The sequence below is a fragment of the Heterodontus francisci genome, chromosome 20 (assembly GCF_036365525.1).
Source record: "Heterodontus francisci isolate sHetFra1 chromosome 20, sHetFra1.hap1, whole genome shotgun sequence".
Classification (NCBI taxonomy): Eukaryota; Metazoa; Chordata; class Chondrichthyes; order Heterodontiformes; family Heterodontidae; genus Heterodontus; species Heterodontus francisci.
Genome location: NC_090390.1, coordinates 32,330,214 through 32,618,571, shown reverse-complemented (window position 1 = coordinate 32,618,571; position 288,358 = coordinate 32,330,214). Strand labels below are relative to the sequence as shown.

General features: G+C 43.6%; 3 protein-coding genes across 9 annotated transcripts in view; 2 read left to right on the top strand and 1 right to left on the bottom strand.

Moving 5' to 3' along the window:
• Nucleotides 1–31,981, top strand: part of ankrd22 (ankyrin repeat domain 22) — a 47,707-nt gene extending 15,726 nt beyond the window's left edge. For 2 of the 3 annotated variants that reach the window (XM_068052547.1, XM_068052550.1), the window contains exons 2-6: nucleotides 17,380–17,568; nucleotides 19,128–19,235; nucleotides 22,137–22,214; nucleotides 23,457–23,555; nucleotides 30,847–31,981. In XM_068052547.1, coding sequence (XP_067908648.1) covers nucleotides 17,380–17,568; nucleotides 19,128–19,235; nucleotides 22,137–22,214; nucleotides 23,457–23,555; nucleotides 30,847–30,924 — 552 coding nt within the window. In that variant the 3' untranslated portion in view covers nucleotides 30,925–31,981. The remainder of the gene's footprint in view (nucleotides 1–17,379; nucleotides 17,569–19,127; nucleotides 19,236–22,136; nucleotides 22,215–23,456; nucleotides 23,556–30,846) is intronic. The other variant, XM_068052549.1, reaches the window with a different exon arrangement.
• A 392-nt stretch (nucleotides 31,982–32,373) lies between these two features.
• Nucleotides 32,374–128,307, bottom strand: lipf (lipase, gastric). Of its 5 annotated transcripts, none has more exons than XM_068052527.1 (11): nucleotides 128,275–128,307; nucleotides 104,195–104,247; nucleotides 102,635–102,752; nucleotides 94,940–95,060; nucleotides 67,665–67,863; nucleotides 62,072–62,181; nucleotides 57,652–57,788; nucleotides 46,772–46,918; nucleotides 40,838–40,909; nucleotides 40,201–40,272; nucleotides 32,374–34,716 (listed from the first exon to the last, which is right to left on the bottom strand). In XM_068052527.1, exons 1-11 carry the CDS (start codon nucleotides 128,290–128,292, stop codon nucleotides 34,483–34,485), a joined length of 1,281 nt encoding a protein of 426 aa, XP_067908628.1. In that variant the 5' UTR covers nucleotides 128,293–128,307; the 3' UTR covers nucleotides 32,374–34,482. The 5 variants fall into 5 exon arrangements, with proteins under 5 accessions (XP_067908628.1, XP_067908629.1, XP_067908630.1 ...); XM_068052528.1 differs by lacking the exon at nucleotides 128,275–128,307 and adding an exon at nucleotides 121,032–121,051; XM_068052529.1 differs by lacking the exon at nucleotides 128,275–128,307 and adding an exon at nucleotides 110,951–110,981.
• Nucleotides 128,308–137,708: 9,401 nt separating this feature from the next.
• Nucleotides 137,709–271,308, top strand: rnls (renalase, FAD-dependent amine oxidase). Its single transcript, XM_068052526.1, has 7 exons — nucleotides 137,709–137,901; nucleotides 141,480–141,585; nucleotides 144,941–145,086; nucleotides 151,142–151,294; nucleotides 259,893–260,066; nucleotides 261,043–261,218; nucleotides 270,355–271,308. Exons 1-7 carry the CDS (start codon nucleotides 137,784–137,786, stop codon nucleotides 270,505–270,507), a joined length of 1,026 nt encoding a protein of 341 aa, XP_067908627.1. The 5' UTR covers nucleotides 137,709–137,783; the 3' UTR covers nucleotides 270,508–271,308.
• The last annotated feature ends 17,050 nt before the right edge of the window (nucleotides 271,309–288,358 follow it).

Here is a 288,358-nt window from a genome sequence, read left to right as displayed (position 1 = left end):
CAAGGAGCTAATGGGAGGAAAGATTTTGTAACAGTCTCTATCACAAGGGACAAAATATTTGACAAACTAATGGGACTAAAAGCAGATAAGTCGCCAGGATCTGATGGCCTGCATCCAAGGGTTTTAAAGGAAGTGGCTGCAGAGATAGTGGAGGCATTGGTCGAAATATTCCAGAACTCAGTGGATTCCGGGAGGGTCCCAGCGGATTGGAAAACCACTAATGTGACGGCCCTTGTTCAAGAAGGGAGGGAGACAAAAAGCAGGAAACTATAGGCCAGTCAGCCGAACATCGGTCATTGGGAAAATGCTAGAGTCCATTATTAAGGAAGAAATAACAGGACATTTAGAAAAGCTTAACGCAATCAAACAGAGCCAACATGGTTTTGTGAAAGGGAAATCATGTTTGACAAATTGCTAGAGTTCTTTGAGGATATAACAAGCAGAGTTGATAAAGGGGAACTGGTGGATGTAGTGTATTTGGATTTCTAGAAGGCATTCGATAATGTGCCACATAAAAGATTATTGCACAAGATAGGAGCTCACGGTATTGGGGTAATGTATTAGCATGGAATGAGGATTGGCTAACTCACAGAAGGCAGAGAGTTGGGATTAATGGGTCTTTTTCGGGTTGGAAAGACATAACTAGTGGAGTGCCACAAGGGTCAGTCCTAGGGCGTCAATTATTTACGATCTATATGAATGACATGGAGGAGGGGGCAGAGTGTAATATATCCAAATTCGCTGACGATACAAAAATAGATGGGAGGGCATGTTGTGATGAGGACATAAGGAATCTGCAAGGGGATATAGATAGGTTGAGTGAGTGGGCAAAAACTTGGCAGATGGAGTTTAATGTAAGAAAGTGTGAGGTCATGCACTTTGGTAGGAAGAATCAAAAGGCAGACTATTATTTAAAAGGAGAGAGACTTCAAAAAAATGCAACACAGAGGGATCTGGGTGTTCTTGTGCATGAAACACAAAAAGTTAGCATGCAGGTGCAGCAAGTAATTAAGAAAGCAAATGGAATTTTGTCCTTTATTGCTAGGGGGTTAGAGTTTAAAAATAGGGAAGTCTTGTTACAATTGTATAAGGTATTGGTGAGGCCGCACCTGGTGTACTGTGTACAGTTTTGGTCCCTGTATTTAAGAAAGGATATACTGGCATTGGAGGCAGTTCAAATGAGATTCACTAGGCTGATTCCTGGGATGAAGGGGTTGACTTATCAAGAACGGCTAAACAGGTTAGGCCTTTATTCATTAGCATTTAGAAGAATGAGGGGTCATCTTATTGAAATATACAAGATTCTGAGGGGGCTTGACAGGGTAGATGTTGAGAAGATGTTTCCACTAGTGGGGGAATCTCAAACTAGGGGACATAGTTATAGAATAAGGGGACACTCATTTAAAACTGAGATGTGAAGGAATTTCTTCTCTCAGAGGGTAGTGAATGTCTGGAATTCTCTACCCCAGAGAGTTGTGGAGGCTAGATCACTGAAAGTATTTAAAGAGGAGGTAGATAGATTTTTGAAATATCAGGGAGTTGAGGGCTATATCGAGCTGGCACGGAAGAGGAGCTGAGTTCTGGGGCAGATCAGCCATGATCTTATTGAATGGCGGGGCCAGCTTGAGGGGCCGAATGGCCTACTCCTGCTCCTATTTCTTATGTTCTAATGTCCTTATCCTCACCGATGGGTGGGGCCCACCACATCAGTGCAAAAGACAAGGCGAAAGCATTTGCATCCATCTCCATCATCCTTCTCAGCCTCCTCCTGGGTTCGCCAACCAGTCTTCAGCCAATCCGATTCACTCCACGTGATATCAAGAAACAGCTGAAGGCACTGGATATTGCAAAGGCTATGGACACTGACAACATTCCAGCAATAGTACTGAAGACTTGTGCTCCCGAGCTAGCCGTGCCCTGAGTAAAGCTGTTTCAGTACAGCTGCAACACTGGCATCTACCCTGCAATGTAGAAAATTGCCCAGGTATGTCCTGTGCACAAAAAGCAGGACAAATCCAATCCGGCCAATTACCACCCTATCAGTCTACTCTCAATCATCAGCCAAGTGATGGAAGGTGTCATCAACAGTGATATCAAGCGGCACTTGCACAGCCATAACCTGCTCACTGACACTCAGTTTGGGTTCCGCCAGGGTCACTCAGCTCCTGACCTCACTACAGCCTTGATCCAAACATGGACAAAAGAGCTGAACTCAAGAGGTGAGGTGAGTGATTGCCCTTAACATCAAGTATGGCATCAAGGAGGGCTAGCAAAACTGGAGTCAGTGGGAATCACGGGAAAAACTCTCCACTGGTTGGAGTCATACCTAGCACAACGGAAGATTGTTGCAGTTGTTGGAGGTCAATCATCTCAGTCCCGGGACATCACTGCAGTAGTTCCTCAGGGTAGTGTTCTAGGCCCAACCATCTTCAGCTGCTTCATTAATGACCTTCCTTCAATCATAAGGTCAGAAGTGGGGATGTTCGCTGATTATTGCACAATGTTCAGCACTATTCGCGACTCCTCAGAAACTGAAGCATCCCATGTCCAGAAACAGCAACATCTAGAAACATCCAGGCTTGGGCTGATAAGAGACAAGTAACATTCGCACCACACAAGGGCCAGGCAATGAACATCTTAAACAAGAGAGAATCTAACCATCTCCCCTTGATGCTCAATGGCATTGCCATTGCCGAATCCCCCACTATCAATATCCTGGGGGTTACCATTGACCAGAAACTGAACTGGACCAGCCATATAAGTGCTGTGGCTACAAGAGCAGGTCAGAGGCTTGAAATTCTGTGCTGAGTAACTCACCTCCTGACTCCCCAAAATGTGTCCACCATCAACAAGGCACAAGTCAGGAGTGTGATGGAATACTGTCCACCTGCCTGGATGGGTGCAGCTCCAACAACATTCAAGAAGCTCGACTCCATCCAGGACAAAGCAGCCCGCTTGATAGACACCCCATCCACAACATTCACTCCCTCTACCACCAATGCACAGTGGCAGCAGTGTGTACCATCTACAACAGGGTTGTCCAACATACGCCCTGCGGGCCAGGATCTGGCCCACCAAAGGTTTCCATCCGGCCTGCAGATGTATTTCAGAGATGAGAAATTTCCCATTGAATTCTTCTTCCAGACTAGCTTTTTCAAAAAGTTGCAAGTCGGTTTCACAGCTGACAGGCGCTTGGATTGGGAACAGCCGTTTCTGAACTTCAGGGTTTTCCAGCAGGTTCCGACTATTTTTTAAATGCCCACCGGAAAACCCCGAATCTGTCTAAAGTTCAGAAACCACTGTTCCCACTCCAAGCGCCAGTCAGCTGTGAAACTGACTTGCAATTTTTTAAAAACTGTCCAACCACAAATTGCTCTGCTGAGTGTTGTTGTTTTCTGCAACTGTCAAAGAGAGAGGGACAGAGAGAGAGAGAGAGAGGGGGATAGAGAGAGAGAGGGAGAGGGACAGAGAGAGGGGGGACAGAGAGAGAGAGAGGGAGAAGAGGACAAAGACAGAGAGAGAAGGGGGACCGGGGGAAGAGAGGGAGGACAAAAACAAAGAAAGAGGGAGATAGGGAGGTGGACAGAGAGAGTTGGGACAGAAAGAGAGGGGAGGACAGAGGACAGAGACAGACAATGAAAGAGATGGTGGACAGAGAGAGAGGGGAGGAGGTGGACAGGGAGAAAGGGGGGAGGCAGAGAGAGGGGCAGAGGGAGAAGGAGGAACAGAGAGAGGGGGGGATCAGAAAGAGGGGGGACAGAGAGAGGAGGGAACACAGACAGAGAGAGAGAAGGAGGGGGAACAGAGAGAGAGAGGGTGGACAGAGAGAGAGTGAGAAAGGGGGTCAGACAGAGAGAAGGGGGTACAGAGAGAGGGTGGGCAAAGAGACGGGGGAAAAGAGAAAGCGAGAGGAGGACATAGTGAGAGAGAGGGGGCAGAGAGTTACAGAGGGGGGGGGACAGAGAGAGAGGGGGGCAGAGGGAAAGAGAGAGAGGGAGAAACGGAGATAGCAGAGGACAAAGAGTGAAGGGGGGAACAAAGGGTGAGAGAGAGGGGTACAGAGAGAAAGAGAGAGGGAGGGACAGAGAGCGAGGAGGAGAACAAAGTGTGAGAGTGAGAGGGGGAGACAAAGAGAGAGAGGGGGACAAAGAGACAGATTGGGTCACAGAGAGAGAGGTATGACAGAGAGAGAGAGGACAGAGAGAGAGAGGGGGACAGAGAGTGAGTGGGGGGAACAGAGAGAGAGTCGGGGGACAGAAAGAGAGTGAGGGGGACAGAGAGAAAGAGTGGGGGGACAGAGATAGAGAGAGAGGGGACAGGGACAGAGAGAGAGGGAACAGGGACAGAGAGAGGGGGGAACAGAGAGAGACAGAGAGAGATGGGGGACAGAGGGAGAGGCAGAGATGGGGGGAAAGAGAGAGGGGCAGAAACAGAGAGGGGGGAACTGAGAGAGGGGGAAACAAAGAGAGGAAAAGGGGAACACAGAGAGGGAGAAACACAGGGAAAGAAAGAGAGAGACAGGGAGGGAGAGAGAGAGAGAGAGAGAGAGAGGGAGAGTGAGTGATCAAGATTACTCCTGACAGATGGATATCTATCTGGAATACTCCACATCGCTACAAGAAGTGTGTGGGTGAACTTTGACTACATGTGCAAACAAAATGTTGCCAGATATCTCACTAAATCAGTGTCCAACATAGTGATGAGAAAGTAAGTCAATAAATTAATCTTCTCATTTAAAGCTTCTTCACAAAAGTGCATACTTCTTGTTGTTCTAAGAAATGGTAAGATAAATTTTTAATGCCTTTCTCTTTCTGAAATTGTCTCACTGGCCCCCTATGTAAAATAAAAATTGCAATGTGGCCCCCCCACGCGAAAAGGTTAGACAACCCTAATCTACAAGATGCACTGCAGAAAATCACCAAGGCTGCTTAGACAGCACCTTCCAAACCCGCAACCTCTACCACCTAGAAGGACAAGGACAGCAGATGCATAGGAACACCACCACCTGCAAACTCCCCTACAAGCCACACACCTTCCTGAGTTGGAAATATATCGCTGTTCCTTCACCGTTGCTGGGTCAAAATCCTGAAGCTCCCTTCCGGACAACACTGTTGGTGTACCTACACCCCAAGGACTGCAGCAGTTCAAGAAGACAGCTCACCATTACCCTCTCAAGGGCAATTAAGGATGGGCAATAAATGCTGGATAGCCAGCGATGCCCACATCCCACAAACGAATATAAAAAAAATTAATGGAACTCATAATAAAAGTCTGCAAACATAAAATGGACTGTCTTGAAGACGTGCCACTGATGTGCTGAAAGGAAAATTGGTAAATTACCATATTGCCATAGATCACTGTCTGATAACATAACAGCAACCAGATTGATTCCAGCTTAGAAGACATTCAACAGTACTATATAACTCAACTCCTTCAATCAGGTTTCCCTAAATATCATTAGCAGGAAGGAAAAATAATTTGTTAATTAAACTGATGTTTTAGAATATTTATTAAGCCACACTACAAAATTGAGCACATAATCAAAACTGATTCTTTAGTTCATTAAACCTCCTCTTAGACTCTTCCTTTGCAGGACAAAAGTTCAATTTTCTAAAGTGTTTCCTTCTAGTTCATCGCTTTTTACACTAGGGATCAGATTCATGGCTATTCTCTGCTTTGCCTCTAGTATTTGATGCATGCACCCCGCCCAGCCCCCACCACCTCTTCCTCTTATCAATGTCAGTTGGCTTGATGGTAGCATTCTAACCTCAGGTCAAATGGCTATGGGTTCAAGTTCCACTTGAAGACTGGAGCCGATAATCTGAGGTGACAGTTCACTGCAGTACTGAGGGACTGCTGCAATAAAGGCCTGCTTGGGTATAAAATTGAAACCCGACCCAAGCACATTCAACCCAAACCCGTCCCGGGCCTGAGTCCTTTCATTTTTTTTCGCACCCGACCTGACACGACTATCGTAATACAGTTAATGATATCAAACAGGTTATTATGCTCTACCTTGTCCAAATGTTGTGATCCATTCCGGCAGCAGGCCGTTTTTGAATATGAGCAATGCAGAGGCCAATTATCATTTTCTTACTGCTATTCCTAAGCTCAGTGAATTCAATACAGAGAGATTGGACTGCACACTAAATCTCATGAAAGGAAAGATTGATTGATTGGAAAAATGGCAGTTCAGATAGCAGGCTTTCCCAGTGCTGTTTGATTGTTAAAGTACAGTTCTGCAGATTCCCAGTGCTGTTTGATCATTAATCTGCAGCACTGCAGATCTGCAATACTGTTTGATTGAAGACTTCTGGTTGATCAGCATACACATAATGGCCAGCACCTCGAATAGTCTACAAAGCAAAAAAAAGATAGGTTAATGTTGACAAAGTATGTTGAACAATTTCTAGCATTGACATTTAATACAGTTTTACATAAAGTTTAGTATCACTTTAAAAAATATATTCTTACGCTAGATTATTTAATATTATGGGTGAATCTCAACACTCCAAAGCTTTCAGAGTGTCCATCTATCCTTTGAGATCTTTGTAAGTTTTTGTAGCACTGCAGGTAAACAATCAGCAAGTGCTGCTTGTTAATTGCTTTTACACACTGGACTGTCTTGTTCCTCTATTAGATTACAGTTCAGTCTTAGAAAAGATTAAGCATCCCAGAAGCCCTGATTTGAAGTATTAAAATGCAAAACAAATAATCTAACAGCGATCAATTTTTGAACATCTTTCTTCCAAGTCCTTGAGTACATAAAATTAAAGATCCCAACTCTAGCAGCCAAACTAAGTTTTTGTAGATAACTTTCAAATACACACAGTATTTTTCGTTTCTGTCAGAAATATCAGCCTGTCTCTTCTGAGACTTTTAAACAACGTCTTGACTCCCTCATGATTTTTAAGCAGTCTTCTCATGGGATTATCCATTTTCTCTCTACAAAGAAAGATTTGCTCTTCTCTAGCACCTCAAACCACTTTCCACCCAATTAAGGTCTTTGTGAATTGTAGTCACTGTTTTAAAGTAGCAGCCATTCCCCACAGCAAGCTCCCACAAACAGCACTATGATAACAACCAGATAAAACAGAAACAAATCATGTGAAACCGTAGATTGAAGAGAAAACAAATAGCCTACTCCAATGAAGCACCCAATAGGCAGTAAGGTGAACATTTGATTTAGTAGTCTCAGTTAGAGACATAGCAAGTAAGTAGTCTCAGTTACAGACATAGCAAAAAAAATTAAAGAACATAAGATCTTATAAATTGTCATGTAAAAAAAGAATAGAGTCAACAGTGGAAGCCTTAAGGGTAGTCCTCCACTGGTTGATTGTCCTTCCAGCTACACTGAAGTTCCTCTCACTGCTGCTACTGTTCACCGGAATGCAAAGTATACTTCTAGCCAGCCTGGCCAATTTAGGGTATGCAAGACTGTGTTCCTTCCACCAGCCCAACAGATCACACTCGTTTGCCATCGCCAACACAGCAGGCCTCTGCGCTGTGTACTGCTGCACTTCATCATTTGTGTCCATTTCTTCATGAACATTTTCACATTCAGTAAATTTGGTCAGAGCTTTTTTGGCAGCTGTAGGTTCGTTGTCAACCACTTTCATTTCCTTCAAAGGGTCTTCTGTTTTAAAGTTGTCGATAAGTCTGCGCACTTCAGAACAGACTTCTTCCTTATCATGGCTGGACAACATTCGCGGCGAATTAAATTTAGGCCAGAGAAATGTTGCTATCTTGTGCACGTCATTTTTTAAAAATTCATTCATGGGATGTGGGCGTCACTGGCTATGGCAGCATTTATTGCCCATCCCTAATTGCCCTTGAGAAGGTGGTGGTGAGCTGCCTTCTTGAACCGCTGCAGTCCATGTGAGGTAGGTACACCCACAGTGCTGTTAGGAAGGAAGTTCCCGGATTTTGACCCAGCGACAGTGAGGGAACAGCGATATAGTTCCAAGTCAGGATGGTGTGTGACTTGGAGGGGAACTTGCAGGTGATGGTGTTCCCATGCATTTTCTGCCCTTGTCCTTCTAGTTGGTAGAGGTCGCGGGTTTGGAAGGTGCTGTCTAAGGAGCCTCGGTGCATTGCTGCAGTGCATCTTGTAGATGGTACACACTGCTGCCACTGTGCGTCGGTGGTGGAGGGAGTGAATGTTTGTGGATGGTGTGCCAATCAAGCGGGCTGCTTTGTCCTGGATGGCGTCGAGCTTCTTGAGTGTTGTTGGAGCTGCACCCATCCAGGCAAGTGGAGAGTATTCCATCACACTCCTGACTGGGGCCTTGTAGATGGTGGATAGGCTTTGGGGAGTCAGGAGATGAGTTACTCACCGCAGGATTTCTAGCCTCTGACCTGCTCTTGTAGCCACAGTATTTATATGGCTACTCCAGTTCAGTTTCTGGTCAATGGTAGCCCCTAGGATGTTGATAGTGGGGGATTCAGTGATGGTAATGCCATTGAGCATCAAGGGGAGATGGTTAGATTCTCTCTTGTTGGAGATGGTCATTGCCTGGCACTTGTGTGGCGCGATTGTTACTTGCCACTTATCAGCCCAAGCCTGGATATCATCCAGGTCTTGCTGCATTACTACACAGACTGCTTCAGTATCTGAGGGGTCACGAATGGTGCTGAACATTGTGCAATCATCAGCAAACATCCCCACTTCTGACCTTATGATTGAAGGAAAGTCATTGATGAAGCAGCTGAAGATGGTTGTGCCTAGGACACTACCCTGAGGAACTCCTGCAGTGATGTCCTGGAGCTGAGATGATTGACCTCCAACAACCACAACCATCTTCCTTTGCGCTCGGTATGACTCCAACCAGCGGAGAGTTTTCCCCCTGATTCCCATTGACTGCAGTTTTGCTAGGGCTCCTTGATGCCATATTCGGTCAAATGCTGCCTTGATGTCAACTTTCTTCAGAAGCCACTCTCTGTGCTGCTGCCTGACAACTGCTTGCATTGGAGTATCTGAAGAAAGTGGCGTACAGAGTCATTTAATTTCTCAAACCACAGAATTACCAGGTTCAATGTAGGATACTGGTGTCCATCGACTTTCCTCTGAGCATCATAAAATGGTCGGAGGAAATCAACCAAAACATACAAGACATTGGTGCGGGGGTGGGGGGGGGGGGGGCGATGTTTTCCAGCCTGTAGTTTTCCCCACGCTGTTCCAGTTTCTCGTGCAGCTCATGATAAATATCCTGAATTGAATACACAGTACTGTACCTTGTTTCTCCCATTGGATTTAAAGTTTTAGACAACTGTGCAGCAAGACCAGACTGTTTAACGTATGTCACCAAGGCTTTGGCATGATGTATAGTTTCTACAACATCCGGAGCTTCGGAAGCTAATTCCGTTGGATCAAGCGACTGTTGAAGGACCGTTTTATATACATGGTCCTGACAATCCAGACGTTGAAATGGTCTAAAAGCAAGCATTATGTTAGCACCTTGATCTGTCACCCAGACTAATTTATTTAAATTTGCTGGGTCGAATCCAAAAGTATTCACGAGCAGCTTTAAAATCTCACGCCTTATGTTTTCGCCAGTTTTGGTGTCCTCCAGTGGAAATATTGCTGTTGTTAAAACTTTGGCATTAAGTTTAAAATCTACTATGATGTAATGAAAAGTTATTGACATATAATGGATTTTATGGTAGTCGTCTGTCCATATGTCAGTTGTCATTCCCACATTCACATCCTTTAGTATGTCAGTAATCTGAGAAATTAGTTGTTTTCTCTTTTCTTCGGCCTCATCACAACACCTTCTTGAAACTATACTTGGATTTGGTAACACACTTGATGCTGATACTCGATCGTATGTAGCACCCACATTGATAAGCTCTTGTGCTAGCTCAACAAACCCTTCACCAGAGACAGTTTGGAAAGGTCAAATATCCTTGCAACAGAGACTCACGCATTTGTCCGTAATTTGTGAGTTCTTGTGAGCGGGTATTTTTTTTACTCATCTGTGCAAACGAAGTTAGATATGACTGAAGAAGGGTCGCTGACCTGAAACATTAACTCTGCTTCTGTCTCGACAGATGCTGCCAGACCTGCTGAGTATTTCCAACAGCTTTTGTTTTTATTTTAGATACGACTGACTTGCCCTGCTGCGGGTCGATTACAACCTTTTTTAGTGTGCTGCTGCAAAGATGAATTTCCCATCTTTTTGCTGTCATATTTTAGTAGAAGTTTGCAAGATTTGCATTGTACAAATCCACTTGAACTTTTACTATTGCGGAAAACAACAGCATTGAAATGTTTCCAAATGGAAGATTTACCTTTTCTGACTGCAGGACTTTCCACCTTCTCCAGTAGACAGCATTCATTTTACATCCATAGTGCACTGTAGTATACAATCACCTTTGGATGCATGGAAGCTACAGCATGAGCACATCATAGAGACGCTCACTCGCTCACTGCAGAGTGCCAAGTCCGGACTGCACGTTTCCTGCTTTGACCTTAATTTTGAATTGAAGGTTGTTTCCCGGAGGCAGGAGTGTCCAGCCCGACCCGACCCAAGCCCAAATGCTGGATTCGGAAGAGAGACCTGACCTGACCCGAACCCGACACATTTCATCAGGTCTAATCGGGTTTGGCTCGTGTAGCCAGACTTTATGCTGCAGTACTGGAATGTCATACTTCAGATGAGACTTTAATCTGAGAGCCTGCCTGTCTGTTCAAGTACACATAAAAGATACTGTTCCGATGCAAGGGCATCAATTTGAAATGTTAACTCTGTTTCTTTCCCCACAGATACTGCTAGACCTGCTGAGTATTTCCAGCATTTTCTGTTTTTATTTCAGATTTCCAGCATCCACAGTATTTTGCTTTTATAAAAGAACCCCTGTCACTATTCACAGAATAACAGTGGAGTACTCCTGTGTCCTGGCCAATATTTAACCCTCAACCAAACACCAACCAGGGCGGCACAGTGGCGTAGTGGTTAGCACCGCAGCCTCACAGCTCCAGCGACCCGGGTTCAATTCTGGGCACTGCCTGTGTGGAGTTTGCAAGTTCTCCCTGTGTCTGCGTGGGTTTCCTCCGGGTGCTCTGGTTTCCTCCCACAGCCAAAAGACTTGCAGGTTGATAGGTTAATTGACCATTATAAATTGCCCCTAGTATAGGTAGGTGGTAGGGGAATATAGGGACAGGTGAAGATGTGGTAGGAATATAGGATTAGTATAAATGGGTGGTTAATGGTCGGCACAGACTCGGTGGGCCGAAGGGCCTGTTTCAGTGCTGTATCTCTAAATCTAAATCAATAAAAATGGATTATCTAGTCATTAATCTCATTTCTGTTTGTGAGACCCTCCTGTCAGAAAATTGCTGACAAAACAACAGTTGGCTTTGCAACACATTGGGACAACCTGCGGATATTAAAGACAAGCTGCTTTTCTTTATTTTTGTGCCTGTGAACTGCACATTCTGACCAGAGCACTGTACAGTTTGCTCACAATGTCTGCTGACTTGTACTGCTCTTGTGAAATAGTTCAGCTTTCGACTGGCTTGGTCAGTTGCTGCTCTGTATTGGTTGGACATGTTGAGCATTGTATCCTCGGTCTCTCTTTCAGCTTCATCAGGGAGAAGTGCGTTGGGCGTTTTCCTTCACTCTGTGCAGTCATTTCCGTGTATCTGATTAAAATTTCTTCTTTCCACGTACATATTTGCCCAACTCATTCTGTAATTTTTGAGCTTCCCTTCCATTTCACTGCCCTCCTAGTTTGGCATCATTTGCACATTTGCATTCGCATTGAGTTTCCGAATCTAATGTCATTGATGTAAATTAGTAACAGTAGTGGAGCCAACATCAATCTTTTAACCACACTGCAAATATGACATGCTTTAATAAGGACTCCACTGTTTTCTGCTGCAGCTACAACCAAATAAGCCAGTTTGGAGACAAAGAGCACCCTTTTTTTGCAGCAAATTTGTGTTCATTTTTATGTGGAGGCTGAGTGTTACCTTACCTTCCATAGGTATGGACTTTCTAATTCTTTTTAATATCCTATGGCAACTTACAGCTTGCTGATACTCAACATATGTTAAACTTTCTTGTTCCGACTCAGTGTACGGTGCCTCAACTTGTCAAAGAACTAAGGTATGGCTTAGCACAAGGCCTTTAGCAAGGATAATGAATGACAGCTAAAAGTTATGGCCCTTCATTATTCAAAGCTGCTAGTGTCTCTGTTCCACCACCCCACCCTCAACCCCAGAATGATATTTCTATTCATTTTATATGTTGATATTGCCCAATAGTCAGTGAAAGATACTACTTAGCATAGGTGTGATCCTTAATCTTCTGGGTGCTGTGCATATGTTCATCCCAACGCTTGGTGTTTTATCATTTTCCTTTACATTCTATCCTATACAACTTAATGAGATTCTTGCCTGTAAAATTTGACTGATTTGTTGATAAATTTACAATAAATTTGATCTGCCAGTAATTGTTTTTTATTCATTCATGGGATGTGGGCATCGCTGGCCATGCCATCCCAAATTGCCCTTGAGAAGGTGGTGGTGAGCTGCAACTCTTAAGTAATTTTATCTTAAAAAACATGATTCTTCCATGAATGTTGCAGCAAGCCTGTCTGAATTCTTTTCGTTTACTGATGAATGTGTGGCCATTGATGGAATCTGAGCCCCAAAGCTGAAAAGTGATCAAATCCCAATCCCTTTAAAACACTTCCTGTTTAGATTAGATTAGATTAGAGATACAGCACTGAAACAGGCCCTTCGGCCCACCGAGTCTGTGCCGAACATCAACCACCCATTTATACTAATCCTACACTAATCCCATATTCCTACCAAACATCCCCACCTGTCCCTATATTTCCCTACCACCTACCTATACTAGTGACAATTTATAATGGCCAATTTACCTATCAACCTGCAAGTCTTTTGGCTTGTGGGAGGAAACCGGAGCACCCGGAGAAAACCCACGCAGACACAGGGAGAACTTGCAAACTCCACACAGGCAGTACCCAGAATCGAACCCGGGTCCCTGGAGCTGTGAGGCTGCAGTGCTAACCACTGCGCCACTGTGCCGCCCTTAATGTTTTCTATGGTTTCTGCTGGTTCGAGTGCATGTTTGCATTGTGATGCTACAAATAGGTCTGTCTAACATTTTAATCACTGCTTCAATAAGTAAATTTGGATATACCAAAGGAAATACAACTTATGAAGCATTGTTGTGGCAACTGAAATTGTGGTCTGGATTTTGTTCCCAGGCCGATGTCGGTTCTGTGGTGGGGGTCTGGAAAATCAGAGCTGCCACAGAACCCAACACCGAGATTGTCAGGCCTGATCTTCCCAGCTGTGGGAAAGCTCTGTGGCAGCCTCTCTGCCGCTCTGGGATGGAAACTGACTTAGTATATTTATATAACACATTTGCATGTATTAAAATGTAAACTGCACGATCGTGCCTTCAGTTCCCGATCTTCAGTGTGACATGTGGCACTCACCTGTCTTCACTTTCCCATCCAGGGAAAGCTGTCACCACCAAGGTGGGGATGGAGTGAACTCTGCACTCTGATGGGAGGGGGAAGGGGTGAACTCTGCACTTTGATGGGAGTGGGAAGGGGTGAACTCTGCACTCTGATGGGAGGGGGAAGGGGTGAACTCTGCACTCTGATGGGAATGGGAAGGGGTGAACTCTGCACTCTGATGGGAGTGGGAAGGAGTGAACTCTGCACTCTGATGGGAGGGGGAAGGGGTGAACTCTGCACTCTGATGGGAGTGGGAAGGGGTGAACTCTGCACTTTGATGGGAGGGGGAAGGGGTGAACTCTGCACTCTGATGGGAGTGGGAAGGGGTGAACTCTGCACTTTGATGGGAGGGGGAAGGGGTGAACGCTGCACTCTGATGGGTGGGGAAGGGGTGAACTCTGCACTTTGATGGGAGGGGGAAGGGGTGAACTCTGCACTCTGATGGGAGTGGGGAGGGGTGAACTCTGCACTTTGATGGGAGGGGGAAGGGGTGAACTCTGCACTCTGATGGGTGGGGGGAAGGGGTGAACTCTGCACTTTGATGGGTGGGGGAAGGTGTGAACTCTGCACTTTGATCGGAGGGGGAAGGGGTGAACTCTGCACTCTGATGGGTGGGGAAGGGGTGAACTCTGCACTTTGATGGGAGGGGGAAGGGGTGAACTCTGCACTCTGATGGGTGGGGGGAAGGGGTGAACTCTGCACTTTGATGGGTGGGGAAGGTGTGAACTCTGCACTTTGATCGGAGGGGGAAGGGGTGAACTCTGCACTCTGATGGGTGGGGAAGGGGTGAACTCTGCACTTTGATGGGAGGGGGAAGGGGTGAACTCTGCACTTTGATGAGAGGGGGAAGGGGTGAACTCTGCACTCTACTGAGTGGTGGGGGGAAGGGGCGAACTCTGCACTCTGATGGATGGTGGGGGGAACGGATGAACTCTGCACTCTACTGAGTGGTGGGGGGAAGGGGCGAACTCTGCACTCTGATTGGTGGGCGGGAAGCGGTGAACTCTGCACTCTGATGGATGGTGGGGGGAACGGGTGAACTCTGCACTCTACTGAGTGGTGGGGGGAAGGGGTGAACTCTGCACTCTGCTGAGTGGTGGGGGGAAAGGGCGAACTCTGCATTCTGATGGATGGGCGGGAAGCGGTGAACTCTGCACTCTGATGGATGGCGGGGGGAAGGGGCGAACTCTGCATTATGGTGTACCGTTTGCAACGCTTGCTGCCTTTTAAAAATGGCGCCAGCATATGCTCCTTCAACAGTTAACGCCATAAACGGCCTCAGCAAGGCCGCCCCCATGACATGATTCGGGGGTGGGGCGGCTGCCATGAATATGTAAAATGACCGCCCGCCAGTAATTGTGGTGGCGCAAGTCCCATGGGGGATGGCCGCCATGTTCCACGACCGCCGCTGTTCCTGGCGGCGGGAATACAAAATCCTGCCTGATATGTGGTCTGAACATGGGCATCAAGTAAAGACCCTACTGAGGCCAAGTAATTCAGGTTAAAGAGGCCATTGGGTTTTCTGAATAAAGTAAGCGATTACAGTTAAAATAGGGTCTATATTAATGCCTTGGACACAGGGACCAAGAGTAATGTATCTAAATTTGCTGACAAGCAAATCTAAGTGGGTTTGCAAACTGTGAGAAGAACACAAAGAGGCTGCAAAGAGATATAGACAGGCTAAGTGAAAGGGCAACAAGGTGGCAAATGAATACAATATGGTGAAGTGTGAGGCTATTCACGTTGGTAGGCAGAATAGAAAAGCAAAATATTTTTTAAAAGACGTGAAACTTGTAAATGTTGACGTTCAGAGGCACTCGGGTGCACTCATACAAGGAACAAGAAACGTAGCATGCTGGTACAGGAAGCAGGAAGGAAAATGGCATGTTGGCCCTTTTTGCAAGGGGATTGGATTACAAGAATAGGAAGTCTAGTTACAATTATACAGGGCTTTGTTGAGACCACACCTCCAGTACGATGCATAGTTTTGGCCTCCATATATAAGGAATGATATACTTGCTTTGGATATACAGCCAAGGTTCACAAGGTTAATTCCTGGGATGAGAGGGTTGTCCTAGATTGAGAGGCTGAGTAAATTGGGTCTATACTCTCGAGTTTAGAAGAATGAGAGGTAATCTCATTGAAACATTTAAGGTTCTGAAGGTGCTTGACAGGGTAGACACTGAGAAGTTGTTTCCCCTGGCTGGGGAACCTAGAACATGGGGGCACAGTCTCAGGGTAAGTCTAGATAATCAAGACTGCCCATTATGTGCTAGGGGCTGACCATTTAGGACTGAGATGAGGAGAAATTTCTTCACTCAAAAGGTTGTGAATCTTTGGAATTCTCTGCCTCAGAGGGTTGTGGATGCTCCATCATTTAATATATTTAAGGCTGCGATAGACAGATTTTTGGGCTATCAGGAAATCAAGGGATATGGGGAGTAGGTGGGAAAGTGGAGTTGAAACAGAGGATCAGCCATGATCATATTGAATGGTAGAGCAGGCTCAAGGAGGCATGTGGTCGACTCCTGCTCCTATTTTTTTATGTTCTTATTAGGAATTTTTATAATAAAAGCATGAGCTTATAGCTGACAATTCTGTTGAAACCTTTGACTAGAACTGAAGTCAAAGGAACAGAATATTTTATAACACTTATTCTGTTTTTAAAAAAAATCACAACACCAAAGACCATTGAAGGCAATGAATTAGAATGGGTTTCTTTTTGCAGAAGAGCCCAACCTCACTATCACCAACACTACACATGATGGGCAATCCCCATAACCTAATTTAGCTCATAAATTGATTTCCAACTGGTTTTTAAAGAGATTTATACCCTTGAGAAGTGTGTAACAAAAGGATAATACTGTGGAAATTTGAATACAAAAAGAGATAATGCTGGAAAACAGTCAGCCAGTTGGGTAGCATCAGTGGAGAGAGGGGGAAAAAGTAGGATTTAAACTTTCAGGTTAATGAATTTTCACCCGAACTGAAATATTAGACGGAATTTTACCAGCCCGAGTGGTGGGAATGGAGGTGGGGGGCTGATAAAATAACAGGGAGCCATGTTCGGACGACTCCCTGGCTTTGTCCTGCTGCCAGGGGACTTTCCAGGTGGGGGCAGGAGGCGGGTCGGGGTGCGGATTGGCTGCCCGCTCCACAGAGGCGGGCTGTGGATTTGCATATTAAAGACCCCAATTAGGGGCCATTATGCAGGACCGCTAGCTGTTTGCCAGTGGCTGGGCTGCCACCCGCCACAAGAGGAGGCCACTAGCTTCATGGAAGCAGCCTCGCAGCGGCAGGCAGGAACGGCAGCCCCCGTGGCCCCAACTATCCCCCAGAGGGCTTTCCTCTCTGGTTGGTGAGGCCTTCAGCCCTCGGCCGCCTACATCCTTTATTTGAACTTGCCTGTCCGAAGCTTGAGGCCTCCTGCATGCTTCAGTAGTGCCCACCTCTTCCAGTGGCACTGAAGAGGCTTAAGAGCTGCTGGCCATCTGGGCCAGCAGCATCAGGAGTCTGTCCGCCTTCCTTAATTGGATGGCGGACCTGGAGGTGGCCGCCTCAGGTACAAGCCCCGAGCCAGTCCCTCTGCTGGTACGTGCGGGTTGAGGACGCCCATTTGGTCCTGACATTAGATCCTGAAGCCCATGGGAAAATCTAGCCCATTAACTCTGTTTCTCTCTCTGCTTCTATCATTAGCCAATCTGATTTTGATCAACTGCACAGTACTTAAAATTATATCTTCAGGATGAAGTGACATTCATTCCATGAAATGTGTTCCTTGATATAGGAAAAAGAGGCTGACTTTTTTTTGTTGGTGATGCCAGACAATAAATGGGTCTGGAAGAAACAATGACATTAAGATTCAGATTTTTCATTCCTCAGCCAATCTGCCAAGCTGCATATGAAAATAATGTTCAAGAGCTGAGGAAACTGCTGCAGGAAAACAATAATGTGAACAGACAGGATGAGAAGTATGGAGACACCTCCCTCATTGCTGCATGTAGAGCAGGCAGAGTTGAAATTGTACGTTATCTTCTGAGAAAAGCAGCCAACGTCAATGTCAAAAACAAGGTGAACTCTTTTTTTAATAAAAGCAATATACTGCAGATGCTGGAAATCTGAAATAAAAACAGAAAGTGCTGAAATATTCAACATGTCTGGCAGCATCTGTGGAGAGAGAAGCAGAGTTAACGTTTCAGGTCTGTGACCTTTCATCAACCAGTTCTGATGAAAGGTCACAGACCTGAAATGTTAACTCTGCTTCTCTCTCCACAGATGCTGTCTGACCTGCTGAGCATTTCAGCACTTTCTGTTTATATTGAACTCTTTTTTTTCCCAGCTTGCCAAAACTGCAACTGTCATGAGCATTTAACCTACTCTCTTTCGCCTGGTTCCAAGTTTAGCCATTCCAACGGAAACCTTAGGGATCATATTAACGCCCAAAAATGGGTGGGTTTCTCTCGGGTGAGAAGTTAAACTTTCAAATCCATACTAACTCAAACCTACCTACTTGAGGTTTTAATGGAGGCAGGATAGGGGTGGGGGTGTGGGTGGGGGGAGGGGGTCTGCGCAGGTGATGATCATTCTGTGCTCAGGAGGTTGGGTTGGTCTTTGAAACCTTTTGAGGAGGCTCCATGCCGCCATTGTATCAAGGTTTCTATTTTTAAACTACTGTCAGCCAGGGAAAGCCAGCAGGTAAAAGGAGGCGAGAAGGACTGGATCCATTCGTTAAGTGCCTTTTACGAAACTGTTTGGACTAGTGTTTCCTCTCAGCCTAACAAGCTACCCTGTAAATCTCCAATCTCCATGATCTCTACCACAACTCTCAGCCCCACCCTTAATCTCCTCAATCTTTCCCGATCCCATTGCGATCTCTTTCTCTCCACCATTCTCTCCACCAAACCTGCCTGCTCCTCATATGTGGCCTAGTGCCACAGCCTTTCCCACCCGACAGGCCTATCAACCAAACTGGCTTTCGGATGAGAACCTCGAAAAAGAAATGATTAAAATACGCCCTTCAGTTGATTGGGAAAGCCCATACTTCCGGTTTGCTTGTCCATAACTCCCCTTATTCACCTTCTGTACTCATTGACTGCTCTTTCACCCACTATACCCCTGGCCTCTGGAACTACTTCCCCACTTCCTTCCTTGACTTCAAAAGGCCCTTTTTAAAAACCCTGTTGTCTGATCAGGCTTTCAGCCCTCGCTCCATTAACTTTTTTTTTGCTCTCCTCTATCCCCTCCCCTACACTGCATCCACTGTTTTTACAGGAGTCTGTAAATGCTTTGCTCCACCTTTCCCTATATGAGTGCTGTTGGGTATTAATGTGGTACCATCAGAAGACAAAAAAATTCAGCCTGGCTCGGCTTGAGTTAATTTAACTATTGATACTGCTCACATATCATCTATTTTTGTGACCTACTGCTTCCTAATTGCCAGTGTTACACTGGATTTAGTAATCCATTGTAAATGTTGGCTGTTTAAAAACAGCCTGCGGTATTAAGTGATTAAGTAGTTAATAGAATATTAAACTAGATACAGGGACACTTCCATTCAAGAATATAAATATTTTTGTAACTAAACCATTTTTTATTTCTACACTGACTTTATATTTTGCTCAATTTTAAAGAAGGAACGAACATGTTTACATTATGCTGTCAGGAGAAGATTCTCCTTTCTGGACTACCTGCTGATCATTATCTTGATGCCTGTATTGCTCCTGGGGTACATTATAATGGTAGGTGCAAAGGTTTTCTTATCCTATTTGCAATCACCATTTGCAGTGTTGACTCCATGTTTTAAAATTAGTAAAATTACTGGCTTAACTGAATTTACAGGGTACACAAAAGCTGTAACTTCCAATGTACTATTACGCTGGAGAGACATATACTGTGTATTTCTGCACTGCTGCTACATTGTGTCTTTGTTCATGTAGGACTTTTTTTGCTGAGTATGTATGTTGGGTTTTGGAGTAAGTTATGGTAGGTTTGTCTACCTTGTAGGATGTTTGTCATTCCTTAGATGATGGCATCCTTCATAAACTGTGAGAACTTGACTAGCCTTACATCAGATACATAAGTAACAGACAGGTCTTTCAGATTATTAACAATCACACTACAAATACTGTTGGGAACTGGAGGAGGCCAATATGAATGTAATTTCCATATAGCTCCCATAAAATGTGAGATAGAAGTCATGATATCCATCTGGCTCCAAATCTAATGACTTGAGAGGCTGTGATGATGGCCACAGGTATTGAATGGAACGGAGGTTTAGAAGAAATATTGTAAGTATTCTAAAGCATCATGAAGCAAGAAAACGACTGGTCTAACAGCAGCTTTTTCTACAAATATTCACCATTTGATATCATAAGCCTGGGTATTGAGATGTTTCCTTGAATTGAGCAGGATCTCAACTGCTGGCGATGAAAGACCTTGATGCAGAAGTCTCTTGCTTCAGTAATCATCAACCAGAAATGCGTTTGCTCTGAATATAGTATCTGAACCAGCTCAGCCATGTTGGCAGGTCTGGCCTGTGGACAGGAAATGCAGCCTCTGCTCATTTGCTAGAATCACTGGGAATCACAGCTGATGGAACCAGTACAGCGTGTCAAATGGGATTGAGTGAATGATGCAAATGTGTGCAGAAACATCCAGAAAAGAGAAATCATCCAGCTTTCAAGCATATGCACTCAGTCCTTGGAATAGATCCAAAACAGCCCTAAATCTCATATATCCCTTGAGCTACCTGTGCATGGATCTTCCATGCATAGCGATGGACATTAAGGTAGCTTGAGGATATCTGACATTATAATGTCTACCCTAGGTGTATGCTGAACCTACAGAGGCAACTGGGGGCTGGACACCAGAGCGTCAGTTGGCAGATTGCATGAGAATAAATTTCCCTTTGTTTGATGTTGTGGCTACCGTGCGTTGAGCTAATAGTTGAAATTGTTGCAACACCTTCTCTTCTAGGTCTTTATTTATTATGCTGCAAGCCTTCGTGCCTTCCAGTGATGTGCCCGCATTTCTCCTAGCCCCAGTTAGATAGGGATGCCTCAGGGGATGCCTGCAATTCTACCAATGGTAGGGAGGGGTGGAGGGTACAACTGAAGAGGGAGGCAAGGGCACTGCCTGAAGTTGCCCACAGCATTATGCTTATAATCACATTAAGTGATCCACAAAACACCATTTAAAATTCCACATTTTGAGTGGAAATGTGGCTGGGCTCTCTTCCAGGCAGATGATACACACTGATTGATTTTCCTCTCTACTCTGCACCTATACCCAAAATGTAGAACTGGGAAGGGTGCACCATGTCTTACTAAAATTATATGTAGGGTGGGGCTGAAATTTGAACTATAGGAATACAGATTGGGTGATTTACACTGGCCTCAAAACCACATGGTCTTTCCAACAGTGTGAGCATGTTTGTCTCCTATTTTGAAGAACAGCTGTAGGGAATACACCCATGGTTGACTCAATATTTGTACTGGGGATTAGTAATTATGATCCATTTGTTTGAATAAGAATTATATTAACCGATTGCCATCAGGTTTCAGTTGTGAAATTCTGTTGAATATCACAGCAAAATCTCTTTCAAACAGTGAAACTTAGATGAATGATTAAAAGAGCATTAGGTCTCAGTAGATAGGATTGATTCGAATTACTGATACTTAAATTCTTTTAAGCAATAATTCTAATTAAGACTGCCTTTCATGTAGAGTAGTACCTAATTCATTACTTTGCACAGCGGAAACGATGAAACAGTTGAAATCCTGGGACATAAGTCTACAATGAATGAACCAACCAATCAGAAAGCTCTTCCATAAAAAAAAGGCTTTAGACACACGGAAGAATACAAACATTAAATGATTCCTTTAACTCTGTCTATACACAAACAGTAAGACTTTTGAATTTGTTCATTTTAGACTGTATCTTTGCTTGTCTCACTGCTGTGTAATTTGCCTTGTGGTATTTCTACTAATTAGAACAGGTGAGCTAATATTGAACTTAACCACATATTGTCTACAAGAACTGCATGTTGCTTCACTATTTCTGAAACATGAACCTTGCACTGGTTTCAAGGTTACAATATTTTAGTCTTGGCTTTGAGTCGGAATGTTTGAGCTCCAATTCATTGTTGAGCATATGAGAGAGAATTTTCAGATGTCTTGTGGGGTGGGGGAGGGTCTGTTACACCAGAAGTGTATACTGGAGTGTCCAGCATGCACTGCAACTGATTTCTGACCATTTACAGTATATGCCTGAAGGTGAAAAATGAGTGCAGCAGTGAGGGAATTGCCAGGTGCCATCATTCAGTTGACATGTCATACCGATTGACCTATTTGTCTGTTCTGGTGGCTCAGGAGGATGTAAAAGATGTGTGCAACTATTCATAGAAGAGCAGGTGTTCGCCCTTCAACCAAACCTGACTGAGTGCCTGAGTTATTTGTGTAAATTATCTGCCAAGTGTACCTACATAACTGTGAACTGCTTTGTCATGTCCTGAGATGCGATAAGGTGGTGTATAAATATTAGTTCTTCCATGCGGATGGTGAGTTATAAATAGGCCATGATGTATGGATTATTAGTTGTTCAATTAACTCCTTTTAATAGGGTTGTAACTTGTTGCACAGGAATCAAAGAAGAATCGGAATGAAATGCTGATCAAGATGTTACTGAATGCTAAAGTGGATATAAATGCAACAGACAATGTAAGGATCAGTAGATCTGATTATAAATATTTTATTGGTTCTTGCATAAAAATTAGATTGGTTAAGCCTTAATACTGGGTTCTGAAAGAGATTTCATAGAAGCAAACAGCACAAGAGACCATTCAGCCATCATCCCTGTGCTAGCTCTTTAGAAAGAGCTATCCAATTAGTTCCACTCCTCTGCTCTTGCCCATTAGACGTGCAGTTCGTTTCCTTTTCAAGTATATATCCAGCTATTTTGAGAATATAATAAAACAATTATTTCTTTTTGTGTGTACCTTTTACAAAACACATGCCTTGGTATTGATGAAGTGCTGCCCCACCACGGTGACTGGAAGTAGATTGATTCAAATCGATTTGAAGCTTAGCAACTATTACATGATCTTTATGACAGAAGGTGCCTTTTGTGTGACAGGTATTAATTCTGAGAGGTCCATGACTTTCCAGGCAAGATTATCCCTCCCCCTCCCAAGATAGGGCAACCGCTCTGTCTCTCTTGATCCTACATCTTCTCCATCACCAAAATCATCTCCCTTCAGCTCTGTCATATCATCAGTCTCTGCCCCTGTCTCAGCCTGTCTGCTGCTGAAATCTTCATCCATGTTTTTGTTATCCTCAGACTCAACTATTCTAAAGCTCTCCTAGAATCCTTATATCTTACACTCTCTATAAACTTTGAGCTCAACCAAAATTCTACTGCCTATATCCTAACACATTCCAATTCCTGTTCACCCATCACCCACGCTTGCTGACTCACGTTGGCTCTTGGTCCAGCAACAGCAGAAGTAACTGGCAGAAACCAGGTTAAACTGGTCAGTATATACTGCTGCCAGACAGAGGTGTATGTTTGCTTTGTTTAAAAGTTCTTGAGTCCAGAGGATAAATCTCAGAATCCTACCTTGGATCTAAACATGGAAATGTTATAGTATAAAATACGATAGATTCCGGTTTGTCAAGCAAGACCCCAAAATTACCCTTTTTGATGGAACCAAAAGCTTTAATTTTTCAAGCGTCTTGCCTCTGTTACTGGTTACATTTTTGAATAAACTCTCATCTGTCATTTCTTGTTCTTTCCCAGTGCTTCAGCAATAGATATAATAAATGTTATGATTTTGCAGCATTGCGACTCTGCTGTTTTATCTTTTTGCTGAGGATTGGCTCTGTGGGAGTGTTCTTGTCTGAGTCAGTATTTTGTGGGTTTTGTATACATGTCTAACTTTTTGGGTTTTAATCTTGTTACAGAAAGGTAACTCAGCGCTTCATTATGCTTGTCAAATGAAAAATAAAAGGATTGTTTCTATTCTCGTTCGAGCAAAAGCAGATGCATCCATTGCTAATAAGGTAAACATTTTCTGTGGCTAGTTAAGGTGTAGTATTACCTACCATATATTCTGATACTGGATCAGTTCAGTTACTGTGCTACATTTTAACGTCTCTAGAGGACACACCTCACAACTGGCAATTCCTCTGTTTTTCCCCAATGCTATATTATCAAGGTGGTTTTGTCCGTTCTGTATGTTGAATATAATTATGAAGCTTACATTCAAACCAATAGTGGTTTATATAAACAAAAGCAAAATACTGCATATGATGCAAATCTGAAATAAAAACAGAAAATGCAGGAAATAAGCAGCAGGTTTGGCAGCATCTATGGAGACCTCTTTTCTGAACAGTGTTCTAATTTTAAGGCTATGTCCTCTTGTCCAGGACATTTTAATGTTCTATGTACTTGGACCCCCTAATCTCTTTGGACTGCCACTGTTATTAGCTTTTCACCATTTAAAATTAATAAATCAGACTATTTTCTAGGTACAAAGTGGTGACCTCACAGTTGCCGAGATTGAAATCCATTTTAAGCTTCCATCTACACTGCCACCTATCTTTGTGTCATTAGCAAAGTGGGATATGTAGCTCTCAGTCCCATCATCTAAGTTGTTAATAAATACAGTGAATAGTTGAAGCCCCAAAACGGATCCCTGTGGGATAACACTAGTCACCTTCGGCCAATTAGAATACCTGCCCGTTATCTCTACTCTGACTCCTACCACTCAGTCAGTTTCCTAACTAGGTCAATAATTTGTCTTCAATTCCATGAGCTTCAACTTTAGCTAACATCTCTGAGGAACTTTATATGGACTTCCAGAAGGCATTTGTTAAAAACAATTATAGACATTGCCCTGTCCACTACTTTAGTCGAACTTCAAAAAATTCAATCAGGTTCGTCAGGTATGACCTAACCTTTACAAATCCATGCTGGCTCTCTCTGATCAGCTCTTTTCCTAAGTATAGACTCTTATTTATTTCTCAACAACAGATGTTAGGCTAGCTGGTCTATAATTCCCTGGTTTTCCTCTCACCTTTCTTAAAATAACAGAGTGACGTGCAATTTTCCACCTAAAGGAACAGTTTCAGAATCGAGAGAACTTTGGAAGATTATAGTTAGGACATCTGCGATGTTCTCACCTACTTCCTTTAAATTCCTGGGAGGGAAACCATCTGGTCCTCGGGATTTGTCACTCTTTAGTTATTCACCATTATTTTCTTCATAGCTGTTATCTTGCTTAAGTTAATTTTGGTGAGTCCCCTTCTCTGGTTCAATATTAGTTTTCTTGGAATATCTGGCATGCTATCACTTCCTCTACTGTAATTACTGATACAAAGTAATTAATCAACATGTCCACCATTTCCTTTTCATTTACAATATCATCCTTATCAGTTTTCAAAGGGTCCAGATGACCACCTTATTTTTTCTAATATTGTAAGATGTGTTGTATTTGATAATACTTGCAAGTTGCTTTTCACAAACCCTTTTGTAGCTCTTGTGATCTGTTTTGTCACCCTTTTTGCTTTTTGTATCTCTCCCAGTCATCAGGATTTATGCTATTTTTGCATTACTTTTCTGAGTCTTATGTTGTCTTCTACATTTTTAGTTGTCCATGCCTGTTTTGTTCAGCAAATAGAGCTGTTGCCCCTAAGGGGTCTAAACTGGTTTGATCTCATAAAATTCTTCTTTGAACACCTCCCACTGATCTTCTGTTGATTTACCAAAGAACTGGTTTGCCCAGTTTACTATGACTGGTCTCTGTTTCATCCCACTAGTCAACCTTTTTTTTTAGAGATACAGCACTGAAACAGGTCTTCGGCCCACCGAGTCTGTGCTGACCAACAAACACCCGTTTATACTAACCCTACAGTAATCCCATATTCCCTATCACCTCCCTACACTAGGGGCAATTTACAACAGCCAATTTGCCTATCACCTGCAAGTCTTTGGATGTGGGAGGAAACCGGAGCACCCGACGAAAATATTAGCTATGATGAGCTTTCCCCTTTCAAACACTATGTTGAACTCAATCATATTCTGATTTCTATTAGATATATGTTCACGCACTGTTAGGCCATTAACTAAATCTGGCTCATTACTTATTATATCTAATATGACCTGCCCCCTTGTTGGTTCTGGGACATATTGCTGCAAAAAACAATGTTGAATACATTCAAATTGGCTACCTTTCTGACATAAACTACTTTGCTTATCCCAATCTATTCGAAAGTTAAAGTCCCTGTTGGATCCCATTAGTTACACAAAGAGAGACGAAGTCTGACTGTAGCTTTAAGAAACTTTTATTGCAGTACTTCTTGGTTACATCATCAGCAAAGCAAACAAAAACAACACCTGGGCTCTCCCTTGTCTCCTCCTGCCCTCTCCTGCCTGAGCAGGGAAATCAAGCCTTTCTTATAGTTCTTCATACACATCAGTGACACCCCCTTTATGTTTCCAATTGGTTTACAAACTCTGCAGTTTCTTGGTGTCATGGCCTGATTGGGGTACTGCCTTGTCACCCTATCCTCAAGCAGTTTCTTATTCCCCTATCCCCTTGGAACGTTGGGCTAATTGTTGTACAATAGGCTACTCTTCGGCAGGCTGCAGCTGTCCTGTTAGTTTTTAGCTTGTTAGTCTATTTCTACTGATAAGCTGTCTGTGCAGCCCTGAAGCTATGAAGTCATTTCTGATAAGCTGTCTGTGCAGCCCTGAAGCTATGAAGTCATTTCTGATAAGCTGTCCCTCCCTGCAGCTCCGAAGTTAGTTTATTAGTAGTACATGATTGATTAATTATTTCACCTTAAATGTCCCCATATTATTCTGTTCTCGAAAATTCTGTTCCCACAGTCCCCCACTAAAGCTGCTCTGCCTTTGCTACATCTTGTATAATCTCTATTAATATATTCTGCCACTTCACTTCCACTACCAGGGGGCCGAAGCACTAGTCTTACATCCTTTTCCATTTTTTAATTCTACCCATAGTCTACACTCTCTGCACACCCCTCACTATATTATTTACGGATGAATTTCATCATCACTAAGGCTACTCCTCCCCCTCTACCAGTTTTGTTATGTTTCCTTATAGACCTTATAGGGCGGCACAATGGCGCAGTGGTTAGCACCGCAGCCTCACAGCTCCAGGGACTCGGGTTCGATTCAGGGTACTGCCTGTGCAGAGTTTGCAAGTTCTCCCTGTGTCTGCGTGGGTTTTCTCCGGGTGCTCCAGTTTCCTCCCACATCCAAAGACTTGCAGGTGATAGGTAAATCGGCTGTTGTAAATTGCCCCTAGTGTCGGTAGGTGATAGGGAATATGGGATTACTGTAGAGTTAGTATAAATGGGTGGTTGTTGGTCGGCACAGACTCGGTGGGCCGAAGGGCCTGTTTCAGTGCTGTATTTCTAAAATAAATAACCAGGTATAATCTTGACTGTTTTGCAGACATGTCTCAGTAATGGCTTCCATGTTGTACCCTCTAAGTTGACTTTTGCACCTGTAATTCATTTAATTTGTTGCTTATACTCCATGCATTTGTATAAAGAATGTTTATTTTGGCCACACACCCTAACCTGTCCTTCTGCGCTGATATTGTTTTTCCTCACGTTTCTTACTCTCTCATCTGATTTAATTACTTTACGTCTTTTAGTTTTCTCTTTAGCTGTACTGACTTCCCTTCTGTTTTATACTACATTTTTGACCTAAGCCCTCTCCTTCCACCACCCTATCCCCCTCCCCCACACATGCTAGTTTAAATTATTGACTAGATTGACAGGAGCCTGGAAAAGTGTTGATTGCGCACCATTTTACAAGAGTAAAACAAGTGCCTAAGCATCCAAAATAGTGGGTTGTATGTGCAAATTCATGGCTGAAGTGTGGGCATCCAGGGTCCATGCCTGAAATAGGCACTTGCTTCTTATTTGCATATGTAAAGCAACTCGTACCTGTTTCAAGTCCCCTTCTCAAAACATAGCCGGTGCTGGGCCTGCCGGGTTCGGGATAACCATACCCATGTATGGCCAAATTGAACCACTGGAGGCCACCACCTAAAATGTAATAAAAGCAAAATACTGCGGATGCTGGAAATCTGAAACAAAAACAAGAAATGCTGGAGCCACTCAGCAGGTCTGGCAGCATCTGTGGAAAGAGAAGCAGAGTTAACGTTTCGGGTCAGTGACCCTTCTTCGGAACTGAAACGTTAACTCTGCTTCTCTTTCCACAGATGCTGCCAGACCTGCTGAGTGGTTCCAGCATTTCTTGTTTTTATTACACCTAAAATGTAAGTTGTTTTAAAGCAAAATTAATTTACTTGAATCTGAAGCCGGCTCAAAAGCAGTCGCCTACTCCTGCTCCTAATTCGTATGTTCGTATTTATGTTCGTAAAGACACTCACCATCCCCCAATCACTTCCACATCCTTCCCAGGACCTACCTGAGAGCCACTGCCAGCAACCCAAAATTTAAATCCGCTTCACCAGCAAGATGACTGGGAAAACTGCACCAGGCATCCACAGCTAACTGGTCTAATTTAAATAAGACCTGAATATTGAGGGTACCTCGGACCTACCTATTCTGGCACAGGGGGTTGTTCCATGCCCAGTTTGTGATAGCCAACGCTATCCAACTTCACTCCTGTGATCTGTGGAACTTGTATTTCTTGGCTGTTGGTCATTATCTGATCAAGGTCAATGTTTTATCCTTCCTCCATTATTTCCAGTACTTGGGAATCGGTGGCACGTCTGAAGCAGAAAGATGTGTGATCCTGTCACTGGCTCCACTAGTGATTCATGCTACATCTTTTTAAACTACTAGGCCTGTGTTGGATTTTTTTAATTACTACTGATTTTTAACTTTAATATATTGATTAGTAAAGCTCTAGCTGTACGTAACTTAATGCATAAAATTCTTCACAAGGCAGATTTGGAGAGAGTACTAGATATAGCATTGATTTCACACGGTGCCAGATTTGATTTGATACAGCCTGGCTCCAAACTGGACACTCCAGCCAAAGAGAACTGTGCATGTGTGTTCAGAGCTCTGCTCCTAGATCATCAATGCTAATGCTTTGATAGCTCATTCAATGTAAAAAAAAACTTTAATACTGTAAAGAATTTTTCTTAGCTAAGGTTATCAATGGATTATGGAACAAAGATGCCTAAGTGGAGTTCAGGTATATATCAGCTATGATCTACTTAAAAGGAGAAACAAGCTCAAAGAGCTAAGTGGCCTACTTCTATTCCAATGCCTTACTAAGCACCTTTAAACCTGGTATAACAGCCTGGGCAGTTTCATTCCAAACCACCAACTGAGATGGCTTCCAGAAGGAAGTATAAAAGTGACTATACAACCTGCATCTGGTCCCACTCATACTGGAGCAGAATGGTGTGAGACAGTTAATTTGAGTGGTAGTCTCACATCTCTCGGGCCAGCAGTCACATGATCATTTTTGTATTGCTATAAAGCAAAAAACTTGTTGTAACAGTATAATTGAACTTTAAACAGTTTGGGGCAGATGTCATTTATTTAACCAAATAGTTAATTCTGAATACATGTTCCACTGCAATTAAGCTTCTGTAAAACATGTAACAATTTCAAATGCCTGGACGAGTGCTTGATTGGGCTGTTTGACTCTTACATTGCTGTATAGTAATGCTTAATGCTATGGCCAGATTTGATCAAAAAATAGTGACACTTGCCTTTTTAAAAGCAGTTGTAGCAGTGCAACAACTTCCTATGGGGGACATCATCTGATAGCTGGGTGCTTAGAAATGTGTTAATTTACTCCTTACTACTAGATTAGGATCTAAATGTTCCCCACAAACCTTTTAAGTTGTTGCTCCTTTGACCAGATCGATTTCTACAAACCCAAAACAGTTAATCTCCTTTCTGGATGATAAGCTGTTTTGTGACCTGCTTGTAGAGTTATGCAGGTTACTAATACAGGGATGTTAAACTACTTCTGAAATTGATTGGAATTGCTCAATGGGCTGAATTTTACCCTTGTCGGACGGGAGCCGTCCACCGGCTGAAAAGTCGGTGGCGTTCCCGCCTCTGCCTGGGAATCCAGTCCGTATTTTACAGTCCCCAGGCCCTTAATAGGTTTGAGGCAGGACTTCCACTTCATTGAGGCAGGGTGGCAGGACTTCCACTTCGTTGAGGCAGGAAGTCCCATCTAATGGAGCTGCCGACCAATCAGTGGGAGCGGTGGCCACTGCAGGGACTGCAGACCAGCTTCACGAAGAAGAGGAAAGACGGCCCCGGGAAAAGTTAAGTTTTAGGGGCCCTGGCGAGGCAAGGGTGGTCAATTGGAGGGGCATGCTGGACGTTGGGGTGGTTGGGTCATCGGGGGCAGCCCTCCGTCGGGTACAGGGTGCCTGGCCAGGAGGCCCACTCCAGGTTGTCAGAACACCGTCTGCTTTTGTCAGACGGCTTTTCTGAGGCCTGGGCCGCCCAACTGGCCAAGGATAAAATCCCCGTGGCGGCAGGCAAATGCCCTTAAGTGGCCATCAGTTGGTTAGGAAGGACTCCCCGAGCCTCCCACTCCATTTTATGCCCCCCCCCCCCACCACCTCACACTTTTTTGGGGGGGGGAGGAGCCGTAAAATTCCACTCATTATGTTTCAGTGAGGGAAAAATGTGGAGATAACATTGTTTTGTTATAAGACTCTGGCATTCTGCATTCATCTCTTCCTTTGGAACCAAGTTTTGTTTTGTACTGAAATTTAGCTTAAAGTAAACTACCTGGCAGAATAAAGACCCATTCTGCATGTAGAGTTGTTGCTTCAAGGGGGTGGAAGGTTATCGGGGGTAGGTGAAAATGTGGAGCAATCAGTTCAGCCATGAACGTATTGATTGGCAGAGCAGGCTCGAAGGGCTGAGTGGCCTACTTCTGCTCCTAATTCATGTGTTCAAGATCCAGCCTTAAACAATTCTCTCTAGTTTTTCACTTGCTACGCAGTGATAATGGGACACCACTGCACTAACCTTTTTGAAACATTGGTGCTAAGACTAGTGTACTCCAGAAAATAGGTGGAGTTGTGCCTACAAGGTCATTTCAACTCAATTGCAGTTTCACTCCCAGTTACTTCTGAATTTTATTCCTCTACTTCACAATGAAAAATGCTGCCCACAGTAAAGAGTATATTAATTTTCACATTTGCCAGTCTATTAATTCATTCTTTGGCATATTTTCTTTAATTGTAGTACCCTTTGAAATAAGCTACTTGAATTAAAATAAGCATTTACAGCTTTTCTGGTTCAATAAAAAATTGGAAATATATAATGAACTGACATTTTACATAAATTTTTTTTTAAGAATGGAGAAACACCCCTGGACATTGCCACACGATTAAAGTTTCCAAATATTGTCGCTGTGCTACGGAAGGATTCGTAGAAAGTTCTGGAGTCGTGCATGTGTGTATTTTATATGTAGCAAATAAAATGTTTTAGTATACCTTTGAGAAATGAATTGGTATCTGACTTTACACCATTTCATTTCCTTGCTGCAAATTGTCATCCTTGGCTCAGTGGTCGCTTCTCACCTGAGTCATAAGGTTCAAGTCTTTCCCGAGAAACTGGAGCAGATAATCTAGGCTGGGACTTCAGTGCAGTACTGAGGGAGTGCTACACAATTGGCTACCTTTCAGATGAAACTCATCTGCCCTCTCAGAAGGATGTAAAAGATCCCATGGTATTATTGGAAGAGCTGGGAAGATGTGTTGACTAATATTTAGCACTCAACCAACATCACCTTATAAAAAAAAATGATCTGGTCATTTATTTCAGTGCTGTTTGTGGGAGCTTGTATTGGTGTTTCCTACATTACAACAATGACCACCTTAAAAGTACTTCAACAGTTGAAAAGTGCTTTTGGACATCCTGGGATTATGAAAGATGTTAGATAAGTGCAAGTTCCTTCTTTCAAGTGGTCCTCTGCTGGTTTCTCAGGTGGAGATAATGACAGAAGGTTACATCAGCTGTGCAAACCTCGCATTGTCTTTTATTTCCATCTAGGATTTCTTGGTGCTGAATAACTGTCATACATTTTTAGCATTATTTGGATCCAGGAACTGAAGTTGATCCACGTTTGACAGGCCCCTCAGGGCCTCCCTAAATGCCATTAAATGTTCCTGTGGAGGATATGACAGTGAAAATTTAAAAGTTAAGTTATCTACGTTTGTGCTGTTGCAATCATTCTTTGAATGGCAGCATTCTGTAACCAAGATTCCAGCTTCAGAGTCCTATTTCTGAAAACAGTTACTGTGGACAGGGATGGAGATTTCTAACTACATTTGCTTACAAATTGGGCAATAATGCTCCATTATCTCGTCAACCACCCAACAAGGGATGAGTCCCACTAGATGTAGGTAATTACCAGCTTCCTTATCCAACTGTCCTGAGTGTTTATTTGTTATAATAAACTACCTTTATTAAAATGGTTCTGAAAAGTACCTTTGTGTAATATGTTCTGTATGTGACTACAACCTGCACAAGGGTCAAATTCAGATCTTTTTCACAGCTGTGAGCAGAGAAGCCAGATCCAAAGAGTGTCTTACGAAAGCCACCTGAAGGAAGGACGAGGGTGGCCAATAGGCTGGTATTTCCATTTAAATTCCAAAACTGCAAATTCAGAGGTGCTGCCTTCCAGGATCTGCCACATCATAAATTAGGCACTCCCTTCCCCCCCCAAAAAAACACACTGGGCTCAATACTTGAGCCTTACTCTTATTTTTTCTTTTTAATTAGATATATTGGAAATTGAAAGCACAGTAACTAACTTACTAACTAACTTACAATCTTTGCTTGACAATCTGGGTAGAATCAAATAGTCTTAAAACAAATGTAAAACAAAGTATCTTTATTAAAAGGGTTCCATTGTAATAGCAAGACATCTGTGACAAGGTTATAAAGGCTATATGAAAACTGTAATATGCAGACAAGTTTAATATTGTTTAAATTAGCAGCAGTCTTCCTACTGTGCTTAACAAACACAGATATGCAGATTTTCAAAAAGTATTTTTTCAGTCTTGAAACCCAAAAACAGCATCCTTAAACTGTCATCCTTCAATTTGTTTTTAAAATCAGCTTAATCTTTATCACCGTAACAATGCCTACGCCATTATTGCTGTTATAATAAAATTGTTACTGTTCTGTGAACTTCAATCAGTTCACAATGGGTACTGACAGATGGGCTAGTCCTGTACGTTCTTAAAGTGTTCCACTTTAACCAGCTCACTAATTGCCCACTGACCACATCATTGTGCTGGTAACTGTGCAGGATACTGCAAATCCACAGGCATTAAAAACCAAATTATCTAACATTTAAAATTAGCCAAAAGTGTGAAATTTTTAAAAAGCCATGGAAGGTATTTTTCAGGAAAATAAGCCAACCATTCATCAGGTCTGTCCACAAACACATAAATTTGCTCAACTGAAATTTGGTTTGGTTTTCAAAATCACTAGCACCTAAACTAACCAGATCCATCTTGAAGTCAACACTCAATTCCCACATGAAAAAAATGTGTGGAATGGAGTCGTCATAAGTAAGATGGTCTGGATACTCTGGTTGGCTGCAGCTCATGTTCACATAAGCACATACTTAAATATACTCAGCTGCTATGATTCTCTCATGTGAAAGATTGTTCCCAGTAAAAGCACATTCAAAATTGCACCTGAATTACTAATTGACTTCAAAAGATTTATATTTTCATTTCCTGAGAAGGTTAGTTTGCATGATTTAATAATTTCCATGAGCACAAGGCGACACACATGGTATAATTCATATTTTCAGGTTGAAGAGGCAGGTCAAGTACTACAGTCTACTCCTGGTAATTCAAAGTCATTGGCAATTTGAATTAAGCAAACAATGTAAATTTTTAAAAGTTCCCCCATTTTATTAAATTAAATGACTGAATGAAGAGATGCAGGTTGCCTCAGGCAATACGACTTTTAACTTCAAATAAAGCATGCATTTGCAAAGTCAATGTTCAGAAAACAAACCAATTTTTTTTCAACCAGATTTAAACTGGTAACAAAAGCATCAAAAATACCACGTTCTTACAGTTAGCTCATGTAGCAAAACAGTGTTAAAGAAATTCAGTGGATAAAGTTTGGTCTGCGAACAGCAGAAAATGTTCTCAAAATTCTACATGTGAAAAGGAGCCTCAAGCCATAAATGCACCAACAATTAAGGCCTCTTCAAGGAATTCAAACACCATCCAGACTTGGAGATATATTGCCATTCCTTCATTGTTGCTGGGTCAATATTCTAGAACTTCCTACCTAACACCATTATAGCAGCACAGTCACCAAAAGGACTGCAGCAGTTCAAGAAGGCACTCTCAGAGCAAGGGAAGGGGAATAAAACTGGAAGAGAAAATGTCTACTGGAAAAGCTTACCTTTAAAATTAGGGCTATATAAGATCATACATCCTATGGCTTTACCCAAATGCACAGGAGGATAATTTGTCTGCTTTCATTCATAGCATTCCTGGCAATTTTAGGGTAAGATCAAGTCACAGGATTTTTTTAAATATATAAATTCCCTGGTCTCAAAGGTCTGATAAGTGGCAGGAGGAGGTGGACAACAATTTTCAAACCTCCATTAATGTTACCTTGACTAGGACCACTTCCAAATTGTTTGTCCTATTTCTAAAGAATCATCAGGCCTCAGCTTGGCATTTGCCCATAGCATTATGACAGTGATCAGCATATGGGACTAGGCACTCACTCACTTCTGGCTTAAAGACACGGCTTAGGCATGATCTGGGCAACAAAGTAATAAAGCTTTAATAATTTTAAATCTGGTATATTATCTCTTTTTTTAGGAATCATTTAAGACCATTCAAGATTCATATAATGCAGTTGTAAAGGGAAAAGATAAAAAGAAAGGCACACTTGGAGGGTCTTTTAACTCCAGTTTTAAAATAGTTTATGGCAGACTGTCCCAGACTCACTTATACTTTCTCATGAGACTAATGATGTCGTAGTACATGCGCTGTGGAGCATCCAGGCCCCAGATGAAATCCAAATGTTCCCAATCAGGGATTATTTTGTGGTGAATAAGATTGGGTATTTGTTTCAGCATCATTTGCACATCTTGGGAATCAGCTAGCCAATCATTTCCTCCAGACCAGAGAGCAGTGGGAACATGCATCTCTTTCATGTTGTACAGAGGTGGTTTTGCCTGGTGGCATAAAAAGAAAAGAAAATTAGAGATTCAGAATTTAGCTAAGTTACTTAATGCATTAAAATATGTTTGTTACTGCAGTGAGTTCCTAGTCTTTGGTGTATTGTACTGCTGAAGGAGAGCACAAAGCTCAGTTAAAATGAAACCCTACATGGGGAGGAATTCATCCCTAGAATACAGTTATATAAAAGCAAAATACTGCGGATGCTGGAAATCTGAAACAAAAACAAGAAATGCTGGAATCACTCAGCAGGTCTGGCAGCATCTGTGGAAAGAGAAGCAGAGTTAACGTTTCGGGTCAGTGACCCGAAACGTTAACTCTGCTTCTCTTTCCACAGATGCTGCCAGACCTGCTGAGTGATTCCAGCATTTCTTGTTTTTGTGCCTAGAATACAGTTGTTCCTCTCCTGATTCCAAACAGACTTATTAAGGTGAAATTGGAGTAGGCTATCCATCCAAACCTCAAATGCAGGAAATGATGTAAACTGAGAGAGAATGGGCTCAAAGCTAATGAGCAAAATCGATACTTCTGTATCTATATCCATCAAACTCCACAAATATTAAATTCAGGTGCATTCACATATTTGTTTATGTTTGTTAGAGAAGTCTACAGCTTTGCCTTGGTTAGTAAGACTATTACAAATACCAAACAAACTCGCCAATAATTCTATAAGCTACTGCATGTAGTTTTGATACTGAACAGTTTTTTGAAACTGTATATAAAATGTAAGGATTTATTACAGACGTTGCTGTGTAAAAATGGCTGCCATATTTACCTACAAACAATGACTATTCTAAATGTAATTTATTGCATGTGGGACAGTTCTGAGTACAGAGTAACAGGATATGGAAATCCAAGTTCTTCCCTTATGAGGTTGGGGGGGGGGGGGGGAGTGCGGTTCTCACCAATAATGTTCTGACACAGTCAGTCAGCTTACGGAACACTGCATTTCTTCCATCTTCAGGGCCATTCAATAGGATAAATGAACAGGATTCTAACTCACAAGGTGATACATTGGCACTGTTTCCTTCTGCGAGCAATCCAGTTCCTAGCTGATTTCTCACGATCAGATGTTATCAGCTTTCAGATATGCAGCTATTGATAGTATTTAAGTGGCCTTTATAGTGGCCTGAATGTGTAGTTCTTAATGTGAAAGACATGGCTTCCAAATGTCTGTCTGGTATTTGGAATGTTATAGTAAAAGAATACCCACCTGTAACTAAATTACCAGTTCCTCACCTAGAAACATTTAAATGTATATTTTACAGTTAGGTTATGCACTAGGAACCAGAAAATAGTAAACATTGTAAACCACGCACAGTCTGAACATTATGGATTAATATTACCTGTGTAACTTGGAAAGTCAGTGCAGACATCTCTCTCTTAAATTAGTTTTCCCAGAACCCATCCGCCCTTCCTCCTGTGAGCCCTACGAGAGCATCTCAATTGGTAGCCATTTCACATTCTTTTGGCTGTAGCTCACATGTGTCATCCGCGAACTTAGAAATACTACATTTGGTCCCCACATCCAAATCATCGATATATATTGTGAACAGCTGGGGCCCAAGTACTGATCCCTGTGGTACCCCACCAGTCACAGCCTGCCAGCGCAAGAATGACCCATTTATTCCTACTCTTTGCTTTCTGCCTGTTAACTAATTCTTAATTCATGCCACTATATTACCTCCTATCCCATGTGCTTTAATTTTGCTAATCAATCTACTGTGGGGCCTTTATCAAAAGCCTTCTGAAAATCCAAGTTAACCACGTCCACCAAGTCCCTTTGTTAGTAACATCCTCAAAAAACTCCAACAGGTTTGTCAAACATGATTTCCCATTCATAAATCCATGTTGACTATGCCCACTCAGATCATTATTATCCAAGTGTCCATTTATCACATCCTTCAGAATAGATTCTAGCATTTTCCCAATGACCAATGTTAGGCTAACAGGTCTGTAATTCTCTCTCCCTCCCTTCTTAAATAGCGGGGTGGCATTTGCAACCTTCCAATCTGCAGGAACCACTCCAGAATCTATAGAATTTTGGAAGATGATCACTAATGCATCCACTATCTCCATAGCTCCCTCTTTCAACACTCCAGGATGTAGAATATAAGGTCCTGGGGACTTATCAACCTTCAGCCCCATTAATTTCTCCAATACAACCTTCTTACTAATACTAATTTCCTTCAAGTCCTCATTCCCCCTAATCCCTTGGATCTCTAATTCTGGGAGATTTCTTGTATCTTCCTCAGTGAAGACAGACACAAAGTAATAATTTAGCTTCTCTGCCATTTCTCTATTCCCCATTATAAATTCACCTGACTCTGCCTGTAATGGACCCACATTTGTCTTAGCCAAACGTTTCCTTTTTACATACTTGCAGTATCTTTTACAGTCCGTCTTTATATTTTTTGCTAGCTTACATTCATATTCTATTTTCCCTTTATCAGTTTCTTCGTCCCCCTTTGCTGTATTGTAAAAACCTCCCAATCCTCAGGTTTACTACTATTTCTGGCAACTTTATAGGCCTATTCTTTTAATCTTATACAATGCTTTTTTTTATCCACGGTTGGCTGCCTTTACTTTTGGGGATTTTGTGCCTTGAAGGAATGTATAGTTGCTGTAAGTTATGTAATATTTCTTTAAAGACTATTCATTGCCGATGTACTGTCATACCTTTTAATGTATTTTCCCAATCCAACTCAGCCAATTTGCCCCTCATACCTTCATAATTTCCTTTTTTCAAATTTAACACCCTGGCTTCAGATTGAGTTATCTCAACATAATGTAAAATTCTATCATATTATGGTCACTCATCCCTAAAGGTTCTTTTACAACAAGATTAATTAGCCCTTTCTCATTACATAATACTAGATCTAAAATAGCTTGTTCTCTAGTCGATTCCTCAACATACTGGTCTAGAAAACCATCCCTAACAGACTCCAGAAACTCGTACTCCACAGCATTAGTGCTCATTAGGTTTACCCAGTCTATGTGCAGATTGAAGTCACCCATAATTACTCTATTACCCATGCTTCTCTAATCTCCTGATTAATACCATGCCCCACACTAGCACGACTAGTGGCCTATAAACAACAATTACCAATTTTTGCTGCCCCTTGCTGTTTCTTAGCTCCACCCAAACAGATTTCACATTTTGTTCTTCCAATCTGAGATCCTCCCTTACCAATGTACCTTATTATCAGCGCAACCCCATCTCCTCTTCCTTTTTTTTCCTGTCCTTCCTAAATGTCGAATATCCTTTACCATTCGGTTCCCAGTCTTGGTCACCCAGTAGCCACGTTTCCGTTATGGCAATTAGATCATATCCATTTACCTCTATTTGGGCCTTTAAATCATCTACCTTGTTGCGAATGCTGCATGCATTCAGGTAGAGTGCACTTAACCTTGTCTTCTTGACATTCTGTATTTGAAGCCTAGTTGATGCTTGCCTTTGTTTCGCCTGCCTTCTAATGTCACTTGCTACTTTTCTACCTCCTGTTTGTTACCAGCTTTACTTCCTTCCAATTTGAACTACCCCTCAGGTTCCCATCCCCGACAAACTAGTTCAAACCCTCCCCAACAGCGCTAGCAAATCTCCCTGCAAGGATATCAGTTTGGGTCCTGTTTAGGTGTCGCCCGTCCATTTCATACAGGTACCACCTGCCCAGAACCAGTCTCAATTCCTCAGAAATCTGATTCCCTCACTCCTATACCAGTTCTCCAACCACATGTTCAATTGATCAATTCACCTATTCCTATGGTCACTAGCATATGGGACTGGGAGTAATCCTGAGATTACTGCTTTGGAGGTCCTGCTTTTTAATTTCCTTCCTAACTCCCTAAAATCTGCTTTCAGGACCTCATCCCTCTTCCTACCTATGTCATGGTACCAATGTGGACCACGACCTCTGGTTGTTTACCCTCCCCCAGAAGGAGGTCCTGAAGCTGCTCTGTGACATCCCTGACCCTGGCACCAGGGAGGCAACACACCATCCTGGAGTCAAGTCTACTGCCGCAGAAACGCCTGTCTGATCCCGACTATCAAATCCTCTATCCCGATTATCTTCTACTCTTCTTCCTCCCTTCCTGTGCAGCTGAGCCACCCACGATGCTATGGACTTTGCTCTGGCTGCACTCCCCCGAGGAACCATCGCTCTCACCAGTATCTAAAATGGAAAACCAATTAACAATCAAGATATACTCAGGGGTCTCCTGCACTGCCAGCCTGGTTCTCTTAGACTGCCTGGCGATCACCCATTTTCTCTCTGTCTGAATGGTCCTAACCTGCGGTATGACCAACTCCCTAAATGTGCTATCCACATAGTCCTCTGCCTCGTGGATGCACAACAGTGATTCCAGCCGCTGCTTGAGTTCCGAAATCCAGAGCTCAAGCTTCTGCAGCCAGTGACACTTCCTGCAGATGCGTTTGTCTAGGACTCGTGATGCATCCATGACTTCCCACATACCGCAGGACGTACATTCCACTTGGCCAAGCTGATCTGCCATAACATAACTTTAAAAACTTTTTATTAAAATGTGAAGTAAAATAACTTGACAGTTATTCACCGAAGAGAAAGGCAGCTATTGGAGGCTGAAGAAAGGTAGAAGAAAGAAAGGAGCCCCTCCCTCACACACCAAACTCCCACTTTACACACTGTGCACTCAAATTTATTTTCTTAATTTATGTTCCTCTCCTTATTGAACTCCCTCAATTACCAACTCCCTTGTTAACACTCTGTGCCCTCCAGCAGCACTGAGAGTCTGTGAATTTATACTTTGAAATCAATGCTGTGTCAGTTGTGCTAGACCTTAGAAACCAGTTTAAGCTAGCTACCTATTAACTAGCTACAGCTACTCTCAGTGTGTTAGTATACCCCTGTTTAAAGCTGCAAGAAACCTAACCTACCTCTTAATTGAAACAGGAATTTCAATTAATTGCTAGATGTAGCAAAACAAAAGCTAGTCTTGAGAAAGTAACCCTTAAAATTCACTCGTTTACCAAACTCCCTTCTTCACACTCAGTGCAGACCTGTCTGATATGTTCTTTCTCTCCCTACCCCAAAATACCCACAACATTATATTCAGTTCTTGTAAGTTAGCAAAAAATGAAACAAGCCCATTTGCCAAAAGGTAATCTATCACTCCTGTTTTCTGCCTTGTTAATTGTCCTATCTGCATAATAATGGCACGGTTTTAATCATCATCCCTCTAAAGTTGTTTCTCATTTCTTGTTGTATACCACAAACAGCAAGACTAAACTGCTACGTGGAAGAATCTTTTTGTCTCTCAATTCCTTCATCAGCTTTACTGGCTTTTAATTCACAGTACACAAAGCAAAAATTAGTATGTATAAAATGACCAGAATCAGGTTGCAGGAAATGTAGGATGAAACATATATATATATAATTAATATACATTTTATATATATATATATATATAGATCGATTTTTCTCAGGTGGTTTCTTGTACAATACCTGATTATAATGAGCCATGTTTTTTGCATAGGAACCCCAGTCAAAAGCCTGAAAATGTCCTTCTTTCACAGCCTGAAGAACATAATAATTGCATAATCAAAAGATTGTTTTCAACTCAACCTATTAAAAGTGCACAAACATAACCCAATGTGTCCTTAAACATATTAAGTGACATACACCATTACTGCATGTTAACTTTTACAGAAAATCTACACTTTGAAAAGTGCACATATTTTCAATGGAAATACGTTGTACTAAACCAAAATGTTGATTAGATACTGTGTGTACCATCTACAAGATGCACTGTAGCAACTCACCAAGGCTCCTTCGACAGCACCTTGCAAACCCGCGACCTCGACCACCTAGAAGGACAAGGGCAGCAGACGCTTGGAAACACCATCATCTGCAAGTTCCCTTCCAAGCAACATACCATCCTAACTTGGAACTATATCATCATTCCTTCACTGTCGCTGGGTCAAAATCCTGGAACTTCCTAACAGCACTGTTGGTATATCTACACCTTAAGGACTGCAGAGGCTCAAGAAGTCAGCTCACCATCACCTTCTCAAGGGCAATAAATGCTGGCCTAGCCAGTGAAGCCCACAATCCCATGAACAAATTAAAAAAAAGGCTGTACCTGACTCCAGTGAATAATGTTTTGTACGGAGGTTCCAGCGGGACAGTGTGCTGAATAGACTGGTATTCTGCTCTGGAAATACATTTGAAATATTGGAAAATTTGTCCTTTAAATGTTTAGCATGATTATGAAAATGTATAAAATACATTCTTATTGTTTACAATTGTAGAAACAACTTGTATTTATATCGCATCTTTAACTTTTAAAATGTTCTAAGGTGCTTCACAGGGGCATTATAAAACAAAATATGACACCAAGTCACATAAGGTAATACCAGGGCAGATGGCCAAAAGCTTGGTCAAAGAGGTAGGTTTTATGGAGCATCTTAAAGGAGGAAGGCGAGGTAGAGAGGTAGAAAGGCAGCGAGGTTTAGGGAGGGAATTCCAGAGCTTAGAGTCCAGGCAGATGAAGGTACAGTCACAAATGGTGCAGTGATTAAAATCAGGGATGTTCAAGAGGCCAGGATTAGACGAGCACAGATATCTCGGAAGGTTGTGGGGCTGGAGGAGATTACAGAGATAGAGAGAGGTGAGGCCAGAGAGAGATTTGAAAACAACGATGAGAATTTTAAAATCGAGGCATTGCATCACTGGGAGGTAATGTAGGTCAGCGAGCACAGGGATGATGGGTGTGCAGGACTTGCTGCAGGTTAGGACACAGGCAGCAAAGTGTTGGATGATTTCAACTTTACAGAGAGGACATTTTCTATTTTGGTTTTGCAACATTTGTAATTTTAGTTGCTTTTTACTTTTTAGATATTTGTTTTCTGTGGTAAATAAACATGACAACTACCTTTATAGTCCACCACGGCAGATGTTGAAATTTGAATGCAATTAATAAATCTGGAATTAAAAGCTAGTCTAATGGTGGCCATGAAACCATTGTCGATTGTTGTAAAAACCCATCTGGTTCACTAATGTCCTTCAGGAAAGGAAAGCTGCTGTCCTTACCTGTCTGGCCTACATGTGAGTTCAGACCAAGAGCAGTGTGGTTGGCTCTTAAATGGCCTAGCATGCCACTCAGTTCAAAGGCAATTAGGGATGGGCAATAAATGCTGGCCTAGCCAGTGATGCCCATATCTCCCCAAATGAATACAAAATAAAAAAAGAGCATGGGAGACCAATCAGGAGGTTGTTAGATAATAAAGTCTAGAAGTAACAAATGCATGGATGATTTCAGCAGTAGATGTGCTGAGGCAGGGCTGAGTTGGGTGATGTTACAAAGCTGGGAATAGGCAGTCTTTGTGATAATATTCAAAACCCCAAAGCAGTCAGCTAAAAGCTTTACATCTGTTGATTTAGAGACAGTTATTCAATTTTCCAACTTAGAACAGTTTGCATTTTTTTTTGGAGGGGGCAGTGTGGGGGAGAGCCAGAGAAGAGAAATTCATTATCATCAGATTATCATTTGGAATGGACATTGTAAGTGAATTGGAATACTAAGCTTAAGGGTGCATTTACACGAAAAGGATAGCGTTGGTGTGATCAGTTTTACTTTGCAAGGACACTGCAAATACAATGTAGATATAGCCTGAATTCAGAGTCCAGCCCGGAATGAACATCAGAGTGAAGCTGAGCTAGAATGGACAGCCTCATTCTGCGTCAGTCAGTTTGGGATTCAACACCCAATATACACCTCACTGGCTTCACTTCACTCTTGTGCTACGCCTAAATACAACATAAAGCACAGAGCTTGAATATAAAACACTATATATAGGTTGTCGTGTTTATTTACTGCAGAAAACAAATATCTAAAAATAAAAAACAAAACTAAAAGTGCTGCAAAACCAAAATAGAAAATGTTGGAAATCCTGCCAGTCAAACAGCATCTAAGGAAGGAACAGGTGGGACAATGTTTTGTGCCCAGTCCTTCCTCAGAGTGGAAAGATTAGAAGGCATTTTAATAGAAGCAGAAAAGATGGGGACGGAAACCAAGGGAGATGAAGTAAACTAAAAACAAAATACTGCAGATGCTGGAAGTGTTGGAAATACTCAGCAGGACTAGCAGTATCTGTGGAGAGAGAAACAGAGTTAACATTTCAGGACAATGATCCTTCATCAGAAGCGATGAAGTAACATGCTCCAACGAAAAGCACAACATTTTTAAATGATATTTAGGATCAACTCAGAACAAGAAGAATTACGAAAGAAACAGAACGCATATGAACAGCTGATGCAAAAAAAGGGTTTCCATCCAAAGAAATAATCGACCTGCCTCCCCTGCTACCAGACAGGAACACGCTCATCCATAGCACCAGCACCTCTTGGAGGATACAGATATTGTTCAAAGTTTTTAAAAGTGCATGTTCAGGCCAGAGATGCAAAACACTCAGAAGGGAAAATGCCAGGCTGAATTTTATGCGCCCTTGGGAGATGGGCTGGGAGGCAAGGGACCCCATAAAATAGTGAGGGAAGGTGAGGGGTGGAGCGCCGGTCTTCCGGACACCATATGATTTTGTTGGGGGCGGAGATGGCCAAAGACTGCCTTCCGGCCCAGAGGCTAATTGAGGCACTTAAGTGGCTGTTGGGAGCTCCGCCACACAGGGAGGTCATCCAGTAAAACAAGGTGGCCTCCCTGTGGACTAATTGGGGGGGGCCTCCGGCCTCCTCATCGGCAATCCATGACCCACGGAGGGCCCTCAGAAGCTAAACGGTCCCTCTGCAAATGGAGCCCCACACCCCCCACTCAGCTGTTGGAGGCGGGATCCCCGTCCTTAACGGGACTGGAACCCCAACGGTGGGAAGTAAATTGGCCGGGGTTCAAAACAGGGCCAAGGTAGGGTCAATCCCTGCCTTCATGCCCAAGCTGGGACCCCTGCCATCAAGGTAAAATTCAGCCCACTGTCTCTGAAGCTTGCATTGACTGTGACAGAAAGGAATAGAGAGAACAAATCTAAAAGTAAATTAACAGATAAGGATAGAGGTTACAATAATAATAAAAAGACAAAACTAAAAGGCTCTGTAGAGAAACCAGAGAGCAGGCGATACTAGACCTGGTATTGTGCAATGAGATGGGATTAATTAATGACCGCCTGGTGAAGACACCCCCCGGTAGCAGCAACCATAATATGATTGAATTTTTCATTCAGTTTGAGGGAGAAAAGAGTGGGTCCAAGACTAGTATTTTAAACTTAAATGAGGGCATTTATGAGGGCATGAAAGCAGAGCTAGCTAAAGTGAACTGGCAAAGTAGGTTAAGGGATAGGTCAATATAGATGCAGTGGCAGACATTTAAGGGGATATTTCAGAATACACAGAATAGATACATTCCAAAGAGAAAGAAAAATTCCAAGGGGAGGACCCACCATTTATGGTTAACTAAAACAGTTAAAGATAATATCAAACTTAAGGAAAAAGCATACAATTATGCAAAGATGGGTGGCAAGTCAAAAGATTGGAAAGAACATAAAAAACAGCAAAGAATGACAAAGATTAATAAGGAGGGAAAAATTAGAGTATGAGAGAAAGCTAGCTAGAAATATAAAGACAGATAGCAAGAGTTTCTATAGATATTTTAAAAAGAAAATAGTTAACAAAGTGAGCATTGGTTCTTTTGAAAGTGAGTCTCAGGAATTAATAATGTATAGTAAGGAGATGGCAGATAAATTGAAAAGGTACTTTGCATCGGTCATCACTATAGAGGAAAGAAGTAACATCCCAGAATTAGCTCCAAGTCAGGAAATGGAAGGGAGGGAGGATCTCAAGAAAATTACAATCACCAGGGAAGTCGTACTGAGCAAAGTTTAGGAGCTGTGGGCTGACAAGTCCCGGGGTCCTGATGGACTTCATCCTAGGGTCTTAAAAGAAGTGGCTGGTAAGATAGTTGATGCGTTGGTTTTAATTTTCCAAAATTCCCTAGATTCAGGGAAGGTTCCATTATATTGGAAAACAGTGAATGTAACTCCTTTATTTAAAAAGGGAGGAAAAGCAGGAAACTACAGGCCAAATCATAGGACAGATGTTAGAAGCTATAATTAAAGACGTTGTAGCAGAGTACATACAAAAATTCAAGGTAATCAAGCAGAGTCAACATAGATTTGAGAAAGGGAAATCATGTTTAACCAATTTATTGGGGTTCTTTGAGAAAGTAATATGTGCTCTGGATAAAAGGGGATATTACTGTACTTAGATTTCCAGAAGGGACTTGATAAGGTGCCACATCAAAGGTTATTATGAAAAATAAAAACTCATGGTGGGGGGGTGGGGGCATATTGGCATGGACAGAAGATTGGCGAGCTAACAGGAAACAGAGAGTAGGCATAAATGGGTCATTGGCTGGTTGGCAAGCAGTAACGAGTGTCACGGGGATCAGTGCTGGGGCCTCAACTTTTTACAATTTATATAAATGACTTGGACGACGGGACCGAAGTATGGTTACTAAATTTGCTGATGATACAAAGGTAGGAAAATAAGTTGTGAAGAGGACATAAGGAGGCTATAAAGGGATATAGATAGGTTAAATGAGTGGGCAAAGATCTGACAAATGGAGTATGATGTGGGAAAATGTGAAATTGTCCATTTTGGCAGGAAGTATAAAAAAGAAACATATTATCTAAATGGTGAGAGATTGCAGAGATCAGAGATGCAGAGGGATCTGGGTGTCCGAGTGGATGAATTGCAAAAGGTTCGTATCCAGGTACAGCAAGTAATTAGAAAAGCTAATAGAATATTGTTTATTGTGAGGGGGATTGAATACAAAAGTAGGGAGGTTATGCTTCAGTTATACAGCGCATTGGTGAGACCATATCTAGAGAGTACTGTGCACAGTGTTGGTCTCCTTATTTAAGGAAGGATGTAAATGCATTGGAAGCAATTCAGAAAAGGTTACTAGACTAATACCTGGAATGGACGGGTTGTCTTCTGAGGGAAGGTTGGACAGTCTAGGCTTGTATCCGCTGGAGTTTAGAAAAGTAAGAGGCGACTTGATTGAAACATACAAGATCCTGAGGGGTCTTGACAGGTTGGATGTGGACACGATGTTTCTCTTGTGGGAGAATCTAGAACTTGGGGTCACCGTTTAAAAATAAGGGATCATCCATTTAAGACAGAGGTGAGAAGTTTGTTTCTCAGAGGGTTGAGAGTCTTTGGAACTCTCTCCCTCAAAAGGTGTCGGAAGCAGAGTCTTTGAATATTTTTAAGGCAGAGGTAGATAGATTCTTGATGAGCAAGGGAGTAGGCGGGAATGTGGAGTAATCAGTTCAGCCATAAATTCATTGATTGGTGGAGCAGGCTCGAGGGGCCGAGTGGCCTACTCCTGATCCTAATTCATCTGTTCATATGTTTATAGTACAGCAGAACAAAGATGGAGAAATCAAGAGTTGGAATGAAAGACAGACTTAAAGTGGTGAGTCGAAGGGAATTCAGGTCACAAAACTGCATTTGTCTCCCCAATGTAGAGACCACACTTTAAATCACCAACTACCATATACCTAAAATAAGTTTTAAACAATGCAGCGATATTATTGAAAGATACATTTTTGGCAACAACGATGTTCCTCCCCTGCCCCAACTTTTCAGTAACAACCATTTTTTTCTTACATGCCTTAAATAAAAAAAAAATGTTATTAAAAAAGTGTCCTATCGCTCCCCTAGACGGTGAACAGAAAGTGTAGTTGATGGAATTATTTCACAGTCTTAAAATTACTGGGGATTAAAAATTTACCTCTATCTGATCAAGTGAGTTTTAAGTCCTCCTGCTACTACTGGGTACAAGTTTTAGTCATTCCTGCTGGACTTTGAACAATTTGCAACAGAGGGCAGGTAAAAAGACTGACCAGCAAATTTCTAACTACGAATGCTGTGTTGTTTAATCACAGAGCAAATATGGGTACATCCACAAAACAATCCAGAGAGATGAACTGAAGGAGATTTTCTGATATGCATATCCAGTACTTTTTCCGGCCTTCCCCATCTTTTAAGCTTCTGTGACACTTACCATGTTGAGGTTCTTCTCATTGAATCCACTTATTACAAAGAATATATTGCCACACAGCTCTTCAATCAAGAAGCGATTGCATATATGCGTAGCAAGCCATGTTACATCCTTAGACTGTGGAAGGAAGTCCTGATTTCCAAACAACTCCTGAAAACCACAATAGAACATTAATAAATCATGATAATAAATAAATCTACAGCTAAGTGCAGGCTAATTTAAATCACTGACAAGGGGTTTGGGAATTTCCACTGTGCTGTGCAGGGTGGGATGGGGGCCATCTTTCGGCAGTAGGAGGAATATGAAAACACAAATTCTGAATTTCCTTCTCAATCACCTATTGCCCAAATGCTGAAAGTGCCATCATACTGTACAACTGAAGTAATGTCATAGTAGAATATGGCAATGATTTTAAGGGGATATGAAACATTCAGAGCAATGTATAGATTAAACAAATTGCAAGTCTAAGGATACCATCTAGTTTTGGAATTCCTCCCTAAACACCAACACCTCCCTCTCCTCCTTTAAGGCCCTCCTTAAAACCCATCTCTTTGATCAAGCTGTTAGGCAGCACCTCCTAATATCTCTTTATTTGGCTTGGTGCTAATTTTTGCCTGACTACACAACTCTGAAGCGCCTTGTGGTGTTTTTCTATGTTGAAGACGATATATAAATGCATGTTTTCTTTTATGCATTCTTGGCAAGGCCAGCATTTATTGCCCATCCCCAACTGTCCTTGAGAAAGTTGGGATGAGCTGCTTTCTTGAATCGCTGCGGTCCACAGTGCTGTTGAGAGGGAGTTCCAGGATTTTGACTCAGTGACGACGAAGGAACAGCGATATAGTTCCAAGTCAGGATGGTGTGAGATTTGAGGGGCATTGGGGGTGCTGGTGGGGAGCTTCCAGGTGGTGGTGTTCCCATGTACCTGCTGCCCTTGTCCTTCTAGGTAGTAGAGGTCGCGGGTTTGGAAGCTGCTGTCCAAGAAGCCCAGACTAGTTACTGCAGTGCATCTTGTAAATGGTACACACTGCTGCCACTATGCACCAGTGGTGGATGGAGTGAATGTTTAAGGTAAGTTCTAGTATTGCATTAATAAGACCATTCATGACGTATTATTTACAGCTATGATTGTAGTACTAGAAAAGAATTCACACGGAAGAATAAAACATGGTTTCAGATTTTAGATTCCCAAGCAAAGAAGGATTCAGAGGAGTCTGGGTCTAGGGTAGGAAAAGTGAAAGTTGGCCAAATCAGAAGCAAATCAACAGTCTGATTGGCCTTTTCTTGTTCCTACATGACAGTGGTTCTCAAACTGGGGTCCACAGACCCCTCGATATCCAGAGAGACATTCTAGGGGATCGGAGAGTGCTTACCAAGCAGGGCCAGACTTTTGAGTAGTAGAGGTGGTGCTATCCGGGAGACAGGAGAGGATTGCAACTGCCACTTGTGCAGCACAGTGGGGTGGCTGTCTCACCTAAGATGGAGGAGTGCTAAAAGTAGCACAAAGGTCACTATAAGGGCGGCACAGTGGCGCAGTGGTTAGCACCACAGCCTCACAGCTCCGGCGACCCGGGTTCAATTCCGGGTACTGCCTGTGTGGAGTTTGCAAGTTCTCCCTGTGTCTGCGTGGGTTTCCTCCGGGTGCTCCGGTTTCCTCCCACATGCCAAAGACTTGCAGGTTGATAGGTAAATTGGCCATTAGAAATTGCCCCTAGTATAGGTAGGTGGTAGGGGAATATAGGGACAGGTGGGGATGTGGTAGGAATATGGAATTAGTGTAGGATTAGTACAAGTGGGTGGTTGATGGTCGGCACAGACTCGGTGGGCCGAAGGGCCTGTTTCAGTGCTGTATCTCTAAACTAAACTAAACATAACTGTAAGCAATCTTTAAGTAAATATCTGTAAGTAAATACCTGCTTTCTTACGAGCATTACTAAAACTACTCTTTATCTAGAATTTTCATATTATGAGTATTTTATAGTATTATAATTTAGATGGGTTTGTGATCACTAATCCATTTGATAAGGGGTCCTTCAACCAAAAAGGTTCGAGAACCACTGCTGCATGGAATAAAATACTGTACTACTTACATCATATATTAAATGGAGAACCAAATCCCAGCTCCAATAGTGCATTTAGCTATCAGCTTATTTTTTTTTAAATATTCAGCTATACAGCAATTCCATTGGAAGCATTAGCTTTATGAGGGAGTAATGGAAACCTGAACATCCATCAAATCCATGGCTGCAAATTGCAGAAGCAGGTTAAGATGCCATAGACCAAAATTTTAAAAACGGGCAACCCAACCCTAGCCAACCTCCTTCTGGGTAGCCCTCCAAAGGTAGGTCAGATACTAAAATACTTTAAGCAGGCCGCATGCCTCCAATTTAAGTTAACTTTTAGTTTTAACGCTGCAGGCCGGGTTTCCCAAGCTGAAGGGAGGCGTAAAGAGCTGAATCAAACAATGTCTTTATAGCACTGCTTGTGGGCCAAGCGGACCAGGAATGTTTTCCCCCACCCACCAAGCTAACCGTTTAAAAACACTATGATGGGACTTCCATGATCTGCAGATGGTTGTGGTTGTTGCAGGCCAAACATCTAAGCGCCAGACATCACTGCAGGAGTTTCTCAGGGTAGTGTCCTAGGCCCAACCATCATCAGCTGTTTCATCAATGACCTTCCTTCAATCATAAGGTCAGAAGTGGGGACGACTGATGATTTCAGTGTTCAGAAACATTCCCAACTCCTCAGATACTGAAGCAGTCCATGTTCATCTGCAGCAAGACCTGGACAGCATTCAGGCTTGCATTGATATGTTGCAAGTAACATTCGCGCCACGCAAGTGACAGGCAATGACCATTTCCAACAAGAGAGAATCTAACCACCTCCCCTTGACATTCAATGGCATTACCATCGCTGAATCGCCCACTATCAACACCTGGGGTGGGGATGGGGGCGGTGTTACCAATGACCAGAAACTGAACTGGACCAGCCATATAAATACAAGAGCAGGTCAGAGGCTGGAAATTCTGCAGCAAGTAACTCACCCCTTGACTCCCCAAATCCAATTCCCCTGTCCACCATCTACAAGGCACAAGTCAGGAGTGTGATGGAATACTCTCCACCTGCCTGGATGACTGCAGCTCCAACAACACTCAAGAACCTTGACTTCATCTGGGACAAAGCAACTTACTTGATCAGCATCCCATCAACCACCTTAAACATTCACTCCCACCGCCACCACCGTACAGTGGCAGTAGTGATGCGCTGCAGCAACTTGCCAAGCCTCCTTCGCCAACACCTCCCAAACCCACAATCTTTACCACCTAGAAGAACAAGGGCAAAAGACGCATGGGAACACCACCACCTGCAAGTTCCCCTCCAAGCTAGACACCATCCTGACTTGGGACGATATCGCCATTTCTTCACTGTCGCTGTGTCAACACTTTTGGAGTACCTACACCAGATGGACTGAAGCGATTCAAGAAGGCAGCTCACAACCACCTTCTCAAGGGCAATTAGAGATGGGCAACAACTGTTGGCCTCGCCAATGGCACACACATCCCATGAATTAAAAAAAAGCACCTCCCCCCACCCCACGATGGCCAACTCTCCCACCCTATATTGGACTTCGTTCTGCTCCAGTCCCCAGCAGCCTTCCTACTCAACACTCAGCCTGACTGTCAATCTGTCTGGCTGCAGCCAGGAAACCTGTTGAAAAAAAAATTTGAATTTGTTAAATTCAACAGGACCTGAGAGAATTCAGTACCTCTAGCTTTCCCAGCCGCAAATCATCTCAGTCCCTTCCTCCCTCACAGATATCAGAATAATAGATACGTGAATTTTTTTTTACAAAAGGGACAGGTAGCAGCCAGTTCTTGGAGATAACTTCAGATGAACTGTACTTGAAAGACAATTTACACTTACAATTGTCAAGTAGAGTCATAGAGTCGTACAGCATAGAAACAGGCCCTCGGCCCACCGCGTCCATGCTGACATTAATGCCTATCTATACTAATCCCACCTGCCTGCATTAATTCCACATCCCTCTATGTCTTGCTCATTCAAGTCCAGATGCCTCTTAAATGTTGCTACTGTTCCTGCCTCCACCACCTCCTCAGGCAGCTCATTCCAGATACCCACTATTCTTTCTGTGAAAAATTTACTCCTTTGATCCCCTTTAAACCTCCTCCCTCTCACCTTAAATCTATGTCTGCTAGTTTTAGTCACCCCTACCATGGGAAACAGACTCTGGCTATCTACCCTATCTGTGCCTCTCATAAATTTTATATACCTCTATCATGGCCCCTCTCAGCCTCCTTCGCTCCAGGGAAAACAGACCCAGCCTATCCAATCTCTCTTTATAACTCAAGCCCTCCAAACCAGGCAACATCCTTGTGAATCTTTTCTGCACCCTCTCTAGCTTAAATCACATCTTTCCTGTAGTGCGGCGACCAGAACTGCACACAGTACTCCAAATGCAGCCTAACCAACGTTATGTACAACTGTAACATGATGTCCCAACTCTTGTACTCAATGCCTCGGCCGATGAAGGCAAGCATGCCATACGCCTTCTTCACCGCCCTGTCTACCTGTGTTGCCACTTTCAGGGAACTATGTACTTGCACCCCAAGGTCTCTCTGCTCAACAACACTCCCCAGGGCCCTGCCATTCACTGTATATGTCCTGCCCTGGTTTAACTTCCCAAAATGCATCACTTCACACTTGTCTGCGTTAAATTCTATTTGTCAATCCCTTGCCCACTTTCCCAGTTGATCTATATCCTGTTGTAACCTTGGACAACCTTCTTCACTGTCCACTATACCACCAATTTTGGTGTCATCTGCAAACTTACGAATCATGCCCCCTACATTCACATCCAAATCATGAACATATATGACAAACAACAGAGGGCCCAGCACCGAACCCTGCGGCACACTACTGGTCACCGGCCTTCAATCTGAAAAACAACCCTCCATTACCACCCTCTGCCTCCTATCACCAAGCCAATTTTGTATCCAATTGGCTAGCTCACCCTGGATCCCATGTGTTTGAACCTTCTGGACCAGCCTACCATGCAGGACCTTGTCAAAGGCCTTGCTAAAGTCCATGTAGACAATGTCCATCGCCCTGCCCTCGTCAATCCTCTTGGTCACCTCCTCAAAATACTCAATCAAATTCGTGAGACATGATTTCCCACGCACAAAGCCATGCTGACTATCCCTAATCAGACCATGCCTTTCCAAATGCATATAAATCCTGTCTCTCAGAATCCTTTCCAATAACTTTCCCACTATTGATGTAAGGCTCACCGGCCTGTAGTTCCCTGGCTTATCCCTGCTGCCCTTCTTAAATAAAGGCACAACATTAGCTATCCTCCAGTCTTCTGGTACCTCACCCGTGGCTAACAATGATACAAAAATCTTTGCCAGGACCCCGGCAATCTCCTCTCTTGCTTCCCATAGCATCCCAGGATACACCAGGTCAGGCCTGGGGATTAATCCACCTTCATGCGCTTCAAAACCTCCAACACCTCCTCCTTTGTAATGTTGATATGCTCCAGGATATTGCTGTTCCGTCCCTTGAACTCACTAGCTTCCATGACCTTCTCCACGGTAAATACTGACGAGAAATATTCATTTAAGACCTCGCCCATTTCCCGTGGCTCCACACATAGATTGCCACACTGATCCTTAAGGGGACCTACTCTCTCCCTAGCTACCCTTTTACTCTTAATATAAAGGAGAATCCTAAAAGATTCTATAAGTATCTTATCTGCCAGGGAAATCTCATGGCCCCTTTTCGCCCTCCTAATTTCCTTCTTAAGTGTAGTCCTACATCCCCTATACTCCTCGAGGGACTCGCTTGATCCCAGCTGCCTATACCTGACATATGCCTCCCTCTTTGTCCTGACCAGACCCTCAATATCCCTCATCAACCAAGGTTCCCTAAACTTGCCAGCCTTGCCCTTCCATATAACAGGAACATGCCGGTCCTGTGCTCTTCTTATCTCGCTTTTAAAAGCCTCCCACTTGCCAGACGTCCCTTTACCTGTAAACAGCCTCTCCCATTCAACTTTTGAGAGTCCCTGTCTGATGTCATTGAAATTAGCCTTCCCCCAATTTAGGACTTCAACCTGAGGATCAGTCCTATCCTTTTCCATAACTATGCTGGGTAAGTAAAAGCTATATATTTGGGCGGTTTAAAATCACTTTCTTTTGGTTGCAGCAGCTTTGACAGAAGCGGAGGTGCGGAGCGAACTTGCAGCTGGGAGGTCAGTTTCAGTGTAAGTTAAAGTTAATTCCCTTTTGTTTTCGGAGGACCAGGGGACTGCTGGGTAAGTAAAAACTATATATTTGGGCGGTGGCTGTACCCGAGACACTACACGTGTAGTGTCTCCCACCCACCCTCCTCCTCTAACCAAAAAAAAGGACTCTGTTGTGTTGATAAGGTAAGCTTTTTATTTAAAAAGTTCTGTCCGTCGGATTGCTAAGCTAACAAGTTTTGACTTTTTTTTTTTGGTTTTTCAGTAGATTTGTTGGGAATGGAGGTTAAGGCAGTTGAATGTTCCTCCTGCAGAATGTGGGAGGCAAGGGTCGCCAAGAGTGTCCCTGCTGACTGCATCTGCGGGAAGTGCACCCAACTCCAGCTCCTCGAGAACCGCGTTAGGGAACTGGAGCTGGATGAACTTCGGATCATTCGGGAGGCGGAGGGGCTTATTCAGAGGAGTTATGGGGAGGTAGTCACACCTCAGGTAAAAGAAGTAGGTAGATGGGTTACCGTCAGGGGAAGGAGAGGGAATCAGCAGGCAGTGCAGGGATCCCCTGTGGCCGTTTCCCTCAACAACAGGTATACCGTTTTGGATACTGTTGCGGGGGACGACTTACCAGGGGTAAGCAATGGGGTACAGGTCTCTGGCACAGAGTCTGTCCCTGTTGCTCAGAAGGGAAGGGGGAAGAGGAGCAGAGCATTAGTCATTGGTGACTCCATAGTTAGCGGAACAGATAGGAGGTTCTGTGGGAACGAGAGAGACTCACGGTTGGTGTGTTGCCTCCCAGGTGCCAGGGTTCGTGATGTCTCAGATCGTGTTTTTGGGATCCTTAAGGGGGAGGGGGAGCAGCCCCAAGTCGTGGTCCACATAGGCACCAACGACATAAGTAGGAAGAGAGATGGGGATTTAAGGCAGAAATTCAGGGAGCTAGGGTGGAAGCTTAGAGCGAGAACAAACAGAGTTGTTATCTCTGGGTTGTTGCCCGTGCCACGTGCTGGCGAAGCGAGGAATAGGGAGAGAGAGGAGTTGAACACGTGGCTGCAGGGATGGTGTAGGAGGGAGGGTTTTGGTTTTCTGGATAATTGGGGCTCTTTCTGGGGTAGGTGGGACCTCTACAAACAGGATGGTCTTCACCTGAACCAGAGGGGTACCAATATCCTGGGGGGGAGATTTGCTAGTGCTCTTCGGGGGAGTTTAAACTAATTTAGCAGGGGAATGGGAACCTAAATTGTAGTTCCAGTGTACAGGATGTTGAGAGTAGTGAGGTCAGGGATATGGTTACAAGGACACAAGAGGGCACTGGCAAGCAAGAACTTGGTTTAAAGTGTGTCTACTTCAACGCCAGGAGCATCCGGAATAAGGTGGGTGAGCTTGCAGCATGGGCTGGTACCTGGGATCTCGATGTTGTGGCCATTTCGGAGACATGGGTAGAGCAGGGGCAGGAATGGATGTTGCAGGTTCCGGGATTTAGATGTTTCAGTAAGAACAGAGAAGATGGTAAAAGAGGAGGGGGTGTGGCATTGTTAATCAAGGAGAGTATTACAGCGGCAGAAAGGACGTTTGAGGACTCATCTACTGAGGTAGTATGTGCCGAGGTTAGAAACAGGAGAGGAGAGGTCACCCTGTTGGGAGTTTTCTATAGACCTCCGAATAGTTCCAGAGATGTAGAGGAAAGGATAGCGAAGATGATTCTCGACAGGAGCGAGAGTAACAGGGTAGTTGTTATGGGGGACTTTAACTTTCCAAATATTGACTGGAAATACTATAGTTTGAGTACTTTAGATGGGTCAGTTTTTGTCCAGTGTGTGCAGGAGGGTTTTCTGACACAGTATGTAGACAGGCCAACCAGGGGCGATGCCACATTGGATTTGGTACTGGGTAATGAACCCGGCCAGGTGTTAGATTTAGATGTAGGTGAGCACTTTGGTGATAGTGATCACAATTCGGTTAGGTTTACCTTAGCAATGGGCAGGGACAGGTATATACCGCAGGGCAAGAATTATAGCTGGGGGAAAGGAAATTATGATGCGATTAGGCAAGATTTAGGATGCGTAGGATGGGGAAGGAAACTGCAGGGGATGGGCACAATCGAAATGTGGAGCTTATTCAAGGAGCAGCTACTGCGTGTCCTTGATAAGTATGTACCTGTCAGGCAGGGAGGAAGTTGTCGAGCGAGGGAGGCGTGGTTTGCTAAAGAAGTTGAAGCGCTTGTCAAGAGGAAGAAGAAGGCTTATGTTCGGGTGAGACGTGAAGGCTCAGTTAGGGCGCTTCAGAGTTACAAGCTAGCCAGGAAGGATTTAAAGGGAGAGCTAAGAAGAGCAAGGAGAGGACACGAGAAGTCATTGGCGGATAGGATCAAGGAAAACCCTAAGGCTTTCTATAGGTATATCAGGAATAAAAGAATGACTAGAGTTAGATTAGGGCCAATCAAGGATAGCAGTGGGAAGTTGTGTGTGGAATCAGAGGAGATAGGGGAAGCGTTAAATGAATATTTTTCGTCAGTATTTACAGTAGAGAAAGAAAATGTTGTCGAGGAGAATACTGAGATTCAGACTACTAAGCTAGATGGGATTGAGGTTCACAAGGAGGAGGTGTTAGCAATTTTGGAAAGTGTGAAAATAGATAAGTCCCCTGGGCCAGATGGGATTTATCCCAGGATTCTCTGGGAAGCCAGGGAGGAGATTGCAGAGCCTTTGTCCTTGATCTTTATGTCATCATTGTCGACAGGAATAGTGCCGGAAGACTGGAGGATAGCAAATGTTGTCCCCTTGTTCAAGGGGAGTAGAGACAGCCCTGGTAATTATAGACCTGTGAGCCTTACTTCGGTTGTGGGTAAAATGTTGGAAAAGGTTATAAGAGATAGGATTTATAATCATCTTGAAAAGAATAAGTTCATTATCGATAGTCAGCACGGTTTTGTGAAGGGTAGGTTGTGCCTCACAAACCTTATTGAGTTTTTTGAGAAGGTGACCAAACAGGTGGATGAGGGCAAAGCAGTGGATGTGGTGTATATGGATTTCAGTAAGGCGTTTGATAAGGTTCCCCACGGTAGGCTATTGCAGAAAATACGGAAGTATGGGGTTGAAGGTGATTTAGAGCTTTGGATCAGAAATTGGCTAGCTGAAAGAAGACAGAGGGTGCTGGTTGATGGCAAATGTTCATCCTGGAGTTTAGTTACTAGTGGTGTACCGCAAGGATCTGTTTTGGGGCCACTGCTGTTTGTCATTTTTATAAATGACCTGGAAGAGGGTGTAGAAGGGTGGGTTAGTAAATTTGCGGATGACACGAAGGTCGGTGGAGTTGTGGATAGTGCCGAAGGATGTTGTAGGGTACAGAGGGACATAGATAGGCTGCAGAGCTGGGCTGAGAGATGGCAAATGGAGTTTAATGCGGAAAAGTGTGAGGTGATTCACTTTGGAAGGAGTAACAGGAATGCAGAGTACTGGGCTAATGGGAGGATTCTTGGTAGAGTAGATGAGCAGAGAGATCTTGGTGTCCAGGTACATAAAGCCCTGAAAGTTGCTACCCAGGTTAATAGGGCTGTTAAGAAGGCATATGGTGTGTTAGCTTTTATTAGTAGGGGGATCGAGTTTCGGAGCCACGAGGTCATGCTGCAGCTGTACAAAACTCTGGCGAGGCCGCACCTGGAGTATTGCGTGCAGTTCTGGTCACCGCATTATAGGAAGGATGTGGAAGCTTTGGAAAGGGTGCAGAGGAGATTTACTAGGATGTTGCCTGGTATGGAGGGAAGGTCTTACGAGGAAAGGCGGAGGGACTTGAGGTTGTTTTCGTTGGAGAGAAGGAGGAGGAGAGGTGACTTAATAGAGACATATAAGATAATCAGAGGGTTAGATAGGGTGGATAGTGAGAGTCTTTTTCCTCAGATGGTGATGGCAAACACGAGGGGACATAGCTTTAAGTTGAGGGGTGATAGATATAGGACAGATGTCAGAGGTAGTTTCTTTACTCAGAGAGTAGTAGGGGCGTGGAACGCCCTGCCTGCAACAGTAGTAGACTCGCCAACTTTAAGGGCATTTAAGTGGTCATTGGATAGACATATGGATGAAAATGGAATAGTGTAGGTCAGATGGTTTCACAGGTCGGCACAACATCGAGGGCCGAAGGGCCTATACTGCGCTGTAATGTTCTAATTCTGTAATGTTCTAATTCTATCTGGAAGCTAATAGAGTTATGGTCACTGGTCCCAAAGTGCTCTCCCACTGACACATCAATCACCTGCCCATCCTCATTTCCTAAGAGGAGGTAGAGTGTAGCCCCTTCTCTAGTAGGGCCATCCACATACTGCTTCAGAAAACTATCCTGGACACACTTAACAAATTCTTCCCCATCTGATCCCTCAGCACTGAGGCAGTCCCAGTCAATATTTGGGAAGTTAAAATCACCTACTGCTGGATTATATTAATTGCACAGCAAGGAATGTAGTTTGGCATAATGCTACTCAACTCTGCTCTTGTTGCGGATAGGTGATACCTCTCCTCTTTCTTCAAGGCACCAATGGAATAGAATGTAACTTATAAGAATGAGGCTAAGTGCATCCTAGACTCTACCCAGCTCCATCTTATCCACTCTAAGATAAAAAGGAAGCACTTACTTTGATCAAAAACTCTGGAAATTGCCCAAGTTTTGCTAGTGGGCTGACAGAATATTTAACCGTTGCAACAGGAGCCAAGCCAAAAAAGACTTTAATCTTCTTTGCTAACTCAGGCATTGTAGAAAAGGCTATGAAACCTGAGTAAGGAAAAACAAAATGTTACGGGAGAACTGAAAAGCCAATGTTACAATTCTTATTCAACTTTTAAAAGTTTCATGTTGGATGCAAGAACGAAAGTAAGTTCCATTCAAGATTTTTTAAAACTTATAATTTTTAAAAGTCTATTAAGTGTGCAGTTTATGTTTATTAGACGTTAATCAGTTCAAACAAGCAATCTGTAAATTGTCTATAGACATTCAACTCGAATGCAAGTTGTCTGTTAAACTTAGACATTCATAACTTTCAGTATATAGGTGCTATAAAAAGTCATTAAAAAATCACTACTAAATATTGTGAACTGCAATTAAGGGAACATATGGAATTATATGGAATTTTCCTCCACACAAGATCAGGGGGCAGGTTGTTCAACCTTGCCCGTCTAAGAGCGAAGTCCAAAGTACGAAAAATCCTCATCAGGGAACTCCTCTTTGCTGACGATGCTGCTTTAAGAGTGCCTGCAGAGTCTCATCGACAGGTTTGCGGCTGCCTGCAATGAATTTGGCCTAACCATCAGCCTCAAGAAAACGAACATCATGGGGCAGGACGTCAGAAATGCTCCATCCATCAATATTGGCGACCACGCTCTGGAAGTGGTTCAAGAGTTCACCTACCTAGGCTCAACTATCACCAGTAATCTGTCTTTAGATGCAGAAATCAACAAGCGCATGGGAAAGGCTTCCACTGCTATGTCCAGACTGGCCAAGAGAGTGTGGGAAAATGGCGCACTGACACGGAACACAAAAGTCCGAGTGTATCAAGCCTGTGTCCTCAGTACCTTGCTCTATGGCAGCGAGGCCTGGACAACGTATGTCAGCCAAGAGCGACGTCTCAATTCATTCCATCTTCGCTGCCTCCGGAGAATACTTGGCATCAGGTGGCAGGACCGAATCTCCAACACAGAAGTCCTCGAGGCGGGCAACATCCCCAGCTTATACACACTACTGAATCAGCAGCGCTTGAGATGGCTTGGCCATGTGAGCCGCATGGAAGATGGCAGGATCCTCAAAGACACATTGTACAGCGAGCTCGCCACTGGTATCAGAGCCACCGGCCGTCCATGTCTCCGCTTTAAAGACGTCTGCAAACGCGACATGAAATCCTGTGACATTGATCACAAGTCATGGGAGTCAGTTGCCAGCATTCGCCAGAGCTGGCGGACAGCCATAAAGGCAGGGCTAAAGCGTGGCGAGTCGAAGAGACTTAGCAGTTGGCAGGAAAAAAGACAGAGGCGCAAGGGAAGAGCCAACTGTGTAACAGTCCCGACAATCAAATTTTTCTGCAGCACCTGTGGAAGAGCCTGTCACTCTAGAATTGGCCTTTATAGCCACTCCAGGCGCTGCCCCACACACCACTGACCACCTCCAGGCGCTTACCCATTGTCTCTCGAGATAAGGAGGCCAAAGACGATTCATAGTACTCTCCAAAATTATGTTTGTGGACAGAAAATAGTGGGAAGATCACCCATGATTTCCTGATATGTGCTCTCAACATACAATGGGAGAACTGATTTTCATATCCCAACATGCAGTTGAACAGTGGCACTGCTTCAAAACCCTGGTTTAATAAGAGATGTGCTTCAGTATAGGAATATGATTGGGCAAGTAGAAATACACGCAGTGATCTATCGCCATAAGAATTACTAATTGCAAAAGACCACGCCATTAATTAGCTAGGGATAGAACTCGGTCAGCCAAAGCTGCGCAATTCTCAAATGACGATAGTCAAATCTGTTTCTGCATCCACCAACTTATGAAGATTATATAATTCAATGTGAACCAAGCTGTAGTCCTTCAATTTCAAATTTGATTAATTTTCTGAAATCTAAAGGCAAACACTTCAATCTCACTGAAGTTCAACAATCCAATCATCTGAACCTAATGCAAAAGTCAAGTATCTCCTTTAAAGTCTGGTTCCAGAGAAAGATCCCGGCCCCAACACGTGCTTGTACTTCCAAAGCTCTGCAGAACTAATTTCTCCCAGGCTCTATTTTAACAGCCCAATCAATGATTCTTTTCCACATTTAAGCAGCGGAAGAGGTTTTGTACCTATCCACAAAAGACCAAAGTTAGTCCTCAATACAAACCAGCATTTCTACTGCCAGTGACAACTTAAATTTATCTAGAAACTTTAACGCAATAAAATGTCCCAAGGCACTTTCAGAGTTCATGGAACCCATAGGGAGCAAAAGGTTTTGCAACAATCTCATGTTTGATCAACAAAGTGAGTTCAGAGCAAATGAACAAACTTTGACGAGATCAATTTCCTGGTCAAGAATGAAGCAATTCTCTTCATACCCAACATAATGGGCTGAATTTTTCCATTGGCGGTGAGCTTCAGAAGTGGTGGGGCACATGCTGAGATTTGCTCTGCAGAGCCGCTGCGATACTTAGCATGGCGGCTCATTTACATGGCCGGGGCAGACCGCCCCCCGCAAACAATGACATGGGAGGGGGCGGGCGCTCCGTCCCAGGCAACGGCATCCGACACCACCGTGCAAACACTGGCACCATTTTTAAAGGGCTTCCAGCCCTTCAGTTTAATTTAAATTTTTTAAGTTACAGGTTCTATAAAATGAAAATTTAATAAAAGCTTCAATCCCCTCTCCCACCACCCCCCCAATGACAGAACAATTTATGAATTGCCCTCTCCCCCCACCAAAAAAAAACTTACTTTGCAATCCCAACCTTCCCTCACCCGCCCGAAAGTTTATAACCTTTTACCCTCAACCCCTTCCCACTATCCCCTCCACCAATCGCAATAGTTTTCCCCACTCCTCCCCCACCCGCTGAAAACGTACCTACACCCTCCTCCCAACCAGTGTTTCATCTCAGATCTCCAAACAGGAGTTCTGGCACACGACCGGAATATCGCTGCGGGACAGCTGGTGGCAGCAGGCAAGTGATTCATTCATTAATGATTATATATTAACATATGTAAATTGTGATGCCGCCACCAGTAATATGAGGCGGGGACTTCCCGGCGTCAAGGCCCATGAGAGGCCTCTCCTGGAGGTATTTTCCGGGCCCCCCTCACGACAACCCCTGACATCAGGGGCCCGGTAAAATTCAGCCCAATGTTACAGCAATGGCGTTCCAAATTTATGGCATTGTAGTGTCATTGCAAAGCTGACATCTTGTTTCTTTTCTTTTGAGTTCAATTGTTTCAACTCTCACTCTGCTTATACCACTTAATACTGTTCCAAAAGTGCTTCTGTTTTGGTTAAAAATACTTTTTTGAGAATTCAGTCAAACCGAAGAAATGTTAGACAAGTTTTTTCCCCCCCAAGAGGGTCATCAAGAGAACACTGAAAGGACCTAATTGACAACAACATTTACTGGTTGTTACAGGACTCAAGTTAAAAATATAACAGAAACCCTGGTAACTGCGAAGATATTTACAAAGATGTGACGTGTCAGAAGATGGATTTTCTGTTTCCAGCTTCACACAAATTGCTTGGAGTTTTTTAAAAAACTGAAGGACAGAACCCCAGTTCAGCCCAGCCTATTCCATTTCTTTGAAAAAGCCTGCAGAAAAAGGAAGAGAACTTACAAGGAGAGAAGGGAATTCCCAAAGGAGAGAAGACTAAAACCCAGCTCAGCTTTCCAGCACCTATCTAAAAGACCCTGAGATGTCCACTGTGTTAATCCATCCAGTCTCCTGTCTTTGAAGAAAAGCCTGCTAAATTAATACTCAATGCTGCCTGAAAATAACGGTTCTAAAAAGATCCCAGTGACCCATCTACATGTACTCAGAGGCCAGAGTGTATGTCAGTTTTGGAACACAACATATCTCATCTGCTGTTTTCTTCATGAATGAGCAAGTATTCAGCTTAAGTGGGGTTTTTTTTGTCTGTAACAGAGCTCTAAACAAAAATCCCTTTTATTTTTCCGGTTAACCGGTGTATGTGTGTGAGAGTGAATGTGTGTGTGTGAGCGAGTGTGTGAGCGTCTAAGGTAAAAAGGGAACTTTAAAATTTCAAAACTGAGTGTTTATGCTTTACCTCATCAGTGGTTAATACTTTTTTTAATAATAAACTGATAATTTTGTTGCTCATTAAAGAAAGCTGGTTAGTGTGTTTTATTCTGGGGAAAATAGAGTATATGATTGACTGTATCGGTAAGGGGGAAAATTTACACGTGTGTTGTGACCTGTGGAGAAGTGGAACTAGAACAAATTGTGTACTCCTCCTGCCTTGGTCATAACAATATATAAAAATGCTACTGAAGACAAATAAATTGAAAATTGTGGGTGTTTGACCTACCAATTGTTGTTCCCTGAGAATGACCAACATAATATAGTTGTTGTTCCGATGTTTTTTGGAGGATGAAGTCTATTACCGCTGGTAAATCCTTAGTGGCCATTTCATCAAAGCTAGAAAATATCACAAACCAGCTCATCATAAATCGTGTCCAGGCAGCTAAAACAAACATTAAAACAAATCTCAGGCAGCTAAAACAAACACACACAAACAATCTAATTCATTTATCTGAAAATCTAATACAGGCAAAGTTTTACAAGTCACAATGGGCTGGATTTTATAGGGGCCTCGACGTTGGGATCCGTGGCAGGGGGGGGGTGGGGGGGGCACCAAGATTGCCCCAGATGAGGCTGGCCACTGACCTTGAAGCCGGCAGTGTCTGTCCTGATCTGGCCAGCAGCGGTGGTCTTGTGGCAGCCCCCCAGCCACTTGGCGATGGGACCTCAATTTAAAGATTCAATATCATTAACATACCTTAGTTAATGACATTCCCGTCACCTCCTGATGTACCGCCGCAATCTTCATCCTGGCGGCTGGCATGGACGCACCTTCGGATCCCCGTTCGGGGAAATGAGGCGCGACACCTGTGAGGAGGGGGTAGGAGGTAAGTTTATCAGTGCAGTAGGGCGGAGTGGGGTCAAACTTACTTGTTTGGTCTAAGGGGCGATGGGAAGGGGTAAAGTTAAAAGTTTCTCACCTTTGTGGGGGTGGGGAGAAAGGTCGGGTCCAGAAAGTGAGAGGTGAGTATTTTGTGGAGAGGGCAAAGAATGAAATGTAAATTTATTGGGGAGGTTGGAGGGGGGTTGGGGACATTCATTTAATTATTTGTAAGGAAGTTTAATGACTTGCGTCTTTAAAAATTTAAAGTAAATGTAAGAGCTGGAAGCCCTTTAAAAATGGCGCCAGCGCCTGCACAGTGGCGCGGATGCCATTGCTGAGGACAGCTCGCCCGCCCCCTCCACGTAATCAGGGGTTAGGGGTGGGGGGAAAAACAGTCCACCCCAGCCATGTTAATGAGCCGCCGTGTATAAGTGCACGGCAGCTCCGTGGAGTAAAACCCTTGCATGCGGGCCACCATTTTTTACGACGGCCCCCGTACATGGTGGCAGCAACAACGAAACCAGCCCAATGTGTTTCATGACCCAGCCAGTATTTGGGTAGCTATTCTGTTCTCCAAATAAAATCAGTCATGCTTTTAATATTAATTAAAAGTGTGGGAAGCAAACATGATTCCAAGCAATTATCATGTATCCTGATTTTATATCACATTAGCAGATTTCAGGGCCACCTAATTTTTAGTCACATGAATGTTATTTCTTTTTATATATAGTACAATCACTTTACTGAACACAATGAGCAAAACTGTTTCAATACGAGTCAGAGTAAAACTTCAGAGTTGACTTTGATGATCAAATTGTACTTTAATCACATGCAGACTCCAGTGCAATCTCATAACCCTGAATATAACAATGTATCATATAAGAATTGTACATTTTTAAAGCAAACACAAGCTTTACATCAATACAGAGGGATGACTAGGAGGCCAATTGCTAGAGCAATTGTTTCCTGGGTAAAAATCCCATTTGATTATAAAGTACTCCTAAATAAGATATTATGTTTTTGTATTGCAGCATATCTTTGCAGAATGCCAGCTTGGCTCAGTGGTAACATCTTTCCCAAGTTAGAAGAATGGGAATCAAACCACACTGCAGGATTTGACAGCATAATTAGGCTGACCACTCAGTGCTGTATCGAGGAAGTCTTTCGGATGAGCCATTAAACCAAGGCCCGGTCTGCCTCTTCAGGTGGATGTAAAAGATCCTATTGCACCACTGTAGAGGAACACGGAGTTCTCCCGGTGCCCTGGAAATCATTCATCCCTCAACCAACACCTTCAAAACAGATTGACTAGTCATTTATCATACTGCTGTGCAAATTGGCTGCTGTGCTCGTCTGCATAATTACAGTGATTACACTCGTAAAAGGTAATTCATTTGATGTAAAATATGACTTACAGCATTATATAAATGCAAAGTCAGTATTTCTTTCTTAAAAGATAGGACCAAAATTTTTAAAAAAGGTTTTTTGTTTGATGTGACAGCATTTGAGAGAGCGCAGAAAATACTCAGAAAATGGTTCCAGGGATGAGAAACTTCAGTTTTGAAGATAGATTGGAGAAGTTGGGGCTGTATTCCTTAAAGAGAAGGCTGAAAGGTGATTTGGCAGAGGTATTCAAAATCATGAGAGTCTGGATAGAGTAGATAGGGGTAGGCGATGGCATAGTGGTATTATCACTGGACTAGTAACCCAGAGGGTTACCACAAAATAAGGTGTCAACCTGGTGAAGCTACAACACAGGACATGGTTTCGAATCCCACCACAGCAGAAGGTGGAATTTGAATTTAATTAATAAATCTGGAATTAAAAACTAGTCTAATGATGGCCATGAAACCATCTGGTTCACTAATGTCCTTTAGGTAAGGAAATCTGCTGTCCTTACCTGATCTGGCCGACATGTGACTCCAGACCCACAGCAATGTGGTTAACTCTTACATGCCCTCTGAAATGGCCTAGCAAACCACTCAGTTGTACCTAACCGCTACGAAGTCAATAAAAAAAAAAAGGACTGAAACCAGACGGACCATCGACCTAGGCATCGACCTAGGCACCGGAAACAACAACGGCAAACCCAGCCCTGTCAACCCTGCAAAGTCCTCCTTACTAACATCTGGGGGCTTGTGCCAAAGTTGGGAGAGCTGTCCCACAGACTAGTCAAGCAACAGCCTGACATAGTCATGCTCACAGAATCATACCTTACAGACAATATCCCAGACACTGCAATCACTATCCCCGGGTATGTCCTGTCCCACCAGCAGGACAGACCCAGCAGAGGTGGTGGCACAGTGGTATACAGTAGGGAGGGAGTTGCCCTGGAAGTCTTCAATGTCGACTCCGGACCCCATGAAGTCTTATGGCATCAGGTCAAACATGGGCAAGGTAACCTCCTACTGATTACCACCTACCGCCCTCCCTCAGCTGATGACTCAGTACTCCTCCATGTTGAACACCACTTGGAGGAAGATCTGAGGGTGGCAAGGGCACAAAATGTACTCTGGGTGGGGGACTTCAATGTCCATCACCAAGAGTGGCTCGGTAGCACCACTACTGACCGAGCTGGCTGAGTCCTTTAGGGGCGGCACAGTGACGCAGTGGTTAGCACTGCAGCCTCACAGCTCCAGGGACCCGGGTTCAATTCTGGGTACTGCCTGTGCGGAGTTTGCAAGTTCTCCCTGTGTCTGCGTGGGTTTCCTCTGGGTGCTCCGGTTTCCTCCCACATGCCAAAGACTTGCAGGTTTATAGGTAATTTGGCCATTATAAATTGCCCCAGTATAGGTAGGTGGTAGGGAAATATATAGGGACGGGTGGGGATGCGGTGGGAATATGGGATTAGTGTAGGATTAGTATAAATGGGTGGTTGATGGTCGGCACAGACTCGGTGGGCCGAAGGGCCTGTTTCAGTGCTGTATCTCTCTAGACATAGCTGCTAGACTGGGTCTGCGGCAAGTGGTGGGGGAACCAACACAAGGGAAAAACATACTTGACCTCGTCCTCACCAATCTGCCTGCCGCAGATGCTTCTGTCCATGAACAACTGCACAGTCCTTGTGGAGACGAAATCCCGCCTTCACATTGAAGATACCGTCCATCGTGTTGCGTGGCACTATCACCGTGCTAAATGGGATAGATTTCGAACAGATCTAGGAATGCAAAACTGGGCATCCATGAGGCGCTGTGAGCCATCAGCAGCAGCAGAATTGTACTCAACCACAATCTGTAACCTCATGGCCCGGCATATCCCCCACTCTACCATTACCATCAAGCCAGGAGACCAACCCTGTTTCAATGAAGAATGCAGGAGGACATGCCAGGAACAGCACCAGGCATACCTCAAAATGAGGTGTCAACCTGGTGAAGCTACAACACAGGACTATCTGCATGCCAAACTGCGTAAGCAGCATGCGATAGACAGAGCTAAACGATCCCATAACCAATGGATCAGATCTAAGCTGTGTAGTCCTGCCACATCCAGCCGTGATGGTGGTGGACAATTAAACAACTAACTGGAGGAGGTGGCTCCACAAATATCCCCATCCTCAACGATGGGGGAGCCCAGCACATCAGTGCGAAAGATAAGGCTGAGACATTTTCAACAATCTTCAGCCAGAAGTGCCGAGTTGATGATCCATCTCGGCTTCCTCCTGAAGTCCCCAGCATGACAGATGCCAGACTGCAGCCAATTCTATTCATTCCGCGTGATATCAAGAAACGACTGAAGGCATTGGATACTGCAAAAGCTATGGGTCCTGACAATATTCCGGCAATAGTACTGAAGACCTGTGCTCCAGAACTTGCCGCGCCCCTAGCCAAGCTGTTCCAGTACAGCTACAACACTGGCATCTACCCTGCAATGTGGAAAATTGCCCAGGTATGTCGTGTACACAAAAAGCAGGACAAGTCCAACCCGGCCAATTACCACCCCATCAGCCTGACTCCCCAAAGCCTGTCCACCATCTACAAGGCACAAGTCAGGAGTGTGATGGAATACTCTCCACTTGCCTGGATAAGTGCAGCTCCAACAACACTCAAGAAGCTTGACACCATCCAGGACAAAGCAGCCCGCTTGATTGGCACCCCATCTACAAACATTCACTCCCTCCACCACCGACGCGCAGTGGCAGCAGTGTGTACCATCTACAAGATACACTGCAGCAATGCACCAAGGCTCCTTAGACAGCACCTTCCAAACCCGCGACCTCGACCAACTAGAAGGACAAGAGCAGCAAATACATGGGAACACCACCACCTGCAAGTTCCCCTCCAAGTCACACACCATCCTGACTTGGAACTGTATCGCCGTTCCTTCACTGTCGCTGTGTCAAAATCCTAGGACTCCCTTCCTAACAGCAATGTGGGTATACCTACCCCAAATGGACTGCAGCGGTTCAAGAAGGCAGCTCACCACCACCTTCTCAAGGACAATTAGGGATGGGCAATAAATGCTGGCCTGGCCAGTGACGCCCACATCCCATGAATGAATAAAAAAAAACTGTTACCACTCGTGAAAGGATCAAGAACAAGAGGGCACAGATTTAAAGTAATTGGCAAAAGCAGCAGCGAGTGGTTAAGGTCTGGAATGCACTGCCTGAACCACTCGCTGCCTCTTTTGCCAATTACTTTAAATCTGTGCCTCTCATTCTCAAACCTTTCACGTGTGGGAATAGTTTCTCCCTATCTACTCTGTCCAAACCCCTCATGATTTTGAATACCTCGATCAAATCTGTGCTTCTGTTTCGAGGAGATAACTGTACTTGTCAATCCGTTTGGTTAAATATCTGACAGAATTGTTCAAACAAAATACCCAAAAATTTTAATTTTCATCTTCCAAATAGGAAATTATCCAAATTAAGTTAAATACATAAAACTAGTCTGTTGTATACCAAGCCACACAACTTCCATTGGTAGAACTGTTGAACTGTGGTTAAAAAAGTACACAAAAGATGTAAACTATTACAGTAAAATAAAACCATATTTGTTACCTAAAAGCCCAGAACTCATCCTTATAACTTGGAATGCTTTTGTGTTTTTTGGACCATGTGTTCCCTCGGCTATTTCCAATCCAGACATCGAAACCAGCATCCGCTAGTATAAAGCCCAAGCTGTTGTTTGCCAGATTTGTGACCCAATTACTTCCAGCAGCTAGTAAACCATGTTGTAGAAATACAACTGGCCGGCCTCCTAAAGAAACAAACAAAAAAATATTATGAAGTGACAGCAAAAAAGATTTGTTCCTTTGAAAGGCAAAGTTTTTGGCATACCTACTACTGTATAACCTACTCAATGATAATGAGTCTATAAAATACCTGTATGACTTCTGTGCATTTAGCCCACTTAACAGATTGGCACAACACACTTAATTGCATATGATTTTGCCTGATAAATTCTCATTTAGTTTTGTCATGTATTTCCAATCTAACGTCAATTAATTATATTTACTGTGGCATAGTGTTCAATGAACCATCTGTACTACTGATATATAAAATAGCATTGCAACTTAATTTTTTAAACTTACTTGATGCCCAAGTATTTGTTTGTACTTACAGTTCAAGTATGCAAGCACTAACGATTCGTGAAAGGTAGGATGACGAATTAATTTTAGAAGTTAGCTGCCGAAACATTTCGTTGAGATATATAAGAAAATGAGTATTGCACATCAAAATGACTCATCAAAATGTTAAACTGGACACAAAATGCATTCAGCAATATTTTTGTTCGGTGCTTTATTATAGTTTAGAACTGTGGTTCTAGCCTGACTTCAGTCAATTGCAATACTTTACTCCCTCTACACTTCCACAATCAAATAGCATAAAATAGGACTTCCGCCTAAAGGAAACAGACTTTATTATTGGTTCCACAACCAAATGCAAAAGTTCAAGATTGTCCTGTGAAATTCCCATCAACCTTGAATCTGCATTGCGACCAGTATGACTAAATTTACTTCTATCAGTCAAAGAGAAACACGTTGTGTTGGTGCTGGAAAACTGATTGCACCATGTCAATCTAGATCACTTCCCTGCTTACCGAAGTAACTAACTCCTTATTTATTCCTATTCGCATAGAGCAACTAATGGGAAAGATGACAATTTGTGTAAAGTCCATTCAGGGTACAGTAACTACAGAAGGAAACTGTGTACAGCATAATTATTGATATTCATACAGTAACAACGTTCAAAAATTACACAATCTCTTTTTAAATGAGTCCAACAGAGAAACTAATGGGCTGTGACTAAAACAAAACACTGCATTTAAAACAGAAATTCATAAACACAATATTGCCGCACAAATCAAAAATGCTTACTCTTAAATAAATTTAAAACTGGCACATTTGTAAATTAATCTGCCGTGTACTATAACACTATCACAAGCCTTTTCTAAATTGGAAAAGCTTGTCAATTAAAATACTGCATCATATCATTCAAATATACATTGTTACTGTAACAAAAGTCAACCTCTAAAACAAAACCGAAGAGTTTTGCTGATATTTATGCATATAATTATAAATAACATATATTGTTATGAGTGCTTCCATTTTTTGGTTAAGCTTTGAAGATTTGGGTTTTAAAACTGAAAAGGAGTCCATGGATTTTTTTTTTATATACACAAGGGTCACAGAGATCTGGATTGTAAATAGTTATTGGTAGGTACCCATTTTCAAATAATTACCCAGCAGGGGCTCTTTTTAACTTGGGAAAGATGTTTACAAAGAAATGACAGGTCAAGATTTATCGGGGAAGCTTGTCCCTTGTGACATTGTTTTTAGTTTCGCATTTGTCATGCAGGTCTGACCTGCCAAGAATGAGGCCTATTAATTTTGTCACATGAGCATTGATTTTAAACTTGCTGGGAAGAAGAGAAGGTCTGTTACAAGGGCTGCCAGACACTTAGCTGAAAAACAGTTGCATATTAACATACAGAGCCTGTGGAAACAAAAGGACCATTCCCTGACGCATTCAACCCACAATGGATTTTGATCACCAGACATTGAAGGTGTAAGGAACAACATTTCAGAGACTGCTAAGGTGATACAATCCACAAAAGCCAGGACTGGTTAAACCAGCTGGTCACGTGAATAACTGGCTGGTCCAGGGTTTTTTTTGGAACAGGCCACAGAGTCACTCCTGGAGTGAGAAGACCTCTCCTGTCTGCTCCCATCTCTTTCTCACAAGCCTCTGAACCCACTGAGGACACATCAGCCGCAAGAGAGAAAAGTCTCCGAAATCGAACAAGGTTTATGAAGAATACTGGGCCCCAAGGAAAAGCAACACCTACCTACAATGAAGGACTCTACAGTGAGTTCAAAGAACAGTAACCAAAACTATTTTCAGATATCGCCTCCAACTTTTCCACTTTATTTCTTCTGCTCTTTTCTGTCTCTATCGGCATGTGTGTATCGCATATGCATGCTAGCGTGGGCGCGTCGCGTATCCTTAGGCGTTAACCAAATTAGAGTTTAAGTTAAATAAAGTTCAACCTTTTTTCTTTAAACCTAAGAAAACCTGTTTGGCTAGTTTCTTTGCCTTATAATTGGAAATTAGTGAACAAGGATTCACTAAGAGGGAGCTAAAGAATAGCATGTTTAAAATTAAATTCTGTTACGGTAACATCAGATGAAGGTTGAGAGGGAACCCGAGACCCCTTTCTCACCTGGTCGTAACACATTGGACAGTGAGTTGGGATATGGACAATGGTTTGAAAGACAGTTGGAGAAAACTTGCCAAGGGAGCAAAACCCCAGCTTAGTCTGTTCCAGCTCTTTGAAAAAGCTTGCCAATTTTTCATCTCTTGAGAAGCAAGTGTAAGACACTGCCTGAATCCCTTGTTACTGAATTTTTCCTGGAAAGCCTGCACAAACTGATCTTCAATGTCGCCTGTCAAGAACTGTTCTAGGAAGATCCCAGTGACAGCCATCTATACATACTTGGGACGCCAAACCAGAAAAAGACTTCTAGCATCTTTTCACATCGTCTCCTTTTTCTTTGAGAATTAGCAAGTATTTTGGCGAATGTATTTTTTTCTTGTTCATTTTGTACAAGAGCTCTAAAGAATAAATCTCCATATTTTTTTCGGTTAACCGACATATATGTGTGTGTGCATGTGTGTCTAAGGTAAAAAGGGAAATTTTATATTTCGATCTGTGTGTTTATGCTTTGCTTCATTACTGGTTAAGACTTGTTTTTATAATAAACTGATAATTTTGTTGTTTATTAAAAACCCTGGTTGGTCTGTTTTATTCTGGGATAAAAATTGAGTCTATGATTGACCATATCGGTAAGTGAGAAAAAATTTAAATGTATGTTGAGACCTGTGGAGAGGTGGAACTAAAATAAACAGTGCACTCCTCCTGCCTCAGTCGTAACATATAATTGGGGGTTCTTTGCAGGATAATCCAACACTGACGACGTGCAATTGTAAGTGGAGTAATAATTGAAAAGGTAAAAGAAAAAACAACGACGCTTCTTGTGCAGTAGATTAAGTTTACTCTACCAGAATGTCTTTAACAGTTGCTGCAACTTTTCTGGGGAAGGAGGATGTATCACTGAGTGATTTGAGAAACTTCACCAAGGTTAAACTAAAGGATTTGGCAGAACTGTTGGTGTTAGAGTTAACACCAGGAGCTAAGAAAGCAGACATAATTAAGTAATAGCACACCATTTGAAATTGGAATAAAAGGCAAACCAGAGGATAGTGCAGTTGAATTAGCTAGGATTCAGTTGCAATTGGAAATGAAAAAACTTGAGCAGGAACAGGAAATGGAAAAACCTAAGCTTGAACAGAAAAAGGAGGAAAAAGAATTGAAAAAACTTGAGCTTGAAAGAGAATTGACAATGAAGAAGCTTGATTTGAAAAAGAGGGGGAAAAAAGCATTTCAAAGAGAAAGAGAAAGAAGGGAATTCGAAGTTAAAAAGATGTAACTAAGACAAGGGGTGGTCTTGACTCCAGTGAAAATCCTGGTGAAGAAAGATCTGACTCCAGCTGAGGACCCAGTGGAGAGCTGTTTAAATTTGTACAAGCCCTCCCTAAGTTTGAGGAAAGGGACATAGAAGCATTTTGCATTTCTTTAGAAAAGATAGCCAAACAGATAAAGTGGCCGAAGGAAAGCTGGATGTTGCTTATGTAAAATAGATTGATGGGCAAAGCTCATGCAGTTTATGCCATGAGGAGGCTTCTGCAGATTATGAGACAGCAAAAAAAGGCTATTCTCACTGTGTATAAGTTAGTCCCTGAAGCTTACCAGCAAAAAGTTCGAAACCTCAGGAGACTGTCTGGGCAGACTTATATAGAATGAGAGGGTAAAGCAAATTAATTTTGATCACTGGATACGGACACTAAAGGTAGAGGCTACGTATGAGAATCTCAGGGAACTACTTCTCCTGGAAGAATTTAAAAGTTCAATCCCTCCGTTAGTAAGAACCCATGGAGAGAACCAGACGATTTCAATGGCCAGACAGGCAGTGGAAATTGCAGATGATTGTGAGCTTGTTTATAAGCCCAAACCCCTTGTCCGTCACCCCCACAAACACGAGGATAGAAAGTAGGTGGGTGAAAGGAAGGGGCCAGGGACAAGAAGGGACAGCTGGGAACGCCCCGGGATCTCCTCCTCAAGCCAGAAAGGAAGATGTTGAGGGTGGAAATGAGGTCCACGAGCCTATGTGTCATCATTGTCACAAGGTGTGACAACTTTGTGCAGAATGCTGGAACTTGCGGGGTAAATCCATTGGACTTATTGGGATACACAAACCCAACATAAAGAAAGGGGCCCTGACCAAGAGTACAACAGATCAGGATGTAGCTCTGACTGTAGCTGTAAGGCCAAATACAAAAACCACTGTGAATGCAGGGGTTGTGAGTAAGATACCTGAGAGTTATTGGGAATTCTTGTCAAAAAGAAAAGTAACTCCTTATCCCTCAAGTGAGGCAGGTAAACATATAGTTACACATAGGGATACAGGAGCCACCCAAACTCTTTTGCTGGGGAAAAGCATAAGATTTCCACCAGAGAGCATACTGAATACCAATGTTTTAGTACATGATATTGGCATGGAATCTATACCTGTACCTTTATATCGCGTGCACCTAGAGTGTGATCTAATGTCTAGAACTGGAACTTTGGGAGTTGTTCATAGTTTTCCAGTCACAGAATTGACCTACTCCTGGGGAATGATTTGGCTGGAGTGAAGGTAGTAGCTTCTCCAGTAGTCACAGAAAAAACAAGTGAAATTAAAGAGACAGAACAGTTGCAGGAAAAGGTTCCAGGAATTTTTCCTTCATGTGTAGGAATCTGAGCAATAGCTAAACAAGTTCCATTGTCAGAGGTAAAATTGGCACCACAGACAGATAACCGAATATCTGAAAAGTTTTTGGGAGATTTGGATATTCCAAAGGAAATGTTTAATAAATTTTCTCTGATCAAGGCTCAGCAAGCCGATCCAGAGTTAAATAAAGTGGTACAATCAGCTCTAACCGAAGCTGAGGCAAAAGGAGTTCTAGAAGGCTGCTATATTAAAGATGGGATTCCGTTGAGGAAGTGAAGATCTCCTCACAGATCAGCGGACGAAGAATGGACAGTAGTTCACCAGATGGTACTGCCAAAGTATCGCTGGGAACTATTAAGGAGAGCCCATGAAATTCCTATAGTGGTACATGTGGGGATCCGGCAGACCAAATCACGTATTAATTGATATTTTTACTGGCCAAGTATTTCCAAGTACATGGTGCAGTTTTGTAAAACGTGCCCGTGTCAGATTGTGCGCAAACCACAACCTGCCATACAACCGGCACCTCTAATTTCCATACCAGTTTTTGGGGAACCATTTAGTAGGCTATTGGTAGACTGTGTAGGACCTTTACCAAAAACAAAAGCGGGACACCAATATACACTGGCTAACATGGATATGGCTACTCGGTTCCCAGAGGCCATTCCCTCAAGAACAATTTCTGCTAAGGTAATGGTGCAGAATTTAACCCAGTTCTTCACTAGATATGGATTACTGATTTGAGATTCAGTCAGACCAAGGTTCCAATTTTATGTATAAAAATTTTCAGGAAGATATGGATAATTTCGATATAACACTGTTCAAGTCCTCAGCATACCACCCACAGACACAGGGAGATTTGGAAAGGTATCATCAGACCCTCAAAACAATGATCAGGGCATACTCTCATGAATATCCCCATGATTGGGATAAAGGGCTAGAATTTATTTTGTTTGCCACTAGGGATTCACCTAATGAGTCTACCAGTTTTAGTCCTTTTATATTAGTTTATGGACATGAGATAAGAGGTCCTCTAAAACTAATTAAAGAAAGTTTTTAGAACAGATGGACGAATCTTCTGTGCTAGATGTGTCTATGTTCTGGGAACAGTTCACGAGGGCTTGCAAAGTGGCTCAGGAACACCTTAAAGCTTCGCAAACAACGATGAGGAAATGGGCAGACAAACATGCCAAGACCCAAACATTTCAACCAGGGGATGAGGTGTTAGTATAACTGCCTTTACAGGGTGAACCGCTGCAAGCACAGTTCACTGGTCCATATAAAGTGGTCGAGAATTGGTAAAGTAAATTATTTGATTAATACCCCAGATCGCCGGAAAAGAAAAATCAGCTGCGTCATATCAATATGTCGAAATATGATCACCAGGAGGAGGAAAAGTACAGGTATATCAGGTAGTAGGGACAGAGAAGGATGAAAGGGATAGTGAGGATGAGGCAGAAGGAAGCCTAGATAATTCTCAAATTGAACCTACTATCCAGTTAGTTCATACTGAATTGTTAGGGAGATTTTACAATATGTTTTCATATTTAGATGCAGAACAATGAGAAAGATCGAACAAGGCTACTCACAGCATTTAAGAGTCTGTAGGGATAAGCCAGGATGTACAATTTTAGCCACACATGATGTGGATGTAGGGAAATCCTTTCCTATAAAACAGCATCCTTATTGCTTAAGTCCAGAGAAACAGGCCGGGGTAAAAGCAGAAATCTAATACATGCTGGAAAACCACCTAACTGAACCCAGTCAAAGCAGCTGGAGTTCCCCAGTGGTATTAGTGCCTAAACCTGACGGTTCAATTAGACTCTGCATAAACTACAGAAAAGTTAATGCAGTAAAAAACAGATTTCTACCCAATTTCTCGCTTGGAAAACTGTATTGACAGAGTGGGCAGTGCCACTTTTCTTACAAAAATAGATTTGTTAAAGGGATACTGGCAAGTTCCTTTAACACCCCGAGCTAAAGAAATATTAGCCTTTGTCACACCAGACAGTCTTTTCCAATGCCGAGTGATGCCATTCGGGCTAAAACATGCCCCAGCAACCTTTCAGAGACTAATGAACCAAGTGGTAGCCAGTGTTCCTAACTGTGTGGTTTACTTTGATGATATGCTGGCATACAGTGACACTTGGAAGGATCAATTGGAACAACTAGACACTCTGTTTAGAAAATTACAGTTAGCTGATTTGGTAATAACCTTTGCCAAAAATTCAAAAACCAGAATAGCAGACCATTCCTATGGTTTACTATGACAGCCCTATCACTTAAAGATTATCCACATCGCTGTCAAAAATAATGTAATTGCAGATGCTTTATCTAGAATCTAACTCTGCTTGCATTATATGAATGCAAAGTTGTACAAAGCAGAACTGCATTAGCTACAGATTAAGAGTGAATGAGTATTAGTGTACAAATGTGTTTTAAAATTTTTCATCTTTTTTTCCCACACTTTGAAATGAACCACATTTAAAAATGGCATTTCATTTGTCCAAGGGTGGAGGTGTTACGAGTGTTTCCACTTTGTTAAGTTTTGAAGATTTGTGTTTTAAAACTGAAAAGGAGTCCATGGATTTTTTTTTACAAGGGTCACAGAGGTCAAGATTATAAACAGTTACTGGAAGGCACTAGTTTTCAAATAATTACCCAGCAGGGGTTGTTTTTGACTTGGGGAAAGATATTTACAAAGAAGTGACAGGTCAAGATTTATCGGGGTCAGGAGGCTAGTCTCTTGTGACACTGTTTTCAGTTTCACTTTGGACAGCAAGTTGGTAAATGGACAATGGTTTGAAAAGACAGTTGAAGAAAACTTGCCAAGGGAGCAAAACCCCAGCTCTTTGAAAAAACCTGCCAGTTTTCCATCTCTTGAGAAGCAAGTGTAAGAAACTGCCTGAAACCGCTGTTACTGCATTTTTCCTGGAAAGCCTGCTCATACTGATTTTCAATGTCGCCTGTCAAAAACTGTTCTAGGAAGATCCCAGTGATGGCCATCTGTACGTATTTGAGACGTCAAACCAGAAAAGGACATTTGACATCTTTTCACATCTCTTTTTTTCTTCAAGAATTAGCAAGCATTTTGGCCAATATATTCTTTTTATTTGTACTAGAACTCTAAAGAATAAATCTTTTTCTTTTTTCGGTTAACCGGTGTGTGTGTGTGCGTGTGTGCGTGTGCGCGCGCGCTAAGGTAAAAAGGGAACTTTTATCTTTTGATCTGTGTGTTTATGCTTTGCTTCATTACTGGTTAAGACTTGTTTTATAATAAACTGATACTTTTGTTTTTATTAAAGGAACCTGGTTGATGCGTTTTATTCTGGGATAAAAATAAAAATATTGCTAAGTGGGAAAAAAATTTACATATATGTTATGACCTGTGGAGAAGTAGAACTAGAATGATCAGTGCACTCCTCCTGTCTCGGTCGTTACAATTTGTGTGTCAGGTAGTAAGCAGTTCTATAATATTAATATATTCTTGAGCTGCTAAGCTGCAGCTGCGTCCCTTTAAGGCCACAGTTGAATTGTTGAGTAAAGAGAGCCGGAAGTGAATCGGAGTTTAACAGTTTAGTACAGACAGGAACTGTGCAGACAGCAAAATGTTATCTTCTGATTGCAAGTCAAAGAACAGCATTAAATGAATGGCCTTCTTCCTCTTTTTTAAAAAGCATTATTTTGCACCAGTAACAAAACTTGATATTTGGAGCAAGATCGACATCATGTGCACAAGACATACTGCTTCAACAAATCGGACAGCAATGTATTGTAAAGGACGGGACTTTTTTTAGAGAGATACAGCACTGAAACAGGCCCTTCGGCCCACCGAGTCTGTGCCGAACATCAACCACCCATTTATACTAATCCTACACTAATCCCATATTCCTACCAAACATCCCCACCTATTCCTACCAAACATCCCCACCTATTCCTATATTTCCCTACCACCTACCTATACTAGTGACAATTTATAATGGCCAATTTACCTATCAACCTGCAAGTCTTTTGGCTTGTGGGAGGAAACCGGAGCACCCGGAGAAAACCCACGCAGACACAGGGAGAACTTGCAAACTCCACACAGGCAGTACCCGGAATCGAACCCGGGTCCCTGGAGCTGTGAGGCTGCGGTGCTAACCACTGCGCCACTGTGCCGACTGTTGTATGATATAATGCAAAATGCATTATTCTACCACTAAAGGTAAAAAACTGTGTTCCTTTTTGGCCACAAACTTTAACTGCTGTTAAATAAAGATAACATGATTTCCGAGTTTAATTGTTCTGACCAATATTTATCCCTCAGTCAACATCACAAAACAGAGTATCTGGTCATTATCACACTGCTATTTGTGGGAGATTGCTGTGTGCAATTCCTACATTGCAACAGTGACTACACTTCAAAAGTACTTTATTGGCTGTAAAGCTTTGGGATATCTGGTGGTCGTGAGAAGCGCCATATAAATGCAAGTCTTTCTTTTTCTTTAAATGCAAACATTGGAAATATTGTTCATTTCATGAACTGTGCAACATTTGCTATGCTCCTATTATTTCAACTCTTATTCAAAAGTAAGGACAAATAACAACAGGAGTATTTAAGTTGAAATCAACACAGGGCATTATGTTGAAAACTGTGATATACAAATTGGCCTTAATTGACAAACAGTTCTGACTTTGGTTTAAAAAAAAAACTCACTGAACAATTTAACTCCAATTTGGAGCCAAAGGGGCAATCCAATTGCTACTGCAAGCGATTTTTGATATTGCCACCTGGTTTAACACCTACTGCACTGTGTGCTACAGCACATTATATCAATGAAGGCTGAGATTCCACTCCTATTCTATTGGAGGATACAGAACAGGTACAAAGTAGAAAAATAAGTGATGCCAGGGGTCGTTGTACTGAAACCTGAGAAAAGCCAGGGCCTTGGGTTAATGCTATCACTATAATTTATTTATCCCTATAATTTTGTGTGTCAGCTGTGGCTTAGTGGGTAGCTCTCATCTCTGAGTCAGAAGGTTATGGATTCAAGCCCCACTCCAAGACTTGAGCACAAAAATCAAGGCTAACACTCCAGAACGGTCCTGAAGTTGCTGCCTTTCAGAAGAGACGTTAAACTGAGTCTGCCCTCTAGGTGGACATAAAAGATCCCACAGCACTATTTCAAAGACCAGCAGGGGAGTTATCCTCAATATCCTGGCTAATATTTATTCCACAACAATAAAAAAAAACTGTTTGACATAAGTTTCCTCCGACTAACTATGTGGGAAGACGGAAGCCCTTGTCTTCGGTTCCCTAGCTATTGACTCCATTCCTCTCCCTGACAGAAAGACTGAACTAGATTGTTTGCAGCCTTTGTGTTTTACTGAAACCCTGAGATGAGCTTCCGACCAACTGCCCATGCCATCAGTAAGATTCCTAATTTACAACTCCACCCATGTCTCAGCTCATCTGCTGCTGAAACCCTCATCCGTGTCTTTGTTAACTCCAGACTTGACTATGTCAATATACCCCAAGCCAGCCTCCCACATTCTAATCTCTAAACTTGTCATCCAAAACTCTACTGCCATGTCCTAACTCACACCAAATCCCGTTCACCCATCGCCCCAGTGTTCACTGACCTACATTGGCTCCAAGTTCAACAACAGCTCGATTTTAAGATTCACATCCTTGTTTTCAATTCACTCCATGGTCTCGCCCTCCCTATCTCTGTAATCTCCTCCAGCCCTACAACCCTTAGATTTTTGCGCTCCTCCAATTTTAGCCTCTTGAGTAGCCCCAATTTTAATCACGCCACCATTGGTGGCAGTGCCTTTGACTGCCAAGGCACTAAAGCTCTGGAATTCCCTCCTTAAAACTCTCTGCCACTCTATCCTCCTTTAAGATGCTCCATCAAGAGTACCCATTTGGCCATACTTCTGGTCATCTGCCCTAATATCTCCTTATGTGGCTCAGTGCCAAATTGTATTTGATAATACTCCTGTGAACCGCCTTGGGATGTTTTATTATGTAAAAGGCACTCTATAAATGCAAGTTGTTGTTCACACTGCTGAAAGATTACAGTCGTCACTAAGTCTGGATCAGCACTGTGAGAAACAGAACAAGCTTTTGACTAACTGACCTACAATTGAACTAGCTGCACAATGTCAGCATAAACAGTTCCTCTTGTCAGGCTCTGTTCTAGAAACACATTTTGACCATTTTCCATCTTAAAGCATGGCGGTTTCCATTCACATTTGTTTCTTCTGCTCTCCTGAGCCAGAAAGGTCATGCTATGTTCCATATTTGCAAGTGCCAGCAGCCCTCTGCTGCCTTGCCCATGTGACCATTCTGCACATACTATTTACTGTGTGAAGCATCACAGCTAAGCGTGACCCTGCCCTTGGCTTAATGACCCACATGCATGTCATCCAGCAGGGATCACTGGAGAGCAATTAGGAGTGGCGCCACTTATAATACTGCCTCCCTCCACCCACTGCTGTCTTGACTGCTTCAGCTGACAATATGGTTCTGACCTGGAAGCTATCTGGTCTGTGTTACTGAGTCCACCTTAATGTGATAAATTTACCTACGTCATTTTAAATATAGAAAATGTGCTAAGGCACTTCATAAGGACAAATGGATGTCGAGCTGTACTGAAAGACCTAGAAGAAATGACTAAAATCATTGTACACTGTCCACGAATATTCATTATAAGCCCACCGACTCCCACGTATACCTTGACTACACTTCCTCACCCCTTGTCTCCTGCAAGCACTCCATCCCATTCTCCCAGTTTCTCCGTCTCCGACGCATCTGTTCTGATGATGCAACCTTCCAACCTACTGATGATCCAACCTTACCTGGGCTGAAAAATGAAAGCCCATGGAATACAGGGGAATGTGGCAAGTTGGATCCAAAATTGGCTCAGTAACAGGAAACAAAGGGTAGTGATCGACTGATGATTTTGCAATTGGAAAGCGGTTTCCAGTGGCATTCCACAGGGCTGTGTTGGGTCCCTTGCTGTTTGTGGTATATATTAATGATATGGACTTAAATGTGGGAGGCATGATTGGGAAATTTGCAGATGACACAAAAATTGGCCCTGTAGACTCCAGAACAATATCAATAGTTTGGTTGAGTGGGTGGAAAAGTGGCAAATGGAATTCAATCTGGAGAAGCGCGAGGTAATGCATTTGGGGAGGGTAAACAAAGCGAGGGAATACACAAAAAATGAGAGGATATTGAGAAGGGTAGAAGAAGTGACAGACCTTAGAGTGCATGTCCACAGGTCCCTGAAGGTGGCAGGACAGGTGGATAGAGTGATGAAGAAGGCATATCGAATGCTGTCCTTTATTGGCCGAGGTATAGAATACAAAAGCAGGGATGTCATGCTGGAACTGCAAAATGCTGATTAGGCCACAGCTGGAGTATTGCGTACAGTTCTGGTCACCACATTACAGGGAGGACATAATTGCTCTGGAGACAGTGCAGAGGAGATTTACAAGAATGCTGCCAGGAGCATACCCGAGCGGTGAGTATAAAAAAAAACTTACCTCGGGGATTCTCGGAGCAGACTCGGAGGGCGGAGTTCCAGAGCAGTGAGTATACAGAGTAAGTTACCTCGGGTGGAAAAAAAAAACTGAAAAAGTGACGTCAAAGGAAAGCTGTGACCTGATTGGCTGGTAGGGAATCTGTACCGAATTTGAAAATAAAACTGATAAAAATTGATTAAAACACTAATTAACTAATTACTAAGTAGAGAAACTAAACCAGAGGGAGGAGATTACTGTATTTAGACAGCATTTAATATTTATTGTAGAAATCTAGCACCAGGGACCACATAGTGAAGTGTATCATAATTTTAGTAAGGATTTAATAAGTATTTATTTATTTTATATCAATTAACTAATTAGTGATAGAAATGTCAGTTAGAGGGGTGAAGTGCTTCACCTGTGAGATGTGGGAAGTCCGTGACGCTTCCAGCGTTCCGGGCGACTACATCTGCAGGAAGTGTACCCAGTTGCAGCTCCTCACAGACCGCATGGATCGGTTGGAGCGGCAACTGGATGCACTTAGGAGCATGAAAGTGGCAGAAAGTGTCAGACAGGAGTTTTAGAGAAGGGGTTACACCCAAGGTGCAGGCAGATAGATGGGTGACGGCTAGAAGGGGCAGGCAGTCAGTGCAGGAATCCCCTGTGGCTATCCCCCTCTCTAACAAGTATACCGTTTTGGATACTGTTGGGGGGGTGGCCTATCAGGGGAAAACTGCAGCAGCCAGAGCAGTGGCACCACGGCTGGCACTGTTGTTCAGCAGGGAGGGACAAAGTGCAGAAGAGCAATAGTTATAGGGGACTCTATAGTCAGGGGCACAGATAGACGCTTCTGTGGACGTGAAAGAGACTCCAGGATGGTATGTTGCCTCCCTGGTGCCAGGGTCAAGAATGTCTCTGAACGGACAGAAGGCATTCAAAAGGGGGAGGGTGAACAGCCAGAGGTTGTGGTACACATCGGTACCAATGACATAGGCAGGAAGAGTGATGAGGTCCTGCAGGGGGAGTTTAGGGAGTTAGGTAGAAAGTTAAAAAACAGGACCTCTAGGGTTGTAATCTCTGGATTACTCCCTGTGCCACGTGCCAGTGAGGCTAGAAATAGGAAGATAGTGCAGCTAAACATGTGGCTGAGCAGCTGGTGTAGAAGGGAGGGTTTCAGATATCTGGACCATTGGGCTCTCTTCAGGGACAGATGGGACCTGTACAAGAAGGACAGGTTGCATCTAAACTGGAAGGGCACTAATATCCTGGCTGCAAGGTTTGCTAGCGTCACTCGGGAGGGTTTAAACTAGTGTGGCAGGGGGGTGGGAACCAGAGCAATAGGACAGCTAGTGAAGTAAATGAGGAGGACATAGTAAATAAGGCCAGTAGGAGTAAGTGGAAGAGCAGGCAGGGAGATGTTGCTGAGTACAGCGGGACTGGTGGCCTGAAGTGCATTTGTTTCAATGCGAGAAGTATAACAGGTAAGGCAGATGAACTTAGACCTTGGATTAGTACTTGGAAATATGATTTGTTGCTATTACAGAGACTTGGTTGAGGGAAGGAAGGGCAGGATTGGCAGCTAAATGTTCCAGGCTTTAGAAGCTTCAGGCGGGATAGAGGGAGATGTAAAAGGGTTGGGGGAGTTGCATTACTGGTTAAGGAGAATATCACAGCTGTACTGTGGGAGGACACCTCAGAGAGGTCATGCAGCGAGGCAATATGGGTGGAGCTCAGGAATAGGAAGGGTGCAGTCACGATGTTGAGGGTTTACTACAGGCCTCCCAACAGCCAGCGGGAGGTAGAGGAGCAGATATGTAGACAGATTTTGGAAAGATGTAAAGGTAACAGGGTTGTAGTGGTGGGTGATTTTAACTTCCCCTATATTGACTGGGACTCACGTAGTGCTAGGGGCTTGGATGGGGCAGAATTTGTGAGGAGCATCCAGGAGGGCTTCTTGAAACAGTATGTAGATAGTCCAACTAGGGATGGGGCCATTCTGGACCTGGTAGTGGGGAATGAGCCCGGCCACGTGGTCGAAGTTTCAGTGGGGGAGCATTTCGGGAGCAGTGACCATAATTCCATAAGTTTTAAGGTACTTGTGGATAAGGATAAGAGTAGTCCTCGGGTGAAGGTGCTAAATTGGGGGAAGGCTAATTATAACAATATTAGGCAGGAACTGAAGAATTGAGATTGGGGGCGGCTGTTTGAGGGTAAATCAACATCTGACATGTGGGAGTCTTTCAAACGTCAGCTGATTAGAATCCAGGACCAGCATGTTGCTGTGAGGAAGAAAGACAAGTTTGTCAAGTTTCGGGAAGCTTGGATAACACGGGATATTGTGAGCCTAGTCAAAAAGAAAAAGGAAGCATTTGTAAGGGCTGGAAGGCTAGGAACAGATGAAGCATCCTCGTTGGCTACAGGTGAGGTCCAAGAGGACTGGAGAATAGCCAATGTTGTTCCTTTGTTTAAGAAGGGTGGTAAGGATAATACAGGAAATTATAGGCCGGTGAGCCTTACGTCAGTGGTAGGGAAACTATTAGAGAGGATTCTTCGGGACAGGATTTACTCCCATTTGGAAACAAACAAACTTATTAGCGAGAGACAGCATGGTTTTGTGAAGGGAAGGTCGTGTCTTACTAGTTTTTTGAGGAAGTGACGAAGATGATTGATGAGGGAAGGGCGGTGGATGTTGTCTATATGGACTTTAGTAAAGCCTTTGACAAGGTCCCACATGGCAGACTGGTGCAAAAGGTGAAGTCACATGAGATCAGAGGTGAGCTGGCAAGATGGATACAGAACTGGCTCAGTCACAGAAGACAGAGGGTAACAGTGGATGGGTGTTTTTCTGAATGGAGGGATGTGACTAGTGGTGTTCCGCAGGGATCAGTGCTGGGACCTTTGCTGTTTGTGGTATATATAAATGATTTGGAGGAAAATGTGGCTGGTCTGATTAGTAAGTTTGCAGACGACACAAAGGTTGGTGGAGTTGCGGATAATGATGAGGATTGTCAGAGGATACAGCAGGATATAGATCGGTTGGAGATTTGGGCGGAGAAATGGCAGATGGAGTTTAATCCGGACAAATGTGAGGTCATGCATTTTGGAAGGTCCAATGCAGGTGGGAGGTATACAGTAAATGGCAGAACCCTTAGGAGTATTGACAGGCAGAGAGATCTGGGCGTACAGGTCCACAGGTCACTGAAAGTAGCAATGCAGGTGGATAAGGTAGTCAAGAAGGCATACGGCATGCTTGCCTTCATCAGTCAGGGCATAGAGTATAATAATTGGCAAGTCATGTTGCAGCGGTACAGAACCTTGGTTAGGCCACACTTAGAATATTGCGTGCAATTCTGGTCGCCACACTACCAGAAGGATGTGGAGGCTTTGGAGAGGGTACAGAGGAGGTTTACCAGGATGTTGCCTGGTCTGGAGGGCATTAGCTATGAGGAGAGGTTGGAAAAACTCGGATTGTTTTCACTGGAACGACGGAGGTGGAGAGACGACATGATAGAGGTTCACAAAGTTATGAGCGGCATGGACAGAGTGGATAGTCAGAAGCTTTTTCCCAGGGTGGAAGAGTCAGTTACTAGGGGACATAGGTTTAAGGTGCGAGGGGCAAAGTTTAGAGGGGATGTGCGAGGCAAGTTTTTTTTTTTTTTACACAGAGGGTGGTGAGTGCCTGGAACTTGCTGCCAGGGGAGGTGGTGGAAGCAGATACGATAGCGACGTTTAAGAGACGTCTTGACAAATATATGAATAGGAAGGGAATAGAGGGATATGGGCCCCGGAAGTGCAAAAGGTGTTACTTTCAGCAGGCATCAAGATCAGCCCAGTCTTGGAGGGTCGAATGGCCTGTTCCTGTGCTGTACTGTTCTTTGTTCTTTGAAAGTTGTAGCTATAAGGAAAGATTGGATCAGCTGGGGTTGTTTTCCTTAGAACAGAGAAGGCTGAGGGGTGACTTAATTGAGGTCTACAAAATTATGAGGGGCCTAGATAGAGTAGACAGGAAGGACCTGTTTCCCCCAATGGAGAGTTCAATTACCAGGGAGCACATTTTTAAGATGATTGATAGAAGGATTAGAGGGCACATGAGGAAAAACTTTTTCGCCCAGAGGATGGTGGGTGTCTGCAATTCAATGCCCAGATTGGTGGTGGAGGCAGAAACCATCAACTCTTTTAAAAGGTACCTGGACATGCACCTGAAGTGCTGTAACTGCAAGGCTACGGACCAGGTGCTGGAAGGTGGGATTAGACTAGGCGGCTAGTTTTTTCAGCCAGTGCAGACACGATGGGCTGAATGGCCTCCTTCTGTGCCATACCTTTTCTGTGGTTCTAACAACGCTTCTGACATGTCTTCTTTTTCCACCACTGAGGAGTCACACCCACCCCACTCCACTGTGGTTGACAGGGCCCTCAACCATGTCCAACCTATTACCCGCACATCTGCCCTCACCCCTTCCTCTCCCTCCTACAACTGCGACACGTTCCCCTTGTCCTCACTTTCCATCCCACCAGCCTCCACTTGCAAAGGATCATCCTCTGCCATTTCTGCCAACTCCAGCATGATGCCACCACCAAACACATCTTCCCTTCCCCACTCCTGTTAGCATTCCAAAGGGATCATGCCCTCTGCAATAACCTGGTCCACTCCTCCATCACTCCTGACACCTCATCCCCTTCTCACGGCACCTTCCTATCCAATCGCAGGAGGTGTAATACCTGCCCTTTTACCTCCTCTCTCCTCACCATCCAAGGCCTCAAACACTCCTTCCAGGTGAAGCAGCAATTTACTTGTACTTCCTTCAATTTAGTATACTGTATTCGCTGCTCACAATGTGGTCGCCTCTACATTGGGGATACCAAACGTAGATTGGGTGACTTCTTTGCGGAACACCTCTGCTCAGTCTGAAAACAGGACCCTGAGCTTCTGGTTGCTGATCATTTCAATACACCCCATTGCCCTGATGCCCACATTTCTGTCCTTGGCCTGCTGCAGTGTTCCAGTGAACATCAACGCAAGCTCATCTTTCGATGAGGCACTGTACAGCCTTGTGGACTCAACATTGAGTTCAACGATTTCAGAGCATGATCGGCCTTTTTTGAAAAATATATTTTTCTATTTTTGTTTTGTCATCTTATTTTTAAATCATGGATTGAATTTTGTAAGCCCACTGCTGAAGAAAATGGCAGCCTGCCCGCATGGGCCACACACCAAAAAGCCGCCACGATTCGAAGTACGGTGGCTCATTTAAATAGATGGGGCGACCTGCACCCCCCCCAAACCCCGATCATGTGGAGGGGGCAGGCTGACTGTCCCCAGCAATGGCGTAGTCGCCTGTGCGCAGGTACTGGCGCCATTTTTAAAGGGCTGTCAGCCCTACCAGGTTTTTGAAATATTTAGAGTGACATTGAATTGAAATAATTAAAGACATTTCTTTAGCCCCTCCCCCACCCTCCCAATATCAATTAAATTAATTATTTGCCCTTCCCCCCCCCCCACACAAAACACTTACCTTCACATTCTGACATTCCCCCCGAATTGCACAAACTATAAACTATAACCCTTCCCACCATCCCCCTACACCCATGACGTGCATTTGACCCCGTTCCCCATCCCGCACTGAGAATCTTAACTCCTCCCCCCTCCCAACCAGTGTTGCGCCTTGTTTCCCCAGAAGGGGATCTGAAGGTACGGCAGTGACTTACCTTCCAGGACAGCAGTGGAGAGGAGCGGACCTGCGGGGAGTACACAGAACGGGGAGCAGATAAATCGAGCCCAAGGATCGCGGCCTAGAGCACTTACCTTCGAGGAGAACAACAGAGAAGAGTCCAGGCACGCCGGAGTTTGAAAACAAAGTGAGCAGTGACGTCACAGGAAAGCTGCAAGGTAACTGGTTGGTGAGTAACTGTTGCTAGGGAATAACTCTAAATAGTTGGGTTAGTACATTACTGTTAGGGTGTGTGTGTAAATAACTTAATAATAACGAACAAGTGAGTAGCTTTTTTTTTGAGTAAGGTTTATTTTAACTAGTGAAATGTATTGATTTTTAGTAGGATTTATCAGTACTAGTAAGGTTTCATTGATAACTCTAAGCTATTGTAGTATTGGTAAGGTTTTTTTTTAGCAGTAGCAAAGGGTCAACTAATAAATAAAGGAATGGCTGGGTTGCTTCAACCTCGAGAGTGCACCTCCTGTGCTATGTGGGAGCTCCAGGATGCTTCCCGTATCCTGGAGAACCATTTGTGCAGGAAGGGTCGTCAATTGAAGCAGCTGGAGCTTTGGAACTTGAGCGGTGCATTCATGAGGATGAGAGCTATGTGGCTAGCATGTTTACAGATGTGGTCACCCCACAGCTTAAGAGTATGCAGGGAGAGAGGGAATGGGTGACCAGACAGTCAAAAAGAATCAGGCAGGTAGTGCAGGAGACCCCTGAGTGCATCTCACTTTCCAACAGGTATTCAGTTCTGAATACTGAGGAAAGTGATGCTTCACCTGGGGAGTGCAGCCACAGCCAAGTCCATGGCACCACAACTCAGCTGCACAGTGGGGTACAGGGAAGACTGGAAGATCCATAGTGATAGGTGATTCAACAGTCAGAGGAACAGACAGGTGTTTCTGTGGCCACAGACATGAATCCAGGATGGTGTGTTCCCTCCCTGGTACCAGGGTCAAGGATGTCACTGAGTGGCTGCAGAGCATCCTGAAGGGGGAGGGTGAACAGCCAGCAGTCGTGGTTCACATCGGAACCAATGACATAGGTAGAAAGAGGGATGTTGTCCTGCAGTCAGAATTTAGGGAGCTAGATAAGAAATTAGCCAGCAGGACCTCAAAAGTAGTCACCTCCAGATTACTCCCAGTGCCACGTTCAAGTCACTATAGAAATAGAAGGATAAGACAGATGAATGCGTGGCTGGAAAGATGGTGCAGGAAGGAGGGCTTCAGATTCCTGGGACATTGGGACCAGCTCTGGGGGAGATGGGACCTGTACAGGCTGCACCTGAACAGAGCGAGGACTGAGTTCCTTGCGGGACATTTTGCTAATGCTGTTGGGGAGAGTTTAAACTAGTTTGGCAGGGGGATGGGGACCTGAGGGTAGACTCAGCTGGGACAAAATCAGAAATGAAAATGGAAGGTGAAAAACTAATGGACGAGTCTGGAAGACAGAGGAAACAAGGGTTAGAAAATAAATTGAAAAAGTTTGGCAGTGCTAAAGGGTTTCTATTTCAATGCAAGGAGTATACCAAATAAAGCAGATGAGCTGAGGGCACAGATAGACACGTGGCAGTATGATAACATAGCTATTACAGAAACATGGCTTAAGGAAGGACAGGAATGGCAGCTCAACGTTCCTGGTTACAGGGTTTTCAGATGCGATAGGGAGGGAATAAGAAAGGAAGGGGAGTGGCAATTTTGGTCAAGGAAACTATTACAGCTGTGAGGAGGGATGATATGTTGCAAGATTCATTAAATGAGGCCATATGGATTGAGTTAAGGAACAAAAAAGGGTCAATCACACTGCTGGGGTGTACTATAGATCCCCAGTCAGAGGAAGATAGAAAAGCAGATATGTAGGCAAATCTCTGAGAAGTACAAGAACAATAGGGCAATAATAGTAGGGGATTTTAATTGCCCCAATATTAATTGGGCTAGTTTTAATGTGAATGGAATTGAGGGAACAGAATTCTTGAGGTGCATTCAGGAGAACTTTTTTTAGCCAGTATGTGGCAAGTCCAACTAGAGAGGGTGCAGTTTTAGACTGAGTTTTAGAAAATGAAGATGGGCAGGTGGAAGGAGTGGCAGTGGGAGTGCATTTTGGTGGTAGTGACCATAATTCAGTTAGTTTCAACATAATTATGGAAAAGGACTGAGATAGAACAGGAGTTAGAGTTCTCAATTGGGGCAAGGCCAATTTTACTAAACTGAGGAGTGATTTAGCGAAAGGGGACTGGAAACAGCTCCTTGAAGGTAAATCAGTTTCCGAACAGTGGGAGGCATTCAAAGGGGTGATTCAAGGGGTTCAGGGTAAACACGTTCCCACAAAGAAAAAAGGTGAGGCGGCCAAATCTAGAGCTCCATGGATGTCAAGGAGCCTACAAGGTAAGATAAGGCAGAAAAGGAAAGCTTATGTCCGAGACCGAAAACTCGATACGACAGAAAGCCGAGAGGAGCATAGAAAGTGGAGAGGCGAAATCAAAAAGGAAATTAGGAAAGCAAAGAAAGGGCATGAAAGAATATTGGCAAGCAAAACAAGGTGATCCCAAAGGTGTTTTATCAATACATTAAGAGCAAGAGGATAACAAAGGAAAGAGTAGGGCCCATAAAAGACCAAAAAGGTAACCTATATGTAGGGGCGGAAGATGTTGGTATGGTTCTTAATGAATACTTCTGGTCTGTCTTCACAAAAGAGGGGGACGATGCAGATATTGTACTTAAGGAGGAGGAGTGTGAAGTATTCGATGTGATAATCAAAGGGAGAGAGGAAGTATTAATGGGATTAGCATCCTTGAAAGTTGATAAATCACCAAGGCCAGATGAAATGTATCCTGGGCTGTTAAAAGAAGCAAGAGAGGAAATAGCAGAGAGTCTGATCATCATTTTCCAGTCCTCACTGGATACAGGTGTGGTGCCGGAGGATTGGAGAATTACTAACATTGCACCTCTGTTTAAAAAGGGAGCAAAGGATAGACCGAATAATTACAGGTCAGTCAGTCTAACCTCAGTAATGGGCAAATTATTGGAATCTATTCTGAGACAGGATAAACCGTCACTTAGAAAGGCACGTTAATCAAGGACAGTCAGCAAGGATTTGTTAAGGGAAGATCTTGTTTTACCAATTTGATCGAATTTTTTGAAATAACGGGGAAGATAGAGGAGGGTAGCGCAATTGATGTGGTCTACATAGATTTTAGCAAGGCTTTTGACAAGGTCCCACATGGCAGACTGGTTTAAAAAAACAAAATCCCATGGGATCCAGGGAAATGAGCAAGGTGGATATAAAACTGCACAGTGGCGCAGTGGTTAGCACCGCAGCCTCACAGCTCCAGCGACCCGGGTTCAATTCTGGGTACTGCCTGTGTGGAGTTTGCAAGTTCTCCCTGTGTCTGCGTGGGTTTCCTCCGGGTGCTCCGGTTTCCTCCCACATGCCAAAGACTTGCAGGTTGTTAGGTAAATTGGCCATTATAAATTGCCCCTAGTATAGGTAGGTGGTAGGGAAATATAGGGACAGGTGGGGATGTGGTAGGAATATGGGATTAGTATAGATGGGTGGTTGATGGTCGGCACAGACTCGGTGGGCCGAAGGGCCTGTTTCAGTGCTGTATCTCTAAAACTAAAACTAAAAACTAAAACTGGCTCAGTAGCAGGAAACAAAGGGTAGTTTTTGACAGCTGTTTGAGCGACTGGTTGGCTGTTTCCAGTGGCGTTCCACACGGCTCAGTACTGGGTCCCCTGATTTTTGTGGTGTATATTAACAACTTAGACATAAATGTAGGGGAGCATGATCAAGCCATTTGCGGATGACACAAAGATTGGCCTGTGGTAGATAGCGAAGAAGATAGCTGTAGGCTGCAGGAAGATATTGATGGTCTGGTCAGATGGACAGAAAAGTGGCAAATGGAATTCAACTTGGAGAAGTGTGAGATGATGCTTCTGGGGAGGTCAAACATTGCAAAGGAATACATTATTAATGGGAAAATACTTAGAAGCGTAGAGGAAGTAAGGGACCTTGGAGTGAATGTCCACAGATCCCTGAAGGTAGCAGGACAGGTCGATACGGTGTTTCAGAAGGCATATGGAATTCTTTCCCTTATTAGCCGAGGTATAGAATACAAAAGCAGGGAGGTTATGCCAGAACTGCATAACTCATTGGTTAGGCCACAACTTGAGTATTGTGTGCAGTTCTGGTCACCTCGTTACAGAAAGGATGTAATTGCAGTAGAGATGGTATGGAGGAAATTTATGAGGATGTTGCCAGGACTGGAAAAAATGCAGCTATGAGGAAAGATTGGATAGGCTGGGGTTGTTCTCCTTGGAACAGAGAAGGCCAAGGGGAGATCTGATTGAAACGTACAAAATTTTGAGGGGCCTGGATAGAGTGGAGGGGAAGGGTCTATTCACCTTAGCAGAGAGGTCAGTGATGAGGGGGCATAGATTTAAAATGATTGGTAGAAAAATCAGAGGGGAGATGAGGAAAAACTTTTTCACCCAGAGGCTGGTGATGGTCTTGAACTCACTGCCTGAAAGGGTAGTTGAGGCACAGACCCTGAACTCATTCAAAAGGAGTCTAGATATATACCTCAAGTGCCATAAGCTGCAGGGCTATGAACTAAATGCTGGAAGGTGGGAATATAATTTCAGCCGGCACAGACACGATGGGCAAGTGGCCTCTTTCTGTGCCTTAAACTTTCTATGATTCAGTGCCGGCTGCCGGGGTGAAGATCGCAGCTAGAGACTCATTTATTAAGGTAAGTTTATTTATTTAAATGGCAGGGGCCACCATGAGGCCTCGCTGCACCGGCAATTTCAGGTCAGGCCCTGCCAGCATCCAGGTCCGTGGTGGGCCTCATCCAGGGCAATCTTCATGCCCCTCCCACCCCCGCCACCAATCCCGATGTCGAGGGCTCCACAGATCCAGCCCCATGTGTCCGTTTTACAGGTGCTTCTGGACAGAGTTGCTCATTACTCTGCCATTAACACTCTCTCTGGGATAATGCATTGTCTTTCACCACTAGCATTAACACTCGCTTTGCCTTTGTCCCATGACACCTTTGTCACTTAATCTCTCTTGCCATCGGCCCTATCGCACACCTCTTTTGTTCTCTTCCCCACCCCTTCACTTGCTTAAAACTTAATTTTTTTCTAACCTTTGTCAGTTCTATTGACCTGAAACATTAACTCTGCTTCTCTCTCCACAGATGTGCCTGACCTGAATATTTCCAGCATTGTGTTTTTATTTCAGACTTCCAGCATCTGCAGCATTTTGCTTTTACTAAAAGCACTGTGCCACACATAACGGAAGTCCGAGAGAGAGTGCGAGAGAGCGCGAGATCAATAAACAATTGATTTTCGTTTTTGTAAAACCTGTAAGAAAATCTGTTGCCGTGTGTTTATTTGAAAAATAAAACACTAAGGGGTTAAACTCCAACAACAGAACATTTGCTGCAATCAGGTGGGGAGTTGAACAGTGGGAACCACCCATGTCGCACCATGTGGCCGTAACAATGGACAAGCGTTTTTTTTTAAATCAGCCTTTTTAAAAGTGGCAGAGAAGCAGCAAGCTGGGGAGGGGGTGGAGCAAAGGACATTAATTTCAGACAACTGGCAGAAGGATCTGCCACAAATAGTAGACAGAGGGAAAGGGAAATGCACAGGAGGCCAGAGCTGGAGGATCAAAAGGCACAGTCTGGGATGTAGGGCCAGAGACAATGCAGAGACAGAGTATAGCAGGGCCAAAGGAGGATTTGTAAATTTGTAAATTCATTATATTGGGGTACAGAGACTTTACAGACAATTGCAAACAGAAGGGGATAAAGCTGAGTTAAGGCAAGGGTATAGCTAAGAGCTGAAAAATGTGGTTTTGGTCTTTCCAATGTTCAACTGGAAGAAATTCTGGCTTATCCACAACTTTGTTGGACAAGTAGTATTGTGTGGACTTGAGCGAACATACAAACAGAAACTGGTTAATATCACAGAAGGACCCCAAGTAAATAATGAAACGGACAGACCAATGGGCTAGTCTGGTGGTACCCAGACAGGAGTAAGAGCAGAAAGTCATTGCTGGAGATACACTGGTTACATTGGGACAAACAGGATTATAATTTAACATTTAGTACAGGCACCTTATCATACTTCACCCCATGAGGCTACAAGAGATTAAATGTTCTTTAGTAATTTAATTTGCTAATCTGCAGTTTGGTGCCTTGGCAGTGTTAATTCCTCAACTGGGTTAGGTTTGATAAAAATATAAACAAGAATCTTTAACAATCTTTTAGCTCAGAGTTTGTTGTTGACATTTAACATCTATAAAATTACATAGATTATACAGATGTTGAATCTTAATAACACAAAAAATCTGATCGACAATATGCTCTGTCACAATCCTCAGGATATCCCACAGCACTTTAAATACAATGAAATTACGTGAAAATTATCAATGCACCAATTTCTGAACCTTTGCAATCTTGATATCGACTGGACAGAAGTTCTTTTACTCACCAAACAGAAGGAAATCCATCATCACTCAGCACTAACTAGCCAGGTGAACTGGGTTTGGGGCAGGGAAGGAGTGGTGAAAAGAGGGGCATACAGGAACCTGAACAGTAAAACCATTCAGTCCTCACTCAGTAGTAACACTTTCACCTCTGAATCAAAAGGTTGTGGGTTCAAGGCCCAATCCAAAACTTTCACCAGATAATCTAGGCTGACACGTCACTACAGTAGCGAGGGAAGGCTACATCATCACAGAACCGTTACAGTGCAGAAGGAGGCCATTCGGCCCATCATGTCCGCACTGGCTCTCTGAAAGAGCAATTCCCTCAGTTCCATTCCCCGCCTTCTCCCCGTAACCCTGCATATTCTTCCTTTTCATATAACTGTCTAGTTCCCTTTTGAATGCTTCAATTGCACTTGCCTCCACCACATTCTCAGGCAGCATTCCAGACCTTAACCTTTCCAATGAGATATTGTACTGAGGGCCCTTCTGCTTACATTGGTAGAATTAAAGCTCCCATAGCATTATTCATAGAATAGCAGAGTTTCCCCAGCCAATATTTGTTCCTCAACCAACCCTGCCAAACAGGTTAACTGGTCATTTATCTCACTGTTGTTTGTGAGATCTTACTGTGCGCAGTTTGGCTGTGTCATTGCTCTGCATTCCAACAGCGAGTGCTTTGTTGGCTGTGAAGAACTATATTAAATATATAAATGCAAGTTCTTTCTTTCAGTCCACAATTTTGGCTGGATTTTATGGGCCCTCCTGAGGCTGGGGGCCCATAGAGTCGCAATGGGTGGCGGAGCGGAGGGCCCATCGCCAAGTGATTTTCCCGGGGGGCAAGATAGACAGACAACAGCCTTCCTGCGCAGAAGCCACCAGCCCCGCCTCCGACTCCAACCCGCTGCCGCCATCTTCCAGACTGGGCCCGGCAACCTCCCCTCACTTACCTGTGGTCCAGGGTTCCAGCGCTGGGCCTGTGTCCAAGGCCTCTGCAGTACCGGCAGTGGCCACTGCTCCCAGTGACGCTGCCAATAAATCAGAGGGTGGGGTGAGGGCTCTTGGAGGGAGGATCCAGATCTTTAAAGGGACAGGGATCTTGGCTCGTGAAACTTAGATGTAAAAGGACTGGAGGATTGCTCCGGGGGGGGGGGGTTGCGAAAAGGCTGAGGCGGGATTCCCCCCACCCCCCACCTCCACTGTTTTTCCAGCCCGGCACCAGGAACTCTTCCTCCTCCACAAAATCCAGTCCTCTATTTTTTCAAAAAGGGGAATAAATAATATCCAAATGTCTTTATCTAGCACGTTACAGTTTTTCCTTTCTCTTAATGCCTCCTTTTGCTACACCTTCATTCAGTTTACCATCTCTTATCCCATTTTTCACCACCACCTTCTCAAGGGCAATTAGGGATGGATAATAAATGCTGGCCTTGATGTACACCCCATGAACAAATTAAAGAAAAAAGTTCTCTTACAAGTGGAACTTTTATACTCCTACTCTCAGCATCCCAGATATCCAAGCTGGGCCAACAATTAGCTCAGAGTAGAAAATTATCAGTAGCATGCAATTTTGTGTAAATGTTCATCAAATTTATTAAACTCAGGATTTTACAGAGCTAATAGATAGTTTCTTGGTAGCTTTACAGCTTCAACTATCGCTTAAGAAATTATAAGGCATTTAAATTATGGAACCAGAGAGCAACATGGCACTTCCATCTGCCACGCCTCCTCCCCCTGCAGGCCCCCTCCCTGCCCCGGTCCACATGTTCCCCCTACCCTGCAATTACAACCTCCAGCACTTTCTTAAATGCATTTATTACTGTTCCTAGAAGGCCATTTCACAGACTACATTCCATACACTGTGTAAACAGCTTCCTGGTGTCAGTCCTAAATTTGTCTATAGCTCATTGAACCTATGCTATTGGCCTACTGTCACTGTTTAACGTGAAACAGGATCTGGACTATCCCTTTGGAAGACCATTTGCTAGCTTATTTACTTCTACAAGAGTTGGGGGTGAGGAATAGAGTGAGGGAGAAGATGAAACACTTCATTATTTCCTCGATAAGTGGTTTACCATTTCTTTCTGATATCTATTACTTGCAGCTCATAACATTTGTAAATAAACCAGTTATCTCATGAACACAAGTCTTGCATTCAGCAAAAGATTAGTATAATCTAGGGTGTGCGCTTCTAATTGGAGCTGAGAAATGTGTAAGCACAATCTTTCATATTTAAACCCTTCTTGCTGAAATCACCAAATTGCCATTTTGTAGTTACCTTGCTTTGTTTTAGTCTCTTTAAATCCACGAGGAATTCTGTTTATGCTGAGGATATATCCATCAGCTGTCACCACCTCATACTCTTCACTTGGGTAACCATGGTAGGAGATGAGCTGAGGCTGGGAAAGCAGACAGCACAATTAGTCACTTTTTGATTAGAAAAAAGCCTAAATAAGTAAAAACAAAAAGACACTGGCTGGGTCAGACCATCAAGAAATCTGGAACACTCAGAATAATTAAACAGAAAGACATTAGTAACAAATCAATGAAAGACATTAGTAGCAGTTTGAGTCTGTGAAGCAAATATTGTTCCAATTGTTAAATATGCATTAATTTTGAGCAAACTTTTTTGTTGTTAGTAGCTTGTCCCACTGAAATAAATGGAACCACAATATGCTAAGAGAGATACTTTCTGTGTCTCTATATTGTATTGTGACATAGCTTCTGTCAGAAACTTTACACCTAAGGTGTTGATTCCATCTCTCTCTCCAATCAGACTGAACTCACAGGTCTGCAACTACAGTGTCCTGTACAACCTTGAGGTGAACTTCAAACCCAAGACCAGGCCATTATCGAGATGCCTTACTTCCACTGCCTGAAATCTACCTTTACCCCCAATTTGTCCCTTCAGCACTGAAATCCTGAGGCAGCTCTTCTGTCATCTCAAGGTTCAATGTCTCCTCCTGGCCTCCCCAGCTAAATCCCAAATTCAACTTTTCTAGCATCTAATGACTCATATCCTGCATCACACAAGCATCACTCTGGCTGCCACTGGCCTCTATTGCTTTTTGCCCCTCAGTACATGAGTGTTATAATCCTTGTCCTTTTTTCAAATCCTTCTATACAACAACTTGCATTTATATAGTGTCTTTAGCATAGTAAAACATACCTAAATGCGTCACAGGAGCTTTATCAAGCAAATGTTTTTATCAAGCCACATAGAGGTGAACAAAAGCTGAATCAAAGATGTAAATTTTAAGCAGCAGGAGAGATGGAGAGAGACAGAGAGGTTTGAGGAGGCAATTCTAGAGCGTAGGACCTAGGCAGCTGAAGGCATGGCAGCCAATAGTGCAATGATAAAATCAGGAGATGCACAAGAGGCCGCCTTCACATTACTTTGCCAGCCCTATTTCCCAGCATAAATTCTCCACTCTTCTCTCCCAAGGGTTCATCCTCCCTCCTCCACGCCTCTGTACTCTGGAATTCACTTCCCAACCCTCTCATCTTCAAAAGCTTCCTCAGAACCTATGCTTGGAGTGAGTGCAGGTACCCCTGGAATTCTGAACAGAAGCAAAGCCATTCCTTACAGTGAGGATGGGAGTTAAGGTCAACCACAGCAGCTGGGCAGGTTCTGCATAACATAGTACAATATAAATAGAGTAAATATGCTATATATGTTAAAAAGAGAGGGATTAGAAAACATTTCTCTCTCACCCACTTACTGACATGATAACCAGGAGCAAAGTTTGAAGCCTAGGGCATATCTGGGGCTGAGGATATGAGCGGTGTCAGTAAACATACAGTTTATGTACACTAATAGAAATTGCAAGCCGATACTGGAAAACTCCAGACCAAGTTTAAATAAAGACCACAGATGAGTAGTGTCCATTTCCCTCTGGGACATTAAAAAAAAGACCAACACAGGGCCCAGGATAGGGGTGGGGTGGCGTGCTGGTGAGGGAGGTTCTGCTTTAAAAGGCAAAAACAAATAACCAGAAATAACTCAGGCAAAATAGAATAAAATAATAGATGTGGCTGTAGTTAGCAACACACAGCAATGATAAAATTAAACGAGATAGATTAAATGTGAATCAACCTAGTGACTGAAAGGAATTGGAAAAGATTGCTTCCAATAGATGCACACATTGCACGCTGAATTCAGTGTTTAAATGGTTCTTGATTGGCTCCTTTTGAGCCAATCACCTGCAGAGATAGAGAAGGCAGTCAATATAAAAATGAAGAAAATCTCAACATTTTTGTTTCGAGTGAAATTTCCATGTCGAATTGGAAACAAATAATCAGATCTACATCCACCATCTCCTATAATACAAATGAACCCGTGCTCTTTGCTTCAGCCTGAAATGCCCAAGCTTCAGCTACCCACTTAAGTCTTGGTGCTTTGCAGTTAAAATTAAAATAGAACGCTGATAGAGGCAATGGGAGTGCAAGAACGAGCAGGAAAAAAAAAAGGATAGACAAACAGTGAATTACAGTTCAGGAGTAGACACTAGCAATTTAGGTATACAGATCTAAAAGTAAGACTGTATATATTCAAGATGAGAGCAGTAGTGAGGAGCTAAGACTGGGAATTGTGCAAGACAGGTCAGGGAGCAGCCACACTCCAAACACAGGTTCAGGTGTCACCCTTGGCTCTGTGATAGCACTCACTCCTCTGAGCCAGTTCCTGAGCTCAAGCATCATTGAAGATTTGAGCACATAATCTAGGCTGACATGCCAGTGCAGTACTGAGGGAGTGCTGCACTGACTTAGGTACTGTCTTTTGGATGAGGTATTAATCCAAGGTCCCTTTTGCCCTCCCTCAAGTAGACAAATAGAAGTTCCCATCCTGCTACTCAAAAGAAGGGCAGCAGGGCTCTCCTGGTGTCGTCGCCAATATTTAGCTTTCAACCATCAGCAAAAACAGACTTTGAGGTCATTTATCACATTGCTGTTTGTGGGTGCTTGCTGGGCACAAATTGTCTGCCACGCATCCCTACTTTACAACAGTGACTAAATTTCCGAAGTATTTCATTGGTTTTGGCGTATTTTAGAATCTCCTGAGAATGTTAAAGGTGCTATATAAATGCAAATTCTTTTCCAAGCTACAGCAAGCTATTTCTGAAATTCCACAGTAAGGGTTTGAGAACAGAGTCAGGTATTTTTGCAAAAGCAATCATCAATTTTTGATATTCAGCATATTCAAAGACCACTTGCCCTGGGAAATATTAATACATTGGTTAGACACAACTCAATCTTTCAATTTTACAGCATTACCCATCACTATATAGTGAACAGAATTCTCATACCATCTATCTCTTTCCCCCTCCCTGTTCAGGACAAAGTTTTGGCTTACTCCCAGATCCTTTGCTGAAGCTTACTGGATGTAAAAGCAGTGAAACAAATGGGTTGTCTCATATGTCACTAGGCACAGAAGAGAGAAGAATGACTGTGAATTTTGTTATGTGCACTCAATGACAAAATAATGCACTATGTTGTCAACATAAGGTGGCAGAAATGGAATTGCCAGCACCGACATTCCACCTCAACAACAAAATACAGCCGAAGCACACACAAAAAAAAAATGTACATTTCTTAAGGTAGCTATAAAAATTTAATAGGACAGGGGAGGCAGTGGCGTAGTGGTATTGACACTGGATTAGTGACCCAGAGTATTGTCCAGGCGACATGGGTTCAAATCCCACCATGGCAGACGGTGGAATTTGAATTCAATTAATATATCTGGAATTAAAAAGCTAGTCTAACGATAACCAGAACTAATCTGGTTCACTAATGTCCTTTAGGGAAGGAAGTCGACAGGCACTGGAAACGACTATGGCAAACAATCCTGTCGACCCTGCAAAGTCTCCTCACTAACATCTAGGGATTTGTGCCAAAGTTCAGAGAGCTATCCCACAGACTAGTCAAGCAACAGCCTGACATAGTCATACTCATGGAACTCAGACAATGTCCCCGACACCACCACCACCACCCCACTGGCAGGACAGACCCAGCAGAGGTGGCGGCATAATGGTATACAGTTGGGAGGGAGTTGCCTTGGGAGTCATGAACATCGACTCCAGACCCCATGAAGTCTCATGGCATCAGGCGAAACAAGGGCAAGGAAACCTCCTACTGATTACCACCTACCGCCCTCCCTCAGCTGATGAATCAGTACTCCTCGATGTTCAACAGCACTTGGAGGAAGCACTGAGGGTGGCAAGGGCATAGAATGTACTCTGGGTGGAGGACCTCAATGTCCATCACCACGACTGACTGAGCTGGCCGAGTCCTAAAGGACACGGCTACTAGACTGGGTCTGCGGCAGGTGGTGAGGAAACCAACAAGAGGGAAAAATATACTTGACCTCATCCTCACCAATCAACCTGCCGCAGGTGCATCTGTCCATGACAGTATTGGCAGGAGTAACCACCACACAGTCCTTGTGGAGACAAAGTCCCGTCTTCACATTGAGGATACCCTCCATCATGTTGCGTGGCACTACAACTGTGCTAAATGGGATAGATTTCAAACAGATCTAGAGATGCAAAACTGGGCATCCATGAAGCTCTGTGGACCATTAGCAGCAGAATTGTACTCAACCACAATCTGTAACCTCATGGCCCAGCATATCCCCCACTCTACCATTACCATCAAGCTGGGGGATCAACCCTGGTTCAAAGAAGAGTGCAGGAGGGTATGCCAGGAGCAGCATCAGGCATACCTCAAAATGAGGTGTCAACCTAGTGAAGCTATAATAGAGGACTACTTGAGTGCCAAACTGCCTAAGCAGCATGCGATAGACAGAGCTAAGCGATCCCATAACCAACAGATCAGATCTAAGCTCCGCAGTCATGCACATCCAGTCGTGAATGGTGGTGGACAATTAAACAACTAACTGGAGGAGGTGGCTCCACAAATATCCCCAACCTCAATGATGGGGCAGCCCAACACATCAGTGCAAAAAATAAGGCTGAAGCATTTGCAACAATCTTCAGCCAAAAGTGCCGAGTGAATGATCCATCTCTGCCTCCTCCTGAAGTCCCCAGCATCACAGATGCCAGTCTTCATCCAATCCGATTTACTCCACGTGATATCAAGCAACAACTGAAGGCACTAGATACTGCAAAGGCTATGGGCCCTGACAACATCCTGGCAACAGGACTGAAGAACTGTGCTCCCGAACTTGCCGCGCCCCTAACCAAACTGTTTCGGTACAGCTACAATACTGGCATCTATCTGGCAACGTGGAAAATTTCCCAGGTATATCGTGTACACAAAAAGCAGGACAAGTCCAATCCAGTCAATTACCGCCCCATCAGTCTACTCTCAATCATCAGTAAAGTGGTGGAAGGTGTCATCGACAGTGCTATCAAGTGGCACTTACTTAGCAACAGCCTGCTCACTGATGCTCAGTTTGGGTTCCGCCAGGGCCACTCAGCTCCTAACCTCATTACAGGCTTGGTTCAAACATGGACAAAACAGCTGAACTCAAGAGGCGAGGTGAGTCTGACTGCCATTGATATCAAGGCAGCATTTGACCGCATATGGCATCAAGCAGCCCTAGCAAAACTGAGGTCAATGGGAATCGGGGGGAAAACTCTCTGCTGGTTGGAGTCAGACCAAGCGCAAAGGAAGATGGTTGTGGTTGTTGGAGGTCAATCATCTCAGCTCCAGGACATCACTGCAGGAGTTCCTCAGGGTAGTGTCCTAGGCACAACCATCTTCAGCTGCTTCATCAATGACCTTCCTTCAATTATAAGGTCAGAAGTGGGGATGTTTGCTGATGATTGCACAATGTTCAGCACCATTCACGACTCCTCAGATACTAAAGCAGTCCGTGTAGAAATGCAGCAAGACCTGGACAATATCCAGGCTTGGGTTGATAAGTGACAAGTAACATTTGCACCGCACAAATGCCAGGCAATGACCATCGCCAACAAGAGAGAATCTAACCATCTCCCCTTGACATTGAATGGCACTACCATTGCTGAATCCCCCACTATCAACATCCTGGGGGGGGTTTACCATTGACCAGAAACTGAACTGGAGTAGCCATATAAATACCGTCGCTAAAAGAGCAGGTCAGAGGCTAGGAAACCTGTGGTGAGTAACTCACCTCCTGACTCCCCAGAGCATGTCCACCATCTACAAGGCACAAGTCAGGAGTGTGATAGAATACTCTCCAGTTGCCTGGATGGATGCAGCTCTAACAACACTCAAGAACCTCAACACCATCCAGGACAAAGCAGCCTGCTTGATTGGCACCCCATTCCCAAACATTCACTCCCTCCACCACCGATGCACAGTGGCAGCAGTGTGTACCATCTACAAGATGCACTGCAGCACCGAACCAAGACTCCCTTGATAGCACCTTCCAAACCCACGACCTCTACCACCTAGAAGGACAAGAGCAGCAGATGCATGGTAATACCACAACCTGCAAGTTCCTCTCCAAGGCACACACCATCCTGACTTGGAACTATATCACCATTCCTTCAATTTCGCTGGGTCAAAATCCTGGAACTCCCTTCCAAACAGCACTGTGGGTATACCCACCCCACATGGACTGCAGCTGTTCAAGAAGGCAGCTCACGACAACCTTCTCAAGGGCAATTAGGGATGGGCAATAAATGCTGGCCTAGCCAGCAACTCCCACATCCCATGAATGAATGAAAAAAAGGTCACTGGACTAATAATCCAAAGGGCCAGCTGGTGCTCTCGCCTACATGTGACTCCAGACCCACAGCAATGTGGTTGACTCCGAAATGGCCTAGCAAGCCACTCAGTTTAAGGGAATGGCAATAAATGCTGGCCTAGCCAGTGATGCCCACATCCCACAAACAAATAAAAAAATTTTACAAAACATGGACTAGTATATTGATCATATGGTCTCTACACTCAGCTCAATTTTCAAATCATTTCTACGTACAAAGATATTTGAAATGATCACAGCCATAGGCTGCCGTGCTACAAATCTACAGTTTGGCGTGAAATCTCACCTCTTGTGGAGTTGAGGGAGAAGATCAGCCATGATTGCACTGAAATGCAGAGCAGGCTCAAGGGACTATATAATCTACTCTGCTCTGATTTATGTTCTTATATTCTCTCTAAATCATCTTTGGAGAAATTAAAATAAATGGGAACATGATATAATTCTATGAGCACTGCTTAGTGGATTCCGCAGTCTGTTGCGATAGCTGGTCCAAGGTCCCCTGGGTGATGGAAGGCAAAACTTAGCTAGGATTCCCTATTCTGATCACTATTCAGTAAACCCTGCTGAAAGTGTACATGCCAGGAGGACAAGATGATCTCAACTGTGATGCCCCCCCACCTGCCACTACCCCTGCCCCCAGAGTGGAATGGACTGTTGACTAGAAAGCCACTGAAATATTGACATTTGTAGCATAGAAGGCTGCTATTTGGCCCGTTGTGTCTGTGGCAGTTCTTTGGTTGGGCAGTCCAAAACTAGTCCTAATACTCTGCTCTCTCTCTTAGTCCAGCATCTTCCTCCATTTCAAATATTTATCAAATGGCTTCTACCTCAATTGTGGCAAAGCACGCATGCTCCCTGTATAAAGGACATTTCTCCTAACCTCGCTCCCTTAATAACAATTTTAATTTGATGGCGCTGATTAGGGATTCTGCAATCAGAGGAAATTATCTCTCTCTATTCACCCCATTCTTTATATTGTGAACAACTTCTATTAAAACCTACTTAGCTCCAATCGAATCCTCTTCTCTCAAGAAAGTAAGTGGAAGATAAAGGAGAAAACTGGAGGAAACAATTATATCTTACAATGCACAAACTGCATCTCTCGGACACAACATATGACTTTTCAAATACTTTCAGAAAGGTTCAAAACAACGATTTCTTAATGCCTACATGAAGTAAAAACAAGTACTGAAACCAAAAAAAAAAATTTTAGTACTGAGCCATATTATTGCTATTTTAGATGACAAATTTCTCACTTACAATGTTCATATAAGCTTCAGGATCCACCTTTAATCGATGGTTCAGCGGAACATTTTTACATATGCTCCCATCTTGCATTAAGAATAGCAGAGCAAAAAGCAGGAGGCTCATCTTCAATCTACATGAAATATAGACAAAATGGATTGTTACTTGTGAAAGCACCAACAAACTCTGTGCTGTATGACTATGATAATGGGCAACACTTACTTTTCCGATTTAAGGAACTAAAACAGGAATGCAGAGTACTGGGCTAATGGGAAGATTCTTGGTAGTGTAGATGAACAGAGAGATCTTGGTGTCCAGGTGCATAAATCCCTGAAGGTTGCTACCCAGGTTAATAGGGCTGTTAAGAAGGCATATGGTGTGTTAGCTTTTATTAGTAGGGGGATTGAGTTTCGGAGCCACGAGGTCATGCTGCAGCTGTACAAAACTCTGGTGAGACCGCACCTGGAGTATTGCATGCAGTTCTGGTCACCGCATTATAGGAAGGATGTGGAAGCTATGGAAAGGGTGCAGAGGAGATTTACTAGGATGTTGCCTGGTATGGAGGGAAGGTCTTACGAGGAAAGGCTGAGGGACTTGAGGTTGTTTTCATTGGAGAGAAGGAGGAGGAGAGGTGACTTAATAGAGACATATAAGATAATCAGAGGGTTAGATAGGGTGGATAGTGAGAATCTTTTTCCTCGGATGGTGATGGCAAACACGAGGGGACATAGCTTTAAGTTGAGGGGTGATAGATATAGGACGGATGTCAGAGGTAGTTTCTTTACTCAGAGAGTAGCAGGGGCGTGGAACGCCCTGCCTGCAGCAGTAGTAGACTCGCCAACTTTAAGGGCATTTAAGTGGTCATTGGATAGACATATGGATGAAAATGGAATAGTGTAGGTCAGATGGTTTCACAGGTCGGCGCAACATCGAGGGCCGAAGGGCCTGTACTGCGCTGTAATGTTCTAATTCTAATTCTAAAAATAAAACACCAGACCACAACTGAATGAGCTTTGAGATTTCTTTAGGGAAAACCAAGACCAAAACAACACATTAAAATTACTAATACTGCAGGATTAATCAATGGGTTACAACTGCAGAATCAAAGGCAACCTGTTGAAAGCTGACACGCAAACATGTAATTGCAGAACACAAATCTCAAAATAATGCTGATTTTTCACTTACTAAATGCGCTGTACAAAATACCTGCAAATGTAAACTAGCTCTGAAAAAAAAGGAATGATTATCTACCAGCTGCAAATAGCTTGAATCCCAGTATCACTTGATAAACCTATGTGAAAACTAACAGCAGTAAACACCAAAATGTGTATAACAATGCCAAATGGGATTTTAAGCGGACTCATCTGCAAATTGTCAAATAAAAGGGAAAATAATCGCAACACATAGCAGACATTGTACTTTTGGGTGAGTACTCGAATACCACATAATAAGTTATTGACAGCAACCACAAGCAGAGTTATGTAGAAAGTTAACTTTCACATAATTGGATAAAATTAACAGATGTGTTGACTTAAGTTACAAATATAGTTGATGCAAAACTCAAAAGCTCCCAACCTGAATGTGGCCAAGATGCTGTCACAGGATTGAAAAAATCCAAATCTGTTTATCTGAAAAAGGGAAGATAACACAGTAAATAGAATCCAGTTACAATCTTTAAAAATAAACAATAGCCTCAGGAAAGGAAGCAAAACATAAAGATTAAGGAATTTAAGAGACAAATTTATCTTTTTAACCAGAGAGCATCTACTAATCGAGAAAAATAGATATTTTTTTCTAGAAATATACACTGACCTTTTGGTGCCCAGAATGGCAAGCAACTACATCTACAATTCTTAAACATTTACTCAATATTCAGATTCATCCTACCTTTGTAGTACTCCAAAAGGCTCAGATATAACCTGATATCCTCTTGACACAAGTAATTCACCTATTGCCGTAACAGCAAAACTGATTAATCTTAGAAACAAATACTGACACTCAGAGCAATATTTTTTACTGAATAGCTAATCAAGCTCTGACCTCGTCAAATCTTATCTCGACTTATTTGGGTCTGCCTCGTTGCATTACAGCTATCATTTGTATCAGAGCCCGTTACTGTTCCAGTTTAGAAACCTTGAGAAACAGCAAGAATCTGACTTGAAGTATTTGCTCACGAGGAGGGTAAACACCAACGTGGACTGGTTGGGCTGCACGGGCTGTTTCCATGTTGTACCTTCTATGTAGGACCCGTTAGTAAATAAGGGGAAAGCATCTATCTCACCGATTGATTTCCAAATGTAGCTTCTGCTGGTCTGCCACTGAGGAAAGCAATAAACTGTTAACCACACCAGTTAGTTACGGAGTACTGGAGTGGTCAGAAGCCAAAAAATTGGTCCACCCCCAATGCAAATTCAAACAACAGTGGAACAAAACAGCACTCTGGAACAGATATTTATTGAGCTTTGGTGATTAATCATCTGGTGACATAATGCCACAGTATTGCTCAATTAAGTAGCAAACCAATGACATGCTAAATTTCTTAACTCCATGGTGTAACAGAATAGTCACTATTTTTCAAACACCAATACGGAGGATACTGTTGGTGGCTCTAATGGGAATGAAATGGCCTGTGAATAGAGAGAGAGACTGAAGTCACTAACATGAGGCTGGAGATTTTTGAAGGTTACAAGAGCGAAGTAAAGGCCGGTTCGGGTCTGCAAATGAAACCTGGCCCGAGCCCGACAGAACCACACCCGGCCAGAGTCCTTTCATTTTATCCCGCGCCCGACCCGATCCAACCCGACCGCCGGAATATAATCAACTTTATTGAAGAGGTTGTGCTCCATCTTGCATGGAATCACTCACTGCAGAAGAGTGCGGAGTGTTTCCCGCCTTGACGTCCTGGCTGTCACTGTGTTTGACCCGGCCCGACCCGACCCAAACTGAGTCCGAATGCCGGACGCAGAAGAGCGGCCCAACCCGAACCCAACACGTCATCGGGTCCATCGTGTTCAGGTCGGGTAGCCATGCTCTCAAGTGAAGTTGCTTAAACATTGGATTGGGACACACCAACATTAAGGTTACAAGAGTGAAGTTGCTTAAACATTGGATTGGGACACACCTACATTAAGGTTACAAGAGTGAAGTTGCTTAAACATTAGATTGGGACACACCTACATTGAAGAAACTATGCAGCAAACCATACAGCAACTGAAGCGCTAACAGGCTGAGAAATGGCAACAGGAAAATTTGGGGGCGGAGGAGGATAGAATATCATATAACATGTTTGAATTTGACCATTAGCAATTAGAAAAAAACTTCACGTGATGTAGCAGCCACCACAGTGAATGGAATGAATCTAAAAAGAAATCAAATGAGTCACAAGGCTGAGAATAGGGTTAACACTCCATATACACTCAAGGGCAGGGATTACTTGAAGATACACATCAATCAAACTCCTCCCCATGTGGAGTTGCCCGGAGTACCTGATTGATCCACGACTTACAACCATAGGAACAGGAGTAGGCCATTTAGCCCCTCAAGCATGTTCCACCATTCAATGAGATCATAGCTGATCTGTGACCTAATTCCATATACCCACCTTGTCCCATATCTCTTAATACCTTTGTTTAACAGAAACCTATCAGTCTAAAAGTTAATTTAACAATTGGCTCAGCATCAATTGTTGTTTGCAGAAGACAGTTCCAAACTATTATCACTTTTTGTGTTAAAGTGTTTCCTAATTTCACTCCTAAAAGGTCTGGCTCCAATTTTTAGGCTATGTTCCCAAGTCCTAGACTCCTAACTAGAGGAAATCGCTTCTATCTCCCCCACCAGTTCATCTTAATATCTTGAAAACTTTGATCAAATCACCCCTTAATCTTCTAAATTCAAGGGGAAACAACCCATGTTTGTGTAATCTCTCCTTGTAATTTAACCCTTGGAGTCCAGGTATCATTCCAGTAAATCTACTTTGTACTCCCTCCAATGCCAATATATCCTTCCAAAGGTGTGGTGTTCCAAACTGAACACAGTATTACAGGTGTGGTTTAACCAGGGCTTTGCAACCAAGGCCAGCATTCCTGAGCCTTTTTGATGATTTTCCATACCTGTCCATGACATTTAAATGATCTATGTACCTGGACCCCCAAGTTTCTTTGGATCTCACTGTTTCTCACTTTTCATCATTTAGAAAGTATTCTGATCTCTCCTTTTTAGGTCCAAAATGAAAGACCTCATACTTCCCTACACTGAAATCTATTTGTCACAGTTTTGCCCATTTAATCTATTAATATCTCTTTATAATTTTATACTTCGATCTACACTGCTTACAATGCTGCCTATCTTTGTGTCACTGGCAAACTCGAATATGCAACTCTCTATCCCATTAGTTAAGCTGTTAATAAATACAGTGAGTAGTTGAGGCACCAACACAGATCCCTTTGGGTTGCCACTGGTCATATCCTGCCAATTATAATACCCACCCATTATCCCTACTCTGTCTTCTGCCACTCAACTAATTTCCTAACCAGGTCAATAATTTGTCCTCAATTCCCAATAGTCTCAGAACCACAGCAAATATTGAGGTTAAATATCAGCACAGAGATTTCATCAATCCGCTTGTGAGGAAGAACAGAAAGTGACAATTAAATAAAGCCAGTAAATGACTAATGTAGGCAAGAGGGAAGGCCAACTTGTAATGGATCCCATTATACATCATTAACGGCAATGAACAATCCCCGGAGAAGTCAACTCTATAAATCTGTTTAGCACTCATCTAGGACAAAGTAGGCCAGAACAGGCAAGAAATTCAGTATCAAAATTATATTGAGAGCAGCATAATTCATTTTTAATTATGGGAAAGATCATGTCCAATGTTATTTGTGGAATGTGTTAGAAGCCTCCTCAACAAAGAGACTCTTGGGTCCAGTTGAGAACTTATGAATAGCCAAAAGATCCAGCCACTGGAGCAAAATTAAATTGTTAGGAGCTTCTTTGCAACATTTTGTGGATCCATCTGCTACTAGCTCTCAAAAGCAAAAGTTAAGAGTAAAGCAGCATATTAATGTAATCAGAAATCAGAAGAGTTACAGATACAATTAGTTGTTTCCTGTACAGAAACAATCCAACTGAACACAGTGTGAAATGTCACAGAACACCTATCATCTCATTACTATCTGTCAAGTTTGCAGTCAACCCCTGACTGATGTCTGCTCTGCGGGAACTAGGAATCAGTTGAAATATGAACCATTACTAATGGCAATTAACCAGAGCTCAATATTAAGCACTAATCTTGGATAAGATTCTGCTGCCATGAGCTTTTTAATTTGCCCTTCAGTAAAGTACAACAGTTATTTTCACCAGTATTGCTACTTCATCACTTCAGTATGGGCCAGCAAATAACAGCTAACCAAGATAAAAAATCTGAAGAAATGCAAAAAAGACAGCTAATTGTTTATTTAGTGTCATGCAAGGTACTGACATATTAGCTATTAACTGAATATACAGTTCATTGACATTTCATTGCTCGACCTGATGGTTGAGCTGGTTCATTCATAAGTAACTGAGCCATACAGATACGGTTTCATCCCCAGTCTGTGCACAGTTACCTGTTCTCAGCTAGGGTGGTACAGACACTATAACTAGCCTCACTGCACCAGCGTTTGCAAAAGGAAAGATCAGCCAGAACTTCTGATCACCTACACCAACTGCAAAGTATAGTCATCAGGTGAGGGCAGGATTGAGATCAGCTGTGATGCTCTGCACAGAATCAAACATCCCTGCCAATACACAGTATCCAGAGTCGCACACGATCAGCTACTGAAGTGAGGCATCACAGAGTACCTGCTGCACATGAAACTATACCCAGAAAGAATCAGTGCCTTCAGTCAAGAAGGGGAGGGAGAAAATTAGGGGGCAAAGAACACTATATGGAATATTTGTTCCTCTGTACCAGCTGATAGGTAGGATGTGAGCAACTATATCAATTATGTACTGGAATGTACTAGGCTGTACTCGTCAGTTCAATGTCATGTCAGTTTTCTCCATGAAGTAGATAAACTGTTAGTAGCGGTAATTCTTGATCAACAAACTGGAAAACTAGCTAGCAGTTTTCATAAGTTTCAAATAAAAGAGTGAATTTAGAGAGTGTAAAAGCAATAAGATTTCCGAAGCACTTCTTCACAAATCCTCACAATGGTCAAAATAAAACTACGTGAATACAACCAAAGCCTGTGATTCCATGTCTTATTCACTTTCCAGAAGTTTGTTACTTTTTCTGAATGGGAAAAAAACCTTTGAAATTTTTCTCTGAAATCTGAAGACAGTTAGGATCATGTTGCAATGCACAGCAGTTTTCAAATCATACCAATGAAAAATTAGTATGGAAACTAAAACCTAATCACTAATTTCAGAGGCAGTTTGTCATTTTTCTAGCAACAAGCACTCACTTGGGTGATGTGGCTTTACACCACATTTGTGTATTAGCAATGAAGGGTCAAATTGTGCAATGTAAACGTTCAACAGTTCAGACCTTGAATTACCACCATAGAATGATACAGCACAGAACGTGGTGATTTCCCCACTATGCCTCTGTCAGCTCTTGAAAGAGCTATCCAATTAGTCCCACTCCCCTGCCCTTTGCCCGTAGCCCTGCAAATTTTTCCTCCAAGTCTATATCTAATTCCCTTCCAAAAGTTGCTGTTCAATCTGCTTCCACCATCCTTTCAGGCAATGCATTCCAGATCAGAAGAAATCGCTGTGTAAAAAAAGAAATCTCCTGATTTCACCCCTGGCTCTTTTGCCAATTACCTCAAACCTAGGCACAGTTTCTGCCTATTTACTCTGTTAATATCCTTCATGATTTTGGACACTTCTATTAATCTCCCCTTAATCTACTCTGCTCTAAGGAGAACAATCTTTTGAAATTTGAATATTTTCATTCCATCAGCTCTGCACTATTAGAAATAGAAATGTAAAAATTTCATCCGACTCCAGATCTGCCCATTACTCTGTACTGTGCACTTTCACTGCACTACCATGAATACCACCTATCCAACAGTATAACTGCGCAACCAAAAAAATCTGGCTGATCTCAAATCCAAGAGACCAGAATACCTTTGAAATGTCTTTACTGGCAATCATTCAGTTAATATTTTGCCTGAATTTTCCCTCCCAAAATTTGACAATTAAACTTCATGGAATTGGACAGCATTATTTTTGGAGAAAAAAAATCATCCATGAAATCTACAGCCGCATTCACACCTAATACAATATACTGATAAACTACCCATCAGAACTTTCAAATGTATTTGTATACAATATCCATACCAGTTTTAACATATTTATGGTAAGTAATCTAGGGACATAGAATTAAAAATATTAAAAGATACATCAAGACCAATTTGGAAGCTTTGACAGGCAGTGCATAATTTACCAAAATATGGTGTCAAATCTACTCCATTAAATCCAACTTTAGCAGTATACTTTTTGGACTATAAAACTTAATAAAACAAATATCAGGGGTTTTGCAGAGGTTTGATTGCCAGACTGCAGGTGGTAATAAAATATTAGCATTAGTGGCTTGATGGCCAGTAATGTCAATTTTAAGTAGTTCTGCTTCTTTAACGATTGACAAGCTCAAGGGATTTACATCATGCAACAGCTTTGCCAGATGGCTATGGCTCACAAGTGTAGTGACAGTGTTGCTTCAGTATGGTACAATGGCACCATTGGATAGGTTCAGTTAAGTTCAGACTCAGTAGCCCTGTTGGTTCTGTACGGCTCACTGTGCTGGGAAGGGCCTGGTTCAGGGTCAGTGTCCCTGCTGGGAAAGGTCTGGTTCAGGGTCAGTCTCCCTGCTGGGAAAGGTCTGGTTCAGGGTTAGTGTCCCTGCTGGGAAAGGTCTGGTTCAGGGTTAGTGTCCCTGCTGGGAAAGGTCTGGTTCAGGGTCAGTGTCCCTGCTGGGAAAGGTCTGGTTCAGGGTCAGTGTCCCTGCTGGGAAAGGTCTGGTTCAGGGTCAGTGTCCCTGCTGGGAAAGGTCTGGTTCAGGGTCAGTGTCCCTGCTGCGAAGGGTCTGGTTCAGGGTCAGTGTCTCTGCTGGGGCGGTCCGGTTCAGGCAGCTGGTATGAGCAGTGCCTCCCCACCAGCAGTTGCTGGGTACCAGCCCGGATTGCTGGAACAATCTGACAGTTGCCCGGGTGATGGAGGCCAGGCCCGACCATTCCTCACACCAGCAGGATACAGTGCAACCCAACAGCCGCTTCTCTCCAATCAAAGTCTAGGGGAAGTGGCCGCCCGCGATACCCCAGCACCACAGCCAAAAATACATACCAGCAGCCGCAATCGACAGCGATCCCAGAGCGCGTGTCCCAGCGCGCTGCTGACTGCCACTGCCGACCACAGGAAGAAGCAAGAGCAGCAGGCGCGCCCCCAGCAGCGCGCGCCCCCGCTCCAACCATTGTTACACTCGCGCACACACTCGATCCCGCATCACGCCAGGGCTCGACCAATCAGCGAGCGACATAGGCCTTCCTCTCTGTTCGCGTCACAGACAGCACCTGGCTCGTGCTCAGCCCCTGTCAAACCCGGCATCCCATAATATACACAGGGCAGCCTGTTTGTATCCATCCCATAATATAAACAGGACAGCCAGTCTGTATCAAGCCCATAATATACACAGAACAGGCTATCGTTATCAATCCCATAATATACACAGGTAGCCTGTCTGTATCCATCCGATAATATGCACAGGGCACAAAAACAAGAAATGCTGGAACCACTCAGCAGATCTGGCAGCATCTGTGGAAAGAGAAGCAGAGTTAACGTTTCGGGTCAGTCACCCTTCTTCGGACCTCACTTGCTTTTATTTTAATATGCACAGGGCAGCCTGTCTGTATCCATCCCATAATATGCACAGGGCACCCTGTCTGCATCAACCCCATAACATACACAGAGCAGCCTGTCTGCATCCATCCGATAATATACACAGGGCAGCCTTTCTGTATCCATTCCATAATATGCACAGGGCAGCCTGTCTGTATCCAGCCCATAATATGCACAGGGCACCCTGTCTGCATCAACCCCATAACATACACAGAGCAGCCTGTCTGTATCCATCCGATAATATACACAGGGCAGCCTTTCTGTATCCATTCCATAATATGCACAGGGCAGCCTGTCTGTATCCAGCCCATAATATACACAGGACAGCCTGTCTGTATCTATCCCATAATATACACAGGGCAATCTTTCTGAATCCACCCCATAATATACACAGGCAGCCTGACACAGAATCACAGTATTGTTACAACACAGAAGGAGGCCATTCACCCATCGTGTCTGCACTGGCTCTCCGAAAGAGAATTCACCAAATGCCATTCCCCTGTCTTCTCCCCGAGACCCTGCACATTCCTCCTTTTCAGATAACAGTCTAATTCCCCTTTGAATGCCTCGACTGAACCTGCCTCCACCACACTCTCAGGCAGTGCATTCCAGTCCTTTACCACTCGCTGATTTAAGTTTTTCCTCATGTCACTTTTGCTTCATTTGCCAATCACTTTAAATCAGTGCCCTCTTGTTCTCGATCCTTTCACAAGTGGGAAGTTTTTCCCTATCTGTCCAGACCCCTCATGATTTTGAATACCTCTATGCACATATACCCACAGGTCCCTCTGCTCTTGCACACCCTTTAGAATTGTATCCTTTATGCTATATTGTCTCTCCATGCTCATCCTACCAAAATGAATCACTTCACATTTATTGAACTTCATCTGCCACCTATCTGCCCATTCCACTAACTTATCTATGCCCATTTGAAGTTCTACACTATCCTCCTCACAGTTCACAATGCTTCCAAGTTTTTTCTCATCCGCAAACTTTGAAATTGTGCCCAGTACACCAAGGTCTAGGTCATTAATATATATCAGGAAAAGCAACAATGGGGAACTCCATGACAAACCTTCCTCCAACCCGAAGAACATGCATTAACCACTACTCTCTGTTTCCTGTGTGTGTATATCCAGCCTGTGTGTGTATCCAATCCACACTGTACATAGGGTTGTGTGTATCCATCCCATAATATATACAGGGCTGTGTGAGTATGTGTGTGTATCCATCCCATGTTGGATAGGGTTCTGTGTGTATATATATCCATACCATACTGCACACAGGGATGTGTGTGTATCCATCTCCCATACAGTGCACAGGGCTGTGTGTATCCATCCATACTGTTTACAGGGCCATGTGTGTGCGCATCCATCCCATATTGTACACAGGGCTGTGTGGGTGTGTGTATCCACCCCATACTGTGTACAGGGCTTTGTGTGCGTGTGTGTGCCCACCCCATACTGTACACAGGGTTGTGTGTGTGTTTATCCATCTGATACTGTCCACAGGATTATGTGTGTGTGTATCCATCTTATACTGTATGGAACTCTGTGGGTTGTGCCTTCTACTGTACTCTTGTTGTGATAAGCACTGTTTCCAATGAACTGTATTTTCAAAATCTGTAGATTTCTTCAAGGAATCCCTGTACTTGTTTCTTTATTGTGGATTGACTCCATTGTGCAGCATTGTTCAATTTCACTTGATCATGTGCCTTAGGACATTTTACTGCTTTGAAGATGCTATGTAAAGTTGAGTAAGTCAGTTGATGTTGGGGTGTTATAGTGTGTGTTTTTATCATGTGCACTTAGTGCTGCACATAATCCTGTTTGCCCGGACATGGTAACAACAAACACAAGAAGACAAGAAAGAGGAGCAGAAGTAGACCATATGGCCCATCGAGCCTGCTCTGCCATTCAATATGATCATGGTTGATCTTGGGCTTCAATTCCACTTCCCTGCCCACTCCCCATATCCCTTGATTCCCTTTGAGACCAAAAATCTATCTATCCCAGCCTTAAATGTATTCAATGATGGAGCATCCACAACCCTCTTGGGTAGGGAAGTCCATAGATTCACAACCCTTTGAGTGCCGTAATTTCTCCTCATCTCAGTCCTGAATGATTGGCCCCTTATGGTAAGACTGTGTCCCCATGTTGTAGATTCCCTGACCAGTGGGAACAACCTCTCAGCTTCTACCATATCAAGCCCTTTCAGCATCTTGTATATCTAAATTAGATTGCCTCTCATTCTTCTAAACTCCAGAGAATATAGGCAACCCCCTCACCCCAGGGACCAATTTAGTAAATCTTCACTGCATTGCCTCTAAGGCAAGTATATCCTTTTTTAAATGTGGAGACCAAAACTGCTCACAGTATTCCAGGTGTGGTCTCACCAAAGCCCTGTACAATTTTAGTAAGATTTCTTTATTCCTGTACTCCGATCCCCTTGCAATAAAGGCCAACATGCCATTTGCTTTCCTAATCGCCTGCTGCACCTGCATGTTAACTTTGTGCGTTCTTGTATGAGTACCCCCAAGTCTCTCTGAACAACCCTTACCAGTTTCACACCTTTTAAAAAATATTCTGCTTTTCTATTTTTACGACCAAAGTGAACAACTTCACACTTCCCTACATTATACTCCATTTGCCATCTTGTTGCCCACTCACTCAACCTGTCTATATCTCTTTGCAGCCTCTCTACATCCTCTCTGCAGTTTACCTTTCCACCAAACTTTGTATCATCAGCAAACCTAGATACATTGTATCAATTATCTAGCATGCCCTCTCTGTGTAGACGACAGCTGAGCTGTTGACGAAATATTTCCCACATTTAAGCTCAGCCAGCAAATAGAATTATAGAATAGTACAGCACAGAAGGAGGCTATTCGGCATATCATGTCTGTGCCAGCTCTTTCAAAGAGCAATCCAGTTAGTCCCACTTCCTTGCTCTTTCCCCATATCCCCGTAATTCTTTCTCTCTGCAATGCTCCTTGGAACCCCTTGCCTTTCTTGCGTCAGCTGAAATGCAAGTCTGCCTTGAGGTATACAGAGGAATGTCCTCCATAAATGATCTTTGGAATCTTCCTCTGTGTAGTCTCAACCTATGGACATAGTCCGTGTTGCTGGAGTGGGACCCAAGGTCAGTCAATGAGCTCAGGGATGATGGCAGCATGGAACTTAGTGCATTAGGATAACGGGCAGCAGGATTTTGGATAAGCTCAAGTTTATGGAGGGTAGAAGATGGGAGGCTGGCGAGGAGAGTATTGGATAAGTTGGGCTTCAGCAGCAAATGGGCTGAGGTAGGTAGTAAGGCAACAGACATGACAGCAGTGCCAGATCCATCATGGGTGAGACTGGGCTTCAGGCACATACCCATGGCACAAGCATGGCTGAGTAGTTATCTCAACTGCTTCACTTTGTTATTTTTCCTCGCTACACTATACAGACCTCCTCAGTACCCTGCTCAATGGTTTTTGGTAGACTGGTAGTAGAATAGTCATGCTCTGGCTCATCTGGCAATCTGAGACCTGGTGCTGTAGTTTTACTCGCTGCACTGCTGACTTTGTGCATGTTCAGCTACCCTCAACATGAGCATTAAAAAATCTGGAAATAAAAATCTGGTGCTGGTAAAAGTGACCACAAAGTTGTCGGATTGTTATAAAAAGAAAACCACTGGTTCACTAATGTTCATTCGGGAAGGAAACCTGTCATTCTTGTCTGGTCTGACCTATATGCGACTCCAGTTCCACATCATCATAGTTGACTCTTAATTGCCCTCTGAAGTGGCCTAGCAAATCAATCAGTTGTATCAGCTACCAGAAGTTCAAGAAAAACACCACCTCAGGGTAACTAGGGATGGGCAATAAATGCCAGCCTTGCCAATGACAGCCACATCCTGAGAATGACTATATATATGTATTTTTCATGGCATTTTTATCTTTGTCAGAGGTCTTCTGTGACTGTGGTACTTTGACTGCAAAGGGCATAAAATCTGTTAAATCTTGTATTTCCTCAAAGTATTAAACTAAACTCTTAGACCTATTAGAACTACATAGAATTTAGAGCACAGGAACAAGTCATTTGGCCCAGCTGGTCCATGCCAGTGTTTATGCTCCACACTTCCCCCACCTCTCTTCATTAAACCCATCAGCAGAATTTTTTATTCCTTTCTCCCTCATATGTTTATCTAAGCTTCCCCTTAAATGCATCTAAGCTATTCATTTCAACGACTCTTTGTGGCAGTAGGTTCCACATTCCAACCATTGTCTGGGTAAAGAAGATTCTCCTGAATTGATAACTGATAAGATAAGACAGAAATCAACAAGTCTTGTGTTAGAAACTCAAATAGGCACCTCACTGCAGACAGCTTATTAAAGCAACAGTAAGACATACTTCTGGACCAGCTACCTGGAACTAAGATGAAATAAGCAGGAGAAACAATGGCTTGTCTGTGATTAACCATTATGAGTTTCAGCACAAGTGAGTAATATAATAGATTAGATTATAATGTGTGATGTTTATTCCTATGTTTGTGAAATTATAAGAAAGGGATTGAGAATGTTACAGGATCGAATCTAAATGGTAACATGATTTTCCAATTCCTCTGTAATGACATCGCTCACTTTGGTGAGCACAGATATCATGATGAAAATCAGAAAGAGTGATAAGGGTGCAGCAACCTTACTTAAAAATAAATAACACAGGCAGTGCTGTGGCATAGTGTGTTCTAGAGCATGGCTACCTGACCGGGCCCGACGACATGTTTCGGGCTCGGGTCGGGTCGTTCTTCCGGGCCCAACATTCGGGCTCGGGCTTGCGTCAGGTCAGGCCAGGTCAGACACAGTGACAGCCAGGGCGTCAAGGCTGGAAACGTGCATCTGGACTCCGCACTCGTCTGCAGTGAGCGGTTCCAGCCAAGGTAGAGCACAACCTCTTCAATATAATCAACTTCATTCCGGTGGTCAGGTCGGGTCAGGTCAGGTCAGGTCAGGCGCGGGAAAAAGTTAAAAGACTCGGGCCGGGTCGGGCTCGGATCAGATGTGGTTCTGTCGGGTTCAGGTCGGGTTTCAATGCAGACCCGAGCAGGCCTTTAGTGTGTTAGAGTCCTAATTTACCATCCCCACAGGATTAAGTTCAGTTCTGTAACTGCAATCCTCCATGAGCTGTTTTCAGAACATAAGAACTAGGAGCAGGAGTAGGCAATTCAGGCCCTTGAGCCTGCTCCGCCATTCAATATGATCATGGCTGATCTCAACTCAACCTGAACTCCACTTTCTTGCCCATTCTCCATAACCCTTCAACCCATTACTAATTAAAAATCTGTCTATCTCCTCCTTAAATTTACTCAATGTCCCAGCATCCACTGCACTCTGGGGTAGTGAATTCCACAGACTCACGACCCTTTGCGAGAAGTAATTTTTCTCATCTCTGTTTTAAATCTGATACCCCTTATCTTAAAACTATGACCTCTTGTTCTAGATTGCCCCACCAGAGGAAACATCTTCTCTACGTCTACTTTGTCAATCCCCTTAATCATCTTATACACCTCAATTAGATCTCCTCTCATTCTTCTAAACGCCAGAGAGTAAAGACCTAAACTGCTCAATCTCTCTTCATAAGATAAACACCTCATCTCTGGAATCAATCTAGTGAACCTCCTCTGAACTGCCTCCAATGCAACTACATCCCTCCTCAAGTAAGGGGACCAAAACTGTACGCAATACTCCAGGTGCAGACTCACTAATACCTTGTACAGTTGCATCAACACTTCCTTACTTTTATACTCTATTCCTTTAGCAATAAATGCCAAAATTCCATTTGCCTTCCTTATTACCTGCTGTACCTGCATTCTAATTTTCTGCGATTCATGCAAGAGGACACCCAGATCCCTCTGCACCGAAGCACTCTGAAGTTTCTCTCCTCTTAGATAATAATTTGCCTTTCTATTCTTCCGACCAAAATGGATACCCCCAAACTTATCCACGTTAAACTCCATCTGCCAAATTTTGGCCCATTCACCTAACTTATCCATATCCATTTGTAAATTTTTTATTTCTTTATTGCAACTTACTATCCCACCTATTTCAGTGTCATCTGCAAATTTGGCTATAGTACCTTCTATCCCTGCATCCAAGTCATTTATATATATTGTAAATAGTTGGGGCCCGAGGACCGAACCCTGTGGCACTCCATTAGGTACATCTTGCTAACCAGAAAAGGACCCATTTATCCCGACTCTCTGTTTTCTGTTGGTTAGCCAATCCTCTATCCAAGCTAATAAATTGCCCCTAACCCCATGCGATCTTACCTTGTGTATTAACCTTTTGCGAGATACCTTATCAAATGCCTTCTGGAAGTCCAGATGTACTACATCTACAGGATCTCCATTATCCACTTTACTTGTTACATCTTCAAAGAACTCTAGCAAATTAGTCAAACATGATTTACCCTTCATAAAACCATGCTGACTCTGATGGATTGCATTTTGACTTTCTAAACGTCCTGTTATTATTTCCTTAATAATGGATTCTAACAATTTCCCAATGACAGATGTTAAACTAACTGGTCTAAAGTTTCCTACTTTCTGCCTCCCTCCCTTTTTGAATAAGGGTGTTATATTAGCATTTTTCCAATTCACTGGAAACTTTCCTGCATCCAGGGTGGAATATTATAACCAATGGATCCACTATCTCTGCTGCCACTTCCTTTAAGACCCTAGGATATAGGCCATCAGGCCCTGGGGACATGTCTGCCTTCAATCCCAATAGTTTGCTCAGTACTTTTTCTCTAGTGATGATGATTGTTCTAAGTTCCTCCTTTTCTATAACCTCTGCATTACCTGGCACTATTGGGATGGTACTAGTGTCCTCCACCGTGAAAACTGAAGCAAAATACTGATTTAGTGTCTCTGCCATTTCTGTGTTCCCCACTATTAACTCCCCAGTTACATCCTCCTAGGGAACAACATTCACTTTAGCTACTCTCTTCCCTTTTATATACTTATAGAAGCTTTTGCTATCCGTTTTTATATTTTGCACTAGTTTTCTTTCATAACTTACTTTTGCTCTTTTTATTACTTTTTTAGTAACCCTTTGTTGATCTTTAAAAGTTTCCCAATCTTCCAGCCTGCCACTGGCCTTTGCAATATGGTAGCCTTAGTTTTTGTCTTTATATTATCCTTAACTTCCTTGCTTAGCCATGGATGTTTTTCCCCCTCTTACAATCTTTCTTCCTCTCTGGAATATATTTTAGTTGGGATAAATTGAATACCTCCTTAAACATCTGCCACTGCTCGTCAACTGTCCTACCTTTTAGTCTTCCAGCCCAGTCCACTAGGGCCAAATCTGTCCTCATGCCTATGTAATTACCTTTGTTTAACTCCAGGTGTGGGACTCCAGTTTCTCGCCCTCAAACTGAATTTGAAATTCTAGCGTGCTATGATCACTCTTCCCTAGAGGATCCTTAACTATGAGATCATTAATTAATCCCACTTCATTACATAATACCAAATCTAGAATAGCCTGCTCTCTGGTTGGTTCCACAACATATTGCTCCAAAAAACATCTAATACATTCAATGAACTCTCCCTCAAGGCTACCCTTGCCAATTTAATTAGTCCAGTCTGTATACATATTCAAATCACCCATGATTATTGCTGTACCTTTCTTATAAGCCCCCAGTATTTCCTGGTTTATACTGTGCCCCACTGCGGAACTACTGTTTGGGGACCTATAGATTACTCCCACCAGGGACTTCTTTCCCTTGCTATTTCTTATTTCTACCCAGACTGATTCTACGTCTTGATCTCCAGTGTCTATATCATTTCTCACTACAGCACTGATCTCTTCCTTTACGAACAAAGTTACACCATCTCCTTTTCCTTCCTGCCTATCCTTCCGAAATACTGAGTACCCTTGGATATTCAATTCCCAAACTTGGTTTCCCTGCAACCACGTCTCAGTAATCGCCACTAAATCATACCCATTCGTCTCTATTTGCACTGTTAGCTCATTAATTTTATTCCGAATGCTTCTTGCATTCAGATACAAAGCCTTTAATTTTGTTCTATTATCAAATTTCCCTACTCTTTTACGATTCCTTGGTGCAATATGACGTTCACATGTTCTGTCCCTATCCTTTACTTTCTGGTAACAATCAGCCTCATCACTAACCTGCACTCCTACCTTCTCCTTTAACTTTGACTTCCTAATTTTCCATGCAACTGAACCCCCACCCACTATTTAGTTTAAAGCCCTATCTACAGCCCTAGTTATGCAATTCGCCAGGACTCTGGTGCCAGCATGATTCAGGTGGAGCCCGTCCCTTTGGAACAGCTCCCTCCTTCCCCAGTACTGGTGCCAATGTCCCATGAATTTAAACCCATTTCTCCCACACCAGTCTTTGAGCCACGCATTTACCTCTTTAATCATATTGACCCTGTGTCAATTAGCTCATGGCTCAGGTAGTAATCTGGAGATTATTACCTTTTTGGTTCTGCTTTTTAATTTAGCCCCTAGCTCCTCATATTCCCTCAGCAGAACCTCTATCCTCGTTCTACCTATATCATTGATACCTACGTGGACCACAACAACTGGATCTTTCCCCTCCCACTCCAGGTTCCTCTGCAGCCCAGGTAGGCAACACAGCCTTCGGGACTCTCGATCCTGGCCACAGAGAACAGTGTCTATGCCCCTAACTATACTATCCCCGATTACAACTACATTTCCCCTTTCTCCCCCCACTTGAATGACTCCCTGTTCCACGATGCTATGGCCAGTTTGCTCATCCTCCCTACAGTCCCTGCTCTCGTCCACACAAGGAGCAAGAATTTCGAACCTGTTGAACAACGACAAGGGCTGAGGCTCCTGCAACACTACCTGCTGGATCCCTCTACCTGCCTCACTCATAGTCACACCCTCCTGTCCCTGACCACTGGCCAAATTCAAGGTAGTTAATCTGAGGGGTGTGACTGTCTCCTGAAACATATCATCCAGGTAACTCTCCCCCTCCCTGATGTGTCGCAGTGTCCGAAGCTCAGACTCCAGCTCATCAGCTCTGAGCCAGAGTTCCTCGAGCAGCCAACACTTGTTACAGTTGTGGTTACTAGGCACCACGATGGGGTTCACCAGCTCCCACATCGTGCAGGTACAACACATCGCCTGGCCCGGCATCTCTATTTTATTTAATTAGATTTTAATTCGTTTTTTAAATTTCTGACTGGTCTTTAGTTTTTAATCTGTAAAATATTTCTCCTATTCACCTTTAATCTGAAATCAACTTAGAATAAGTAATTCAAATTAGCAGTTACTTATCAACCAATGAACTTACAGTTTTCCTGTGATGTCAATCTGTTTTTTTTTCAGTCTGTTTTTACTCCCTTAAAATACCCCAAAATTAGATTATTTACACTAGGAACCTTGATTCCCTAAATAAAACTACCTACTGTATTAAAAAAGAACTGTAGACCTTTCTTTTTACTTTAGTTACTTACCGAGCTCTTTAGTTATTCCCTAACAGCAATTACTCACCATCCAATCACCTTGCAGCTTTCCTGTGATGTCACTGTTGACCTTTTTTTTTCAAAACTCCGGGGCACCTCGACTGCTCTAGGCACAGGTTTGATTGCTATCCGCTTCTGAAATGTAAGCGAAGGCCCCGCGTTGAATTTATCTGCTCTCGGTTCTATGTTTTCCCACACAGGTCCGACTGCTCTCTGCTCCTGGAAGGTAAGTGAAGGCCCCGAGCCTCGTGCTGAATTTATGCACTCCCAGTTCTAGGTATTCCCGCACAGGTCCAACTGCTCTCTGCTTCTGGGAGGTAAGTGAAGGCCCCGAGCCTTGCACTGAATTTATCTGCTCCAGGTTCTAGGCGTTATCATGCAGATCTCAGCCATGCTGCTGTGGAGAGTCACCAGTGAAAGACCAGACCTCCTAGGTTATTCTTGTGCACCTTTGAACAGACAGTTTCAAAAGAACATTTAATGAAAACCCATAGCTGTTCACGATAAGTTATTGCTTTAAGCTGAAATAACAGGAGCAACCATCAAGTAGTTTCCCTTGAGGGAATGAACATTAGATGGGTAAGTCAACCCAGGCTGCTTTTCTAAACCTCTGTTGTAAAACAGCTATATTGGTTGAGGCCTAGAAGTAAGTTATCTACCCACCCTCTCAATTGCTCATTGGTGCAAATATTCAAAAAGATCTATTAAGGGGAATTCAATAATAACTTTCAAAATGGAATTGGATGTTTACTTAAAGGAATAATTTCCTGGGCTATGGAGAAAAAGCAGTGGAGTGGGACTAATTAGTAGTTCTTTATGACAGCTAGCACAGGCACAATGGGTTGAATGGCCTCCTTCTGTGCTGGATAATTCTATGATTCTAAGGGGAACATTGCTAATAATGGAGAAGAATAAACAAAGTGTTACAAGTGTTAAACACAAATATATAGTAAATATAAAAATATATATTTCTGCATTATTGACAAAACTCTGTTACAATACAAATTATGTATTTCAATATTGATCTTGGAATTATAGAATGGTTACAACACAGAGGGAGGCCATGTGACCTGTTGTAAAGAGCTGGCACAGACAAGAGCAATTCACCTAGTGCCACTCCCCTGCCTTTTCCCTATAGCCTTGCATTATTGGGAATATAGTGCATATTGAGAAATAACAAGGAAAGAGATGTTATTTAACTCTTCCAATGCCACAGAGGATTTCCTTCATCTGTTAAAACTGAAACATTTTAATCACCGGCAATAGGTATGCTCACCCTGGTTGGAGGCATTCCTGGAGGTTTGATCAAGTGATATTCTGATCACATGAAGCCTGATCATGTGGCATCCGTAAGTATCAGTACATTTACCTTAGCAAAGCTGGGTCTCCTGTGTTTGAGTATCTTTGCTGTGGTTTCACACAGCAGCTGTTGTGTGGGAAGGTTCAAGAAGCAGGGGGCCACCCCTGAGCAGGCAAAGAAGGGAAACTGAGGGCAGGGCAGTGTTTCACAGAAGGGAAACCAGATGTCAGAGGAACTTTAATTCCATCAGTGCCTAATGATTCATTGAAATTACACTAATAACTAATAGTAATACTAGTAACACTCTGATTCCCCTCATAACCACCAGTAATACAATAACTCACTGATAGTCCATTTGCAACTAGTAATAATAGCTGTAATGCCCTAATATCCCACTTATAACTAGCAGTAATCCTATAACCCACTGATATTCACCTTGAAACCAGAGCCTGAATGCTCTACACCACACAAGGTGTGGTCAGGCTCCCCCAGTTCTTGCCACATTTAACAGGCCTGAGCTCTCGATCTCCTGAGATTCCAATTTGAACTCTGGTTTGGTATGAAGGTGACAATCCTGAACTGGAAACCTCAGCCCGAGCTGATCTGTAATTGGATTTCACATGCAAAAGCCAGCTGGCACAGACTGACCTGAATCAAACCAAGAGAGTCTACAATGGGCAGTGAGCTCAGAGTTTGTGGCACTTCTCAGGGGGAACATTATCCTAAACTCAGCTCAGCGCTAACATTTCTAAACCATTCTCTGAGCTCCGACATAATAAAGGAGAGTTTCCATAGAAGTATAGAAATGACAGCACAAGAGGAGGCCATTCAGTCCTTGGTGCTGCCAATCTCCCCTGGAGCTCCATTCATCCCCCAGATCTTTTTATATTCCTTTCTCAAATATTTATTCCATTCCCTTATAAATAATGTTTCAGTCTCCACCTCAATAGCCACTTGTGGCAAAGCATCCCATAATCTAATAGCCCTCAGTTTAAGAATCCACCCTCTTATTTATTCCAGTGAGAATCCTTAGTCTGATTATAAGAAATAGGAGCAGGAGTAGGCCATTTGTCCCCTCGAGCCTGCTCCGCCATCAATAAGATCATGACTGATCTGATTGTGGGCTTAACTCCAATTTCCTGCCGAGCCCCCTATAACCCTTGACTCCCTTATCGATCAAAAATCTGTTTAACTCAGCCTTGAGTATATTCAATGATGCACAGCTCTCTAAGGAAGAGAATTCCAAAGATTAGCAACCTTCAGAGAAGAAATTCCTCTTCATCTCTGTCTTAAATGGGAAGCCTCTTATTTTGAAACTGTGCCTCTTAGTTCTAGGTTCCCCCACAAGGAGAAACATCCTCTCAGCATCTACCCTCTCAAGCCCCCTCAGAATCTTGTATGCTTCAATAAGAGCACCTCTCATTCTTCTAAACTCCATCAGTCTCCATCCCCTTCTTCTCCATTCATCCACCAGTGGAATCAATCTTTCATTATTTACCCATAGTAAGGTCCCCTTTACTAGCTACTCCCCACTCAGATCTGTTCTGACTCACCACATTGCTGCTGTTGCTCCCAGCTCTGCAGGAAATGCTGGGCCCCACACCCACCCCATTCTCCAATCTCCCCCTCTTTTTCCACCTAAGCCTCAATCTCCAATTCCCTTGTCTTCACCTCTGCATTCCCCTGTCTCCCTCTTTCTCCAAACCTCATTTTCCCTTGCTTCCTGACCCCCATCCCCCTTCAACCTGCTACATTCCATCCCTTTACCTTCATTCTCCCTCTCATTCCAACATCCCATTCTACTACCTGAAATTGCCCAGTCTTCCTCCTGGACTCCTGTGCCCTTCACCCCAACCCCTGACTCCTGTTTAATCCAGGCACACCAGCCAGTCCTTAAGGCTGGAAGCTTCTGTCCGGCAATAGCCGGTGATATTTCAGGGGAGAGGGTGGGCAATGTTGCTGTAGTGATGAATGTAAAGCACAAAGATCTCCTGGGCTGCGATTAACAATGCCTGGGAAATCCATGCCCCACTGCAGGATTCTCCTGGCCAATCCAGGACAGTTGGTAACTCTAACTGGCATCTAACTGTTGCACATTTCTCTCAACTGTCTTCATATTACAGCATCTATCTAATTCTTAAGTGAGTCCAGAATCCTGATCTAAACTACCCTTGTGCCAGCCAGTTCCAGCTGTTTATTCAAAAGCAAAATACTGCAGATGTGGTAAATCTGAAATAAAATCAGAACATGCTGGAAATGCTCAGCAGGTCTGGCAGCATCTGTGGAGAGCGAGAGACAGTTAATGTTTCAGGTTGAGTCATTGACCTGAAACATTAACTCTATTTCCCCCTCTCCACAGATGCTGCCAGACCTGCTGAATATTTCCAACATTTTCTGTTTTTATTCCAGCTGTTTATTGCCTTCTATATACAGGAATACATCCTGGCATTGATTAGGAATGGGACTTAGAGGGATACATTATGAGGATAGGTTGCATAAACTTGGCTTGTATTCCCCTGAGTTTAAAAGATTGAGGGTGATCTGATCGAGGTGTTTAAAATATTGAAGGGATTTTATAAGGTGGCTCCAGAGAAACTATTTCTGAAAGGGGAATCAAGAAGAACCGAGCATATTCTTAAAATCAGTACTAGGCCATTCAGGGGTGAAATCAGAAAGCCCTTTTTATCACAAAGGGAGTCGAAATCTGGAACTCTCTTCCCCAAAAGACTGTGGATGCTGGGACTATTTTTTTTTTTCTGACACTGAAGAGCTCTGGCTTAACAAATCATTCCTCCTAGCTTTTCCCTCTGACACGAGGGATCAGCCTCTGTCAAAAAAAAACTAAGGCCCATCCAGTTTGCCTTCTACCATCCTTGTAGTCGCACAGCATGATAATGGAGGTGTTGAATAATCATAGCAATTGGTGTCTATTCTCCATTATAGTGAAAAGAACTAGTTGCTGTACTCCAGATGCAGCTGTTATATAACTTCAGCCTGACCCTAGGGATTTGAACTCACTTGATTTAGCAATAGAACCCAGCATCCTATGCACTTTGCTTATTCCAGTTTAGACATGTTGACATAAATTTTCTGACTAGTATTATTGTAAAATCGTGACTAGGCATGCTACAGCCTGCCGGACAGAACATTGAGTTCAATAATTTCAGAGCATTTTTATTTTGTTGTTTTTTTTCTTTTGTATTTTTATTTTATTTTGTTTCATCATTCATTTTCTTACCATGTGCCTACCCACTGCTTTTTTTCACGTTTGTGCTTTGGGCCAGGGCTGTTCTATTCTGTCAACTAACACCCCCTCTGCCCTAACGCTTTGTCTTTCAGCACACCATAAACATACCGTTTGCCTTTGCTCCATGACCACCTGGTCAGTTATTCTGTGACCCTCTGTCCTATCAGCACCTTGCCTTTTGTTATCTCTTGCCCCACCCCTGCTTTATTTGCTTAAAACCTATTACATTTCTTGTCTTTGCCATTTCTGATGAAGGATCACTGACCTGAAATGTTAACTCTGCTTCACTCTCCACAGATGCTGCCAGATCTGCTGAGTAATTAGTTAATTGCCAGCTCTCTAATGTTGCTGATGAACCCCTATGCTTTTGCATGGTGATGGCATTTCCAAATTTTGAAGTATCTCCCAGACACATCAGATCCTCGATTTTATATCAATGGAAACAATAAAAATGTATTAAACCCATTAGAACCGCGAAAATGAAAATGTTCTTTAAATAATTGCGACACAATGCATTTCCAATAAACTGTTCCTGATTTTGACCATGTGACCCTGATATTAACCATTTAACCCTGATTTTTAGGATCTTAGTTCCTGATATTGAACTTTACAAGTTGAGAGGTAAATTGGTGTTGAAAAAATTAAACTGTATTAGCACAACTGAAGCCATCAGTTACATACAGAATGATTTTGAAATGTCAGTGTTTCATCAGTGTTTTCATCATTAGCTGTTATTTGAGCAAAGTTAAGGACAAGCTCACATAAATGTGCTCCAAACCAGTTTATGCAATGCACATTCAGCAAAGTCAACATCTGTGAAGGAGATCTGTAAAATTATTGCTATTAGTTAATTTTAATTGCTATCTTTTAGTCCTGAAACTAAAATAACATTTTTATAATGAAATCATTCAAAGATAATTTTGCATCACTACATCCAATAGGGGAGAGCTTGCATTTATATAGCATCTTTCACAACCACAGGTCATCCCAAAGTGCTTTACAGCCAATGAAGTACTTTTGAAGTCTAGTCATTGTTGTAATGTAGGAAACGCAGCAGCTAATGTGCGCACAGCTAATTCCCACAGTCATGTGATAACAATTAAATAATCTGTTTTAGTGATGTTGATTGAGGGATAAATATTGACCAGGACAACAGGGAGAACTCCCCTGCTCTTCAAATAGTGCCAGGGGATCTTTTATGTTTACTTGAGAGAATGGATAGGACCTCAGTTTAACATTTTACCCACCAGACAACAACTCAAACAGTGCAGCACAACTCAGTACTGCACTGGAGTGTTCATCTGGATTATATGCTTAAATTTCTGAAATGGAATTTGAACCCACAACCTTTGGACTCGGAGGTAAGAGTGCTGCTACCTGATGAGCCACAGCTGACACCTAGCAATAGGGAAGGAAGGGACTGCCATTCATACAACACTCTTAAACATGAAACCTACCATCAAGTCCAGAACAGAAGTAAATGGGGTGTGGTACCAGCACAGGCCAGGAGGGCACTCCTGCTCTTAAGTAATTCATAAAAAGAAAGAAAGGTTAAGTTGATGGATCCCATGACCCACAGTGGGAAGCTGGACTCAAAGGGAGTGTGGGTTACAGCATTAGGCTCTCAGACCCACACTTACCTCCACACCTGCAGTACAGGGTCTGTGAATTTATTGCCAATTGTCTTTAAATCAGTTTTGGTTTCACACATAATCTAAAATGTAGTGATAATGCAAGTGTGATAATGGCCCTGAGGAAAAGAGAGGATTTTCAAAAGCAAATGTTTATTTTCTTTAAAGATATTGAACAGTATTCATCACCTTATTTACAAAGCAATTCTCTGTAATGAGTCAGTAATCAAGAAAATACAGAACTGCCAGTTAAGAAAGATACAGTGATGGAGCTGATGGGTTTGAGGAGAGCCACATTCTGGCTGCTCTTTTGCATATTCCATCAATACATATATGTTGCAAACCTACTTCTCATTATCCTTTTACCATTCTGTCTGTAACCTCCCTCATACTCATCTAATTCTTTGTTCTCTCCATTATGTTGCCCCGCACATGCTGCTCTGTTTCCTCCTTCAATATAGCTTGTCGCTGTTACCTCAGTTGTGCATTGACTTCATCCATGCTTGTGCTGTATGTCCAGGGACTGCCCTGACGAGCACAAGCCAAGGTAGGAAATCATCCTTCTGCAGACAAGTACCAAATGACTGATAATGTTACTGCCCTGATCCCCCTGGATTGGAACACTTGTTGGCTGACTGAAAGGAAGTAACACCAGTCATCAAATGAACGCATGGATAAGGAGAGGGCAAGACTACCTGGTTCATCAAACCTGTCCCATCACATGATGCAGTTTACTGCCCTTCCCCCAAATCCCCTCCAATTAGGCAATCTTCTGGAAGAAGATAAAATAAAGGGGAAAAGGAAATTTTAGTTGATTTAGGAAAACATTCTCCGACCATAAAGGCAGTGAAGCAAGCTCCAGTGAAGGCAATATCTGATATCACCAATGAAAGCTACTTCTCTCCTATGTTCAGTAACTTGTGCTTGGCTCTCCGGAACCTGCCTAGCTCTCTTTTGATGTACTGCAATGAATCCATACTTACCACATGTTTTGCAAAAAGAAACACTTCCTGTTATCCAACCCACTTTTATGTGTTTTTTTTGGTGTTGATTTCAAATAGTGAAAAGCACTGCTGTTTGAGATAACACTTACATGCACTTTCTTCAACATTCACAATTCTGGAAAGAAGATCGAGACTTATTTCTGTCCCATGATTGCTAATTGGTTAGAAAGAAGGAAGTTGGGGCTCCGGGAGAACTTACTGAGTCATGGGAACCACACAAGATCTTGTGACAAACGCAGAAGCTGCGAATTACAAAGTAGTTTCTATAAAGCCCACTGTTGGTGATACTATCGTTTATCCCGAGTTTAGTATAAGCCTTGCTATTTTTAGTTGGAAAATATGTTTCTCTATGCTCTATTCTTCAAAACTCTTTACATTTCTTTGCATTTTTGTTCAAACTGCAAATAGATAATTCACCTCCGTCTGCTTTATCATTTTCTAATTTTGTGTTCACAACTCTCTTTTTTTCTCTATTCTGTTTCCCCAAGGGCAGGACATTCATGAGTTCCCTACTGATTTATCACTTTGTTTCTTGTGATCACATTATTCTAATTGTGGAGTATGACCATTATAGCAATGACTACATTTTCTGTCAAAATGCAAAGCAAAGGCTGAAAATCTTAAATGAAAGGAAAACACTGGAAGTGTGCCATGGGTCTATAATCGTCTAGAGAGAAAAGACAGCCGAAAGACCTTTCATCAGCTTTTTCTGTTTTCATTTCACATGCTCTCTTGTTTTTTTTTCCCCTTTCACTAGTGTGAGATACCAGTAACACAGGGTATTGTTTAGAATATTTCTCTCAGTAAAGGGTAACTAGAACGTACTGATGCACCAAGTCTACCTGCTGTTTAAGTCCCAACACATTAAGATCTCTAAGTTCATATTCCACAATTTTCAATGTCTTTTAACAATAACTAACAAAAACTGATAAATTAATACACAAAAAGTATTACTTATACCACTTGAAATTCACACCATAGTCTCTGTACCCAAAGTGAACTAGTAACATCAGGTATGAGATCTCTTGCAGCAGCAAATCATCTTCTTTGGCCTGCTTGTCTCGAGAGACAATGGGTAAGTGGCTGGAGGTGGTCAGTGGTTTGTGAAGCAGCGCCTGGAGTGGCTATAAAGGCCAATTCTAGAGTGACAGACTCTTCCACAGGTGCTGCAGATAAAATTGGTTGTCGGGGCTGTTGCACGGTTGGCTCTCCCCTTGCGCTTCTGTCTTTTTTCCTGCCAACTGCTAAGTCTCTTCGACTCACCACACTTTAGCCCCGCCTTTATGGCTGCCCGCCAGCTCTGGCGATCGCTGGCAACTGACTCCCATGACTTGTGATCAATTTCACAGGACTTCATGTCGCGTTTGCAGACGTCTTTAAAGCGCAGACATGGACGGCCGGTGGGTCTGATACCAGTGGCGAGCTCACTGTACAATGTGTTCTTGGGGATCCTGCCATCTTCCATGCGGTTCAGATGGCCAAGCCATCTCAAGCGCCGCTGGCTCAGTAGGGTGTATATGCTGGGGATGTTGGCCGCCTCGAGGACTTCTGTGTTGGAGATACGGTCCTGCCACCTGATGCCAAGGATTCTCCGGAGGCAGCGAAGATTCATTCCAGCAGCAAATCAATAGCTGCAAAAATAAGCTTGGTGATCTGCCAGCCCAGCAGATAAAATGTCCGTAGATCGCTGTACAGTGCATGTGCCAAGTTATGACCCTGGATGGCAGGGCCTCATGATCTGATCATCTATTCCCTTTTGGACTGCACTCCACATATGTTGGCAAAATATGTGTAGTATAAGGGTTTGAAAGGGTTAATGTTTAGGACAGTGTAACACCTCCCACTATGATGATGTAAGAGATCACATGAGAGAGACTTGAAGGAGAAGCAGTATGGCTTCAGCAGAGTTAAGCATACTCTGTAAAGCTCTATATAGTTCTCTAATATGTAATAAACTAGTTATTGTTAAAACTTACCAAAGACTCAGAAATCTCTCCTAGCTAAACTAACCAAACATACAACAATATGCAATGCAAAAAATGTACCTGGGGCTGGGACACACTGTTACCAGATGTTGATGAACCAGTCACAAGCCTATAAACAATTCTATGTTACATGTACTACATTATATGTATGCCCTGGCATCACTGACACAACCAACTTGAATATAATTTCATGAGTTAAAGTCTGGCATTAATGGTATGTTATGGGTTTCACATAAGTGATACTTTCTGTTAATATTTTTAGCTTGATGTATAAAATAGATATGTGTTGATTGTAAGCATTCACCCTTTGCAAATCACCACAATGAAAATCTGAAATTAGCGCTAACCACAGCAATGAAAATAGCAAAGTGATACATTTACATACAATACCATACAAAGGAAAATATAAGCATCATTTGGATTGATCTATCTAGCTTATCTACATACATTGAAGTCAGTAGGTAACACTTTAACAGTAACAGCTGCTGTTATTTTCTCCACAGGACTGTACTGTTACCTTTAAAAACGTGACAAGAACAGTTATTCTTTGTTACCCTGGAAGTGGTGCAGTAACCCTCAGCCTGTGAGAACAAACACAGCTAAAAGACATATTCCAACTAACAATTATCAAGGTCACAGGAAATTCACACACCATAACTTAAACAACTTCAATGTATATCGTGCGTTTAATGAAGAAAAATGTCCCAAGCGCTTCATAAAGGCATGAGGCAAAGGAGGAGAGATTAGGAGGGATGACCAAAGGCTTGGTGAAATACATGGATTTTAAAATGGGTTGCAAAGGAAGAGAGGGAGCTGGAGGGCTTTAGGGAGCAAATTCCAGACAGAGATACCCAGGTGACTGAAGGCATAATCACTAATGGTGGGGCAAAGGGAAGTGGAGGAGGGCATAAAAGGCCATAATCAGAAGAATGGAGAATTTGAGGTGGACTATAAGGTTGAAGGAGGTTATACAAGCTTGGAAGGATTTCGATAAGAATTGTAAACTGGTGGTGCTGGGATATTGGGAGCCAATGTGGGTCAATGTAGATGGGAATGATGAGCGAGTTGGACTCCGTGTGGGATAGAATGTGGGCAGCAGAATTTTAGATGACCTCCAGTTTATGGAAGGTGGAGGCCGACCAGCAGAGTATTCAAGTAAGTCTGGATATAACAAGGGCACAAGACAAGGGTTTCAACGGCAGATGGACTGAGGTAGGGGAAGAGGTGGATAATGTTATGGATGTGGAAGTCGGCTTGCTTTGTAATGGAGAGAATGCAGCCTCTTACTTGCTCCAGAGGTGGCTTATTACCTTTCACAGTCTGTTTCATCAAACACTTCAAACAGATATTTCTCCAACTATCGCGCAGTGGTTAGCACCGCAGCCTCACAGCTCCAGTGACCCGGGTTCAATTCTGGGTACTGCCTGTGTGGAGTTTGCAAGTTCTCCCTGTGTCTGCGTGGGTTTCCTCCGGGTGCTCCGGTTTCCTCCCACATGCCAAAGACTTGCAGGTTGATGGGTAAATTGCCCATTATAAATTGCCCCTAGTATAGGTAGGTGGTAGGGAAATATAGGGACAGGTGGGGATGTGGTAGGAATATGGGATTAGTGTAGGATTAGTATAAATGGGTGGTTGATGGTCGGCACAGACTCGGTGGGCCGAAGGGCCTGTTTCAGTGCTGTATCTATAAACTAAACTAAACTATCCAAGAGCAATGCCACATGAGGTCAACCAGTACAGTACCAAAAAATTATAATGATGCCAATGAAATACTATATTTTAGTCCATTGAATTTAGAAAATTATACGGCTTTATCCAGTATGAGTTATGGGATACAGTCATACATTCAATAGATAAAATGAGACTTTGCCTACATAATTCCTTTATCAGTAATGATATCCCTACATGTTTGTCTGAAACTCTGAAATATGTCATGTGAAAGATGTGGACCACATCGTGCTAGATCATGCTTGTTGGATCTAGTTATCTCGGTGTTAGAGAGTTTGTTTGTTTTCAGTTGTGTTCCTTCAAAACACAAGGTCCTGATTGTGATTCTCACAAACAAATAAACCCAAATGAGATACAAGGCGGTGCAGTCAAAATATGAGATTAACGAAAGGTTCTACCATAGAGTTGCTGTTTTTGAACATACTGATCATCTCAATTTTTAACAGAGAATTTTACACCAATACTGGGATCAGTAGTTCCAGTCCAATTAAACCCCATCTCAGATAGTAGTAGGAACATAAGAACATAAGAAATAGGAGCAGGAGCAGACCATACAACTTCCCCAGCCTGCTCCACCATTCAATAATATCTTGGATAATCTTCAACATCAATTTCACTTTTGCACCCTCTTCCTATATCTCTTGATTCCCTTAGAAACAAGCCAGGAAATGTGCAAGATTTAGATGACAACTTAAGACTACATTATGTAATTGGAGTATGTGTTTAGTGGAGGGAGCTGGGCACATAGGAAGTGTTGCTATTTCAGTTTGTTACATCGTGATTGAGAGTTATGTGATCAACATACTAGAAATACATTGCTGAAATAAAGACAGGTATCGGTTTTCTGATGGGATGGGATACGGGCCAGAAGTGTGGGATAGGAATTGTACCCACTCAATGTTATAAATAAGGTTTATTGTTGGAAACACATCTTGTTGGGTGTTTGCCCATGGGGAGAGGGGTGGAAGGAAGAAGTCAGGAAATAATGGGAAGCTGTAGAATTTAAAGATCTGCAGCAGCTTAAAGGGTCAGGCATCATCTGCATTGGTTTGGTTGCAAGGAGAAATCCAATCGGGCCAATTACTGCCCCATCAGTCTACTCTTCATCAGCAGCAAAGTGATGGAAGGTGTCGCGACAGTCCTATCAAGAGCCACGTAAACAGCAACAACTTGCTCACTGATGCTCAGTTTGGGTTCCGCCAGGGCCACACCGCTCCTGACCTCATTACAGCCTTAGTCCAAACATGGACAAAAGAATTGGACTCGAGCTGAGGTGAGAGTGATTGCCCTTGATAGCAAGGCAACATTTGACCGAGCGTGGCATCAAGGAGCCCTAGTCAAAGTGAAGTCAATGGGAATCAGGGGGAAAACTCTCCACTGCTTGGAGTCATACCGAGCACAAAGGAAGATGGATTGTGGTTCTTGGAGGCCAGTCATCTCAGTCCCAGGACATCACTGCAGGAGTTCCTCAGGGTAGTGTCCTAGGCCCAACCACCTTCAGCTGCTTCATCAATTACCTTCCCTCCATCTTAAGGTCAGATGTGGGGATGTTCGCTGATGATTGTACGATGTTCAGCACCATTCACAACGCTTCAGATACCGAAGCAGTCCCTGTCCAGATGCAACAAGACCTGGACAACATTCAGGCTTCGGCGAATAAGTGGCAAGTAACATTTGTGCCACACATGTGCCAGGCAATGACATCTCCAACAAGAGAGAATCTAACCATCTCCCCTTGACATTCAACAGCACTACCTGAATCCCCCACTATCAACATCCTGGGGGTTATCATTGACCAGAATCTGAAATGGAGCAACCACATAACTACTGTGGCTACAAGAGCAGGTCAGAGGCTGGGAGTTCTGTGGCAAATAACCCACCTCCTAATTCCCCAAAGCCTGTCTATCAACTACAAGGCACAATTCAGGAGTGTGATGAAATACTCTTCATTTGCCTGGATGAGTGCGGCTCCAACAACATTCGGGAAGCTCGACACCATCCAGGACAAAGCAGTCCGCTTAATCAGCACCCATCCATCACTTTAAATGTTCACTCCCTCCACCACCGATGCACAGTGGCAGCAGTGTGTACCATCTACAAGATGCACTGCAGCAACTCACTATGCCTCCTCCGACAGCACCTTTCAAACTCGTGACCTCTTCCACCTAGAAGGACAAGGGCAGCAAATGTGTGGGAACACCACCACCTGCAAGCTCCCCTCCAAGCCTCACACCATCCTGACTTGGAACTATATCACTGTTCCTTCACTGTCACTGGGTCAAAATCCTGGAACTCGCTCCCGAACAGCACCACCTCCTCCTCAAGGGCAATTAGGGATGGGCATCAAATGCTGGGCTTGCCAGCGATGCCCATATTCCATGAAACAAATAAAAAAAACTGTAGCCCTCACTTTATGGAGTAGGATAGAGTTGGATGTTGACATGCTCCTACAAAATGTTTAGTCAAGGAGCAGCTTGGCATCCTTCGGTTGCTCCTCCTCCTCTTCCAAAAATAAACACAATGTCGGAAAATGGAGGGGCTAAAGTGGGCGAAGATCCAGCAGAATGGAACTCCTGCCTATCTGCTGGCAATTTCTGGTGTGGGTACAATGAGCACTATGGAGCAGAAAATCCACGCTAGAGTTTGGCATTCTTGTAAAATAGATTTCGACATAGTTTTATTTAACAATAAACTGCATTATATCTAATCAACGCTCAAGTTGGTGTGGTAATATGACGGCTGCTTTTACTTAGGACTCCGGAACACTCTGGATATAAGATTCATTTGAAGAGAAACTGAAGTGTCTGTCACTGCTGTAACGTGCTAGCTCCCATCAGGTGGGGCCCCTGGACTGTTCTATTAAAATCGCAGTACAATACATATCAATGCAACATCACATGCAATTTGTTTTTCTATTCTGTTTCAAGTTGCTTCTCTGTTTAATCCAACTGTACCGAGCACTTTGTTACAAAATGGTGATAAAGGAAGAAATGAATTGGGTTCGACAACTATAGTGGATCTTGGAGGAAACTACAAACCCTTAACCACAGACAGTATCAGTGGTAATAATAATTGGCTTCAAAACCATGTAAGACCGCACTATAGCCTTCCTTTAGGCCTCTTCTAGTAGTGTACAGTAGCAGACAATCTGAAGCAACATAGTTTTATTACAGCGGTACTTTATTCATGGCCGTGTTTGATAAGTTCGTGGGTAACTGTTTGGTTGGACAACATTAGTAACGTTGATAGAAAAAGGCTTGTCACAACGGGGTCAGAGGCCACCTCTGATTAACTCTTTGCAGATGATGAAGAGAGCTCTTTTTGTGTAATCTGAAAACGACACTATTAACTGAAAGCAGTAATGTTATGAATTAAGAAATGTAGCCGGTGGCGTGTGTTACAGCTTTTGCAAAATTCATGTATTTTGAAAGTTGTAAAGAACATGCAGTAATCTAGGGGTTTTAAAGGGCTTCTGTCACCAATACTTGTATACATTTTATAATAATTTCCAACAGTTTTAGAAGTATAGTCTTCATACATAAATCGATTTTAATGAAATATTCACCTATGAGATTATCCAAAAAGAACAGAAATGTACATTTTCCCTGGCTGTGACTCAGCATCCACTGATCCTGAAAAAGTCTCAAGTTTAAGAACATGCAATTGAAAAATGCTGCAATTCAAACTGACCCATGGAAATAAAAAACACAAATCATGTACACAGCTTAATGCTTTTGTAGTTTTAGTATCTGCTGCATGGGGACCTCGGTAATATTCGGGTGCAGTTTTTGATTCAGTTCCAATATTATTCACTGAAAGGAGTGCTGGGTTATCAAGTGATCTAAATAATAAGTGTGAATTGTACAGGATTTCTCTGATTTGTCGTTTTTTTGATAAGTAAAGATTTTGTGGTGGGTATGCAGGCTCATTTTATGGGGAAGGAGTATCAATTTCTGTTGTGACAAACTTTTGAAATATATCTGTCAAACCATCACGTGAAAATGTAAAGCACTGAAAGTTAAAATGGAGAAAAGCAAAAGTGCATTTTCTGGAATATAATATTTTGGAAACTAATTTCTTAAAGAGGAATTGTGAGAAAGAATGTCTAGGAGTGTATATAATGATACTAAACTTGGCTCCTGACTCATCCAGCATAAATTGGCTCCATTAAAAGAATCCAGTCATACTTTGGTGATTAGCATGAACAAAGTACAACATTGGTTGAATACTTTAAACTCACGTCAAAGATTGGGCAAGGCACAATTCAATGTATGAAGAGCATTGACCTCCACTAACTACACCTACAGCACTACAGTTAATACCATTATACGGTCTGTTAATCAGTGATTGGAGTAATCTGATGACTGATACTGAGCATAGGTCATAAACACAATAAACTTGACTTTAATATTACAGTAGTACATTACCTCATCCAAATTAACACATATTTTCAGAATTACAACATTCACTGGGGACAACTCAATGACAATACTGCAATCTATTCTTTTAGCAGGTGGTCCTGAGACTCCTCTGTCTTTTACATGAAATGTGCCTTTTGCTTACTGGGTAATCTATACTACAGTTTCTGTTCCCTCACTAATAATTGGGTTACTTGGATTTGGTAAAGTACAGTATAACTCTTAATCTACCTTGTCAGGTAAAATGGGATAACAATTGTATGACCTTGGTTAGTTGAAAAGGATTATCCTTTTCCATATTTCATCATAATCAGCAGGGCTAACATTACTAGTTCCATCCTAGAGATTTTTTTACATTCCACTTTATGCCACATTAACACTTTTGGGAACTCTTGTGTTCTCTGTGGTCTGTCCTGTCCTTTTGTTTGAATGTACCCTGCAACTGGTTGCCTTTTGCCTAGTTTTATTGGTCAGAGCTAGTTCTCCATTTGATCAATAGCTCCTGACACCACTTAGGTTCTCGAGACTTCTGTTGCAGTTCAACTTTTGCACTGTTTTTTTTCTGCCAACATTTTATGTCACAATCCAGCTCCCTAAAATCCCCTGGCTTCACCTCTAACCTCAGCCTATCTGCTACTGTAACCCTCAGCCGTGCCATTGTCACAACCAGACTTGACTGTTCCAATGCTCTCCATGCCAGCCTCACATCCTTTACTCCACCCTTCCCTGCCGCAATAAGCTTCTGCTCCCTGAAAATATCTGCTGCCTGCATCCTATCCTGTACCAAATCCCACTTGTCTTTTACTCCTATATTCATTGATCGACACTGGTTCCTGGTACCCAATGCCTCAAATTAAAAATTCTCATCTTTGAGTTTAAATTTCTCTACAGCCTCACCTTTGCTGGGTGTGATGTTTGAGTTTTCTTAGGTGCTGGGTGTGATGTTTGAGTTTTCTTAGGTGCTGGGTGTGATGTTTGAGTTTTCTTAGGTGCTGGGTGTGATGTTTGAGTTTTCTTAGGTGCTGGGTGTGATGTTTGAGTTTTCTTAGGTGCTGGGTGTGATGTTTGAGTTTTCTTAGGTGCTGGGTGTGATGTTTGAGTTTTCTTAGGTGCTGGGTGTGATGTTTGAGTTTTCTTAGGTGCTGGGTGTGATGTTTGAGTTTTCTTAGGTGCTGGGTGTGATGTTTGAGTTTTCAAAGGTGCTGGGTGTGATGTTTGAGTTTTCAAAGGTGCTGGGTGTGATGCTTGAGTTTTCTTAGGTGCTGGGTGTGATGTTTGAGTTTTCTTAGGTGCTGGGTGTGATGTTTGAGTTTTCTTAGGTGCTGGGTATAATCTATCAGTTATCCCCGGGTAAAGATTTGCTCGGACAGTGTGAGTAATCGCTCTGTACAGTGGGGCGGGGAAGGATCTGGGCAGAGCTGCCGCCCAGTTGAAGCCGGTTGTGACTCAGGTTGAAAAGCTGCGCCTATGACTCGAGTGCTTATCATCGGCGCGGGTCTGACCGGTAGCCTGTCCGCCAATCTCTTACGCAGAGAGTTAACGAACAAGCTGCAAATAGTTGTCTGGGAGAAAGCGAGAGGCGCAGGTTAGTGCGGAAGCGAGTTGCACAACACGTGACCCCTCCGCCAATCGCTACATTATGAGGGCGGGGCCTATTAATACTTTAAATAGGGACTTCCAGGCTGCCGGCACTACATCTCACCGCCAGGTGACAGACTCGCCCTCTCACAGCAGGTGCCAGCCACTCACCCTCCCTCACCAGGTGGCAGCCACTCATCCTTCCTGTCAGGTGGCAGCTGCTTATCTTGTGAAATTGACACAAAAAGACTGGCACAGGCAGCGTGCTAACTCCAGTCTCATTACATTCTCCAAATAACCTGATCAGATCAAAAAGAAGCAAAACTGGCATTAAGTTTCAGTCACGATGGGCCGACTGGCCTCTCTGTTTGACTCTGAAGTAATTTCATTATGGCATACATTAAGAAAGAACGCATTGTTATTGCAACTCAAAGCATATCACAGTGGAACATATCTGCAACGCGGTTTTTGTAGTTGAATAGGCAAATGTTGCAGCCAATTTGCACACAGCAACAAGATAAGGGAGGAGGCCCATGTGGAGCATAAACATCAACATGGACCATTTGGGCCAAATGGCCTCTTTCTGTGCTGTAATGTAAGAATCTGTTTTTGTGGTGTTGGTTGAAGGATAAAATATTGGCCAGGACATTGGGAGGACTCCCCTGCCATTCTTCTAGTAGTTGGGGCTTCGGTTCAACATGTTGGGCTGGATTTTACATTGGGCAGAAGGGAGGCAGTGGTAAAATTCAGTGGTGAACCCGCTCCCAACTCGCCTAGGGATCTGTCCCGCATTTTACAGGTCCTCAGGCTTTAATTGTTCTGAGACGGGACTTCCACCCACTTGAGGGAGGAAGACCTGCCTCATTGAGATGCTGGCCAATCAGTGGGCCGGCGGCTGTTAGTCCTAGCAGCGCAACTGGGAGCGGTGGCCACTGCTGGGACTACAGCACAGCCGACTGCAGAGGAAGATATGGAGCCAGGATTTAAGGTGAGTTTTGGTAGCCTTGCCGGGGGTAATTTGTCAGGCCCGGCAAGGTAAGGGGAGTTGTTTGGGAGGAAGGGGAGCATGTTGGGTTCTGGGGGTGGTTGGGGAAGCTGGGGTGGCCCTCCATCGGGCTCCCTGTGCTCGATTATCAGGGCCGACCCCTGGGGCGCTAAGGACCACCTGCTTTTATCAGGAGGCTTTTCCCGGCTCCAGGATGCCCACTTGCTGCACTTAAAATCCGCGTGGAGGCGGGAAAAGGGCCTTAAGTGGCAACTTAAAGGCCTCGATTGACCTGGGGCTTTTCCCCCCCCCCCCCCCGCCCTACATAAAGTGGGGGTGGAGGCACAAGCGGGTCGGGAAGGCCTCCTGGAGCCTTCCGCTCCACTTTAAGCCACCCCTCCGCCACTATCTGGCTCGTTGGGGTGCTGTAAAATTCCGGCCGTTATGTAAAAGTGGGCACCTCCAAAAGTGCAGCATTGTCTCAGTAGCCCTTATTCTAACCTAACCCACCTGATTTGAAATGGGTTGGATTCTGGTTAGACACCTGTTTTAGATCCAGTCTGATTTTATGTTGCACTGACTTCCTACTGGGCAGCTGAGATTAATATCTGAGCTTGTATATCTGGAAATGTAATTGATGGCTTGAAATTTAATTTTACCACTTTCACCATGTTGCACGCATTTTCCCCTAATAACTAGCAATGCTAATTCTCTATTCTTGCAGAAATGTATTATTGTCCTGTATTTTCTCACAGTTTTGTAACAACAGACACCCATTGCAGGAACCATTGTTGTCTTCATTCTTACAGCAATTCAGGACAAACAGATTTCTAACCGATATTGGCAGTTCGATTAAATGAAATTACTCTGAGAGAGAGTATGGTGCAACATTTTGTACCAAACTAGGCTTCACACCCACTGATTCCTGGCTGAGATTTAGAACATAGTTTAATTTTGCACTGCATTGTCTATTGTAAGTGGGTTTTTTTGCAATCTTTGCCATTGTAATGTCTTCCAAAGGATACAATTCACATTCCCACAAATCTCTATCAATTGTGGATTCATTCACACCCACTCAAAAGGAGTTCAAGCTTCCTTTACTGCCCCCGCCAACAGCCAAAGAAATCCATATGGGATGGAAGGCTGTGGAAAAGTAATTTTTAGTTATTAATACAATAATGGAACAATAACAGAAAATGATGGAAATGCAAAGTAGTTGAATCGATGTCTGAAGATGAAAAGCCAAGTTAATATTTCAGTTGTGAACCTTCAAACATCTGTAATAATGGAGCCTAGTCTTCATGAACAAAGTATTGCACCATAAAAACAAGACAAAACTTGCATTTCTATAGCACCTTTCACAGTCTCAGGACATCCCAAAGCACTTTACAGCCAATGAAGTAAGATTTGAAGTGCAGTCACTGTTGTACTGTAGAACATATGGCAGCCAATTTGCATACAGTAAGTTCCTACAAACAGCAATGAGGCAATGAACAGATAATCTGTTTTAGTGATGTTAGTTGAGGGATAAATATTGGCCAGGACACCAGGGAGAACTCATCTGCACTTCTTTGAAATAATGGCATGGAATCTTCTACATCCACCTGAGAGGGCAGTCGTACTAGATCTGTTTGAAGATTTAGATGCAGAAAGTCATGCATCATTACCAGTGCAATGATATCCTGTGATAGTGACACTATGGAACTTTTGGAAATGGTTTTATTTTGTTTGCCAAATACTTTTCCATATTTTTGTCAAAATTATCAAAGTGCTTATTGACATTTGGTGGAAAAAGCCATTTACTCAGCTGTTGTCTCCATATCCATTTCCGAGATCCTTCTGCATGTTTCAAGGTCACCTTGGGCCAACTCTCAGATCCTTACTATTCCCCGCTACTGTCACATTTGCTCTCTGCCTCCCAGCCTCAGTCTTAGATTGAGAAAGAGTATTATAGAGGCAGGGTTATTCCAATGGCCAACCTAGACTGATTCCACTGGTGATGAGGATTCCAGGATATTCTCATGGTGTTCTCTACTGCAGTAGGCCCCAGAGGTAGTGGGATTTGAAGCAATAGTGGGGATCTGAGTAAAAGTGGCAATATGGCTCTTGTAAGACTGTCGAGCAAGTAAGGCCAGTGGCCCTGTGATTCCATCTCCCTTTGGTGCATAGTCTACCTAAGGAATTTGTAAATTCAGTACCTCCCTATAGAAGGCTAATGTTGGATCAAAGTTGCTTCTAGTTTGTAGCACCCTAATGTAAATCTAAAATCCAGTATTTATACCTCATTTCTGGCCATGCCAGCAAAATGTAGCCATCATATTTGCTGCCTGTGTCAAAATAGTCTATCGGATATTTCTCTCTTTCATGCTGCTGTGTATTCTATTACAAACTGCATCATTTTAATAAGTTAAAGTTGCAGATCGGATCAGTATTAAAATTACCACCAAAGAAATACTCTCTAGATTGTGAGATGATCATATGAGAATCAGGTGATCTCTTGAGTGCCTGAATTGTACTTTCTCGAGTTCAGGGTGTGTTTCAAAGAATATAAAATTTTATAGGGAATGTGGGTGCTAAACACCAAATGTTTTTGCTTTAAGGAGGAAGAATGAGCACCAGTAGAAGTCCCCATGACCCAAACTGCATGGCTGACCTGGGAGCACAGTACATTACAGTAACTCCATTCTACGCAGAAAAGCATCAGAGGTACTTGAAAAAGGTTCCTATTGTAGGAGATTCAGCACCACATGAGACAAATATGTTACAATTTAGATTTATGACAACTGTATTTCACCATTAAGAATGTTGTTATTTGTTGCTAACTTCAAGCAGCTGTCCTTATTGAAGTAGACTGATTTTTCACCAGCGTTCGAATAAAAATCTAAAAGTACCCACAATCTGACAAATTACAGCATGATTTAATATGGTTTTTGACGTTTGCACACTGTCTGCATGAACAAGGGCTGAGAAAACCTTATTTTGTTTGGGGGGAGAGAGAGGGTGGTGAGTCATTTTCACTGCAGTACTTTCACACAGAAGTGTGTTCCCACATGATGCTATCATGCGTTTACCAAACCTTTTTAAAAAAATGTTGTAAACACTTTCTCATGCAACAGTTCCATTTACAATACCCTTTGGAAGGCACTATGATCTGATAAAGGAGCAGAATTGATGTGAAACTGCCACATCAACATAATCCAAAAATTAGAGCTTGATCATTTAGAAGTGAAATCAGTTAGCATTTTTTCACACAAAAGGTAGAGAAGATCTGGACTTCTCTCCCCAAAAGTCTATAGGTGTTGGAGCTCAATTGGAATTTTAAAAACTGAAATTGATATATTCTTTTTAGGTAAGTGTATCAAACATATGGAGCAAATGCAGGTAAATGGAATTGAGGTACAGATCAGCTGTGATCTAACTGAATGGTTGAAGAGGCTGAATAGCCTACTTCTGTTCCTATGTTCCTAGAATGACTTTCTGATAGTAGGGAGGAATGTGACATTTATTACCTTTGTACTGTGGAGCAGTGTATTGTACCCCAGGATACAGCTCAGGCTTTCATTCAGTATTCCTGATCTCTGTGTGCACCACTGTGGGGAGCTGTTGATCAAAGACCTGAAAGCATGTTGTCTGCTGCCATATTGACCTGAGGAGACCAGAGAAGAAAACAGGAAGGAATAAAATAGAGGGAGGTTGTCTTCATATATTAAAAAAGATCAGTTGACTTAATGGCACTCAGCATTTTGCAAGCTGACCCCAAGCCCCACTCTCGGCTGCTTTTAAGTGAGTGGTTCAGGAAAACAAAAAAAAAGATGTTTTCCTCCCCTCTCTCTCTCTTTCTCTTTTTTACATGGCTTCCAATATCATCATTAAGCCAGGAGTTAACTGAGCAGTATTGAGAATTTGTTTGATTTTAATACAAGCCTTTAAATGTTTTGTGCTAGTCATTGGTGGTTGACTTTAAGTTTCAATAAAAGGTAACTTAGGCATTTGAACGACTTTTTTCCTCTTGCAGTTTTGTATACATTGTAGTGCAGAATAAGAGAATAATGTATAAACTAAAGTCTCTTTCAATGTACTATTTTTACATTTTTATCTGTTTGCTAATTCTTGATTTTTAGGTTGAAAGATTTACTGTATTATGTTTGACATCGGTTGGTTTTCACAATATCACCCAAGATATGTTTAGGTGAAAAAGACCCTTCAACCCATTTGATCTTCCAGAATACCAACCCTACCCTTCCCATTTTAGTATCGAGCTATTTCTTGAATGAATCCAGTGTCCAGGTTTCAGCCACCTATCCTGGCAATCCATGCCAGGTGCTGCAAACCCTTGTGTAAAGAAATACATTGTCAAGAAAACCTCAGATGCCAATTGGAAACAAGTCAAACAAGAGGAAGGGCAAGAGGGGAGCCTGAGACCCCCTCCTCAGCTGACTGTAACAACATTCTGACAACTGTTCCAAATTTGCCCGTTGACCTTCACAACCCTTGAACCTCCATCCTGTTGGGCTGCTGCCTGATATATCTGAAAGCACTAATTCAGGTTTAGTCTCTCTATCCCCTCTGTAAAGTGCCTTCTGATATGTCCGTTTATGAACCTGAAGAACCCTAGCCTATCAGGTCATTCCTTATATTACTTCACTCTCATATTAGAAATCAACATCATTGTTCTTTGCTTTACCTGTAGGACCTATTGGGTCCAGTTATGTCACAGCACTGGAACTATATTAGATAAGCCAGTTACAAGAACCTGCAGGTCTGAGCATGGCTGACGACCTGGATAAAATTCCTAGTTTGATCTTGTTTTGCTATGTAAAAATATGTTCTGTAATAACAGAAGTCTAAAATACAGTTAATTATAATAAAAGCATTTCATTGAAGGATTCTTTTAAGGAAATGCTGAATGGAAACAAAAGTGTTATTATTCAAAAAGTCCTCCTTTCTATACTACATGCATTTTCAGTTTTGTGAACAGCTGGCATTCCTATTAGAGCAGCAAGCTGCATTTTTATAGCACCTTTAACAAGGACTAGCATCCACAGAGGTGAAAAGGGAACAGATACTGAGCCATAGTTTGAGAGTTAGGAGAGGTGACCAAAAACTTGGTCAGAAACCCAGACACTGCAGTTTAGTCTGGAGGTTTGTATTTTCTAAGTTTTAAGAAAGTTTTAAGAAAGTTTTTAAAGGTGAATGCAGATATACAGAGGACGGGAGTTCCAGAGAGTAGGGCTGAAGTGGATCCCACCAATTTTAGTGCAAAGGAAGAGGCAGTGCACAGAAGGTTAGAATTGGAGAATTGAAAAGGCAGGAAGAGGGTGGAGATATAAAGTAGGATGAAGTTATGGAGGAGTTTGAAGATGAGGGTGAAGATTTTAAATTCTTTGAGTTGGGGCACAGAGAACCAATGTAGAGCAGCAAAAATGGGGTAGGGGTAGGAGTAGGGGAGGAGGAGGTGGAGATGGGCAATTGGGACAGGATGTGGAAAGCAGAGTTGAATGAGTTGGAGTTTATGGAGGGTGGAGGGCCAGCAAGAAGGGCATTGGAGCAATCAAGAGTAGAGGTTACAGAAGCATGGATGAGGGTTCCAGGAGCAGTGGGGCTAGGGTAGGGCCGATCATTTAGGACTGAGATGAGGAGAAATTACTCAAAGGGTTGTGAACCTTTGGAATTCTCTACCCCAAAGGGTTGTGGATGCTCCATCATTGAATACATTTAAGGCTGGGATAGATAGATTTTTAGTCTTGCAGGGAATCAAGGGATATGGGGAATGGGCAGGAAAGTGGAGTTGAAGCCCAAAGTCAGCCATGATTGTGTTGAATGGTGGAGCAGGCTCGATGGGCAATATGGGTCTACTTCTCCTTTTTCTTGTGTTCTTGTGTGTTCTTGAAACGAGTCATACTGGACTGATAGAATAAGCATATTGGTAATGGATAAGATGTGGGATTTGTATGTTAGCTTAAGTATTAATGCAAATCAAACAAGTCAATTTGCTACAATGGAAACTGTACAAGCATGCATGTCCAGTATTTAACTGGTTGATGCTGTGTTTTTTTTCTAGTTTTTATGAAGATTTGCTATCACATTCCATTTTAAAACCACTGCTCAGTCCTGTGGAGGGAATGATACTAAAAGAAAAAGGAATCTGTAACTATGTAGCACCGCAAGGGATCTCTTCTATTGTCAAACATTATCTTGCAGGCTCAGGTAATGGCTGATAAAATTAGTTTTATGATCATATCCATTTTGCCAATCCACTTTTTTTCTTAATTTGCTGAAGTCATTTTGTGGCTATGTTTAAACATATCCTATTTTGAATGCTTTTAAATGGATGAGAGTAATGCTTTACTCTTAGTTACTCACAGCCCAGTTTTCTGTCCTTATTGAGTCCAAGCAGATTTCAGATGACCTTTTTATATCAACATCTCACAATTATTATAAAGAGATTGGAATGTCTTTCAGATAGTAACAGAAAATAAATTGCTAAACTAAGAATTTAGTGATTAATGCATTAAAATGGTGATCTTGCCCCCACCCACCCTGAGCACTCTTAACTATGAGTTTAAAAGCAATACATGTGCATGCATGAAGAGTATTTTTTGACTTTAAAGTGACTTTATTTTACTTTTGAACTTGCTGCAAAGATAGAGCAACGAAGTAATGGAAAAACTGTTGCACTGGAAAGAGGAATTTGAACATGGGTTGGTTGCTTTGTGTTGGTTCTGGATCATGGAGCAGTACAAATAGTGAAAGTTCCATGAAAAGGAGAAGATGGATTGAAATATTGGCTCTAGATTAAAGTGCGAGCATAAGAGATGTGGCAACAACAAAGCAGTTCAAAGCTTACCCAGTCAGGCAGCAAGTAACAATAAAAGGCCAGTATATAGGTTCAACTAAATTGCATATGACAGATTATCTTGTGACAATGTTAATGTTTTAAGCGAAGAAGTCTGGAGGAAGTAAATTCTAACAGAGAAGCATGTAAGTTAGTTGACTAAACCTTGAACGTGTTGACAAATTATGGAGCAGAAAACTTTAATGCAGATAAATGTAGAGTATTGCAAGTGGAAAGGAAAAAAATGGTGCTGTCACAGCTAAGGATGAAATTGAAAGAGATTAAGGAGTGCTTTAAGGCTTAATGTTCAACATGCCCAACAACAACACAACAAATGAATGCTGAATGATATGGCCAAAAGAGTAGAGCACAGGTCAGAGCAACATGGCCTTAAATTCTGTAATGCTCTGATGAATACTCGGAGTACTGTATTAAAAACAGAAAATTTTGGAAATACTCAGCAGGTTAGGCAGCCTCTGTGGAGAGAGAAACAGAGTTAACGTTTCTGGTCAATGACCTTTCATGAGAACTGGAAAAAGAAATGTAACAGGTTTTAAGCAAGCACAGAGGCAGGGAAATGGAGAGGGGGGACAATAAAAAGGGAAGGGTTGTGATAAAGTGGAAGGTAAGAGAAATTAAATGTCAAAAGGGATGATGATGCAAAGCAAAAGATGATAATGGGACAAATAAAGAAAGAAAAGATGGATGCAGAGAAGGTGTAAATGGGAAAGCAGAATCTTCAACAACTGCCATCCAAACAAATGAAAGCCAAGTTTATGATCTAAAATTGTTGAACTTGATGTCGAGTCCAGAAGGCAGTAAAGTGCCTAATCAAAAGGTGACTTGCTGTTCCTCGAGCTTATGATAAGCTTCATTGGAACAGTGTAGGAGGCTGAGGACAGAGAGGTCAGAGTAGGAGTGAGGCGGAGAATTAAATGGCAGATGACCAGAAGCTACACGGAGGTCGTTACTCCACAAATCAAAGGCAGCTGGGTAACAGTTAGAGGTGGGAAGAGGTCAGTGCAGGGATCTCCTGTGGTCGTTCCCCTCAACAACAAGTATACAGTTTTAGATACTGTTGGGGGGGACGGCCTATCGGGGGCAGGCTGCAGTGACCGGGCCTCTGGCACGGGGTCCTGCACTGTGGCTCAGAAGGGAAGGAGGGAGAATGGGAGAGCACTAGTCATCGGGGACTCGATGGTGAGGAGTACGGACAGGCGGTTCTGTGGGCGCAGGCGAGACGCACGGATGGTTTGTTGCCTCCCTGGTGCCAGGGTCCGTGATGTTTGTGATCGCGTCTTCAGGATCCTTAAAGGGGAGGGGGAGCAGCCAGAGGTCGTGGTGCACATTGGCACCAACGACGTAGGAAGGAAGGGTGGCACAGATGTTAGAAGTGAGTTTAGGGAGTTAGGCTGGAAGCTGAAAGCTCGGACGGACAGAGTTGTTATCTCTGGTTTGTTGCCGGCGCCACGTGATAGTGAGGCTAGGAATAGGGAGAGAGCACAGCTGAACACGTGGCTGCAGGAATGGTGTAGGAGGGAGGGCTTCCAGTTCTTGGATAATTGGACTGCATTCTGGGGAAGATGGGACCTGTTCAAACAGGACGGGCTGCATCTGAACCAGAGGGGCACCAATATCCTGGGAGGGAGGTTTGCTAGTACTGTTCGGGAGGGTTTAAACTAGTTTGGGAGGGGGATGGGAACCGGACTTGTAATCCAGGGACCAGTGGGTCCACTCAGAAAGACAAAGAGTGTAGTGAGGTATTGGGGAAGGTAGCACTGTCACAGAGGACAGATGGGCACGGAGAAGGGTTAAAGTGCGTATACTTCAACGCAAGAAGCATCAGGAATAAGGTGAGTGAATTGAAGGCGTGGATGGGCACTTGGGACTACGATGTTGTGGCCATCACTGAAACGTGGATAGGTGAGGGGGAGGAATGGTTTTTGGAGGTACCTGGTTATAGATGTTTTCATAAGATTAGGAATGGTGGTAAAAGAGGTGGGGGGGTGGCATTGTTAGTTAGAAATAGTGTAACAACTGCTGAAAGAATTTTCGAGGAGGATCTGCCGACTGAGGCACTGTGGGTTGAGGTCAGGAACAGGAAAGGAGCAGTCACCTTGATGGGAGTTTTCTATAGGCCCCCCAATAGCAGCAGGGAGGTGGAAGAGCAGATTGGGAAACAGATTTTGGAAAGGAGCAGAAGTCACAGGGTAGTAATTATGGGGGATTTCAACTTCCCAAATATTGATTGGCAACTCTTTAGATCGAATAGTTTGGATGGGGTAGTGTTTGTGCAGTATGTCCAGGAAGCTTTTCTGACTCAGTATGTAGACTGCCCGACCAGAGGGGAGGCAATATTGGATTTGGTACTAGGTAATGAACCAGGGCAAGTGATAGAGCTGTTGGTGGGCGAGCACTTTGGAGATAGTGATCACAATTCTGTAGCATTCACTGTGGTAATGGAGAGGGATAGGTATGTGCAACAGGGCAAGGTTTACAATTGGGGGAAGGGTAGATATGATGCTGTCAGGCAGGAACTGAGGAGCATAAGTTGGGAGCATATGCTGGCAGGGAAGGGCACGGTCGAAATGTGGAACTTTTTCAAGGAGCAGATAGTAGGGGCCATTGATAAGCATGTCCCTGTCAGACAGGGAAGGGATGGTCATGTGAGGGAACCGTGGTTGACAAGAGAGGTTGAGAGTCTTGTTAGGAAGAAGAAGGATGCGTATATAAAGTTGAGGAAAAAGGGCACAGGCATAGCTCTGGAGGGATACAAGATGGCCAGGAAGGATCTGAAGAAAGGGATTAGGAGAGCTAAGAGAGGGCATGAAAAATGCTTGGCGGGTAGGATAAAAGAAAACCCCAAGGCCTTTTACGCGTATGTCAGAAATATGAGGATGACCAGGGGGACCATAGGTCCGGTCAAGGACAATAGCGGGAGACTGTGTGTTGAGCCGGAAGAGATAAGTGAGGTTTTGAATGAGTACTTCTCTTCGGTATTTACGAATGAGAAGGGGTGTATTACTGAAGAGGACGGTGTGAAACAGACTGGTAAGCTCGAGGAAGTGCTCGTTAGGAGGGAAGATGTGTTGGGGTTTTTGAATAACTTGAAGATAGACAAGTCTCCCGGGCCTGACGGGGTATATCCAAGGATGTTATGGGAAGCAAGGGATGAAATTGCAGAGCCGCTGGCAATGATCTTTTCATCTTCTCTGCTGACGGGGGTGGTACCAGGTGATTGGAGGGTGGCAAATGTTGTGCCCCTGTTCAAGAAAGGGAATAGGAACAACCCTGGGAATTACAGGCCAGTTAGTCTTACTTCGGTGGTAGGCAAGTTGATGGAAAAGGTGCTGAGGGATAGGATTTCTGAGCATCTGGAAAGACACTGCTTGATTCGGGACAGTCAGCACGGTTTTGTGAGGGGTAGGTCTTGCCTCACAAGCCTGATTGAATTCTTTGAGCAGGTGACCAAGCAAGTGGATGAGGGTAAACCAGTGGATGTGGTGTACATGGATTTTAGTAAGGCATTTGATAAGGTCCCCCATGGTAGACTTATGGAGAAAGTCAGGAGGCATGGGATAGTGGGGAATGTGGCCAGTTGGATTAAGAATTGGCTAACTGATAGAAGGCAGAGAGTGGTCTTAGATGGTAAATACTCAGCCTGGAGCCCAGTTACCAGTGGCGTGCCGCAGGGATCAGTTCTGGGTCCTCTCCTGTTTGTGATTTTTATTAACGACTTGGATGAGGAAGTCGAAGGGTGGGTCAGTAAATTTGCAGATGATACAAAGGTTGGTGGAGTTGTGGATACCGAGGAGGGCTATTGTCGTCTGCAGGGGGACTTGGATAGGTTGCAGTGCTGGGCTGAAAAGTGGCAGATGGAGTTTAACCCTGAAAAGTGTGAGGTCGTCCATTTTGGAAGGACAAACATGAATGCAAAATACTGGGTTAACGGTAGGGTTCTTGGGCATGTGGAGGAGCAGAGAGACCTTGGGGTCTATGTGCATAGATCATTGAAAGTTGCAACTCAAGTGGATAGGGCTGTGAAGAAGGCATATGGGGTGTTAGCGTTCATTAGCAGAGGGATTGAATTTAAGAGCCGTGAGGTGATGATGCAGCTGTACAGGACCTTGGTAAGGCCTCATTTGGAGTACTGTGTGCAGTTCTGGTCGCCTCATTTTAGGAAGGATGTGGAAGCCTTGGAGAGGGTGCAGAGGAGATTTACCAGGATGTTGCCTGGAATGGAGAATAAGTCTTACGAGGAAAGGCTGAACATTCTAGGCCTCTTCTCATTAGAAAGGAGAAGGATGAGGGGTGACATGATAGAGGTTTATAAGATGATCAGGGGAATAGATAGGGTAGACAGTCAGAAACTTTTTCCCCGGGTGGAGCAAAGCGTTACAAGGGGTCATAAATTTAAGGTGAAGGGTGGGAGATATAAGGGGGATGTCAGGGGAAGGTTCTTTACCCAGAGAGTGGTCGAGGCATGGAATGCCTTGCCCGGGGAAGTTGTTGAGTCAGAAACTTTAGGGACTTTCAAAAGGCTTTTGGATAGGTATATGGATAAAGGAGAATGATGGGGTATAGATTAAATTGTCCTTGACAGAGGACAAAGGATCGGCACAACATTGTGGGCCGAAGGGCCTGTTCTGTGCTGTATGTTCTATGTTCTATAAGCTTGGGGTCACACTTGTGGACTGAACGGAGGTACTCGACAAAGCGGTCACCCAATCTGTGTTTGGTCTTCCCATTGTAATGGACCATACTGTAGTACAAGTAATCTGCCTAGTACAACTGTCTTGATGGAAAACAATTTCAGAGTGCAGTGAACTGCACAGACTAAGAAGTTTCCAGGCCCAGTTAGGTCAGCTTGCCTTGGTATTGTGGTTAGTACATTGGGCTCGGTATCCGTTTGCTAGGGAGGGGAAGAAAAGGAAGGTTCTCACTCCTGGTCACTATTGAGTGCCCACTGCTGGTGCCCATAAAGGACACCAAATTCAGAATGGGCTAGGGACAGCTGTGACGCCTTCATGAGTGAATAGCACGCTAACTTTAACTTGCTGGTTCATGAAGTATACCCACTTGGGAAAATATCAGAAGCCACCAGGCACGCAAAGAACAGTATCCAGTTACGTGTCACTCCCTTCAGAAGAGAAACGTAGGAGAAGATTGGCGATTGTGGGGGTGGGGAGGGAAGGTTGGTGATATGTAGGTGGGGAGGGGGGGAATGGAGGAAGTCTCTGTTTTGTATTATGTTTCAATTTGTTTTAGAAAAGCTTTATTTAAAAAATGATTTTTTTTGAAAACATAAATGAAAAGTTTGATGTGCAGTTTTGTATTGCTATACTTCCTTATTTTTTTCTGCACCTTATATTTTTCATGTTGTTCACTGTTTGAATCTAATTATTTTCACAAAACACATCTGAACAGACGTGTTTTATGATCGCCCCGTTACCCACATCAACCTCAAAGAAGGAATGTTGGAAGTCTGCAGCAAATCGGGTCCTTCAGAAATGTTTGATGCAGTTGTTCTAACAATGCCTGTTCCACAAACTCTTCAGCTGCAAGGACACATCAAAACTTGTAAGTACATTATCTTTGAAGCAAATTTTTTTAGGAATCTCCATCATCATCATTGCCATTTCTGTCACCACCCTAGACTTGAAGGTAATTTTAGTCCTTGTGAAGTAAATGAATACTTGTTGCCTTGGTTTTCATCATTCTCACTGTTTCATCCTTTATGCGCCATTAACTTTAATCATTAAGGTTATATGAAATTGCAAATGACCTGAGTCAGCTAATGATATACCTGATAATACACACTCCAAATACATTGCTTCAGATGCCTGTGAGGACTGTGTATGTGTGTGAGAGAGAGAGATAGACGGACAGAAGTGAAAGAGAGAACGATATGGAGACTGATAACAGCTAGACTCATTTAACTACACTGATAAAACCACAGTTTTGGACTATTGAAAATTTATATCCAAGAATTCTGACATTTGCAGCAGTCAAAATAATTGATATATTGAAATGTAATGATTCCTAATGTAATCACACTGTGACACTAATTCTTTTAAAATTGTGATTTGTCAGAACGATTTATGTAATGGTAACATCTATTCATCTCTCTGTCCATGAATACTGATCTGTCACTCAACAATCTAACCAAAGTTCATTGTTGTTCTTGCTTCCTTCAAAGTTCATTAATTTTTCCTTCCTCAGACACTGGGATTCTTTATTGGAGGAAGAGAAAAACATATTTAGAACCACCTGTCTGTAGAAATGGCACAAACGATTCAGCTTATTTTAATCAAACTTAGCAAATGTCGTATTTTCATCAGACACAAGTTTAACACTTTATCCCCAAACAGGACAAATAATTTCCTCTGGGTTCTTTTAAATAACAAACAGGTAAACTGAGATTCCTCAGTGTGTTGGACCATATGTCCGTAAGCCCATCCAGCCGAATGAACCACTTCAACAAATTAAAAATGTTTAGGAACATTAACTCACCAGACTCTTGGAGCTGGGTTTTAATATAACACAGTCCTATTACTGATGAAGGATTTCAACAGGCAACTTCAGTGGAGAGAACTGGGATAGAGAAATCTTCATTAAAACTGCACAGACAGCTAGAATTTAATGCTGCCAAATTTGGTTATGTAGCACCTTTCTTTTGGTGCAACAGGTGCTGTTCTTGTTCCAAAATGGTGTCCACGCCGTGCATGCACCCTTCTGGTGCAGCCCATTCTGGATGCCATCTTGGGTAGGGCATTAGCAGGGGCGCAGGGAGCATGCGGTAGAAGTATGCAGAGTAGGCTTTTGATGTCAGTGGTTACATTTTGGAGCTCAATGCTCCAGCCCTTTTTAACGTTACACAGCTGAAAATGTGTTCAGCAGCAGGAAGGACCCCTCACCAGCACTATCTAAAGAGATCATCAACTACTTTCCAGTTAGTTGCTGATTCATTTCTGTTGGCTGTACTGAGTTTGTAGAACTGTTTGGAGATCTGTGCTGTTATTTAAAGCTGCTGAAGTCTACAGGGAGTGATGTGGCACATGCTGAAGGCCTTGTTCCTGACTTCAAAGCTTCTGGACAAAACACTTGCTCTGAGACATGGGTGCAATAGTTTGCACCCCTCTTGGCCTACAGCATGACAGGGAGAATGAGCAGAGGTGACATAGAGCAAGAAAGCTGCTCAAAGAAGGAGGAGGAGTGGAGGGAGAAGGGCTCCCAGCAGAAGACCATATTCACCCAGGGTCTTCGGGGGCAATTCTCCTACCTCAACTCCAATGAGGAACACTGTGTCAGATGTCTCTGCTTCACAAAGGAGGTGCTCACTGCAGTCTACCACCTGTTGCAGCCAGAACTGCATCCTCTGAGCAGGACAAGGATGACATTGTCAGTGGCTGTGAAGATGAACATGGCCATGAGCTTTTATGTGTCAGCCTCCTTCCAGGCTGGAGCAGGAAATATTTGCAACATCTCCCAGTTTGTTTTTCACTGTTGCATAAAGGAGGTTACTGAGGCTACATATTCCATGAGAGCTGAATACATTTCATTCTCTCTCTCGCCAGAGAAAGGCAGGTGGAGCAAGCATGTGGCTTTGCAAGGATTGTAGGCTTCCCCATAGCGCAGGGGACTATTGCCTGTGCACATGTTGCTTTGCGGGTGCTGCACATCAATTCTTAGATGCAGCGTTACCGGAAGGGATTCCACTCTCTCCATGTCCAGGTACTGTGCGACAACTCGCAGCGCAACATGCAGGACGATGCTTGGTATCCTGGCAGCGCTCATGATGTCTTCATTTGTCAGCCTATTGTACCATGTGCATTTGAGCCACCACGACAAAACAGAATGTGGTAACTGGGTGGCAGGGGCTACTAACTGGCAGTTTGCCTCATGGCTCTGGTGCACTACCACACGAAATGTGATTAAGCAGACCATCAACACCTCCGCTGCATGGACCACACTGGAGGAGCCCTGCAGTACTCTCCAGAGTGCATGTCACCATTCAATGTAGTTTGCCGTATTCAGCCCAACTTGCTATCATGAGGACACAGCCTTACCACCAGGTATACGGCAAGAAGCTGAGGAGGAGGAGAAAGGGAGGAGGCAACCAGCACATTCCCTTTCTGGTGGGCTGTCCACGATCAACTCATCTGACTGCACTACTAGTGAGCACAGTGCCAATTCCATATGGCAGTGCTTCCCCAGTGGCTGCAGCATGCCTGGCGGAAGACTACGGACTTTCAGTGGGGGAGACTGCATTTGGCATTGAGCAGCTCTGGCCCTAGAAGGCCCAGCTTCATCTACACTATCTCAGCATGAGTGGCAGTGGTTTGGGCTGGCTGGCTGATAGGCAACAGCAAGGGCACTGGCGGAGTGGCAGTGGTGGGAAGACAAATGCTGCCATCATGAAAGAACAGCAGGGTCGTACTCCATGGTGCCACTTGTTCTATTCCAGTAAGCCAGGTGGTGAAGGATAGAACTGGAGCCAATGTTTACACACTTCTGTAAACATTTATTTACACAATAACAGATTACAAGCAATCACCTCCTTTCAAACAACCACAGTTTTAAGTCTGTCTGTTTATAGGATGTTATGGACAGGTGGGAAATAACAGGGATGGTTTCCCTTTTTCACCCCTCAACTGACTGAAGACAGTGTTTTTATTAGAAATGTGTTTTAACCCCTGAACTTTTTAATGGTCAACAAACAGACAAATGACGGGTTTTCTCGTACGTTTAAAGAAATATAAATGTTTATTATACAGTACCTGAAAATATTTGCAATTTCACCTACATTCACACATACAGACACACAAGAAAAGATAGAAATTAAAAGATAGCATGCATTTAGATCTGATGGTTTTTAGAAAGAGATCACTGTAAACCTTGCATTCTTCCCTGGGGGTGAAGATTTAAAAATGGTGACGACCTGTTTTTCCTTTTTCCTTGTTCACTGAAGACAAAACTTGGAAAGTTTCAGGAGGGTGAATGTGTTCTTGCAGACTTCGTTTCGTTGTATCTCAGTCACGGTTCAATGTTGAAAACCCTGGTACAATTTCTCAGGTAAAGAGTATCAAAGCCACTTCCCGTCTCTGCCTAAAGATAGTTTAAAGATGGTGTTCTAGGCAGGGTCCTTCTTCTTCTGCTGGAGCAGATGGAATTTCTTTCTCTGGCTCTCCCTTTGTATGCTTTTATTAAGCTCCTTATCGGACCCCTGGTTTCTGTCATGTGACCATGGTTTTACTTTACCATTGTCCTCATAAATGGTGGAGCCATTGTTCGGCATTGGGGTCTGGGTGTCACCCATCTTCATTCCATTTTGATAAACTGGATTTTTTTTCACACCCATTCATTTGAGTTTGAATTTAGAGGTACCTTGTCTGCCATGCCTTTGTTAACACAATTTATCGAAGAGTGGCAGCCAGTAACACAGATTGGGCCGTTTACTTTTTAATGCCTTTAGAGTCATAGATTTATACAGCACAGAAATAGGCCCTTTGGTCTATCGTGTCCATGCCAGCCATCAAGCACCTAACTATTCTAATCCCATTTTCCAGCACTTGGCCTGTAGCTTTGTATGCTATGGCGTTTCAAGTGCTCATCTAAATACTTCTTAAATGTTGTGAGAGATCCTGCCTCTACCACCCCTTCAGGCAGTGTGTTCCAGATTCCAACCAACCTCTGGGTGGAAAAAGTTTTCCACAAGTCTCCTCTAAACCTCCTGCCCCTTACCTTAAATCTATGCTCCCTGGTTGTTGACTCCTCCGCTAAGGGAAAATGTTTCTTCTTATCTATCCAATCTGTGCCCTTCATAATTTTGTATACCTCAATCAGGCCCCCCCGCTCAGCCTTCTCTGCTCTAAGGAAAACAAGTCTAGCCTATCTAAGCCTTCTCCAAGGCTAGTCCAGACATAGATTGACTCAGGTTTCTTGTAGTTTCCATGTGTACTGGTAGTACAGGATAAGGTCACCTGACCTCTCGACTCCATCTTGTTTTTCAGGAAGTGATTTTTAGGTTTGTGTTAAAAGTTAATTATATGATTCATAATTTCTCCATGCTTGAGTGTGACAAGGAGCACAAGTGAATCCCTAGTTAATGCCCACCACCTGCTTACAATTAAACACGTTTAATATAAAGTTAATGCTATTGACACTTTCCTGGAGGCAGCACCTCCGCAGTCTTAGTAATGTGCTCGAGGACAGATTGCTTTACTGCTGGGACACTCTGCAAGCCCCTTTGAACGCTGGAAGCTGTAGCTATGATGGCAGTAGTCTGAGCCTTCATGGTACTAAGCTGAGCTTGCATGAGAGAAGTCTGAACTTGGAAACTGGGTCAAAATCCTGGAACTCCCTTCCCAACAGCACTGTTGGTGTACCTACATCCCAAGGACTGCAGCGGTTCAAGAAGGCAGCTTACCACCACCTTCTCAAGGGCAATTAGGGATGGGCAGTAAATTCTGGCCTAGCCAGCAATGCACATATTCCACAAATGAATAAAAAAACTTGTGTGAGCATGCTGAGTTTGCATGACTTCAGTTTGAGCTTTCATTGCAGCACTCAGTGGTTGAGTGGCTTCTGTTTGTGTTGAGACATTGGCCATTAGACGCTGCATCATGGATGGGTCCATGAGTTTTTTTTGGATACCTTGAGGCCAGGAATATTAAGTTCTCCATCCTCCCCTTCTTTGAGCCAGGCCTCTGTTATTGTTACTGTGTCATAGTCCCATGCAGCAGCTTGTGCCTGCAGCTCACCAACCTTACTTATCACACTAAGTACTCGTACTCCAAACCCATCTTCGACTGCCTCGCATTAATAACCTATCTGATCTTTCCTATTTTTGAATAATTCTTTACTCTAGTGCTGTTTGTCTCTCCCAGCCCTTGCATTGATACAGCACTTTTCACATTCTCAAGACATTGATTCAGCACCTCAAGCCAATGGAGTGTGTTTGAAGTGTAGTCACTTACATTATGTGTGAAACGTGACAGCTAATTTGTGCATGGCAAGATTTCATAAATGACAGTGAGATAAATGACCAGATCATCTGTTTTTTAGCTGTTGCTTGAGATGTAATTATTGGCCAGGACACCAGGAGAATACCTCTTTAAATCTTTTACATCCACCTGAACAGGCAGACAGGGCCTCAACTGAAAGGTAGCACCTGTGACAGTGCAGCAGTCCTTCAGTACTGACCTGAAGCATGTATACACAACCTTAGGACATCTCAAAGCACTTCACAACCAATTAATTGCTTTTGAATTGTAGTTACTGTCGTTATGTAGGCAAACACTAAGGTTCTACAAACAGCAAATGAGATCAATGATCAGTTAATCTGTTTTTTTTTTGTTGGTGCTGGTTCAGCGAGGAATGTTTGCCTTAATACTGAGACCTTCCTGTTCTTCTTCAAATATTGACATGGGATGTTTTACATCTTCTTGAATAGGGCCTCAGTTTAATATCTCATTGAAAGAGAGCCTCCTGTATGGTTTTCTGATTATTACAGCCCTTGGACATGCAGTGTTGGGACACCTGATGAAAGTTGACACAGTGGCCTGCCTTTGAACCCCATAGGCCGGAAAGTCTGTGGAGTTCCCAGGGATAGGCTGGTGGTAATGCAGGGTAAGGCACAATTTTTTTTTCAGCCAGGACAACTTGAGACATTTTGGACCTTTAAGCTGCTGCTCTGCAACAGCAGCCAGAAGGCCACAAACTCTGTAGCCAGGAGCCTGAGAGGCCTGCACTTGTACCCCTGTTTCCTCGCCAGTGTACAGGCATGAGGCTCAGCCAGGCAACTGGCAGATAAAGTTGACATTGTCAAATTTACAAAGTTTAACCGATTTTCAGTACTCCTTTCTATTGTAGAACAAGCCCAAGGTGTGCTGTGCCTGTCAGATGTCTCTAACAGGTGATCATAGAGGAAAATCTACCCTTTGTACTGAGAGTCAACAACTACAACTTGTAATTATATATCAAACATCACAAGGCACTTCACAGGAGCGTTATAAAACAAAATTTGACACCGAGTCACATAAGGCGGTTATAGGGCAGATGGCCAAAAGCTTGTCAAAGCAGTATGTTTTAAGGAACATCTTAAAGAAGGGAAGGGAGGTGGAGTGGTTTAGGGAGGAAATTTCAGGGCTTAAGTGCTACAACTCAGAGAGCCAGGAGGTGAAGGATAGAACTGGAGCCTAGTATTTATACATTTACAGGCTTTTATTTACAGAGGGACACATTACATACCAGGCACCTCTAATCCAACAACCACAGTTTCAGCCTGCTCCTATATATAAAAGCACAGGAGAATCCCCAATTAATGCTCACCATCAGAATACAATTAATCACTCAATTAATATACAATTAATGTTAGGACTTTGGCAGCTAAAGGCACGGCCACCAGTGCTGCAGCAATTATGCAAGAGGCCAGAATTGGAGCGTGCAGATATCTTGGAGGTTTGTCGGACTGGAAAAGATTACAGAGATAGGGAGGGACAAGTCTATGGAGCGACTTCAAAAGAAGGATGAGAATTTTAAAATCAAGGCGTTGCTTAACTGGGAGCCACTGTAGCTTCGTGAGCACTGGGGTGATGGGTGAACAGGACTTGATATGAGTAAGGACACAGGCAGAAGATTTTTTGATGATCTCCGGTTTATGGAGGGTATAATGTGGGACACCAGCCAGGAGCAAGTTGGAGTCAAGTCTAGAGATAACAAAGGCATGGATGAGGTTTTAAGCAGCAGATGAGCTGAGGTAGAGGCAGAGATGGAGATAGGAGGCCTAAGAGATGGCTCAGATGTGTGATAGGAAGCTCAGCTCAAATATGACACCAAGGTTGTGAACAGTCTGGTTCAGCCTCAGACAGCTGCCAAGGAATGGAGATGGTGGCTAGGGAGCAGAGTTGGTGGTAGGGACAGAAGACAATGGCTTCGGTCTTCTCAATATTTAGTTGGAGGAAATTTCTGTTCATCCAGTACTGGATGTTGGACAAGCATTCTGACAATTCAGAGACAATGGAGGGGTTGGGAGATGTGGGGGTGAGATGGAGCTGAGTGTCGTCAGTGTATCTATGGAAACATGAAGATAGAGGGTGTCCTCACTGTGAAGATGAGGCTTCATCTGCACAATGACTGCGCAGTGTACACAACTGAAAAGGTGTTTACAGTTGATGTTGCCAAGGAGCAGCATGTAGATGGGAAAATAGGAGGAGGCCAAGATAGATCCTTGCGGACACCAGAGGTAAATGAGAAGAGACGCCATTGCAGGTAATTCTCTGATTATGACTGGATAGTTAAGAATGAAACCAGAAAAATGCAGTCTCACCCAGCTGGAGTGGAGAGGCATTGGAGGAGGATGGTTTGATCAACCATGTCAAAGGCTGCAGACAGGTTGAGAAGGACGAGGAGTTCATCTTTATTATAATCACATAGGATGGTAATGGCGACTTTGATAAGAACCATTTTGGTACTGTGGCAGGGATGGAAACCTGATTGGAGGGATGAAGATAGCAGGAAGATGGGCATAGATTTGGGAGTCGACAACTCGTTTAAGGTTGTTTGCAGTAGAGAAAAGAAGCCAAGGATCATCATGAACAGTTTTGGCTTGGAAGAATAGAAGCTGATCGATCTGGCTGGACTACATAAAGCACTAACGGTGAATGGCTAAAGCAGTTGGTCATCATATCCTTTCAAGTCTGTGTCCCTTGGATTTAAGGGAGCAGAGATGCGGGCCATACCAGGAGGAAGAGGCAGGATGATAGAAAGTAATGGTTTTAGTGGGGACTAGGGCATCAAAACTGGAGGTGAGGGTCTGGTTAAGCTTACGAACATATGAACATATGAATTAGGAGCAGAAGTAGGCCACTCGGCCCCTCAAGCCTGCTCCGCCATTCAACAAGATCATGACTGATCTGATTGTAACCTCAACTGCACATTCCGCCTACCCCCGATAACCTTTCACCCCCTTGCTTATCAAGAATGTATCTACCTCTGCCTTAAAAATATTCAAAGACTCTGCTTCCACTGCCTTTTGAGGAAGAGAGTTCTAAAGACTCATGGCCCTCTGAGAGAAAAAAATTCTCACCTCTGAGCAGATCGGTGGCTGCAGAAATGTAAATGAAGGTCAAAGGCTAGACAGTTGGGATTTTGAAAGTGCAGTTGTAAGTGAATTGGGTGAGAGTATTTTCCGGGGTGGCTACAGAAGCAAGTAGGATTTGGAGGGGAAAGGGGGATGTGGCTGGAGCATGATATAGGGCACTGTTGATGGAGAGCAATTGGTTGGAGCGGTAAGTCCTGGCCCATGTAGTTTCAGTGCATTACTACTGAAAAATTAATCTATGATGGCATTTAAAAGGAAAAGGGATGCATATTAATTTTTTTTAAAGGGTAATAGGGCACGGGATTGGGATTAAAGACTTATGGACGTTGCCAGATCTCCAATCGCAAAGCATCAAAGTTGTTTCAGGTAAGCTGCACATTGTATGGTATCAAGGACATTGTCGTCAGGCAAATAGGGAGAGGTCTCATGAAGAAAACAAGTGATGCTTCTCGGGGATTGGGTGGGGGGTGGTGGCATCCTTACCCTTGTACTCGAATTGTCTTCTTTGGAACAGTGAAAATTATGGACTTTTCTGAAGAAACTAAAGTTTATTTTTTTTAAATGGAACAGGGAATGGCAAACATTTGTTGAAAATTAATTGGAATTGATGTATTTAGCTCTTGTAACTAATTGAGAATATGCAGTTCTTTTTCTTTTAATGCTTATAGTTGAGTCACTTTTACAAGCATATATTCCCTGCAAACATAGTTTAAACAAAGCCCCCATCTGCCCTCTCAGGTGAATGTAAAAGATCCCATGGCGCTATTTCATGAAAGAGCAGACTGTATAAGTGAAAGTTGTTCTACAAATGCAAGTTCCTTTTTTCATTCTTTATATATCAATAGGGATATGGCACAGATGCTCATTGTGTCATAAATGAACAGTTTAGACTAATTGCCACCAGAAATGTTCAAATTAATAGCAGCATTTTTCTTTCTCTCCTTGTGGGGTTTCCTTACAATGACAGCACTAGGCTTCAGCTAACATCATTGTGTCATTGATCATAAGGAGGTGTGTAAGAATAGCCCAAGGCGACTCGACCTCCAACTTTTCCCCTCCCTCCTGGGTAAAGATGCCTGTTCTATGCATGCTGACTTGTCTTGAGAATAGGGTTGAGAACTCTGCTTGGAAACCTTCCAGAAGGTTCTATCACACACTTCCTGCCTCCCACTGGCCCGCTCAATCAAACAGTCTTTTTTTCCCCATCTGCAATATTTTTGCCACTAACAAATCAAAAAAAAAAACACTATTTTGTTGATGCCCCTGTAATTTTCGACTGAGTTGCTTGCACGGTGCCTCGGAGATTAGTCTTTAATTCCTGGTGACTCCAGGACAATCCTAGAGGATTGATAACCCTACTTGAGAATATGGCAGAGGCTCTGAGCTTTCTGTAAGGAATGAGGTTTGACTCACTGTCCTTTTGCTCCGTGGTACAGCAAGTTCGAGCACCTAGACACTCACTCCTGGGTTACTCATCTCTTACAAATTCACTGCATGAGCAAGAACATATAAAAGGAAGTATGAAAACCGTTCCATCGCTGCCTTACCGTTTTTGTGTGTTTGCATTGATAGGAACATAGGAACAGGTATAGGTCATTCAGCCATTGAACATGTCCTGGCATTCGATTAGATCATGGCTGATCTGTATCTTAACTCCAGCTTCATGCCTTGGTCCGTCATCCTTAATACCCTTGCCTAACAAAAATCTGCCAATCTCATTTTTGAAATTTTCAATTTATCTGGTATCAACAGCTTTTTAGGTGAGACAGTTCCAGACATCTACTATCCTTTGTGTGAAGAACCTTTTCCTGACATCACCCCTGAAGGGCCTAGCTCTAATTTTAAGTTCATGTCCTCATATTCTGTGCTCCCCCACCAGAGGACATAGTTTCTCTTTCTACCCTATCAATTCCTTTAATTGTCCTGAGTACCTCAATTAGATCCCCACTTAATCTTCTGTATTCAAGGGAATAAAAACCCATCTATCAACCTGTCCACATAATTTAACCCTTTTAGCCCCAGTATCATTCTGGTGAATCTGCACTTATGCTTGTTGAGGGGAAAAAAAAAAAGCACAATCTATTAAAGGAAATCTCTGATTATGATCTGGGAATATTTCCGTTGGTTGTGGCAGTGCACTCCATCCACTATTCCCAACTGCCAAAATTAGATTGAAAAATGAAACAAATTCACAAGTCAGGCAACTTGAGTGGCTGCTGTCATGGAAGGTGGATATTAACGAGCAACATTTCCATGTTGCTACCCATTCCAGCTGTGAATAATGAAACCAGTTCTGCTTTCCATTTTGTACTTTTAGAAGTTCAAAATGCAAACAGGTTACAAAGAACATTGCCCTCTATAGACTGCCATCCTTTCCTCCCTATACAAGTAAACATTTATTGTAAGGTGGCATTTGAGAGGCAGCCAAATCTGTATTCTAGTAATGCTTTCTTTGTAACTCAGAGGAACCTAGACTTGGCTAGATGTACACTATTGTGCTCACTGGCAATCACTTCTGGTCATGCACCTTGAGATTTACACTGGCAACTGTCAGACAACCGACAATCACTTGGTGTTAGAATTATTTACAATCAGCAAAAGGGTGATTTTTTTAATGACTCTTTATGCCCAAGTGTGCTTTTAAATCATTCTAAGCCTAGAATTTGTAACTGATGTTTCTGCTGCCAATGGGTTTTGAAATTGTAGTTATTGGTGAGGCCTAGGATCACTGCTGCTTAAATATTTACAATCCCAAAGGGTTGTGGAGCTAGAAATGTAAACTAAGCCTGTGATAAATTATTTAAAAGGTAATGTAATGGTTTAGGGATTGTACTTGTCTCTGTGTCTCTGCCTCTGTATTTTTCCCTCTTTATGTGGAAGGATTATGTTACATTAAAGCTCCAAAAGCTCCGAGCACAATTTGAATTGAGTGAACAGTAATTCAAATAATCCAAATAACAGTAACTCAATAACCCAAATAATCGGGAAAGAAATGTAGTCAAAAGACACTGGACTGGATTACGGCAAGCTACCTGTTGAGTTTTCTTATTTTTTAAACTGGGATGGTTCTTATTTTAAGATGTGGGTCGAAAAGAACTAGATTAGTGTTGATGTTTGTCATTTGAAGTTGTATCATAAGTATGCACTACTTAGCTTGAGTGTCATAAGCTTTATAATTGCACCCATCAGTTTTCTTGCCTGCAGAGCTATGTAATAGCTGGGAACTGCATAAAATGATCTCTTTGATTTTTTGGGGGGGGAATTGAGAGCCTAATTGGACTGTGGATAGTCCTTGGACCCTGCGGGATAGAAATCACATTGGCTGCCTGCTATACGTCCTACCCAATTACCAGCTTCATTGATGGCAACTCATGCAATACCATCCGTTTTACACCAGCACACGAGACAAATTTCTGCCATTATATATCTAGTCTTCCAAAACATATTTGATAAAACTTCCACTCTGCCCTGCAAAAGCCTATGAGTTATGCTCAAAACCATAGGGATTCAGGATAAATCTTGGGAACGGATAGAAAATTGACTGAAGAATAGAAAGCAACCCAGGAGAAAAGCCCAGGCACTTTAAAATATTGTGCTTTCTAAAAATAATTGAACACTGTTGGTTATTAGTTACAAAAATATTAGACATTGTCAGTCAAACAGCCTTTTTTCCCCAATCAAGAAGCATCCAACCAGGTAATGAAGAACCTCTTTACTTTCCAATTGGGGTGGTAAGGTGGTGCACCACAAGTATGGCCGTGTTGAGCAACCAATGGTAGGAGTGTAGGGCAGGGGCTCCAGAAAGCAGGAGATCATGTGATGAAACTTCCAGGAGTATATCCAACCAGAGCTGGCAACCCTAGTCCCCACTTCCATGGGAGCCCCACCCTGCGCCTTCTGCCAATACCTGTATCACTTCCCTATTTGTTTCTAATCAAAACTTCCTCTAACGTTTCCCCCTGCCTTAGCCCTGCACTCGGATTTTTCTCTGGTTTCTCTCCTATTTCCCCTCATGCTCTCACCAAACTCATCTTGCCCATGAAACCCACCTCCTGCCTCCTTGACCCTAGTCCCATTAAACTGCTGACCAGCTACCTTCCCCTCCTGGTCCCCATGTTAGCTGATATTGTTAATGTTTCTCTCTCTCCAGATACTGTCCCTCTCTCCTTTAAATGGGCCGCCATCACCGCTATCAAAAAAAACAACCCTTGACCTGAAAGTTCTTGCAAACTAGTGCCCCATCTCCAACCTCTCTTTCCTCTCCAGAGTCCTTGAACATGTTGTCGCCTCTAGCTGGGTGGGACTGCTCTCACCTGGTTCCATTCTTAACTATCTAATCTGAGCTAGCATATGACTATATTGGCTTTGTTTCCCATTCCTGCACCATTACCTCTGGTGACCCCAAGAATCTATCCTTGGCACACTCCTATTTCTAATTTACATGCTGCCCTTCGACTACATCATCCAAAAACACAGTCTTAGTTTTCACGTGTACGCTGATGAGACACAGCTCTACCTCACCCCTGCCTCTCTCGACTCCTCAATTGTTTCTAAATTATCAGACTGCTTGTCTGAGTCCATCCCTTGCCTTAGCAACTGTGTGAGGATGAACTACACTGTTTGCAATTTTGGTGTAATATTTGACCCTATGAGCTTCCAGACACACATTAATGCCATCCCTAAAACCACCAATTTCCATCAGCATAATATCACTCGACCACCAGTGTGCCTCAGCTCATCTGCTGCTGAAGGCCTCATCCATGCCTTTGTTACCTCTAGTCTTGACCAATCCAATGCTCTCCTGACTGGTCTCTCACAATCTACTCTCCATAAAATTGAGGCCATGCAAAACTCTGCTGCACACTTCCCGTTCACCAAAACCCCTGTGCTTGCTGCCCTACATTGGCTCCTGGTCAAGCAACATTCTCATCCTTGTTTTGAATTCCCTCCATGCCCTTACTCTTTTCTATCTCTGTAATGTCCTCCAGCTGCACAACCCTCTGAGATATCTGCGCTCCTCAACTTCAGGCCTCTTGAGCATCTCTGATTTTAATCACTGCACCATGCCTTCAGCTGCCAAGGCCCAAAGCTCTGGAATTCCCTCCCTAACCCTCTCCCCCCTCTCTACCTCTTTCCTCCTTTTAAGACTTTCCTATGACCTACCTATTTGACTAATATTTTGGTCATTTGTCCAAATACCACTCGGTGTCAAATTTACCTTTTTGTAATGCTCCTGTGAAGCGCCTTGGGACATTTTATTATGTTAAAGGCGCTATACAAATATATGTTGTTGATCTTCCCCTGAATGCTTATTTAACACCAAGGTCTGAGAAGTCATGGATATAAAACTCAGATATCTTAACACAGAATTTGAAGAACTAGCATAACCTATCCCCATTGTGCTCTGATTTTATTGTTTGTAAACAACCATCTTTTCCCCAGTCCAAAATTGAACAAGGATGCAGCATTAAAAAACAGATTTTGCAGAATGTGGCCACTCGTGTGTGCAAAATGGACCCACTGTGCCTGTCCACCACCTTTTTTTAATTCAGCAATAGGAGACGTCTGCTGTTCAGTCTTCACTCCTCGCATTCACTGCTGAAAACAGATTGCGCAGTTCAAAAAGGATTGGCTGGCAACCTAAATGTATGTGCAATCAAGGATGAGTGTTTTATACTTGTTAAGCATTCCAAGAATTTTACATCTACCAAGGATCAGAGACGTATTATAAAAATATTCTTTCAAGACATTCAATACTGGAAATTATGTGCATACTTTACTGCAGAGAAGGAACAGAACATTAAGGGTTAATATAATGACTCTCTGACCCAGGAACTGAATGGCCAATGCAGGAATTGAATGGCAGAAAGTAGGGGAAGTACAGCATTTCATGAACCTGCTGTCGTGTGTTGAAGAACACAAGGTGGCAGCATGAGAGAATTTTTGGGTACTGTACAAAGCAAACCAGTGGGGAAAACTTTGGTCTGGAAACAATTTGCTGTATTCAGACTCACACAGGTTATGCAGCTTTCAAAATTAGTCTTATCAGATTGTTAGCTATCCAGTTAATTCTGAAAGGTCTTGCAAGGTAGAAACTTGCTGATTGATTTGTTGAATAGGCAGACCTGTTTAATGCAACACTTTGGAAGAAAGTAATGAACCTTTTTGTGATTCTGGCTCTTTTAAGTCAGTCCTTAGATTTTTAAAAAATCTGGTAGGATCTATCTTTTTATCTACATAGTTTCCAGTTCCACCAGCATTTGTCAAAGGATGCCTCACATCGCATGCTGAATCTAGAGTGTGACTTGAACCAAAATTTTTCAACGCACAGAATCTTAAGTAGGTTTCCAGTCTTAACGCTACAAGGCTTTTTCATTTAATGCCCAAATGTTTTTCTTTTTGAACTTCCATTCTGGCCAGGCTCCATATCCCCTCCTCCTCCTGGCCCCAATTCCCCTCCTGTGCAATTTTTGCTTCCCTGCTGATTGTAATTTTGATCCGTAATGGTGGCCCAGCCTTAAATACTCGCACGATTAAAGCTTGGAAATGAAAACCTCCCCGCATTTATCTTAACCTCCACGTTGAACAGACTGTTACCAGTGCCTGGCATATGTCTCTGCGTTTTAAATATCGTCCCTGACTGTTCCGAGCTATATTTAGGTTAGTGTTGTAATCTTCCTTTTTATGCAGTTTATAACCTTTCAGGCCTGTGTATTATTCTGTACAGTAGCTGAAGTCTACATGAAACAGATGTAGTTTAGCAGGGTTCTCTCCAGGAAAAAGTAAAAGGGGTCGGAGTGCAACAGGAAGGGAGAGGATTAAGCAGGTCGGGGGGGCGGTGGGGGGGAGGCAAATGTTTGAAATGTGGGATCAGTTCCCCTGTCCACACCCCCCCAAATAAGTGTGGTTAGCATTTATAAAATAATTGTCCTCTGTCCTTGTTAAGAGGTTAAAAAAAACCTTGTATTTATATAGTGCCTTTAGCATAGTAAAACATCGCAAGATGCTTCACAGATCTGACAAAAATTTACACAAAGCCAAAGAAGGAGACATTAAGAGAGGCGACTAAAATCTGGGTCAGAGGAGTAGGTTTCAAAATGGATCTTGATGGAGGAGAGGGAGAGGTGCAGATATAGAAATGTTAGTGGATCATCTGGCATCTTATAATTTTGTTTATTACTAACACCTGAATAGTAATGTAACACTTCCTTAATAAAAATGTCTATTATTACATGCTGATCAGTGGTGGAGGCTAAATTAATGTGCTGCTTATTGTGCAGTCATCTTAATTCTGTACTACAGCTGTCAATCATACAAACAACATCCAGGTTAGAGGGAACACTCTTGTACTTCTTTTAGCTACAAAGGATTTCAATTCATATCTGTACAAGTGCTCCAATCCCACCCCCATGACCGCCACCTACCCTAATGGCACATACACTGATACTATTATGAAGAAATGTGTTTTTTAGTTTTAAAAAATTAGCTTTGGCATAACTTTTGTGCAGCCAGAACTTACCAATATAACAAAAGCTTTTTAAAAAGTGCCCTCGGTCAGTGCAGGAGTTAGTACAATGATCAGAAAGTGAGTTGTTATGATCTGGAATGCATTGCTTGAAAGGGTATTGGAAGCTGATCCATAGTAACTTTCAAAATAATAAATATTTTGAAGGGGAAATATTTGCAGGACTATGGGGAAAGAGCAGGTGAGTGGGACTAATTGGATAGCTCTTTCAATGAGCAAGCACAGGCATGATGGGCCAAATGGCCTGCTTCTGAACTGTAAGATACTATAATTCAAAAGAATGCTTGAACTTGGCTTGGCTGCTCATCATTTCTTTCTGAGGAAAGTATGCTGTGTTTGACACTTACTCTAAAATAGGATTGTTAATTCTCTAAGATGATGTGCAGAGCAGAGTGTACAACAAAAAAAAAGAGTGGAGATTGTTCTTGGGAATAGGGTTGGCAGGACTGTTATAGGGTCAGGAGTAAAGCTGAGTCTGCCGAAGCTGAGACTTTGTTTAATTACTGCAGTCTGAGAACCAGAATTTCAATGATGTCATGGAAAGTACAGGTGCAGCAGATGGACTGGATGGGGGTTGGGGGGGGTGGGGGGGGGGGCGGGTGGAGTGGAAGAGGGAAGGGTTGTATTGGGTGTGCGGAGGGTTCCCAAGATTTCTTCATCTGGCTCTGAGTGTCATTCCATCCAGGCCTGGCATCTGGAGTTGTAATAGTTAAAGCAATGAGCTTCACTGTCTGAGAACAATTCCCATGATAAGCGATTGTGTCTGACACATGTCTTTCCTAATATAGATTTTAGAGTAACTGCCCCTTGAGCACATAAAATGGTCATTTTATATTAACAAAATCAAAAAAGAACTTTAAAAGATAAACCCACTTTGTCTGAATATTCTTGCAATATGTCTGTAGAATTTGGTTGCAATACAGGTTAAAAATATTAAGACAGGGTCCCCTCAAATGGTTAAATATAACGTATCGTTTGGTACTGGGCCATAAAGACTGGGAAGATCCCAGGTTCCGTCCTTGGTTTGTGCTGAGTTAACTGATCTCAAGCAGGACATCAGTGGTGGAGGAAATGTGTGCTATAGTCAGTCTTGGTGTGAGGTCAAGCGGGCTATGATCGTATTTGAACAGTCTGCTGGATCTCGCAATCTAGGCTCCATATTGTCCCTTTACTTAACAAGACCTATAGAAAAAATGTCCACTTAAATAAGTATGCTTTAATGTTGGCTCCTTCTTAATTCATCATCTTCAATTTTTCCTGCCATTACCATGACCAGTGACAATCTAGCGTAGGAACAAAGGAGCAGGAATAGGCCATTCAGCCCATTCAGCCTGTTCTGTCATTAAATTAGATCCTGGCTGATTTGTATTTTAACTCCATTTACCCATCTTGGTTCCATAGCTCTTAATATCTATGACTAACAAAAATATATCAATCTCAGTTCTGGGCTTTTCAATTGATGTAGCCTCAACAGCTTTTTGGGACAGAGTGTTCCAGATTTCCACTACCTTTTGCGTGAAGAAGTGCTTTCTGTCATCATCCCTGAACGGCCTAGCTCTAATTTTTAGGTTATGCCCCCTTGCTCTTGATTCCCACCAAAGGCAATACCAGTTCTTTACTTAAGTGTTGCTAGGGCTCATTAATGCATGGGACTATGGGTCTGTGTCCAGGGGCCCCTGGTAACACTCACCACAGTACAAAGAAACTGTATACAATTGCTGGATCAAGATATTCTAGCAATCACAACAATTGTCAGAAGGGGGCAAGGCAAAGTCGGCAGCAATTAAAATACTGATGGACTGGGGGGGTGGAGAGCTGTGTTAGGCATGCACAGGGGCCCTGAATATTCCTGGTGCCCTCGGCTCCAAGATTTCTTCTTCCAGCTCTTGAGTGTTGTACAACTCCAAATGCTCCTTGTGGACACAAATCTATCATTGTACCACTGGATCTTTTTCACAGTTCGTAGCTGGGAAATCTCAACATACCTGCCATTAAAATATATTGAAATATCAGTGACAAATATTGCATATAAACTATGACGGCATGACAAAGGTAGTGGATAAATAGCATCACCACTTTCAGCAGGAGAAAAGGGGCAATATTTTTGAAGGAGGAATGGACAAAGGCGAAACATGCTTTGAGATTTACAGTCAATGTTTTATTTGTATCAAAACATTATTTTGGAAATAATTTTTTTTACATTCATTCTCAGGATGCGACTGTTGCTGGCAAAGGGCATTTATTACCCATCACTATTTGTCCTTTAAGAACCCTGTTTCTTTTTTCTCCATTTTTTTGCCTCTCCTAGCAAATTCCTTGGCTGCAGGGGTGGATGTGATGGGGTGGGTGAAAAAAGATGTTTAGTCATGATGCTCTGGCATCATGCTGTATGGGCAAGCTTAATGAACCATCTAGCCTTATCCTGCCCATCAATTTCAGATGTTCATAAAATGATCAGTAACAAGTTTGCCACATTCTATTTTAGATATAAATAAATGGCGACCAAATAATGGCACCTATTTATATTTGAGAGGAACAAAGTTTAAGTTTAAAATATTAAATGTGCTGAAAGTAGATGTGATGCTAAAGTGATGCTGGCCAAAAAAAATGAATGGAATTTTAGAGGCAAAGTGGTCTTTTCCTTATATAATTTTTTGAGTATATTTCATTGAAAAAATATTGTGAAATGATCTTAATAACTGGATTAATATTTATCTATTATGTACATCTGATAGTATGCTCTTTCGATTAGTAAATACTTCACAACCTAGACTATCCTATAACTTTGAAATTCAAAAAATTGCTGTCTCAGGCCTCATGGCAACAACTTTTGCATGCGGTTCCTGACTGTTCTCTCGGGGCAGGGGCATTGCTGGATAATGTGACACGCAACTACTAAACAAGTCTCTACATGTCAGCAATGCCCAGCATCAGTCTGCTAACAAAATTAGATTCTGTTTCCAACTTAACATACTGTAGATAAGAAAGCCCAGAAAAAAACATCAAGCTGTTAATAAAAGCAAAGTCATTTTCCCTGTCAAAAACTACAATTCTTGCACATGCATGTTATTCTTTGAAACAAGCATATTACTTGTTCTCTGCAACCATTCAATGTGAATAATGATTGATAAGATTAATATGGAGAAAGCTGGTAGGCAAAAGATAAAAGGGGAAATTTGAAGTGGGAGTGGAAATGGAGCGAGCGGGGGATGGGACACAAGCTGAACGCTAAATGCGCCTGTCGTAAGCAGCATGAGATTGGGGCTATTTTAACTCCTGGACCTCTCCTGCTTGTCACCAACCAGGAAGTGGTAGCTGGTCAGCGGGGAGGAGCAGAAGTCTAGACACCACCACCTGAGGCAAGGGAAAGCTCATCCCAAGAAGGCAGGATGCGGGAAAGGATTTTGAGGAGTTTCACGGAGGAGGATAGGAGTGGAAGCCCAGGGAAGGGGAGGCCTAATCTTTCCTTGTGAGGTCCAGAGGGGCACTGCCCTTCCTCCTCCTCCTGGGCCCACAATGAATGTTAAAAAAACAAAGTCCATTTTTCCATGCCTCTGGATCTTCTGGTGACCTCCAACTTCACCACCATTTGTCTGCCCTGCTGCACACCTCCCGGCTCTTCATTTCCATAGAAATGCCCCTGGCAGTGCATCTTCTGATAATATCTACCCTCAAAATAGCTTCTGGACTAACTCTCTCTCCAGACTTGTCTCTGAACCCAGACACCAGTCCAGTCATGCTCCAAGCTGACATCACCCTACTTATGCCAACTTTATCCCACCATGGGGTGTCTGATTTCAACTCTGGACTCCCTCCTATTGTCTACTCACTATTCCCCATTTATTATTAGGACATATCTATCCTAATCTTGCTATGTAGCTTGGGTTTCCTTGTGTTCTTTTTCATGCACATTTCAACAGCCACGCCAGATCTGAGCCCATCACTTCTAGTTCCCATTTTATCTCCCCTTTTTTTCTTTTCTCTTTAACTCTTCTAGACCCCTCTCTCTTGTCATGTTTCCTTTCATTTATCTCCTCTCAGGTACTCTGCCCTCCCAAATCCATACCCCAATCCTTCAGCACTTCATGACCTTCCTCCTCTCCTACCACCATCCCAATCTCAACTCCCTCTTTGATAGGTCTACAGCTTCCCTCTGTGCCTCTTATAGCATCGTCTGAAAGGCCCATTGAAGCATGCATCACACCCTCATTATGAGCAACAACTTCTAATCTTTCACTGACCTTCCTGCCCAGTGGGCCCGCTATGGACTAAACTTTATAAACTCCTGCCCTTCCAACACACTCCTCTCAATGCTGACCCAGATGGCAATTACCTCTCCTCGCTGCATGTCCCTCATGAATGTTCATTTGCTTGTGATCAAGGTCTTTGCCATCCATGAGCTTATTGTGGATGATTGCATTGGTATCATGACCTTGACAGAAACCTGGCTGAAGGGTGATGACACCTTCCCCAAACTGGAGTCTTCCCTTCTGGCGATAGCTGTCACCACTTGCCTCTCCCAGGATGTCGTGGTGGCAGTGTGGCTGTTATAACCAAATCACACCTTGATCTGCCCCCTTACTCCTCTGGCACTTACTGCTCCTTTGAGCATCTCACCTTATTCCATCATCACTGCAGGAGTTCCTCAGGGTAGTGTCCTAGGCCCAACCATCTTCAGCTGCTTCATCAATGACCTTCCCTCCATCATAAGGTCAGAAGTGGGGATGTTCGCTGATCGCACAATGTGCAGTACCATTCGCGTTTCCTCAGATACTAAAGCAGTCTGTGTCCATATGCAGCAAGACCTGGACAACATTCAAGCTTGGGTGATAAGTGGCAAGTAACATTCATGCCACAGAAATGCCAGGCAATGACCATCTCCAACAAGAGAGAATCTAACCATCTCCCCTGACATTCAACGGCATTATCTTCGCTGAATCCTCCACTATCAACATCCTGGGGGTTACCATTGAGCAGAAACTGAACTGGAGGAGTCACATAAATACCGTGGCTACAAGAGGAAGTCAGAGGCTAGGAATTCTGCGGCGAGTAACCCACCTCCTGATTCCCAATGCCTATCCACCATCTACAAGGCACAAGTTAGGAGTGTGATGGAATACTCTCTACTTGCCGAGATCAGTGTGGTTCAAACAACACTTAGGAAGCTCGACATCATCCAGGATAAAGCAACTCACTTGATCAGCATCCCATCCGCCACCTTAAACATTCACTCCCTCCACCACTGATGCACAGTGACAGCAGTGTGTACCATCTCTAAGATGCACTACAGCAATTCTTCATGCTTCCTTCGACAGCACCTTCCAACCCTTGACCTCTTCCACCTAGAAGGACAAGCACAGCAGACACATGGGAACACCACCATCTGCAAGTTCCCCTCCAAGTCACACACCATCCTGATTTGCAAATATATCACCGTTTCTTCACTGTCGCTGGATCAAAATCCTGGAACACCCTCCCTAACAGCATGGTGGGTGTAACCGCACCAGATAGATTTCAGTGGTTCAAGAAGGCAGCTCACCACCACTTTCTCAAGGGCAATTGGGGATGGGCAATAAATGCTGGCCTAGCCAGCGATGCCCACATCCCATGAAAAGAATAAAAAAACTTTCACCTCTCATTTAACATCCTCATTCTCTATTACGCATCCAAGTACCATGCCAAATTTCACACCGAGATATCTTCACTACTTTCGTCCCTCAGCCTCTGTGCTGAGCGACTTATCCTTGCTTATTTTGGCCTTCATTTCAACTCACCATGCTCTCTCTCTCTGCGTACACTGCTCTCCTCTCTCCATATAAACAATCCAACACCCCAACCCATACTCATGACAATTCCCTTGACCTCACCATCTCACACGGCCTTGCTACTCCAATTGTGTTAATCACAGATAAGCCCATGTCTGATCACATCCTTGTATCACTCTGTACCCAGATCCCATCCCCTTCCAACCCCACTTTCTTCAGTGTCCATCCTGGAAAAAACAAATCACTTAAAAATTCACTTTCAAATTCCCAACTGTCTAACCTTTGGCCCATCATTCACCGCGACATTTCTGCAGATACCAAATTGTTCAATCACACCCCACCTACACCTTTGATTCTTTTGTCCGCACGAAAACCATTACTGTCTCCCACCCTGGCCCTTTCCACTGGTATGGCTCTCATCTCTGCACTCTTAAGTCTAAGGGACGCAGTCTTGAATGTTTATAGTTTAGCCAGTCATTATCAGATCTGGCTGGACTGCATAAAGCTTTATCGGGTCCTGCTGTGCTCTGCCAAAACTGCTCGCTGTTCCAGAATTCTCCTGGATTGCAAAGATAGCCCCCAGTTTCTCTTCTCCGCTACAAATTGTCTTTTTAAACCCCTATCCCCTGCCTCTTCCACCCTCACCACCAACAATAAATGTGAGAAACTCATTGACTTCTTTGTCACTAAGATTGAGACCATCTGTTGAGCTGTCCCTGCCACTTCCCTCCCTCCCTCTAGCCCACTCGGCCAAACTTGCCTCAAGGTTCCCCCCTGCACTAGCCCTGAACCTGCATTTTCTCTAGTTTCTCTCCTATCTCTCCTCATGCCCTAGGTGAGCTCATCTTGTCTATGAGACCCACCTCCTTTCCCTCAACTCCTTTCCCACCAAACTACTGATCCCTCTCCTTGGCCCCACTTTTCCTTGAAAACTACCACCCCCATCTCCAACCTCTCTTTCCTCCTCAATGTCCTTGAACATGTTGTCACCTCCTAAATCTGTTCCCATCTTTCTTGGAACTCCATGTTTGAATCCCTTCAAACAGGTTCCCACTCCTGCCACAATACCAAATTAGCTCCTAAATGACATCCTATGTATCAATGACAAAGGTAAACTATCCCTCCTTGTTCTTCTCGACCTGTCTACAGCCTTTGACACAGTTAACACAGTAGCCAAAGAATCACTTGAAATACTTCTCTTCCCACTCCCACACTGTTACTTCCAAAGCCCCCAAAGGATCTATCCTTGGCGTTTTCCTATTTCTCATCTACATACTGCCCCTCAGCAAAATCATCTGAAGATACAGCATCATGTGTACGCTATGACACCCAGTTCTACCTCACCATCACATGTCTTGACCCTCCACTATCTCTGCTTGTCCGAAATACGGGCTTGATGAGCAGAAAAGTCTTCCTAAATATTTGGAAGCCAAAGTCATTGCCTTCAGTCCCCACTATAAGCTCCTTTCCCTGGATATCTACTCCATCCCTCTCCCTGGCAACTGTCTCAGGCTGAACCAGACCATTCACAATCTTGGTGTCATATTTGACCCTGGGGTGGCCATATATCTGCTTCATCTTCAAGGCCACATACCTCCACCTCCGTACATCACCCAACTGTGCCCCTGTCCAAGCTGACCTGGTGCAAAAACCCTCATCCATTCCTTTGTTGCCTCTAGACCTAACTATTCCAATGCTCTCCTGGCTGGCCTCCCACTTTGCACCCGCCCTAAATTTGAGCTCATCCAAAACTCTAGTGCCCGAATCCAAACTCACACTAAGTCCTGTTTACAAATCACCCTTGTACTCACTGGCCTACTCTGGTTCCCATCCGACAAAGCTTTGATTTTAAATCCTCATCATTTTTATCAATTCCTTCCATGGCATCACCCCTCCCTATCTCTGTAACTTCCGTCAGCCTTTACAATCCTCGGAGATCTCTGCACTCCTCCGTATCTGGCCTATTGTGCATCCTTGATTTTAGTCTCTATGATTGGCCGTGCCTTCAGCTGCCTGGGCCTGAAGCTCTGGAATTTCCTCTATACTCCGCTCTGCCTCTCTCTTCCCCCCCTGTCCTAATATCTCCTCATAAGATCATAAGAAATAGGAACAGAAGTAGGCCATTTGGCCCCTCGAGCCTGCTCTGCCATTCAACAAGATCATGTGCTGATCTTTTACCTCAGTTACATCTTCCTGCACTTTCCCCATATCGCCTTGATGCAGCTCAATGTTAAATTTTGTTTTTAACACTCCTGTGAAGCGCATTGGGAGGTTTATTGTGTTGTAGGCGCAATAGAAATGCAAGTCGTTGTTACCTTAAATTGGCTCTTCTGATCCAGGATACTCTTCATGTCATCTGTGTCTGGTGGGTGGCAGCTTCTCTGCCAGGCCAGAGTCAAAATTGCAGTCAGGGCATTGACCCCTGATCTGAATATTTCACGACTTTAAGCGGGTGCCTTTGCCGCCTGCTTAGAAGAGCACGTTAAAATCAGGATGGGCACAAAGCAGGTGAGAAATTGGTGGTTAAGCCACCTGGGTCATTTTAATTGCCCAGCTGCCTGGTTTCTGCGAGGAGACTAGAGTTAAAATCGCCCACATGGTAATTTATCGTACAAAATAATCTGTTTAGGTTATACCTTTTTTCCCTAATCTGGATCAATTTGGGCATTGGGCATCACCCATTCTGTCTGTGCTGTGCAAGTGTTGGTATATGGGTCACACTGGGCAGAGCTCCTCTTTTTCCTTGAATAGTGCCATGGGAACTTTTACATCCATGTGAAAAAGCAGACAGGGCCTCGGTTTAATAGTAGATTATAGGCCATCTGGAAGAGTAGGAAGAGGCAGGAAGTGCAGGAATCTTTGGGGGGGGTGGTGGTGGGGGTGGTGTGCCATTCTCAAACTAGTATTCATTATTGGATACTGCTGGGAGTGACAACATCTTGAAGGAGTGCAGATCAGACCATGGTACCAATGGGCAAGGGACTACAGAGGAGGGAACACCAAAGAGTATAAATGCAGTTGTTATAGAAGATTCCATAGTTAGGCGGACAGACAAGCATTTCTGTAACCATCATCGTGAGTTCCGCATGGTGTGTTGCCTCCCTGGTGCCAGGATAAAGGACATCACAGGGAGGGTGCAAGATATTCTGCAGGGGAAGGGCGTGAGCCAGAAGCTGAGGTACATGTCAGTACCAATTTTTTTCTTTTGTTGGCAGTACAAATGTTGGTGGCCATTAATGGCAAATACTTTCATGTTGTTGATGTATAATAACAAGTCGGTTGAAGGATCAGCAATTGTAATGTAACCACTGCAGGTCTGAGCGGTAATCAACAGTTGATAACCAGAAATTAATACAGACAGTATTAATCATTTTAATGGGGTCAGTCAGTTATACTGCAAATACTGGTGCCCAGTACTTGAATGTTGTGATTTAAGGTCATTGGGCTTCAGTTATGTTGCCAAATTTGGCCCATGGACAACGGATCTTCAGTGCGCCAGTGTTTGTAGGGATACGCAGAACTCCACTTCCCAGCTCCCGATTGGCAGGTGGGCCAGCTGCCTGCTATCATTCAATGTGAGCTGTTCCCATGTGTTACAGTGGTGCAGTGTAACTAAGTCCAGTTACAAATCCAAGCTCTTAAAGGTCAGTGGACCATCTGGGACAGTTTCAAACTTGGCCTTGCACGGAACTGCCATTCTACTGCACCCAGTGTGCAAACCAAACTAATGTAGTCAGTATTCAGATCATGGAGTTGACTTCAGAGTCACCCTACCTGTCTTGTCAATACACATCCAAAACTGGCCCCTAAAATGGAAGTACTTTAGGATTCATATGCTTTTACTTTAATAGTAATAGCATTCAGGGGAATGTCCTCATAAGTTTGATTTTGATGTATTCCATATGCCATTCCATCTTTTTCCTTTCTCCATGTCTTCCATTAAAAGGTTTGTGTGTTGTGGGGGGAGGCAGGATTAGAATATTAATGATTCGCAGTCATTTAATAATGGGAACTACTGTGCCTTTCTTGCATGTTCAGACAGGACATGTCTCTTTGTCTCTCTCTCTCTGCTCCCTCACTCATCTTGCCAAGAATGAAACCTAATTTGGCAGTTTCTAAGTTTAAAAACAATCAAGAAGGTAGGGCTAAATTGTGCTTACTGAGGCGTTGATTGCAGTTTCTTGAGGCGTTTGCTGATGGGCGTTGGCTGGTTTTATCAGGCTGATCACCTTTGTGGTGAGTAGTGTTGAGAAAGTATTGCAAAAGGACAATCTGTTAGCTGCTGCTGTAAAATGTTGGACTTGTCACACAGATCGGTCAAAAGTTCATATCCTCAACCTCAAACAATGTTTGAACTAACTAACCTCATTAATTAAAAACAGAAGGTGCTGAAAGTACTGAGCAGGGCAGGCAGCATCTGTGGAGAGAGAAACAGAGTTAACATTTCAGGTCATCAGAAGTGGCAAAAGTTAAAGGTGTAACAGGTATTAGGCAAGGACTGAAGCAGGGAAAGAGGGACGGGGATGAATGAACAATAGGGAAGATCTGTGATATGGTGGAAGGCTGGAGCAATTAAGTGATAAAAGGAATGATTGTATTTGTCCTGAGTAAGTAGAACACGTTTCCTAATCTGGAGGAATTATAAAATTGTTTGCAAAATTCATATCAGTTTGCACTTTGGATGCTAGTTCTGCTCCCTCTCTTAGTGCAGTGATAAAGTAATAACGTATTTATGCAATGGGATGGATCCTTGACCTATATTCATTTCAAACTGAAGTTTATTTTTATTTCCCTTCCCAACATCATACACAGGCCTGGCAGTGTATTTGGATGGTTAGAATAGGAGGAGCAAAGAGTGTTTAGTGCTAGAAGGTTCCTTAGTGTTCAGAAGGTTGGGAGTGGGGGTGGGAAGAAGTGTAGTTGAAACTGGTAGAGCCAATCGCACCCGCTATGAATGGAGCAAGACCAACTGTGTTAATAGAGGCCCTCCCTCAGGATAGAACATTGCAGCAAAAGCAACTTTGCAAAATGGCAACAAGGAATTAAAGAACAACAAAATAAACAGTATTAAAAAAAACCTATTGGTTGAAAAATCATATTTGACTGATTATAGGGGCTGTGTGTCTGTGGACAGGATACAGCAAATTAAGCACTTTAGACTTGTAGGGCTGAATTATTGCCCCCATGGAGGTGGGCGGAATGAGTTTCTGGCATGCTGATTTGGACCATTTTCCTGGAGGTGGGATGGGAGTTGGAAATGCTACCCAGCTGCAAATGGGGCAGGGGGGAGGTAGCCAATCAAGGTGAGTTAATTAATTGGCCATTTACAAAGGCCGACTGGAATTTTCCAATGGATTTGGGGCCCCTCTGAGGCGTGAGGGACTAGGCCATCTGCCTGGCTGTGGCCTCCCAGCAGCAGACCAGGGGACCAGCACTCCAAGTAGGCTTTGAGGCCCTCTCCCCCACCTGATCTCAGCTATGGCCAAGGCTGCCCTGTGGAGGGGATTCTCCTCCACAATGGTGGCCTGGTTGCTGAAGGCATTTTTTAATTTATAAGTTTTAAAATGTGCAGCGATGGTGCCTCAAAATGGAGGCAGAACTGCAGGTTTCATCTCCTTCCGAAGGTCTCCTCTTGGCCCCATGACTTTGAGGGCCCGCCCATTGTCCTTAATTGGACGGTGCGCCTGTGCTCTGGCCACTAATTGGCCGATTTGGGGAAAATCACTGCTTCCGCAGTGTGGGGTTGTGCCCCCTATTTGACCCCGATGACGAGAACCTGACCTAAAAAGCAAAACCCTGCCCATAGTCACTGTTGCAATGTAGGAAATACAGCTGCCAATTTGTGCACAACAAGCTCCCACAAACAGCAGTGAGATAATGACCAGATAATCTGTTTCAATGGTATTAGCTGAGAGATAAATGTTGGCCAGGACACCTGGGGAACTCTCCTACTCTTCTTCAAATAGAGTCATGGGACCTTTTACGCTTGCCTGAGAGTCCAGACACGGTCACAATTTAACATCTCATCGAACAGACAGCACCTCTGACAGTGCAGCACTCCCTCAGTACTGTTCTAGAGTATCAGCCTGGATATATGCTCATATCTCTGGAGTGTGACTTGAACCCACAATCTGCTTTCTCAGAAGCAAGACATAGACAGTAGGAAGTCACCCCTGTAACCCACTTAGTGCTTTGTGGTGGCCTCCACGCTCAATCACTCTTACGCAGTGCTCCCCTTGTAGCCTCAGAAGAGTTGGAGGCAGCCTGCTCACTCATCTCCGCTTGTGGCTGAGATGCATATGGCAGTCGTCCTCGTCATGGTGTTGCCCATGGAGGCATCTCCTGCGGCTGCTGAACCTGCATCATTGCAGGAACAGACTCTGTCACTTGGCCCTGCTGCACAGATGGTTCCTCAGTCGGAGGGGCCAAGGAGGCCAAGGATGATGGCGCCCATAACATCCTCAGCTCTTGCCAGGCACACCGGATTCCTGCCGGAGGACACCAGATAAGGGTGTAGCTGGTATTCCCTCCAAGGATCTCTGCGCCACCAGCACCACTGACCGGTCCATGCTACTGAGCATCTCATGGGTCCTGTGGACATCAGTGTACAGTTCCTGCATGCACTCTGAGTGATGCCGCATATAGCTGTCTAAGAGGTTGGCCACTCTGTCCATGGAGGAGCTCATGCACTTATAGCCTTGTGTCAATGTGGCACACGTGAGCTGGATGGACTCCTTCATGCTCTGTCCAAGACACCGCACTGCCTCAGGGAACTCTGACGTGCAGGTGTACTGCTCTTGCTGCTGTTCTAGGTAGAGCCTCCTTTCCTGTGACTCCTGAGGCCCTGCAGCTGTGTCCAGTTGAGCAGGGCTATGTCTGTCCTCCCTCCTCCGAGGGGGACTGACCACAGCTCCCTCTGCCTCTGGCACTTCCTGCTGTCCACTATTGCCGTGATCATCACCCTGTGCCACCATATCTGCAGGCGCGTGAGAACCCACTGAGAGTATCTGCGCTGGTGAATGATGCGCTTGTAAGGTGTGATGGTACTTCCTCCTTTTCTTCCTTGTGCAGCTCAGGTCCTGCAGAAGTAGAGGGAAAAAGTGCCCTGGATTGAATGTCTGGGTCGGATGTCGGCACCTGTGGGAGACACAAGAGGAGTTGCTGAGAGCCAGGCTAGGATAGTGCAAATCTGTGCCATGCTGAGGCTACCCAATGTTGTTCAGAGAGCTGGGATCGAGTGCTCTGCACCCCGTTAATGTCCACTTTCCCTCTGTAATCACCAGGTGCACCAGTTTCACCAGACCCAATTGCCTCCTCCACCACTCCTGGTTATCCCCAATGCCTCCTGCTCCATGGGGGTTATTCAATAGAGGAAGGACACCCCTCCTCCTGTCTGGGCATTGTGCACGCATTTCTCCTGCAGGGTCAAAAGAGAGCATGATAAGGCATTGCTGTCCTCTGTATCCAGTTGTCATTTGCCCCAGTGCATTGGGAGCTGTGAGTCTCAGTGGTGACAGGTCCTCAGCAGCCCTTTAGCTGTGAGCCATTCTGAGGGATGGGTAAAGGGCACACACCCCTCCCACGCTCGCTGAGGTTCCTCGGTGGTGTGACTGCTGGAGGGTGCAAGCTCTGAGACCTATCCTGAAGTTTCGGACTCGCACTCATCTTGCCAGAGTGTATGAGGCTGTTGAACCTTTACTGGCACTGGATCCAAGTTCTCCGTGTCTCACTTCTGCCACTCACAGCTGTAGCAATCTAGAGCTAGGCCTGCTTGGTTTCAGATGCTGGCTTCCTCCTCCGGGAAGAGGACCTCCCTCCTATCCCTCACGGCCTCCAACATGAGATTCAGGTCTGCATCAATGAAATGAGCAGCAGCCCTGCCCTGGGTAATAGTCCTCCGGCTCTCTCGCGTCATCTCACTGCCCCTTGATTAGTATAAGGCTTTGGCACAATGCACAGTTCTCTTCTTCAGGACACCAGCGGCCTCAGTGATGGTTGCTGCGGAGAGTCTAAGTGAGTCCTACATTTGATCTGATCTGCCTCTGTTCCTGCCCCCACTAGTTCTAATTGGACAGGAAACCTGTCTTCATACCAAATAAGGGCTTCCCCATGTGAAAATTGAGACTTTAATCAGTTTCCCCCCCGGAGGCGGGTTTCTGACCCAAAAACAAACCTGGCTCCTATTTCCGGCTTCCGTGACAAAAATTCAGCTGAATGTAGATGGATTCTTGGGTAAAACAGGCATTTCATGGAAGATACTGCAGAGGCAGCCATGCACTAAGTGCAATAAATATGCATTGTCACATTGATATAATACGGTGCAAATCTTAGAATGTTTGATTAATGTATTCCAGCGGTTCTGTGCTTCACTCCAATCACTGCAGTTTCAATGCCAGTCAGATGGACCCTCTGAAATAAATCAACAATTCCTTCCTCATATATAATGAGTTGTTTCTGGCCTTAAGCCCCATAACTTGTTGCATACCCTTAGTGACTAAGAACAATGGGGATTGAGACAGGGTGATTTGACCTATGGAAATTCCTTCTTGCATGACATTTTGTGTCCCATCATGCCTTGGATAGTGTAATTTACATGCCTGAGCTATTTTAGTATCTTTTGGGCTATATTTCTGCACTATTTGCCAGGTGTCCCAAATACCTGATGCTTGTGCCCTCCTTAGCAGATTTTGGGGGCCCTAACTAAAATCTGATTGCAAAATTTTGTTACATAGTTCCCTGCACATGAACTGCCGATCACTGAGGTAACACTTTATCCATAAATATGACGTGTCCACAACAAACTTTTGGATCCTTGGCTAAACTTCTTGCGAAGAAGTTACTGCAGTGCATCGTGTTTGGCAGGTATTTTTACATTACCACCAATGGTCCTGCTAATTTACGACACACTAATGGATCGGATTGCACATTTCAAAATGGCATGTTCTTGTGAATTCATTAACAGTCCATAAATTCTAAGGGGGAAAAAAACACTTCTGCCATTTTTCTTCTGAGGAAAATCTTAGGATTCAGGGAATCTCGATGAATTAACACTTGTCAATAACATTGAAGCTCTGCCATAAAAAAAAACAAAGTATTAAAAAAAATTCCATGCAGTTTAAATTGGAACAAGAAGAAAGATGCACATTTAAATACAATGTGATGGAAATCCCACATGCCAAATGGAAAATATTAATTTCGTTGTATGGGACATTGCCCGAGACTTTTTTACTGGGCATTATTACAAATAGCTTTTAAAAAGCAGAACAGAACAGCTAAAGATGGCCATGCACAATTTGCATATGGGAAGGCCAGCTGGGAGACAGAGGTGATTACCCAGTCTAGCCAGAACAATGGGGCTGCTCCCTGATTTAATTAACTAGAATGGTTTTGTCAATGTTGGTCATCAAAAGCCATCGACACCCATTGACTTTGAACGGGCCAACCCCCCCCCCCCCCCCCAACTAAGTATGCCTGAAGAACTTTGAATTTAAAAAAAACCTTCCACAAACATCTGTGTCAAACAAAGAGGTGGTCACATGACATACCTGCCTGTGTAACTCAGAGTTTGTGAATTGTGCCTCAGAAAGCAGACAGTAACTGAACTCCAAGGAAAGAACATCTCTCCTCTCTCCTCCAGCAAAGTCCCGGGAAAGCCTCCAAACCTCAAATACAGATCCAGACAGTCATCAACAAGTAGGATGGATAAAGTCTCTCCTCGGCCTTCTGGAACCAGAGAAGCAAGCCCGAATTGTGCACGTGGCCCAGCGAGGACTTTAATTTCATTTAAGGGTACTGAAACTCAGTATTTGAATTTCATTTATTACGGACTTTACTTCAACCTCCCAACTCTTTTTTTCCCCTCTGTATCTATTTGTGTGTGTGTCTCGTATGAATGTGAGTGTGGATGCGTCGCGTATTTTAGTATTTTTAATCGGTTTAGAGTAATAAGGTTAATAAACTTAGATACTCCTTGTTTAAACTCAAGAAAACCTGTCTGATTGGTTTATTTGCAATTATAATTATCACTGAGGTGGTAAGCTAAATCACTGTCAAACCAGAGAAGGGGTGAAAGGGGAGCCTGAGACCCCTTCCTCACCTGGTCATAACAACAAAATCACGCAATAGTTCTAGGAAATGGGCAAATTTAATCCCAGGATGTGAGAAACTGATGGAGAAATATTGTAACTTAGGAACTTTATTTAAGTAAGATTTACGATACAATTTAAAACGATGAAATAGTTGTCAACATGTGGCAGATATTTATCTCAAGGAATTCCCTGCTGCCAAACATTTGCTTGCCCACTGGAATGTGATTTATCTGATACTGCTAATTTCATTTCAACCACCCTGTCTGCTGCATTCGTGCTAATCTTTCTCTTTGTCAGTATGATTGGTAGGGTAATATATTCATTTATGGAGTTTAGAATTTATGACTTGCTCAGTCTGAATGTGCTTTCCTGGTCTGCCTGTTCTGCCTTGGGTCCTTTCCACTGTCATTTTTGTATTTCCCTGTAGCTTTGACCAGGTGCTCGACTGGATTGAGAGGCAGTGCTTTGGGCATCTCTTGTGCTACCTCAGTCAAAGACACTTAGCTCAAAGGGACTGGTGGTCCAATGGAATGCAACCAGGTATCAGTCAGTAGGATTGAACACTAAAAAGGACACATTTCAGGTCTCAGAGTCTTTGAAATATGTGGTCCAGGAAAGTATCAAACTCTGGTTTAGTTTAGTTTAGAGATACAGCACTGAAACAGGCCCTTCGGCCCACCGAGTCTGTGCCGACCATCAACCACCCATTTATACTAATCCTACACTAATTCCATATTCCTACCACATCCCCACCTGTCCCTATATTCCCCTACCACCTACCTATACTAGGGGCAATTTATAATGGCCAATTTACCTATCAACCTGCAAGTCTTTTGGCATGTGGGAGGAAACCGGAGCACCCAGAGGAAACCCACGCAGACACAGGGAGAACTTGCAAACTCCACACAGGCAGTACCCAGAATTGAACCCGGGTCGCTGGAGCTGTGAGGCTGCGGTGCTAACCACTGCGCCACTGTGCCACCCCAAAGGTTACAAAGTTTTAACACTCCTTTCTTTGGAAAATGTTGTTTTCGTCCACTCAGACTTGTTAACACTGCCCGTCCATGACATCAAGTAAATGAAGTCAGTGAGACTTCTTCATCAAGTGGGTGAGCAATGTTCAATTGTGGGCAACAAACGGTTAATTTATCTGGCATTAAGATGTCTGATTGGCAACAGGTGGCTGTAAATCTCTTCCTTATGCTGCAGGAGAGCTGAATTAGGATATTTAAAATTAGAATCTGTTACAAGTTTACTTCCACTTTATCTCGTGTCGGATGGAGCAAACTGCACGGTCATTTCTCCTTTTAAAACAGTAAATGAGGAAGTTGACCTTTACAGATAATCGTGCTCTGTTTGGTAGTCATTGGCTTGAAACTCACAGTAATACGATTAACTCCATTTGACTTGATGACATACTTTTGTGCAAAGTAGTTTTTAATTTAATATTGCAATTAGGGACAATATTCATCGTCATACATTTCTGTTACCACCGAAGTCCCAAGTTCCCTTAATTTATCAAAGACTTTGACAAAATTAGAATGGAAAGTCCTGACTGTGGGCACTGTTTAACTAAAATAAAAATAAAAAGTGCTGTAACTACTCAGCAGGTCAGGCAGCATCTGTGGAGAGAGAAGCAGAGTTAACGTTTCTGATGAAAGGTCACAGCATCCACAGATGCTGCCTGACCTGCTGAATATTTACAGCACTTTCAGTTTTTATTTCAGATTTCCAGCGTCTGCAGTATTTTGCTTTTATTTTACTGTTTAACTAAAACAGGTTAAAATGGCCCAATGTGGCCAATCTGCTGCCACATGGAATGATGGGATGTGAATTAACATCCATGATCACCCACAAAAAAATTTCCGATGTCCATCAGATCATCAAGAGAGACATCATGCAGAAGCCATGTCCTTTGCTATAGCTGGGGAGAAAAAAGTCTATTCATCAGTCTCCTGCCTGTCCTCTTAGGGCATGGGTATGAGAAGTGCTGCTAAGTATTAGAAATGCTTTAGGCAAATAGTTACGCATAGACCTGGGATCCACATACTAAAGTCTTTGGCCTATATACTGTTTAGGCAGTAAAGACTTAAATCTGCGCTCTCGTGTTGTGAGCAGTGAGCCATGTGAGAAGGGAGTGTGTATCTGAGAACTGGCATGGCACTTTTGAAGTGCTCTGTGTGACCCGCTTTCCTTTGGCATGTAGCTTCTCGCTGAAAGGGCAGAATTGGTGAACCAGCCTTAGATCTAACTATTTTGGAATAAAAGGGGAATTTTTTTCTTCAGATTGGATTGGGCAGTGTGACATTTCCATTCCTTGCCTTATTCATTAATATAATCTCTTTTGTGTGAGTCTATCTAATAAATGGTAGATTTTGAGCAGCTTTTTCTGTGTATACCTGTTCAACTAGATTGGGTTAGAAATTCCTTGGACAGCAGCATTAATCGAGCACGGGCATCTTGATTCACGACGTGTCTATGCCAATTCCGGTGGAGGTGGGCAGCATGCAGATTTAGTGCTGCCACCTCATTTCCATGATTGTAGTGTATGGCCGAGCGCATGCTGTGCCACTGGCTGCCTGAGCGCTCAGTAGGGGACCTAGTAGCATTGTGCTGATAGCTCATGATGCAGCCAGTCTTCTGTTCTTAAAGCCGGTCTGTCCCTCTTAAACAGAAGCTGCACTGAATGACAGGAGGGTTCTGCTGAATACCACTGTTGCAATTCAAAAAAGAAAAATGGGACACAAGGAGAGGTAGGGGGCTCCAGGGTCATAGATGCAGCACTAGTGGCCTTAGTGGTGAAGGTTGACAGAAGGAGAGACGCCATGCTTCCATGGGAGTCCAGGAGGTCTTCAAGGACAACCCTTAGAAGGGTTTGAGAGCAGGTGGCCAGAGAAGTCAATTCCTGGCATCTGGCCCCAAGGACCTGGCAGCAATGCCTCAAAAAGTCTAATGAGCTCAAGTAGGTGGTTACGGTCAGTGAATGCATCTTCATATGACTTCCCCTACCCAGCACTCCACCAACCTCTCACGCCGTTCAATGCAACACACCCCCATCACTCATCCAGCACTTCCTGGCACTCAGGACTCACAGCTAACATCCAAAAAGGCCACCTCAACCTCCCACTCCTTCCAATGCTGCCAGTCTCACATCCAGCTCCCACTGCTTCCACATACCTTCAGCTATGGCAGGCACACCACCCAAACACAGTGCAATTCAACCACTGACATTCCGCCCTGTCTTTAGCAAGACAAGGTGGTGCACAATTGCAGGCAGCAGAGCAGAGCTGGCAGGGGATAAGGACGCTTGAATCACGGGAGCCTTATAGAGGAGGTGGCTCTCTGCATCATGAGGCCAGCTGCGAAGGAGCCCATGGCATTCGGCATCGCTGAGAGCATTGAGGATGACAGTATGTTCCTGCCTTATGCCCTTTCTCTCCCTCACCTTCCCAGCTCACCCTCATCCTGCTATCTGACGTGAAAAGCAAACTGTTGATGATATGACCATGGACCTCTTGCTTCCTGCCTCACCCCCTTCCCTCAATCCAATCTTTCCATTCTGAGTTCCTGTTTTCAGACACCCAAGAATTGCCACCTTCCCAGCCACAGGAGCCCCAGGAGAAGGAGAGAGAGCAACAACAGAGAATTGATGAAGAGGCCCCCAATCACTTAATCTGGCATTTTCAGCCACCAGCTCAGATACTGGCACTGCATGTTCCTTAAAGGCTAGTATAGAGTTGGGATCCACATGTGGTGAGTTGTCATACATGAGTGGGCTGCAGTCAGACGAAGGGTAAAGGATGGTTCATATGCCAGCTCACCTGAGGGTGAGGTCACAGACAGGTTCTGCTGCAGAAGACTCGGGTGAGGACCTCGTTGGTGTGGCATACAGGAGAACCCTGATGGGCATACACAGAGAGATGCTGGGTGCATTGACTGGCCTGCCGGACAGCCTCCTATCACTGTCAAGGAGCATGGAGGAATCCATCTCCAACTTGGCAGAGGGCATGGCGTGAAGCTTGCCCTCTCCACAGACACAGCTCCATCTTCCTGTCATCCTGCATACCCAGAGGCACTGCCACTGCTGCCCCTATACTTGTTACAGCCTTTATGTAGATGGGACACCTACTCCTCTGCCCTCCCTGTGAGGATGCAGCAACATGTCCTGCCAAATCCAGTAACTCCCCACAACATCTCCAGAAACACTGCACAGTACTTCCAGACACTTTGTAGAAGCAGAAGTTCTTCAAAACCACCTGGCCTGCAAGTTGGGTAGCCCTTTAAATAACACTAGTGGCGGGCCCATCTTGCAGATGAACACTTGATCTTTGCGGAGTGATGTGCGATTTCGATGCCTGGACCTTTGTGGTCCAAATTAGGGACTCTGGTGTCACATCAGCTGGTAAGGCTCTGTGGCGTCATGATTGTGCCAAGTCAGTTGCTACTAGTGCACGCACCGTGGGTATACCTACCTCACATGGACTGCAGCGGTTCAAGAAGGCAGCTCACCACCACCTTCTCAAGGGCAATTAGGGATGGGCAATAAATGCTGGCCTAGCCAGCAATGCCCACATCCCATGAATAAATGATAATTTTAAAAAAGCCCAAGCGGGCTTTCTTTTCAATGGTGTATGTCATACAGCCATGCCGGAAGAAGGTGGTGGCACAGGGCGAACCTCCAGGAGGGCACAAGCCTTAAGTACTGCTGCTGGAAATCAAACTTGTGCATATTAATTTCCAGGCTGTAATGACCATCACCAAAGCGGTGTTGAAGAATAACGTCAGAACAAGTGGTGAAATTGTGCGCATAACTTAATTTGTTGCTTGAATTTGAAATAACTTATGAGTAATGTACATTAACCTGTTACATTGTAGGTGCCTGCATTGCAACTGCAGTCCATCTGTCCAGTCTTAGAGCAAACAAAATACACAATCTACTCAATCTCTTATAGCCCTCGGTCATTTCGCTCAACAAAATACCATCCTTTCTTTCTTGAATTTGCCACTAGTGTCCGTCTCCATCATTTCCTAGTACCAGCCTGTTCCACACACTCACCATGCTGGGTGTGATGTCGTTAAATGAAAACGGTCTGTTCATGTTCCCTTTTATGAGCTTGAGCCCATGACCTGAAGGATTTGTAGTGATGCTGGACAGTTTATTTGGGATTTAGTTTACCTGTACCCCTTAGAGTCTTAAGTACCTTGGGGTTGATTTTCTTGGGGGTTTGCCTGATTATCTGTTGTAACTTTGGCAGAAGGTCCGCAGTAACCCCGCAGAAACGGCATGCTCCATTTTCATGGCTTTCTGAGGATTTTCTGCCAAAATTATATCAGACGATCAGGAGAACTCCACCTAAATTTGGCTTCTGTTACATGGTGTATATTTCCAGCTTGCTCAATATTTACTGGTAGCTGAGATACTTAATTCCTCAATTTGGATGAGTTGTCCTTCTCACCACCTGTAAAGCTCGGGGACAGACTTTCCTTTTACTGAACTTAAATGTAAAGGATCACTTGAATGTGGGATCACCTGAGTGAAGGGTCGCTTGTGAATAGGATCACTTGTCTGAGGGATCACTTAGAGTCATAGAGTTATACAGCACAGAAACAGGCCCTTCGGCCCATCATGCCTGTGCCGGCCATCAAGCACCTAACCATTCTAATCCCATTTTCCATCATTTGGCCCGTAGCCTTGTATGTTATGGTGTTTCAAGTGCTCATCTAAATGCTTCTTAAATGTTGTGAAGGTTCCTGCCTCTACCACCTCTTCAGGCAGTGTGTTCCAGATTCCAACCACCCTCTGGGTAAAACATTTTTTCTCAAGTCCCTTCTAAACCTCCTGCCCCTTACCTTAAATCTATGCCCCCTGGTTATTGACCCATCCGCGAAGGGAAAATGTTTCTTCCTATCTATCCTATAAATGCCCCTCATAATTTTGTACACCTCAATCATGTGCCCCCTCAGCCTTCTTTGCTCGAAGGAAAACAACCCCAGCCTTTTCAGTCTCTCTTCATAGCTGAAATGCTCCAGCCCAGGCAACATCCTGGCTTGAGTGAGGGATCACATGGATGGAGATCAGCTGAGTGAAGGATCATTTATGTGAGGGTCACTTGTGAGAGGGATCACCTATGTAAGGGAGCAGCTGCGTGAAGGATCACCTGAGTTGGAGATCGCCTGGGCACAGCCTCTTGATCAAAATTACGTGAGAATGATTTCATGCACCTAGTGAGCCCACTGTTCTTCCCTCATTGAAATCAGGTGTGTATTTCTTCCCTTCCAATTATCCTGTGTGCACTGTGCCAAGCTGATTCTTTACAGTTGCCACTCGATGAGAGTAGGATCTGCCTGAAGGTGTCTCCGTTGTGGTACGGTGCTAAGACTTGTACACAGTACGCTTGCTGACTCTTACCTCAGAAGGACAGATGGTATTGAACTCTTCAGTGGCATTCAGGCACTGGAATTGGCATGACGTGCTGGGTAAGAGGATGATTCACTTTCCGCTTAAAGCCAGCTGGCCAGAGACTGAGTCAACAGATTTGTCATTCAAGCTGGTCTTTTCTTTCTGGGATATCTGACAAGATAGGTTTCCAGTATGTTGCTTTTTTGACTGATAAAGTCAAGAATATTTCCTCTAGGGAGCAAATGTTCACCAACATTTCTCATTACTTTCTTGTAGATTCTTGTTCCCCTTTAAATATTCTTGAATCTAATTGGAAAATGCTGAGTTATGAATGAGTTAGCATGCTGTCATTTCAATTTTAGGACCTGGTTCAGATGAAGTTGATACTGATGAGATGCAGGGCTTTCTTTCTCCGCTGGTTGCAGTGGTCCTACGTGAGCCCGCTTTTAACTGAAGGCTCTTTTACACTCCGTACAGTCCAGGTTCTGAAAGAGCGATGCCAGCATAACATTGCTATGTTGCCACTTTCACATTTGTTCCTGCTGTCGGTCTCCTGCAGGCTTTCTGGAGGTGGATCAGGTACACGGGAGCCGGTTCTACTGTTGGGCATTCAATTGAGTGGAGCGTCTAAAATAGTTACACCTTCCAAATAAATTAGCAGTGCACCTGCCACAGGCCCCAAGTTGCACCTTTTAATGCTGTTCATTCAGTAGCTGCCTGATTTGGGGTGTGGTTACCAATTTTGTGGCAGTGAGTTGGTCCTGCGGATTAGCGGGCTCCTGTGGTGGCGCAGGAATACTGACTCATTGAACTGGGTTAGGGTGCTTAGAAGGCTGATATGGAAGGTTATTGTCCTAGCAGCAGATGAGGAGACTCATGCAGACTAGGCCGAGGCTTTGAGGCAGCGGGTAGGTTTGCATCTATTGGTGTAGTCAAACACGTGAGACCCATGCAGCAGGAGTCAGCAACTCTGGAGTATGGTTAAAAATATGCTTGACATTCATGGTACATGTGGGGCTCAACATGACTTACCTCTAATTTGGCACAAGGGTGCCTGATGGAAATGTCACAGTAAAGGTTGAGGCTGAGGTACATTTTGGGAGCAGAGTAGTAAGCTGTGCTAGGTAGCTGACTGTATTATACGGTGACGAGGAGGGTGCTCAACAGGTTAACTGAAATGAAAAATTGCTTTCTTATCAGTGTCTTAATCTATCCTCAACCATTATGATATAGCATCATACATAATTGTGCTGACATTTCAAATTTCTGAACAAATTTATTGGAGCTGGGGTTACTGTGACCTTTAATTTCTCTATTTGAGAAGGGGCAGCAAATAACGAAAGTAGAATGTTTGGGGCTACGCTCGACTCTAATTATTTTTAAACTAATTCCCCATTAAGATAACATGAGGTTTTAGAGGAGCTTCCTCCTCATAATTACCCCATTGTAGCTGTTTTGCATTCAGTATTATAAGCAGGAGGTGGGACTGGACGGCTCGGTAGCTTATTTCACTGGCGGTTGTGTTGATTTGCTTGCACAGACCTTGGGCGACCTGTACATTTGTGCACTGAATACAGTTAAATCAGTGGTTTACCACATATTAAAACCATGAGGTGCACATTCGGAGAATCACATAGCTACTCTTCTTTGTATTCTAGATGTGGCAAATTGCATATGTTGCAGCATGCAAACCCACTTCAGCAAATCAGTTGCCATATATCTCAGCTTTTTATACAATCTTTTTTGCAGAATCTGCTGTGGCTTTTTCTGACAGTATTGTTCAATGCAGTAAGTTTTATAATACCATCTATAATACTGTAGAAAAAACCCTCCAGATCTTGCCCTTGCCTCTCCTGCTATGCTGAATGGTTATTTGGCAACACTTAAAATTGTTTGTAAATGATGTGAAATCAGGTTGATCAAAGTCCGGTGTCCGTTTATGTGCTTGCGTCGATCTCCCACGGTCACTGTTTTGACATTTCTGACCGGTTCATGCCTTCAGCTTTGCCTGCTCACATTCCCCAGGGGGCATTCGACACAATTATATTTCATATATTTGTGCAGCACAACTTTTGGTTGACTGATATTCTAAAGCATTGACACACATGTATGATTATAGTCAGGTTGTTAGGTCTGTATCTCAGTTGGATGTTAGATGCTGCTCAGGAAAGAAAATTGCAAGGTAATTCACCACCTGCTACCCTTAGAGACCTGCCAGTCGTTTGTCTGCATATGCAGGAACCTGAGGGGTAGTCCACCTACATTTACAGAGCTGCATAGATAGAGGCCTGGGGACAGTTATCCTGCCCCCACAGAGCTGCATAGATAGAGGCCTGGGGACAGTTATCCTGCCCTCACCGAGTTGCACAGACAGAGGAATGGAGACAGTTATCCTGCCTTCACCGAGTTGCACAGACAGAGGCCTGGGGACAGTTATCCTGCCCTTACAGAGCTGCACAGACAGAGGCCTGGGGACAGTTATCCTGCCTTAACAGAGCTGCACAGACAGAGGCCTGGGGACAGTTATCCTGCCCTCACCGAGTTGCACAGACAGAGGAATGGAGACAGTTATCCTGCCTTCACCGAGTTGCACAGACAGAGGCCTGGGGACAGTTATCCTGCCCTTACAGAGCTGCACAGACAGAGGCCTGGGGACAGTTATCCTGCCTTAACAGAGCTGCACAGACAGAGGCCTGGGGACAGTTATCCTGCCCCCACAGAGCTGCATAGATAGAGGCCTGGGGACAGTTATCCTGCCCTCACCGAGTTGCACAGACAGAGGAATGGAGACAGTTATCCTGCCTTCACCGAGTTGCACAGACAGAGGCCTGGGGACAGTTATCCTGCCCTTACAGAGCTGCACAGACAGAGGCCTGGGGACAGTTATCCTGCCTTAACAGAGCTGCACAGACAGAGGCCTGGGGACAGTTATCCTGCCCTCACCGAGTTGCACAGACAGAGGAATGGAGACAGTTATCCTGCCTTCACCGAGTTGCACAGACAGAGGCCTGGGGACAGTTATCCTGCCCTTACAGAGCTGCACAGACAGAGGCCTGGGGACAGTTATCCTGCCTTAACAGAGCTGCACAGACAGAGGCCTGGGGACCGTTATCCTGCCCTCACAGAGCTGCACAGACAGATGCCTGGGGACAGTTATCCTGCCCACACAGAGCTAACAGACAGAGGCCTGAGGACAGTTATCCTGCCCTCACAGAGCTGAACAGACAGAGGAATGGGGACAGTTATCCTGCCCTCAGAGCTGAACAGACAGAGGAATGGGGACAGTTATCCTGCCCTCACAGAGCTGCACAGACAGAGGAATGGGGACAGTTATCCTGCCCTCACAGAGTGGATCAGACAGAGGCCTGGGGACAGTTACCAGAACAAAGAACAGTACAGCACAGGAACTGGTCATTCGGCCCTCCAAGCCTGCCTACACTAAAACCTTCTGCACTCCCAGGGTCCGTATCCCTCTATTCCCATCCTCCTCATGTATTTGTCAAGATGCCTCTTAAACGTCTCTATGGTACCTGCTTCCACCACCTGCCCCGGCAACAAGTTCCAGGCACTCACCACCCTCTGTGTAAAGAACTTGCCTCGCACATCCCTTCTAATCTTTGCCCCTCTCACCTTAACCTATGTCCCCTAGTAACTGACTCTTCCACCCTGGGATAAAGCTTCTGTCTATCCACTCTGTCCATGCCGCTTATAGCTTTGAAAACCTCTATCATGTCGCCCCTCCACTTCCGTCGTTCCAGTGAAAACGATCCGAGTTTATCCAACCTCTCCTCATAGCTAATACCCTCCAGACCAGGCAACATCCTGGTAAATCTCTTCTGTACCCTCTCCAAAGCCTCCACGTCCTTCTGGTAGTGTGGCGACCAGAATTACACGCAATATTCTAAGTGTGGCCTAAGTAAAGTTCTGTACAGCTGCAGCATGACTTGCCTATTTTTATACTCTATGCCCCGACCGATGAAGGCAAGCATGCCTTCTTGACTACCTTATCCACCTGCGTTGCCACTTTCAGTGACCTGTGGACCTGTACGCCCAGATCTCTCTGCCTGTCAATACTCCTATGGGTTCTGGCATTTACTGTATACTTCCCACCTGCATTAGACCTTCCAAAATGCATTACCTCACATTTGTCCGGATTAAACTCCATCTGCCATTTCTCCGCCCAAGTCTCCAACCGATCTATATCCTGCTTTATCCTCTGACAATCCTCATCACTGTCCGCAACTCCACCAACCTTTGTGTCGTCCGCAACCTTACTAATCAGACCAGCTACATTTTCCTCCAAATCACTTATATATACTACAAACAGCAAAGGTCCCAGCACTGATCCCTGCGGAACACCACTAGTCACATCCCTCTATTCAGAAAAGCACCCTTCCACTGCTACCCTCTGTCTTCTATGACTGAGCCAGTTCTGTATCCATCTTGCCAGCTCCCCTCTGATCCCATGTGACTTCACCTTTTGTATCAGTCTGCCATGAGGGACCTTGTCAAAGGCTTTTACTGAAGTCCATATAGATAACATCCACTGCCCTTCCTTCATCAATCATCTTTGTCACTTCCTCAAAAAACTCAATCAAATTAGTAAGACACGACCTTCCCTTCACAAAACCATGCTGCCTCTCGCTAATAAGTCCATTTGTTTCCAAATGGGAGTAAATCCTGTCCCGAAGAATCCTCTCTAATAATTTCCCGACCACTGACATAAGGCTCACCGGCCTGTAATTTCCTGTCTTATCCTTGCTACCCTTCTTAAACAAAGGAACACATTGGCTATTCTCCAGTCCTCTGGGACCTCACCTGTAGCCAATGAGGATACAAAGATTTCTGTCAAGACCCCAGCAATTTCTTCCCTTGCCTCCCTCAGTATTCTGGGGTAGATCCCATCAGGCCCTGGGGACCTATCTACCTTAATGCTTTGCAAGACACCCGACACATCCTCCTTTTTGATAATGAGATGACTGAGACTATCCACCAAGTCCTTCTCCTTGGTGAATACTGATGCAAAGTACTCATTTAGTACCTCGCCCATTTCCTCTGGCTCCACACATAGATTCCCTTCTCTGTCTTTGAGTGGGCCAACCCTTTCCCTGGTTACCCTCTTGCTCTTTATATACGTATAAAAAGCCTTGGGATTTTCCTTAATCCTGTTTGCCAATGACTTCTCATAATCCCTTTTAGCCCTCCTGACTCCTTGCTTAAGTTCCTTACTACTGTCTTTATATTCCTCAAAGGATTCATTTGTTCCTAGCCTTCCAGCCCTTACGAATGCTTCCTTTTTCTTTTTGACGAGGCTCACAATATCCCGCGTTATCCAAGGTTCCCGAAACTTGCCAAACTTATCCTTCTTCCTCACCGGAACATGCTGGTCCTGGATTCTAATCAACTGATGTTTGAAAGACTCCCACATGTCAGATGTTGATTTACCCTCAAACAGCTGCCCCCAATCTAAATTCTTCAGTTCCTGCCTCATATTGTTATAATTAGCCTTCCCCCAATTAAGCACCTTCACCCGAGGACTACTCTTATCCTTATCCACAAGTACCTTAAAACTTATGGAATTATGGTCACTGTTCCCAAAATGCTCCCCTACTGAGACTTCGACCACGTGGCCGGGATCATTCCCCAATACTGGATCCAGTACAGCCCCATCCCTAGTTGGACTATCTACATATTGTTTCAAGAAGCCCTCCTGGATGCTTCTTGCAAATTCTGCCCCATCCAAGCCCCTAACACTATGTGAGTCCCAGTCAATATAGGGGAAGTTAAAATCACCCACCACTACAACCCTGTTACCTTTCCATCTTTCCAAAATCTGTCTACATATCTGCTCCTCTACTTCCCGCTGGCTGTTGGGAGGCCTGTAGAAAACCCCCAACATCGTGACTGCACCCTTCCTATTCCTGAGCTCCACCCATATTGCCTCGCTGCATGACCCCTCTGAGGTGTCCTCCCGCAGTACAGCTGTGATATTCTCCTTAACCAGTAATGCAACTCCCCCACCCCTTTTACATCTCCCTCTATCCCACCTGAAGCTTCTAAATCCTGGAACATTTAGCTGCCAATCCTGTCCTTCCCTCAACCAAGTCTCTGTAATAGCAACAACATCATATTTCCAAGTACTAATCCAAGCTCTAAGTTCATCTGCCTTACCTGTTATACTTCTCGCATTGAAACAAATGCACTTCAGACCACCAGTCCCGCTGTTCTCCGCAACATCTCCCTGCCTGTCTTCCTCTTAGTCTTACTGGCCTTATTTACTAGTTCCCCTTCATTTATTTCACTTGCTGTCCTACTGCTCTGGTTCCCACCCCCCGCCACACTAGTTTAAACCCTCCCGAGTGACGCTAGCAAACCTCGCAGCCAGGATATTTGTGCCCCTCCAGTTTCGATTTAACCCGTCCTTCTTGTACAGGTCCCATCTGTCCCTGAAGAGATCCCAATGGTCCAGATATCTGAAACCCTCCCTTCTTCACCAGCTGCTCAGCCACATGTTTAGCTGCACTATCTTTCTATTTCCAGCCTCACTGGCACGTGGCACAGGGAGTAATCCAGAGATTACAACCTTAGAGGTCCTGTTTTTTAACTTTCTACCTAACTCCCTAAACTCCCCCTGCAGGACATCATCACTCTTCCTGCCTATGTCGTTGGTACCGATGTGTACCACAACCTCTGGCTGTTCACCCTCTCGCTTCAGAATGCCCCCTGTCTGTTCAGAGACATTCTTGACCCTGGCACCAGGGAGGCAACATACCATCCTGGAGTCTCTTTCACGTCCACAGAAGCACCTATCTGTGCCCCTGACTATAGAGCCCCCTATAACTATTACTCTTCTGCGCTTTGTCCCTCCCTGCTGAACAACAGTGCCAGCCGTGGTGCCACTGCTCTGGCTGCTGCTGTTTTCCCCTGATAGGCCATCCCCTCCAACAGTATCCAAAACGGTATACTAGTTAGAGAGGGGGATAGCCACAGGGGATTCCTGCACTGACTGCCTGCCCCTTCTAGCCGTCACCCATCTATCTGCCTGCACCTTGGGTGTAACCCCTTCTCTAAAACTCCTGTCTGACACTTTCTGCCACTTGCATGCTCCTAAGTGCATCCAGTTGCCGCTCCAACCGATCAATGTGGTCTGTGAGGAGCTGCAACTGGGTACACTTCCTGCAGATGTAGTCGTCCGGAACGCTGGAAGTGTCACGGACTTCCCACATCTCACAGGTGAAGCACTTCACCCCTGTAACTGACATTTCTATCACTAATTAGTTAATTAATATAAAATAAATAAATACTTATTAAATCCTTACTAAATTGTTATAATTAACTATATGGTCCCTAGTGCTAGATTTCTACTATAAATATTAAATGCTAACTAAATACAGTAATCTCCTCCCTCTGGTTTAGTTACTCTACTTATTAATTAGTTAATTAAGGTTTTAATCAATTTTTACCAATGTTTTATTTTCAAATTCAGTACAAATATCCTGCCCTCAGAGTTGCACAGACAGAGGCCTGGGGACACTTATCCTGCCCACACAGAGTTGCACATAGAAGAATCATAGGATGGTTACAGCACAGAAGGAGGCCATTCAGCCCATCATGCCTGCCCAGCTCTCTGCAGGAGCAACTCACTTGGTCCCACTACGCTGCCTTTCCTCGTAGCCCTGCAATATTTTCATCTTCAGACATTTATCCAATACTCTTTTGAAAGCCTCTATAGAACCTGCCTCCACCACACACTCGGGCAGTGCATTCCAGATCCGAACCACTAACTGTATAAAAAGGCTTTTCATCGTGTTGCCATTACTTCTTTTGCTGATCACCTTAAATCAGTGTCCTCTTGTTCTCGACCCTTCCGCCAATGTGAACAGTTTCTTCCTATCGACTCCGTCCAGACCCTTCATGATTTTGAACACCGCCAATCAAATCTTCTCTGAATCTGCTTTTCTCTAAAGAGAACAGCCCTAGCTTCTCCAATCTGTCCAATCTGAAGTTCTTCTTCCCTGGAACCCTCCTTGTAAATCTTTTCAGCACCCTTTCGAATGTCTTCTCATGCTTCTGAAAGTGTGGCGCCCAGAATTTGACACAATACTCCAGTCAAGGTCGAACCAGTGTTTTATAACTTCCTTGCTTTTGTACTCTATGCCGCTATTTATAAAGCCCAGGATCCCATATGCTTTATTAACTTCTTTCTCAACCTACCCTGCCACCTTCAATTATTTGTGCACATATACCCCCTGGTCCCTTGTCCTGCACCCCCTTTAGAACTGTCTCCTTTATATTGCTTCTCCTTATTCTTCCTACCAAATTTCTACTCACACTTCTCTGCATTAAATTTCAGCTGCCACTTGTCTGCCCATTCCACCAGCCTGTCTAGGTTTTCTTGAAGTTTATCACTATCCTCCTCACAGTTCACTATACTTCCAAGTTTTATGTCATTGCAAATTTTTAAATTGTGCCCTGCAACTCAAGTCTAAGTCATTAATACAGATCAAGAAAAACAGTAGTCCTAACACTGACCCCTGGGGAACTCCACTATATATCTTCCTCCAGTCTGAAAAACAAACTTTCGCTATGACACTCTGTTTCCTGTCACTCAGCCAATTTCATATCCATGCTGTTACTGTCCCTTTTATTCTATAGGCTCTAACTTTGCTGACAAGCCTGTTATGTGGCACTTTAACAAAAGCCTTTTGGAAGTCCACGTACACCACAGTGTACAGTGGCGCAGTGGTTAGCACTGCAGCCTCACAGCTCCAGCGACCCGGGTTTGGTTCTGGGTACTGCCTGTGTGGAGTTTAAAGTTCTCCCTGTGACCGTGTGGGTTTCCGCCGGGTGCTCTGGTTTCCTCCCACAGTCAAAGACTTGCAGGTTGATAGGTAAATTGGCCATTGTAAATTGCCCCTAGTATAGGTAGGTAGTAGGAGAATCAAGGGAAGGTAGGGAATATGGGATTAATGTAGGATTAATATAAATGGGTGGTTGATGGTCGGCACAGACTCGGTGGGCCGAAGGGCCTGTTTCAGTGCTGTATATCTTTATGACATCAACTGCATTATCCTCATCAACCATCTCTGTTACCTCCTCAAAAAACTCAATCAAGTTAGTTAAACTCGATTTGCTGTTAATAAATCCATGCTGGCTTTCCTCGATTAATCCTCATTTATCCAAGTGACGTGGAGATTGGGGTTCTATGTGACATTCTTGGACTATTTCTTAATAGCTATAGGCCCACTGCAAAAAATCTGGGACTGATGGTCACTTGGGGGAAGATTTGCTCTAGCCATTGCATAGCAAATAAGTTCATAAAGAAAGTGTTAACAATTTTGCCTCTTATATGGGTAAATTCAGCTTGGCCCAGGAGAGGCCACACACAGAGTGAGTGTGGTTTGGAAATTTGGGCCTACAATGCTGTTGCCCTATCTCCAACCTAGATTTCCTTCAAGTTTGGCTTCTACCCGGGAGATTTGCGTCACTGAATTCATCCGTTGGGATTCGACAAAATTGGCAGCATGTAGCTGACTGTGCCATTCCTGACCTGGCATTGCTTGATGCTGACATGGGAAAATAATCATTCTCTAAGCACCAACATCACCAAACCACTGCCGTCCCCCTTCCTGTCCCCTTGATCCCACCAATAATTACATCTAAAACAAAATATGTATTTTGGAAGCAGTGCCTCAACTTTAGGAGAATGTTCTCGAAGTTTTCATATGGAGGATTTCAGAAAAAGGGAAAATTCCACTGCGGATTCTGATGCCCGGTTTATGCTAGTATGTTCATCAGCTAAACAGATTAACCATGCGATAAATGTTCCAACATGCCCTAAGTATTTTTTAAAAATTCATTCATGGGATATGGGCATTGCTGGCCAGGCCAGCATTTATTGCCCATCCCTAATTGCCCTTGAGAAGGTGGTGGTGAGCTGCCTTCTTGAACCGCTGCAGTCTATTTAGGGTAGGTATACCCACAGTGCTGTTAGGAAGGGAGTTCCAGGATTTTGACCCAGCGACAGCGAAGGAACGGCGATATAGTTCCAAGTCAGGATGGTGTGTGACTTGGAGGGGAACTTGCAGGTGGTGGTGTTCCCATCTATTTGCTGCCCTTGTCCTTCCAGTTGGTATAGGTCGTGGGTTTGAAAAGTGCTGTCTAAGGAGCCTTGGTGCATTGCTGCAGTGCATCTTGTAGATGGTACACACTGCTGCCACTGTGCGTTGGTGGTGGAGGGAGTGAAAGTTTGTCAATGGGGTGCCAATCAAGCAGGCTGCTTTGTCCTGGATGGTATCCATTTCTTCTGTTTCCACTTATCGCCACATGTTTTACTGTTGGACTTTATTGCCCATCTTGCAGCATAGGCAGGCTGCCTTATGTTTAATCCAGATGATACTGTTAGGACTGGGTGAGGAAGGGGTCTCAGGCTCCCCTCTTGCCCTTTCCTTGTTTGGCCGTAACAGCATTTACCTTTTAAAACACAGTGTTTTTAGCTTCACCTCAGTGAGTCCTTGCTCACTGCTCTCTAATAGTAATTGGAAATGAACCAATCAGACAGGCTTCCTTAGGTTTAAACAAGAAAGGTGTAAGTTTATTAGCCTTAATACTCTAACTCAGTTAAAGTTAATAAAAATACATGACGCAACCACGCTAGTATGCATAAACACACACACAAATAGATACAGAAGGGAAGAAAGAATAAAGTGGGGGTGAGGTGGGGTGGTTGGAGTAGTAAATGGAATTCAGTTACTATCTTTGGTTTGGATGTAAAGACCTGAATTGGAGTTAAGTCTTGCAGTTCTCGTTGGAGCCCAGTGCTCACGTTCAAGCTTGTTTCGCTGGTACCAGAAGGATGAAGAAGCCCTCTTAAGCTGCTTCTATGGGTTTCTGGAACTTTGCTGGATAGAGCGACAGAGAGAGAGGGTGCTTTCTTCAAGTTCAATTTCAGTCTGCTCAAACCTTTCTGTGAGGCACAATTCAACAGTTCCCAGGGGTTGGCCAGCAGGTTAGTCATGTGACCAGCTCTTTGTTTGAAACAGCATTGCCTGCTAGGGTTGTTGATTCTTCAAAGCTTACTAGACACACTCAGTGGGCTGGCGGGGGTGGGCGTGGGGGGGGAATGGTGGGTGGAGTGCTGACTTTTCACAGACAATGGCTCTCAATGACTTTTGGTCATCACTGTTGCCCAGCCCAATCTTGCTAATTAAATCATGGAGCACTTCCATTGTCTCTCTATTCATCTGTCTCTCAGAATGCAAATGTGCAGCCATGTTTTCAGCCATTCAGCTCTGTGGTCTTTTTAAACAAGTTATGTTCAATGTCCAGTAAAAGTTCAAATAATGTTCCATATGATGAAATTGATACGTTTCCATTCGGCAGGTGTGGTTTCATCACAGTACGTTTAACATGCAGCAACTGCAGGTACCAGAATGAAGAGGGCTTTCAACTAGAATAGATATCATCACTTTCTGTTGCTAGTGGAAAAAGACGTAGAAATCATACAGCACAGAATGAGACCTTTCGGCCCATCATACCTATGCCAGCTCTTTGAAAGAGCTATTCAGTTAGTCCCACCCACCTGCTCTTTCCCCATAGCCCTGAATATGTCTCCTCCTTTTCAAGTGTGTATCCAATGTCCCTCTAGAAAGTTGCATTTGAATCTGCTTCCTCCACCCTTTCGACAGTGCATTCCAGATCATAACAACTTGCTACATAAAAAAGAAATTCTCCTCATCTCCCCTCTGAATATTTTTCCATTTATGTGTAATTTGCCAATTATCTTAAATATAATCTGATAACAGACACTGAATTCATGCCAGAGCAATTCCAGGCAAACCACCTTAAAGGACATACTGTTAAAGCTTATCTATAGTCGTCTCCTCGGCAGACTGAAATCCTTTGAAGTTTTCTACATCTCCACAAGGAAATTCCTGTTGCAGGCTGGAAGTTACCATTTCTGGAGGTCCTTACCTCATGGTGATCATGAACACATTACATGATAGGTGCTGTTTCTCATTGCAGCCTCACTCCCTTTCCACCAAACACAAGGAAGATAATGGGCAGCTGGTCAATGCTGTCAGCCTGTAGAGTGTGTAGGGAAAGGGCAGCAATATCCCATACATAGATTTAATCTGTTTCTATGACGATGGGTGATGACGCTGGTTAGTGACTTTTTAGGTTCATTCTCATGATGTGGGCATTGCTGGCAAAGGCTGTCATTTATTGCCCATCTCTAGTAGCTCTTGAGAAGATGGTGGTAGGCATTCTTTTAGAGTCACTGCAGTCTGTGTGGTGAAGATGCACCTACAATGCTATTAGGGAGGGAGTTTCAAGATTTTGACAAAGCAACAATGAAGTGACAATCGGATCAGAGATTTTGATTCCAGTTATTTACGTTCCTTTACCTTTATTTTGTTCATGATTTAGATCAACATAGGCAACCTTTCTTCCCCAAAATATAGAGTATTTTTAAAATACAGTGATGAAAGAACCATAAAGTTTGAGTCATGCTATAAACACACTTTTATATTTGCTCAGGGATCCCGGAGGAGCAGCACTTAAACGCAGATACTCCACCTCGGTGCCCCGCTCAACCCTGTTTATTTTACCTGGCACTGTCAACTGCTAATGAAAGTCTGTTGGATGCCAGAGACCTACATTTCCCCCGCTAACAGTGGTGGAATCCAACCCTGTGCTTTTACTTCTAACAGAAGACAGCAACAACTTGTTGAAGACAACAATGACTCTCAGGAAAATGGGTACCAGGATTTTTTTTTTTGCCCAGTCCAGCTCTGGGGCTGGATTTTTTGGGCCCAAATTGGGTGAGCATGGAGGTGGGTAGGCATGGAAATTTGCATCACCTGCTGGTTTGCCAGCTCCAACCCGCCCTAGGGCCCTTTTTCCAGAGGCGGGTTGGGGGACGGAAGGGCTACCCGCCCACAAGTGGCAGTTACCCAATTAAGGGTACTTAAACTGGAATTTTCTAGTCGGCCTCCGGGTCTCCCCCCCCCCCCCCCCCACCCCCCAAGGCATTGGGAACGAGGCCAGCTGCCTGGATGCAGCCTCCCAGTGGCAGACAGGGGGCCAGTGCTCCAGGCAGGCTTTGAGGCATTCACCGCCTTCTTAACTTCAGCTGCAGCCACAGGTTGCCCTGTAGAGGAATTCTCCCTCCATAATGGTGGCTTGGCTGCTGAGGGCATTTAGAATTGTGCTCACTCCTTCTACATGCTCTCATTGATGCTGCATTTCTGTAGAGTTCTGAGTCGTGCTGCCGTGAAAGATTTTGAAATTCTGCACAAAATTCATTTATTTTGCTTTGTTTTAAACCCTTTTAACTTCACAATTCATAGATTAACTGAACGATTATAGGAAAAATAGTTGGCATTTGGATTGATCCATAATTTAACAGATCATCATTTCCTCAAAAGCTGAGACGTGGAATTCCTCATCGATCAGTAGTTGCATAAATCTGGCTTATATTCCCTTGAGAATAGGGGAGTAAAGGGTTATCCGATTGAGGTGTTTAAAGTGTTAAAAGGATTTGATAGGGTAAATATGGAGAAACTATTTCTTCTGGTTGGGAAATCAAGAACAAGGGGACATAATCTTAAAATGAGACAAAGGCCATTCAACAACAAAATCAGGAAACTCTTTTTCACACAAAGGGTAGTAGAAATTTGGAACTCTCTCCTCCATAAAGTTGTGGATGCTGGGATGAATGAAACTTGCATCACTGAGATCGATGGATTTTTGTTAGGTAAGAGTATCAAGAGATATGAAGGTGGGTAAATGGAATTGAGATACGGACCAGCCATGGTCTAATTGAATAGCAGAGCAGGTCAAACTGGCTGAATGGCCTATTCTTGTTTCAAACGTTCCTATGTTCCATTCGTGGCCCGTAGTGCATAGACCTGGCTATACCCCTGGCAGCAGGACTCTGACAGACTTTACTGCTGCCACCCAGGTTACTCTGTAAGGTACATTTTGGTGAGACAGACCTTTTTTTTGCCACTTTCTCCCTCCGTTGTCCTGTCTATTCCCCACACTCCTTAAATGACAGTAAATAGTCCATAATAGTAAATAGTAACCTGACACCAGGGACGATACGTTTTGCGTTTACAATGTCCAAATCCCATTTGACTGGCTGTTTCAAACGTTAATTGCCAATACAATGCACGAATCTACTGCGTTGTTAAGACTCAATAGGGAATGGTGCTGCTGCCAAAAATTGGGAAAATTTTCTCCTAATGAGAAAACAAGGGAATTCGAATGATCCTTTTGGGCTGAGAGCCTAGTGCTATTCCTCCAAAGCTATATGGATATTCCAAGTATTTGTGCGTCTCACATCCTCTCCTAACCCCCACCCCCTTCCCCGTTTCACAGGGGGAAGAGTAGCAAAAATTAGCAACTTTCAGTCACAGCAGAAAATGACCTAAAGGTCTTGATAATGAATTGAAAGGGATTTCAACAGATTTCTATTAATAAGAGCTTGGGCACTGCCGAGTAGGCAGAAGAATGAACAGCCTGCCCTCTGTTTACTGGACTGACTACTGGCTCATGAAACATGCAGCATCTCATTAATGACCATTAGTTGGAATCCCATGAAAAGCTTTTTTGACAGAATCGCCCATGTTCATTGTTTATATCTTCTGGATTGAACAGGGATTTCCTGCAGACCTCATGCAGTGGATTAAGTGGCTACAGTATCTTCAATAGCTGAGCGATTGCCAACAGTTACATACAGAATCCTTTTGCCACACAGCCATTTTCTTTGCATGATTTTTTTGCAAGGGAGGTAGTTGGACAGTATGCATCTTCACGCTAAGCGCACAAATTGTACTTCATCGCTTCAATCCAATTCAGGAGTGTTGCATTAACCATTCTGGGCTATGATGTATTATGTTCTTGCTGTTTGGGAATTTATTTGAATTTTTTACCCAGAGAGTGGTTAGAATGTGGAGCTCACAACCAGAAGGAGTAATTGAGGTGAATGCATTTAAGAGGAAGCTCGCGAAGTACAGGGAGGAGAAAGGAATAGAAGGTTATGCTGATGGGAGACTTATGTGGAGCATAACACCAGTATAGACCTGACTGGTTTGTTTCTGTGCTGTAAAGTTTATATTTATTTATTTAGAGATACAGCACTGAAACAGGCCCTTCGGCCCACCGAGTCTGTGCCGACCAACAACTACCCATTTATACTAATCCTACATTAATCCCATATTCCCTACCACATCCCCACCATTCTCCTACCACCTACCTACACTAGGGGCAATTTATAATGGCTAATTTACCTATCAACCTGCAAGTCTTTGGCTGTGGGAGGAAACCGGAGCACCCGGCGGAAACCCACGTGGTCATAGGGAGAACTTGCAAAGGCACTTCGCACAGGCAGGACCCAGAACTGAACCCAGGTTGCTGGAGCTGTGAGGCTGCGGTGCTAACTACTGCGCCACGGTGCCGTAAAAAAATCTTAGTAAACAAATCTTGGTAAAAAAATCTTGAAGTCTCCCCAAAATCTTAATTATATTCAAACAAATCTTAACTCTGTTAAGAATACTGCTGCACCTATCCTACAAGTAGCCATGACAGGGATAGTGTGTGGCTCTCAATTTTAATGCCTACAGAAATTGAGTTAAATGTTAATTTAAAATGCATTTTTTCATTCACATTTTCACTGTCAAAATGGGAACAAATAGCAGTTTCAAGGCAATCTCTGAAGTGATTTAGATGTACTGACTTTGATGTCATTACCAACCAATTGAAGAAGCTGTTTAACCTTTAGGATGACTTAACTCTCCTTTGGAGAATTGTTTTTTAGTATAGAACAATGAGAAGCAGCAATCAGTAAAGTTTGAGTATACCTTGCAAATATATCTGTGTACCTGCAATCAGCAGCGACTGTTGTCCTCACTATGCTGAACTATAAAATCATACATGTTTACAGCACAGAAGGAGACCTTTCAGCCCATCCTGTCTGTGCTGGTTCTGTGCTAGATCAATCCAAAACCAATCCTGCTGATGTGCTCTCTATTTATAGCCCGATTGAGCAGCTCTATTTCACGCTGCATTCCATATGATCTCCGATTTTAATGACACTGGTTTTGGAAGCACACGAGGTGCCTATCGGACCCGGGCAGGCTCCTTATGCATAAATGCTAGTCAGGTTCCAGTGACATCACCAGGACCCTGATGGCACCTTAACTGGAGCAAGAGTGGGGATTCCACCACAGCTTCCCTGCCAGGCTGAAGCCGGTTGGCAGCTGGCGGAAAGGAGAAAGAGGCCCTCCAGATAAATGAAATAATGGCCTTTGTAGAAGCTAGGAAAAATGAAAGTGGCATCCTCCCCTGCCCCAGACTTGCACACCGCCGCCCCCCCCCCCCACCCCCACACACCCGCATCCCTTCCCTCCCACAAGTTTCTCATGAAACCCCTTTGCTGCCGCTTACCTGTAATCTGGGATCAGCTCTTCACTGCCTGAGTCTGCCCAGAATGGTACAAAGCGCTATTTAAGTGAGCCCCAGGAGTTAAAATACACTGAGCCTGAAAATTTCGCCAGTGAGCATGTTTTACACTCATCCCATCCCTATCTGCCTGATACCCTTTTGGGGTTAAAATTGACCCTTAGTTTTCAAACTTAAAACAAAATACTACGGATGCTGGAAATTTGAAATAAAAACAGAAAATGCTGGAAATACTCAGCAGTTCTGGCAGCATCTGTGGAGAGAGAAACAGAGCTAGCATTTCAGGCCTGTGACCTTTCGTCCCCTAGATCTCAACTGGGCCTGTTTTACCTGTCTGGACCTGATCACCTCAAGGAAGGGCATTTCTGCCTCTTCTATGAGTTATTCTTACAGTAACTCATTGAAATTCCTAGTTTTGTGCCAAATTGGGAGTCATTTTATGTTGTCAATGCTCATTGATGAAAGACTGGTTGAGACCGACTAAACTCACTGCACATAGAAGCCATAGGCCATCAGTGAGGAGGTTGGGCTATAGGCGCATGCAATTGGGAAGCTGTGCAAGATGTGCACAAGAAAAAACATTGTTCTGAAAAATAAACATACTTTTATTGAACAAATATAAGCAGCTTTATGTGTTCTAAGAGGGCTGGGGGAGGCCATATAGTATATTCCAATCATCATAATGAAACATATAAATCTCAAGAACAAAAAGCCTGGCTAAACTAACACTGCATTGGAGAACTTGGGTGCCCTCTCTGGACCTCTCGCAGCCATTTTTCTCCTTTTGGAATGTTTTCTGTTGACTGCTTCCACAGTGCTCTTCACCTTTAAGAGGTGCTGGCTGCCTTTAAGTAGCATCAGAGATGCCAGATTTCTGCATCTCCCACCCTGCCAAACGGGGTGCAGCCAATAAGCAGCATTTTCAGGTGTGGTGGAATGTCTAGGCTACCTTCTGATGTCACTGGAGCACTTGCATCAAAATAGTGTTCAACGTATATTAGAATGCAACAGAAATGACACTGCAGTACAGGCCCCACCACTTAAAGCGTCCATGTTTAAAATGGGCAGTCACTCATATTGGCCAAAAATCGTTAGCAATTAGCCATTTGCATTAACATCAGTTACAAAGTTGCCAGTTATAGCATCTTAAGTGGTTCATTTATTTCAGGCTGAAACAGTTGGGGTAACTCACTAACAGCAAGGGATCCCAGTCAGCTATTCGCACCGTATCAATCAGTCATCAAGGTTAGAGCTGGAGCAACGGTTCGTGTTAAAGTTGGTCAGTCACTGCACACGTTGAAGTTCAAAGTTAGCGTATTTTGTTCCGATTCAATAGTCGACACATATACATGAATAACTCTGGGTAACGAAAAGCACCACCCAAACAGATTCAAATCATTTAATTCCCAATGGTTAGGTATCAGTTTTGCATCTTCCAAGTCCGGTCAACACATATAATAAATCAGCGATGACAACATTCTTGTTGTACCGGCCATCATGTATAATGGGGAAATCATGTTCGCATGAATACACCCGCTATAAGTGGTGGGGATTGTTTTCCTTCCAATGAAATGAAAGCAATAATCCCCCAGTTCATGAGTTAAATGATATTTAGAAACCCTACAAATTTTATTGTTTTAAATTAAATTAAACTGATGGAATTGCTGTCTTGTTACTCATTGATATTACTCATTGCTTATTATCATTAGTCCTTTAGGCTGAACTACAGGGCTCTGCGCCAATAACTCAGTGGCACGGAATAGATTGTAGAATCATTTGCAATGACCATGACATAGACTGGTGCTGCTTGGTAGAAGCAGGTTGCTATATCTTTATGTTGGCATTTGAAACAACCACAGTGTTGAGCTCCTGTGCAAGAGGTGACAGTATTCGACACATACCTCATGGCTGATTAAACTTGTGTTGTTATTTAGCAATTTAGTCCTCCCATCTTTATACTGAAATGAGTTTAAAATATCATGTTATGTGTAAATACCATGCTAAGTATAATTCACATTCTGTTCACCATTGTAAATTGTTCAAACATTGTTTGTTTCCATTGGGTGAGAGTGACTGCCCTTGACATCAAGGCAGCATTTGACCGAGTATGGCATCAAGGAGTCCTAGCAAAACTGCAGTCAATGAGAATCAGGGGGAAAACTCTCCGCTGGTTGGAGTCAGACTGAGCGCAAAGGAAGATGGTTGTTGGAGTTCAATCATCTCAGTCCCAGGACATCACTGCAGGAGTTCCTCAGGGTAGTGTCCTAGGCCCAACCATCTTCAGCTGCTTCATCAATGACCTGCCTTCAATCATAAGGTCAGAAGTGGGGATGTTCGCTGATTGCACAATGTTCAGCACAATTCACGACTCCTCAGATACCGAAGCAGTCCGTGTAGAAATGCAGCAAGACCTGGACAATATCCAGGCTTGGGCTGATAAGTGGCAAATAACATTCACACCACACAAGTGCCAGGCAATGACCATTTCCAGCAAGAGAGAATCTAACCATCTCCCCTTGATGTTCAATGGCATTACGATCGCTGAATCCCCCACTATCAACATTGTGCGGGATACCATTGACCTGAACTGAACTGGAGTAGCCATATAAACACCGTGGCTACAAGAGCAGGTCAGAAGCTAGGAATCCTGCGGCGAGTAACTCACCTCCCGACTCTCCAAAGCCTGTCCACCATCTACAAGGCAGGAGTCATAGAGTTATACAGCACAGAAACAGGACCTTCAGACCATTATGTCTGTGCCAGCCATCCAGCACACAACTATTCTAATCCCGTATTCCTGCACTTGGCCCGTAACCTTGTATGCTATGGCATTTCAGGTGCTCATCTAAATACTTCTTAAATGTTGAGGGTTCCTGCCTCCACCACCTCTTCCGGCAATGCGTTCCAGATTCCAACCACCCGCTGGGTGAAAACATTTTTCCTCAAATCCCCTCTAAATCTCCTACCACTTACCCTAAATCTATGCCCCCTTCTTCTTGACCCCTCCACTAAGGGAAAAAATTTCTTCCTATCGAACTTATCAATGCCCCTCATAATCTTGTACACCTCAATCATGTCCTCCCTCAGCCTTCTCTGCTCCAAGGAAAACAACCCTAGTCTTTTCAGTCTCTCTTCATTGCTGAAATGCTCCAGCCCAGGCAACATCCTGGTGAATCTCCTCTGCACCCTCTCCAGTGCAATCACATCCTTCCTATAGTGTGGTGACCAGAACTGTACACAGTACTCCAGCTGTGGCCTAACTAGCGTTTTATACAGCTCCATCATAACCTCCCTGCTCTTATATTCTGTGCCTCAGCTAATAAAGGCAAGTATCCCATATGCCTTCCTAACCACCTTATCGACCTGTGGGCTGCTGCCTTCAGTGATCTATGGACAAATACACCAAGGTTCCTCTGACCTTCTGTACTTCCTAGGGCCCTACAATCCTTTGTATATTCCCTTGCCTTGTTAGTCCTCCCAAAATGCATCACCTTACACTTCTCAGGATTAAATTCCGTTTGCCACTGCTCCGCCCATTTTACCAGCCCATCTATATCTCCCTGTAATCTAAGGATTTCCTCCTCACTATTTACAACACCACCAATATTTGTGTCATCTACGAACTTATTGATCATACCTCCTCTGTGGAATACTCTCCACTTGCTTGCATGGGTGCAGCTCCAACAACACTCAAGAAGCTCAACACCATCTAGGACAAAGCAGCCCGCTTAATTGGCATCCCATCCACAAACATTCACTCCCTCCACCACCGACGCACAGTGGCAGCAGTGTGTTCCATCTACAAGATGCACTGCAGCAACGCACCAAGGCTACTTAAACAACACCTTCCAAACCCACGGCCTCTACCACCTAGAAGGATAAGGGTCGCAGATGTATGGGGACACCACCACCTGCAAATTCCCCTCCGAACCACACAGCATCCTGACTTGGAATTATATCGCCGTTCCTTCGCTGCTACTGGGTCAAAATCCAGGCACTCCCTTTCTAACAGCACTGTGGGTGTACCTACCCCACAGGGATTGCAGCGGTTCAAGAAGGCAGCTCACCACCACCTTCTCGAGGGCAATTAGGGATGGGCAATAAATGCTGGCATAGCCAGTGTTGCCCACATTCCATGAATGAATAAAAAAAAAGCAGTTTTCAATAATGCTGATCAGTGTCTGATCTCTTTCTTTTGCTGTTTCTGCTACCGGCAGATCATTTAGCGTGGGTGTATTTTTTTTCTATACTCAAGAAGGGCAATAATTCAATGAGACAGCCTCATCTATATTTAATGCTCAATATTCTATTATAAACAGTTTTTGGATTTTATTAGCATGCTGCACATCACGGCGGCGCGCTTTGAACTCAGCGGCCTTCCGTCACGGAAGCGCTGCCGCTGCGCCATCACGATATTTCGCGCGGGGGCTCATTTAAATGGAGGGGGCGGAGCAGCTGCCCCCGATGATGTTGCGCAGGCACTGGCGCCATTTCTAAAGGGCTTCAAGCCCTACAGGTTCATTAAAATTTTTTAAAGTGCCAGCGCCCAGATGTATCAAAATGTCAGAAACACTTTCAATCACATTTCCAACCCCCCACCCACTGAGTTGTCAATTAATAAAATAACCAATTCCCTCCAAAAAAGCAATTTGTAAAATAATGACTCTAACCCCCTCCCCCCCCCCCCCCCCCCGCACACCTTCAGAACATTTGACCCTCAACCCCTTCCCAACATCCCCACAACCAATAGAAAAGGTTTTTCCTGCCCCCCCGCCCCTCCCCCCCAGCCCTGATATTTTCATTCCTTCCCTCTCCCCACCAGTGTCTCGCCTCAACTCCGTATGGAGTTCCAAAGGCGCGGGAGCTGCGGCCGGCGGCCGTAAAATTGGCGCAGGACGGCTGCCAGGATCAGGTAAGTTATAGCATTTGTTTTTAATTAATTTTAATATTTGGTGGTGGGTGCCGCACCAAGGCCTCACTGCTGGCGGTAAAATGCAGTGGGGCCTTCTGGGCGTCGGGAATTGTGGTAGGCCGCTTCCACAAGTATTTTACAGGCCCCCCCCCCCCCCCAGCCACGACCCCCAATATCGAGGGGCTGGTAAAATTCAGCCCATAATCTAGGCCAGCACTTCAGTACTGAGGAAGTGCTGCATTGTTGGAGGTACTGCCTTTTAGATGAAACATTTATCTAAGGCTCCATCTACCTGCTGAGTTGGATGTAAAAGATCCCGTGAAGGCTACTCAAAAAGAATCGGGGATTTTCCCAATGTACTGACCAACATCCATCCTTCAGCCATCACCTCCACAACAGATTAAATAACCATTTATCTTACTGGTGTTTGTGTGACCTTGCGGAGCACAAATTGGCTATCGTATTTGCCAAGAAAACAACAGTGACTATGCTTCAAAAGTAGTGGATTAGTTGTGAAGCACTTTGGCACAACTTGAGGATGTGAATAGTACTATATATTCTCTTTTTTGTTCAACTTTTTTTTTGGATTACTAATCATTATCACATGGTGAAATAGCCAACATTCCAGAAAAGCACATTTTCTGGACTGCATGAGTGCTTTATTTTGTCAAAGTTTGAAAAAGTTGCAACTTGTATGAGAGAAAAACCGTGATCTGGGTATTTTCTGGGTTCACCATTAGCACTATCCATGGAGGGATCTGTACACCGGATACTCTATCTTCCCACAAGAGGAGGACATCTTGGATGCTAGGGAAGGGGTGGAATAGCATGGAAGTTATAACTGCAATATGCTGTTCCTGTGTTTGATGTTTAACGGAAGAATTGAATGGACTCATGTTTTCACTTCATCACTTTAAGCATTATCACTGATTGATGTCTCTGGTTGTACATTTATCAGAGTGGCATCTAAAATGTAAAATGGATGTTTGCATTTTAACACAAAATGTTCCCAATGAATCTGCACTTTAAAAAAAAAAATCATGTCTGTTATTGAGTAGGTTTACTGGCAGATGTGACTTAATTAGACAGAATTAAAAGAGCATGACAGTGATTGTCGTCAAATTTAAATATTATTTAGAGAGGAGGGTTGGGATAATATACAATAGTCATACTCACCCACCCCTACCGCCCAAAGCTCTTTGCACAATCCAACTATTGAGTGTTTTTATGGGTATTGCCAAGGGAAACTCAATTTAATAAATAAAAATTGAACACATTGGGGTCACAAAGCAAAATACCGCAGATGCTGGAAATCTGAAGCTAAAACAGTAAATGCTGGGAACACGTAGATGATCAGGCAGCAGCAGTGGAGACAGAAACAAAGTTAACATTTCAGGTCTAATGATCCTTGGTCCAAGACCTGAAAGGTTAACCCTCCCTTCCTCTCTCTGGAGATGCTGGTCTCACCCAGCTTTGGAGATGTACCTTTGCTGTCTGCTGGAAATCAATATTTAATATCTGTAAAAGTCTAAAAACTGACTCAGTTAACGTAATGAAGGCAATGATTTTACCTGTGACATCACCATAAAAGTTCTGTTCTCCAATCTTGTGCTGATATCAAGCCAAAATCTCTTATTTCCCAGCTTTAGGTGAGTCTCCCATAGTATAGTCAAACAACTGGGAGCATTTTTTTTTAATTTGATGACCGTTATGCATATCAGCTTGAAGGATGTCAATGATGGGGATGGGAAATTTTTCACTTTTTCCAAACGTTAGTGTTAAGCTCGATCAGCTGACATGTAGCATGACCAAATGTATGAAAAAGCTCCATCAACATTGTTTCAGCCTCTGAAAAGATCCCTTTCATACACCTATGTGACATTTCTGTCTCTCACAGTGGTAATTCGTATGGTTTCTCTTAGCAAGATTGCTAACTTCGTGCCAAATTATGGATGGTTTTATAATGCTGGCCTTTGCCCACTTTGCAATAGGATGGGACTGACCAAAGTTAATCCATGCAGGCATCAGAGAGGATACTGGCCTGTCCCTGGAGATAAAAGACATGGTGTTGAACTGAGCCTTACAAACCAGGAAGGTCTCAAGCTCAATCTGGGCCGTACTGAGTTACCTCACCTTGAACTTCTCATTTCAGATATTGGAGCAAGAAAAGCATGGCACCATAGGCTGAGTGTTTGATTGTTCTACTTGAAAGCAGATCTGGCACTGGCTGCTCCACTCACCCTTGTGTTGGAAGTGATCGAATTTCATTTTCCGACAGTGTAGTTGCCAATCAAACAATGCTGAAACACCACCAGCAAGGTAGAAAATACTCAGAAAAAGCCAAGCATACTTTTGTTCTGCTGTATATTTTAATGTACATCATCTGCAGTCATGGAAGAAATGACAGTAATCAGCTATATGCTCAGCAGTACATTGTTGCTGTGTCAAAATGAGGCTGTAACTGCTTACTAATCATGAGCTATCCTGTTTTAAGTGCTCATTATACTTGTTTCAATTGTATTGATGGCATATTGGATTTTAATTGCTTTGCCTTGTGGCACCTGCAGAAAAGATAGATGTAAAGTTTATTTTAGGACTAAGTGACTGATAAAATCAAATTTTTTCACCATAAATATTTGATGACTCTGTGCAAGAAGCATAGTGAGGAAAGTGTTGACCTAGAAGGAATGTGGACTTTGCATTTTCATTAGAGGAGAATGAAAGTTAGGCACAGAGATACAGACATCACACTGAGTCATACAGAGAGAAAGTCAGTGGTCCACAACCAGAAAGACTGAGCAAGGGGCACAGAAAGAATTGCACAGTGGGAAAGAAACATAGCAACACCTGGAAGAAGTCAGGCAATGCCATTTTATCTGTAAATAGCCACATAAGATGCTGACGTATATAATAATAATATGTGCAGCAATGTTCACTTGATTGAGAGGATAAAGGTGGGTCCAAGCAGTCTTCCTGCAACATCCTATAGCTGAGCAACATCCTTCTTTTCTGCCACCTCCTTCTCTTCCTTCAGGTATGCTAAGTACGGTGGCATTCCCAGAGGGAATCCCATTAGTGGCAAGCAAAAACCCTTCCCACAAACCCCCTTCACATGCAAAGCACCTCTAATTGTTAGAAAAACATTTTCTGGAGCCAAAAAGAAATAAATAATTTTAAATGCTAGCTGCTTTTAGCCACAGGGGCCTTTAAATATATCTGGTGTGAAACTCTCACCTGACTTTGCTACATACCCATGATCTGTGGGCGTGAATGTGAAATGGTGATATGGAGGTGTAAAGGATACAAAAATCACATTGATATCCTAATTAATGCCAATTTGGCTGCCTTTATGTTTATTAGCAAAGTCTCATCTGGCTCTGAAAATGATGCGGGCTTTCATCGCTCACCTTAGACCTGACCAGGAAATCCAGCTGGACATAAAATGGGTGAACATCAGCTAGAACTGATTTCCACCCAACTTTGTGGCCCACTGTGGCCTTTTCTCAAGGCCTGAATATCTCAAGTGGATAACTGAAACAAGCTCCTCAAGTGTCGTATGAAAATGTCTTCAAACTAAAAACAGATCAAATCAACTGCTAAAAGTTGATTATTGATCCTTACTGTTCAAATTTGTATCAGAGGCATTTGTAAATGTTCCTAGTCATTGGAAGCTGGTGCCTCTTTGCATTGTTGCAAAGACATGAAGAATCAGTTTAACAGCAGTTAATATGGTTCTTTCACAAAGGATTTTATCCAGTTGGTACAGTAAGTGTTCTTATTTAAAGCTACAAAAGCTATGAATAACAAGTGTTTCAAAGTTGTCATTACAGGCAAGAATCTTGAAAATGTTGCCTTTTTTATCTCTTTATACAAACCATTCCTTCATAATCCGACTAAAAATTTGAAGGCTCATGTCATTGACCACCTTAGTTGGATCTATGAAGGATTTAGAACAAATTTCATTTTAAATGTTTTTGCTAAGTGTCCATTTTGCATCCTTATTTCATGAATCAGCCCGTTCATTTCTTGCAGCTACATAAGCAGGAAGTGTTCCTGAAACTGAGTAATTCAAGTGCTAGAAATGTTTCAAGGCCTGTAAAGGACAGGCCTGTAAAGAAAAGGCAGGTATGTCTACTCTCGCGATTTCATTGAGAGAGATACAATTTGTCAGTAAATTTAAGCCTCTCTTGCAATCTCGCAAGAGGGGTCTTAAATCTCGTGATTCTCTTGGGGAGCACATTTTCTACTCGCACAAATATGAATAATTGCTTTCAGGTGGGTGACGTCTTAGAAAATATTTATTTAACTTCTGGAGATGCTACTTTAAATCGAAAATTCGGGGAAGACGTTAAAGCTATCTCGCCAATCAGAAGCGATTTGACTGCTGCGGGCACCTGCTCTGCCCTGGGGACTAAACAGTAGTCACTTTTATTGGGAGGTGGCGATTGCAGGAGCTTGTGGCAAATAGGTGATTAGCGTCTTTTATGGCTGCTTAAAGTGAAAGGGTCAGGATAAAGAGGGTTTGATGGGATAGAGCAGTAAATTATGGAATATGTGCTCAGGGAATAACAATGCTCAGTTTTAGACGAACACAGTGGTAGTATTACAGATCGAACTGTTCAAATAACCTCTAAAGTAGGAATATTTGTGAATCTTGATGCTGGAAAATCAAACTTTATAGTGTACCAAACAGCAAGCTAAGCCTGATATACACATTCCAGCAGCAAATAATTCTATCTGCTTATGTGGCTTTTTGTTACCACCATCATTCATATTGATGGGGATCGAGCACCATGATTAGCATTTTCATATAAGTGACCCATAGTCTGGTGATTCAATAGCACTGGACGCCTAGTTTGTCATGAGTCTTCATACTGTTATTAGGTCTCCACTTAGAACTAAATGTGTTTTCTATTTGTTGTTTTTGCAGTTCTCGTGATACGAGAGAGACATCGGGTTTTTGTGTTTTCATTGTCAAATCTCCTACTGTATCCCAGCAACAGAACCATGGATACATGAAAATTTGAGTCTGCAAATCAGCTGACAGGATAAGAGAGACAATTTTAGCAATGTTAACTGAGGGAGCCAGTGCATGGAGTTCACTCTCCGATGACTAAAACTGCAGAACTAACAAATACAAAAGCATGGAACTCGATTTCCTTCCTTATGAGAATGTTATATCAGCCTTAATTTGGAATGGCAGCAGGAAGAAAATTAAAGCACCACATTCCGGGTCTGTTCTCGTAACCATAGGTAAACTGCAGGACTAATTGTAGCTTTGTATGATTTGTTAAAGATTAAATGAGCCACTAATGAGGTTTATAAACCAACTTTTTAAAAATGTATTTCACGGAATGTGGTCGTCGCTGGCAAGACCAGCGTTGTTGACCATCCCTCCATTCCTGATTGCCCTTGAGAAGGTGGTGGTGAGCTGCCTTCTTGAACCACTGCTGTCCATCAGGTGCGGGTACATCCACTGTTAGGGAGGGAGTTCCAGGATTTTGACCCAGCGACAGTTAAGGAACGGCGATATATTTCCAAGTCAAGATGGCGTGTGACTTGGAGGGGAACTTGCAGGTGGTGATGTTCCCACCCGTCTGTTGCCCTTGTCCTTCTAGGTGGAAGAGTTCGCGGGTTTGGAAGGTGGTGTCGAAGGAGTCATAGTGAGTTGCTGCAATACATCTTGTATATGGTACACACTGTTGTCAGTGTGTGTCGGTGGTGGAGGGAGCGAATGTTTAAATTGGTGGATGGGTTGCCAATCAGCTGGGCTGCTTTGTCCTGGATGGTGTCAAGCTTCCTGAGTATTGTTGGAGCTGCAGCCATACAGGCAAATGGAGAGTATTTCATGACGCTCGTCTTGTGCCTTGTAGATGGTGGACAGGCTTTGAGGAGTCAGGAGGTGGGTTACTCGCTGCAGAATTCCCAGCCTCTGACCTGCTATTGTAGCCACAGTATTTATGCGGCTGCTCCGGTTCAGTTTCTGGTCAATGATAACCCCCAGGATGTTGATAGTGGAGGATTCAGCGATGGTAATGCCATTGAATGTCAAGGGGAGATGGTTAGATTCTCTCTTGTTGGAGATCGTCATTGCCTGGCACTTCTGTGGCGTGAATGTTACTTATCAAAAATAGCAACTCAATTTTTAAACCAAATTTCTTGATTTTTAAGAGTTTGTCTCCTGATATATGAGATGGTGAGGTTGGCATTACAGGAAAGGCCTATATAAAGAAGATCTGTATAGAAAAGGCCTGTTCACTACGGTCTGAAAGTGCTCCCAGACTGATTTCTAAGCTGACACGTCTTGGAAGTACAACTTCACTATCCAAGTCTTAAGATAGGTTCTGATTAAAAGTCTTGAATAGCCTTTATTAAACAGAATTTTTTGTAGCACTAAGTACTGATGCACAAAGATTTGGTAAAGGGAAAAAAGTGTGAATTAACTTTACCTTTTTGTTTGATTTTAGCACCCCATCATGAAATTGTCAACCATTTGTTTTAAAATAGTGCATTAACCAGTATGATATAAATAGCATTCAGTGAAATTTCAAGCCTAAATTTTTCTCAGTTTTAGAGAAGTCAAACTTTAATCAATTTGAATGGCTCATCCTTGGGATGAAAAATATCCTTGATTTTTTGTATTAACAAAAAGAGCAATGCCTCTGTGAAATGAAAATATTTATAGTGAATGGTCCCTTATAATATGCCCTGGATGGCTCAGTGAATGTATTCAGTATGTAGCTGAGCCGTATAGATAAGGAAGGTCACACGTTTGAGTCCTGACCTGTGTTAAGTTAGCTGGTCTCAGTCAGAAGTGTATCGGGATTGCTCTAATTGATCTTAACACCTCAAGTTAGGAGCAAAATTGGCCAAGGTTCCTGATCCTAATTTTTATCTATGAACCGCCACTGGAAGTCAACCTAGACTTTAGGTGAGGTAAAAGATGAAGAAAGAAAAAAACTTTCATTTATATAGTGCCTTCACCACCTTAGGATATCCAAAAGGACCTCACAGCCAAAGAGGTATTTTGAAGTTTAGTCGAATGATGATGGAGCTCACCTATGATGCCCCCCACGATGAAATGACCTAACAATACTCATACTCAAGACTCAAACATGAGTAATGACCACTTTGGTGAGGTATTGGAGGGTATCCAGGACCCATGGAACCTAACCTAGCAACGAGTTGACCCTTTCAGGACAGATGTGGAAGCTGGCTGGGATTGCAATTGTCTGGTTCTATTCTTATCTATTTAATCATAGTCAGAGAATCACTGACAATGGCTTATCTCCTCACTCCTGCTCGATTACCTCTGGAGAAAGAGGAATGAGTTGCAAGGTGTGTTGTTCTGAGGTGTGCTGTGCAGGAGAGTACTGGGGAAGTCAGAGTGTGGGGCTTGGCAACTGAAAGTGTTATGCCACTCAGCCTTCCTGCCCTCCTGAGGTCCTTGAACATCTTGGGGAACTGTTTAAGGGTTCAAGGGGCCACAGCCCTGTCGCTGACTTCCTCAGCTACTTTCATCCACTTTCATCAACTGCTTAGTTTAAGAAGCTGGCCTCTTCCTGCTGTCCTTGGGAACGATCACCTCACTGCAGTGCCTCAGCAGGATCTCCAGGTAAGAGTGGGCGGCACCCTTCCTAGATCTCCTTTCCATTTCTGTGGTTGCAGAAGCCTCAGGAATCAATGTACAGTCCAGCCATTTTGATCCCTGCCGGTGTTGCTTTAATTAGAAACCTTTCCTTTTACAAATTTGCACATCATTCCGCCACCATCTCTGGTTGGAAAACCAGCTGATACTGTGGCTCAGTTAAAGAATGATGGTAAAGCCGGTTACAGATCCCAAAGAGTTCCCGACCCACAACAGATCGGGCTGTTACGGCAGGGGCTATCAAATTCCACCCATTGTGTTCGGTCCCCACCAAAACCTCTGTTCCCTAGCCACCGACTCCATCCCTCTCTCTAGCAACTGTTTGAGGCTGAACCAGACTGTTCGCAACCTTGGTGTCATATCTGAACCTGAGATGAGCTTTTAATCACATATTTGCACCATCACTTTGGCCACCCATCTCGACATCCAGAACATTTGCCTGATGCCTACCTCAATTCATCTGCTGCTGAAACCCTTCTTTGCGCCTTTTTTATTTCTAGACTTGACTATTCCAACACACCCCTGGTCTTCCACGTTTTACCCACCGTAAACTTGAGGTCATCCAAAACTCTCCTACCTATGTCTTAACTCGTACCAAGTCCCATTCATCCATCACCCCTGTGTTCACCGATTTATATTGGCTCCTGTTTAAGCAATGCCTCAAGTTTAAAATTCTCATCCTTGTTTGCAAAGTCCTTCATGGTCTCACCCCCTCTATCTCTATAATCCCCTCCAGACCCTCTGCTACATCTCCATTTCTCCACTTCTAGCCTCTTGAACATTCCCAACATTAATCGTTTCACCATTGGCAGCCATGCCTTCAGCTGCCAATGCCCTAAGGTCTGGAATTCCATCCTAAAACTCTCCGCCCCTCTACCTCTCGCTCTTTTAAGACACTTTCACTCCTTAAAACCTACCCATCTGTTCTAATGTCTCCTTATGTAGTTTGGTCTCAAATTTTGTTTGATAATGTTCCTTTGAAATGCCTTGAGATGTTGTATTACATTCTTCTTCTTCTTTTTCTTCTTTGGCCTCTTTGTCTTGAGAGACAATGGGTAAGTGCCTGGAGGTGGTCAGTGGTTTGTGGAGTAGCGCTTGGAGGCCAATTCTAGAGTGACAGACTCTTCCACAGGTGCTGCAGATAAATTTGATTTTTGGGGCTGTTACACAGTTGGCTTTCCCCTTGCGCTTCTGTCTTTTTTCCTGCCAACTGCTGAGTCTCTTCGACTTGCCACACTTTAGCCCCGCCTTTATGGCTGCCCGCCCGTTCTGGCGATCGCTGGCAACTGACTCCCACGACTTGTGATCAATGTCACAGAACTTCATGTCGCGTTTGCAGACGTCTTTAAAGCGGAGACATGGACGGCCGGTGGGTCTGATACCAGTGGCGAGCTCGCTGTACAATGTGTCTTTGGGGATCCTGCCATCTTCCATGCGACTCACATGGAAGACACTATATAAATATGAACTGTTGAGAAAGCATTGGTGAGACAAAATAATCACTTAAGCTGCCTTATCACCACAACAGCCTGCTTTAAAAGTATTTAGATTTCATTTCACATAGCGAAAGCATAAAATTTAACATTCTGGGTGTATTGTGTTTCATACATGTGATTTAATTGTGGTCGAGAGTGTAAAAGAGGTACAGGATATGGTTATAAGAACTGAACAGGGCCACGTGCCTTGGCTGTGAGAAAGATTTAAGACACATCTGTGCCTTTTCAGAGGCCAGAAAAATACTAAATAACGTTTGAATGCTCCTACATGCCACTGCAGGCTTTAATGTTCAACTGCATTAGGTGTAAAATGCTGTCAATAATTGCTAATTGAACAGCTGTAATCTTGAATGTAACAGAGAACTGTGCTGATGCATAACGAATCTAACATTTCTATTTGTATAAGAATTCTGGTTACAGGAAATCTTTTTTATTACCAAGTATACTCTAAACAGAATTGAAAGAAAAACTTCTTAAGGAACCTGAAATTTCTCCTCATTTTTGCCATTGTTGGAGTTTGGAATTAGCGCAATAAAGATTGAACAGTCTGGCACTCTTAGAGAGAAAATATTTCCACTTACGGGGGAAGCTAAAACTAGGGACCATAAATATAAAATAGTCACTAATAAATCCAATAAGGAATTCAGGAGAAACTGTTGTTATGCAGAAAGTGGTTAGAATGTGGAACTTGATATGACATGGAGTGGTTGAGGCAAATAGCACAGTTGCATTTAAGGGGAAGCTAGTTAAACACATGAGGGTGAAAGGAATAGAAGGCTATGCTGATACAATCAGATTAAGTAGGGTGTGAGGAGGCTCGTGTGGAGCAGAAACACCGGTGTAGACCAGTTGGACTGAATGGCCTGTTTCGGTGCAGTGCATTCTATGTAATTTGATGCTTTCAATAGAATTTACTGGCTTGTAAAATGGGGCAGAAGCCTTTGCTGCTTGTTTTCCATCATAAAATCAAGTTCCCGATTGTGGTTTGCATCTCCGAGTGAACTGCTCGATGAGCCCCCATGCAGCTGTTTTAACTTTGGTGCTCTGAAATTCCAGAAGTTATGCTTGCAGTGTAGCAGGGCTAACTTAGAGCAGGATTTATAAGGTGTACCCACTTCCAGTAAAAGTTGAGAGTAGTGGAAATGAGAAACTTCTGGAGCTGGGAACATAAAGAACTTTTGAAGCTTTGTTTTTGGCTTTTCACCCTGGACAGCACTGGACTTGCCTCTAATTGCCTGTGAGACTGTGAGGCTACCAGGAATTTTCTTGCCCCTACCTAAATATGAGCTTCTGATGACAAGGTGTCGAACTTCCAGTGGGCATTTAGTAGTACTAGAGAGGGAGGACCGAGAGAGGATTGAGGAACAGAGAGTAAGGCAGCATATGAGGAGGCCATATCCTTCAAGATATATCCCCTACCCATCCCCCTCCACCCAAGAATATGCAGGTCACACAGGTCCTATGAAGATCTTGGTGAGTTTGATGAGAGAATTTCACCAAAGAATCAATTGGGAAGATGGTTCACTAAGAGTTGCAAGGACAGCAGGAGAGAGTGTTTCAATGAGGCACTTGCCTTGATCAGAGTGGTCATTGAGAAGACCATCGGAATCTTAAAAGTGGACTTTCATTTCCAGGAGAGGCTCTGTGATATGGTCCAGATTTTGTGTCACAACACAACTGTAGTTTCTTGTGCCCTGCACAACTTTGTCACCCTAAAACGGCTTGAGACTCATGGAGAGGTGGTCCTAGCTACTGTGGAGGCAGAGCTACATGGAGGAGACCATCAGGATAGCTGTCAAACTGAGGACCTCTCAGTGTCTTTTGCAAGCGTCATCAGATCACAACTGATCACTGGTGTGTTCTCATCTGTTTGACACAGTACAACTCCCATGGCTGCTTCACCCATCTTTAAATAAATGACAAATCCTTCAGGTCAATAACCATGCTATCACTCACATCAGATCAACCTTCTTTGCTCTGATTACCATGGAAGTCTTAATTATTTCACTGAATAAGTCAGTGCAAATAAGTGCACCCTTTCCTGTATGACTACAATCTCAATGAATAACATAGCATGATGCAGTGCACTTTCTCTTTTTAATACAATAAAATTCAAAGTGACCGCAAGTCAACCTACACTTTCTTCACAGTGTGATTCCTCAGTTATTTGCTCCTATGCTGCAGAAGTCTTAGGGCTGAGTGGGTACAGCAGTCTAGTGGTTATGGTACTAGCCTAATAATCCTAGAAGCTGTGAGTTCAAATCCCATCATAGCACAGGATGAAACTGAACTCTATAAAACTCGTAATTTGTAGGTTTTCATGAGGAAAATGACCAAGAAAGCTGTTGGATTATTGTTGAAAACCCAACTAGTTCACTGCCTGGTTCTAAAGCACACCAAAAGGGACAGAGTCAGAGACTGGAGACAGACAGACCAAGAGAGAGAGAGCACAGTGGAAGCGGAGGTTTAAAAAGTGTGCCAAAAGAGGCAGAGTCGGAGACTGGAGACAGACCGAGAGAGAGCACAGCGAGAGTGGAGGTTTAAAAAGCTTGGCAAAAGAGACAGAGTCGGAGATGCGAGAAAGAGCACAGTGGGAGTGGAGGTTTAAAAAGCACGCCAAAAGAGACCGAGTCGGAGACTGGAGACAGACCGAGAGAGAGCACAGCGAGAGTGGAGGTTTAAAAAGCGCGCCAAAAGGGACAGGGTTGGAGATGCAAGAGAGAGCACAGTGGGAGCGGAGGTTTAAAAAGCACACCAAAAGGGACAGGGTCGGAGACGCGAGAAAGAGCACAGTGGGAGTGGAGGTTTAAAAAGCACGCCAAAAGAGACAGAGACGGAGACCGGAGACAGACCGAGAGAGAGCACAGCAAGAGTGGAGGTTTAAAAAGCGCGCCAAAAGGTATGTGGGAAGTCAGGGATGCACCATGTGTCCTAGACAAACACATCTGCGGAAGTGTTACTGACTGCAGAAGCTTGAGCTCCGGGGTTCGGAACTCGAGTGGTGGCTAGAGTCACTGTTGTGCATCTGTGAGGCAGAGGAGTATGTGGATAACACCTTTAGAAGATAGTCATACCACAGATTAGGAGCATGCAGGCAGATAGGGAATGGGTGACTACCAGGCAGTTTAAGAGAACCAGGCATGTAGTGTAGGAGTCCCCTGATATGGTCTCACTCGCTAATCGTTTTTCCATTTTGGATGCTGGTGAGGGTGATGGTTCCTCAGGGGAGTGCAGTCAGAGCCAAGTTTGTGGCACCACAGGTGGCTCAGCTGCATAGGAGGGGAGGAAGAGGAATGGAAGAGCAGTAGTGATAGGGGATTTGTTAGTTAAGGGAACAGACAGTCATTTCTGTGGCAGTAAACGTGACTCCAGGATGGTGTGTTGCCTCCATGGGCCAGGGTCAAGGATGTCTCGGAGCTGCTGCAGGACACTCTTCTGGGGGAAGGTGAACAGCCAGAGGTCGTGGTCCGCATTGGTACCAATGACATAGGTAAGAAGGGGTATGAGGTCCTGAAAGCAGATTTTAGCTAGGAAGGAGATTAAAAAGCAGGACCTCAAAAGCAGTAATCTCAGGATTACTCCCAGTCCCACATGCAATTGAGCATAGGAATAGGGGAACTGAGTGATTGAACACGTGGCTGGAGAACTGGTGTAGGAGGGAGGCATCAGACTTCTGAGACATTGGGACCGGTTCTGGGGCAGGTGGGACCTATACAAGATGGACGGGTTGCATCTTGGCAGGACTGGGACAAATATCCTCGCAGGAAGATTTGCTAGTGCTGTTGGGGAGGGTTTAAACTAAACTGTCAGGGGGATGGGAACCTGAGAGGGAACTCAGATTGGAGGGAAGCAAAACTGGTAACTAGTCAGGGGTGTGGGAACCAGGAGCAAGTATTAGAGAGGAATACCAAGGTGCACAGAATACTGGGGGGAATAGCACGAGAGTAGGGAACAGCAAGTTATTAGGTGGGGTCAGAGTAAGGGAGAAAGTGATAAAGTCTGAGTCAGTGTTAATGTGCATATATGTGAATTGACAGATTGTGGTTAATGAGACTGGTGAGGTGCAGACGCAGATTTCTATGTGTAAATATGATGATGTGGCTATAACTGAGACCTGGCTCAAAGAAGGGCAGGACTGGTGTGAAATATTTCTGGATACAAGATGTTCAGGAAGGATAGGAAAGGGAAAAAAGGGGGTGGGGTGGCTGTATTGGTTAAGGAGAGCATTGCAGTGCTGGAGAAGAAGGATATCCCAGAGGGGTCGAGGACAGAATCAATTTGGCTAGAGCTAAGGAACAAAAAAGGTGCAGTTACATTGCTCAGTGTTGTGTATAGGCCACCAGCTAGTGGGAAGGACGTGGACAAATTTGCAAAAAAATTACAGAGAAGTCCAAAAATTATAGGGTTGTTTTAATGGGGGACTTTAATTATCCAAACAGAGACCAGGATAATAGTAGTGTGAAGGGCAAGAGCTCCTAGAGTGTGTTCAGGAAAATTTTCTACAACAATATGTTGCTAGTCCAAGAAGAAAGGAGGCACTGCTTGACCTGGTTCTTGGGAATGAGGTGGGCCAAGTAGATCAAGTATCAATAGGAGAGCATTTAGGGTTTAGTGATCATTGTATCATAAGGTTTAGGCTTAGTATGGAAAAGGGCAAAGAGCAATCCTGGGTAAGAATAATTAACTGGGGGAAGGCCAACTTCAATGGGGTAAGAATGGAGCTGGGGTGAATAAATTGGTGTGAAAATCTAGCAGGAAAACTGGTAGATGAACAATGGGCTACCTTCAAAGAAGAGATAGTTCGGGCACAGTCAAGGTATGTTCTCTCGAAGGGGAAAAGTAGAGCAAACAAATCCAGAGCTCCCTGGAGGACAAAAGAGGTAGAGATTAAGATAAGGAAGAAAAAGTGTGCTCATCACAGATGCCAGATAGAAAATACTATCGAGAACCAGGCTGAATATGGAAGGTCCAGAGGGGAAGTGAAAAAGCAAATAAGAGAAGCAAAGAAAGAGCATGAGAAGAGACTGGCAGCTAGCATTAAAGGAAATCCCAAAGTTTTCTAAAGGCATATAAATAGTAAAAGGGTGGTAAAAGGAGGAATGGGGCTGATGAGAGACCACAAAGGAGATTTACACATGAAGGCAGAGGGCATAGCTGAGATAGTGAGTGAATACTTTGCTTCCGTCTTTGCCTGGATTGCATCTTCTTCCTTGGTAATGTTGAAAGAGGAGGTAAGTCAGACACTAGAGGGGTTTAAAATTGATAAAGAGGAAGTGTTAGATAGCCTGTTGAACTTAAAGTGGATAAAAAATCCAGGGCCAGATGAGATGCATCCAAGGATACTGAAGGAAGTGAGGGTGGAAATCGCAGAGGCACTGGCCATAATTTTTCAGTCTTCCTTAGACTCAGGGGTGCTGCCAGAGGACTGGAGAATTGCAGACGTTACACCCTTGTTCAAAAAAGGGTGTAAAGATAAGCCCAGCAACTACAGGCCAGTCAGTTTAACTTTGGTGGTGGGAAAACTTCTAGTAAAAATAATTTGGGACAAAATCAATAGTCACATGGACAAATGCGAGTTAATTAAGGAAAGCCAGCATGGATTTCTTAAGGGAAAATCATGTTGAACTAACTTGCTGGAGTTTTTTGAGGAGGTAACAGAAAGGGTTGATGAGGGCAATGCTGTTGATGTACATGGATTTTCAAAAGGCATTTGATACAGTGCCACACAACAGAGTTGTGAGCAAACCTGTAGCTCATGGAATAAAAGGAATAGTTGCAACGTGGATACAAAATTGGCTGAGTGACAGGAAACAAAGAGTAGTGTTTAATGGATGTTTTTCGGGCTGGAGGAAGATTTGTAGTGGAGTTCCCCAGGGATCAGTGTTGGGACCCTTGCTTTTCCTGATATATATTAATGACCTAGACCTTGGTATACAAGACACAATTTTAAAGTTTGCAGATGATACGAAACTTGGAAGCATTGTGAACTGTGGGGAGGATAGTGTAGAACTTCAAAGGACATAGACAAGTTGGTGGAATGGGCAGACAGGTGGCAGATGAAGTTCAATGCAGAGAAATGTGAGGTGATTCATTTTGGTAGGAAGAACATTAAGAGACAATTTAGAATAAAGGGCACAATTCTAAAGGGGGTGCAGGAGCAGAGGGACCTAGGTGTATATGTGCATAAGTCATTAAAGGTGGCAGGACAGGTTGAGAAAGCAGTTAATAAAGCATACAGTATCCTGGGCTTTATTAATGAAGGAATAGAGTACAAGAGCAAGGAAGTTATGTTGAACTTGTATAAGACACTAATTCGGCCTCAGCTGGAGTATTGCGCCCAATTCTGGGTGCCGCACTTGAGGAAAGACGTGACATCATTGGGGAGAGTACAGAAGAGATTCACGAGAATGGTTCCAGGGATGAGGAATTTCAGTTATGCAGATAGATTGGAGAAGTTAGGACTGTTTTCCTTGCAGAAGAGAAGGTCAAGAGATGATTTGATAGAAGTACTCAAAATCATGAGGGATCTGGACAGAGTAGATAGAGAGAAACTGTTCCCACTCATGAAAGGATCGAGAATGAGAGGGCACAGATTTAAAGTATTTGGTAAGGGAAGCAAAAGTGACTTGAGGAAAAACTTTTTCACTCAGCAAGGTCTGGAATGCGCTGCCTGAGAAAGTGGTGGAGGCAGGTTCAATTGAAGCATGCAAAAGTGAATTAGACAGTTATATGAAAAGGAAGAATGTGCAAAGTTATGGGGAGAAGGGCGGGGAATGGGACTGAGGGAATTGCTCTTTCGGAGAGCCAGTGCAGACACGATGGGCCGAATGGCCTCCTTCTGCTCTGTTACAATTCTGTGATTCGGTGTCCATTAGGGAACTTGCCACCTCTACCTCGTTTGACTTTTATTTGACTCAAATCCCACACTATGGCTGGAATTCTACGGCTCCAAAGCAGACAGGGAGGCAGGCGGGACACGAGGTGGTGTCAGGACGGACCTGCAATGTTATCATGCCGTGTCTGCTTTTTACCAGCGGCGGATGGCAAGTCGAGTGAGAGCTGTGTGCGCTTTTTCAAAACCAGTAATTGAGAGCTTGTTAAGATTGTTGAAGGGGGGAGGGCAATTGAGAGGGGGGTTGGGGTGGGAAGTGTTGAGGAAGCAACTGGCAGTGGTGCCCTTCAGACCGGCAGTGTCCAAGTGCCATGGGCATTGTCCATTCAGGAGGCAGGTCCTCCATGCCAGGAGGAGAACCTGAGAGGGAGGGAGGTATGGGCCCCACAGATCCAGTCAGCAACAACCTCAGGACCAGCTGCAGGGGTAACCTCGGGATGGGGAAGCGGCAGAAGGTCGCATTGGTGATATCGTCACCCTCTCCACACTGCTGGCTGGATGTCTTCAGACGCTGCTGCAAAGGTGGTCATAGGATGCTGGGCAGGATGATCTGAGGCAGCGTTCCAGTCCTGGCAGCCCTTTAAAACGGACGCCAGCACATCCAACCGTGTCAGCTGACATCACGGCTGAGGCCTCAGTCCCTGTCTCCGGCCAGTGAATGGTCAGCCACCCTGCCTACTGACCATTAATTGGCTGGCCGGCACAAGATTGCTCCAAGAACAGGGATCAAAGCGGGAACACCAATGCCACCCGCTTCCAATCCCGCCTTCCCCTTCCCACAGGGTTACATAAAATCCCGGCCTGTGTCTGGGCAATAATTATTGCCCTTAAATTTGGCAAAGCCATGGTAGTGGACTAGTAGCAGGAGACTGCTGAGAGTGAAATTGGTCTTCCGTGGTAGTGTGAAACGGGCGATAACAAATCCATGGGAAAGAGAATAGGGTGTGGTGTAGCCAATTTGCTATCGCTGTTTTGTGAAACTGTCAAAGAGCAATTTCACCCTTGCAATTTCCTGAACTGGGCATTCTGTTTCCTTCTGATGTAAGCAGATAAAATTCTACAAATCATTAACAACTGATTAGGTGATGATGGGATATCTGGGCCAGGGCAGAGCAAACGCAAACAGGGATTGACAAAATGTTGTGATGTGTTCCAGGCCACAGCACATTTGCTTGGGTACACCTGAACTTTTTGGCTCAATTTTCAAGCATTTTGCAAAGAAAATATTTTGAAATTTGCTGGGAGATCAATTTAATGACTTGTTCAATCCAACTTATTTTCATTTGGATGGACAATAAATTGCATACATATTAATGGCTGGGCATGTGTAATGCTATAAAACCACAGATCACAAAAGATGTCATCCTTCATCTTCCAACACTTAACAGCTCCTTCAGTCCAAATTTAAAAGCCTCAGGTATTTTTCAAGATATAGGAAGATTGAAATAGGAGCAGGACTAGGCCATTCGGCCCCTCGAGCCTGCTCTGCCATTCAACTAGATCGTGGCTGATCTTCTACCTCAGTGGTGGGTGAGTTGAGAGTGACTGCCCTTGACATCAAGTATGGCATCAAAGAGCCTTAGCAAAACTGGAGTCAATGGGAATCGGGGGAAAATACTCCGCTGGTTGCAGTCATACCTAGCACAAAGGAAGATGGTTGTGGTTGTTGGAGGTCAATCATCTCAGTCCCAGGACATCACTGTAGGAGTTCCTTAGGATCGTGTCCTAGGTCCAACCATCTTCAGCTGCTTCATCAATGACCTTCCCTCCATCATAAGGTCAGAGATGGGGATGTTCGCCGATGATTGCACAATGTTCAGCACCATTCGCGAGTCCTCAGATACTGAAGCAGTCCGTGTCCAGATCCTGGACAACATCCAGGCTTGGGCTGATAAGTGGCAAGAAAGATTCGCGCCACACAAGTGCCAGGCAATGAACGTCTCAAACAAGAGGGAATCTGACCATCTCCCCTTGATGTTCAATGGCATTACCATCGCTGAATCCCCCACTATCAACATCCTGGGGGCTACCATTGACCCAGAACCTGAACTAAAGAGAAGGTCAGAGGCTGGGAATTCTGTGGTGAGTAACTCACCACCTGACTCCCCAAAGTCTGTCCACCATCTACAAGGCACAAGTCAGGAGTGTGATGGAATACTCTCCACTTGCCTGGATGGGTGCAGCTCCAACAACACTCAAGAAGCACAACATCATCCAGGACAAAGCGGCCCGCTTGATTGGCACCCCATCCACCACCTTCAACATTCACTCCCTTCACCACCGCCGCACAGTGGCAACAGTGTGTACCATCTACAAGATGCACTGCATCAACTCACCTGGGCTGCTTTGACAGCATCTTCCAAACCCGTGACCTCTACCACCTAGAAGAACAAGGGCAGCCAACGCATGGGAACGCCACCACATGAAGTTCCCCGCTAACCCACTCCCCATTCTGACTTGGAACTATATCGCAGTTCCTTCCCTGTTGCTGGTTCAAAATCCTGGAACTCCCTTCCTAACAGCACTGTGGGTGTACCTACACCCCCGACTGTAGCAGTGCAAGAAGGCAGCTCACCACCATCTTCTCAAGGGCAATTAATGATGGGCAATAAATGCTGGCCTAGTCAGCAACACCCACATCCCACGAGCAAATTAAGAAAAATGTCATTTTCCCAATCTCTATCTTGAACATACTCAATGACTGAGCCTCCACAGCCCTCTGGGGTGGAGAATTCCACAGATTCACATTAAGAGTCATCGAGTCATTCTGACACAGAGTGATGAAATCCCTCCTCATCTCAATCCTAATTGGCCTACCTCTTATTCTGAGACTGTGTCCCCTGGTTCTGGACCCCCTGCCCCCAGCCAGGGGAAACATCCTTCCTGTATCAACCTTGTCGAGCCCTGTAAGAATTTTGTATGCTTCAGTGAGATCACCTCTCATATTATGGGGAAGGCACACATTTTAATGAGGTCATAATCATCAACCTTTCTGCTGATGCTAGGAGCATATACGACATTGGGAAGAATAAACGAATCGAGTACACAGGACATTGTTTAGTCATTGCATATTTGAAAGAAATCTTCTAATGAATTTGTATTGTGGAAGTTACGAGATTGAGTTGTAAAGACCTGGCTATTATGTCCTGGGATGGATCATGTGGGTGATGAAATGATGGAGGAGTTAAAAGAAATCTCTCATTTCATTTACTGAAGTATAAATGTGAGAGGGTGGCTACAGCACTTAATATAGAAGAATGAATGTGGTCAGACAAATCTCTTTATTAAATCTTCTTATCAATGTGTTTTGATTTTGGATCTGTTTAACAATAAGTCAGACATCTCATGTTCAAACAAACACTGTGTACTGGTTTTGGCACACTCAAAGGGATGTTGATTCCATGTAACAAATATATGGCTGCGTTAGAAAACGATGACTGTTGTGATATCATCACTGATGTCTTGCAGTAGAAAATATGTACCCTATCTGCAGATTTTGTGCAGATGTGACCCCAGGGACAGCTGGCAGCCAGCCCTTTCTGGAAGGTTCTAAAGCATTAATGGCAAAAGACAAAAATAAAGTCAGGACTCTATGGAATTAAATGACTCCTACTGGAGCTACATACATTAAGCTGCGTGTGGGAAGATCTGGGAGCCATTAATTTGTGGGTGGAAGTGACCTCACCATTAAGGACTGCTGAGAAAGAAAGAGAGAGAGAGAGAGACAGAGAATGTTGCGTTTTCCTATTGATTGAAATGACGCAGACAATTGTTAAAATGGTGTCAAAAATAAAGTACAGGAGCAGAGAAATGGAAATGGTATTTTTAGTGAGCTTATGTCTGATGGTCAACAATAGGATAGATCACAGTTACACCACAGCTTGTAGACGAGGACTATGGTGTGCCATTCTGTGAGCTGCTCCCAATAAACCAATTTAAACACCTGAGCATTCTCTCCTTTCCATAAATCCTACACAGATTAGGCAAAACTGACCCTTATTAACCCATTGACACCACATCAGTTCTCATTTAGTGCTATAGCCACGTTCAACAGATTGTCAATCTGAAGGACTATACAAACCAGTTTCAGTTCATTTTTTAAACATTTTGAAGTCACAGACGATTTTTTTTACCAAAAAGATTGTTTTTAAATTAAGGTAAGTTAAGTGGGAGGAAGCAAGAGAAATGCGGTGTGTTTCAGCAGAGCGATGGAAAAAAGGCCAAGGAGAGAGGGCGGGAGTGTGATCGGAAGGGAAGTGCACAGAGAGGGAGAATAACAGATTTAGTTCCCCAGAGATACTTCCCTATTAAAGAATCTAAACACACAGATTGAAAGAGGCAAGAGGCCATGGGGGAAGGGGGGTGGGTGGTGGTGGGAAATAAGCCACATGATCTAACCGGAAATATTAAAGCATCCTTCACCATTTAAATATTTAGATTCAAAATGGTAAGTTATTCTTTACATAATTCACAGACTACACAGCAGTAAATACCAGGATAACTGCAAACCTCAAGTAAATCTTTCAGAAGTCGCTTGTGGCATTGCTATTCGTGCATCTTCAGTATAACATGAGGCTGAGAGTGAGCCTTGTGCCCTGCTCAAACAGAAAGCAAATGAACTTAGTGAGAAATATAATTAGATATTCCTTGTTTCTGATTAATCTGATTAATATGCTTTATATGTATTAAAATCATTCTAATGGTATTGGTGGATCCACTACAGATACATTAAAAACCACATGTTATGCATTTTGTGACACAATTTATTTTTCCGTCCACTGCAGTCTCCCTATCTGGGATATTATACGATGCCAAAAAGCTTCTTCATCATCCTGAAACATACTCAAAGGGGAAATATCTACTTGAATAGAAAGTGTTCTTCTGTGTTTAGGCATGACCGATGTGCAACAGGAACTTGTCTAATCGTTATTGCTTCTGGAGAATCACATTGATTTTGCTTCTAACCTGATATCAGTTAGACTCCTCCCTCACGTGACCACTTCTGAATCCTTATTGTATACAGTCCCCAGACTGCAAATACTAGTTCTTCCTCAGTTTTGAGAAGCTTCCAGCTTGACATTTATTTGAGTTTTGGAGCCAGACCTTGCAGCTTTTAGCACATTTTAGAAAAAAGGAGTATTAGGTGGTTCCTTATTGTGAACTTCTCTGTCTTTTCTGTTTCTCTTTTAATTGATTTTTCATGTGGAAATTGGTATAACTCCAGCACCTCATATTTTTTTAATTAGTAAGCCAAAAATCTCAGTGTGGAGCTGCTTGGAAGAGACAGTGAAGGCCAGAGCCCCAATGGCAGCAGTTTGACCTTCAATCAAAGTTGCTTTCAGTGGTGACAAGGACTCTTGCTCTGCAGGCCACACAGCAGCTTCCACAGAGGGGCGACAATGCATTCCATGGTGGACACATGCCTTGCACCAAAACATTTCCATGTTAAAGGCAAACTCCTCAATACGCTCATTCATAACCTGGTAGCTCCTCGGCAGATTGTCCAATGCAGCCACTATTTGCTGGTGCACTTCCAAGATCCTTCCCTTAAAGGCTGGGATGCTGAAGTCAGTCAGCATGGATTTGTTAAAGGAAGGTTGTGTCTGAATAACTTGATAGAAATTTTAAGGAGACCACAAGGAAACTTAATTTTAAGGAGACAACAAGGAGGGTTGATGAGGGTACTGCTTTTAATGTAGTCTACATGGATTTTAGCAAGGCTTTTAACAAAGTCCTACATGCCAGACTGGGCAGAAAAGTGGCAAACAGAATTCAGTCCAAAAAGTGTGAAGTAATGCATTTGGGGAGGACAGACAAGGCAAGGAAAAACCCAATAAATGGTGGGATACTGAGAAGTGTAGAGGAACAGAGCAACCTTGGACTGTATGTCCACAGATCCCCGAAGGTAGCAGGACAGATTGATAAAGTGATTAAGAAGGCATGCGGGATACTTTTCTTTATTGGCCGGGGCATAGAGTATAAGAGGAGGGAGGTTATGCTAGAACTGTATAAAATACTAGTTAGACTGCAGCTAGAGTACTGCATGCAGTTCTGGTCACTGCATTACAGAAAGGATTTGATTGCATTAGACAGGGGGCAGAGGAGATTAATGAGGATGTTGCCAGGAATAGAGAATTTTAGCTATGAGGAAGATTGGATAGGCTGGGGTTGTTTTGTTTGGAACAGAGGAGGCTGAGAGATTTAATTGAGCTGTGTAAAATTATGAGGGGCCCAGATAAAGTGGATAGGAAGGGCTTATTTCCCTTAGCAGAGAGGTCAATAACTAGGGAGTATAGATTTAAAGTAATTGGCAGAAGGATTAGAGGGAAGTTGAGAAATGTTTTCATCCAGAGGGTGGTGGGGGTCTGGAACTCACTGTCTGAAAGGGTGGTAGAGACAGAAACGCTCATTGAATTTAAAAATACTTGGATGTGCACTTGAAGTGCTGTAACCTACAGGGTTCCAGACCAAGCACTGGAAAGTGGGATTCAGTTGGATAGTTCTTTTTGGCTGGCAGAGACATGATGGGCTGAATGGCATCCTGTGCTGTAAGTTTTCCAAGTTTCTGTGTTTGTAAGTTTTCATCTCCGCTTTCTTCAGCGGTGATTGGACCCAGGCGTACCCCTCTGGCCAGCTGTGTGCTCTGCTGTCCTTTCTGCCACTGTTAGCCACTGTGATGTGAACTTCACCCTGTGAAGCCCCTCTAACAGACTGTCCCACCCAGGGTGCTGAACTTCGTGCTGGTGAGTGTTGGAGGGAGCAGGCAATGGTGCATGTCAGCAAGATTGTCTTAGCTTAACTTCTTCTACAGCAAGGCCTGATTCTGCAGGGGGATCTGCAACCAGAAGAAAGGAACAATAAATAGCAAGTTCTGGGCTTTTAGGGAGCCTCAGACATGTGACCAGCTCCCTGAAAGACCTGAAGACAGCTAGAAGAAAGATTCGTGCTGATGTTCCAATCCATCCCCAACACTCTGAGGGAGGCCTGTGCCCACAATCTCCAGGGCTTCCTGCTGCATGGAATTTGGGACCTGGATGAAGTTTAGAACCACAGAATAATAGAAAAGTTATGGCACAGAAAGAGGCCATTCAGTCCATCACATCTGCGCCAGCTGAAAAAACTAGCCACCCCAATCTAATCCCACCTTCCAGCACCTGGTCCATAGCCTTGCAGGTTACAGCTTCAGGTGCATGTCCAGGTACCTTTTAAATGAGTTGAGGGTTTCTGTCTTCACCACCAATCCAGGCAGTGAATTCCAGACACCCACCATCCTCTGGGTGAAAAAGTTTTTCCTCATGTCCCCTCTAATCCTTTTACCAATCACCTTAAATCTGTGCCCCCGGGTAACTGATTTCCCCGCCAGGGGAAACCGGTCCTTCCTGCCTACTCTATCTAGGACCCTCATAATTTTGTACACCTCAATTAAGTCACCCCTCAGCCTCCTCTGTTCCAAGAAAAACAACCCTAGCCTATCCAACCTTTCCTCATAGCTGCAACTTTCAAGCCCTGGCAACATTCTTGTAAATCTCCTCTGTACTCTCTCCAAAGCAATTATGTCTTTCCTGTAATATGGTGACCAGAACTGTATGCAATACTCCAACTGTGGCCTAACTAGCGTTTTGCACAGTTCCAGCATTACATCCCTGCTTTTGAATTCTATACCTCGGCCAATAAAGGAAAGCATTCCATATGCCTTCTTCACTTTATCTACCTGTCCTGCCACCTTCAGGGACCTGTGGACATGCACTCTCACTTCTTCCACCCCTCTCAATATCCTTCCGTTTATTGTGTATTCTCTTGCTTTGTTTGCCCTCTCCAAATGCATTACCTCACTTCTCCAGATTGAATTCCATTTGTTCCTATGTTCCTGAGGTTTCCCTCCTCTTGTTTACGTCTGCTCAAGGATATTGTATGGCATCTTGTCCTGCAGGAGGAAGGGAAGTTTAATAGTATGTGGCTCCATCAACAGCTTGTGAACTTGTGTGCGGCGCAATGATGTATGCATGGTGCACGTGACATGCAACAAACAGAGCGCAGGGTGGGGAGGTGAGATGGAGCAGGAAAGTGGCAGCAAGGTGACAATTGTTGGCATAATACAAGATGAGTGCACAGCTTTCCCTGTATAGCTAGATGACAGCAATATGCTGCATGAGGCAGCTGTGAGGGCAACAGCAGCTGCTGATAGTGCAGCTGAAACTGGAAGGGGCGTCAGATTATGACTTAGATTATAAGCAGAGGAGGTGGAAGTGCTTGGCATTTTGTGGAAGGACAAAGGGAAGTGTTGTGGCAAGGTGTGATGCAGAAAAGGAGTCACGGCAAGAAGTAAGTCTTACCTTGGCTGAGCATGCTAGATCATTTAGCGCTTTGCAACCATGTCCTGTGGGTAAGGTTCACTGCATTTACGTACTCGGAGATCGCCGTCAAAGTCCTGCTGCAATGTCTGCCTTGGGACTCTAGCCCTACTGGAGGGGGAGCGGATGTTCCTCCACACCTCACTTGCTCCAAGAAGATCTCCATGGCAATGTCTGAAAATCTTGGTGCCCTTGCCTGTGCCAAGGTGGACCTTTAGTTTCAACTCCCAATGTGTAGACAAAAAAACTCAACATCCTCACTTTGAGAGGTTGCATTTTGCTTTCAGAGGTGCAGCCTCATGTTGAGACTGGGCCTTCCTGAAATCCCTCTTGAAATCCCACCCCCACCCTGGGAACACTCACGAGCAGTTCACCTCTAATGAGGAACAGTTTGGGCCTCTTGTACATTTCCTCAGCGTGACGACCTAATTCGGAGCCCAAAGTGAAAATCTTCCAAAATGCACAAAAATGCTCTTTAAAGTTGTGAAAATGCTAAGTGTTCTGTACTGTCTTTAAATGTATGACGGATGGTGTTTACAGAGAATGCATGATTTCTTTAGCAGTGGATTAATGAATGGAAAACTGTCTTGCTCTCTCTGTCTGGTGTTCTGTATCCATCATAAAGCACGTCTTGCTGTTCTTAGATCATGCAGCAATAGTGGCAGTGTCAGGGGAATTCCATGGCTGAGACCATCCATTCCTCTCAGCTGAAGGCAGAAGCATGGCAACGGGAATAGTTCAAGGCCTAAAAGGAAATGATCTAATTATAGACCAATGATACAGCATTGAAGCTATCATCATCCTCTGTGGACGTTTCTTTTGTGCCAATTCTCTCCCCTCCTCTTCTGAAGGTGCTGATTCAGGCTCGGGTATAGTTCCATGGGTGCTGGCATTCTTCAAGGTAAGCCCAGACGGCGAGTGTTAGCACGCTGCTCATTTGTGGAGGGCAATACAATGAGTCTGATTCTAATCTTACCCAATGTTTACACACTGGCAGTTCTTGGGTTAGAGTCACTTGATCATAATTAGGAGAAGGAACCCTGGCTAATTCATTTTTTTATCCCAACCCTTGCCCAGGGACATGGAAATCAACTGCTCTGCCCCTGACCACCACCCTGATTGAAGTCAGTCGATAGGTATTCACAATAAGAGAAGGTCATGACTAAGGTGTTGGAGAGGGACTAAGCAGATGTTAGGCATTTCACAGTGATGACAGAAAATAAGTGGACAAAGTTCCTCGGGGGGGGGGGGGGGGGGGGTCTCCTGTGTGCCTCCTGGCATCTGTTTGAGAGTCACTGATAGAGATGGGAGCAAGCCTTCTTTTTGTCCCTCTGGTAGGGAATGTTGTGTGTTAAGGTGGGAACTATGTAAGGAAGAAGCTATTGATAATCTATTAATAGAGAGGCTATAGAAAAATGTGAAATCCAGTTCTAATAACAGTCATTTAGCAAATTTAAATGTAATCAGTTTTCATCAAAAGAAAAATCTCAAACATTTTTGCCTTCTCTGCGCTTGAGAAATTGGCATTTCTTTGGGCGTAAGGAAGAGGTAAAAGGATCAAAGATAATGTTGTGTCATTCTTCACCCCGACTGTGTTGCCTAAGATTTCTTGGAGGGCCTGGCGTGCACCAATTCTGTGAGGTGACAGAGATTGTTTCCAAATACCCCCCTCATTTCCTCAGACCTGTGACTGTTCAGGGTGTCATGGAACTGAAATTATTTTTCTCTTCGGATTAAAACAGTGTGCCTTTAAGAAAGGGAGAAAAGTTAGATGTCTGAGAACAGTGAGCCACCGCTGCATTTTGTTACCTAGGCAACAACAGGAGAGAACAAGGTCACATGGTATAATGTTTCCACTTAACTGGGTGTAAAACTAGCAAAAACCCGTCTGAACCAGACTCACCAGCGAAGCGTACTGAAGAGAAAAGAGCTGTCCATTCTCTCTCAGCAGAAATTCTACAAGGAGCTACAGGCCAAATTAGTTGCCTAAAGAGGAATAACCCTTTTAAGAGACCATTTGGTATTGCTGAAGGAACTGTTGATGCCTGCTGCAGCCGAAGAGTTTGAATGCCTATCAAACACAGACTGCTTCATCAAATCCAAACGGAGACTTTGAGTGGCCTTTGATTATTTTCACATTGGAATACCTCATTCAGCAGGAACATAACCCACAAAGACGTACTTGTTTTTTTACTCTTAAGAAACAGCTATTTGTTTTAAAACACCACTTTTAAAACTGGTTAAGTACTGTTATTTTTGAGTGTATGTGTGTGAAAGGGATGTTAGGTTAAAATAAGAAGTTATAAGGTCTTTAGAGATATGTTTATCTTAGTAGTGTTTAAGATTTAGTTTTAATAAATAATTAATTTGTTGTTGTCTAAAGATACCCGGTTTGGTCTGTTTTACTTTGGGGGTTACCAGAGCGTTTAATTTGACTGTTTTCCCATTGGGTGGGGAAAACTTTTATAATATGCTGCGACCTGTGGAGTGACGGGACTGAATTGACAGTGCATTGCTCCTACCACAGTCGTAACAAGGGATCCAGAATAGTGGCACAAGGCCTACAGACCACTGTGGGCCCGAGGGTCTGTGAAAGTCCTTGGGGTAGGCCAAAGAAACTGCAGGAAATTACCAATTTTACAGTTAACCCTTTCCCTCAGGAAAAGTTCAAGCACTCGGAGCCTCTCCTCATGCAGCCAGAAGGAACATAGGAACAGGAGTAGACCATTCAACCCCTTGAACCTATTTTGTCAATCACTTAGGTCATGACTGTTCTGTGTCTTCAGTTCATGTACCCACCTTGGTTCCTTATCTTTAATACCCTGGCTGAACAAAAATCAATCTCATTTTTGAAATGTTTTATTGTCCTGAACCTCCCCATCACCACCACCGCCCACCCCACCGTGCCCTCCCTCCCCCCACCCAATCCCACAGCCTCAACAGCTTTTTGGGGGAGAGAATTCCAGATTTCCATTACCCTTTGTGTGAAGAAGTGCTTCCTGACAACACTCCTGAATGGCCTGGCTCTAATTTTAATCTAATATTATATCCCCTTGTTCTGGACTCCCCCACTAGAGGAAATAATTTTTCTCTATTAGCCATCAACTCCTATAATCATCTTAAACACCACAATTAAATCATCTCTTAATCTTCTGTACTTAAGGGAATACAAGCCTAGTCTCACATCGGTGACCAGGAGAAGAGATGAAGGCCTGCAGCTACGCCTTGATTTCCTCCCCAGTGTTTAGACACATGGCCCAAACAATGGAGTTGTTCGGAAAATGGAAACCTGGAATTTCCTGAAGCCATGCAAATGGGCTGGGGGAAAAAAAGCACAGTCAGCTACTTCCACCTTCACCATTTTAGGTGCACTGTGCTTGTCAGGTGTGCAAACATCATTTACCCATAAAGGAAAATCAATCGTCATATATCCAAATGGATTTGTCATCTTTTAATCACAAATTTCACTCTTAATATTTACTCAACTTTACCAACTTAGTCTGTACCCTCTTGTAACCAATAGGAACTGCTTATATTCTTTGCACGGAGAACCCTGGAATGAAGAAACACTGACGCACTTCCATTGAATGTTTGCGAGTTGGTAACGTCCAGCAGACACTGTCATTATTGTGAAAGAACCTCAACTGGTGAAGTTTCCCTGGTAGTTTGCTGTCTCCAGGGTCAAGGGATCTATTTCTGAAAGCTGGAGATGTTTCCAATATCAGAGCTTCTTTTTGGAAAGTCCCTGCAGTGTAAGAAGGACAGATCTTTAATGTTATAATTCACTCATGACATCATCGGCTGTAAAAGCAAAGCAGCAGAAAGGCTGCAGAACCCTGAGATTGAATTACAGTCTTTAATTCCCTCCCAGTATCTTGTGTCTCATATATTAAATGTTGGCATCTATCTATAGTATATTCAAAATCTTACATCTGCATACTTTCTACCTACACAACCTTGCTTCCTGTTATACTTTTGTGTCAACTTTTTTCCATTACATCAGTTCATTTGTCTGCATTGCGGGTAGGGCACTGTACTGGTTGTAGTGCTGGACCAGCTATCTCGAGGTTGTGTGTTCAAATCCAGTCATGGCAGGTTAAGAAATTGAATTGACCATTGTGGGTTGTCACTATAAAAAGTGACTATAAAAGTTGCTGGATTGTTGTAAAACCTCAACTGGTTTGTTATTGCCCTTCAAGGAGAGGATTCTGCCATCTCTACTTGGTGTGGATTTATACATGACTTCAATCGCCACTATCTGGTTGGCTCTTAATACACTCAGGAAAACAAGGACTGAGTAATAAATGCTGCCTGAGAGCAAATTCTAAAAATAGAAACTGCCTATGTAAAGGGGGTGGTGGTTGGGGCTCGGGAGAGGAGGTCAGGGTTGAGGAGCAGAAGCGATTGGAAGAGAAGGGGTTAGATGTGGGGTTAGGAGGAGCAGGAATGCTGACATTCAGGTAAGTTACTTACCTTCTTTGCTGCAGGAGATCAATAGGCCTATTTTCTCTGAGTGCAGCGATAGAGCTGGCTACGTCAGGGCAAATCAATCTTGGAGTGTAGACATCAAACAGGTATTAGGCCCCTTATTAATGCAAAATGACTAATGCCTGCTGCAATCATAGGTAAAAACGCCTCTTGTTTATCCTTGCCCAATTTGGCAGGGGTGCACATTCAGCTGCAAGTGTGTTGGTGCTTCCTGCCTACCATTCTGAGGACTTAGTAGGTCTCTTAGCGCCTGAAAAATAGGCACAGTGCCGCCCAATTTGTAAGCCATTTTCACTCCAATGGTCTACAATTCCTAAAATGTCTTTAAGCCTGACCCTTTCTCCTTAGTAAGTTATAATATTGGGCAGGGAGGTTAGAGTTTACAATCATGATGTGGTTGCATTCTTAGTGAAAAGCCAACCATTAAAATCATTAAAAAAAAATTCAGATGCAGTAAAACCCCATCCCAATTGTCTGACAAAAAGCATTTTCCCACCCTTCTGTCTGGAAATCATATCTAGGAATAAAAATATTCTCAATAGCTGATATCACAGTTCACCATTTCCCCATTGATATTAAATGGGTGACTGCCCCTATTTTTCTTGGAGTCCAATGGGTTCAGTGTTAAATTCTACATTCTTGCCCCATCTTTCTGTGCTCCACTCCCCAGCCCTCTTACTATTGTGCTGCATTTCCCAGTACTCAACGCTGCCATGGTGCTCCCCATCCTGCTTTCCTCCCTACCCCCACTCTATTCTGCTACCTGATCCTCTGTTGTTGTCTGTTCAACAGTTTGTAAAGAACCATGCTCTCACAATAGTGATCTAGACCCCAGATTACTTGTGAGCATAGGCATTTCAGAATTATTCCATAAAGTGGTTAGGAGGTCATCAGCTGGTTAATTGGTTGAAGCCAATGATGATTGACACCACAAAAATGTATGGTCACCCATTGTGGCTCTGTAACAGTAGTCATGTAATTCATAAAAGATGTAGTCGGCCTGTAGCTCATATTAGATTATTGGAGAATTTATTCAATAATATTATCCTAACTAAAACGATGTATTTAGGGCTCCTTTGGAACCACAGCTTAGCATGAGTTAATGACTTCAGGAGAGGAGGAGAAAAAGTGGAGGGGAATGCTTTAAATACCTTTTTAGATGTTACATAGTAGTTGTCAAAAATCTCAGTGTGAACCTGGTTTGAAATATCATCAATGTGAAAGCACCATGGCAAAAAAAGTGAATGCAAAGAGACTATGCAAACAGCATTGACCATTTTGATGTTGATCATTCTTTTTATGAGCGCAGGCACTTAAAATTCTGCAGCACATTTCCTTGCCAATGCTCTGTGAATTTCTCATGCTTGACTGATGAGCTCCTGTCGCACTGTAATTGATGTATGAATACAGGGCAATTTAAAGAGCTCCTAACAATGAAGTTCTTCTTGTAATCACACGTATATTAAAGAGATCCGAAAGAACATCACTGGGTTTAGAACAGTAGATGATTTCTGCAGCAACAATGTGCTCTAAATGGACTGGAAAATGTTAATCTTATCTTCTATAGCAGTACACTGTAAAAGTCTTTATGTGGGTGGCAGACAGTTAAATATAGTGATGATTTTTTTTGCATGTGGGTTAAGTGTCATGAGATAAAAGAGATCAAAATAGGACTATGAAAGTTTTGCAGCTCATATTTAATTTTGACTTTCAAGAGTGCAGTCTGTTAGGCATATCTGCTATTCAGATGTGATAAATTCTTGTTTTGATATGTTTTTAAATTGCTTGAAAGGTTAGAAGTATTAATATAATTTCAATAGGTGCTTAGAAGTAACCAACAACTAAAGAATAATTGTTTCAATTCATGAAGTGCCTGTTTTAGACTCATGAAATTTCTGGAATTGGAAAGCTTTGTTCCAGGGCTCCTTTGATGCTCAAAGAGTAAATGCACTGTTGGGTGTGGTACAGACCAGGATGGTTCTTGGTTTGATCCCTCAACCATGGTGAAATGGTTGGTCTCAGCCAGGTTACCAGGAAATGAACTACAGTTTGTTCCACCATTGACAGCTCCACATTCAGCTGTCTAGGCCCTAAGATCTGGAATTCCCTTCCTAAAACTCTGCACCTCCCTCTCCTCCTTTAAGCCAGTTATTAAACCTACCTCTTTGACCATGCTTCCGGTCACCTCTCCTAATGTCTCCTTGTTTGTCAATTGTTGAATGCTACTGTGAAGCACCTTGGAACATTTTACTATGTTAAAGGCATTACACAAATGCAGATTTTTGTTGTTGTTGTACAATTTCTGTGGGGTTTTTTATTCATTCTTGGGATGTGGACATCGCTGGCTAGCCCAGCATTTATTGCCCATCCCTAATTGCCCTTGAGAAGGTGGTGGTGAGCTGCCTTCTTGAACTGCTGCAGTCCACATGGGGTAGGTACACCAACAGTGCTGTTAGGAAGGGAGTTCCAGGATTTTGACACAGCAACAATGAAGGAACGGCGATATAGGTCCAAGTCAGGATGGTGTGTGGCTTGGAGGGGAACCTTGGTGGTGTTCCCATGCATCAGCTGCTCTTGTCCTTCTAGTAGGTAGAGGTCGTGGCTTTGGAAGGTGCTGTCTAAGGAGACTTGATGCATTGCTGCAGTGCAGCTTATAGATGGTACACACTGGCATAATGAAGGGAAAAATAGCCCGGAATTTTCCCTCCTGTTTGCCACTCAGTGATTCCCTGTTGGAAGGTGAATATAATTTACAAAAGTAAACGCAAACTGAATGAGGTGACACCACAACTTTATGCAAAGAAGATTTTGTTTAGACTTTGAAGGGAAGACTCTAGGCCTTTCACTAGAATGAACATTGGGCAGTTTCTACAATGGGCGAACTATTCGCTGCTGCAGATTACCACCAAGGCAGTTAAGACAAAAATTCTATCCCTGGGAGTCCACATGGACAGTTTGGAGGTAAGACAGTAGGATTACTGGCACCCAAAGACCTGCCCACTGCCGTTGACTACTGCCTTCATGAGAGTTAGAGAAGAGACCTTAACAAAACAATTAAAAAGCTTTAAATGCACATGCTTTCTACCCTTAAAAGAAATGGTGGAATGAATATGCTAGTACCTTTGCAAAAAAAAATCATTGTAAATGCAAGAGTTTTAACTTGGATCATTGTGATTTTTAAAAAATTATTTTCAGTTACACATATTTCAAGAGGGACGAGTTCTCATTTTTTGTGCTGCAACAGCACTTAGAACCTGACCCTCTTGTATTTTCTTGAAATATTGTAAGGAAGTGAAAGAAAAATAGGCAGCATCAACTTGTACCTCATCATTATTCTTAAGTTTGATTAACAGTAATTTTACCAGCGTGCTCTTGTGCACTTTCATTTTCTTTAAATGATTTATGAGTCTAATGATTTTTGTTTCCAGCACAAGAAAACAAACCTTTTTGGGAGAACTGAGAGAGCAATATAAGCTAGAAAACTGGTGATAGTGGACAGATGTATAGCACAGTCGGCTGACATATCTTTGCTATTTTAACAGAGTTGTCAACCTATTTATTTTAAATGGGTTAACAGCAACATTAAAAAGGCAGACAAAGGAATATTGTGCAAAATATTAAGCCCATGTTTGCTATTATCACCAACAGTAATTTCTAGTCGTATTATCTTATAGTCTAAGATTCCCCCCTGCCCTAGTCCTGAACTCACATATTTCTCCAGTTTCTTTATCCATTTCCCCTCATACTCTCTCCGAGCTCATATTGTCTGTGACACTCGCCTCCTGTTCACTCTACCCTGTTACCACCAAGCTGCTAACCACCCAACTTCCCTTCTTGGTTCCCATGTTAGCCAATATTGTAAACGGTTCTCTCTCCTCAGAAGTTGTCCACCTCCCCTTGAAATCTGCTGTCATCACTCCTCCCCTCAAAAAACAACCTTTGACACTACTGCCCTTGCAAGCTACATCTCCATCGCCAACCTCCCTTTCATCTCCAAAGTTCTTAAACCTGCAGTCGCCTCCCACATCCATGCCCATCTTTCCCAGAACTCCATGTTTGACTCCCTTCAATCAGGTTTCCGTCTCTTATCAAAGTCACAGATGAAATCCTGTATGACTGTTATAAAGGTAAACTTTCCCTCCACGTCCTTCTTGATTTGCCTCTCCTCATCCACATGCTGGGTGGGACTCACCTGGTTCCATTCTTATCTATCCAAGTCACAGGCAGAGAATCACCTACAATAGCTCCTCTTCTCACTCCTACACTGTAACCTCTGGAGTCCCCCCAAAATAGAAAATGCTTCAAATGTGCTATGTGTCAAATATCTCATAAAAAAGGAAAAGATGTGTTAATGTTTCAGCATGACCTTCCATCCACAATTCCCCCAACCTTCCATCTACAATCACCCTGACCTTCCATCCATGATCCAACCCCGACCATCCTCCACAATTCCCCTTGATCTTCCATCCACGACCCACCCTCAACCTTCCATCCACGACCCACCCTCAACCTTCCATCCACGACCCACCCTCAACCTTCCATCCACGATCCACCCTCAACCTTCCATCCACGATCCACCCTCAACCTTCCATCCACGATCCACCCTCAACCTTCCATCCACGATCCACCCTCAACCTTCCATCCACGATCCACCCTCAACCTTCCATCCACGATCCACCCTCAACCTTCCATCCACGAACCCCCCCTACCTTCCATCCACGATCCCCCCCTACCTTCCATCCACGATCCCTCCCTGCTATTCCTTCTATTATCTTCCCCCAACTTTCCTTCTGATCTTCCCCAAAACATTCCCTACTCACCATCCCTCCTGACAGCTAACCAGCCTCTCCCAGGCAGCAAACAGAAATAATATTAAATGTGGCAGGAGCTCCATGTTACCCACATTTTCTGGTGCTCTGACTCCACCCTGCTGCTCCCTCCCCATGTATATGGGGCCTGGTGAATTTCGGGGTGAATTCACAGCAAAAGAAATTGGAACCTGTACATTTAGGTTAAAATGCCTGTAACTAGTTATTTTCATATATGATATTTGGCAGGTCTTCCAGAATAAACATTTTTTTAACCTGAAAAGCAGAATTACAGTAGGCTGCTAAAAAACAGAAATTGTGCTTTGTCAAAAAACTAAAAATAAAGTTGTGTGGTCGGGCACATGTCCCCAGACTCCACTAGAAAATCTATCCCATGTCTTGAGCTCTCAGTCATTTCTACATTCATTACTGCTGCACTTTAGCTATTTTTCTGCAACAATAGTCATCAAAAGTTGTCTTTTCATGCAGCCTAAATGATGACAGGGTCATGTCCCACTGCACTTTCAGAGTAACTCCTTGTCTTCACCTATCATGAAGTCTATAATCAGGACCATTTTTGGGCTGTTAGATTTTGGGGCTGTACCAGCTGTTGGTCAGCTTGTGCTCGCTTTCCTGGCTTGCCAGAAATAAATAACTGAGTGAACTGGTGTTTTACCAAAGGTGACAAAACAGCATTAAACAAGTGAACGAGAATATTCAGCTTTAAATCAGGACAAACATGTTCGAGCGTTCTGAAGTACAGAATCCACACAGCAGAGTAGATCTTGACTTTGTTCGATAGGGTGATGGCAAGTCGGCGGCCTGTTCTATATCTCTCCCGTTTTTATTTCCATTGACGTCAAACTTCTTCACTCATCACTTCAGGTTTGCCAGTACCTTTTTTTTTTATTAAGTTGTTACAGTTCATGCCACTAACTTTACAGCAGAAATACAGAGTTACAAAAGGATCTGAGTGAAACCACATGTCCGTTGACTCTTTCCCAAAAAAGAAAGTCTAGCTTACTGTGTGCAGAGATCGAAGAGGGACAACGCCGGCAACACTTCAATGCACGGCCATTTGGATGAGTTACTGGAGGGCTGGCAAAGCTACGCAACGATACCCCTGTATCGCCTTCAGGAGAGGTACAATGAGGAAAATTGTATTAGTAAATTATAAGGTTTATAAATTGCATGTATATTAGTGCTGTCCAGGACATTCCACAGTCTTATAGTAACACCTTCCTGCACAATCCTGCTTTAACTGACACAAATTTGTGTTAGTAATTGCATTCTTAGAAATTTTATGATTGTTCGTAAACTAACTATAGGGAAATCTGTGCCTGAAGACTCCATATTTATATTAAATGGCTTTTTTCCAGAAAGGATATAAGACAGTATGGAAAACAACTAACACTCATTTTGGTGAAGTTGGTTGGGACATAAGGGAGAACTCCCCTTCTCTTCTTCAGAAAGCACCCTGGGATCTTTTACACCCACCTGAGAGGGCAGTTTAGTGTCTCATTTGAAAGATAGCACATCCAAAGGCTGGATTTAGTTGGGGTGGCAGTGGCCCCTGTAGCAGGCTGGAAATATGGGGGCAACTGAACCTCAGCCGTTGCGGAGAAGCCGGACTGGATTCTGTGTCAATTGGGCAGCTAATGAACTGCCGAAGGACAAGATCACACCTTCAAGAGCTGCCAGCCAATGGGAGCGGTAGCCATTGCTGGGACTGCATCCACCCTGGAGCAGCAGCATGGATGCTGCCCTTGGAAGAAGGTAAGCGGGGTTGGGGTTGCCGGGGCCAGTCAGGCAGTCCCCATTGAGGGGATGGGAAGGTGGTGGTTGGTGAGGGTGGTGGGGGGTGTTACTGCGGGCATGGCCATTACCACTGGGGTACGCCTCCATGAGCCACAGGGTGCCCAATTACGAGAGCCCCCACCTCGAGCCTGCAGGGAGGTTGCCAGGGTTTATCAGGCGGTCTCCGCAAGTCCCCGTGGTGGCATGAAGAAGCCTTTAAGTGGCTCTGAATTGGCCATTTAAGGGCCTCAACTGACTTCTGAACAGGAAGGCCATCCTCCATCTTCCCCACCACTGATAGAATTCCATGGCACAGGGAAGGTGATGGGCACTGCACCTCCTGCCTTCCCTCCCTGTTTTATGTTCCCCCCCCTCACCCCTGCCTCCCAATCCGCTCCCGAGGGCTGCATTAAATTCCGCCTCAAGAGTGCAACACTCGCTCAGTATAGTACTGGAGTGTCAGCATATATTATGTGCTCAAGTCTCTGGAGTGGGACTTGAACCTTTTGACTTGGAGTCAAGAGTGCTACCCACTGAGCCACAGTTGAAATGTACTATAGATGATATTACAGCTGAGTCTCATCCTGTCCACACAACAAACTTCTCTCTGTTTCACTGAATAGCAGTCAGAAGCAGGAATCCCAGCTGGCTTTCCTTTACTTAATCCAGGGCTGTGAAGGCCAATTGCAGTACCCCACCATCACCCTGGCTGAGATCAGCCAACTCAGCACTGTCCCAGGGATTGAAGCTGGGACCTTTACTGTCCATACAGCGATACAGCTATTCCCTGGATAAACTAACTGAGCTACTAGGGAGCCAAATAAAACAATATTATGCTGAATAATAGTCATTTCTATTTAAAATTGTATTTATTAAATACTGTTCTCTTGAGAGTGATTTAGTATTGCTGGCTCAGGCTCATGTTTTGTCAGTCATTGCAATTTGAAGTTCTCAGAACACTGAGTGAGGACTCTGTGCGCGGATTCTGTGCACTAGGTGTAGCAATATGCTACACAGGTTAGTTATCAAGGCAATTCCACTACACCAAGCGCATATCTCTCCCTATTGATAGTAATGTCCAGCTAGCATCATCTCCTCCAAATAACAGCGCATCTCCTTCACATCCACCCTTCACCTGATGGAATTGGCACATTAACCATGCCTTAGTGGTGGCACTCTCACCTCTGAATCAGAAGGTTGTGGGTTCAAGCTCCATTGTGGAGACTTGTGGCTGGATTTTCAAAATGGAGACGGGAAACAGGTGTCTGGTCAGTTTTTGAAACCTGCCACCTCTGGGAAACTGATTCAGATTGCAATTTTCAAGTGGGAAAGCCCTTAATTGGCATGGAGACGGGTTACCTGTTCTCTTAGAGCCAGGGGATTGAAAATGGCAGTGGGTCAGTTAAAACATGGGGGATCATGTTAACGCCCCACGGCAGCCATCACTGAGGCTGCTGGTTGTCCTGAGGGAGAGATCTGCCTTCCACAGCATGATAGGTGAAATGTCACAGGGGAACTGGAGGTCTGGCACTAGGGGTAGGGCAGACCCTTGCTACATCTATGCCCACCTGGATCGAATGCTGGAGGCCATGAGGGAGAGGAGGGAGGTCCTCTTCCTGAAGAGTGGCAGGAGGAGGCCACTTTGTCATGCAGCAGAAGCACCTCTCTGGTCAGTGTTATCCCCCTCCACCCCCTCTTCCTCCTCTCCTCTTCTCTTACCTCCTGCTCCTCCCCCGATGAGCTGTCTCTGGAGGCCATATTATGGAGAGCGCAGCAGACCACACAATGACAGAGACCCTTTCAGGATGTTATTGCATGGTGCCACTCGACCAATCCAGGCATCGGAATTTCTTCTTCAGAAACCCAATGACCTACTCAATGATTGGCCTCTGTCTGGGGCTTTTGTAGAGGGGTCAGTAACCGTTTCTTCAAGGGATTTCCCTTGTCCCCTTAGAGCCAGCCATGCACTTTGGGGAATGGAGTGAAGGACCAAGACAGCCTGGACTGGTGGAGGATGATGCAGTCATGGCAGCTGCCAGGAAAGTGAGTGTAAAGATGGAGGGTTGAGATGGCAGACCAGTTGGATGTTGAGGAAGTGGAAGCCCTTCCTGTTGATAGATCTGACTGGACAGTCGCTGGGTGCCATGCTGGCCACATGGGTGCAAGCCATGATGCCCTGAATCTGGGGGAATCCAGCGATGATGTCAAACCTCAATGCCCTCTGTGCCAGTGCAGGCCCATCTGTGACTACTGTGTAGTCCTTGTCCTCCTGAAAAAGGCATCTGTGACCTGCCTGATGGCCGAATGAGCTGCAGACTGCAAGATGCCAACTAGGTCCATAGCTGATCCCTGGAATGACATGGTTACATAGATGTTCAGGGCGCCTGAGACTTTGACGTCTGCAGGTAGGGGACTGCCATGGGAGCTGTGAGGTCTCAGGTCATTGTGGATCAGAGCACACAGGACCGAGACCATCTGCCTAGATAGGCGCAGCCTCCTACGCACTAGTGCTCTGACATTTGCGGGTAGCTGACTCTTGGGCTTCTTCCCCTTGCAGCTCCCCGATGAGCTCCTGTGGCCTCCTGCTATCCAGGAGGTTGCAGCTGCCGCAGCTCATCCTGGCTGCTCTTTCCAATATCAGAGTAGCCTGTTCTCATCTGAGCTCCCCCAGCTGGGCCTTGAATGCTCACCAGGCCATCCTGTGCCAACTCCAGGTGGCACTGTGTTGCCAGCAGGCTCACTTTCCTATCTGGTTTCATGGCACTCTCCAATGTAACATTTAACTCTTCAGCTGCAATAATATTCACAATGACACACATCTGAAGTAGCTAAGCTTTATTTGCTGCCTCTGCTTTAATTTAATCAGCCCTTCCCATAGCCCTCATGTCCCTTCACAATGCTCACATCTTCACAGCCCTGTTGTGTGACCCCCCCACCCCCACCCACCCCCATGGTGTTTACCCTGTTCCCAGACTTTAAAAATAGCTCCTTTCTCCTGACATGCCTGTTAGTAAGCTCAACAGGCAATTAATTGGACGGGGGTGTAGAAACATAAAAAATAGGAGCAGGAGTAGGCCATTCGGCCCTTCGAGCCTGCTCCGCCATTCATTATGATGATGGCTGATCATCCAACTCAGTAACCTGTTCCCGCTTTTGCCCCCTACCCCTTTGATCCCTTTAGACCCAAGAGCTATATCTAACTCCTTCTTGAAAACATACAATGTTTTGGCCTCAACTGCTTTCTGTGATAGTGAATTCCACAGGCTCACCACTCTCTGGGTGAAGAAATTTTTCCTCATCTCAGTCCTGAAAGGTTTACCCCATATCCTTAGACTATGACCCCTGGTTCTGGACTCCCCCACCATCGGGAGCATCCTTCCTGCATCTACCCTGTCAAGTCCTGTTAGAATGTTATAGGTTTCAGTGAGATCCCCCCCTCACTCTTCTGAACTCCAGCGAATATAATCTTAACCGACTCAATCTCTCCTCATACGTCAGCCCCACCATCCCAGGAATCAGTCTGGTAAACCTTCGCTGCACTCCCTCTATAGCAAGAACATCCTTCCTCAGATAAGGAGACCAAAACTGCACACAATATTCCAGGTGTGGCCTCACCAAGGCCCTGTATAATTGCAGCACGACATCCCTGCTCCTGTACTCGAATCCTCTCGCTATGAAAGCCAACATACCATTTGCCTTTTTAACAGTCTGTTGCACCTGCATGCTTACCTTCAGCAGCAGGTGTGGAAGAACACCCAGGTCTCCCCTCTCTCTGTTTATAGCCATTCAGATAATCTACCTTCCTGTTTTTGCGACCAAAGTGGATAACCTCACATTTATCCACATTATACTGCATCTGCCATGCATTAGCCCACTCACGCAACTTGTCCAAATCACCCTGAAGCCTCTCTGCATCCTCCTCACAACTCACCCTCCCAACCAGTTTTGTGTCATCTGCAAATTTGAAGATGTTACATTTAGTTCCCTCTTCTAAATCATTAATGTATATTGTGAATAGCTGGGTTCCTAGCACCGATCCCTGCAGTACCCCACTAGCCACTGCCTGCCATTCGAAAAAGACCCCTTTATCCCTACTCTTTGTGTCCTGTCCTCCAAACAATTTTCTATCCATCGCAATACACTATCCCCCAATCCCATGCGCTTTAATTTGACATGCTAATCTCTTATGTGGGACCTTGTCGAAAGCCTTCTGAAAGTCCAAATAAACCACATGCACTGGCTCCCCCTCATCAACTCTACTAGTTACATCCTCAAAGAATTCTAGTAGATTTGTCAAGCTTGATTTCCCTTTTGTAAATCCATGCTGACTCTGCCCGATTCTACCACTCTTCTCCAAGTGCTTTGCTATAAAATCTTTGATAATGGACTCTAGAATTTTCCCCAGTACCGATGTCAGGCTGACTGGTCTATAATTCCCTGCTTTCTCTCTACCTCCCTTTTTAAATAGTGGGGTTACTTTATCTACCCTCGAATCTGTAGGAACTGTTCCAGAGTCTATAGAATCTTGGAAGATGACCACCAATGCATCCACTATTTCTAGGGCCACTTCCTTAAGTACTCTGGGATGCATACCATCAGGCCCTGGGGATTTATTGGCCTTCAAACCCATCAATTTCGCCAACACCATTTCTCTACTAATACTGATTTCTTTCAGTTTCTTTCTCTCTCTCTCTCTCTCTCTCTCTCTCTCTCTCTCTCTCTCTCTCTCTCTCTCTCTCTCTCTCTCTCTCTCTCTCTCTCTCTCTCTCTCTCTCTCTCTCTCTCTCTCTCTCTGTCTCTCTCTCTCTCTGTCTCTCTCTCTCTCTCTCTCTGTCTCTCTCTCTGTAAGCTCTGTGTTCCCCAACATTTCTGGTATGATGTTTGTGTCCTCCTTTGCGAAGACAGAACCAAAGTATGCATTTAGTTGGTCAGCCATTTCTTTATTCCCCATAATAAATTCCCCCGTTTCTGACTGTAAGGGACCTACATTTGTCTTCCAATCATTTTCTCTTCACATACCTATAGAAACTTTTACTGTCAGTTTTTATGTTCCCTGCAAGCTTGCTCTCCTACTCTATTTTCCCCTTCTTAATCAATCCCTTTGGTCCTCCTTTGCTGAATTCTAAACTGCTCCCAATCCTCAGGTCTGTTGTTTTTCCTGGCAAATTTATATGCCTCTTCCTTGGATCTAATGCTATCTCTAATTTCCCTTGTAAGCCACGGTTTGGCTACCTTTCCCGTTTTAATTTTGCGCCAGACAGGGATAAACAATTGTTGCAGTTCATCCATGCGCTCTTTAAATGTTTGCCATTGCCTATCCACTATCATCCCTTTAAGTGACATCCCTTTAAGCGTCCGATCCATTCCCTCCCTGCCAGCTGAAGTTTAAAAATAGCAAAGCATTCCGGAGGTGGCGGGACTCAGTGCCGATCTCTGAGAGCGTGATCCTCAAATCAGGCTCGCTACCATTCCTGCTGTCAGTGGGGTTTGAAAATCTTTGAAGGCCTTTGAGACCAAAGCCTAGGCTAACACTCCAGTGCAGTGTTAATGGAGTGCTGCAATGGTGGAGATGTTATCTTTCAGATAAGATGTTAAACTGAGGCCCCGTCTTCCCTCTCAAGTGGGCATAAAAGATCTATGCACTATTTTGAAAAAGAGCAGGGAAGTCTTCCCCAGTGTCCTGGACAATATCTATCCCTCAACCAACTAAAAAAAGCTAGATTATCTGGTTATTATCAGATTGCTGTTTGTGGGAGCTTGCCATGTGCAAATTGGCTGCCAAGTTTCCTACGTTGCAACAATGACTACATTTTTAAAATGTTCATGGACAATAACGTGCTTTGGGACATCCTGTGGTCGTGAAAAGTGCTGTAAAATTTCAAGTCTTTTCCTTTCTCATAGCATGAAATGCAAATGTGAGCACATTACATAAATGCTAATGCAGTGCTGCATCGGATGGTTTTGTACTCATCAATTCAACAAACATCTGCTTTAATTGAAAATAGTAATCTTCGAGCCAATCTGTGAAGCAATGTCTGACTTCCCACATCAGTCAGCCAAGTTCAAAAACATGTAAGCAGCTTGGCAACAATGAATGGCAAATTTCAGTGTTTTATTCAGTAAACAATTAGAAATAACTTAAAGCTTAAAATGAGAGTCAACATCAAAATCAGAACTAAAACATTTCTGGTTCATGAACATTGTGACTGAGGAATGTTGATTAGTTAAGCACATTTCTGTAATGAATAGAAAATCCATGTTAAAGGAGAGCGGATTGAGTAAATCAGGAACACGGTGATCTTAGTATCTGAATGTTTAACATGTTGACATAAACATCTTGTATCAGCTATTTAATGGAAGTATTAACTGGTTTCTTTTCAAATTAATTAATACAGAATCACAGAATAATTGTGCAGAAGAGGCCCTTCGGACCATCAAGTCTGCACCGATGCATTAAAGACACCTGACCTGTCTACCTAATCCCATTTGCCAGCACTTGGCCCATAGCCTTGAATGTTATGACGTGCCAAGTGCTCATCCAGGTACTTTTTAAAGGATGTGAGGCAACCTGCCTCTACCACCCTCCCAGGCAGTGCGTTCCAGACTGTCACCACCCTCTGGGTAAAAAAGTTCTTCCTCAAATCCCCCTTAAACCTCCTGCCCCTCACCTTAAACTTGTGTCCCCTTGTAACTGACCCTTCAACTAAGGGGAACAGCTGCTCCCTATCCACCCTGCCCATGCCCCTCATAATCTTGTACACCTCGATCAGGTCACCCCTCAGTCTTCTCTGCTCCAGCGAAAACAACCCACGCCTATCCAACCTCTCTTCATAGCTTAAATGTTCCATCCCAGGCAACATCCTGGTGAATCGCCTCTGCACCCCCTCCAGTGCAATCACATCCTTCCTATAATGTGGCGACCAGAATTGCACACAGTACTCCAGCTGTGGCCTTACCAAAGTTCTATACAACTCCAACATGACCTCCCTGCTTTTGTAATCTATGTCCCGATTGATAAAAGCAAGTGTCCCATATGCCTTTTTCACCACCCTATTAACCTGCCCTTCTGCCTTCAGAGATCTATGGACAAACACGCCAAGGTCCCTTTGTTCCTCGGAACTTCCCAGTGTCAGGCCATTCATTGAATACTTCCGTGTCACATTACTCCTTCCAAAGTGTATCACCTCAGACTTATCAGGGTTAATTCCATCTGCCACTTTTCTGCCCATTTGGCCATCCCGTCTATATCTTCCTGTAACCCAAGACACTCAACCTCACTGTTAACCACTCGGCCAATCTTTGTGTCATCCACAAACTTACTGATCCTATCCCCCAGCACAGATCCCTGTGGTACGCCACTGGACACTGGCTTCCAGTCACTAAAACAGCCGTCTGTCATCACTCTCTGTCTCCTACAGCTAAGCCAATTTTGAATCCTCCTTATCAAGTTATCCTGTATCCCATGTGCATTTGCTTTCTTGATAAGTCTCCCATGTGGGACCTTGTCAAAGGCTTTGCTGAAATCCATGTAAACTACATCAACTGCACTAACCTCATCTACACACCTGGTCACATGCTCAAAAAATTCAATCAAATTTGTTAGGCATGACCTCCCTCTGACAAAGCCATGCTGACTATTCCTAATCAAATTTTGCCTCTCCAATTGGAGATAGATTCTCTCCTTCAGAGTTTTCTCCAATAGTTTCCCTACCACTGACGTGAGACTCACTGGTCTGTAGTTCCCTGGCTTATCTCTACAACCTTTCTTAAATACTTTGTTAAAATAGCTGATAAAGGAATGCCATAATCAACACTTCTATCACAGTCATTTGTATATTGATGTTTCACAAGCTACTAATCAATTTATTGATGATATAGTCTGTGTGTTGTCCATTACTAAAATATTCATTACCGCAGCTAATCATTTTAGAGGCACCTAAAAATAACAAATAATCATTTATCATTATTTGAATCAGGACAGTATAGCCATTACTGTACATTTTTGGCAACCTATCCTTCTCAACAACACAAGCAAAGCAGCCAAACCTTAAGATAAAAGCAAAATACTGCAGATGCTGGAAATCTGAAATAAAAACAAAAAATGCTGGAAATACTTAGCAGTCTGGCAGCATCTGTGGAGAGAGAAGCAGAATTAACGTTTCAGGTCTGATGAGAGGTCACCTTAAATTGGTGTCCTCACGTTCTCAACCATACTGCCAACGGGAACAGTTTTTCTCTGTCTACTCTGTCCAGACCCCTCATGATTTTGAAAACCTCCATCAAATCTCCTCTCAACCTTCTCTTCTGTGAGGAGAACGGCCCCAGCATCACTGATCTATCCATATAACTGAAATCTCTCATCCCTGGAAACATTCTCGTAAATCATTCCTGCACCCTCTTCAATGCCTTCACATCCTTCCTGAAGTATGGCGCCCAGAATTGGACACAATACTCCAGTTGAGGCCTAATCAGTGTTTTATTTCACCATAACTTCCTTGCTTTTGTACTCTATGTCTCTATTTATAAATCTTGAATGCCCTATTAACCGCTTTCTCAACCTGCCCAGTCTTTTGGAAATCTATGTACACCACATCAACCACATTATCCTCAACAACCCTCTCAGTTACCTCATCAAAAAACTAAATCAACTCACGATTTGAACCTAAACATGTGCTCAGAGTCCTATGTATGTACCTCAACATGTGCTCAAAGTTCTGTGTGCGGACCTAAACGTGCTCAGAGTTCTATTCATGTGTACCTAAACAAGTGCTCAGCTTTCTGTGCCTGTGTACCCTAACATGTGCTCATCAGAGTTCTGTGTGCATATTTTAACATGTGTTCATCTGATTTCTATGTGTGTACCTTAACATGTGCTCAGATTTCTGTGCATGTGTACCTAAACGTGTGTTCAGAGTTCTGTGTGTGTATACCGAAATATGTGCTCAGAGTTCTGAACGTGTGTACCTTAACCTGTGTGTAAACCTAAACATGGGCAGGAGTTTTGCCATAGGCTTCGGAACCCGGCGTCATGGTAAATGGGGTTCAGATGCATGCATTGTGTGGGGAACAGTCACCCAGCTGTGATTTTCCTAAGATTGGCCAATTAATGGCCAGAGGGCAGGCTCACCATGCAATTAAAGATGGTGGGCAGGCTCCAGAAACTGCAGGGCCAATAGGAGGCCCTCCAGCACTGAAGAAACTGCAGGCTGCTTTTCGTAAGTGGGAGTGTGGGTGCTCCAAGATGGAAGCCCTCCAACCTTTTTAGCTTTAAATTTAAAAAAAGCCTCAGCAGCCGGACCACCATTCTGGAGGGGGAGGGTGGCCCAGCGGCTGAAGCTGAAGCCAGGCAGGCAGGGTGGGCCTCTAAGCCTACCTGGAAAGCTGGCCCCCACCCCAGTCTGCCACCAGGTGACTGCATCCACGCAGTGACACTGTCCCCCGACACCTCCGGGAACCTGGAGGCTGACTGGAAAATTCTATTCGGCCTCCGACAATAGGCCATTAACAAGCTGAATTGACTACCCACCATGTGTGGACGGGTATCCATGCCACTGCCCCCCAACCCCCCACCCCATCCCACCTGTGGGAAAATGGCCTGGTGACATGACGGAGTCAGGAAATCGGTATTCCGCCGAGTGGTGCAAAATTCCATGCCATCTGCCTCTGTGCCCACCCCATTGCAGCCTAAAAATTCAGACCCGTGTGATCATCAGAGTTCCCTGTGTGTGTGTACCTTAACGTGTGCTTAGATTTCTGTGCATGCGTACCTTAACATGCTCAGAGTTCTGTGTCTGTACATAAACATGTGCACAGAGTTCTATGCATGTGTACCTAAACCTAAATATGTCCTCAGAGGTCTGTGCGTGTGTATCTAAACATGTACTCAGAGGTCTGTGTGTGTACTTCAACATGTGCTTAGAGTTCTGTGTGTGTGTATCTAAACATGTCCTCAGAGGTCTGTGTGTATACCTAAACATGTGCTCAGAGTTCTGAGTATTTACAAAAACATGTACTCAGAAGTCTGTGCGTTTACCTCAACATGATTTCAGAGTTCTGTGCATACTGTTGAATGATCGCTTTAAGAACACAGTAAGCTAAGTACCAGGATGTAATCATGTGACTAGAAGCCATAGTCACTCTGCAACTGTCACACTCTGGACAAAGGTTCTGTATATAGTTTACTCTGTATTGCATGTACTAGTTTAGCTGTTAATAAACTTTGTAGAGATCTTCAAGGAACTGTAATCCATGTACCTCATTGTGTTGCATAAGATAAGACAAAGAAACACATGACATTATTCAGCAGTGGTGAAAAGACAAGATATAAGCTTGAAGACACAGGTAAAACAGCAAACAAAATTTAAAAGTAGTACAGAAAACAGAAGAGAAAATTTGAAGCAACAAGTGAAAAAACTTTAAAACTAGTACCTGAAAAAAGTGAAAGAAAGCTACAAAGCTTAGAAGGCTGAGAAAAGCTCCATAGAATGGAAACGTGTCTGAAAAGCAAGCAATCAGGTGAGTCATTGTGCTGACGATCGAGAAATCCCAGTTTGAAAAAAAGCCTTTGAAGAGTTTTTAAAAATTCACTTTATAAAGGCTCTGTGTGAGAGAGAGAAAAAAAGGGGAAAACCCTGAAAAATGCGCAAACTGAAGAATAAACAAAGTCCAATGGTAACAAAAAGTGCGAGAAACCCCTGAACACAGCAGAATCTCCATACAGTCAAACTGAAAAAAATCATTAAACCAGTCAAGCGTGAAGAAGATGAATAAACTCTAGCAAAAGACAAGCAAAGGGGAAAACCCTTGAACTGCCTATCGAACAGCTGTGTAAACATACAAGCCAAGTGCTGGAAGAGAAAAAACAGAGAACACTGTCAAGCACCTGTTACAGTCCATCAACACAGATAGCCTGAATAAAAAAGAATGTCTTAAAGGGGGAACAGTGCAGAATTAACAAAACAAGTTTTAAGCCACAAATAGAAAAGTCATAATAAATACAATGCTGAAGGCACACAAATGAACTGGATAAAGTTAAATATAGAGTAGAAAGCAAAAGAACAGCAGAAGGATGGATATCAAATTTCCAACCATGAACTGGAAGGCCATTGACTTTTTAAACAAAGAATGCAGTTATGCTGATCAACCAATCGGTTGCAAAACCAGAGAAGCAGGCTGTGAAAATACTGATAGTAGTTGAAAATGAAGAGTTATACAGAATCAATACCTCTGACTTATCTGAAGAGGACCAGAAAGATCCCACAAAGACATTGAAAGTGCTAGAAGATCAGCTTTGGGTCAGAGTGAATTTTAGAATTCATGCTCTACAGGTAACAGCCACAGGAATCAATGGATCAGTTCGTTAGTAAATGCCGTAGTAAGGGCAACGAATATGATTTTTCAGAAGCTGAGCTGTCGGAGCGAATAATGGAGCTGGTGATTGTCACAACACCTATTGAAGCATTTCAAAAAGACCGCTTGGGGTATAAAGAAAGGACACAGCAATGATGCACTGCTAGAATATGGCAGGAAATATGAAGTCATTGTAGCTGGACAACAGCATCTACAAGCACTCGGTGCAGCCAACAGTGTTGGCACAGTAACCAGGTCACAAAAAGCAAGCAAGCTTTGTGGTAAGTGTGGTTTGTCCCACTCACAATGAAGTTGTCCTGCATGTCAAGATCTGTGCAAGGCGTGTTGTGCAAAATAACACCGGGTCTGCCTATGCAAGAAGTCTGGCTCCAAAGACGCAGCCAGAAGTCACAATAGGACACAAACAAACAGAAGAAAAGCACAGCAACATGGCAACAGCAGCAGTGTTTTCACTTGTAGCATACGAGACTTATCTTTGGAAAGAAAGGGGATGTTGTATGATCTCTTTGAGGGTGATGTCCCTTTAAGATCTTCAAAGAACTGGAATCCACGTATCTCATTCTGTTGCTTAAGAGAACACAAAGAAACTCATGACACGTACCTGAACATGTGTTCAGCATTCTGTGCGTTTATACCTAAACATGTACTCAGAGGTCTATGCGTGTACCTAAACATGATTTCAGAGCTCTGTGTGCTTACCTAAACATGTGTTCAGCATTCTGTGCACGTACCTAAACTTGTATTCAGAGTTCTTTGTGGTGTGTACCTGAAAATGGGATCACTGCTTTGCAGAAATGTATGAGTGTGCAGTTATGCTGCACATTGCCAGCCTGAAACATTATTAAATCCTGCAATAGCTCAGCCTCTCCTCTATCCTCTACATAATCACCCTTATAAAAATCAGTGAATAGAATATTTTGTGAAAGGATGAGTTGAAAGCATCAACCCTGCTCAACCTAAAGTAAGCAGCAGGGGTAAGTGACACAATTAAACAATATTATTGTAAACCTCACATTACTCAACCCATCACCATCAACTATTGGGCCTGTACTGTTAGAACTTCCCCTGTATCCTTTGTAACCAACCAATACACCAACCATTCTGTACAAGTATAATGTGAAATAATTTAAGGAACAAAATTCCCGGTGTGAGTCTTCTGAGAACTGTTTTGAACAAGAAATGTAAGATGAAGTTATTAACATCTTGTACTGTTGGGTAGACAATGATTTATTTAATTGTCATATATATTTTTTCATTTTCTTATGCTCCATTGTGTTAAAAAAGCAGGACTCTGCTGCTTTAACATTATTGCATCTGTACCAATGATGATTAGTGGTTATTTGTTGTCAAACCATGTTGGGTTGAATAATCTAAAACAAATTGGTGTGAAGTTAGTCTATCTGGGACATGAGGCAGCTCTTGATTCCATTTAAATGAGGTTTAATGGCCACTTAATCCTGAACTGGTCTGTGCCAGCGCTTCTTTATGCCCACAAATTACACACCTTCAGACTTTCCGACTGCAGCCTCTCCATCTGCTCCCACGTTGAACTTCATTGGCCGCACTTCCCCTTCGTCCATTGAGGCCTTGTCTCTTATGAGCTCACTGTCTATTAGCATCGTGTTTATAGTTGTTTTAAAATAAAAGTTTAATACCTTGGGCTCTTGTGGCCAATTGTGTGGTGCACAAATGCATTTGTTGCGAGCCTATTTCAAATACATTAAGGGGCTGATGGGTTAAAATGATTGTTTAGTGTTGATTGTGAATTGTCAGTGCTGTTTTTGCACTATGGAGTTCTGTCCCCTGAGAACAGAATTGAGAGTACTTAAACTGATTTCATTTTTGACCCTTAACACCCATCAGAGACACTAGCTCTTCACCCCATCAGTCTCAGCTGGATTTCAACGCAGGCCCCATTCGTAAATATTTGATGATGCACAGCTGTAATGCAGTCGCAATTTAGTCAAATAAATATTGATTGCGAATGTTGCACCACGTTTCGAAAAAGACACATTGATTTTTAAGATATTGTCCCTTTCATTTTTCCACAATCTTTCTTTTTTGTAGTAATAAGTGAATCACAAAGGCAGCAATTGGAAGCGGCAAGTTATTCCTCTCGTTTTGCTTTGGTCCTTTTCTACGAAGCAGGCATGCAGATTGATGTACCCTGGGCAGCGAAGTACATCACCGATAATCCCTGCATATGCTTCATCTCCATCGATAATAAGAAACGCAGTTTAGGTCAGTGCTGCTATTATTTTTCTTCATAACAATGGGGCAGTGGCAACAGCGAACATTTCATCATGTATTCCATTGCAAAACTAACAATCTGTTCCAAGCTGTAGGAAGATTAACTGTAATCTTACTGCAGTAACACTGACTGTCTTTTGGATGTGACGTTAAACCAGGGCTCCCCTCACAAGTGGGTGTCAAAGATCCCATGACACCATTTTGAAGAAGGACAGGTGAGCTCTCCCTGGTGTCCTGGCCAATATTTATCCCTCAACCAACACCTAAAACAGATTATCTGTTCATTACCACATTGCTGTTTGTGAGACCTTGTGTGCGTAATTTGGCAGCATTACAACAGTGATACACTTCAAAAGTACTTCATTGGTCGTAAAGTGATTTGGGAAGACCTGAGGTTGTGAAAGGCATGATATAAATGCATTTTAATTTTACAGAATCAAACTGATCATTTAATGACTTTTATTTTTGTCCATTTTCTCCAGCTCACCTCTCCTGAAGACATTGGGGTAGGTTTTCGGGTTGCCATCTGTGTAAAACTGGTGTTGCAGATTGGTCACCCATTATCGAAGCTGCTTGCCTTTCATTTTCATTGGAAAACACGGTCACTGAGGCCAATTGTTATACTCTATCACCACCTTCGTTGAGGTCAGCTGACCCATAATAGAGCAGCGATCCAAACTGAGACCTGCCTGTTTTTTATGGCCTGGCTGTGCACTGCCTTGACCAAGTTGAGAACTGACGATGCTCTTGTCCTTTAGATATTCTGATTCATTGTATACATTGGATCCTTTGATACCCAACAAGAACTGGCATGGACAGATTTCAGATATGAAAGCTTGTTAGTTTGAATGTGGACTGAAAAGTGATGCTTCATTCTTTGCTAATGCCTGTTGAGAATATACAGAGTCAATCTCATCCATGATGATATAAATAATTCTCCTACTATTCTTTTTGCTGGTCTGTACAGAATCACCTAAAGTCGGACCTTCCATAGTTGTCCACACCACAGTTCAGTTTGGAGCTGAAAATGTGCATAAAGACAAGGAAGAGGTGGAGCCTCTGATCTTTGACCAGCTGCAACAGATTCTGCCAGGACTGCCCAGAACTAGCAGTACCAAGTGTCACAAGTGGAGATACTCGCAGGTAATCCTGATTGTAATGGTTACATATCCTAAGTATCTTTTCAATTCAAATCAGAAACAAAAACTGATTTTTTTTTTGTTGCTTAGCAGGTACAACCCCAAGGCTATGATATACTTCAAGGGGAATGATTGTAGCATGTTCGAAGTAAACATTAGACAGAAAAGACTTTAAAATGTGCAAAAACTATATAATAGATCTAGAATGCGATTGAAGTCTCCGAGTTGACATCCACTTTGTCAATCTATAGGATAAAATATTAGGCTTTATTTAGTTGCATGATGGAAAGTTTTCCAAATTGTCAATGTAGCTGAGCGAGACATAGAGACATAGAGTTATACAGCACAGAAACAGGCCCTTCAGCCCATCGTGTCTGTGTCGGCCATCAAGCACCTATCTATTCTAATCTCATTTTCCAGCACTTGGCCCGTAGCCTTGTATACTATGGCTTTTGAAGTGCTCATCTAAATACTTAAATGTTGTGAGGGTTCTTGCCTCTACCACCTCTGCAGGCAGTGTATTCCAGATTCCAACCACCCTCTGGGTAAAAATTTTTTTCCTCAAATCCTTTCTAAGCCTCCTGCCCCTTACCTTAAATCTAAGCCCCCTGGTTATTGACACCTCCGCTAAGGGAAAAAGTTTCTTCCTGTCTACCCTATCAATGCCCCTCATAATTTTGTATACCTCAATCAGGTCCCCCTTTAGCCTTCTCTGCTCTAAGGAAAGCAACCCTAGCCTATCCAGTTTCCCTTCATAGCTGAAATCCTCCAGTCCAGGCAACATCCTGGTGAATCTCCTCTGCACCCTCTTCAGTGCAATTACATCCTTCCTAAAGTGTGGTGCCCAGAACGGTACACAGTACTCCAGCTGTGGCCTAACTAGCATTTTATACAGCTCCATCATAACCTCCCTGCTCTTATATTCTATGCCTCAGCTAATAAAGGCAAGTATCCCATATGCCATTCCTAACCACCTTATCTACCTGTTCATGCTGCCTTCAGTGGTCTCTGGACAAGTACACCAAGGTCCCTCTGTGCTTCCTAGAGTCCTACCATCCATTGTATATTCCCTTGCCTTGTTAGTCCTCCCAAAATGCATCACCTCACACTTCTCAGGATTAAATTCCATTTGCCACTGCTCCGCCCATCAGACCATCTATATCGTCCTGTAATCTAAGGCTTTCCTCCTCACTATTTATGACACCACCAATTTTTGTGTCATCTGTGAACTTACTGATCATACCTCCTATATTCACGTCTAAATCATTAATGTACACTACAAACAGCAAGGGTTCCAGCACCGATCCCTGTGGTACACCACTGGTCACAGGTTTCCACTCGCAAAAACAACCCTCGACCATCACCCTCTGCCTCCTGACACTAAGCCAATTTTGGATCCAATTTGCCAATTTGCCCTGGATCCCATGGGCTCTTACCTTCTTAACCAATCTCCCATGAGGGATCTTATCAAAAGCCTTACTGAAGTCTGAGTGTTGAACCAGATAAACATTTTTCAGGGGCTGAATTCTCCTAATTTGGGTACCTCTCTGTAATTTGCCTATCAAATTACCAGCCCATTGAATTTGATGGTTAGATATCTATTCATTTAGAAATCTAAATTTTAAGCAGTATGGGTTAGTTATTGAATATGTTTCTATATTTTGCTTTTTGTTACCAATGCAGTGACAACCATGCATTCTTAAGTAGTTGAGCAAAATGAGGTGCCCTCTGTGACGGAATGAAGAGGGCTTTCTAATCCAGCTCCTTGGAGATGCTTGCATTGTCAAAATCCTCAGAGCAAATTGCAATTTTTCTTTTATTCGATTAGATTTCTCTCCTCCTAATCTCTGCTCAATGACTCCTTGCTGTTGTAGAAATACACAGGCACCAGTTACCATCTAACATCTTGCTCAAGTGATCATTCTCCATTTATGTACCTAGACAGTGAGGGCTGGATTTTCCTTTGGTTTGAAGTGCACTTGGGGCAGTAAAATGGAACAGTAAAGCCAATAGCTCAAAGCACCAGCATTTTTGTCCAAAAAAATTGTTACATCCCTTTAAGGGCCACTGAGATTCTGCCCTGCCACATTTAAATGGAATCAGCTGAATGTGACTAACTCCCACAACCCATTTTCCCCAAGTTCTGCCCCAAACCCATCCAAGATAATCACCGCCACAATATAAGTGGCAGTATGAGCAGATGTGCATTTGAAGGTTTGAAGGTTAACAGAGGCCCTTGTGACAGGCTGTGTGAGTTAATACTGTGGTTTTGAGTTCATCTGATGCTTGTGTGTTTGTAGAGGTTGTTTTTTGTGTAAGTGAGTTTCCCTGACACCTTGATGATGGTAGGGAAAGAGTATAGGAAATAATGAAGTGGGTGAAGTCAATATCTATAGTCGCGGCAATACCTTGACTTAACTTGGCCTCCCTTGAGAGGTCAATAAATCTTTCCCTGCAGTGACACCTTCTGCAAGCTTCCTCAATACCTGCATTACCCTCTTCCTGCTCTCAGTGCCCAATAGTTAGTCCTTTCTTACCCTGACTTCTGACCACACCACCTCCATGAAGGCAGCAGAGTCTGGGAACTTTTCCTGCTGCTGACTACCCCCTCGCCGCCCGAGACCGCTGCTCCTGACACTTACGCTCTGCTTTTCAAAAAGTGATGTCTGCCTTTAACTTGTTGCAGCAGCACTGAATTTCCCTCTGTCCCAGTGGTATTACCATTTCCAATATGCCCTGCATAGCAAATAAGGGCCCTGGGCAGTTGGCAGTGAAGTGATGTGGGTGGGCAGTGGCTCTGCTCTGCCACAAAGCCGCCAACTGGAGGAAAGGCAACAGACCATTTGACCATGGGAGGCATGTTAGCCAAGTCTGTTCTCAGCTGACATTCACTCACAGACACATTTCCAGCAGAGCAGGAGCAGGAGCAGGAACCCTGGCTGATTTTCCTATCTGTAACCCAGAGTACATTAAAACCGACAATAGCCCCGTAACCAGCACCCAGCTCAGTTCAGCGAATTCAGCACAGACTCGGATTGAACATGGGACCTTCCTGGTCCCCATGGCACAGTAGGTTAACCAACTGACCCATTGGGGACCATTCGGATTTTTCGTGATCAAAGACTTGAATTAGATGAACTTTTCCCGAACCAAAACGTCTTTAAAAGGCAGCCTCCTGGATAGCTAAAATGGAATACTTATCCTTGCTATTCAGGCTTTAAGAACCAGAATTGAATGGAAATTTTAAATAAGTGCACGCACTCATCAAAACTGAATGATGTCACTTTGTTTGCAATACAAATCTGAGTTTCACAGTGTGATGGATTCACCTCGAGGACAGACTGAGGCAGTTCCCACATTCAGTAACTGTTATCAGCTGGAGTCGGGTGTGCTACTGTTTGAAGTGTTGTAGCTATACCAGCTGCACGAGGACAAGTGGAAGTGCTACTGTGTACTGCTTCTGTTATGTATGTAGTCACTGATAATATGATAATCTTGCCCAAAAATTCGTTAGCACCTAGCAGTGTGAGCTGCTGAAAAGTGCTCGGAGCCCAACAATACCAGCGACAGGGAAGCAAAACACAGAGCAGATGGAATGTCAGATTAAAGGAGTGCACAGAAAACATACAAACTGCAGAACCTTTAACAGTGACTTCCGGACGGCTGGGTTGTTAGTCCGTACATCAGTCCCTCGCTGTTACGTGCTAACACAAATTAATGACATTTAACACTCTGGCAGCATTCTGTGCTAATGCATATTAACCCCTCTATGATGCATGGGAGAGGTGGCGGGGTGGAGTAAAAAAAAATTGCGAACCCAACCTGCAGCATTTCTACAGTAGTGGATTGCTTGGCATGTCTCAGAGAGGTCGGATTCTTCATTACCATATGTAAATCAGACTGCCACAGTGCAGTCGGGAGCCTGATTTAAATTTAGTGGTTGCCAGATGGGTTTCCCAGGACTCAAGAAAGCCGGGCAGTGAAAAGGAGACGGGAGCAGTGCCTCACCCGGTCCCCACCTCCTCTAAATACCAGGCTCATAGTATTTAACAGAGACTTGAGGGCTTCTTCCTTTGTTTAGTGGATGAAAATCCATTTCCCTAATTCTTTCTCCTTTTTCATCTCTTTTTAAGTTACCTTGTAATGTCTCTTTCCCTTCCTCTTATTCTCCAAGAGTTCTGGACTACTTTGCAGGGTATGTCACCTGCTCCCAGGGCACCATAAATACCCCCGTACGAGAAGGTTAAGAGCCCTGGGTGGTTAAAGTAGATGAGAGCATTGAGGAACAGTGTGCAGTATAAATTCACTTGGGTGTCAGCATGGAACAGAAAATAGTGAATGGCTGTCGCTTCCTGGAGTCGCACGTGTGACGGAAATCACACCTGCCAAATGGAAACATATTAATTTTGTCATACGGGACACTACTTTTTACTGCACATTGCAAATAACTTGTTTAAAAAAAGCAGAGCTGAGCGGCTGAAAACATGGTTGCATATTTGCATTCTGAAAGACATGAATGGAGAGACAATGGATTCAATTAATAAGATTGGCCTGGGCAATAGTGGTGATCAACATCCTTTGACTATGTAAGAGCCAGAACTCCACCCCCCACCGAGTGTGTCTGGAAAGCTGTGAAATCCAATAACCCTCCCAGAAGCTGCTGTTTCAAACAAAGGGATGGTAACATGACCTACCTGCTGGTAAGACTGGAGTTTTTTGAATTGTGCCTCACAGAAAGGAAAAAGACTGCAACTGGACTGGCAGAAGAAAAAGTCCCTCTCTCTCCCGCAAAGTCCCAGGGAACCCACAGGTACCAGAGAAACAAGTCTGGAATTGTGCACATGGCCCCAATGAAGACTCCCAGACATTAACTTCAATCAAGGACATTACATCAAAGACACAAAAGACAGTACCTGTATTCCATTTATTGCCAACTCTACTTCAACAACCACCCCCCCACCCCCCCCCCGCCAACTCTTTCTTCCCTTCTGTATCTATTTGTGTGTGTGTTTCGTATGCCTGTGAGCATGGTTGCATCACGTATTTTAGTAATTTTAACTGGGTTAGAGTGACAAAGCTAATAAACTTACATCTTTCCTGTTTAAACCTAAGAAAACTTGGCTGATTGGTTAATTTGCAATTGTAATGAGAGTACAGTGAGTTAGGGTTCACTGAGGTGGTAAGCTAAAATCACTGTTTTAATGAGATAAACCCTGTTACGGCCAAACCAGAGAAGGGGGAGCCTGAGACCCCTTCCCCACCTCATCGTAACACACTGCATTACCATCCAAGGTGAATTTATAATCATATCAGCTCCAACAAGCTTGTCCGTTTTTTAATGCAGCCAAATCCTACCTACTTTTTCAGCCCAACTCTAATACACTCTCCAAAAGCACATACCTTTGTTCGGTCTTCCTTCTTGTTTGATTACGGTCCTGTGAAGTGCCTTGTGACATTTTAACCATGCTAAAGGCATGCTAAAGGTAGAGGCCTGGACAACGTATGTCAGCCAAGAGCTTCGTCTCAATTCATTCCATCTTCGCTGCCTCCGGAGAATCCTTGGCATCAGGTGGCAGGACCGTATCTCCAACACAGTAGTCCTCGAGGCGGCCACCATCCCCAGCTTATACACACTACTGAGTCAGCGGCGCTTGAGATGGCTTGGCCATGTGAGCCGCATGGAAGATGGCAGGATCCCCAAGGACACATTGTACAGTGAGCTCGCCACTGGTATCAGATCTACCGGCTGTCCATGTCTCCGCTTTAAAGACATCTGCAAACGCGACATGAAGTCCTGTAACATTGATCACAAGTCGTGGGAGTCAGTTGCCAATGATTGCCAGAGCTGGCAGGCAGCCATAAAGGCGGGGCTAAAGTGTGGCGAGTCGAAGAGACTTAGCAGTTGGCAGGAAAAAAGACAGATGCGCAAGGGGAAAGCCAACTGTGTAACAGCCCCGACGAACAATTTTTTCTGCAGCACCTGTGGAAGAGTCTGTCACTCTAGTATTGGCCTTTATAGCCACTCCAGGCGCTGCTCCACAAACCACTGACCACCTCCAGGTGCTTACCCATTGTCTGCCGAGACAAGGAGGCCAAAGAAGAAGAAAGGCGGTATATAAATGCAAGTTGTAATTGTCTCTTGAACCCATTCTTGATTTACCTTTCATTCTCGCGCCTGCCCCTCTGTAGCTCTCCCTGTGACAGTGCATCTGTGATCATGCTCACCATATGGAGAATCACAAAGTCAGGTGCTAGCACTCTGGCACAGTGTGCCGGAGCTCCCACGTGATGGCCAAGACACCAATTCGACATAAAGCACCCTTCTGCGCGCTGAGCGTTAATCTACTGCAGGTGTGGGACTGGGAAACGGAACATTGAATCTCTACCGTCCCTGATGTTCAGTCTGACTTCCTCCAGAAGGCAATTTGCCAGTTTCAAATGGAGAATAAAGTGGTAAATTCACTCCCCATTTAACAAAAAAGTACTCGTTTAATAATCTGTGATTATAGCCCAGAAGTCACTAGTTGTGATATTAGTGGAAAAATTCTTAATGTTTCATATGGCATTCCTTTGCTAGCTTAACCAAGGGTTGAACCCATTTAACGTGGAGATGGGAAGAAAGAAACCAATGGTTCTTGGAGCGGCCCAAGGATTGGTAACAATGCTTAAAATCAAGTATGTAATGTTAAAGTGTCTTAATCTCCTTATTTATAGAGAAAACAAAATGCAATGTAGAAAATGTAAAGGGAATAAAGTATTTGCGGGTCATTATGACTAGGCTACCGGAAAAATCAGATTTAGAACTCTTGGCCTTTCACCTGAGTCTGTTGTATAAGTGGTTGTAGATAATGACTGCAGTTACCCGTTGGATTTTAGAAATGTTCCTCAAGCTGGGATGGGGTGGTGGTAATCACTCAGCAGAGTAGGGAACCAATCTTTCTGAAATAATGAAAGCTTCATCCAAACAGTGAGATCAAGATGCCTACAGTCTCAGATACACAACCTGGCTCATTCTTAGTCAGAATCATCCTGTTCTATGCATTCCAATGTGCGAATTTTATATCAAACTGTAGTAATCACAATTTCTAATCCCTTCTTTACAACATTCCTCTTCTATTTGTGCACCCAGTGCTGTGATTCCATTACCCTACTTATTTTTTAAATTTACCTTTAGTAATTTCCATTGCCTTTAAGAACATCCCTTTAAAGCTTCTCTATAAAAATAGCAACTAACAGACCAGATTAAAGGTAATTGGCTTCCCCTAATGGGACGATCATATCACAGAAAAGCAACAGATGGACAGAGTCAAATTTTTAATGTGCTGATAGTTTTAAGTGATATTGTAAGATGCCCTGGCACACAAAAGGTATTCATTTTATTTACTTGACATAGCAGCTGGACATAGGGCTGGATTTTAAAGTCCCTCCGCCGCTGGGAATGGTGGCAGGTGGGGGGGTGGGGGGCGGTGCAGGGCAATGAATGTGTGGTATGGTATGGAGGAGGCCCGCCACTGACCACGATGGCGGCAGGCCCGGTGCCGATCTCGGCGGCAGCGGTGAGGCCTCGTGGCGGCTGCCCTGGTGCTTGGCGATGGGACCCACATTAAAATATGTTAATGTCTACTTACCATAAAGGCCACAGCGATTCAGGCAGCGCGTTGCAATCTTCATTCGGGCGGCCGCCAATGCCGCGCCTTCAAATCCCCGTTCAGGGAAATGTGGCATGACACCTGTGGGGAGGGGGGAGGAGGTTTTTTCCTCTGGGGGGAGTGGTGTTAGAATGCCTCGGATTGGTCGTGGGGGGGGGGGGGGGGCGGTGAGGTGCGGTGGTGGTGATGGGAAGAGATAAAGGAGAAAGGTGTTGAGCTTTGGGGGGGGGTAAAGGTCAAATTTTCAAGGTAGGTATTCGGGGGGCAAAAGGGCAGGAATGTTGTGATATGCCTTTGGGGGAGGGGGGGGGGGGGGAGGAAAATGCATGGGAAGATTTGTCCTTTCATTTTTTACACTTTAAGTTAACTGGCCCTTTAAAAATTTGAATGCTCATTCAGGGCTGCAAGTCCTTTAAAAATAGCACTAGTGCCTGCGCATTGGCACCAGGCGCCGTGGCTGGCGACAGCTCGCCCGCTCCCTCCACATGATCGTGGGGCCGGGCACCGCGCCCATGCTGAGTCCCTGTGTGTGCGGGCCGCAATTCTTTACACTCGCCGTCTATTTCGGCGGCGGAGTCTTGAAATGCAGCCCATAGTGTCAGTGTCACTTAAAACCGAGATCGGTATGGGGCCTGCCGCTCTCGGAGTTGGTGGCGGGCCTCCTCCATCCAAGTCACTTAATAACTTATTCAGAGTGGTTTTAATGAACAGAAAAAAAATTATTAGAACAAATATTGTTGCTTGCAACCTACTGTCACTTTCTGACAAGTGATAATAAAATTTATTGAGATCATGGTAGTACAATCTGGGCCCAAATTTTATCTGCAACTGAGCCTTCATGAAGTCACACATTGTGATCTATTACATCAAGGGCAAGAACTTTCTGTTGGCACACAGAAGAATGCCGTATGAATGCACTGTCTGCTATTATAATGGTGCCATTAACTGGCTTATCTTAAATAGATTAATATCGCTATTAAAACTGCAAAGGGACATCATACAAGCATTTGTCCATTAATACTGTCATTTTCCAGGTTCTACTATCCTAGTATTAGCTGTTCAATTGTCATCTGAAAGAGTTCTATTATGAAAGTGAGCGATAAAGCTCAGCAGATCAGACACTGGATAATCAGGTAACAGTTCAACTGGTCCTTAAATGCTAAAGCAGTTCTTATAACTGATGAAGACACACCCTTTCGTCCTTGACCTTGCCGCGAGGAAGTCACTTTTGAGCATTGCTGGCAACAACGACAAAAAACAGTATCTTTTTTCTGGACAGCCAGCGGCATCTTTAATTACACAGTGGGGTTTGTTGTATCTTTTTGTAATTTAAACAGTCTCTGTCGCACTAATACGCATCAGGAATAACTGGCACAACACACTCAAATGGGAGATGGAGTCCTCAACTGGGAGGGTGGGAGATCTTAATTCTCAACTGGGAGGGTGGGAGATGGCACTCCTTAGAATAATTTCGAAATGCTTTTCTTGCAGGTCATCAAAGCAGTCTCGAACTGTCCAGGACAAATGACGCTTGGTGTTCAGCCACTTCTTATCTGCGGTGGTGATGGTTTTACACACTCAAACTTCGATGGCTGCACAGAATCTGCCTTAGCAATCTTGGATGTGTTCAAATGTCATTTTTAAAAGTCTGCAGCTTGTAATTCTGAATTTTTCACTTTGTCTCTGATCTCATTCATTATTGCAAACCCCATTAATGGAGGGATGTTCAGTGTGTGGATGAAATCAATAGACCCCCAGAGAATATTTGGCGCATAGATCATATTTGCATCTGAACTAGAAAATAATGGAAACATATGTTATGGATTTGACATTAGGATCCAGGGAGACAGCTCTAAGTACACTGAGAAACTGACTAACAGCAGTAGCAATCCAAGGAAGAAAGTAATGATTCCATTTGTAGTGGCTAAGGCTATTATTCAGAGCTTTACAAAATGCAACTGTCAGCCAAATTTCACACTATATGTTCCATGTATCGTAATATTAAACCGTTTTATGTTCTAAACTGCAAATCCAGACACACAGCAGTTTTCACACAAAAGTAACATTTTTAGAATTTTCTTTAGATTTTGCTAAGTTTCCACGAGAGTAAATATCCTTCACATGACAGATTAAACATAGAACAATATCACTATCAGGCAGGTGGGTGACATGAGTTCCTTTTCTTTATTCTCCGTGACAATCATTTACTAATCTCGGCTGGCATTTAGTCCTGGCCTTCTCTCATCGGGTGAGCAAGAGGTCATTCTGAGCATGGTAGAGGCCTGTAGACTCCGTCATCTCAGGCGAGAAGTACCAGCAAAACCAGAACCGCCCTTCAATTCACATCACCCCATCCTGCGCTCAGTTCTGGCACAGATACCAAGGACTGGATTTTCGTGCGGGGCTTTGGGACCCGAACAACAGGACCAAATTGGTGGGGGGGGGGGGGGGGGGGGCAGTGTACCCAACGTTGCCATCTTCTTGCAGGCGACTGCCTCCACACTCACCATCCTATTAAAGATGTTGCTGGTCCAATCAGAGGGCTGGAAGTTCTGGAGCCTCAGGTAGGACAGGTGGGTGCTGCTGAAGCAGGTCAGGGATCATGAGGGCACCTCAACGTTGAGGCACCCTCGGAGGCGTGAATTTAAAGATAACATTTTTAGGGCCGAACATCAAAGCTGGGGGGGGGGGGGGGGGGATGGTTTGGGCTACAGGTGTGGCCTTTCCTGGCTGTGGGCCCCCTGTTTGGGGCATGGAGCCTCCGACTCAGATGGCCCCATGTCCCTGGACTCCCTGTAGGGAGGCCGCCCCCATTTCAATGGTGGCCTCTGCATGCAGCGGGGGTCCCCTTCGCCGGCAGCGCAGCTTCCAGTGATGTCCTTAATTGGCTGCCTGCCCGTGGGAAACTTCCCCGCCAGCAGGAATGTATTGGGGAGTCATCCCGATGAGGCCCTTATTTTCCTGGCTTTCCCCACCCCCACCGTCTCCAAGCCATCACGGGGCCTGGAAAATTCAGCCCCAGTAGTCTGGGATGAGCACCTTACTGCCATCTCAGCTGAAGTAATAGGAGGAGCAGCATTAGCTTTGCTAATTTTAGGTTTATGGATTCTTTAATCTTAGATTTTCCCCTTTTACAAGCCCCACCCCACACACACACACACAGGCCACATCCCCTGGACAAGTATCTCAATGACAAACGTGGACATTTCCACATCTATCACAAGGTTGCTTGCTGTGTGGCCAGAACTAGTGGGGCTGAAATATAATCCAAGTTGAAATGCTGACCTATTTTTCCCTCCCTTGTCCACTCTCCCACCCCGCCATTCCTACCTGGTACTTTTTTGCAGATTGACACGACACACCACATAAATAAGACTATAACTGGAAACCAAGCCACCAAATCCAACCCATCTGAACACTAATGGGATCCGGATTCTCACCCGTATAGTGAGCTTTTAAATGGTGCGAGATGCTTTTGAAAATAAAGTGAATTTTCTGATAACACTAGGTGGTTTCAGTGTTCTACAGCCGATCCAATTTTTTTTAAAACTACATACCTCCAGAATAAAAAAATACTTTGCACACATTACGTGAAGGAAATACAACGCAGACTGATTTTTATAAGTATTTGGATTTTGCGCCGCGACTAAAACTGGCCCAGTTGTAATGACAATGAGACTATTTCACACCAATTTTTTTAACGATCTATATAAAGAACCGAAGAGAAGATTGAAATCTGCTGACTCCGCCACATCCCAAGAGACAGCAGGTTTCAGCTGGCACATTTTATTAAAATCCTGCAGAAACCGGATTTGAATTCCTCCATGTAGCACTTGCCAGCAATGTAAATAGTTGTAGATATACAGTCGTCATTCACAGTAGGATAAAACTTTTTTTTTAAACTGTTAAAAATAAATCCCGTGATTGTTTCTTATGTAACATTCCAATAACTGTCCAGTCACTCTAAATGACCAAAGACAGCTTTGAACCACAAAACAAAAATGCTAATCTCCTTTAAACATTTACTTGATTCTTTGCGTTCTCCATGTGTGTTAAACTTCTTTTAGTATCTCATGTTTGTTCCTTCGTCCATTGTAATAGGCTTTCTTTTTATTCCGCCCCTCTTTTGCTATACTTTCTGTATTTTTTTAAACCTCTGGCTTTTTCCCCCATTTATTGTTGATAGCATCTCACATCACCAGATCCAAGAAGCAAAATTCCGTGTTTCAATTTCTCTAACTTGCCCCGACCTCCATGAGATGTTAAACAAACATTTGTTCAGGTGGATGCAAAAAAAAAAGTCCAATGGGACTATTTGAAGAGGAACACAAAGTGTTCTCACTGCCCTGGCCAGCAGTTCACCCTCAACCAAAAAACAATTTGGCTGGTCCAACTGCTGTTCGTGGTATCTTTCTGTGCACAACTTGGCTGTCATGCTTCCCGACTTTACAACAGTAACTACACTTCAGAAGGAATTCACTAAATGTGAAGAGCTTTGGGACATCTTGAGGACATAATAAGGTGGTAAATAAATGCAAGCTCTTCTGAGAAGCTTTTCTCAATTAAGACTGAAATGCTGAATTTGATTAAAGTGGTTTTATCAAGAGATGGCTGGTGAGTAAACGCACAATGTAAGCACCTTGAATCTTTGATTTTCCTTCTGCTCACTGCACCAGTTCTAAGGTTGGTTCACCACTTTAAAGGACGTTTGTCTTTTCAAGATATACTTCATCACTTCTGCCTCCTCAGACTGCAGAATGAGGTGAACCCAGCACTGGGACACTCAGTATGTACAGTAAAATTCATGTTTAAAATTTACATACAGTAAACGTTGGGATACATTGTATTAGGTCAAATGACACACACTGCACTGCATGGATCACCCAGTGACTGACACAGCCTATAGAATAGAATCTTTCTCCTTGGTCCCAATCTGTGGAGCCTCAGGATTGTCTGCTACTCAGTTTAATCACTTCTTTGTTCAGGTCAGTAGATGGAGTCCCCCAATATACCATTGGGTGGGAGGGGGGGTCGCGGGGGGAACTGACTTGGGTTGGGTTGCATTACTGTAAACACATTCTTCAACATACACATGCAGTTTTGATAATCATCCCACAGGATTCTACCGTCTAGATTATTCTGTACTGGCTATAGAAGGTGTGGAAAATATAAAATAGGGAGAGGGAAATAAAATTCAACAGTATTGTTGCAAATTAGATCTTCAAAATATATGGCATTTGCCATTAAAAATCCCGTATCATGTACCCCGTTACCCCTACAGTCTAATACAGTTCTTTGTTCTGATGAAAGGTCACAGACCTGAAACGTTAACTCTGCTTCTCTCTACAGATGCTGTCAGACCTGAGTAGTTCCAACACTTTCTGTTTTTATTACAGTTCTTGAATCTAACTAACTAACTAATTATATTCGTTCTCAGGCTAGTGAGACCAGCATTTAATGCCCTTCCTTGGCTGCTCTGAGAAGGTGGTGGTACAACGGAGTCGCTTGCTAGGCCACTTCAGAGTAAACCGCATTGGTGTGGAACTGGAGTCAGTTATAGGTCAGATTGCAGAAGGATGACAGGTTTCATTCCCTGAAGGACATTGGTGAACCAGCTGGGATTTATGACAATCCGACAGCTTTCAGTAACATTTATTGGTACCAACTTTTTATTTACCGACTTTATAAATGGAATTAAAATTCTCAAACTGCCATGGTGGCATTTGAATTCAGGTCTGCATTGTTAGTCCTGCTCTGTAATCAAATAATCACTATACCACCATACCCTTCCAATATTATTACTGGAAGATACCTGACAGTCCAATGAATTATAGTTAATTTGCATTGAGATTGGGCAGCAAAGAGACTGGAAAATTTTAACACTGTGGTCTGTGTCATGAAGCTTTATCATCGAATAGTCCAAATCAAATTTGAAACCACAAACCTAAAAGCAAGTTAGCCACGAGCTGAGCAAGTCAAACTATAATCAAAACTAATGTTTAAAGGACAGAGAATGCCCACACCACAGTGAGGTAACTGGAACTCAGTAGAAATGAATACAAACTCCTTCAGTTATTCAGTGGTCAGATTTACAGCCCTTGGAATACAGAGCCATAGAGACCAGACAGATCCCTGCGTCAATTGTTGCTAACTCACAACTGCTAGGTGATTGGAATTGGGATCTTCCTGTTCCGTATTGTTCAATGCTGTATGGGCAGTACATTTAACTACCAATTTCACATAGCAGTAGGGTCACTGCAATTGATCTCAGTACCCATGGGCTAGGGAGGAGAAAATCTGCTAGCTGGAAAGTACTCTTGCGTGAATATCAGGCCAGCCAAGGATTGGGTTCTGTGGTGATGGCCTTCATAAGCAAATATTCTGCCAGCATGCACATATGAGGAATAGATACTTTGCTTAGTGGGGCTCATGAAAGACAAAAACATCACCTTCAGGAGAAGAGTGAACCAAAAAAAAAAGGAAATAAAGTATGAACTGAGGGCAACGTATTAGTTTGTAACTTGGCTCATAATATATTATGTCACTGATCCAACTCAACATATCCTCTTCAGACTTGACCATGTAATTAAAAACAAAGCACACAACATCAGTAAACATATTTATAAGATGTGGTATGTTTGCTCACCTTTATTAAGATAGTGCTGTCGATGGCAAGTTGCAACTCTTGTTTATTTGTTGCATGAGGCACTTCCTTCCATTATAATTCTAATTCTAATTACAATCTGTCACTTCACAAGGGTTTTACAGAATAAACTTCCCAAGGAACCAGCAAGTTTTAGCGATGCAGTTTCATTGCACTGTGCCTTGGAATGGTTTGTGCCCAGATCGTGGGATACAGATCTTAGCCCGGCCATCAGGGGAAGACACTAAGCAGAGCCCAAGCATGAAAATCACCGGATTAATGATCCTGGAACATTTATGAGTGCATTCACAACCAGCTCTGAAATAGAACTGAAAATGGCCTTGGGTCCACCCAATAATATAGTGAACAATGTATGGACAGGACAGAAACGAAAATGCAATTTAAAAATATATATATAAAGAGCCTAGTCTCATTATGAATTGAGATATTTTTGGCTGTGTTTAATGGGAAAATGATAGGATATAGGACCATACAGAACAGACCATTACTTCAAGCAGAAATTCATATTCTTCTTGGAATGACCTGGATTTTGCAATCAGTGGCGAATGAACTATGTTCGCCGTTGATTACACTTACTCACCGACTTGCTATGGGCCTTTGTGCCGGAACTCGCAATTATTAGAGAGCAAAAACAGCATGGTACCCTCTACGGGGGATTTGGGATCTGTGTGAACAGAGCAAGCAATGGTGTGTCTTCTGAACCAATCAGTTTGAAGAATCCTTACTGAGACATGCTGGTCACAAAATTCGTTAAGGCCCAAAAACGAGCGCAGGGATAGCAATGAACGATTAACCCGCACCTACTGCTTCTGATGCAGGCAAACTTTGTGCTGTCTGCTCATTTACATGGTAGCAACCTGCAGCCAGTGCTAAACATACTATTAACTAGCTGCACACCTGACCAGGGGACTTATGAGAGGCTAGCAAATGACCAAGTTAGCCTGCAGTGCTTAAAGCCAACCTGCACCTTCTATAAAGGAAGGTGTATTCTAACTGGAGTAGGTGGTGGAAATGGCTGGGGAAGAGTGTCTGTCCGGCAAGAAGAATAACTATGGTGTAAAAAGGGAGAGTGCAGGCTTCAAGGCTCTCCAATGTAGCACTAGAGGCTTTGGTGCAGGAGGCTGAAAGGAGGAGAGAGGCCTGCCAGACAGAAATTACAGAGGCAGTGGCAGCAGAGAACCAACGTGGTCAATACCAAAAATCTAACCCTGAGGACCTGGATGCAGTGCTGCAAGCAGTTTAATGACCTTATACAATAGATCAAGATCAATAAATGTACCTTCAAAATGCTATATCACACCAACTGCATCACAAGCCTCACACACTGCTCAATTTGCCACACCCCCATCATTTCATCACCAACAATCTCCATTAATCATGACTCATACCTAACATTCATAGCTTCACCTCACCCTCATACACTTGGCACTTCTGCAAACCTCACATCCACATCTCACAGCTTGCACACAATGCCAGCTATTCAACCATGACAGCCACATCACCCAAACACATTACACCACACATACTGACGCATATCTCTCTCTCTTGCCAGACAAGTTGGCGCACAACCAGAGGAACCGATGGGGAACAAGCACGACTGCATGCCCGTGCCCCCATGGAGGAGACTGTGCTCGCCATCACTGGAGAGGCCATGACTGAGGCCGTGACCAGTGACTGGACTGAAAGCATTGGAGATGAATTTACGCTCCTATCTAATCCTCCTTCTCACATCCCACTTCCCCTTCATCCTACAATCTCTTCCAATATACAAGTTACAGATGGTATAAGCATGCACCTCTTGCTTTCCCTCCATCCATCACTTTCAGATACCCAAGAATTGCCACCTGTCTAGGCAGTGGAGGAAGATAAAGAAATGGAAGAGCAGGAAGACAGTGATGAAGAATAAACACCGTCACTCAGTCTCACATTCACGGCTACCAGCTCAGATACTGACACTACACATACTTTAGAGGCTAACTTAGAGGTGGTATCTCCATGTGGTCAGACTCCAGGCATGTGTGGCCTCCAGCCAGGGCAAGGGGAAAGGTACCACAGGTGCCAGCTCGCTGGAGGACGAGTTCTGCTCCAGAGGACACAGATGAGGTCTTTAATGGGGCGGTGTACAGAAAAAGGCTGATGGGTTCGAACACGGAAATGCTTGGTGCATTGGCAGGCCTGCCAGAAAGCCTGCGATCACTGTCAAAGAGCATGGAGGAGTCCGGCACAATATTGCACGTGACTTTGTGTGGAGCTTGGAGCCCATCGTTTCCAGGATGGAAATGGTGGATAACTCCATTCGTATGCTTGTGGATCCGACCATGATGCAGAGTCTGACAACTGATGTCTCAGCTTCCATTGCAGCACAAGCAGGAGTCACCCAATGTGTGCATGCTGCAGTAGAAGGTTAGATTCATGCAAGCACAACTTACTGCCGTGAATCATCAAACTGCTGCCATCATGGCTGCAGATACCAGTGCTCAAAGGGGCTTGCAGGCTCTCACAGCTGTCCAGCAATCTGTCCTCCAAAAAATTACTAGGATTGTTGAGGAGTTTGTGCTCCATAGAGCACTAACCTACTATGCTCTCTCACTCTCCTCCCACCACTGCCACTCTGCCAGTGCCTGTGCTGTTGCATACCAGCCAGCCAGCCCAGACCGCTGCCACCTGTGCTGAGGTGGTGCAGTACAAAGCCGGGCCTTCTAGGGCAGAGCTTCAAGGTTGAAAATGGCACGGCTACAGTCAAATCAGCATTACACACTGATTGACATCACGACCCACATACTTCTGGTGCACGCTCCCAGAGCCCCGCAAACAACCTCATCAAAATGGCATTCTGTGTGGCTATCACCGGAGGTGTGCACACATGGCATGGATGCCATTTTGGACACAAAATGGCACCTTTATCAGCATAAATACAGGCAATAAGCAACTGAATTTTGTAGCCACAGAGTCTAAACCAGGAAGTGTAAGTTAGAGTAGTTAATTCAATGCCTAATCATAGTTTAGAGATACAGCACTGAAACAGGCCCTTCGGCCCACCGAGTCTGTGCTGACCCATTTATACTAATCCTACACTAATCCCATATTCCTACCACATCCCCACCTGTCCCTATATTTCCCTACCACCTACCTATACTAGGGGCAATTTATAAAGGCCAATTAACCTATCAACCTGCAAGTCTTTGGCACGTGGGAGGAAACCGGAGCACCCGGAGGAAACCCACGCAGACACAGGGAGAACTTGCAAACTCCACACAGGCAGTACCCAGAATTGAACCCGGGTCGCTGGAGCTGTGAGGCTGCAGTGCTAACCACTGCGCCACTGTGCCGCCCCTATGTACAGTATCATGTACAGTAATCAAAATAAAGAAAGGGAAAAAAAGAGGATTAAGAGAAAGGGATAAAAGTGACAGAAAGAGAACTTTAAAAAATAGTTTTCTAATATTTGTAAAATCTCCAACAATAATTTAAATCTGAAGGAAGAGTGTCCATACTTGTAAAAGTTAATTTTCAGTGCCAAAGAGGTTATTTAGTAGTAATTAAGACTTAACAGACCATTAAAAATTCACTTACATTTGAATGGACAAGTTTAAATTATTCTGGTGAGTTTAGTGGGTATCACTTAAGTACCCCAACTTCAAGTCTTTGCACGTATTTCAATGGAGAGTCTCTCGGCGAGGTAACTGTGTAACAAAGCTTCAGGAGGAATGGGGCAACTCAGACAGCATCTTCTGAATTTCCACATGTAACTATGCATGCATAGATGCTGGAAGTTGCTGTCCAATTTACCCCATAATGGCAGTGAGCAAGATGGCCTCTCCATTATTTCTAACGTAGAGTCAGTTCCATTGTCATTTTCTCCTCTCATTAGATTCCCCCTCTGCTCCAGATAGTTTTGACTCCTTCTTGGATCACACTTCCATGGATGCAGGCACATTCCAATTTCTAATGGTCTCTATTCATGTGTGAGCCTTGACATTGAGTATTGAGATGCTATTTAATGATGTGAGAGGGAAATCACAACCAAAGCAGAGCCTGTCATGACCCCAATATCAACACACAGTAGGCAGTGGTCAAGAAGAGGGATGGTGTCCAATTGACCCTACCCTACCCCAAGGAGAAATTACAGTGCTCCTGCTGTCCCATCCTTTGCTAAGATTAGCTAACCCAGCATAGACTTGCGATTAAACTGTTGTGGTCTGCAGGACTCAACTGTTCACTGGCAGATTCCACTAAGCCATTAAGAGGAGCCGTTGTCACTATTAAACAAACAATCCTTTAGATTCTGTGCCAGGAACAAATACAATTTGCGATGTGCATAACTGCAAATGTTTATCAACTGACAAAAGCATCAGCTTTTAATCACTCGTGTGGAGTGCAACTACCACAAGGTGATGATGACAACATATTGTGGTCATCTGCTATCTGCTAACTGCAATCCTCTGCACACTCCCTTTTGTCAGGTCAAAGGTCTGTGGTCTAATCAGTCATGTCACACCCATAACTAATTTCCATAAATGCTTTATATAGAAAAAAAACTGAAGCATGTGTGGTTTTCTATAGCAGTCTAGTTATCTGCCTCCTTTTTCTCTGCTTTGGATTCTCTTGGACTGCCAGCATTCCCTGACTGAGCAAGATCCCAATCCACTGCCTGTGCTGTTCTTTAACTGGCCACGAAGGTGCATGCAGGAATGGCTCACTTTAATTAATTTGCTCAGTGCCTCCTCCAACTATTCAGACAAGATCAGGAACTTATTGAGTGGCAGAAATCAATATCCTCCCCATTCCGTGGAGCAGAGCATCAAAACATTTGTCACCAGGTTACAGCTTATAGCACTCTCCATCCCTTTTACAGAATCATATAATGTTACAGCACAGAAGGAGGCCATTTGACCCATCATGGTGCAGTGGTTAGCACCGCAGTCTCACAGCTCCAGCGACCCGGGTTCAATTCTGGGTACTGCCTGTGTGAAGTTTGCAAGTTCTCCCTGTCTCTGTGTGGGTTTCCTCCGGGTGCTCCGGTTTCCTCCCATAGCCAAAAGACTTTAGAGATACAGCACTGAAACAGGCCCTTCGGCCCACCGAGTCTGTGCCGACCATCAACCACCCATTTATACTAATCCTACACTAATCCCATATTCCTACCACATCCCCACCTGTCCCTATGTATTTCCCTACCACCTACCTATACTAGGGGCAATTTCTAATGGCCAATTAACCTATCAACCTGCAAGTCTTTGGCATGTGGGAGGAAACCGGAGCACCCGGAGGAAACCCACGCAGACACAGGGAGAACTTGCAAACTCCGCACAGGCAGTACCCAGAATCGAACCCGGGTCCCTGGAGCTGTGAGGCTGCGGTGCTAACCACTGCACCACTGTGCTGGTTGATAGGTAAATTAGCCATTATAAATTGCCCCTAGTATAGGTAGGTGGTAGGGAAATATAGGGACAGGTGAGGATGTGGTAGGAATATGGGATTAGTGTAGGATTAGTATAAATGGGTGGTTAATGGTCAGCACAGACTCGGTGGGCCGAAGGGCCTGTTTCAGTGCTGTATCTCTAAATCTTAAAAATCTAAATCTAAATGCCGTTGTCAGCTCTTTGGTCGAGCTGTTCAATTAGTTTCACTCCCCTGCTCTTTCCCCAAAGCCCTGTAATTATTTTCCCTTCTGGTATTTATCCAATTCCCTTTTGAATGTTACTATTGAATCAGCTTCTGCCTCCCTGTTAGGGAGTATATTCCAGAGCACAACAACTCGCTGTATAAAAAATAAAGTTTTCTCATGTCGCCTCTGGTTCTTTTGCCAATCACCTTAAATCTGGCTACTGACCCTTCTGCCACTGGAAACAGTTTCCCCTTATCTACTCTATTAAAAACATTCATGATTTTGAACACCATTATCAAATCTCCCCTTAACCTTCTCTGCTCTAAGGAAAACCACCTCAGATTTTCTGGTCTCTCCACATAACTGAAGTCCCTCATCCCTGGTACCATTCTCATAATTTCCATTTCATTTCCCTTTAGTTCTTCAAATGCCATCCTCCTACCAATATCTCACGTGACATTAACAATAGTAAGGTACGCTTTTCTCCCTCCTTCCTAATTGGATAAGTGTTTGGTCTCTGGTTTGCACCTCTCCCTGACAAAACAGCTGAGATCTGAAACCCACCAGATCTGAAATGACACCAACAGATCAATGGTCACCACTGTGTGCTGTCAAATGTTGCTCATCTCATTCTACTCATTCTTCCTTTTTTCAGTCTTTTTGGTCCCATTCACAATCTATATCATTCTTTAGTTCCTCTTTGCCACCTGTCCATTTGTGCAGGTCCTATTCGTGTCCTTTTTCTCTCATATCATTTGTGTCCACTGAGTTTTTGCTCTGCACCTTGTTTTGCTACTCCTTATTGTTCCTTTGCATTATTCTTCTTCCATCTCATTGTCAGATGCTTTGAATACACTCCATTAATTTGTGCTTTTTGTGTGAATGAGGAACAGAAAGAGTAGATAACCCTGTTGCTACAGCAACAGGAAACAGTAAAAAAAATTATAAAGTACATAAAAAGGAATGGAAGATGAAAAAATACTATAAGATAAAGTAATTTGAAAAACACAAAGAAGAAAATATGTTTTATATTATTTCAGTAAATGGCCAAGGTCCACAGTGCATGACATCAACAAAGTTGAAAAGAAGATAAATCAAGGAGATACCCAGCTTGGATCTTAAAAGCTTGTACATTGTTATACTGATGTTTTTACTCCTTATAGTAATGGTTATTCCTGTACTCATATGCAATATGGCTTGGATATTTAGGCAACACATTCCCATGAACTTAACAATATTAAAATCTCAAAATTAATTAACAAAATATAATTGTCTTATTTTGTGTTGACTTGATTTGTTATTGAGGTAATAACAAAATGTGAGCAGTAAAGATGAGCAGTTTAGCTCTCCCAGAAATTAAAGCTTCCAATGGTGCACGAACAGCTGTGCTGAGGACAGCACCCATTTCTCTTGATAAAGTTAAATACTAATCCATCTGCATCAGTGCAACCACCTCCAATGGCAGCACAGGAGACGACTTGGACCTAGTAGAACTTCTGATCTCGGCACTGCCTGGGGTTGGTAGGAATTGGATGCAAAAGCAACATGACACTAGAATCAGGTCCTACAAAGACATTGATAACACTGAGAGGGCTCCGATGGTATAATACCCATCAAACATTTCACAACCTCCCAATAGTGAGGTAGGACCACAAAGGAGTGGGTGGTTAGGATCAAGCACAAAAATAATTTTGGTCACAAGGGATAGTCACAGCAATAATAGTAGCAGCAATGGGGCATAACGAGAAGACAAGATGGAAGCAAAGATGGAAATATTTGGCAACTCTCATGCTTGTGTATTATTTCATTCGAGGCCTCCTGTAATCTTCCTTAGATGGGGATTCATGTATCACAAAGTTAGATAATGGTTACTGCTGAGCAATGCAATAGATCCTTAAGGATTTGTTATGTTACATGACTGGAATGCATCCTGCCTAATAGACGAAATTGGTGCTGATTTCCTGCCTGATTGCATGCGCTGCTTCTTTTACGAGGTGTCCTCATCATGATCAGAGATCGTCTTTACTCTCTTGCTTTCCACCTACACAATTAAAAAGGTTCAGTCCCTTTTTAATAGCCACATGATAGAGAATATAGCAAGGCCCCAATAATTCTTGAAGCCCTTGCTGGACGGTACTGTACGGCTGCCCCAAATGACACAGGAAACAGAAGCAAAAACTTGAGACTCCCAATGATCTGCTCCTCTACCATTCATGTAGCATTCAACATCAACTTCATCAATACAAAAGCAAAATACTGCAGATGTTGGAAATCTGATGAAAGGTCATCAGCCTGAAACGTTAACTCTATTCCTCTCTCCACAGATGCTGCCAGACTTGCTGAGTATTGCCAACATTTTCTGTTTATATATCAACTTCATCATATCTATTTTCAGAGCATGTCCTCGGATGATGGAAAGGAATCATCAGCCACGGATCTCCACAGTACTCCACAGGTCCCCACATTACTCTGGATAAGCTGAGATGAAAAAAAAATCACGGCTGTTTCCTCAGTAGCATGCAATGAAATGCAGAAGGTGGTTGGCATCACTCTCTATCTCCACATTCAGTGATTGAAATCCCTTCCTGTTGAAGAAATTATGGGTCTTTCAGATGGAGTCTTTATAGGCACATGGGTGGCATCAATTATGCATTTGGGGGAATCCAGCTATTCAAAAGAAGTGGATTTCTCTCTCTCTTTCTCCACTTTGCTGTGTCCATTGGGCAGTTTATAAACACAAAAGTGTGCCTGAACAAGGCTTCCATCACCAGTGTAATGCACCAATGCTGCCTGGCTGATGTGACTAATATCACCAGAGGCCATTTGTAAACATCTAAATGCATAAACATTTAGTGCTATTATCCTCACAGCCACTGCCAACATTGGGCCACTGATAGAAAGAATCTTCAGGGCATGTCACAACTACTGGCATATTTCACTTGCTTCATCCAGAACAAAACACAGCCATCTGAGACACTGCCTAGAGTAAAGGTCCAAATAAGACAGGTGCATCCAAGGATGCTGATGGAAGTAAAGATGGAAATTGCAGAGGTATTGGTCACGATCTTTCAATCCTCCTTAGAAATTGGGATTGTTTCTGAGGACTGGAGAATTGCAAATGTTACTCCCTTGTTCAACAAAGAGTGTAAGGATAAACCCAGCAACTACGGGCTAGTCAGTTTAACTTCAGTGGTGGGAAAACTTTTAGAAACAATAATCCAGAACACAACTAACTGTCACTTGGGCAAGTGTGGGTTAATAAAGGAAAGCCAGCATGGATTTTTTAAAGGCCAATTGTGTTGAATTAACTTGATTGAGTTTTTTGATAAGGTAACAGAGATGGTTGATGAGGGGAACATGGTTGATGTGGCATATATAGACTTTGAAAAAGTGCCACATAATAGGCTTGCCAACAAAGTTGAAACCCATGGAATAAAAGAGACAACGGCAGCATGGATACAGAATTGGCAAGTGACAGGAAACAGAGAGTAGTGTCTTGCGGACTGGAGGTAGGGGTAGAGTGGTGTTCCTCAGGGATTGAACTCGAACCACTGCTTTTATAAATCTATATTAATGACTTGGGTGTACAGGGCACAATTTTAAAATTTGCAGATGACACAAATTTGGAAGTATAGCGAACTGTGAGGAGGATAGTGATAGGCTTCAAGAGGATATAGATAGTTGTTGGAATGGATGGTCACATGGCAGATGAAATTTAATGCAGAGAAGTGTGAAGTGATACATTTTGGTAGGAAGAATGAGGAGAGGCAATATAAAATAAAGGATACAATTCGAAAGGGGTAGCAGGACAGAGAAACCTGAGGTGAATGTGCACAAATTGTTGAAGGTGGCAGGGCAGGTTAAGAAAGTGGTTAAAAGAGCATAAAAGATTCTGGGCTTTATAAATAGAGGCACAGAGTACAAAAGCAAGCAAGTTATGATGAAACTTTATCAAACACTGGTTCAGCCTCAGCTGGAATATTGTGTCCAATTCTGGGCACTAAATTTTAGGAAAGATATGAAGGCTTTAGAGAGGGTGCAGAAAAGATTTCGAGAATGGTTCCAGGGATGAGGATCTTCAATTACGTGGATAGATGGGAGCAGCTGGAATTGTTCTTCTTCGAGAGGGGAAGGTTGACAGGAGATTTGATAGAGGTGTTCAAAATCATGAGGGGTCTAGACAGAGTAGATAGGGAGAACCTGTTCCCATTGGCAGAACAGTTGAGAACCAGAGGATACTGATTTTATTATGCAGCAAGTGATTATGATCTGGAATGCACTGCCTGAGAGGTTGGTGGAGACAGATTCAATCGTGGCTTTCAAAGGGAATTGGATAAGCATCTGAAGGGAAAAGAATTGCAGAGCAATGGAGAAAGGTGGGGTAGTAAGACTAGCTAAATTGCTCTTGCACGGACAAGACAGGATGAATGGCCTTATGCCATGCTGTAACCATTCTATGATGCTGTGATTTTAAGACCTTCTAGGTCTGTAGGGCCAGTGAAGGGTCATGTATAGGTCAGGTGTACTCTCCTGACTTCTGTGCTGTTCTTCCAAGCACAGGAACACTGGAATCCCTGGCGAAAGATCCATTATTTCCCCAATTAGGCTCCTTTTACTCTGACTACAAAGTCCAGTAAATATTTTACAACATGGAGATTTTGTAACTTTTATGTATTGGAAACCACTTCCAGCCAAGATTGGTACAACATGTGCCCTTTGAACTTAATGATTGTTTCCTACCTTTGGGACACCATACTGGATCCTACACCCCTGGCATTTCTAGAGGTGATAAATAGGCAGAAAGTCATGGAATTCCCATGTCCCCTCTTCATCTGCATGCACCAGGGGTAGGCTTAGCAAGTGACCCTGATTTGGGTAGAGTCCTGAGAAGCAAATCTTGGCCAATTTTTAGTTGGGGTGGGGTTTCATTTTCTTTGCATATCTCAGGCATGCTCAATGAGAGCACCCTTTGGATTTACCACCTTCACTGCCGTAGATAGGGAGAAGGTGGACGTATCCAAAGTATTACTGTTCGGGGTCTTGAATTCTCTTTCCAAAATGGTTCAGCCTAATGCTGCAAGATGCCCATGAACTTCCTGGGCCAACATCTTGTGTTTCCACTTCTCAAGTTTTTGGAGACCCCTTTAAACCACTGCTCCTTGTCATATTTGTATTTGAAATCTTTTTGTAGCATTTGAGATGGTGCCTGCAATATTTTAGATGTTGACGGTGTGACATCATGAAGTTCCTTACCTAAGTTAAGTCCTGGCCTGATCTCTCGTCACATGATCATTAACTTCATATAAACTGTCACTGTTCCTAATTATTTCTAATCCTTTCGTGTAAATACAGAGATTTTTTACAGATGTACATTATTCTTGTACCTAAAATAAACCACAATACAACTCCTAAGCATTGTAAACTGCATCAGATAAAGTGTCAAAGATCAAGATTTTCAGGGAGACGGAAACATAAATAGAGCAAACCCCCACACACCACTTTTCAAAATCCTGAACCTCCAGCACTTATATCTCACTTTAGAAATCTCTAAATCCAATACTGGTATTAACACAGGTCAGTCTCACAAACCTAGCTACTGGCTCAAGAATAGTATCAGCATAAACCTATTCACTCTGAATTAGCAAAGTAATAGGTAGGATTCAAGGGCCTAAAGGTAGGAGGAAGCAGATTAGCGAAAAACAGAAAATTACAGATTGAAAAAAGTCTCATCACCCAGCTTTTTTTCTCTTTTAAAGAAACTCTTGATAAGACGCTTCCTTTGTAAGTCAAAAGTTGTTGGTCAGACTGTACATTTATTTCCTTTTTATTGGGAAATTTATTGGCAGAAACAAACAAAATGAATCATTGATTCTAATTTCTAATTTTGGAGCTTCCTGTTTTAAAATGCATATAGATGTAGTAGCTGAGGCAATACTACCTCAGAGAGAGATGATCATTTGAAACAGGACAGTCTACTTAATTCAGATCTGCTAACTCATTTTAGCACAATATTCTCACTTTGTGATAGAATTTATGATGCTTATTTAAATTATTGAATAATTGACCATGAATTAAAAGTGGACTGAAACTAAATTAGTGGGAAGTTGTGTGTGGAATCAGAGGAGATAGGGGAAGTGTTAAATGAATATTTTGTGTCAGTATTTACAGTAGAGAAAGAAAATGTTGTCGAGGAGAATACTGAGATTCAGGCTACTAGGCTAGATGGGATTGAAGTTCACAAGGAGGAGGTGTTATCAATTTTGGAAAGTGTGAAAATAGATAAGTCCCCTGGGCCAGATGGGATTTATCCTAGGATTCTCTGGGAAGCTAGGGAGGAGATTGCAGAGCCTTTGTCCTTGATCTTTATGTCGTCATTGTCGACAGGAATAGTGCCGGAAGACTGGAGGATAGCAAATGTTGTCCCCTTGTTCAAGAAGGGGAGTAGAGACAGCCCTGGTAATTATAGACCTGTGAGCCTTACTTCGGTTGTGGGTAAAATGTTGGAAAAGGTTATAAGAGACAGGATTTATAATCATTTTGAAAAGAATAAGTTCATTAGCGATAGTCAGCACGGTTTTGTGACGGGTAGGTCGTGCCTCACAAACCTTATTGAGTTTTTCGAGAAGGTGACCAAACAGGTGGATGAGGGTAAAGCAGTGGATGTGGTGTATATGGATTTCAGTAAGGCGTTTGATAAGGTTCCCCATGGTAGGCTATTGCAGAAAATACGGAAGTATGGGGTTGAAGGTGATTTAGAGCTTTGGATCAGAAATTGGCTAGCTGAAAGAAGACAGAGGGTGGTGGTTGATGGCAAATGTTCATCCTGGAGTTTAGTTACTAGTGGTGTACCGCAAGGATCTGTTTTGGGGCCACTGCTGTTTGTCATTTTTATAAATGACCTGGAAGAGGGTGTAGAAGGGTGGGTTAGTAAATTTGCGGATGACACTAAGGTCGGTGGAGTTGTGGATAGTGCCGAAGGATGTTGTAGGGTTCAGAGGGACATAGATAGGCTGCAGAGCTGGGCTGAGAGATGGCAAATGGAATTTAATGCAGAAATGTGCGAGGTGATTCACTTTGGAAGGAGTAACAGGAATGCAGAGTACTGGGCTAATGGGAAGATTCTTGGTAGTGTAGATGAACAGAGAGATCTTGGTGTCCAGGTGCATAAATCCCTGAAGGTTGCTACGCAGGTTAATAGGGCTGTTAAGAAGGCATATGGTGTG

Excerpts from the sequence above, each read along its gene's own strand:
- rnls (XM_068052526.1), top strand. The coding sequence starts at position 137,784 with ATGACTCGAGTGCTTATCATCGGCGCGGGTCTGACCGGTAGCCTGTCC. Across the intron at positions 151,295-259,892 it reads GCAAGGACACATCAAAACTT|TAATAAGTGAATCACAAAGG; the intron begins GTAAGTACATTA and ends TCTTTTTTGTAG. Across the intron at positions 261,219-270,354 it reads ACAAGTGGAGATACTCGCAG|GTCATCAAAGCAGTCTCGAA; the intron begins GTAATCCTGATT and ends CTTTTCTTGCAG.
- lipf (XM_068052527.1), bottom strand. Across the intron at positions 40,273-40,837 it reads ACATTATTCACTGGAGTCAG|GCTGTGAAAGAAGGACATTT; the intron begins GTACAGCCTTTT and ends TATGTTCTTCAG. Across the intron at positions 34,717-40,200 it reads ACATGGCTCATTATAATCAG|GCAAAACCACCTCTGTACAA; the intron begins GTATTGTACAAG and ends TTATGCCACCAG.